The sequence below is a fragment of the Arvicanthis niloticus genome, chromosome 14 (genome assembly GCF_011762505.2).
Source record: "Arvicanthis niloticus isolate mArvNil1 chromosome 14, mArvNil1.pat.X, whole genome shotgun sequence".
Taxonomy (NCBI): Eukaryota; Metazoa; Chordata; class Mammalia; order Rodentia; family Muridae; genus Arvicanthis; species Arvicanthis niloticus.
In genome coordinates this window covers 23,297,501-23,567,645 of record NC_047671.1, presented here as the reverse complement: position 1 = coordinate 23,567,645, position 270,145 = coordinate 23,297,501, and the positions used below count along the sequence as shown (strand labels likewise).

The following is a 270,145-nucleotide window of genomic DNA, read 5'->3' as shown; positions in this document are numbered from 1 at the left end:
AATCTTAAAAAAAAAAAAAAAAAAAAAAAGATAAGTTACAGTTGAATTGTATTCACTCCAGAATTACTTTGTAAAAACAAAAATGCATATTTAACATGACCAGTTGTTAATGTATAAAATATTCAGTGTGTGTAGCAACCCAGAACAGCATAACAGTTTATCTACATTGGCTTTTGTTTGCTTAGCTGTGTTTTTTCTGATTGTATATGCTGAACAACTGTTATGTAACTTAAAATACAGATAAATGCAATTTTTATAAAGATGCCCAGTTTTGATAACTTTGTCTTGAGGATACATGTTTATTTCTCTATAAACACACTCTTATATATGAGCACTGGTAGAGCATGCATATTTTTATGTCATGAATTCTAAAGGTGTTTGTTTCTAACTCATGTTACAATATGAGTAAACCTGAGCTGGAGATGTACCTCAGTCAGGGTGTGGGTGCTTGCTAGCACACCCAAAGTCTTGGGTTTGATCACAGCATCACCGAAACAAAGTGAATACACTCTTGCCTGCGCCCCTTTTTTTCATAAAGTATAAGCATGTCGGATCAACAACATCATAAGTAATAAAACTAATAAAACTGGTACAGGAGTATTTTCCATTGGGTGGCCAGTCTTGAGAGCAGTGGACAGCACCACCTTCTGTATGCTGAGATGGACATCTTCGATCCAGTCTCATTTAACCTTCAGCAGGCGTGGTACTACAGATGAGGAGACTGATTGTGGAACTAACTCGAGATCTCCGTGTGCCTCGGATGACTCAGATCTAGACCACAGTGCCGCTGTTGCTGCTGGTACAGAATGATGGGGGAGGTATTGCAATGACTATAAATCAGTGCCGAAGCTGTGTCACATCGGGCGCTCACCCTTCATGGAGGAGAAAATAAAGATTTTTATGTCTAAGACACAAAAGAAAAAAACTTTGAAGTCTGCAAGAAATCATTATCTTTTGACAACAGAAGAAATGATGTCTTGAATTAGGAGAGCTCACATGCTAGATCTTGGTTTTCTCTTAACCACAACAGGAAAAGGCTTCAGATAACTTTTTTGTTTGGTTTGGGTTTTTTTTTTTTTTTTGGGGGGGGGGGTCCTCTATTCCTAGTTGTCCTGAAGCTCTTTCTGTAAACCAGGGTGGTCTCAAACTCAGAGATCCACTTGACTCTGCTTCCCAAGTGCTGGAATTAAATGCATGTCATCATGCCAAGCTTTCTGAAAACAGTGTCTTAATAACTCAGTCTTAACAAGAATATCCCCCATATGGGGGGGGGGGAATATATGTGCCCTCAGAGACCAGAATAGAGTGTTAGGTCTCCTGGAGCTAGAATTGCATACATATTTGAGGTACCCAACAACACTAGTCATGTGCAAGAACAGTATTGCTGTTAACTATTGAGCCATCTCTGCAGCCCCTACTTCTAGGCAGTGTCTCTCACAGAAACTAGGGCTCACTGATTCAGCAAGATTAATTGACCAGTGAGCCCTAGGGATCCTCCTGTCTGCCTACCCAGTGCTGGGATTCTACCACACCTGGATTCTTACATAGGTCTGGGGCATTCAAACTCCGGTCCTTCTGCTTATACAGCAAGCACTGTACAAAGTAAGCCATTATTCTAACCCAAAAAAAGTTTTATTAATGTTGGAATGTTCATAGAAGAAAATAATTTGCCATCTCTCAGGTGAAAACCACAGGTCACATTAAAAATAACTCTTAAAGCTGGTGTAATGGCACATGCCTTTAATACCAGTACTCAGGAGACAAAGGCAATCAGATCTCTGAGTTCAAGACCAGGCTGGTCTACAAAATGAGTTCTAGAACTGCCAGGACTACACAGAGAAACTCTGTTTAATACTTAGGAGATGGATGGATGGATAGATAGATGGATGATAGAATCTCTAAAGGACTTGGCCTAAACTGATAATATTGATACAGTCTGTTCTGATAAATATATTTTTAAAACATCTTAGTTTCTTTTCTGTTACTATGAAGAAACACCATGACCAAAGCAACTTATACAAGAGTTTGTTGGCAGCTCACAGTTTCAGAGGATGAGTTCATGGTCATCATATCACGAAGAATGGCAGGTCAGCACAGTGCTGGAGCAGTAACTGAGAACTTAAATCCTTACCTGCAAATTTGAGGCAAATCGAGAGCTAACTGGAATGGCTATGGGCTTTTGAAACCTTAAATCTCTAACCCAGTGACACACCACCAAAAAGACCAGACCCTCTAATTCTTCCCAACTGCTGACCAAGCATTCAAATATGTGAGCTTATTTGGGGCATTCTCATTCAGACCATCTCATCTTTAAAGTAGGTTTGTGAGCTTTGGTTTTATTCCAACTTTATGTAGAATGGTCCTTTCTGAATTATAAAGTGTGTCTCTAACTTTGATAATCTCCAACAATCTGCAACACACTATCCACTATCCTGACATTGCTATCTGACCTTCTCTTCTGTCCTCCATTCTCTTCTCACTTTCTCATTCAGACGCACACTTGACCTCCCAGTGGAGTCTGGTGGTTTTTCAAACTATTCTAGTAGCTCTCCTTTGAAGGAATAGGGGCTTCCCCTTCTGCTTTACAGAACAAGTCTGCTGTTACCTCTTTTACTTTCCAGGTAAGCTGTGGTTGGCATGAAGTCTCTGAGACAAGGAGTTTCTCAGACAAGTATCAGTAGTCCAGCTTTAGCTTGGCAAATCTCCTCTCACACACAGCCACAATAGCACCATACCATATTGCAGAATAGGAAAGGGGGAAAGATCCCAGTTAGCAGCAAGGAGTGGAGTCCCCATTCCTTCTAGAGAAGGAGGGCATCTGTGAGTCAGTTGTCTTGAGCTGCTGGTGATGGGCAGTTTTTGTCTCTAGTGTAAATAGCAAATTTGACCCTCAAATCAACTGTAAGGTGTGGCTTGCTGGCAGGTATTGGCAGCAAGACAAAGTACCATTTGCTACTCTCCTATATGAATCAGTTATTGCCAACTAAAAGATAAGTTTCATAAAGCGTGCTTTTCCTCTGTGGTATCACAGGACTTTCACCCTGAAGGGATGTTGGGCTTTGTCCAAAGATCTTTTCTGAATCTAATGAGATGATCATGTAGTTTTTGTCTTTCAGTCTGTTTATATGGTGGATCACACTTGTTGATTTTCATATGTTGAACCATCCCTCCATCTCTGGGATGAAAACTACTTGCTCATAGTGGATGATCTTTTTGGTGTTTTCTTAAGTTCGGTTTGCAATTGAGATTTTTTTTTTTTTTTTTTTTTTTTTTTTTTGCATCAGTGTTCATGAGGGAGATTGGTCCATAATTCTTTTTCTTTGTTGTGTCTTTATGTTGTTTAGGTATCAGGATAACTGTGGCCCGATAAAAAGAATTGGACAGTGTTCCTTCTCTTTCGATTTTATGGAATAATTTGAGGAATATCATGCCAAGGCCCAGCCTTGGCTTGGGGAAGGTTCTGAGGAAGGGGTGTCTGGGAGCAGGGAGAGGAGAGAACAACTGGAACAAATCATGGATACAAGCTGACGGCCTGTGTTCTGCCCGAGACAGCTTTCCAGATAACTCTGCTGAGACAGCGCTCTCTTGCTAGGAAAAAAAAAATCCTAAAAACTCTCTGAACAGTTCATCTCTTACAGATCAAAAACCCAGTCTTTTATTTACATATCAATTCAATCTTTACCCCAGGTTACCTTTTGATTATCTCTTGAATCAGCATCCCCTGACCCCAGTCCCCTGATTCATAGAAAAACACAAGAAAATACAGTTTTTTTTTTCTTTTTTCTTTTTTTAACATTGCAAATGAATTTAGAGATCCACCTGCCTTTGTAAGCACAAACAATACATTTAGCTGGGTGGGTTCTTGGCCTGAAATTACCATCCCTACCATGCCCTGGGCCTGGACCTAAACTTTTTATGTCCCAGGCTGACCTTGAAGTCAGGAATCTGCCTGCCTTTGTAAGCACAAACAATAAACTTAGCTGGAGGAACATGAAGTAAAATATTTTTTTTATACAAACAATCCTCATGCCCAGCAACCATCAACACTGTTGGAGGTTCATGCGCTGCTGGCTCTGTTCCAGGGCCAGGAACCATGTCACTGTCCTTTCCATGACCATGCAAAACTCAGCAGTGTCAATAGTATCTTTGAAAGTGGAATTCTGTGCTAAAACCATCTGGCCCTGGGCTTTTATTGTTTAGTAGATTTTAATAACTGTTTCCATTGCACTAGAGACGATAGGTCTGTTTAAATTTCTTATCTGATTTTAATTTGACTTTAGTAAGTGGTATATATTAAGAAAATTACTCATTTTGTTTATATTTTCCAATTTAGTAGAGTGTAGGTTTTTTTTAAAGTATATCTTTATGATTCTCTAGAATCCTCTGTGTCTGTTATGTCCCCCTTTTTTGCCTCTAATTTAGTTGATTTGTATATTCTGCTATTTAAATAATTTGCATAAGGGTTTGTCATATTATTGATATTCTCAAACAATCAATTCTTTGTTTCATTGATTCTTTGTGTTGTTTTATATTGTTTGTTTCTATATTATTTATTTCAGCCCTTAGTTTGATTTTTTTTTTTTTTTTGGCATCTGCTCTGTGTATGGTTTTTTAATTTTTATTATTTATTTATTTATTTATTTACTCTAGAGCTTTCAGATGTGCTCTTAAGTTACTAATACAAGATCTCTCTGGTTTTTTTTTTTTTTTTTTTAATGTAGTCACTTAGTGCTGTGAATTTAGAACCATTTTCATGTGTCTCATAAATTTGGTTAAGTTCTGGTTTTATTTTCATTCCATTCTAGAAAGTTTTTAATTTTTTCTTAATTTCTGTCTTGACAGATTTTTTTTTTTTAAAATTCGGTAATGAGTTGTTTAGTTTCCATGAGTCTGTAAGCTTTTTTTTCTTTTTGATTTTTGTTTGTTTGTTGGTTGTTTTGTTGGTTGGTTGGTTGGTTGGGTTTTTTGTTGTTGTTTGTTTGCTTGCTTGCTTGCTTGCTTGCTTGCTTGCTTGCTTGCTTGTTTTTGAGACAGAGTTTCTCTGTGTAGCCCTGGCTGTCCTGGAACTCAGTCTGTAGACCAGGCTGGCCTCAAACCCAGAGATCCGCCTGCCTCTGCCTCCTGAGTGCTGGGGTTAAAGGCGTGCGCCACCACCACCCAGCCTTTCTATTGTTTCTGGTGTTTTTGATATCCAGCTTTAATCTGTGGTGGTCAGACAGGATGCAGGGGGTTATTTTAAATTGCTTGTATCTGCTAAGACTTGCTTTGTGCCCAAGTACGTGGTCAGTTTTTTGAGAAAGTTCCTTGAGGTGCTGAGGAGAAGGTATATTCTTTAGTGTTTGGGTAAAATATTCTATAAATATCTGATAGGTCCATTTGGCTTATGGCATTAGTTTGTTCCAGCATGTCTCTGTTTAGTTTTGTCTGAATGACTTGTTTATTAACAAGAGTGGGTTTTCGAAGACTCTCAACTGTCACTGTGTGAGGGTCAATATGTGAACTTTAGCTGTAGTAGTTGTTTGTTTGTTTTATGAACATGAGTGCCCTTGTGTTTAGTTCACAAATCTTTAGAATTTCAATATCCTCTTGGTGGACTTTTCCTTTGATAAGTATATAGTTGTTAGTTGTTAGGGTCCAAATATCCAGAACAACCCAATCAGACACAAGAGTCCATATGAAGCAAGATTTTTACTTGAATTAGGCAGCAGAAACTGACTGGTCAGCAACAATAGTACAAACTCAGAAGCTGACTGTGTCCTGGAATGTTCATCTTAGTATTTAAACAGATAATGACAATAATTTATTGTAATCAAGGTGCTACTGATTAATCAGGGTCACAGAACAGACTCAGGTAATAGGTGAGCTAACACACACACACACACCAGCCAGAATGTTTCAGAGCTTTTAAGCTTGAAAACCACACATATCTGTGCACAATTTCCCATCAATCAGAATCATTTGTCCTTCTATGTTTAAGAATAATCATGTCGTCCGGGCGGTAGTGGCGCACGTCTTTGATCCCAGCACTTGGGAGGCAGAGGCAGGCGGATTTCTGAGTTCGGATTTCTGAGTTCGAGGCCAGCCTGGTCTACAGAGTGAGTTCCAGGATAGCCAGGACTACACAGAGAAACCCTGTCTCGAAAAAAAACAAAAAAAAAAAAAAAAAAAGAATGATCATGTCTTAGGGAACAGAAGAGGACTAAGGAGGAAACTAACTAGCCATCTGGAAAGTTAGAGCCTAGGAACTTGAACTTAATTTCACCTTATGATCAAAATGGAGTCTAAAAACAAAATGGCAGCACTTAAGATAAGTCTCTTTTGTTGGATCCCAACATAGTGACTGTCCTCATCTCTTCTGATTAGTTCTGGCTTGAAGTCTATTTTGTCAGATACTAAAATGGCTATGCAGTCTTACTTCTTTAGGTCTATTTAATTGGAATTTTTTTTCACCCTTTTACCCTGAGATAAGGTCTATCCTTGATGTTGTTGAAGTCTGCCCCCTGTCCCCAGCATGGCTGTAGCCATTTTGTTCCATGCCTGCCCAATGTTTTGATTTTTTTGTTTGTTTGTTTGTTTTGTTTTGTTTTGTTTTGTTTTTTGAGACAGGGTTTCTCTGTGTAGCCCTGGCTGTCTGTCCTGGAACTCACTCTGTAGATCAGGCTGGCCTCGAACTCAGAAATCCGCCTGCCTTTGCCTCCCAAGTGCTGCTGCCCAATGTTTCATACTGTTGTTGTAATATGCTTTCCTGTCATTGACACAGAAAAATAACTTGACTCAGAGCAAGGTCATGCCGACCATATACCCTGTTACGTTCTGTGTGTTCTGTGGTTTGTTAATCTTAAGAAATTCCACAAACATAAGCTTCACTTAGGACCAATCAGAATAAAGGTTAGTTAAAATTGTTCTGTCTAGCTGACCAAAATAATCTGAGTCAAAGCCAACCACTGGGCAGCACTTCCTGCACCTGCACATGAGTTCACTATGGCATTTTCTTTTATAAACTGGCCCTGAGAAATGTTCATGGTTGTGGCTCAGCCCCTGAATTCTGAGCTGTGGCCCTGATCGATCAGTCTTAGGGTTTGTATTCAATAAACCATCCCTATCTGACTGAGATCTGTGTTTATGTGGCTTGTGGGCGACTCTTAGATCCCAACAATGTTAAGGAGTGTTTCTTAGATGTAGCAGAAGGATGGATCCCATTTTTTAATACAATCTGTTCGTCTGTGTCTTTTTATTGGGAAATTGAGACCATTGATGTGGAGAGTTAAGAATGAACAATGCTTGTTGATTCTTGTTATTTTTTGTTGTGGTGGTGGTGGTGGTGTGGAGTTTCTCCTGTCTTTTGATTTGCTAGTCTAAGATTACTTATTCCTGGCATTTGCTTGGGATGATTAACCTCTTTAGGTTGAAATTTTCCTTCTAGCTCCTTCTACAGAGCTAGATTTGTAGTAGATCCTACTTTGAATTTCTTTATCTATTGCAATTGAAGTTTTGCTGGGTATAATAATCTGAGCTGGCATCTATGGTCCCTTGAAGTCTGTAGAATAGAATACCTGTCTAGGCCGTTCTGGCTTTTAGAATCTCCATTGAAAATGCAAGTGTTACTCTGATAGGTCTGCCTTTATATGTTACCTGGTCCTTTTTCCCTATAACTATATGTTTAGTATTTTGATTATTGTGTGTAATGGCGAGTTTCTTGTGTATTTAGTATTTAATATATTTCCTGTACCTTGACATCCTCTTCTTTAGGTTAGGGGAGTTTTCTTCTATGATTTATTTTTTGTGCCTTTCACCTGGGTTTTTTCTCCTTCCTCTGATCCTATCATTTGTACATTTGATCTTTTCATAGTGTCCCAGATTTCCTGGATGTTTTATGCCTGGATTTTTTAAGACTTCACATTTTCTTTGACTGAGATATCTGAGGTATCCATTTCTTCTATTTTGCACCTGGGTGGTGGTGGCGCACACCTTTAATCCCAGCACTTGAGAGGAAAAGGTAGGCAGTTGGCTGTGAGTTCAAGGTCATCCTGGTCTACAGAGCAAGTTTCAGGACAGCCTGAGCTACACAGAGAAACCTTGTCTCAAAAAACAAACAAATAAAATCTCATTTACAATAGCAAAACATGAAAATAACTAGTAATAAACATAACCAAGGAAGTGAAAGCCTCTACAATAAAAATTTATTTAAAACACAGAAACACAAACTTAAAGACTGTAGAAGACCTAGGATGACCTCCCATGCTAAAGAAGTGGCAGAATTAATATAGTGAAAATGACTATTACCAAAAACAATATTCAGATTCAATATAATCTCAATCAAAATACCAATGACATCCCTCACAAAATTAGAGAGAGGGAAGAATTGCAGGACTGTGACAAGATAAATTTTTATTTTGAGCCATGAAGCCAGTGGCAATTTTACCACAACCCTGAGAAGGAGACTGCTCTTTTACTTTTTTATTTTTATATTATATTAATATTACATTATATTTTTGAGGAGGGGTCTCACTATGTAATCCTCAATGTGTTCTGGAGCTTGATGTGTAGACCAGACTGACCTCAACTCACAGAAATCTTCCTCCCCTGCTTCCCAAGTGCTGGGTGCCACCACACCCAGCCAACTTTTAATTTTTTATTTTTTATCTTTTTTTTTCTTTTTTTTTTATTAGATATTTTATTTACACTTCAGATGCCATCCCCTTTCCCCATTCCCCCCCCCTTAGAAAACCCCTATCCCATGCCCCCTTTTCCTTTTTGCATTTATACATTTTTTTTAAATAATGTTAATCATAAGCGTTATAAGTTTGGAATTGTTCAATCAGAGGTGTAACCCACTGACCGACCTAGATATAACAACTATCTTTAACTGGTGGAGATACATGAATATCTGCCTCCCTGTCTCCCCCCTCTTTCTCTCTTTCATCACCTAGCTTCTCCTATCCTTCTTCTCCTCCTCTTCTTACTCCTTTTCTTCCTCTCAGTACTCTTCCTACCTTAGCTCTTCCTACACATCACCCTTCCTGTTAAAATGAAACTTTTCTCTCAAAATACAATTAGAGCATAATTATGCCAATTTGTACCAGTGAGGTACAAGATAGTCCTAATACCCAGTCCATCATTTTGTTGACTAACCAGCACCTCTGTCATCTATCCTAACTAAAACATTTAGTTCTGAACCTGGCTTTAGGATGAATGTCAGCTGACGACCATCCACTCAAATCTTTTCTCTTACAGTAAATAGCTATAAGTTTTCAACCCTGTCAGAAATCCAGAATGACTGAGTTAACTATAATTGTGGGAAGCACAAAGCATAGCTTCTAAAACTTAGCCAATTTATAGAGACCTCTGAACACCTGAAAAGCCCCTATACTACCGAACGTTGGAGCATCAAATCTTCAGCCTTCTGGCCCAGAATCATCTGACAGACCTTGGTGATGCAGGATTATTAAGGACTGATTACTCTGTCTAGGCAGATATAATCAGTCGACTATTCTGCATGTGTGTCCTTTTCTGGACAGTAATTTGTCTGTAGATGGAGAGAGGCAATTCTTGCCTAGTGGCTGTTACCACACAACTGGAGTAACTCCAAGGATGCTCAATTTCTTCTTAGAATCCACGACAGGAAGCTGTCAGGAGCAGACAGGTCTCTAATCAATATGAACATTAATATGTAAATATTTGTAGCATCAGTTCTATGGACTTCTGATGTTTTGAAAACCAACTATCCATGTAAGGTAACCTGGACTGTTTTCTGTTAACTCCTCTCAGCTATTTCTAAGTAAAATATGGAAAGCACTCTAACAATAAACTAAAAAATATGAATTTGCTATAGTCCCTTAACTCATAGGTTAACCATCCCAAATCAGTTTAAAAAGTTAAAAAAGGGCTGGGTCTAGGCATTGTATTCCTAAAGGTGTTATACAGGCACAATGCCCATGAGTGTATCAATATTCATCTCACTTTTATATTAATAAGGAGCTCGTACCAATGAAAACCTTAAATTTGAGATCAAAGTAAATTTTGTACCATTTAAGAATTTATAACTTCATCTTGATAATAATTATACAGATTTCTACCAGTAGGTTATGACTATGCAGTAAGTCCTAGCTAATCCCCCCTGTTCCAACAAAACCACTACTTGTCCCTAGAAAGACAGACCATTATTAACCACATTAGTCCCCAAGCTCAGGGAATAGGGGCGCTGACTCTTCTTTAACTTCTTCAAGCTGATTAAGGGTGTTGAGATTTTAGAAGAGGGGTGGGGGGGAGAGTAAGTTGATAAGCCTCTGATGCTGTGTCTTCACTGAATCCAGATGGAATTCCAGGACATCAGAGGTTTGGGCAGGTCTGCTCAGTATGCTTGATGAGTAGATACACCAAGGCTGTGTATTCTGCAATATACAAGTCTCAGAACAAGTTTTAGTATCAAGAAAAAAAAAAAAATTTCCCACCCCCAGGGGTCTGACATTTTTTTTTAAAGATGTTGGTTCTGAAGACTTTTTTTTCCCCGCTTCTTAAAATTGGTTGTAGTATTTACATTTCAGATTTTATCCCCTTAGCCTACTTCCTTCCACCACCCAGAAACCTATCCCATCCCCCTCCTCATGCTTCTATGAGGCAGTGACCACACCTACCCCCCTCACTATTCCCTCCCTGCCCTCACATCCCCCCCCCCACTGTGTGTTCATTCATTCATTTTTCATTCATTTTTTTTATGGGACCAAGAAACTCCTCTCCTACCTATGTCCGACGGGGCCATCCTCCCCTACATATACCTCTGGAGTCTTGGGTCCCTCCCTATGTGTTCCCAGGCTGGTGGTTTAGACCCTGGGGGTTGGGGGGGCCTCTGGTTGTTTGGTATTGTTGCTTTCCACCTGGGGTCAATAACCCTTTCTGCTCCTTCAGTCCTCTCACTAAGTTCTCCATTGGGAAACCCCTGATCATATCAGTGGTTAATTGTGAACATTGTCCTCTGAGTGTTTTAGTCTTTGGCTGACCTCTAAGGAGACAGCTATATCATGTTCCTCACATTATGCACTTCCAGCCATCCACAACAGTGTTTAGATTAGGTGGCTGTACATGGGGTGAATACCCAGGTGGAAAGGTCTCCTGATGGCCCCTCCTTCAGTTTCTGTTCCATGTTTTGTTTCCCTATTTGCTCCCTTGAGCATTTTTATTTCTCGTTCTAAGTAGAACTGAGGCATCCCCTCTTGGTCTTCCTTCTTCATGAGCTTCATGTGGTCTGTGGGTTGAGTCTTCGCTAATCCAAGCTTTTGGGCTAACATCCGTGGAGATATGTTTGTGTAACTATCTTCTTTTGGGGTTTTTGGAAGATTACTTTCTTGCTTTTTCTAGGTTGTAGTTTCCCTCCTTGTGTTGGAGTTTTCCACCAATTATTCTTTGAAGTGCTGGATTTGTGTTGAGAGACTGTGTAAATTTGGATTTGTCATGGAATATTTTGGTTTCTCCATCAATAATGATTGACAGTTTTGCTGGGTATAGTAGTCTGGGCTGGCATTTGTGTTCTCTTAGGGTCTGTATGATATCGGTCCAGGATCTTCTGGCTTTTATGGTCTCTGGTGAGAAGTCTGGTGTAATTCTTATAGGTCTGCCTTTATATGTTACTTTGCCTTTTTCCCTTACTGCTTTTAGTATTTGTTCTTTGTTTTGTACATTTGATGTTTTGACTATTATATGGCGGGAAGTATTTCTTTTCTGGTCTAAACTATTTGGAGTTCGTAAGCTTCTTGTATATTTATGGACATCTCTTTCTTTAGGTTAGGGAAGTTTTCCTCTATAATTTTGTTGAGGATATTTACTGGTCCTTTTAGTTGGGAGTCTTCCCCCTCATCTATACCTATTATCCTTAGGTTTGGCCTTCTCATTGTGTCTTGGATTTCTTGTATATTTTGGGTTAGTAGCTTTTTGTATTTTGCATTTTCTTTGACAGTTGTGTCAATGTTTTCCATGGTATCTTCTGCACATGAGATTCTCTCTTCCATCTCTTGTATTCTGTTGGTGATACTTGTGTCTATGACTCCTGATCTTTTTTTTAGGTTTTCTATCTCCAGGGTATTGTCCCATTGTGATTTCTTTATTGTTTCTACTTCCATTTTTAGATCCTGCATGGTTCTGTTTAATTCCTTTTCCCGTTTGGTTGCATTTTCTTGAAATTCCTTAAGGGATTTTTGTGTTTCCTCTTTAAGGGTTTCTATCTGTCTACCAGTGCTCTCCTTAAGTTCTTTGAGAGTGTTATTTATGTCTTTCTTAAAGCCCTCTATCATCATCATGAGAAGTGATTTTAAATCTGACTCCTGCTTTTCTGGTGTGATGGAGTGTTCAGGGCTTGCTCTGATGGGGGAGCTGGGTTCTGATGATGCCATGTAACTTTGGTTTCTGTTGCTTACATTCTTGCTCTTGCCTTTTGCCATCTGGTTAACTCTAGTGCCGCCTGTACTTGCTGTCTCTGACTGAAGCCTGTCTTTCTAGTTATCTAACTTGTGTCTGATCTCCTAGGGGTCCAGATGTCTCTGTGATCTTTTCCAGCTGCACTGATTACAGTGGTACCTCTAGGATGCCTCAGGATATGGTGCCTCCAAGGTAGTAGTCCAGCTAGGTGTCTGCTGTTCTGGGTGCAGTGTCTCCTCTAGAATATCTCAGGATATGTTGTCTGAAGCTCTGAGTTCATTTGTTCCTCTGTGGATCTGGATTGAGTGGACCTTCCAGTATGTCTCAGGTGGAATCCGGGGTCCACACAACAGCAGACCTGGCAGAGGTCTGATCCAGGCCTCAGATCTGAGAACTAGTTTCTAAGACACTGTCCAAGTTAGAGCGCCTGGAATCCCTGCTTCCTCTGGGTTCTTGGAGGTTGGGGACAGAGCTGCCACCCAAGATCTGCTTAGTGCTCTGGCCCAGATCGGAAGGAACCAGTGTTCCAGGCCGGGAGTGACTTCCTGGGTCCTTTTGGTTCCCAGTTACTCCCTGTTTAGGGCGGGCCCTGCTGTCTGCTTACCTAAGATACTGCCTGAGTTCGAGTGCCTGGGATCCCTGCTTCCTCTGGGTTCTTGGATGTTGGGGGCAGAGCTGCCACCCAAGATCTGCTCAGTGCTCTGGCCCAGACCGGAAGGCAACTTTTAATTTTTTTATTATTATTTTATTTATTTTGGTCAGGGCATACCACCTTATGCATGTGAAGATCAGAGGACAGCTGTAGGAGTCGGTTCTCTTGCCGTGTAGGATGAGCTTTGAGATGGAATTCGAGTCTCCAGGCTTTAACTTTTATGGTTGAGCAGAATCATCAGCCACCCTGAGCAGTCATGACTTTCTGTTGCGGTCTCTTGCGCCCCCTGCTGGCACAGTGGGATGGAAGAGAAGGAATCCCAAAACATTCACAGAAACATGGTTGAAAGAGATACTAATGGTGGTGTGTGTGTGTGTGTGTGTGTGTGTGTGTGTGTGTGTGTGTGTGTGTGTTTCCCTGTCTCAAAAAACAGATCCAAAGCTTTCTCTCTTGTCTTTTTTTTTTTTTTTTTTTTTGGTTTTTCGAGACAGGGTTTCTCTGTGTAGCCCTGGCTGTCCTGGAACTCACTTTGTAGACCAGGCTGACCTCGAACTCAGAAATCTGCCTGCCTCTGCCTCCCAAGTGCTGGGATTAAAGGCATGTGCCACCACCGCCCGGCCTCTCTTGTCTTGAGTCTCATTCTCCACCCTGTCCTCTCTCTATATGGCATCATTCTTGGGAAATACAACCTCATAGTGATGACCCACCAGACTTTCTCTCTTTCCTCACCAAGGGAGACCTCTTCTCATATACCCAGCCATCCCCAAAGAAATCCTGACTTCATCTTCATAGACCTCTCACACAATCAAAACTATGAACTTAAATCATCCTTTCTGATCATCTGAGGGAAAGCTACTAACCCACTGAGCCTTCTAATCTCTCTCTCCTGACTTACTCTCTAGTCTAACCTGGGCTCGTCTCTCTTACTTTGGCTTGTCTCATTACCACTCACAAATGCCAGAACGCCTCTCAATTCATCCATCTCTCATCTCCAACCCATCCAACAATGGTTTCCATTTTCTTTAAATGATGACACTCCAGTCCTGGTCATCTTTCCCACACACCTCTCTAAACCCCTCTGTCCCCCTCCCTTCTTCCTCTCATTTTCTGCTCCTCTCAGTGAGCCTCTCGTTGCTATTCCTTGAGAAACTGGAAGCCATCTAAGCCCCATCCCTGGCTGCCTTACATCGACTGTGTAATATTCTTTCTTCATGCTACATGTCCACCCACTCTGGTCCATTGTCTTTCTCTTACCCAAGTTTTTTTTCTCATTCATAGCCTTCCTCCTTTCTTCATAATCAGTAGCTTTCCCTTCGCTTCCCTTAGATATAGCCTCATAGGCACATGACATCTGCTGTCACACAGAGCCCTGATTTATTAAGTTTTAAACATTATAGAATGCTCTATTATTCTCCCTGAGCAATGGTGGCACACAACTCTAATCCTAGTGCTGGAGAGACAAAGGCAGGCAGATATCTGGGTTGGAAGCCAACCTGATCTATAGAGAGTTCTAGAACAGCCAGGGTTACACAGAGAAACCCTGTCCCAAAATGAAACACAATAAAAAAATGAATCGGTGAGATGGCTCAGCGGTTAAGAGCACTGACGGCTCTTCTGGAGATCATGAGTTCAAATCCCAGCAACCACATGGTGGCTCACACCATTCTTAATGAGATCTGATGCCCTCATATGTGTGTGTGAAGACAGCTACTGTGTACTTACACATAATAAATTTTAAAAAATGAATCTTCTACAGTTCTCTGCCTCCTGTCTACTCTTTTTATCTCACTCAGCTGACTCAGTTCACTCCCTCTTCTCCAGAAGGGTTCCTGTCCCAACACTTTTCTCTGAAAACCACCTTCCAAGTTTCCATTGTCCTTCCTCTTGTGGCATATCCACCAGAGAAGACTACTCTGACATAGGCTTTTTTAGAAAGTCTTTATTAGCCAGCCAGCAACTATACTGGGTGTTTGGGATCCCAACATAGAACTGAGCCTTTCTCAGGTGAGCTTTTAAGTACCAAAACCATGTTCTGGGTTTGACACACTGCAGTTAATAAGAACCATTAGCCAGAAGTGGAACTACAGAAGCCAAAAGACAAGGTTAGTACATTTAGAGACTTTCCCAGAAGTATGGACTTCGATGGATTGGGTCTTGGTTTTGGTTTTGGCAGGTGGTACTGTCTATGTGCTGAGTTTTAGGGCCTGAGTAGTACTTCCATCATGGAGACAGTTGTGCTAAGGTCTGGGAGTCCACTAAAATCTGGGGTCCGTTACATTTTCCATTTAAGGAAAATAAATGAGAGATTTAAGGGACACTGGCCTCTCCTTGTTCCTGAAGGCTCTCCTCTGCATATATTTTCATTTTTGTTCTGTGGTTTTTGAAAGGAGGTGGTATTTGTTTTTCTCATCAATACTGAGGATCAAACCCAGGGCCTTCAGCATACTATACAAACTATCTATCTCTGAGCAATATCCCCCCCCCCCAGTCCCTTCTGAAGGCCCCCGTCTTTATTCTTCACCCTAGTACCATGATAACTGCTTTTCCAGTACTATTCTCAATTATTAATTGTATGATTATTCATGTATTTTCTTCTTTTCCTTCTCCTGAACCCTATGGTCTTTGGGCAGGAACCAAGTACTTAATATATGCTTATATAGTACCTTGCATGTAGAAGCAGCCCACAGATGTTTACTGGGTGGATGAATGGATGGATGGGCAAGAGAATTAAAGGTCTTATAAGAATTTGAAATGTCAGTAACATATAAATTTAGTCACGAAAAAATAAAGCTGCATATATATGAATATGAACATATATATATATATATATATATATATATATATATATATATAATCTCCAAACTGGCTGACCTGTGAATGCATGAGAGACTATAGACCAGTGCACACGGAGAGCTGAAGGGATAGATGGCTTCTGCCAAAATCAATGCTGAAATGTAAGATTGTAAGACTGCTGATAGTTCTAAGCGATGACTAGGTTGGGGGTGGTTCTGGTATGTTTGATGAGGTCTACTAAAGGTGAGGGTCGGTGTTGGGGAGATGGTTAAGTGCACGGGAACGCTAGCTGCTCTTCCAGAGGACCCACATGGCGGCTTACGACTGACTGGAACTCTAGTTCCACTGGAACCAATTTCCTTTTCTGGAAAAGGAAATTCTCCTCAAAACAGGTGCATAAATATACATGTAGGCAAAACATCCATACACATACGATAAAAAAATATATTTAAAAAGAAGAAAATTGAAGGTCGCTGGAATTGAAGTCACAGAGCTGCTCTGAGCTTGCTGAGCGGGTTGTTCGTGATATTCAAGGAACCAGATAGACATGGAAGTTAGAATGCAAGGGAAAACAAGGGCCAACACTTTGAACGAGCAGTAAGATTAACAACACTTCTGTGTGTACTGCCTGCTTTGTGCCTGAACTGAGGAACCCCAAGAAACCTGCCTCTATTACTATTATCCACATCATAGATGAAGACGTTGAGGCTGTAGAGGTCGCTCGTCTAAGGTCTCAAAATTAACAAATAGAACTGCAGCAGAAACCCAGGCTGTTTGAAGGGAGAGCAATCGGCCTCTTGGGATGTTTGACTGGTCGAGAGGGTAATGATACCATTAAACATTGATGGGAAACAGACATCTGATAAAGGTTCTTGGCAGATCAGCCAGGCCGCAGAGACAGTTAGGCTATAACGGCCCAAGAAGCAGGCCGACTCTTCAGACACTCTGAAACCACAATCAGGAGTGACGCTGGGCAGCCTTATTTTGGAAAGCAACGGGGAGTGGCAAAGCAGGAGGCCAGCGGGAGTCAGGACGCCCCCAGGGATCAAGCTGGAGCCAGAGTCGCCACCGCAGGATGCGGCTAATGCTCGCCTAGCTGACAGTAGGGCAGCCATCCTGATGGCCTGCGTGTGACTGGCCGTGGGGCCAGCCCGTACCCACACGGGGAGAGCACCGCGGGGACAGGCTGGCAAAGAACTTTCGTGAGGGGTCTTCATGGATTCTGGGCGACACTTTTCAAAACTGCATCTCTCATTACGCCCCTCATTCCTGTACCTTTTGGGGAACCAGCTAAGTCTGATTGGAGAGAGATCGCAAAGACTTCCGGCAGGGGGCAGCGCAGGCTTGTATTTGTCTTTGGCTGGCGTCCCCTTGGTGTTAGGTGTCTTGCTTGAGCCCGCTGAGAGGACACTGCCCAGGCAGTGTCATTTTTATGACTAGGAGACTGCCACATACACTTGGGTCAATACAGTAGGAGGCGAACTGGGTGGAAAGAGCAGGGGAGGCGCGAAAAGGGTCCGAGGGAACCTTCGTAACTGCGATCACAGGGAAGCCGCCCTAGCAGATGGGGGCACTTGGACCAGCTTTGCAGGACGCTGCTCCACGCTCCTCTTCTTTCCTCGCCCACCCAGACTCCACTGGCTCCAAAAGAGCAAAGAAATGTCAGGAGGGGCCACCCCTAGTGCCTCTGAGGAGGCTTCTCCTTTTGAGATCCATCTTAGGAAGAGGGAAACATACACAAGAGAATCCAGAATCACAGCCGTATATTTAAACCTACCGGTCAGGTAGAAAGGAAAGGGGCTTAGAATGATTGTTGAGAACTCCCCCAGCCACAGCCCGGCTTGAGTCTGTTCCAACGGGGTGTCAAACCATGACAGGAGGCCCCTTAGTCCTTCACAGTTTGCTTCAGTGTATCTCCTTACTGCGTTTCTCTTTTATTTATTATTACCGTGTGTGTCCCAGTGACGGGTCACTGCATCTGTGGAGGTCAGAAGACAACTTTGTGCGATTAATTGTCTCCTTCCACATTTATATAGTTTACAGGAATGGAACTGGAGTCACCAGACTTGTAAGCAAGACCTTTTTAGCCTCTGAGCTATCTATTTGGCCCACTGTTTTCTTAACTGTAGTAAAATATACAAGGAACCATTTTTAAGTGTACAGTTCCACAGTGATGATGCTGTCGTACTAGAGTATTGTGGTTTCCACAAATGTGCGTGAGGCACAAGGCTGGGAAGATGGCTCTGCATGGGACACGTGCCTTCCATTCAAGTACGAGGACCTGAGTCAGATAACTGACAACACATACACACACACACACAGACACATACACAGACACACACACAGACACAAAGACACAGATACACACAGACACACAGACACATACACACACAGACACACACACACAAGCCTGGGCGTGGGAACAAGCAAGGTAGAGAGGACCAAGGCACCAACCATTGGGTGCTGGATTCTGGATTTAGTCTCAAATGATAAGGTGGTACATAATTGAGAGACACTCAGTGTCAACTTCTGGCCTACATGCACACAGAGAGATGAGGGACAGAAGTGTGTTAAGCCTCAAGGCACAGACCTGAAGGATAACCTTGCTGAAAAATAAAACTCAGAAGAAATTACAAGGTGGATGCAAGGTTCTGCAGGTTGCTATACACCTCTGATCTTCCCAGATCAACCCCGTATCTCAGTCACATCTTCCTGCCTTCTTCCCCACCACACAAAGACTAGGAGTCCTCAAAAGTGAACCCCTGGAAAATAACCTGTACAATCGGGCATAGAGGTGCATGCTTGTAATCTCAGCCCTCAGGAGGCAGAGACAGTAGATCCCTGTGAGTTTTTAGGCCAACCTGCTCTATTGAACTACAGGCCAACCAAGGATACACTGAGATCCTGTCTCAAAAACACAAAAGAAAGGAAAGAAGGGAGAAAAAGAAAGAAGAAAGTCACCCATGCAGAGAGTGAGTGGGAAGTTATAATTATTTGTGACCAGACTTTTTCTTTTTCTTTTTTCTCTTTTATTTCTTATTATTGTTCCTCCTCCTTTTTCTCCCCCTCCTCTTCCTCCTCCTAGTCTCCTTCCTCTTCTTCCCCTCCTCCTCTTCCTCCTCCTCCTCCTCCTCCTTCTTCTTCTTCTAAGTTAAGACAGTTCCACCATGTAGTTCGGGCTAGCCTGGAGCTCAAGAGTGGACTCATATCCACTGCTAGAGTGGTGAGAAAGGGCTCAGCATGCAGTAAATGAATTCACTCTAGACCACAACAGGGAAAATGATTTGTGGATACAGCAAGACTCCATGGGCTGGGGGGTAACGAGAGTGCTAACTGTAGTATTCAGTGGGTGTGTCGGGGAGGGTAGGATGTGCAGTTTCCAAGCATATAATTTATACCTGGTGAAGGACAGTCCTGATTGGCCAGTGTGCAGTCCTGGGAATTCACTGCAAGCTGTGGTGAAGGAAAACTCCTGAAAAGAAGTTCTGTCTGCAGAGACTGGTTGATTGGCTAGAATTGTGAAGCGATTGCAAGTCCACAGGCTAATTGTCTTATCTTGGGCTAGTTCTAGCCTTCTGGAGTAGCCATTCCTCGCTGACTTCTGTGCCTGAACTAATAGAAAGCTTTTAGAGCCGGGCTTGGTGGCACACACTTTAATCCCAGCACTTAGACGGCAAGGCAGGTGGATCTCTGAGTTTTAGGCCAGCCTGGTACAAAATGACAACAGGGACAACCAGAGCTGTCTCTAAATAGAGAAAACTTGTCTCTAAATAACCAAAGAAAGAAAGAAAGAAAAGAGAAAAAGAGGGAGAGAAAGAGAGAGAGGGAGGGGGAATAAAGAAATCGTTGGGAATCTATGAATTTAAGAGAGCAATCCCTTTCTCCAATCCAATAGCTCTTATGAAGCCAAGAGTACCATCAGCTAGCATCTGGGCCTATAGAAAAGACTCCCACCATACTGCTGTACCATCCAATGTGATTTTTTAAACATGCCCTGATAGCAGGGCAGTGGTTGTGCATGCCTCTAATCTCAGCACTTTGGGGGCAGAGATAGATGGATCTCTGTGAATTCCAGGACATAGTGACCAAGCTCCAGAGCAGCCAGGGCTGCATAGTGAGACCCTGTCTAAAAACAAAACAAAAACAAACAAACAAAACCCTTGCTTGGATTTATGACTTTCTTTGTTTTGTAAAACTATAAAGCTTCATGAAACTACTTCCACATGGAATTTGGGGGTAACCTAAATCTGTACCCCTGGACCCCGATCACTCATAATGGCTCTGGCATAAACTACCTCTTATTTCCTTTAAGATGGAAGTTGTGGATTTTGTGCCAACTCTGCTGTGCACATAATTCCCGGTTGTACAATGCCTGCCACAGAGAGCTGGGCCCTGTGGAACAGGGTTATGTAAATAAAGGTTATCTTGGTCAGAGGTCCTCAGGACCCTGGGCAGCAGCCCTTTGGTGTCAAGTTACAGTGTTCTGCAGCTAGCAGCAAGTAAAGACACCCTCAGGGTGCACTGGCCCCATTTTCTGGTCTCTAATTAAAGGCCTTCTCTTCATATCCCCCAATCTGGCCTCAATTGAATCTTCCCGCCCGAGCCTGACACCCCATCACACTTAATTCCTGAATTTTTACTTTCAAGTGCTTGTGGTGTGTGTGTGTGTGTGTGTGTGTGTGTGTGTGTGTGTGTGTGTGTGTAGTTACGTTCTCACATGTGTGGAGCCAGAGAACAGTTTTATGGAAGCAATTCTTTCTTTCCACCTTTTTGTGAGTTTCCAGGATGTAAGTCCCCTTTCCTCAGCAGCTGCCCCGTGCTGGATCCTGGTCCCCCTGAGGGAGCTCAAGCCACCTGAGGGTGGGGTGCTCACTCCATCTGGTGACTAGCATGCTGGGAGCTCAGCTCGCCTTCAGCTACATCCCACAGGACTACCAGGTGATGGTAACGGCAGATGCGATCAGTGCTCTCAGTCAAGCAGCTGCTGTCCATGTTGACCTGAACCTTTCTGGCCTGGCTTGTTTGCAGAGGCCCTGACCGACCAAAGTCAACACTGGAAGCGGCATCTGCAACGTGGAGGCTGGTGGGCCTGCCGCAGCAGCTGAAGCCATACCAACAAGCTGTCCCGGTCCCCTCCACCACCGCTACCCTAACTGAGAGGAAACAAAAAAGGAAGAATCCAAGAAATTTGATGGTGACATGGGCTTTGGTCTTTCGGATCAAATGGCTTTTGTCAACATATTCAATAAAAAACAAAACCTAGAGAGGAAAAAAAAAAAAAGAAAGAAAAAGAAAAAACAGAGGGAAGTCAAGTCATTAGACTTCCCAGCAAGTGCTTTTAACTAAGCCAGCACCCTGCCCCCTAAGCAACAAAATGGGTTAGGTGTGTGGTCATGATGAGCCAGAAAACTGAACAAGGCAGTTTTCTGGGCCCTGCTAATAACAGTGGCTAAGAAAGAAGTTGCTTCCTACATGCCTGGCCCCAGGCTAAGTGTTTTAGTCACTCAGGCCGGTGCTCAGCGAATGCCTATCCTAATCCCTGTCACAGAGCAGGAGACTGGACCTGAGGACATGCAGGTGTCCCTCATGTCACAAGGGAAAGAATGCATGGCTGAGCTGGACTTTGATGCACGTAACCAGCTCTGGGTGCCTCATTGATGACTATCTTCCCCAGTTTAGCCATGAGCTAGGCGCTCCGAAGCGGCTAAAAGGACAAATTAAATTACAGCCCAGAGCCTTAGTGAACCAGAACCGCTCTAAATTTGACCACTTGGGCTGGTTAAGTGTTCATGCCACTGCTCTGTTCATTAGGTCACTGGGGTAACCAGAGACACAAGCACACACAACTGTTATTGAAGGGCGTCTTGCAGTTCTTTGATGGCACGATGTCCGGGTTCTTTGTGTCTTGGACAAATGATTGAACGATACACAAACTACAGATTTGCCAGACGTGATAGTAAAAGTATACAGTAAAGTATACAGTATACTCCAGCGAACGGGACTGAGCCAGAGCAAGGGTGTGGTTCGAGCAATCCAAATTCTCTTTCAAGGTTCTATTTTATGAGACTAGCTGGAGGAAGGAGCCAGTCCCCAACAATGGGAACTAGGTAGACAGACTGTCAAATGAGCTATCACATAACTTTGAACGATCAGTGTGTGTGTGTGTATGTGTGTGTGTATACACACACACATATATACATATATACACATATACACATATACAAATACACACATACATACATACACATATACATATATACACATATACATATATACACATATACACATATATACATATACATATGTGTGCGTGTGCATATATATACACACACATATATATATGTATATATATGTGTGTATGTGTGTGTATGTATATATAATATATATATATAATATATATATATATAAAATATATGTATATATATATATACATATATTATATATATCCGTTAATTTTAAACATCTATATGGCCCATCATCAGTACTGCTTTAAGTGAGCCTTGTTTATCTCTCCTTCTCCCAGAGGGCCTGACCTCAGATTACTCACAGGAGGGTAGGTGCTGGGTGTTGCCCTACTGGGACAGGGGAGACACATTTTTCTAAGGAGAGGTAACCTGGCTCCCTGTTGTCCTTCCCCTCACCTACCCCACAGCTGGTCCCTGTTGGCACTTAGTTTAGGCTGTGCCTCACAATTACCTGGCAATAGCCAGGTGTGCCTGGCTCACTATGAAAGGGGCTGCTCGCCCCCCTCCTCTCTCTCTTGCTCTCTTGCCCTTGCTCCTTTACCCTCTTCCTGCTTTCTCCTCATTCCCCTCCCCCTCTCTCTCTGCGTGCTCATGGCCAGCCTCTACTCTACACTGTCCTGTGGCTGGTACCTCAGAGGGGGAAGGGATGCCTCAGCATGGACTCCAGGAGGCACCCCCTTCCCCCACACCTTACCATGCCTCTACCAAACATATCTCTGGCCTCTCCTATCTTTTTATAAAACACAACAGTTCCACTTCTGCTGTTGTCTCGCTTCTCTCCCTTGTGTACCTTCCATTTTAACCTTGGGGGGGGGGGGGGGAAGCATAGGTCAACAAAGTAACTGAGAAAATCAAGAGCAGCTCAGTATCCCAATACAGCTCAGGGTGCGGGCACCGCTGCCTCAGGGAACTTTCTGCCTGTCCCTCCCTCTCCATCCTAACTTTCCTCACCAGCTCTTTAAGGGACTTTGGCTTCGACTGAAACTCCAACTTGGAGGCAATTTTTGAAAACAGTGATATCTCTTGATCTCAAAGAACAGAGAGGAAAAGGTAGAACCAGAAACAAAGCATGAAATTCTATTCTTTTATTGCTCTTTGCTTCCTGTGTGTGTAGGTTTGGATTTTGGTTGGTAGGAGGTTGGTTGATTGGAGGTTGGTTGGTTGGTTGGTTGTTGGTTGGTTGGTTAGTGGCTGGTAGTTGGTTGGTTGGTGGTTGGTTGGTGGTTGGTTGGTGGCTGGTAGTTGGTTGGTTGGTTGGTGGTTGGTTGGTGGTTGGTTGGTGGTTGGTTGGTGGCTCGTGGTTGGTTGGTTGGTTGGTGGTTGGTGGTTGGTGGTTGGTTGGTGGTTTGTAGCCACCCTAGGCCACAAGTCAACTGGGTTCACCTGAAAAGGGGCTGGGAATGAAAGGGACGGAGGGCGAGAAGAGATGAAGCCAAGACAAAGTTCTCTGATCAAAGCTCAAAGCTTTAATGTTCAGCTCTCAATTTAAAGGGGAAGATCCAACCCACAACCCCTCCTGGCTTCAGATGGGTGGGATAATCCATAATCCGTTCTAGGTCACAGTCAGAGATGTCTCAAGGCAAGCCCAAGGCAGTTCTGCTTCTGTGTTCTGTGCAGCCAAGGTGGGTAACTCCACCTAGATCCTATCACTTGGTCTGTTGTGGTAAACAAGGTCTCTCAGGACTGCTCATGGCTGGGGGAAGGGTACAGTGGTTGGTGGTTGGTTGGTTGGTTGTTTGGTGGTTGGTTGGTTGGTAAGTGGTTGGTAGGTGGTTGGTTGGTGGTTGGTTGGTTGGTTGGTTGGTGGTTGGTTGGTTGGTTGGTTGGTAGGTGGTTGGTTGGTGGTTGGTTGGTTGGTTGGTTGGTTGGTGGTTGGTTGGTTGGTTGGTTGGTAGGTGGTTGGTTGGTGGTTGGTTGGTTGGTTGGTGGTTGGCTGGTTGGTAGGTGGTTGGTTGGTGGTTGGTTGGTTGGTTTCTGGTAATACTAGAGATTGGACCCAGCCCTCACAGATGATGCTAATTGCCCAATCACTGAACTTTATCACCAAGCTTTTTTGAACATGTATTTTTTTTAAAGACTTATTTATTTATATGAGTACATGGTAGCTGTCTTCAGACATACCAGAAGAAGGCATCTGATCCCATTACCAGATGACTGTGAGCCATCATGGGATTGCTGGGAATTGGACTCAGGACCTCTGGAAGAGCAACCAGTACTCTTAATCACTAAGCTGTCTCTCCAGCTCAGAACATATATATTTTTAAAGACTTATTTTTATTATTTTTAATTGCATGTATGTGTGGATGGTAGGTGCACACAGAGTGAGAATAGATGCACTGGATCCCCTGGAGTGTCAGGAACAGTCGTGAACCACCCCATATGGATGCTGAGCCAAACTCAGGTCCTCTGGAAGAGCAGTACACGCTCTTAACCATCCCTCCAGGCCTTTGGTCATTTTCAAATTTTTATTTTGAAACTGAGTCTACATTTTCCAAACTGGCCTCAAACTTATTTATGTATGAGTGCTCCATCTGCATGTACACCTACATGCCAATAGAGGGCATTGGATCCCAGTATAGATGGTTGTGAGCCACCATGTGGTTGCTGGGAATTGAACTCAGAACCTCTGGAAAGCAGCTGGTGCTTTTAACTACTGAGCCATTTCTTCAGCCCTTGTTTTATTTATTTTTTTTAATGTGTCCAAGCACACCATATTACAAGCTAGTTTTTTCGAGACAGGGTTTCTCTGTGTAGCCCTGGCTGTCCTGGAACTCCCTCTGTAGACCAGGCTGGCCTCGAACTCAGAAATCCACCTGCCTCTGCCTCCCAAGTGCTAGGATTAAAGGCATGCGCCACCACTGCCCTGCTACAAGCTGGATTTTTGTTTTTAAAGGTTGGGGGCTGGTGAGATGGCTCTTAACCACTGACTGCTCTTCCAGAGGTCCTGAGTTCAAATCCCAGCAACCACATGGTGGCTCACAACCATCTGTAATGAGATCTGATGCCATCTTATGGGGTATCTGAGGACAGCTACAGTGTACTTACATTAAATAAATAAATAAATAAATAACCAACCTATGGGCCAGAGTGAGCAGGGCCAGAGCGAGCAAGAGAAGGGAAGTTGGGGGGAATGTTGGAAGAGAAAAGGGGGTTAATATATGTCACCAGGCAGCTGTGCACAGCACAGCCTTAATTAACCTCCCCCCTCCTTTAGATCTGTTTCTGACCTTTCTCTGCAACCTCTGCTCACTGTATTGTGAGCAGGGAACCAGCAACAGCCATCTAATTAGTGACTCCAACATCTGCTTATGATGCTGGGCTGTTCTTACCATGAAACTCTCTGATGGGTTTGTAACACAGGCATTCACGAGATACATTTCCTTTGTTCCTTTGTTATCTCTTTAGGGGTTTTGTGATGGGCATCTGTTTTCATTTTGTCTGCACAAGTGGGCATTGTCAGAGTGAACAGAAGTGTTTCCACGGGTGCTGGGTACTTGTGGGTCCAGGGAACTGCCCCTGTTCTCGACTGTCTTTAAGGATTGTTCCAGTTTTCAGCACATTGTTGGTGTTCCCGTGACATAGAATAGGTGGCTTTAATAGCTTAAGTCCCTCATTCAGGAGTAACCCATGTGCCAGTCAGCCCTACCTACCTGTGTTTCCCTGACCTCCTTAAAAGAAAGGATCATGTGCTTCTCTAGCTTCTGGCCAGGAAGTTTCCCTGGTGGGGAATCATTCTGGGAATCATCTGGTAAGAAGTCTTTCTGGCCTGATCCATGAGAAACCATGAGACAATTCCGCCTCTGGGGAATGTTATTCCCTTGGAATTTTTCTCTTTGCATCTCATGGGATCAACTTAAATATTCATGTTCATGTCTTTAGAGCAGTGGTTCTCAACCTGCGGGTTGCAACCCCTTTGGAGAATCGTATTAGATATCCTGTGTATCAGATATTTGTAGCAACAAAATAATTTTATGGTTAGGGGTCACCACAACATGAGGAACTGTATTAAAGGGTCGCAGCCTTAGGAAGGTTGAGAACCACAGCTTTAGACTGAGGTTTTTCAATCTCCACACCCCTGGCCTTCAGGAGTCAGACCATCCTCTACTGTTGGCACCTCTGGTCAATTGTGAGCTATGTTAGTAGCATCACTAATCTCTGCCTAATAGAGACCAGTAGCACTAACGGCTACCACGAACACACACACACACACACACACAGGGGTGGGGGGAGAGAGAGAGAGAGAGAGAGAGAGAGAGAGAGAGAGAGAGAGAGAGAGAGAGTTGTGACAAACATATCTGATTTTCCCCCAGAGGCCTTACTGCCAAGAACAGGAGATAAGAACTGGCCTTGCATTTTTAGAAGCAGGAACCCCAGCATGAAGAGTTCTAACTTTTGTCTTGCCCAGAAGCTGGAAATGTCCTTGGATCTGTCCCAGCCAAAAGCCAGAAATACAAGAAAGGAGTTCTGGTTTCTGGCCTGGGTTTTCCTAATCTCTCTTTCCTTAAGTGAGTAACTCTTCCTGAAAGGTGTGGCCAGCATTCCAGGCTAGACACCAGTCCCTCTGGCTAACTGCTTTGGAATTGGATCTCTGGATTTTTGTGGTGAAGACAGATTCTATTCCCCAATTTCAGCCCATCTCGCAAATGTCTTGAGAATCTCAGCCCTTGAGGGGAGATTAGATAGCTAGCCTTGGAGGGGGTTAATAGGACCCCACCCTCACCTTTGAACCCCACCTCCCTTTTCCCAGGTAATAATAGAATAGAAAATATCACAACTGCTCCTCCTTAGGCCTTCCAGTCAAAAGAACTGAATACTTAACCCTGGGTGGAGACATAACATGCTGATCGGTTTGAAAGATTAGAACATTGTCTACTACCGTCTCCTCTCTTAAGAGCTAATCCAGCTGTGCCTGCTGATCACTGGCCTGGATCACCTCACAGGAAATCTGATTCTCTTAGCTGACTTGCTAAGGCAATTGGAGTGGTTGCCCCTTTAATTGGATAGTGAATTTATGCTTCCCAGAGACTCCTCACTCCAAGGAGCCCCCTTCAGGTTTCCCCTGCTGAGCCTTCATTTTAATTCGGAGAAGAATGACTCTTTCCCTTCTTTCTGTCTTTTCCCTTCAGATACTCCGAAAGCCTAAGCATGCAATCCCACTTTGGGTTTTCCCATGCCCCTCTCCTTCTGCCATCTAGCTGGTGACTGACCTCATTTCTAGACACGCCATCTTTCTCGGAACCGAATGCAAAAGGCACGGTTTTCTCTCTACCTCTTCCCTATCTCGGATCCCAGCTGCCAAGAGCTACAGCTTACCTGCCCTGCCGATTTTCTCTCAGAGTCTAATAACATAATCCTCTGTCTTCCTTTTGAATCTGTTGCTAAATTCTTTCATTTTCAATAAGACTGGGACTCCCAACTTCCATGGTAATGACACTATCAGGCTGGGCACTGCTGTGGAGCACAAAGCACCTTGTAACACACGGGATTGTAGTGGGGGCGCTGTCCACTGCCCCTGACTAAAGATTATCAGGACTTTTTGTTTGAGTGTCTAAGGATCTAGTTCAGTGTTTGAAAAGGCAGCTGAAGGATGACTTTCTTAGAAACGCTTTGTTCCCTCTGTGCTGCAGTGAAGGGGAGAAGAGAGAGCAGTCTTGGGTCAGGGTTGCCCCCTTCCTTTCCTTTATTCCCGAGTCTACAGGATAGGCATGTCCAGTGTACCAGGAGGATGCAGCTAGCAATGTCTAGTCTGTCCCAGGAAGAAGCAGTTCTAAGTAGTGGGATTTCTGCCCCTTACCCACAGCTCATTCCTGCACATCTCCCAGCCTCCTCTGTTAGTGATAGCCCCTGCTCCACTCTAGCCTCGAGTGATCTAGTGATGAGTCACAGAGCTGGAAACAGAGCCCATTGCAGGAAGGAGGCAGGAGGGAGGCCCCAACCCGTTGATATACTAAAGGAAGCCCGGGAGCCAAGATTTATCTGCCTTATTCTGGGACCCATACAATTTAGAAATTGACCTTCGATTCAGAAATTCTTATCATTTGCAAAAATCAGCTGACATTAGAATTCTAATCTCAAGAGGAAGGAACCAGGGCAGGAGTCCAAGCAGAAACAGATCACTGTCTGATGTTTGGGACCCACTCAATGATCTTCTGGGCTCCACAGGGTCTGGGAAGCTCGACTTCTCTCTGGCTCTGCCCTCCACAGCAAACATAGCTTGTCTCATATCTCAGGCCGCCTCCATTCCACTCCTGCTGCTGCCCTTGGTCGTCCTGGCATTTCCTGAAGCTGTTTCCCATCCCCACCACCACCAGAACCATGTCGAAGACTCTTACACATTAACAAGGTTGACATGAGACGCAGCCTTCCTGACTCTGTGTGCTGGAGGTAACTATCTCCCACAAGATTCACCTTAATCAGAGATGATTCATCAGCCCCAGCTGACCAGTAGATATCATTCAGTAAAGCAAAGGTTTCACTCCAGTGGTTCTTGTCTCTTTTTAATCCCAAATAATTCTGTAGCTCCATTTGGCCAGAAGTACAGATCACATGACAGAGTCTTTAAGAGACTCTCAATCTTCCCTCTGAGCCTCTCAGCCACAGCTGAAGACGTGAGGTATCGGTTTTCACCCTTCACAGGGTTGCCTCAGATCCTATCTGGTCCCCAGATGAGCAGGCCTTTTGGGAGACAATTCCTGGCATGCCTATGACCTGTCCCTGAGGCTACTGTCACCCAGGGTTCTTGAGCTCTTCAGACTTAGCCAGCAAAGCTTCAGACACATGCCAGGCCTTACAGTCAAGCCATTGCTACCTGCCAACTGCTCTGCTCACTTTTTTTTTGACATCACCTCCCTGATTCAACCTCACAACCAGGAGGCCAAGGTTTACAGCTCCAATAAATCGCACCTGTAGCATAAAAGTAGGCAAGGTGAGATAGAGCCTCATGAGGAGAGATCTGAAGCCATTCTTGGTGGTACAGGGGTTGGGGAGGCATCCAACTGAGAGCCAAAATGGTCACAGTCATGAAGATTGTCAGGATACAAGAGTCTATGGTTGCAACCGCTGGATATCTATCTGCAAGGACATCTCCAAGGACCCCTAGGGTAACAATATCCTCTGACCTCTGAAGGTTTCCCAGAGGAAACCCAGCCAGGAGCAGCCTGAGGGAGATGGTGTCTGAGGTAGAAAAGCAGAAAAACAAAACATTAAAACCCTTTAACCATGGGAGGCCAGAACCTAGGAGACTTCCCACAGGTGCTCAACAAGGCAGTTTGACTCCAGAGTCCCAGAGTTTAACTCCTCCTCTTTGACATAAACCAACAGCAGTGAATACTGTCCGATACACATAAGGCACCTCTTGGTTGTCTCTAGGGACTCCCCCAAAATGCTTCCTTGATTGACCACACTGGGCAGAAATTGTGAATGCTTGGGAAACCGGGGGGGGGGGGGGGGGGGGGAGGGAAGGGGCTGAAACAGCCTGTGGAGATCACCTGATGAGAAACCGACCATCTAACTTTCAACAGACTTTTCAACCAGGATCTGCGCACAGTGGTGGAGACAGTCCACCCTGCTGGTTATTCATTAAGGAGCTATACACTCTGAGTGAAGTTTCCCACTAAAGGCCATTTTTAAAGATTTTATTTATTTATTTATTTTATGTAGGTGAGTACACTTGAAGGCCCCCAAACTCGGGAGACCCTTCCTCAAGTCTCAAGAAATCACAACCACCCAAAAATCACAAGAAACCATACTTGGATGCAATCACCAGAGGTTTATTGGGGAGAGTTGGCTAGCCAAGGTCAAAACTGATCGTCCACGCAGGAACAGAATTCTGACAAAAGGCCAGGAAGCTGAGGGGCTTTTCTTATAGCACAGGGTGGGGAAAGGGAGGAATTTTCGCACAGTTACACATGATTGGTTGTTTTACAAATTTTGAACATCAGCAGGCTATAACACTGGGAAAACCTCAAGGGGGGGGGGGTTAACCAAGAACAGTGGAAAGTTAGCTAGTTCTTGGAACCACGTAGATGACTTGCATCTTTCTCTGTGGTCAGGAATGTGTCTTCTTGCTTTGGGACTTCCCCACCCTGAGGCTTGAGGAATGTTGCTCTTCCCTGAATGTATCCCAGGGCAGTGGCAGTAAAGGCCTGAAATCTTACATCCAGTTCCGTGTTCTGGAACCTGTGCTCTTTCTGCTCAGGCCTAAGAGCAAAGAAAAAGCCTGCATATATTTCACAAAATGGTCTTTATAATTTTTCACTCTACACACTGTCGTTGTCTTCAGACACACCAGAAAAGGGTATCAGATCCCATTACAGATGGCTGTGAGCTGGGATGTGGTTGCTGGGAATTGAACTCAGGACCTTTGGAAGAGCAGTCAGTGCTCTTAACCACTGAGCCATCTCTCCAGCCCCGCCATTTTTTTTTTTTAAGGCCCGTGGATGGTAGAGATCCTGCTGAGTAAGGACAGGAACCTTTAAAGACAACTGCCAATTTGTAAGACAAAAGAAGAGATATTTGGAAATCTTCCAGACCTTCTGTCTCTCTCCAGGGTATACCCTGGAGATTTCACAGACATGACCCTGAGTACCTGTCTCCTGTCCTTCCTGCCACCCTAGCTCCTCAGAGTTACACGAAGTGCCCTAGCTGGCACCATTTGTGGTGGGCATGGCACTCAGATTTTTATGAACATGATCCCACTTATTACAGGGTAAGTATTACTGCCTCTATTATATAATTATAAAAACCAAGGCTTACACAGGCTCAAATAACCTGAGATTCTATTGTTAATTAGAACCCAAGTCCAGCCCACATTCATCCTGGGACACAGGCTTCCTGAAACACGAGAAAAGCTGGGAATGTGGCCTCTGTGGGCAAAGCTGGCCGTCTGTTGTCTATGCCTTGCCTGCTTCCTGTGCTCTCTGCCCTTTCTGACTGAGAAGCAGTCTTTCCTCAACACGTGGAATACATGAGCTGAACACTCACTCAGACAAGGTACATGCCTGGGGGGTTGGGAGGAGTGGACTCTGTGGATTTCTGGAATTCAGGATGAGCTGGAGAGCAGATTCTCCTTGTAGGCTTTAAGTTCTTTCCACCCTCCACCCTTCCAACCTTCCCTTCTCTCCCTCCTCCCTTCCAGCCTTCCCTTCTCTCTCCCTCCTCCCTTCCCTCTTCCCTTCCAACCTTCCCTTCTCTCTCCCTCCTCCCTTCCAACCTTCCTTTCTTCTTCTCTCCTTCCCCCTTTCTTTCCTATCTATATCAGACTGTTGGTGGCCTGCCCATAGGTTACAGGACAGTTGGTGGCCTGCCCATAGGCTACAGATCTGTCACATCCTTCAGGGTGCTCTGAGCAGCTTCCAGACACTAGCAGCTACACATTTTTTTTTGTTTGTTTGTTTGGTTTGGTTTTTTTTTTTTTTTTTTTTTTTTTTTTTTTTTCTTTTGGCCTGGAACTTTTTCCAGATGGTTCTGTGCACTTGGCAGCTAGAAAGTGGTGATGAGTCCATAGCAGCCGGCTCCCTCTCAGTGAGTAGCCCATGGTAGTTAGTATACAAATCCCTCTGTTTCTATTCTAGAGGAATAACTGTGTCATTTGTTTGATTTTTGCAGTGCTAAGGATGGATGCTAGGGCAAGTGTTCTACCACCTGGCTGCATCTCCAGCCACTGGTTTTGGGGTGTGTGTGTGTGTGTGTGTGTGTGTGTGTGTGTGTGTTGTTTCTCTGTGTAGTCCTGGCTGTCCTGGAACTCACTCTGTAGACCAGTCTGGCCTCAAACTAAGAAATCCACCTGCCTCTACCTCCCAAGTGCTGGGATTAAAGGTGTGCGCCACCACTGCCCGGCGGTTTTTGGTTTTTTTTTTTTTTTTTTTTTTTTTTTTTTTTTTTTTTTTTTTTTTTACAGCGTTTCAGAATGTATGTAGCCTAGCTGGCCTCACGTTCATGATACTCCTCCCTGTGCTTCCTGAGTGCTGGAATTGAGGTTTATATTTTTTCTATCCTTTCCTGGCTTTCCCATGGGATTAAACTCTGCTCTGCCACTGTGATGATCATCTTGCTAACACACCACCTTTGTCTCAGTAACCCTGCTCCTGTATTCTGCTTCCAAACAGCACCTCTTGAATCAAAAAGGCCTGTGTCAAAGCTTCAGTGTCAGGCTCTGCTTTTCAAGAAACACAAGCCAAGCAACTTCTCTGCTCCAACAGTGATTTGCCCTATCCTGGTCCTGGAACTGGTTCCTTCTAAACTTCTGTGCTTGCAAAGGCGCCAACCAGGACTTGGAAGCATATGCTAGTTTGGGGCATACAAGAATTTTTCTAAATCCTTCCAGAAATCTACTTACAGTCAACATTACACTACAATATTGGAAATGTGAGCAGACTCAGAACACCCACAGGCCTTACCTCCCACTCTGAGACCTGCAGGGAAGGGGATGCTTCAGCAGGCTGGGATTAGAAGACTTCACTTTAGTCTAGTGATCAAAGAACATCACCAGTCACAAGCCCTGTCAGCATCGCATCCTCCTCATCCAGCCTGCTGACAGTTTACCCAACATCACTTCCATGGGATTTTTGTCAAATGTATCACCTTCATCTAACCATGTGAAACATCAAACCAGCTCAGGCTGGAGAATCGTCTCTGTAAAGGCGCTGTCAATAGGATGAAAAGCAAGGAAAGAATTCTCATGGAGGGGTGGAGCCTAAGGAGCCCAGACAGTAAGATGGAAAGCAGGATTTTTGACAGAAAGACACAAATGTGGCATTCCTGGGGAAAAAGAAACAAAATGGTAAAAGCTACATAGAACCGATCCTGTGGTGTGTGGTGTGGCACCCTTGTAAATTTTATTGTCCGGATCACTGTCTATGGTTATGTAGGATGTTAACATGAGGGAGAATCTTTGACAAAGGTATGTGGGAACTCTTATACTACTGTCTGTACTATTTCAGCATAAACTGTTGGAGTCAGGCCTGGTGCTGCATGGGTTCAATCCCAGCACTTGAGAGGTAGAGGGAGGAGGCTCAGGAATTTGACCTATTAGAGACCCTATCTGACAGAGACAGAAAAAGAGAATGAGAAAATGATTTTTTTTTTTCAGCTAGGCAAGGTATGGGCCATACCATAAACCTAGCACTCAGGAAGAAGTGAGGCAGGAGGATCAAATCCTCAAGTCCAGACCCTCATCTATAATGAGAGATGCCAAGGAAAGAGATTAGGGAAGGAAGGAGAGGACAAAGAGAAAGAAGGAAGGAAGGGAGGGAGGGAGGGAGGATAGGAGGTAGGAAGAAGGAAGGGAGGAAGAGAAGGAAGGGAAGAAAGAATGGAGGGAGGGTGGGGAGGAAGGAAGGGAGGAAGGAAGGAAAGAAGGAAGGGTGGGAGGAAGGAAGGGAGGAGACTCAGGAGACCACAGGTCCTTTAGGGTCATGGAGCCCTTTGCTCCTAACCTATACCTTCTTGATGGCCACTGTTATCCAGCATCCTTGTGTAGGAGGAAGACAAAGTAGAAGACCTTCAACTCCCCAGCTCTCCCTTCCAGACTCATCCTAAAGCATTTATCACAACTGCATTCCTCTCTTGCCTTAGGACAAACAAGGAGTCTCCCTTTAAGGAGGACACACAGCAGAGGAGGGAGCTTGTTTGCAACACAGGCTCTCATGCACTAGACTCCAGAGGTTTGAAAAGCTATTCCTATTTTGTCCTGCACATACACACATGTATGTATGTATGTATGTATGTATGTATGTATGTATGTATGTATGTATGAAGAGAGTAGCAAGATGGCTTAGCAGGTAAAGGTGCTTGCTGCCCAAGCCCTAGCATCACAAGTTCAATCCCCAGAACCCACATAAAGGTGGAAGGAGAAAACTGACTCCACAAACTTGTCCTCTGACCCCCACATGCATGTCATAAAATGCATACACACAAAAAATAATTTTTTTTTAGTTTTTTAAAGATTAATTTATTTAGGTATATGAGTACACTGTAGATGTCTTCGGACACACCAGAAGAGGGCATCAGACCCCATTACAGATGGTTGTGAGCCATCTCAACCATCTCAAGGCTTTCCCTGCTCTCTTGTCCAAGGAGCACAGTGTTCTGTGTGCTGAGACTCGAACACAGTTCCTTCAGCAAGAAGTTCTGAACCCTTCACCCAGTGCCTCCAGCAATGCTTTGAACTCTTTCTCAGAACAGTGGTTTGAATCTTTTTCCTGAAAAAAATCAAGAAGCAGAAAACAGGGCTGGAGAGATGGCTCAGCAGTTAAGAGCACTGACTGTTCTTTTTTAGGTCCTGAGTTCAATTCCCAGCAACCACATGGTGGCTCACAACCATCTGTAATGGGGTCTGATGCTCTCTTCTGGTGTGTCTGAAGACAGGGATCATGTACTCACATATATAAAATAAGTAAATTTTAGGGGAAAAGAACAAGAAAAAGGAGGAGGAAGAGGAGGAGAGGTGCAGGGTGGTGGTGGTGCACGCCTTTAATCCCAGCACTTGGGAGGCAGAGGCAGGCGGATTTCTGAGTTCGAGGCCAACCTGGTCTACAAAGTGAGTTCCAGGACAGCCAGGACTACACAGAGAAACCCTGTCTCGAAAAAAAAAAAAAGAGAGAGAGAGGAGGAGAGGAAGAAGAAGAGGAGGAGGAGGAGGAAGAAGAGGAAGAAGAGGAGGAGGAGGAAGAAGAAGAGGAGGAGGAGGAGGAGGAAGAAGAGGAAGAGAAAGAAGAAGAGGAGGAGGAGGAGGAAGAGAAGGAGGAGGAAGAAGAAGAAGAGGAAGAAGAGGAGGAGGAGGAAGAAGAGGAAGAAAAAGAAGAAGAGGAGGAGGAGGAAGAGGAGGAAGAAGAAGAGGAAGAGAAAGAAGAGGAGGAAGAGGAGGAGGAGGAAGAAGAAGAGAAAGGAGGAGGAGGAAGAGGAGGAGGAGGAAGAGGAGGAGACAGATTTTCTACTGTCATAAAGAGCCAGTGTGAGTAAGTACCAAATAGTATTTGTTACATTTCTTCAATTGCGGGGAGGGATGCTGTTGCATGCAAATCGCCAGCAGGTGGTGATGTCACTCTCTACAAACAGCAAAGGGTGTGCGACTGGTGTGCATGGCATGTCCTGTAAAGACTATTATGATGGTTTATGTGTGTGATGTGTGTGTTGATGCATGTGACATGTGTGGTGTGTATCTGTATATTGTATGTGCACATTCTGTGTTGTGTGTGCAGTGTGTGCATGTACGATGTATAGAGTGTAGCATATGGTATGTGTGTGAGGTGTGCGGTGCACATCTGACACATGTGTCATGTGGTGTTACTATAACATGTGCACGAATGCACTGGAGCTGACAATGTCCCTCTCTCCTGCTCCCCTCCCCACCTCTCAACTAGACAACCAGATGCTTCCTTATTTTGTAGCCCTCCCCCTCTGAGCTCTCCTGAAACTATTGTCTCTCTGCTCCCATTCCTAGCCAGAAATTAACAGGGAGAGGTAAGAAAGCCCTGCAAAGACAATGAAACCAATACCAAGCCTGGGATGTTTTCCAAGATTCCTGGAGAAAGAACGTGGTTCTCAATTTCTCCTTTCCCTAGCCTTTGCTTTCTCGCTTTCCAGGAAGACTGACATCATTCTAGCAATTTCCTTCTTGCCAGTGTATGTCTCTCTTTCTCTCTTTGTCTTCCTATGGTGTGTGTGTGTGTGCGCGCACGCACGTATGCACACTACTAGAATTGAACACAAGCCCTTATGTGTGCTAGATAAACACTAAACCACTGGGCTACATCGCCAGCTCAACATACACATTTGAAAAGAGGACTCTAGACAGGCGGAAGAACCAGAAGAGGGGTGTTAGACCCAGTTCCACATATATCTAGGACTCGTTCTGGAACGAATCATCCCCGGTTCTTAAGATAAATCAGGAAGGAGAAGCCACCTCCCCCGTGTTTGTGTGAAGTGGTTCCCCTCTGAATTCTTACAAATCTAGCCCAGCCTCTCCTGAGAAACCATAATGGAGCAGAACCTCAAGCCCTAGCAGAAGGCGCAACCATCCCTTGTCTCCTCTCCTCCTGGACCACCTGACTAACAGAGATTAAAAGTGGCGTCCGTGCAAGGCTCCTCCCACACACTGACAGGGTGGGCTTGGTTCCCCAGCACAGACCTTCAGGGACTCAGTATTGGCAACTCATCTACAATCCCCTGTCAAGACGCAGTGACGTAGTAAATGCTCTGGAGATAGCTTGCAATTTTTTCTGATGATCACTTAGAGTTCAAATCCAGATCTCACCATCAAACTTAGGTGATCCTGGGCACGTATAAACCTGCCTATACTGCCACCTCTGTCAACAATGAAGGCCAATCCTTGCCACCAGTTGATTTGCTCACCTGTGAATCTTCATAATCCAGTATTGTATTCTCTCTGTGCTTTTCTAATTATGCTGGTGATCAAAGTAATGCCTCATAAACATCAGGCAGCTGCCCCACCCACTGACCTACATCCCAAACTCTTACTGATTCTTAGCGATATAAGTGCCAAGTGCCCTGAATCCCACATCTGTGGAGACAGAAGCAGATGACCTCTGAGAGTTCAAAGCCAGCCTGGTCTACATAGTTAAGTTCCAGAATAGTCAGGATTACATAGTGAGACCCTGTCTCAAAAACAAACAAACAAATAATAACCCCCCACGGAACAATGTAGAAACAATGTTAAACCATCAAGGACAATATTAAGATTGCTCACTGTGTGCCAGGCCTAGTGCAAAGTACTTGAAACCTAAATAATATTATTTTCTTTGATGGTCCCGGGATCAAATGCAGAGTTCCACACATGCTGAACAAATGTTCCACCAGTGAGCCACACCCCAACCCAGCATACGCGATCCTCATCCTCACAATAGACTCCACTTTTCAAATGAAGAAAGTAAAGTTCAGAGGAGCTGAGTGCTGTGGATTGTCTGAACTGTCTGTCAGGGGAAATCTATGCTGGTCACTGCAGCAAGGGTGTTGGTCCAGAAGTCTCAAACCTTCACGTGAGAAAGAAATTGGTTATTCTTCTTTTGAGGTTGGGGGGAAAAGCAAAGGTTCAGAAGAAGTTTGATATGAATTCACGTGCCATTTCTTATTGACCCTGGGTATTGGTCCTCCAATGTTGATGGCACACCGCACACACAATTAAAGGCACATCATGAAGTGAGAGACTGAGTTGCCTCCGTGTGATATGAAATGAAGGACACCGTCCAATGGAACAATAGTTTCCCAAGGAAACGGCATCATGGGAATTATGGGAAACAGCAATATATCTCTCTAGGAAATAACTCCTTTATTCTCTGGTGGTTTTGTTTGGTTTGTTGATGTAATCTCCCTAAGTAGTGCAGGCTAGTCTTAAACTCAGGATTCTCTCACCTCAGCTTCCCAAGAGCTAGGGTTACTAGCATGCTCCACCATGCCAGCCTCAAGATGGCTCGGCAGGTAAATGTGCTTGCTGCCAAGCCTAAAAACCAGAGTTTGAGCCCCAGACACACATGTAGGAGAGAATCAGCTCTCAAAGGTTGTCTTTTGGCCTCCGTTTGTTGCATGTATCATACATCACACACACACACACACTCACACTACAAATAAACAAATGAATCTAATAATTTTAAAGCAAATCACCATCTTTTTGACGGAGTGGGATGAGAGTGGTGACTTTTTACAGAGACCGTATTCTGTAAAACACAGAAGCTCGGGGCTTCAGATAACCAGGCATTGTCAAAAGGCAGTGAATGCATTCCACCTGGTATATCTCTGAGTCAGCAGTTTGCTGACATTTCAGCCTAGAGGATTTTTACCAGCCACTTTAAAGGTATTAGAACTTTCCTTATCCTGAGTGAAACCAACACGGGCAAGCAATGAAGATTTGCTTGTTTTTGCAACAGGAGATGAAAAGAAATCGAAAGGTGGAGTGTAGGGGTGACAGGCAAATAGGAGGAGAGGTAGAAGAAACAAGGAGGAGAGAGAGCGAGAGCACGAGTGATCAGGCTAGGGTAGGATCGAAGATCACAAAGCAGACTAAAGGCCCGAGAGTCCCTGCTGAGACAGAAGCCCTAAACTCTGCATACAGAAATGCTAGGGCCGGGCTGTGGCCTAGACAGATCAGAAAATGGCAAATGCCAGCCAGCTCTCAGGGGCCCAGCTGGCCGGTGAGACTCTCTCTGGCCTCCTAGACTGAGATTCAAAGGGAAAGTCTGCCCTAATCTTCTTACCACACCTCCCCCAAGACGCAGGGTCCACACGTAAACAGATGAGCTCACTGCCCACAGGCCCCTCCTGGGCATTCTCTCCCTGAGATGGGTTGAGGTCCCCAGAGGCTTCTCCTCCCCTCCTAGAACCAAGGGCACCTGGGTGTTGACAGCTCCCACCACCTCTGAGAAGGGAAGACCCTGGAAAAGCCATCTCCTGCCTTCCTTCCCACTACTTTCCCTGCTGGGGCCTCAACACAACAGAGCCAGGCCAGACCCTGTTGCTGAGGGAACCAGCAGCCAACAGCCCAGCCCCCTTCTCCACAGAAATAGCCTGGGGATTAAATTGCTTTAATCTCCCAGCTTCAGAGGGAGCTGCGCTCCCCTTGACCCAGAGGAAGTAAATGCCAAAGGCCCGCGCCTTTTTCCCATGCTGCCTCTCCACTTCTCTCTCCTCAGAAAAAGAGATCGCAAACCTCCCAAAAGGAGAGCCACACTTCTGCCCCCTTATCACAGAAAGGGTTGCCAACGCCAGGCTGTGAGGCTGTTAGGGCTCTGGCCAGATCTAGAAGGAAGTGGTTTTCTTCCCTTTGGGAACCTGGATTTCCCCCGATCTTCTGACACCTTTTCTGTGAACTCTGCGCAACAAAGCATCTGGGGCTGCAAGTGCGTCCAGCTCAGGGGCTCTGTCTCTAACAACATGTCTCCCCTCTCTCATGGGTGATAAGTCTTGGGAGATTCAGGGCATGGATATTCACCCCTACGCTGTATACACCATGCCCCTGCTGGACGGTGGTGATACAGGCCTTCAATCCCAGCACTCCAAAGGCAAAGGCAGTAGGATCTCCAAGAGTTCACGGCAGATGTGATCTGCGTAGTAAATTCCAGAACATCCAGGGCTACACAGAGAAACCCTGTCTCAAAAAAAAAGGAAACAAACAAATCAAAAACAACAAAAACAAAACAACAACAAAAGGCCATCTGTACCATGTAACCTTGCAAACATACACGGAGTCGGTCCGCCAAGGGAGGAATGCAGGAAAAGGATTTTTGAACTGTTCTGCCGAGTACAGGGAGCGACAGTAGCAGCTTGTCCTGGCTTACACTATTGACCGACTCTTCTGCTTTTGTTTTGTTTGTTTGTACCAGATATAGTGACACAGGCCTTTTAATAACAGCACGTGTGAGGCAGAAGGAATTTCAGGACAGCCTCCACTTCATAGTGAGTTGGAGGCCAGCCTGGGATACATCAGACCCTGTCTCAAGGGGAAAGACAAAAAAAAACAAGCAAACAAAATATTGTAATACCCACAGTATTTAGAAAACACAAACTATAGAAATGTGTGCAGAAGAAAACTAGGTCACCCATATGACCCAACATCAGGGTCAGGGATGCTAATATTTTAGGTTATCTCTTAATTTTTCTTCATGGATTTAGTGTTCAAAACAGGTCATACAGCATACAGTTATGATGTCTCCCTCACTTTACTCTGTAATTTAGTGGCATAGGCTCTTTGCACGGCTCTGGAGAAAGCCGGAGCTAGTTTGGGGGGTGGGGAGGTTTTTGTTTTTATTTTCTGTTTTTTTTTTTTTTTTTTTAGTAGTGTCAAGGATAATTTACCTTCCAACTCACTAGTTCCATTTCTGTGAATCTATCTTTCAAGAGCAATTAGATACCTATAAAAACGTATACATATAAAAATGTTTTGGTGTCATTTTTAATAAAATAGCCTCATAAATATTTTACAAAAACTAAAAGAATACAAAGTAGGGAAGGAAAGGTGGGGCATAAGGGACGGGTCTGGAAGGAGTTTGGGTGAAATGATCAAAATACATTGTATAGAACTCTCAAAGAATAAAATATTTTTTAAATAGAGGGACAGTTTAATAAATTATGATTGCTCATGAAATGAAATGCTCTTTATTTTAAAAAATCACTTTTTAAAGGTCAGGTGTCCACACATACCTATAATCCCAGCATCTGTCAGATAGAAACAGGTAGTCACTCACAGGATCGGAACCAGCCTGGTCTATGTAGCTTTCAGGCTAGCCTGGGCTACATAGTAAGTTGTCATCTTAGACTCCTTTGTGGTCAGAGCCTTCGCTACATAGTAAGACTTGCTGAGGTTCTAGAAACCCATGTCTTGACCAGGCTGGTCTCAGACACTCAGAGACACCCACTTGCCTCTGTCCTCTGAGGGCTGGGAATAAAGGTTCTCACTGTCATAGTGGCAAAAGATCAATAAGTCACTTTTCAAGCTGGACACGGTGGTGGTGCGCACCAGCACTTGAGACAAAGTAGCGTCAGGAGTTGGATACCTACCACCAAAATAAATGAACAGTTTTCAAAGAATATGTAAAGCCCATGATATCATTCTTTCCTACCACCCACCAGGACATCTATCTCAGCTCTCAAAACCTACATGTGCGTCTCATAGGAGTGTATCCCTTCTAACTGCGCCTTGATTCTATCGTAACCCCTTTAGGTGTTGCAGGGCCCACTGCCCCCTCCCCCTACTGCTCATAGCATTTAATCTCAGTGACAACCTCTGTGGCAGTGCTTACTTTATTATTCATGTGCTATTTTGACTCTAGTGTAGATCAGAGATCTGTATGTGAATGTATAACCATGTGTATACGTAAGAGCGAGCGTTGCCTGCAGGCTGAGCCATTGCTTTCATCTCTCTTTCATCTTTCTTTCATCTCTCTGGTCTCGATATACCCACAACCCCTCATTTTGCTGAATTTCTTCTGGTTCCGTAAGAACCATCGGAGTGTTCAATACTCTTCAGACTGGCTCTCCCTGCTGCGTCCAGTTGAGTCACAGTGTCTTCCCCATCTCCTCTGGGACGCCCAGATTCATTTTTGAGTCGCTGGCTATGGGATGCTCCCACTGGGTTTTTCCATTCTCATAATTTGTCTCGTTCATTCCCCTTGCTGTTACTGTTACTTTGGGGCGGGGGCAGTACCCCCACCACTGCTTTCCTCCTGACCAACTCTGCCTCTGCTGGACCATCTGCTTGCAGCTTCTTGTCCCTTCAAACCATCCTCTGCTCAACTCTGCTGAGGTTCTCCTTATGCCATCTCCCGTTCTCCGAAGCCACCATTTGGCTTTTAAGGAGGCCATTGTTTAATGAAGCACTAGCTTCTTATCCTACCTTGTGGATCCCTTCATGATTTGATCCCAACCCATCCATCTTCCTGTTTTATGTCACAAGACTTCCTAATTAACATCTACTAACTCCTGCCAAATTGGGGTATATGCTAATCCCGGGAAGGGACACAGCCTGTGTCCTTGTGATTTCTCCACTTACCACCTGGGTGACCTTTGATAATTTATGTGACCTCTTTAAACCCATCCCCTCATCTGCAGAATGGAAGTAACGCTAACAATGCCTTCTTTATCTCGGTTGTTGTGAACACAAAGCAGAGGCATGAATGAAGCAACTGTCATTTATCTGTTTATAATTCTGCGACTGGGGCCAAACTCAGCAAGGACAGCTTAGCTCAGCCCTTCCCACCAGTGCAAACTGAAAGTATAATAATGGGGACTGGAAGACTCAGTTCGACAATTCTCAAGTAGCTTGCAAGTCGGTGCCACGGTGGTCATGGCAGTATTATCCTTGCCTCTGCCCACCCCCTACCCCACCCCACCCCACCCCCGCTCCCATCCCCCTCCCCACACACACACTGGGTCTTTCCAGGTGGCTTCTTGGACTTTGTAACAGCATGTTACCCATGGTCTAAATATGAAAAGCATGGTAACGATAGTGCATGTCTTTAATCCCAGGATTAGGAGGCAGAGACAGGTGGATCTCTGTGAATTCAAGGCTAGCCTGGTCTATGTCAGGAGTTCCTAGTACATGGGTCCCTAGTACACGGGTCAGTCAGGGGGCTACAAAATAAGACTGTCTCAAAATAAATAAGCAGGCAAAAGCCTTCCTCTCGAAGGCAAAGCTGAAGTCTAATACAGGATCACTCCCACCATCTTCTGTTTGGTTGGTTCTTGGCTAGCTCAGACTAGAGACAGTGGGGGAGACAGTGTACCTCTCCAAGAGGCCCCGACATGACCACAGAAAGAAGAAAAATTGATATGGACATAAGACAGTCGTCCCCCCCCCCCCCCCCCAGGGTTCCTGCCTTCCCCTATCTTGGCTAGAGGAAGGCCTGTAACATTGATCTGTCACAAGATGGCTTGGATAGCTGCCAGGAACCGAGACTTGACTTTTCCCCCCACCGATGTGATTAGTCATGACATTCCAAGCAAACATTAAGCTTTCTGAGGGTAAGACTCATAACTACAGTACACACCTTTTCACTCCCCCACACAGATTTACACAGCATAAAGGCCCCCCATAAATATGTGCCATGGGATTTACTTTCCTCCGGCAGCCCTGAGATTGGAAGAGAAGCATAAGAGTTGCTTTCATTGAATTTCTGTACAAGGGCAGGCTCAGCAGGCTCCTGGGAGATTCAGAGAAACAGCTCTTTGTTCTCCAGCCCTGCCCAGAGCTGGGCCAGAGCCTTCCAGAAGGGCAAGCTCAGTGAGCAGGCTGAAGCCTGCGTAGGGCACGTTGAGGAAATTCCATTCAAGACCCTCATTTCCGAAACTGTTCCGTGATTAGTCTGGCTTTGTGCAGGTCTCCGTTCAGCCTCCGAGAGGCCAGCTGAGGGTCATAAAAAACACCAGGGATATACAAAGGCGGGCCCCTTTACAGCCCTGAACAGGAGGTTAAAGGATTTGCTCTTTCTTTACCTCAGCCTGAAAACAATTATCCCAATTACTTAAAGAAAAAAAAAATTCCCCTAAAGATTGTATTTTTAAGTTCATTTCTTTTCCAAAGCTGGGTGCATATGGTTTTTTTGTTGTGGGGTTTTGGGTTGGTTGGTTTTTTTTTTTTTTTTTTTTTTTTTTAAATTTTCCCTGTGGTTTCAAGGACATACACTCAGTCTCGCTGGCAGGAAGGGTGGCCTGGGGTCACAGGTTAGAGGGCTGGGAAGGTCAGGGGCCACCCAATGGTTGCCAAATTGAACTTCTCATTATTGCTCCAGGCCTGGGCCCTACATGGAGGACTAAGCAAAGGGGCTGCTGGTGCCTTAGTTCAAAGGCCGCCAATCTGGTTTACTTGGCTTAGGGTTCAGCCTTGGCTTAAGGTGGCCCAGTACACTGCCACCAGCCTTGTGGGTATGGAGGGTGTGGGGTGGGACTCGGAAACCTGGCAGCTCAGAGCAACCAAGCTGTGCACATTCACACGGGTTTGGAGGTGGAAGATCTTCAGGATGGGTGTCAGGAACAGAAAAGGCCCTGTTGACTCTTGGAAGCAGTAAACGTCTGTCCAGGATGCCTGACTGCACAGTACCAAGGACAAGGTAAGAGCTTGCTCTTCAGGGCCCACTAAGTGGTATGCAGTTTAGCTAAGTTCATGTTGGGGTCCTGAAATGAATTCCACTGTCTCCCTGTCCCCCAAGGGGCAAGGACCTGTGACCCTAGGCCCCCCTTCCTGCCAGCAAGACAGAGTGTGTGTCCTAGAATCCAAAAGGAAAAGTTAAAAAAAAAAAAAAAAACCAAAAACAAACAAACAAACAAAAAAAATCCCAAAACAAAAAACATATGCCCCCAGCTTTGGAAAAGACATGAACTTAAAAAATACAATCTTTAGGGGAATTTTTTTTTTTTCTTTAAGTAATTGGGATAATTGTTTTCAAGCTGAGGTAAAGAAAGAACAAATCCTTTAACCTCCCGTTCAGGGCTGTAAAGGGGCCCGCCTTTGTATATCCCTAGATATACAAATGTCCTTCTACTTCCTAGAAAGTGGAGGGAAGGCCAGAGCGTGAATTGGAAAGTAAAAGATACCAACTTATCCCAAACATTATCTACACTGACATTTTAAAAGCTACCATAAGTCTGATATATCACTGGCACCCAGTCTGTCTTGCAATACGAGGGGCCACCATATTCCGGACTAGGCAAGGCCTGTGGACACGAGCTGCAGCGTATTTTTGCCTCCACTCTGTTCAGACCGCCGGCTCAGGTGGCCAGAGACACCGGCCCTGCCACCCACAAGACGCCAGTGTGGGAGATGGCTCTGCCATGTCCCGTTCAGGAGTTTAGTAACGATCTGCTATGTTTCTCCCTCGATAGCCTGAAGTATTCCTTTCTACAGTGTGAGGTCCCAGGACACTGATACCTGAAAACCACCTCAGTTGACTCACTTTGTAGGTAGTCCCTGCCACACTTTAAGAAGCAGAAGCACTTTGTGTGTGAGTGAAAGGTGCTTGACACCCAGCCTGACAACCTGAGGTAAATCTCCTCACCTGAGGAAATCAGTGACTGCCAATTGCTCTGTGAACTCCTTACTATGCAGAGATCACATACCCAGAGACATACACATGCTCACACAAACACATCAGTGTAAGAGTTGTAAAAGAAGTGTTTTGTGTAAGTGCTTTCTGAGCTACAAAGAAAGAACTGCAATTATTAAATAGCCCCCCAGTCCGCACCCCTCAGAGGCCTTCTCTCTCCTTTCTCCCTGCTCCCGTTTCATTCTTGGCATGCATCAAAACCAGAGCCTTGAGCAGGCTCAACTTGCACTCCGACTCTGAGCTCTACCCGAGGCTGAGGCCTTTTCTGAAGTTGTCCAACATTGGTGTTGCAGAAAATCACAGGCTGGCTGAGGTTCCGAGCTGGAGTTTGCTTTCCACATGTCTGTAACCCGTAAGCTAGCAGGTAACCAAGCCTTGTTCTCTTGCCTGCTAATATTCTACTGCCCAAGCAAGCATGGCCACACACAACATCTTTCTGAGGAGAGAGCTGATATTAGACACTGTCTCAGAGGCAAATGCTTTCCATAAACCAAGAGCCCACAGATTATGGCCTGCAGGCTTTAAATTGGATCTGCAGACTGAGTTTATGTAGCCTCTGAAACATATGAATGGCTTTTACATTTTTTACAGGCTGTAGAGTGAAGTAACAAAGTAAGCATTCAGCAGAGACTCTGTGTGGCTCACGGGGCCCCAAAAGTTTATAGCCTGACGCTTAAAGACAGAAGTGTGTGGATCCCTGCCATGTGCCATCAAAATGGCAAGGGATGGTTTTGGACACAGCATTACCACACAGACAGAGGTGGGTGGTTTTATATTTGTGTTTCTTTCCAAGTCGAGGGAAAATTAAAGATGATTCTCTGAGATGAGGGAGGGGGCGTAGCTCTGGTGGTAAATGCACTCCATGTTCTGGGCTCCATCTTTACTATCAAAAAGAAAGAGAAATGAAAACGGATTATTAACAATAGAGTAGGTGGCCAGGCAGTGGTGGCGCACGCCTTTAATCCCAGCACTTGGGAGGCAGAGGCAGGCGGATTTCTGAGTTCGTAGGCCACCCTGTCTACAGAGTGAATTCCAGGACAGCCAGGGCTACACAGAGAAACCCTGTCTCGAAAAACCAAAAAAAAAAAAAAAAAAAAAAAAAAAAAAACCACCCAGAAATTAAGAGGGCTGCCAGGTAAAGGTGACGTCCAAGTGACAGGTCTTTGAAAATAAAGAGTGGAGGATAAGACTTTTTTTTTTTTTCCTTCTGCTCATCTTAGATTCAAGGCTAAGGTCCTTGTGACAAAAGACAAACCAGCAAAAACATCATGCGAACTTAATTATGAGACTTGTAGGACATAAACACCTTCATGAGGAAATGACTCATACCCTTAAGTCAGCATATTTATGTTATGTTTGAAGTGGGCCGTTCTATGATAAAGCTAAATGTGCCGTCTGAAGGCCACACACTGGGAAAACCCGGCAAGGCCTGTTTGTTGCCATCCTTCTCTGTGTCCCTGGGTGGTCAATGGTGTCACGATGGTACCTCTCACATGAGAGTCTTAGGACCCGCTTCACACCAAGTGCAGGGAAGCCTTCCTAGGTTTTTGTTTTGCTTTCTGAGACAAGGTTTCTCTGTGTAGCCTTGACTGTCCTGGAACTAGCTCTGTAGACCAGGCTGGCCCTCTAACTCAGAGATCTATCTGCCTGCCTCTTCCTCACAAGTGCTGGGATTAAAGGTGCACCCCACAACTACCGCCAAGCACCTTCCTAGATTTTATAACACTTTTCACAGGACAGAGGAAGGTCAGAGAGGCCTCCCCTTACATTCTCTTTCTCCTTTCAGAATCTCTTCAACTTAATTAATACATTCTGCAGTTGTGTGTCCTGAGTCATAGTGACGAGTATACAATTAACAATCAGGTATGCCAGCCAAGTGTGGGTGGGTACACAGTGCACAAGTCCCTCAGGATGCATGAGAGAATCATAAAATACTAAAATGGGCTTAAGAGCTGCCTTAGCAATTAAGATTCCTTACTGGGGCTGGAGAGATGGCTCAGCAGTTAAGAGCACTGGCTGCTCTTCCAGAGGTCCTGAGTTCAATTCCCAGCAACCACATGGTGGCTCACAACCATCTGTAATTTGATCTGATGTCCTCTTCTGGTGTGTCTGAAGACAGCTATAGTGTATTCACAGACGTAAAATAAATAATTCTTTAAAAAAACAAAAACAGTGCTTACTGCTTATACAGAGTTCAGTTGCCATCACCCACACTGGGCAGCAGACAATTGCTTTTAACTCCAGTTCCAAGGAATATATGTGATATCCATACACACACACACACAAATAAAAATGATAATTTTAAAAAAGAAAGAGAAAAAGCCTGGTGATGGTGGCTCACTTCTTTAATCCCAGCACTCAGGAGACGGAAACAGGCAGATTTTTGTGAGTTAGAGACTAGCTTAGTCTAAGAGCTAGTTCCAGGACAGCCAGGACTACACAAAGAAATCCTGTCCTCAAAAACAAAACAACAACAACAACAAAAACCGAGAGGAGAGAGAGAGAAAGAGAGAGAGAATTTAGCAGAATGAAGCTAAGGCTGAAATAGGAGTCTGCCTATTAAAACGAAGGGCAGGCACCCAGAAGTTTCTTAACAGAGAAATGCTATCACGAAGAGAAAGTGAGCGCCGGGCCTCCAGGAGGCAGAACTGGTCCAGGGTGGAGAACTTGAAATACATGGCACGAAGAGTACCAAATATAAAGCCAGACATGGTCAGGGGCAAGCTGTGGCAGGCCATGGAGAGACAATGTCCTTCAAGCAGACACTGAGGGGGATCCTGAAGCAAGGCCGAGCTACAGTTTGCACAAAGGTACCCACAGGACACTTGTCAGGAGGACAAAAGACCGATGAGCACACAGCCAGGCCAGTCAGCACAACTTCATGTTCAGCCCCCTAAACAGATGGATCCCTTGATACTTCCAGGTTTACATACTCAGTTAAGTGGAAGCTAAGAGGTCCACATGTGAAGTTTTTAATATTTCTGGGTTGTTTTTTTTTTCCCCCTCTGAGGTCTGGGATCCTAGTGCTTTGCTCTGAACTGCCCAGGGGTGAGGAGAGAAAGGGGCAACTTAGATTCTACCAATCTGAAGAGGAGACACCCAGGAAAGCAAAATGTGACTACAGTAAGCCTATATGGCAGGGGCCGGTGCATGGGTAGGGTGTGGTGGAACAGCCTGGAATCGTAGCACTAGGGAGACAGAGGCTGGAAGATGACAAGACTGGGGCTACCCTGGGCTATGTTGGCAGACTGTCTGGGGCAGGGAGTGGACATTTTTATGTTTTGACGTCTGTCTTAGTCAGGGTTTGTATTCCTGCACAAAACATCATGACCAAGAAGCAAATTGAACAGGAAAGGGTTTATTCAGCTTACACTTCCACATTGCTGTTCATCACCAAAGGAAGTCAGGACAGAAACTCAGACAGGGCAAGAAGCAGGAGGCAGAAGCTGATGCAGAAGCCATGGAGGGGTGCTGCTTACTGGCTTGCTTACCCTGGCTTGCTCACCCTGGCTTGCTCAGCTTGCTTTCTTATAGAACCCAGGACTAAACCGGGCAGTGGTGGCACACACCTTTAATCCCAGCACTTGGGAGGCAGAGGCAGGTAGATTTCTGAGTTCGAGGCCAGCCTGGTCTACAGAGTGAGTTCCAGGACAGCCAGGGCTACACAGAGAAACCCTGTCTTGAAAAACAAAACGAAAAACAAAAATAAAATAAAATAAAATAAATAAAAAAGAACCCAGGACTACCAGCCCAGGCATGGCACCACCCACAATGGGCCCTCCCACCCTTGATCACTAATTGAGAAAATGCCTTACAGCTGGATCTCATGGAGGCATTTCCTCAAAGGAAGCTCCTTTCTCTGTGATAACTCTAGCTTGTGTCAAGTTGGCACACAAAACCAGCCAGTACAACATCCAAATATCAATGTTTTTTTGAAAAGTGAACTGATGGGATTCAAAGCCATCCCCTCCCCAACTTTCCAAGATCTCTTGGTCAAAGCTCAGTGAACATGATTCCTTTGTCTTTCCCATCAGCCAGCATCCCAACCTTCACTCATCCCAGCTTCCGGTCTCTCAGGCCCTGGAGGGGGGAGGAGCCTGTAGGTGTGCTTTCTAGCTGATGGTGTCCAGTCATTTGTGATAAGGAAGGTCTTGAGAAAAAGCCTGCCAAGATAAAAGAGAAGGAATTAATCTATCCGCTAGACAGAGCCAGCCTCAGCTGGCTGACAGCTTCATCTCCCCAGGGTTTCCAAACATTCCTTTTATTTGACTGCACTGACTTTTATACTGCACTGTTTGAAGAAGAAGAAAAAAAAAAACACAAAGAATTTTAGATAATTGGGCAGTAGCAGCCTCTTTTATAGTAACAGATATGGTCTATTATTGTAATAAAATAAACAGGGGAAAGCTTATTAATTTTTAGGAACAAGGGCCCGGCCCGGTTAGTTCTATTTCTATTCCTTAAATAAATTTTTAGTCCTTTATTTTTTCTCCCCCATTGATTCTGGTGTGTTTAAAAGAGAGGAGGAAATTGCTCTCATATGCACGCCCATCCCTCCACAGAGCATTGCTAAGATTTCAGGGGTCACCTAAATGTTGGAGATAATATTATCACTGCAGCCACAAAGTTTAGCCCAGACTCCACCCTCTTCGCTGCAACCCAAAGCCCCTCTCTCTTCTAAGAACATCTCAGGAGAGATTTTTTTTTTTTTTTTTAGTGATTGTCCCCCATGTTTCTCTCATTACTTTTCAAGAATAGGCTATTGTGAAGGTTCTGGAAGGTAGCAGCTATGTTTCTGTACGATCTACCTCAGAGGTGACTCTCAGGAAGCTGTGGGTTTGGTTTGGTTTTCTATGACTGCAAAACAAATGACCACCGCTGGCTGTTTAAACAACCCCTGATATGAGGCCACAGTTCCTCCTACAGGTCCGGAAATCCCGGCAGTCTCTACTGTAGTCTCTACTGGAGCCTGTGTTCTGGGTCTCACAGCATGACTCCAAAATGCTGCTGGCCAGCTGAGGGCCTGGAGAGAGACTTACTTCCGAGCTCACTCAGATTGTTAGCAATATGTAGTTTGGTGAAGCTACAAGACTAAAGTCCTGTTACCTAGCAGCTTCCAGAGTGGGGTCAGCCAGGGCTGCCCTGGAGACAGTAGGCATGCCCTCCATCTTTAGGCTAAGAAGAGCATGTCCAGCCTTCCTTCTCCCGTCAGTCCCTCTGACTCGCCTGTTTTCGAACTGTCAATAAAATTTTGCTTTTTAATGTACTGGAGATTGGATTAGACCCACCCAGATAACCTCCTTTTGATTAAATCTAATTTAGCTGATTAGTAACCTTTACCGACATCTGTGAGCTGGTTCTGTTACTTAATGGAATAGACCGGGCTTTGTCTATTTAGGAGAGAGTCTTGTGGGTAGAGGACATCTGAGAATTTTTTCCTGACATGAGGGTATGAGAATACACACAAAAGCATGAGGTCCAGGGTAGATGGATCTCGAACCCCACAGCATCTACTTAGGTAACCCCTGATCCCAACTGGGCACCTGGGATAATGGCAGACAGAGCTGGGGGCCTCCCCTCCCACACACTGCTCAGAGCTCAGTCTGGGGCATGTCTAACACATAAGCCCAGCAGTCACAGTGGGAAAGAAATAAAACAGAGGAGGTAGGACATCATTCTTTGGCTTTTAAAGAAGCCATTTCTGGGCCAGTGAGATGGCTCACTGGGTAAGAACACTTGCTGCCAAGACCCGAATTCAGTCTCTGGGAGCACGTTGTATAGGAGGAGGAAACTGGCTTCTGCGAGTTCTCCTCTGACCTCCATAGATGCACATATGCCCATACACTTGCATGAACACACATATGAATAAACCAATTAAATTAAAAGATCACATTTCTCCTTTCACAATCTCATCCTGTAGAACAGTGCTTCTCAACCTTTCTAACGATGCTACCCTCTCCTCATGTTGTGATGACTCCCTGTCTTAGTTAGGGCATTACTGCTGTGAACAGACACCATGGCCAAAGCAAGCCTTATAAAGGACAATATTTAATTAGGGCTGGCTTACAGGTTCAGAGATTCAGTCCATTATCATCAAGGCAGGAACATGGCAGCATCCAGGCAGGTATGGTACAGGTGGAGCTGAGAGTTCTGTATCTTCATCTGAAGGTTGCTAGCAGAATACTAACTGCCAGGCAGCTAGGATGAGGGTCTTAAAGCCCACCCCCACAGTGACACACCTACTCCAACAGGACCACACCTTCTAATAGTGCTACTCCCTGAGCAGAGCATATACAAACCATCATACCACCCCTCAACCATAAAATTATTTTTGTTGCTATTTCACAGCTGTGAAGTATCTGTTATGAACTGCAATGTGAATATCTAATATGCAGGATATCTGATATGTGACCCCAGTAAAAAAGGCCTTTAACACCCTTGAGGGTCGCGACCCACAGGCTGAGAACCACTGTTATAGCACCTAGTTTCTGCTCTTACCTAGGGTTCTTGTGTGGTGGTGAGTATATTCCACCCTCTTTTTTGTTTTGGTTTTGTTTTTACATTTTTTTTTATTTTGTGTGTGTGTGTGTGTGTGTGTGTGTGTGTGTGTGTACACGTGTGCTCACACCACAAGCGTAGAAGACAGACAACTTGTGGGGATTAGTTTTCTCCTTCCACCATATGGGTCCCAAGGATCAAACTCAGGTTCCCAGGTTTGACAAGCAGGCACCTTTACTCACTGAGCCTTCTCACGTGCCCTGTTTATTTGTGAAACAAGAACTCATGTAGCCCAGGCTAGCTTCCAACCAGCCATTCACTAGAAGACACCTTGAATTTTCATTCCTCGCTCCCTGTCTTCTGAGTGCTGGGACCATAGAGACACACCACTGTGCCTGCCTGGTTTATGTGTCGTGAAGGCTGGGACCTAGAGTTTTAGACTGTGAGGCAAAAATTCAACCACCTGCCCCTTGTTCGTTTTGTTTGGTTGGTTTGTTTTGAAAGAGCTTTTGCTCCACCATCTAGGCTAGCCCTGAATTGTATAGGTAGCCCAGGATGGACACTGCTTGGCTGTACCATATCATCTAACCTAAAGCCTTTTTTTCCCCTCACACCAATAACCACAACTCTCTCTAGCACCCGAGTCTTCCTCCCCTCCTGTCTTCCACAGCTCCGAACATCCATCTTTCTTCTCCCTGAACAGGCATAACTAGTCCACTTCCTACCCCAAATGCCTCTATTTCCGTTTCCCTCCGCAGGTTTTTCTCCTGACACGCAGTAGCCATCCACATAGAGTGTTCAGCTGAAGACAGCCTTGAATGAATGAAATTGATAATGAATGAATCATTGGTTTTTTTTAAATGTCTATTATCCTAAAATATCAGTACCACAGGCCCCTATCTAAATATAGGATCCATTCATGTATAACCTCATTTCTCCATCCTTCGGGATCTCAAAGATAAGACCAGGATAAACATTTTTCCCAGGCTGTTGAAGAACCTGTGCTGATTAAGGAAACTGGGACGTTTCCTTCCTTTGGGATAAGGTTTGCCAGCCCCAAAACGCCTTTTAAGAATCAACAACCAGAAGCGCAAGCTACTGTCCAATTTAGGACTCTGGGTCTGCCAATGCGAAAAGTGGCAGAATTCTTCTCCTTTGTGGAAAAACAGCTTTCTCATTGTTTCCCACTCAAAGAGACACTTAAGTTTGCTTCCCACCAGGTTTGAAGCTGGTGCCTAATGTGGCTGAAAATGCTTTGAGCCCAGAGAGGAAATCCAATGCCCCAAGGCTGTGGGTTGAATGGCTGCCTTGTTACCAAGGGCCTTCTCCTTTGTCTGCCTCCGATCTCAAATGACATGTTTGGACACAAAGCCTCTTAGGTAGAAATGACTACATTTGCCAGTTCCCCTAATTTAGACCGTGGTTTATTATTTCAGGGTTTTCTTTTTCTTTCTTTCTTTTTTTTTTTCCCCCATGATTAGACTTCAGTGAGATTTTACAGCTGAATCACAACCCTCATTTTAAAAATACATTTATTGTTGTGTTTATTAGTTTCTTTCTTTCTTTCTTTTTTTTTTTTTTTTTTTTTTTTTTTTTTTTTTTTTTTTTTTTTTTTGTAAGGTTTCCTCTGACAGAGAGCTGTCTGCCTCTCTCCGGTGAACATTTCCCCTTGCTCCTGTCAAGGCCATTTTCTTAACCTCCCTGAGATATTTATCAAGAGGTCTTTTAAACCTTTCTGTGTGACAGCAGCAGAGAGGAGACAGCCACCCGATGGCTGGCGGGTGGGGTGGGGAGGGAGGCCGACTCTTCGGGCAGCTGAGGGAAGAGAGGCCACTTACCTAATAACTCTTCTCAGGCCAATGGGAAGGCTTGGACCAAGAGATCCAGGAATTCTTGTGTTTAAGATGCAGTCTGTGTTCCCCACTCAACAACCATGTCAACCATTTTTGTTATGTATTAAATACTCTGCGCTCCTGATTCTCCTGCCTCTGAGGTCTCAGCTGACTGCAGTTTCAGCAGAAAGTAGTTAAAGATCATGTCACCCTTTAGGGCCCTTTAGGGCCCTTTGTCCTTCCTCTACCTTTACCGACAACAAAAAGGCTGAGACATTAGGTCCCAAACCACTTCCACCCCCGTAACTAAGATGTCCATTAACATATCAAAGCCGATGCTGACCACCAGATTCTCTCAGGATTTCTCGGTCCCTTACCTGTTACAAGGTCCTCTGGCTGTCATACCCCACCCCACTCCCTACCTTAAAGTCCTCCAGCCCCAGGGACTGGGCACTAGCTGCTCTGACCTATATAACCCAGCCATTTTGGCTATGTGTTCTTTTGCCTTTTGGGGCCCTTTTTGGTCTCTTGGCCTCCTGGTCTACTAGCTTCTGGCTCTCACCGTCCCTGCTTACATGGCTTGGCTCAGTTTGCTGAGCCCAGTCTGCACTCTCCCAGATGCCTCTGCCTCTGGCTATGTTCCCTGTCACGTGTACACTAATCCTTCTCCTCTAGCATACCCAGGGGATGTCATATCCTCTTTTTGTTTTTTTGTTTTTTTTTTTTTTTTTTTCATTCACCCACTTAGCAACGGTGTTAACTATGCTGTTGTTGTTTATTTGCCGGTCTGTGATACTGATGCTCTGCTAAGGTCTCACTGACAGCAGGAAGATGCCTTTACTTGAGATAGCCAGTTCTTGGAAGCTGCATCTAGCCCATATTTCACAGCTACACTAATCAATATAGATCCCATGCTAAAAGCCACCTCCTCTACCTGGCTCTTACACTCCAGGGGACCATGTTTCTTTGCTCATCTCAAGTCCTAGATGACGTGACAGTCCTTCATGACTGAGTGTTATCAAACCTTCCCTTCCTGAGCCTATCCACCCTGCTCAGCCTACCTTGTCTGCCCTTTCTGTGAAAACCACCCACCACCAGGTCTGCTGTGGGCCCCACCATATGGTACTGCTCGGCATGGCCTGCCTCCTGTTGCTAGGAAACTGTGAGGGGTGGAGGGAAGGATTCCTTCCTTGTTTCCCCAGAATCCCAGATATCCCAGGCTGGCTTTGAACGGATTCTGTAGCCAGATGATGACTGCCTTAGTTTGTTTTCTAGTGTTGTGATAGTGCATACAGAGAGTTTACAGTCTAATTCAGGACCTATGGCTAAAACAAGAGGAAGACTTCACAATAGAGAAAGACTTAGTCAGCTGACAAATTATGACTCAAAATATCCAGGTAGAAAGCTAAGACGATATCTCGGTGGGTAAAGGTAAATTTCCACGTGATGGAACGAGAGACCTGACTCCCACAGGTTGTCCTCTAGACTTGACACGTGCCCCTGCCAAACACAATTAAGTAAATGTAATTTTAAAAAATACTCAGAAAAGGGACTGGAGAGATGCCTCAGCAGTTAAGAGCACTGACTGCTCTTCCCAAGGTCCTGAGTTCAATTCCCAGCAACCACATGGTGGCTCACAACCATATACAGTGAGATCCAATTCCCTCTTCCAGTGTGTCTGAAGACAGCGACAGAGTGTACTCACATACATAAAATAAATATTTTTTAAAAATATCCAGATATAAAGACAGGAGGAGATCATCAAGGGCTTACCAGGATAGAGTCTGATGGGGATGGTGAAGGATGGGAAGGTATTTGGGCAAGGAGAAAGATAAGGGGCAGGTGAATGGCTCAGCAGATAAAATAACACAGGACACAAGCTTAACAACCTGAGTTCAACTCCCTGAACCCATGTGAAAGGCAGGATGTTGTGGTACAACCCTGACGCCAGCACTTGTACAGCAAGATGGAAGCACAGACAGGAGGACTAGCTGGAACCAGAGGGCTGTACTGTGGAATTTTTTTTTCCTAAGGACTTACTTTTTATATATATAATGTGTGTGTATATATATATATATGTATATTATATAATATATAAGGCTTTATATATAATATATGTTATGTATTATATAATATATAAGGACTTCTTATATATCTAATGTATATGTATTATGTATCTAATATGTATGTACATACATAATATATATATGTATTATATATCATATATGCTTGTGTGTATGTGTGTGTATATATATGTGTGTGTATATATATATACACACACACATATACATACTGTAGCTGTCTTCAGACACACCAGAAGAAGGCGCTGGATTCCATTATAGAAGGTTGTGAGCCACCATGTGGTTACTGGGATTGAACTCAGAACTTCTGGAAGAGCAGTCAGTGTTCTTAACTGCTGAGCCATCTCTCCAGCCCCAGTGGCAGTGTTTCATAGCCTGGTCTTTACTGATTTGCGTGTGTGGAGGGAATGAATACTCGCTAAGTTTGCAGACTTTGTCATTTTTAATCTTGGGAAGAATGCAGTTGGCTTTTATAATCGATGAACCTGCTAAGAAAGTATAAGTGTAGCCGGGTGGTGGTGGTGCACACCTTTAATCCCAGCACTTGGGAGGCAGAGGCAGGCGGATTTCTGAGTTCGAGGCCAGCCTGGTCTACAGAGGGAGTTCCAGGACAGCCAGGGCTATACAGAGGAACCCTGTCTCGGGAAAAAAAGAAAAAAGAAAGTACAAGTGTTTGGAGAAAAGCAGTTAACTGGAAATCATAGCTGGTGTCCTTTACAACAGAAATAGACAACTTGGAGTGAATAGCAAGAGCTCGTTTCAAGTGTGTGCACAAGGATTGGTAGGAAAACCAAAAAGGAAGGAAGACCTGTGGAAAAATCCAGAAACAGAGAGAGAAAGTTGGCTTACTGACCAGCCTGTGTGTGAGAGCGTGTGAGAGCGACAGAACACAGTGAGCGTCATCCAGATCGGGCTCTCTTCCCGTTTCCTATGTGACTTACATACACCACAGTCCCAAGAACAGCAGAAAGAGATGCCAGAAGTTTCCTTGGATGGAACAGAGATGAACATGGAACCCACTTCCAATGAGAAACCTCAGCTAGCTTCCCTGGAGGTGAGAAAATGCTCACTTCAGCCAAGTACAGGACGGGCTCATTCATTTTCTTGGCTAACATTGGCAAATGAGTTTTTTTTCATGAGTTTCTTTTCTTTTCTTTTCTTTTCTTTTAGTTTTTTGAGACAGACTGGCCTCAAACTCAGAAATCTGCCTGCCTGCTGGGAGCTGGGATTAAAGGCATGCGCCACCACTGCCTGGCTTCTTCATGAGTTTCTTTCATGAGAGTAAATTTTCAGCCTCATCTATTGGGGTGGCTATTTGCAAAACAATACAGAAAATCACAAGTGTTGGTAAGGCTAAGAGAAAAATCACTGATAGGGATGTTGGGAGATGCTGATAAGGACATAATTACTAGTGACTTCATTGGGAAGCCACTCCCACGTCAGGTATTTTACAGGGATTGAATACAGGGAGCGGGGTTGAAAGTAGGGAGTGATCATCTTGCCTTGTGTGTTATAAGAGTGAAGGAACCACTGAGCCACACATAGCTCATAGCAGGCAAAAAATCTGGAACATTCTCCATGTCTGGCAGCAGGAGAACTCCTGAGAAGGCTGTCAGGTATTCACAAAGAGGAGACAGACACAGCACTGGACACCGGCATGACAGGGATGATGGTGATACAGTGCTGAGCAGAGGAGGCTTGGCCTGGTGGGACTCCATCCACCTAAAGTTCTCAAGCTGCACAACTAAACATTAAGATGAAAGAGAAGCGTTCAGTGCGAAGCTGGTTGGGGGGAACAGTGGGCTGTGTATACTGTGCATGGGATAGGACTTGACGTGTAGGCGATCATCTGTTTCCTAACAGCTCTCACACAGGATGCTTCCTACTGCTGACTGACATTTAAGATTCCTTGGGATATACCACAAGATGATCTCCGATGTAATGTTGAGAAAAGGAGGCTTGACCTGGTATGATTCTACCTATATAGAGTCCCCAAAAGTGAGCAAGACAGATGGACTCAGGCATTAAGAGACCAGCTACTCTTCCAGGGGACCTGAGTTAAATTCTCAGCACCTATTCTAGGTGCTTACAACTGCTTATAAATAATTCCAGCTCCAGGAGATCCAATGTCATCTCCTGGCCTCCTTATGAACCTTTACACAGACACATATACAAATAAACATTTTTAAAAGTCTCAAGTAAAAAACTAAGCATTATTTAGAGTGCATCCCTAGGAGAAAAGTAACTATGAAACTTACGGTAGTGGTGTAGGAGATAGCTGGACAGTTCCTCTAATGTTATCATCATCATATGACCTAGCAGATCCACTACTCCATCTGTATCCAGGAGAAATCAAGGCAGGGACTCACATAGACACTTGCAGTATGACAGGTCTTTCTTGTGTCATTGCTGTATTTTAATTTATGAGTACATGACAGTCTCTTCATGCTCCCTGCTGCTGACTGATATTTAAGATTCCTTGGGATTTACCTGTTATAAAGAGTGGCTCAGTAGTTCCTAGGCTCTATCTAGTAACAGGTAGACAAGATGGCTGATTTCAACCTGAAATCCACCTGCAATACCTGAAGTGTTGCTTTCTGAATGGTTCCTACTGCCAGTTCCAATACGGTGTCTCCCTAAACAATTTTTAATTATTTTATTTATTTACATTCCAGCCATTGCTCCCCCCATCTCCCTAAATTTTTAATGACTGGATTCATGCATTAATTATGAAGGAGAACTAACTAAAAATACAAATTTCCGGATCTCAAAAACCAAACCCCACACATCAGACAATTCTGGGAACATGCAGGGGCCCCTTTTTAAGGACCCTAATTAACTCCTGTGCCTCAGGAAGTTTGGGAAACGCCACCTTTCTTACATCCAGGTTACACTCACCTTTATCTTTTCTGAAAGTTGATTTCACTCATTAACTCACTTCTAAGCACATGATAAGCAGTGGTCTCTACTAAGCTGGTCTCCAACTCATGTTTAGCTCAGAGTGAGCTCAAACTCAAAATCCCCCTGCCCTAACTTTCCAAGTGCTAAGACTAAAGGACCATGATTTTTGACTCTTTCCTGTCCCTTCTCTTTCTTCTTTCCTTTGGAAAGGTCCTCTTTATCCCAGACTGGCTTCAAACTCACTATACAGCTGAGGACAATCTTGAACTTGTGCTTTTGCTGACTCCCCTTCCCCAAGTTCTTCCATTACAAGTGTTTCCTATCAAGCCCTATTTATGTGGTGGTGGGCAAGAGCTCTCTCTACCAACTGAACTGCATCTCCAGCCTCTGACCTGTTTTCTGTACACCAATAAAGTTGTCTTGAAATATCTGTGTCTGTTCCCTCAATTGCCCTGACTTCTACTCAATAATCTACCTTACCTCCATTACTTCCATCAGATTTATTAAGCTTCTAGAAGATTCCCTATTTTGATCTCTCTTTGGTCTTCACCCTCCTTCACATTTTGGCAGCATATGGCTTCTGGAGTAGTTTCTATTTCAGATCCTTCTCTTTCTTGTGCACTCACTTACCTGAGTCCTACTTCACCGTGTGTGTCTCTGTGTGTGTGTGTCTGTGTGTGTAACGTATGTGTGTGTATATATATATATATGTGTGTGTGTGTGTGTGCATATATGTGTATATATGTGTGTATGTACATATATGTATGTGTGTATATACGTGTATATATGTGTATGTATAGTGTATATATATGTATATATGTGTGTAATGTATGTGTGTATATATGTGTGTGTACACATATGTGTATGTGTGTATATGTATGTATATATATGTATGTGTGTATATATGTGTATGTACATATATGTGTGTGTATATATGTGTATGTGTGTATATGTATGTATATATGTATGTGTGTACATATGTATATGTATAGTGTATATATATGTATGTATATGTGTGTATGTATATATGTATGTGTATGATATTGTATATCATGCTCATGTGTATAAGCATAATATATAAGTGTGGAAACAGGTGCCCCTCAATATGTTGTGTGTATGTGGTCAGGGAACAACTTTCAGGAGTCAGTTCTCCTGCCATGCTTTAATGCAGAATCTCTCTTGTTTCTAATGTGCCACACACTCCAAGCTCGATGTCCCACAATCCTCCAAGCTTCCAGGCCACACTAGGAATGCTGGGATTGCAGATGTATAACCCTCTTTTTTACATAGGCTCTGAGGCTCCAACTCGGGCTGTCTGACTGGCCCAGCAAGGGTTTTTTTTACCTGCAGAGCAACTCCACTCACCCACTTTGTCCTGTTTCTCTTTTTGCTGCATGTTCTGGCTGGTTTCATGTGTCAACTTGACACAAGTCCTCAGAGATGAAGGACCCTCCCTTGAGGAAATGCCTCCATGAGATTCAGCTGTAAGGCATTTTTTCAATTAGTCATCAATGGGGGAGGGCCCACCACTGTGGGTGGTGCCATCCCTGGGCTGGTTGTCCTGGGTTCTATAAGAAAGCAGACTGAGAGATCCAAGGCAATCCACAGCCGGGGTGAGGATGCCAGACCCGAACGCCCGTCGTCATGCCTCGGAAAATTGAGGAAATCAAGGACTTTTTGCTCACAGCCCGGCGGAAGGACGCCAAATCCGTCAAGATCAAGAAGAACAAGGATAACGTGAAGTTCAAGGTCCGCTGCAGCAGGTACCTTTACACCCTGGTCATCACAGACAAGGAGAAGGCAGAGAAACTGAAGCAGTCTCTACCCCCAGGTTTGGCAGTGAAGGAGCTGAAATGAACCAGACCCCTGCATATGACTATTAAAAGCCCTGAAAAGAAAAAAAAAAAAAAAAAAGAAAGAAAGAAAGCAGACTGAGCAAGCCATGAGGAGCAAGCCAGTAAGCAGCATCCTCCATGGCCTCTGCATGAGCTCCTGCCTCCAGGTTCCAGCCCAGCTGACTTCTTCCTGTCCTGACTTCTTCTAGTGATGGACTGTGATCTGGAAGTGTAAGCCAAATAAACCCCTTCTCCCCCAACTTGCTTTGTGGTCAGGGTGTTTCATCACAGCCATAAAACCCTGACTAAGACACCATCCTTCAACTCCAACTGTCCTTACGGTTCACTTCCTTGAGTTTTCCCTTTCCTGACCACTATATACTACTGGCTTAGAAGTGTACCCCTGAAAGAGGTAAGTCGCTATTTGTACTATCTGTCTGTCAGGCATTGTTTGTGCTGTCCTGTGGCTCTGAATCTCACTGTTCTAATGGACAATGGATCATCATTGTAAATAGAAACAGAAGGTCTGTACCAAGCACACTAAAGTTGAGAAGCAAGTTTTAAGTTTTGCTGACTCAAATTTGACTCCTGGGATAAAAGTCATGAATCCACCCATGTGATTATGTATCAGTGCTGAGGCACATGGTGACAAATGCATGGTTAGAGCTGGCTATGAAGGAGCACATCCATTTAATCCCAGAGGTGGAGGCAGGAGGATAACTGCCAATTTAAGCTAGCCTGATCTACACAGTAAGTTCCATGCCAGCCAGGGTTGCATAGTGAGACCCTCACTCAAGCAAGCAAGCAAACAAACAAACAAAGCATGGCTAGGTGATCTAGTGACTGTGCAGGTATCATAGAGCACTCATATACATCACAAAAGAGCTGTGACATCACTAGGCAGCATAGTTTTGTGGGACCAGGCTCATGTATTTAGTCTATTATTGACTAAAACTCTGGCATGCAACACGTTTCTGCAATAAATCATCTTTAATGTATGAATCAATGCTTTCAACACTCTTTCTCTATCTCTCTGTCTCTCTGTCTGGAATCCCATGTCTACACATTAGCTTTTTACTCCCTCTCTTTTTGGATATCTCATCCACACTTCAGATTCAACCCAATCAAAAACTGAATAATTGGGTTGGAGAGATGGCCCAGAGGTTAAGAGCACTGACTGTTCTTCCCAAGGAGGTCCTAAGTTCAATTCCCAGCAACCACATGGTGGCTCACAACTATCTGTAATGGGATCCAATGCCCTCTTCTGGTGTGTCTAAAGACAGCTACAGTGTACTCATATACATTAAATAAATAAATAAATCTTAAAACAAACCAACAACAATTAAAAAAAAAAAAACCTAAATAACTGCACTTCCTTTGGGCCTTCTCTTCTCTACTGCACTTTGTTCTGTTGTCTCTGTGATCCCTCCCTCTCCCTGTTCTACCATGTTCAAGTGAGACTCTCGTCACTCCTCCTTACAACTGTAGCTCTGGTCAGGCCATCTGTTTTAGTTAAGGTTTCACTGCTAGTGAAGAGACACCATGACCACGGCCACTCTTATAAAGAAAAACATTTAATTGGGGCTGGCTTACAGGTTCAGAGGTTCTGTCTTTTATCGTTATGGCAGGAAGCTTGGCAGCATGCAGGCAGACATGGTGCTGGAGAAGGAGCTGACAGTTCTACATCTGGATCCACAAGCAGCAGAAGGGGATTGTGTGTCACACTAGATGTAGCTTGAGCATAGGAGACCTCAAAGCCTGCCCTCATGGGGACACATGTCTTCCAATAAGACCACACCCACTCCAACAAGGCCACACCTCCTAAGAGTACCACTCCCTATGGGCCAAGCATTCAAACACATGAGTCTGTGGGAGCCATACCGATTCACACCAGCACACCACCTTACTGCTTTTCCACACCGCTGCAATAGCCGTGCTGTGTGGACTATGCACAAGGGTGGCAGGTATTTAAACTTTCACAACAAATGCTCTTAGCCACTGAACCGAGTTCTTTACCTAGTTCTCTAGACTTTCTTGTCTCTTTGCACCTCATAAGGGCAAACTATAATCCTTCTCTTGCCATTGACTTTTCCTTTCACAAACATAGATGCATTGCCATGAGTCCTCATGACAGCCGGATAGGCCTAAATTCATGTCACCATCTGACGGAGTCTCTTACCATCTTCCTTCCTCCATTCATCCGTGTTACTTAGAGTCATTCCGACTCTGTGTAATGGCAAACCTTTACATCCTCACACTTTTTTCCCCTTCTTGGTAGTATGCCTTTCTTTGCCAAAGGAAACTGTATACTTCTCAAATCCCATTCCCTGTGTCTCACTGGTTAATCTCATATCGCTCTCTACCCACAGTTAATGGCACTCTGATTAGAGTCAGCGTGTTTGTTTCTACCTCGGATGGCCTTTGCATAAGGAGCTGGCAGCTTGCTTTGAAGGAGGCTGTGGGCAACGTGAGCATGCAGAGCGTCCTGTCCAATGGCTCAGCTCTACCTCTCAGCACCTAGCTTGGTGCCTTGAATGGAGAGATACAATGTTTGCTGAATTGAAACAAATGTATTGCAAATTTAGCAGCTGGATTGTGAGAGCGGCAGGAATGATGTTGGGCTCAGTCAATTTAATGTGATCATATTTTTTATGAATATAGAGACCTTATCCGTGTGTGGAAAATTTACTGGAGGAGTTGGGGGTCTGTTTTGATGTAGAATAATATTCCGTGCTCTTTGCCTCTTTTGCCATGTCCTGCGCATCGTAGACCCACCTTTACGAGCCTATCCCACGGAGGGAAATGCACAGCATCAGAAACTTCCTTGGCACAGGGAATTCCAATCATTTAAGAAGGAAACACATTCTACATACGTTTCTAATGTAGCATTCATCATTGTGGGTTATTATTAAAATTTCTTTCTCTTGAGTTCAACAAACTCCTCAAAATCAGGGTGACTGTAACCACTACACAAGTGTTCAGCATGTTGTTCTGAAGTTTGCATGGATACATGGGTACATAGACAGAAGGGTGAGTGTCACTTGAGATGAACCATTGTGTTTCCTTCCAGCTATGTGTACAGTCAGAAGGACATGACTCAATTTCCAGGATAATCAGAGGGCCCACATACCATGAACCAGTTCGTTTCTAGTTTGGCTGCACATTAGAATTAGCTGCAGAAGCTGTCTAACGAATACAAACTACAACCATTGGGGAAGGGAGTCTCAGTTATGGTTTTTAAATTCCCTTGGTGATTGTAACACATATCCAGAGTCAAAAACCTCTGCAGAGGCCGGTCATGCTATACACCCCTAATCCGAGCATTTGAGATGCAGCGAAAGGAGACTGTGCAAGTTCAGGGGGAGCCAGGGCTACATAACAAGCAAGAACCTGTGCCAACCCCACCCTACAACTACCAGAATCCATTGTATTGTCATTGTTTCTCAGTTTGTTTCCTTTTGGTGTTTTTCAGCAACACAACTTCAATATATAAACACAGGCTCTTTGAACAGCTGCAAAGTATCCAACCGCACAGATACAACCTGAGGGTCCCTGGTATTCAGTAGTATTTAATAATCTTGTTTGTTCCCTCCCCAACCTCCACAGACAGGGTTTCTTTGTGTAGCTTTGGCTGTCCTGGACTGGAACTCACAGAGATCCACCTGCCTCTGCCCCCCAAATACTGGGATTGAAGTGGAGCACTACCCCCCTCCAGCAATAATCCTGTTCTTATCAATATTGCTGTAACACAAGTACTCACTAGATTGTTGTGCTAGTTGGTTTTTGTTGGCTTGACACAAGCCACAGTCATCTGAGAAGAAGAACTTTAACTGAGAAAAACCATCTATCAGACTGACCAGTGTGGGCAAGCCAGTTGGGCATTTTCTTGAACAATGATTAATGTGGGAGGGGCCAGCTCACTGTGGGTGGTGTCACCCCTGGGCATGAGGTCTTGGGTTGTGTAAGAAAGCAGGCTGAATTCTGAAAGGTTGCCTTTAATCCCAGCACTTGGGAGGCAGAGGCAGGTGGATCTCTGTGAGTTCAAGGCCATCCTGGTCTACAGAGCTAGTTCCAGTTCCAGGACACAAAGAAACCCTGTCTCAAAAAAAAAAAAAAAAAAAAAAAAAAAAATCCTGTAGTTTCAGTACATATATTTAATTTGCTATTTGTAGTTATGATAAGTATTTTATAGTTATTACTAAACTGCCTTGTGAGGATTTAGAATTAATCCAAGTTTGGGAAGTGAGTTGAGACGGCAAACATGGATCGTCCGCCAGTGCCAAGGTTCCGAATGTCTTTCTCCATAGCAACCTTTGGACAGAAGTTCCCAGTGCCTCTCCTGATAGCCATGATTCTTGTTCTCTCTAGTCATTGTTCTCAGAAAGGAAACAGTGTGTTCTCTCTGCTGTGGTTCAGAAGGAAGATGAAGCCACATTTTAAAAACACTTTGTAGACAACATCCAGACCAGAAGCGGTATTTTAGAGATGAACACTCCCAGAGCCAGGCCAAAGGCAAGCGGTTCACAAGGAGCCTGGAAAGTTTCTGCCTCTGGAGGAATTACTCATTTATTAAGACAAGAACCAAATAACGGAAACTTTAGGCCCAATTATGTTCACTCAGATGGGAAGAAGTTGCCAGCCCTAGAGAAGCTTTACTTTGAGGCTCCGCCAGGAGCTGAAGACAATACAACTGAGCCTTGGCTTAGGAATATGGCCTTCTACAAAGACGTGGGATTCTTGGAGCAAAAAACAGGCACCCTTTTGGGAGGTCTTTGTTTTTATATAATGGAAGATTTTACTCTACAACTTTCTGTTCTCTGCTTCTGTTTTAAATCCTAGCTCCCCCTCTGAGACTGACAGAAAAGAAACACAGATAGAAGCATAGAGCTACAGAAGGAAACAGAATTCTCTCTCTCTCTTTCTCCCTCCCCTTCCCCTCCCCCCTCCCAGTTTAAATCAATCCCTGGTTCCCTTGTTAGTGGGAGTTTTCACAATATGGATCCCATATTGGCCTCAAACTCACAGAGCAATCCTCCCGCTTTAGCCTCTCATAAACTGAGATTTTAGATGTGCACACTGCACCTGCCCAGGTTTTCTTCAACATACATTGTGTGTGTGTTACTTTGTTTCTTTGTTGTTTGTCTCATTTGTTTTGTTTTGTTGTTTGAGACAAGCTGTCACTACTGTGTATTTCTGGCTGGCCTAGACCTTGCTATATACACCAGGCTGACATCAAACTCACCAAGATCTGAATCTGCCTGACTCTGATTCCTGATCGCTTAAAAGAATGACAATGATGTGTTTTTATAATAGTTATCAGGACTTCTTGAGAGAAATGAATCAAAAAAAAAAAGAAAAGAAAAGAAAAAAGCCGGATGGTGGTGGCACTCACCTTTAAACCCAGCATGTGAGAGGCAGAGGCAGGCAGATTTCTGAGTTTGAGGCCAGCCTGGTCTACAGAGTAAGTTCCAGGACAGCCAGGGCTACACAGAGAAACCCTATCTCGAAAAACCAAACAAACAAACAAAACAGAGACAATGTTCATTAGGGTGAGCCCTCAGAGATTTCTTTTTTGTTTGTTTGTTTTTGTTTTTCAAGACAGGGTTTCTCTGTGTAGCCCTGGCTGTCCTGGAACTCACTCTGTAGACCAGGCTGGCCTCAGACTCAGAAATCTGCCTGCCTCTGCCTCTCAAGTGCTGGGATTAAAGGCGTGCGCCACCACTGCCAGGCTGAGATTTCTTTATTTCTTGAAGAAACTCAAGCAACTGTCTTTGAATAATGTATCAGTTGAAGGTCTCTAATCGAAAGCAAAGTAAACGACTCACAAGAGGGAGTCAAAAGTGGTCGTTTCAGCACCATGAGCAGCTTGTAGACTTGAGAGCAGGGAATTAGCCCAGGAGTGTGCCTTTCACATGTAAACCTGTAAATCCCACATCCACCTGCCTCTTTTCCAGCTCTCACACCAAGCCAATGTGTCATGTGACCTAAATCATCCAAGGGCCAGGTACCAGTTAGCTAGTCCATCTACAACCCAATTCCTGCTGAAATTATTCAAATACTCTGACCCAAAGCTGGTTGCCCTGCCCTGCCTTGTGTCAATTAGGGAAAAAAAAAAAAAAAAAAAAAAACAAAAACAAAAACAAAAAAAAAAAAAAAAGAAGGCCCTGTCTTCATGTTTCATCCTAAACATAACCTGGAATTCTTCCTGTGGCCAGGGGTGGCATTGTTACCTGGCAGCAGGAATTTGTGGCATTAAAAAAAAGCCACCCATTACAACCAAGACAGGCAAGGGAGGCTTCTTTACTGGGACTTAGGCCCGAGATGGAGGACTTGCTGGAGGACTTCCTGGAGGACCTCACCTCTAATTGCAAGGACAGCCAAGAGAGATAATGGTAGCTGCTCACTGGACCAAGAAATGGCAGATGCTCGCTAATTTTTCCAAGTACATCTAAGTTTGGTAATGGTCTGGTGGTCATGGGCACATGTTTTCCTTTTATTTGTTCTATTTGTTTGTTTGTTTATATGCTAATCTAGGGACAAAGTCTAATATGTAGCCCAGGCTGGTCTCTAGTTCATTTCAGTCTACTGCTGCAGCCTCATAAAAGCTGAAATTACAAATATCTGCCTACATGCCTGGTGTTTGTTTGTGTGCACACATTCCTGCCTTAAGGTTTACAGGCTAAAGGCCATGACTCGACTCAGGAACTGTTGAGCTTCACCTCCTGTTGATGTCATCATCTTTCACAACCATCCAGGCCTGTGCTTGTTTTGGGTCTTAATGAGAAGACTGAGGGACAGAATGAGGTTCACATATCAGGGCCAGTGGACAATGGTCAAGTTAATCCTGCAGCATGCTGGGCGTGGTGGTTCACGCCTGTTAATCCCAGCTCACAGGAAGCTAAGCAGGAGCATCACTGAGTTATTGATCAGCCTGGGCTACAGTGTGAGACCTTGTCTTAAAAACAAACACACAGCCGGGGCGGTGGTGGTGCACGCCTTTAATCCCAGCACTTGAGAGGCAGAGGCAGACAGATTTCTGAGTTCGAGGCCAGCCTGGTCTACAGAGTGAGTTCCAGGACAGCCAGGACTACACAGAGAAACCCTGTCTCGAAGAAAAAACAACAAAACAAAAAAAACCAAACCCACCAAAATGTATTATAGTCATGGAGAAAATGTGTGTGTGTGTGTGTGTGTGTGTGTGTGTGCTATATGTACTTGTTAGTGTAGGTGGCAAATTGCATGCATGTGTGTGAGCACAGGTGTGAAAACCCAAGGCTGAAATCTACTGTCTTTCCTCCATCTATGTTTTTGAGATTGGCTAAGCTCCCTGGCTTCAAAGACTTCACCATCTCCTCCTCCCATCCCCCCATTGCTGGAGTTACCGGCGCATGTCTCTACACACAGCTTTTTATGTGGGCTCTGGGGATCTGAATTCAGGTCCCAGGTTTATAGATAGGGCAGACACTTTATCAACAGTGACATCTTCCCCAGCCCTTGGGTGCAGCATTTGAAATGATCTCCGCGTCTACGTGTAAAGCTTGGAAGAATTTGACCGCAGGGTTAAGGAGCAAAGGGAACAGCCATGACACAAAGATGCGTGCCAAGCCTTTTATGTCACTTTAGTCATCCATCAGATGTTATCTGGAGGTTACAGTGAAAAGCCAGGGTTGTTCAAAGGTCTCCTTCAAGTTCTGAGACGTAACCTAGGCAACCGTTACCGTAACCCACATCAGACCTCTTCTCTCCTGCAGTCCCCTGGAAGGTCAATAATGCATGGCCCAGCTGTGGGACCTCCAAAATTAGGAATTTTCAGGTCAACAAAGAACAAAGGCTGTGATTTAGTTCTGACAGGTTGATATTGAAGTTGATTCTGAGACCTCACCAATGGCACCTCATGCGACAAGGATTTTTCTAGTTAACAGCTTTTCCTGATTTCGTTGGGAGAGTGTGTGACTGCCATGAGCCATGCTGTTTTTAGCTTGGTTTAGTCACGGGCCCCTTGTCTGTAAACATCCCAGCTTTGGGACCTAATCTACCATTTTATCACAGAGCCACTGAAGTATGCTCTCAGTGGGCTTCAAGGTAAAGGCTCAGAGTTTATTTTCTTTCTGTCCCCTTTAAGTGGCCCCTATCTCTTTCAGCACAGTGTACCCCATTCTAAACCCATGGGTATAAATTTCTAACTTGAAGGCTGAAGACGTGGCTCTGTTGGTCGAGTGCTTCTCTGGCATACTCAAAACTCTGGGTTTGATAATGTCTAGCTACATAGTGACTTCAAGACCAGCTAAATTATCTGAGACTCTGATTTTTGTTTTGTTTTGGTTTGGTTAGGTTTTTTTTTTTGTTTTTTTTTTTTTTAATGAAACATTTGTTTATTTTATGTATAGGAGTACACTGTAGCTGTCTTCAGACACACCAGAAGAGGGCATCTGATCCCATTACAGATGGTTGTGAGCCACCATGTGGTTGCTGGGAATTGAACTCAGGACCTCTGGAAGGGCAATCAGTGCTCTTAACTGCTGAGCCATCTCTCCAGCCCAGTTGTTTTGGTTTTAAGAAAAAATTAAGGCCCATCAGTGATGGCGCACACCTTTAATCCCAGCACTCAGGAGGCAGAGGCAGGCGGATCTCTATGAGTTCAAGGCCAGCCTGGTCTACAGAGTAAGTTCTAGAACAGCCAAGGCTATACAGAGAAACCCTGTTTCCAAACCCCCCCAAAATTAATTAATTAATTAAAATTAAATACTGTCTGGGCTTGATGATGTATGCCTTTAACCTCAACATTTGGACGGCAGATGCTGGAGGATTTCTTTGAATTTGACATCAGCCTGAACTATGTGATGAATTCCAGGCTAGTCAAGGCTATATACTGAGGCTTTGTTCATTCAGAAGGATTGCCTTAGGAGGATTCCTATAGTACGAAGCTGGTTCCTTTTTATTAGGTCATAGCAGTGCTTCCATGGCTTCAGACACAGTTCTACCTGTTTCCACTCATCTGGGAACCTGTGAACTCTGAAAGCACGGAACTAATCTTGTGTGGTCTGTGTCTCTGTCTGTGGTGTGTTTGTTTGCATGTGTGTACAGGTGTGCTTACTCATGCACGGACACCAGAAGTCAAGTGTCTTTTTCTAAGGTTCTATCACCACCACCACCACCACCACCACCACCACCACCACCACCACCATCATCACCACCATCATCATCACCACCACCACCATCATCATCATCACTACCACCACCACCATCACCACCACCACTGCCATCATCATCACATTTATTTGTAAGAGTGTATGTTGTGGGTGCATCTATGTATGTCATAGCATGTGTGGAAGTCAGAAGATAGCTCACAGAAAGCAATCCTGCCTGTCTACTGTTGAACTCAGACCATCAGGCTTGGCAGAAAGCATGGTTTTTACTCAGTAAGCCATTTTTTCTGGCTTTCTCCCTTGTTTTGTTTTTGTTTGTTTTTGTTTGATTTGTATTTAAGATTTATTTATTTCATGCTGGACAGTGAGCATGTCTTTAATCCTAGCACTTGGGAGGCACGGGTGAATCTCTGTGAATTTGAGGCCAGCCTGGTCTACAAATCAAGTTCCAGAACATCCAAAACTACACAGAGAAAACCTGTCTCAAAAAATAAAACAAGCCAGGTAGTGGTGGCGCACGCCTTTAATCCCAGCACTTGGGAGGCAGAGGCAGGTGGATTTCTGAGTTTGAGGCCAGCCTGGTCTACAGAGTGAGTTCCAGGACAGCCAGGGCTATACAGAGAAACCCTGTCTCGAAAAAACCAAATAAATAAATAAATACATAAATAAATACAAAAAAAAAGGTCTTTTATTTTTATTTTATGTGCATATGCATTTGCCTGAATGTGTGTTCTACATGTGTGTCTGTTCCTCATGGAGCCCCTAAGAGGGTGTCAATTACCTGGAACTGAATTCCGGACTGTTCTAATCCGTGTAAGATGCCGTGAGCCCAGCCAGGGTCCTCTGAAAGGATAGCAAGAGTGATTAACTGCTGAGACACCTCTTTAGCCCCATCCACCTTGGTTTTTGAGATAGAGTCTCTCACTGAACCTGCAGCTCCCATTTTGGCATGCCTGGCTGTCCACTGAGCCCATATGATCTGCCCTCTCTGTAATGCTGAAAGCACTGGAGTTACTTGTACCAGCATGCCTGGCTGCTTACCCACGAGTCAGAGACCCAAATTCATGTCTCTATGCTGGCTCAGCAGGCAGTTTGCCCGCTGAGCCATCTCTGCAGCCCTAAGCTGTTCTTTAAAGAGCTAAGGATGTGGCTCAGGGGTAGAATGCTAGCGTATTTATACAAGATTCCGAGTTTGAGCCCCGGCACTGAAAAAAAATGATTTTAAATATAAAGCTGTATCTATTAAAGCTTTTTTTTCCCCCAGTCAGCATCATGGCTGATTAATGAACCTGCAGAAGTCCAGACTCCCAGTTCCCAGCAATGTTTGCTTTTCTCGTCTTCCCTGGCAATAAAAATTAAATGGCACACATAGCCACCCAGAATGGACACGATTTCTGGCTGCCCTTGTCGGGTAAGCGTGGCCAATGGACTAAATTGGAACCAGCAGGACGGACAGATGTGAAATCTCTGTGGTTCACAGCCCTTTGCTTTGTTCTTTTTCTTTGTTTTGTTGTCTGTCCGTTTTCTTCCCTGCACTGTCCCTACCCTACAATCCTTACAGTTGGAATCTGACTGGAAGGACTGATGGATTCTCCAAAGCAGATTGCTACTGTTCAATTTGTTTGTCTTGTTAAGTATCTGTCATTTCGGGGTTTTCTTTCACTTGAGGCCAAGCCAAATCATTACTAATTCAGTAGCAAATGGTGTAAGTGAAGGGACCGAGGAGGTGACAAAATTAATAGCAGCAAGGCTCAACTAAGACGGCGGCATACAAGCCATGAGAACCATACTTCTGATAATGGGCTGCTTTTTAAAGTGCATGGTTTTAATAAGTTCAAATCATTTCCTCTTTGGATCCTCACAGTAACTACCTGAGTCAGAGAGACAAAGTACTACAGTGAGACCTCTAAATTGAAGCCCTCTCTCCCACCCCCACCCCCACCCCACCCCCACTCCTACCTCCACCCCCAACCCCCACCCCTGCCACCCTGTTGGCCTGAGGGCCTGCTTTTTACTGTCCTGCCTCACCACCTGGCTCAATGAGCCAATGATAGGTATAGCAGACAATGCAGACTTTGTTATTTCAATAGACTTTTGTGATTATAATTTTTATAATATATAAACTTACAGGTGTCAGATTCCCTGGAAGGAGCAGTTATGAGCCTCCATGTGAGTGCTGGGAATTGAACTTGAGCCCTCTAGAAGAGTCACGAGTGTCTTAACCAATGAGCCATCTCCCAGCCTTGATTATAATTTCTTTACAATGACGGTGAAGTCAAGGTTCAGATAATCTTAGTGATATCCCTCCACAATTCATGTTTTGAAACTCTACCCCCCCCTTTTTTTTTTTTTAATTTTTATTTTTGAGACAGGGTTTCTCTGTGTAGCCCTGGCTGTCCTGGAACTCACTCTGTAGGCCAGGTGGCCTCCAACTCAGAAATCCACCTGCCTCTGCCTCCCAAGTGCTGGGATTAAAGGCGTGTGCCACCACTGCCCAGCGAAACTCTACCCCTTAATAAGTGTAACGATAAGGCCTTCTGAAGTACTTGAGGTTAAATGAGAACATATAAGTGGTGCCCGAGTATGACTAGCATTCTTCCAGGGACAGAAAGACACCAGAGATTACATATAGAGGGAAGGGCCAGGAGAGGCCCTGCCTGTCCATGCTTGACCTAGGGCTTCAAGTTTCCAGAGCTGTAATAAAATAAAGTTTTGTTACTTAGGTATTTATTTTGTTAGAAATCGTTTGGGTAACTCTACCCAAGACATAATTCTGACCTCTTCCCTGCCAATACTAGGATCTCAGCCCCAGCAGCCATCGTGCTTCCTCATGGAGTCTGCTGTGATCCTACAAGACACAGCTTCCCAAATCTTGTATTATTACAAAGACAAGTCTCCCACCAGCCCAAGTCTGGACCCTGTAATTGAGGTGTTAGAGACTGAGGATAAAAAAAAAATTTTTTTTTTGATTGGTTGAGTGCTTGTCTACCATGCATGAAACCCCAACTCTCAGCACTACATAAAACTGGACATGGAAGCTGGGCATGATGGTACACGCCTTTCACCCCAGCACTTGGGAAGAAGAGGCAGGCGAATCCCTGAGTTAGAAGTCAACCTGGTCTACAGAGTGAGTTCTAGGACAGCCAGGGCTACACAGAGAAGCCCTGTCTCAAAAACCAAACCAAACCAAACAAACAAAAATTGAGGGGCTAGAATTTTAATTCCCTTCTAGTCCCAGCACTCAGAAGATGGAGGAAAGATAATCAAAATTTCATGTCATCCTCAGCTACATAGCAAGTTTGGAGCTGTCATGTTCTATATGAGACCCCATCTCAAAAGGGAGAGGGGTAGCCTAGCACGCCTGTAATCCCAGTACTTGGAAGGCAGAGGCAGGTGGATCTAGATGCGTTCAAGGCCAGCCTGGTTTGCATAGTTCCAGCCCAGTCAAGCTACATACTGAAACAAGTCTGGTCACTGGGGAGAGGCAGCAAGGAGGATGAAGAGATGGCTCAGTTGGTAAACCGAGGACCTGAGTTTGGGTCCCTAGCAGCATCCACAGCTGTAATCTCAGGGCTGGAGAAACAGGGGGAACCCTGGTGCTCACTGGCCAGCCAGCCTTGATGAATTGGTGAGCCCAAGGTTCTGTGAGAAACCTGTCTCAAAAAAATCAGGTGAAGAGTCATTGAGGAAGATGCCAGATGTTTCTCACTGGCCTTCACATGCACACGCATGCTCAAACACAAACATGCGCAAACACGCATGGGCACATGCCACGCGTGCACAGGCACCATTTAAATAGCAGATGATTTACACACAAGAGCCGGTCTGTCCCGTCCTGGGCTAACGGTATTCTGGAAATGTATTCACTTTGGACTTTGTATGTTTATATTATACAGGCTCCAGAAGGCACCACCAAACTCACACTTGGCTTCGCACAGTGCATTACACTTATTTTCTGTTCCTGGGATGGATACCTGACCAAACCTATTTATAGAAAGACGAACTGAGCTCACAGTTCCAGAGGGACAGTCCATAATGGCAACAGAGATATGGCGGCAGGCTGCCAAAGCCAGGAGTTGAGAGAGCACACCTCTTCCTATAAGCAGAAAGCAGAAAGAACCAACTGTAAGTGGGGGTAAGGCTGTAAACTCTCAAAGCCTGTCTCTAGTGGCTCCTTCCTCAAGCTAGGCACTTTTAACCTCCTCAAACAGCACCAACCACTGGAGACCAAGGATTCAAATACTAGAGCCCATGGTGGTTTCTCATTCAAACCGCCCCCTCCCCCACCTCGCAGTGTTTTTTATTTGTTTGATACAAAGTTTTACTTTACTGCCTACATTGAACAGAGCCCTGGACTTGGGCCGAAACCTCTTCAGTAGCTGGGACTGCAGGCAGGGACTACTATGCCAGGCTTGAAGTGTTTTTGAATTATAGAAAATGTCAAACATACAAAATCCTAAAGCACACGCTGCTGCAGCTTCGTGTACCCTTCGTGTACCCTTCACCCGGCTTCATCAGGGATGAACTCAAAGCAACACACCCTCTCCCTGCTTCCCTTTATCCCAGATATTATTTTAAAGCAAGAACTCAGACATCAGGGGCTGGAGAGCTGGCTCAGCAGTTAAGAGCACTGACTGCTCTTTCTGAGGTCCTGAGTTCAATTCCCAGCAACCACATGGTGGCTCACAACCATCTGTAATGGGAGCCGATGCCCTCTTCTGGTGTGTCTGAAGACAGCTACAGTATATTCATACATACACACACACACACATGTATGTATGTATGTATGTATGTATGTATGTATGTATAATCTTTAAAAAAAAAAAAAACCTCAGACATTCAATAGTTCGTCAGCAGATACTTGGGCATGAGTCTCTAAAAGGCAAGGGAAGCTATAAATTTTTGTTTACTTCCAAGTTGGTTTGGGTTTTTTTTTTCCCCATCAACGTGACACAAGTAAGAGTCGTCTGGAAAGAGGGAATGTCATTGAAGGGATTGTCTCCTTCAGGTTGGCCATCTTGATTAATGATTGATGCAGAAAAGCCTGGTCCACTGTGGGAGGCACCAGCCCTAGGCAGGTGGTCCAGGGTGCTATAAGAAAGCAGGCTGAGCAAGCTCATAAGCAACATCCCCCCCAGGACCTCTGCTTTAGTTCTTGCCTCTAGGTTCCTACCTTGAGCCCCTCCCCAACTTCCTTTCCTGATGGATGTGACCTGAGAGTTGTAAGCTGAAATAAATCCTTTCTAATCCTAATTGGTAACCAGGGCGGTTTGCTTCTTTGAGTTGCTATTGCCTGTGAGCTGGGTGAGCTGGCTTTAGCCCCTTCCTCTTGTCTTCAAGAGGGGCTAGGTTCAAGGAACCTGCTCCAGGTACAGAGCCCAGCGCTCAGGAGGGTCTTTGCTTGGTTTAATGCTCTGTACTTGCTGTCTTTAGAGTCATTGGAACAAGGGCTTTGCGTTCTCGGGTTGGCTTTTTTAAACTATATTTTTATTTTTGTTGTGTCGGTGTAGAGTGCGAGAGATGCATACCACAGCACGCAGGTAGAAGTCAGGGGACAACTTGTGAGCACCGACTCTCTCTTTCCGCCATGTGAGTCTCAGGGACTGAACTTTTACAGTCCAGCTAGGTGGCGAGCGCTTTTACCTGCTGAGGCTGAGCCATCTCTCCAGTTCTTTATTTCCATCCTGCCCTGGAACTCAAAAATCGTATACCTGGTTCCAGCTGCAGCTACCCATACAGTAAATAGGTAACAATTAAGGAGAATGTTGTGTCAAGTTCTCTGTGCAAAGAAATTAGCACACTCTGGGGTTTTAACCTAAATCGCCCATTCTTTCAGCCACCCCCAGCTCAGAGGTGACACCGTCATCCTTCCAAATGGGTAGATCTAAGCATAGGAATCTACTGAGGATGAGCTCAGCAGAAAGAGTTTGTGCCTTGCATGAGCGAAGCCCCGGGCGCTTCTATCCCCAGTGCCATGTAAACCAGCTGCAATTCTGCCCACCTGGAATCCCAGCTTTAGGGAGGTAGAGTCAGGGAAATCTGAAGTTCAAGGCCAACTTCTGCTACTCAGTAAATTCAAGGCCAGCCTGAGATACATAAGATCTGATCTCGAAATGAGTGAATTAAAATATAAAACCTCGTCTCCTTTTTGTCTCCTCCCTCTCCTTCAGCCTTTCCCACAACCCCACCATGCAAGTGACCACCACACCCCCGCCAACTTCTGTGTAAGAAGAACAAGGAAGGGGAGCTGGTTTCCAGCTGTCGCTGCAAGGCAGGCTCTCTGTTTGCTTGGGTTTCTGGTTGCTTGAGTGGCCAGGCCCCAGGGTGTGGCTTCATTTTAGATTCCCCCAGGTACTGGTGGTTTATTTGGGAGGTGACTCCAGGAAGCTCTGGAAGTGAATGAGGAAATGAGATGGGGAAGGTGACAGAGACACTAGCCTGTGCTCCTGATGGGTTTATCTCTTTACACAACCTCAGGGGAGGGGCCATCCTGCAGAGTACCTCCTGAGAGACTATAGAGGACTCACAGAGAATTGTCCCCTAGAAGGAGAGGAAGCTAGAGGATGTCTCCACCCATTCCTGTGTCCTGTTGTTTGGGTTATTGGGGGTTTTGCTGGGTGGTGTTGTGGATTCACAACTGTTAAGTGCATATCCTACCACTGGGCTACCCCACCAGTTCCCCGAAGCCTGTGTATTTGGGTTGCTCCAGGGAACTTACCTCTGCAGCTTTTCCATTTGTGTGCATGGTAGGGAAGCATAAGTCTGCAGCCAAGGAAGGGTTGCAAGCTAGCAGGTGAAAGCTGAGGCGAGAAGCCATAGCTAGGCTGGGGCTGTAGCTCAGTTGGTAGAGTTAATTGCCTAGCACCCATGAAGCCCTGGATTCCATAAACTGGATGTAGCAGTGTAGGCATGATGCCAGCATTTGTAAACTGAAGGCAAGAGGATCATCCTTGGCTACATAGCAAATTGGAGCATAGCCTGGGCTACATGAGACCCTCTCTCCAAAACCAAAATCAAACCAAAACAAAAGAAGGTGTTGTGCAGAGAGGAACTGTATCTCATAGTTCCTGAGGGCTGAAGAGCTCTGAGAGATCCAGCACCTTCTACAGAAGGATGGATGTCGACTATCAGACAGCCCATTCTCTCCCCCTTTCTAGACTCTTTGAAGTCATCATTATTTATAATGATTCACTGCCAGCGTCCCAGGCAGAGCCAGCAAGCCTCCGCCATTTGGCTTTTTCTTCTTTATTCACATTTGCCTCTTGCCAGCCTGAACAGTGGGCTGGAGGTGGGAAGACGCTTCTGCTCTCCGCTTTGACAATACTTTGACGACAGTAAGGTGGACGTTTAGACATCCTTGGGGAGATGGTCTTTTTGAACTAGTGAATCATTTTCCTATCTAGAAAGGGCCTGTTGTGTTTATCCCCAGGAAATGCCATCGCTTGTCAAAAACACCCATGAGATTTTTGTAGGACAATCCCAAGGAAACAGCAATACTTTTTACTCCTTTGTCTTGCTGAAGATTTCTGGGCCATTTCAGTATCCGCTTCCTTTCGTAAGAGTTGGTCTTAGGTTTTATTAAATGTACTCACATTCAAAGCACACTCATTGTTGACTGGAATACTCTCCATTTATCAGAAAGTAAAAACACGAGGAACCTCTTTGGGTTTTTTTTTTTTTTTTTTTTTTTTTTTAAATAGTAGTTTTGTTGTTGGGTTGGTTTGGAGACAATGTCTCATTCTGCACCTTTCTTCTATACTTATTTATTTGCTTGTCTGTTTATTTATTGAGACAGGGTCTGTCTATTATGTCTATTATGACCAGGCTGGCCTCAAGCTCCCAGAGATTCCCATGTCTCTCTGATCCTGGGCTCTGGGATTAAAAAGCATGTTCTGACTTTAAATTTTTAAAATTACATTTATATTTTTTTAAAAATTTATTTATTTATTGGATATTTTATTTATTTAACATTTAACATTTCAAATGTTATCCTCCTTACCGGTTTCTCCTCCCTCAGCTTCTGTGAGGGTGCTCCCCCACCGACCCACCCAAGTTATTTATTTTTATTTATTTGAGTACACTGTAGATCTCTTCAGATGCACTAGAAGAATGTGTTTGATCCTATTACAGATGGTTGTGAGCCACTACGAGGTTGCTGGGACTTGAACTTGGGAACGCTGGAAGAGCAGTCAGTGCTCTTAACCACTGAGCCATCTCTTCAGCCCTTACATTTATATCTTTATCTTTTAGCTTTATTTGTTTGTATTTGTGCCCCATAGTGGGCATGGGGATATCAGAGAACAACTTTGGAGAGTCATTGTCTCTTCCTACCTACCCTGTGGGTTCCAGGGATCAAACTCAGGTCAGTATAAAAGCCAAGCAAAGGCTTGTTATGCAGTGCCACGGACTGAATCTGAGGTCTCAAGGAAGCAGGAAGTGCTTTCACATAGACACATCACCGACCCTAAGACTATGCTTTCTTTCTCACTGTGTGTAGGTGCCTGTGGAGGCCAGAAGAGGGCAGTAGATCCCCTGGAGCTAGAGTTATAAGGGCTGCGAACCAAACTCTGGTCTTTTTACGAGAGCAGCAAACACTCTAACCACTCTCTCAGGCCCTGTGCTTCTTTTTTGTCAGACAGCGGCAGAGGAGCAGAGACACAAAGCTTCACTGAGTTCATAAAACACCCACAGGGACTAAGCTACCATTCCTGTACTCTAGGCTAGTGTGGCTCAGACCTGAGGTCATTCATGCCAGCTTTTACTGAGCTGAAATACTGCACTGGGTATACTGCCCAAAGGGCTGGCTGGTTTTCTTTCTTTCTTTCTTTCTTTCTTTCTTTCTTTCTTTCTTTCTTTCTTTCTTTCTTTCTTTCTTTCCTTCCTTCCTTCCTTCCTTCTTTCTTTCTTTCTTTCTTTCTTTCTTTCTTTCTTTCTTTCTTTCTTTCTTTCTTTCTTTCTCTCCCCACCCCCCAGGGTTTCTTTGTATAGCCCAGGCTGTCCTGGAACTCACTCTGTAGACCAGGCTGGCCTCAAACTCAGAAATCTGCCTGCCTCTGCCTTCCAAGTGCTGGGATTAAAGGTGTGTGCCACCACTGCCCGGCCATCTGATGACTTTCTAATGGGCAATATAAATGTCACCTCACAACAAGAAATTGGACGCATCTCATTTCTGGGATGTTACTGAATTTTCTTGCCTGGTTAAATTCAATTTTCAGCTATGTAGCTCAGGGCACCACTAAGAGAGCCAAATTCTATGACCTGTTGGGCAAGACAGGCATGTAAAATGCTACCATGCATTTATATTTTTTATTACATTTATTTTCTCTGGGGATGCCACAGTGTCTCGTGTATGTGTGTATGTGAAAGTATGTGTATGTGTGTGTGTATGTATGTATGTGTGTGTGCAGAGTGTGTGTGTGTACGTGCACAGGTCAGAAGACAACTTGAGGAAACCAGGTCTCTCCTCCTCCATGTGGATTCTGGGGATCAAGCTCAGCTTTCAGGCTTGGCAGCAGGTACCTGTCTACACTGGGCCATCTTACTAGCCTCGCCAAGCATGCTACAGTCATGTGTTTGGGAGACCCAATGAGTATGCAGAGAAACACCAGTTTCAGTTGCACACCAGACAACACAATGTGGACTAATTCCAGTGTCGGGAACAGCTGCGGTGGCAGACACCTATGTAACACCTACTCCATACTCCATGGCCACTCCTACCTCTGCTAATGAACCAAATCCAGGACCAAGTTGATGATGATCCTGCTAACCAAGTTTCCAATTTGATTTTCTCAGAGATGCAGTTGACTATCAGACAGCTCAGAACACTGAGAAAAGAACCGAAACTTTAGGAAGTTTCTAGGAAAGTTCTTCATTTCCTGATGAAAGGGAACAATCGTCACTCCAAACTTTCCTCTTTGTGCCTTGTTCAAGTGGTGATGTGATGTCTACAGCGGTGGCAGCTACTTTTTCAACCATGAGACGGCCCTGGGCAACAGTCTTGGGTGTGTGCTGGCCTCTTTAACTGGATGGTGTTGCCTGCTAGCGTGCATGACTCTGTTGCTGACTTGACATGAGAGGGCCTAGAATTACCTAACCCTGTAAATATTCCAGAGACTGTCATAGACTTTAATGTCACCGGCTTCAAAATAGCTCCAGACGTTGTTGCAAGCTGCTCACCAGAGCAGCCGGCAGATTCACCCACATGGGCAGAACTTCTGTGTTTGGGAGGGATTGTAAACCTCTGAACTGGTCTAGTGGGCCTCCTGAGCCCCTTTTGAATCAGACCTTGTCATCTAAGGACAGGAAGAACAGGCAAATGCATAGGGTTAAAATGAAAAAAAAAAAAAATGTTTTTTTTCCTCTAGGGTTTTTAAGCCAAATCCTGAGGTTAAGACTTGTTAGAGGGGCCCACCTGCTCTCCCTTTAAGTAGATAAAAGACTACACCCACCACTGCCCCTTCCACTCCCCCCATCCCAAACCCTATAATTAAAAAGGCTCTTTTCAGGCGGGGATACAATTCAAGCACCATCATTACGAAAACCCTGCCTGGTTTCTGTGGTTACTGACAACCCCCTTTGTGTAGATCTCATTAAATCAAACCAAGGATTCCTGATTTGGGGATGTGTGTGTGTGATAATTTTCAGCAAGAAAAAGCTCTGTTGATCCAAGAAATAATGTTGCAAATTCAGGTATGACATTACTTTGGATTAGAAAGTAATATTATTTCTCTTGCTGGGGCCGCTAGCAAATCAACCATGAGAAATTGATAATGGCTTTTGTCACCGTGCCCTTTCTCTGTCCCGGCCACATTCTCTGTCATCGTTGAAAGGGAGACACGAGGCTTTCTCTGAAAAGCTTTTTTTTTTTTTTTTTTTTTTGTCAGATCTTTATGGAGACAAATGAAACTCTATTTTCATCTTATACATCTTGGATTGTTAAGAGTAATCTACTTCCCACAGCTAGAGAAAAGGATTCTTAGTCAAGCCATAAGCAATAGCAGGTTTTCCTTAAACCTTGAAAAGTAAAATGTGGCTGGTAAATGTGGTCCAGCAGGTAAAGGCACTTAACCATCAAACTTGATATCAAACTTGATGAGCTGAATCCTAGTCCTGATACACACATAGTGGAGGGAGAAAACTCTCCTCAAGTTGTGCACTGTACACACACATGCACACACACACACACACGGGGGGGGGATGCATGAATGCACACATTTGCACAAAATAAAATGTAATGTTAACTTTTTTTTTTTTTTTTTTTTGCTTTTCAAGACAGGGTTTCTCTTTATAGCCCTGCTGTCCTATAACTCTGTAGACCAGGCTGGCCTGGAACTCAGAAATCTGCCTGCCTCTGCCTCCCAAGTGCTGGGATTAAAGGCATGCACCACCACTGCCCCGCAACTTTTAAATTTTTAAAATTGACATAACGGTGAGATGCTCCTGCGTTTTGGGTTAGCTGCTATGATATTTTCCCCCAGCTTAAGTTTTGCCATTTCTAAATTCCTTGTGTTATGTTTCTTGTCTCTGAGACAAAATACCTGACAGAAGAGCTTAGGGGAGGGACAGTTTATTTCCGTTTACGGTTCAGGAGAAACAGTCTGCTTTGACTGGGGAGGGGAGCGAGGTGCTGGGACTGTCCCCATCCTTGGCATCAGGCAGCAGTGCTCAGGGAGCAAATCCTTTATGGATTGGTGGTATAGACAGGATACAGAAAGCTCTAGCTGAAGCTGGAGTCAGATACAATGTAACAGAGTGATCTAGGCAGGCCCAGTGTTCCTCAGTCTCCATGACAACACTGCCACCAGCCTGGGGCCATGTCCAAACACCTTATGAAGGACTTGCCACATTCAACCCAAAAGCTGGATGTGACATGGTGGTGTATTCCTTTAAACACAGCACTCTGGGGTAGAGGCCAGAGGATCTCTGTGAGTTCAAGGCTATCTTGTTTTACCCAGTGAGCTTCCAGACAGCCTGGACTACATAGAGAGACTCTGTCTCAAAAAAAAAAAAAAAAAAAACAAACCAACCAGCAACCAAAAATAAACCCAAAACAACAACAACTAACCCCATAAAGTCCCTGTACAAAGTCTTTGCTTCTCCCCTTATTTATTTCATTAAAAGATATAACAGCAGTCGGGCAGTGGTGGCGCAGACCTTTAATCCCAGTGCTTGGGAGGCAAAGGCAGGCGGATTTCTGAGTTCGAGGCCAGCCTGGTCTACAGAGTGAGTTCCAGGACAGCCAGGGCTACACAGAGAAACCCTGTCTCGAAAAACAAATAATAATAATAATAATAATAATAATAATAATAATAATAATAATAGCTTAAGACCCTTCCTTTCCATAAAATTCCTAAATGACTTCTTTGGAAAACATTCTGCTTGCTTCTGACAAAGAATGCTGGTCTGAGCCAACCTTGCATTCCGGTCTCTCTGGGTCTTTGCTCATTTGAATCAGGGTTCTTTCTTGGTACTGAACCTAGTTTTAGTAGCCGATGGAGCCCCTAGAGGACTTCATTTAAACAGATTATTTCCACAGACCCATTGCTCTTTGTGTGGTCTCTGAGTTCCTGCATCTCCTGAGTTTAGTCTCTAACTGCATCCATGTTGCTGCATCCAGTCACAGGAGGCCATAGGAAGAAAGAAGGAAACAGGAAAATTCCTGTTTGAGGATGATGACTGGGGCTGGGAGCAGAGCTCAGAGCAGAGCATTTGCCTACTGTCAGTGAGACTCTGAGTTTGGTCCCCAGGCACAGAGGCTGAGGGGATGCCAGGTATGATGATGGTTTATATCCACAATCTTTTTAGCACTTGGGAAGCTGAGGCAGGGGGCTCACAAAGAGTTCAAGACCAGCTTGGGCTACACAGTGAGTTTCACTGGCTACAGGGTAAAACACTGTAACACACACACACACACACACACACACACACACACACACAGTGTGTTTGTACATGTTTCAATGCGCACATTATTACAGAACACTGTTTCCTAGCAGGATACAGTTTACGAATGAAGCTGTGTGAGAATTCTGAGCTTGTGAGAAAACTCCAAGTAAACAGGAAAAGTCTTGTCATCTCTTCTCCTACACAACATGGGTTTGTTCTCTGCTGTGCTTGCATGTCCCTCCCAGGTAAAATAGACAGGAGCAGGTATACTTCAGATTATCCATCTTCCCCATTATCATTCAGAACAGTTGTCCTCATGACTGTATAAGCCTAAACTCATATGACCTTGTCCTTGTGCCTGTGTACAACATGATATGACCTTGTCCTTGTGCCTGTGTACAACATGAACTTAAGTGAACTTTGCTCACATGACCTTGCCTAACCCTTAGAACACCCTCGGATCATAAAATTGTCTGGTGTCCTCCATAAAGATGACTATTGCATGAGACTTTAATATGACCCATTTTTAGGCTCCAGTGTCCCAAGTTCATGCTTCCAATAGAGCAGTGACAGATTCACTATCTATCTATCTATCTATCTATCTATCTATCTATCATCTATTGTACCTTTCCCCCACCATGAGCAGGACTGAGAGACCTTGGTTGCCACAGCAAGGTCAAGTGACCTAGGTGGAGTTACCCACCTTGGCTGCCCGGAACACAGCAGAACTGCCTCTGGGCTTGCCTTGAGACATCTCTGGCCGTGACCTGGAATGGACTATGGATTATCCCACCCATCTGAAACCAGGAGGAGTTGTGGGTTGGGTCTTCCCCTTTAAATTGAGAGCTGAACATTAAAGCTTTGGGCCTTGATCAGAGAACTTTGTCTTGGCCTCATCTCTTCTCGCCCTCCTTCCCCTTTCATTCCCAGCCCCCCTTTCAGGTGAATCCAGTTGACTTGTGGCCGCGGGCGGCTACAATCTATCTATCTATCTATCTATCTATCTATCTATCTATCTATCTATCTATCTATCTATCATCTATCTTTATTTAATTTTATGTATCCAAGTGTTTGCCTGCTGTGTATATTGGTAAACCTCATGGTATGCAGGACCTACTGCCACCAGAAGAGGGCATCAGATCCCCTTGGAACCAGCTTTACAAACCGTTGTGAGCTGCCATGTAGGTGCTGAGAACCAAACCTAGCTCACCTGCCAGAGCCGAAACTGCTCTTAAATGCTGAGCCATCTGCTCAGCAACACTCCCATGTATAAGACTGGCTGAAACTCACTGTGGAGTCCTGGCTAGATTAGAATTTGGGACTATCCCTGGAATTACAGATGCAGGCTACCATGTCCACGGCTTGCTGCTTCCCTTGTCTTTCCTGGGCAGTATGCTGGAACTTGTCCTGCTTCTGGGTGGCTCACAGCCCTAGGCACCATGCTTAACCAAAATACCCTATGGTAGACACATCCTCATGCTCTATCATAGGGAGTGTTTAGAAGTACAAATGCTGCCAGGCAGGGGCGGCACATGCCTTTAATCCCAGCACTTGGGAGGCAGAGGCAGATGGATTTCTGAGTTTGAGGCCAGCTGGTCTACAGAGTGAGTTCCAGGACAGCCAGGGCTACACAGAGAAACCCTGTATTGAACCGCTCCCCCAACCCCCCCTGCTACCCCCCACAAAAAGTACAAATGCTGAAGTATGGAAAGATGCATACTGGTGCTTCTAGGACTTGGGAGGCTAAGGCAGGAGGATTGGAAATTGGAGGTCAGCTTGAGCTACACAGTGAGACACTGACTTTAGAAAAGCAAAAATGAACCGGACAGTGTTGGCACAGGCCTTGGATAGAAGCCAGCCTGGTCTACAGAGTGAGTTCTAAGACAGGTAGGGCTACACAGAAAAACCTTGTCTTGAAAAACCAAAATAAATAAATAAATGAATAAATAAATAAATTTATCTCTTTTTAAAGTATTTCCCAACACTTATGAGGCCAAGGCAGGTGGATCTCTGTAATTTTGTGTGGCTAGCCTGCTCTATATAATGCACTTCCAGGCTGGACCTAGAACCTCATGCTAAGACTCTGTCTCAAAAAAGAAATAAAATAAAAGCGAAAGCGAGCGCGCGCGCGCGCACACACACACACACACACACACACTAGATGCCTGAGAATCTGCAGCTGTTGAAACCTGATCATTCCACTTTGCAGAAGGTTAGCCTCCTGGTAGAGTCATCTTTTGACAGATAAATAAAGCAAGCTTTTAACTCATGAACCAGAAATATCTTTTCCCTGAATAAGATGGTGAAGACCTCGGAAGACATTTGGAAGCGGAGGACTGGAGTCTGTAGGACAAAGGGAGGTGTGTGTGTGGGGGGGGGACAGAGGAGAGGAGAGCAGGGTTGCAGAAGCACATCCTCCTGTGAGACTCTTGGTGATTAGCCCAGTAACAATGAATATTTATGAGAGAGGCACTGATTATTTTTCAGGGCTTCATTTGAATAATCATGAATATGTTTCCATGCATTTGCACCTGATGAGATGGTTTTCAGTCTTTAAAGAGCCAGGGAGAGACAAGGAGCAGGGAGACAGAGAATGCAGTGGGGTCACGACCTCTAGACACCTTTATCTGGTGCGGCCTTCATCCCTGCCATGCGGTCCACAAAGAACTAGGCAGAAAGAAAAATGTTTAAAATCACGTGCGTGCTTGGTGTCTAATGATGCATAAGTGGGAACTGGCTGCGGTTTCTTCTGAACCTCTTCTGCCCTGGAAGACAAGGGCATCCGGATGCTGAGTCTTCCAATTTAGTCATTATGGTTTCCAAGCTGATGCATCTGAATTTCAAGGACGTTAAACGCCTTTTCCAAGTTTGTAAGGCTACTTGATGTGAGTCTCTTCCAAGGGCTTGGGTTGAGCATGTCCCCTTTGCTGGGGGCTGGGGTGTGTGTGTCAGTCCTAGCCTTTGTCCATGCTCCAGTCATAATTAGTAACGTACCACCTGCCCCGGCACACTCAATAGTAGAACTGTGGTTTGTCCAGTGGTTTGAGGAAAGCAACCATGTATTCCTTTCACTCTCCGTCCTCTATTAAGTTTACTTGTAGCTGTGTACAAAACAGTAGACAAAAGTCGCTTAATAAGAAGCCATGACAATAGCACCAGGAGGCAGTGCTGGGTGTTCGGCTTGCTTTCCTCCTCTTTATTCAGCCTGTGACGCTCCAGCCCCTGAGATGGGACCATTCACATTCAGGGCGCATCTTCCCTCTTCACGTTCTGGAAACAGATATATCAAGAGATGGGTTTCCATCGTCTTTCTGTATCCTATCAAGTTGTCAATCAGGATTCCAGGATATCAAGTACCAATAAGGGGTGATAGATGTTTTGTAAGGATCCATGCCAGGAGGGTCATGTAGTTAAGGAAGACAGGGAGATGGGAGCATGGCTGTGTTCCCACATGGGCTGTTCCGTGGGAGGGAGCAGCTGAGGGCAGAGGAGGAGAACTTCAGTCTGTACATACTGGAAAGGAAGGCAGTTGAGAAACCATCCCACAAAAGGCATAAGCCAGAAGGAAGCCAACTTAGTTATTTTCTACACAACATCCAGGCATTATATTTTGGGCGGGGCATGCCCCAAAAAAGAGATCGTCTAGCCAGTGTGAGTCCAAACTCTGTTCTAGCCATTCTTGGACCTGCTGATGTTGGGCAAGCCCCGTAGCCTTCCAGGCTCTCAACCCCACCCCAAGCTAGGCTGAAAGGCAAGGAGGGGTGTAGGCTAGGGCCCAGCACAGATGCTGTACAACACGTGGGAGCTATTATTAGGCAATCCCTACGGGCGGGCGGATGTGAATGGTAATGGACCTGCTGGCTCCACCGGAACTGGAGTGGGGGAGGCAAGCGAGTGAGTCAGCTATCATTGCATCCTTCCTGTGTCAGGCCACACCTGCCGTATCAGCCTGCCCCTCCTGCCTGGGAAAGTTCTACTTAGTTGCAAGAGCAAAATTCCAACCCTGAGTTTGTTTTCCCAGATCCCACACTATCCCCCTCTTCTGATTTGCAGGTTCTTTCTTTGGCTATGGTAATACCTTCAATTACATCACCATCTACTTTTACTCGGCCAACAGGCTTTATCTTTTAAGGGAACATGGGCTTTTAGGGGCTTGGTGCAGTAGGTGGTTTTTTTGTTTGTTTGTTTTTAGCAATTCACCTGTAAGGAGCCATATTTCCAACCTTGTCTCTGAGTGTGTTCCTTTGTGGGTATCCCAGTCTAGATGACCCCCAATCTGGGATCATCCAGAGGTTAGGGTTACTTGAAGGTTTACAGTGATCTTAAGTCAATTTATTTTCACCTGAAAAAGTTATTTTTAAATAACTCATTTATTTTTAAAACTATGATCGGTGTGTTTAGTGCATCAATATAAAAGAGTCCATGAAATGCTGAACGTGGTGGTGAGTGCCTTTCATCCCAGCACTTGACAGGCAAGGCAGATCTCTGTGGGTTCGAGGCCAGCCTGGTTTACATAGTGAGTTCCAGGACAGCCAGAGCTACAAGAGAAATTCTGTTTCAAAACAAAGAGAGTCCATGAAATACTTCTGGAAGAAGTAAGTGAAGCCCCCTTGACAGCACCACTGTGCATCCTGGAGTACCACAGTGAATACTGGATCATAGACCTTTTGATGGATGCTGTCATCAAGATGGGTGAGTCTCGGGTTCACATCACTAGTGTCTGTGGTTATTGTTACCAGATTCCAGACACTCTCTCTGCAAGTCAGAGGATGATGACTTTCGGGAGTTGGTGCTTGCCTCCCACCATGTTTTGAGGTAGGGTCTCTCTTGTTTCCACTTCACGCCAGGCAGGCTAGCTGGCCCGAAGGAGAGCTTCCAGCTAAGTCTTCTGTCTCCAGCTCCCATCTCAATTCAGAAGCGCTGGGATTATGGGTGTATGGATGTACTTCTGGATTTTTGTTTGGATTCTGAGAATCTGAATTCAATTTGTCAGGTACATTTACCTTCGGAGCCGTCTCTCTGGCCCCCATTACCTTTCTTGTTTTCCTTTTGTTTGTTTGTTTGTTGCTTGTTTTGAGACTGGATTCCTTGAATCACAGACTCGCCTCAAACAGGCTGTGTAGCTAAGAGTGACCTTGAAGCAAGCGCTGAGCATCCTGCCTGTATCTCACATGCTAGCTAGCATGCTCTGAGCCTGAGGCCTTTTCATTTTGTTTGGGTCTTGGGCTTTTTGTTTGTTGTGTGTGTGTCTGTGTGCGTGGGATATACACCTACGATGTGTAGAAATGAATACATGTGAAAACGTTCACACGGGTGAGTGTGCTAGCATGTGTGGATATCAGAAGATAATCTCCAGTGTCTGTATATGTCTTTCCCTGTGTTTGGATAAGTGTCTCTTTGTTGTTCTCCCTAGGGTGGTGTAAGGCTAGCTGGCAGACAAGTGTGTGTGCATTGTCCTTTCAGCATCTCCCATCTCAACAGAGAGGAGCCAGGATTAGTTAGTACTGCGCCCAGCATTTACATAGCTTCTGAGTGGGTCTTCATGTTTGCATGGCTTTACCCATTGAGCCATCTCCACAGACGTGGCTTTGCTTTTTTAAAAATGTTATTATATTTATTTGTATCACATATAAATTTACTTATCAGAGGGCACCCAGGGGATTTGAGAGAACATGTGTGGAGGTCAGTGGACGACTTGGGGGAATCGATTCTCTCTCTACTGTATAAGGTTCGGACTCCAGTGGTTCAGGTCGGCAGCAAGTGTGTGCCCTCACCCACTGAGCCACCGCTGACTGCTTCTGGTTTATTTAGAGTGCTTCTTCTAGCCCAGGAGCTCTTGCTTTTCCTCCTTTTCCCTTTCCGAGTGCTGGGATTTCAGACGCGTGTCACCTTTGGGAAAAGAACAGAACGCTCTCGACATCCCACGAAGAAACATACATTCAAAGGGAATGCAACTCAGCAAGGCCATTTCTTTTTGCAAAATGGGTGCACCGCAACACAAGCTGGGCGAGTGTGCACAGACATCCAAGATGACCTCTTTTTATTCCTGCAATTTATTCCTAAATTCGTTTCGTTTACCATTGGTGAGAGCATAGGTCTGTAATCAGATGGGAATGGCCAGTCAGCACAAAGGGGGAGGGAGTTCCAGAAATATAGGCTAGAAATAGAAAACAATGTATTTCATACTACCACACTTCTTTTGGGTTTTGAAGGGCGGACTATGCCCACATAGAGTTTAGAGTCTATGAAAGATAGAAATGAATTAGCCAATCATGATGGTTCCAAATAAACACTCTGAGCTGGGAAAGGAGGAGGAAGGGGTATTAATGGAGCTCCCAGCATCTGAGAGGAGCTAACCCAGTGATAAGGTCTCAGTGGCTCCTGAGAAGAAGCTCCACACTGCATCACTAAGCTATATCCTCGGGTCTTGTCTGATACCTTTTTAAGACAAGGTCTCACTAAGATGCCTCACATGGTCTTGATTGAAATCACTCTGTAGCTCAGGAAAGCCTTGAACTTGTGCCTCAGCCTCCCAAGTAATTACAGATCTGAGCAATCCGGCTTGGCTGACTGGAGGCTTTTAGAACTGGAGATTCAAATCCAGCGAGCGATAGGGAACCATGGCTCTTCCTGCCCAACTCTGTTGTTATCAGTCACTTGTAAGGACACTGGAGAGGCAGAGGAAGAGCTCTGTGAGTTTAAAGCTAACCTGGTCTACATATTAAGTTCCAAGAGAGCGGAAAAAAAAGAACCAGAGAAATAATGATGTATTAGACAGAAATGAATAGATTCACAACAGGGCCAGTGAAAAATAGCCCAGCCTGGCCATCTTTGTTTGTTTTGTTTCTTTGAGACAGAGTTTCTCTGTGTGTAAGCCCTAGCTGTCCTGAAACTCACTATGTAGACCAGGTTGGCCTTGAACTCACAGAGGTCTGCCTGCTTCTGCCTCCCAAGTGCTCAGACTAAAGGCGAGTGCTAGCATTGTCCTGGTTGGTCTATTTGACATTTTATGTGTGTCCTGGGGGAGTTCAATCAAAGTGTGACTAGAATTTTGAAATTTTCTTTTTCTTTCTTCCCCCCCCTCACCCTACACTCCCGGCCCCTTTTCCAGACAGGGTCTCATTATGTAGCTCTGGCTGTCTTGGAACTCATGTAGACTAGGCTAGCCTTGAACTTAAAGAGATCCTCCTGCCTCTGCCTCCTGAGTTCTGAGATTAAAGATGTGCACCTTTAATGTCAGGTTCCTTGGAAACGGAATCACAGACAGTTTTGAGCCACTGTGTGTGCTGGGAATTAAACCCAAGTCCTCTACAAGAAGCTCTTAACCAATGAGCCATTTCTTCAGTCCCTTAAGGGAGATTTTTTTAAGCGAGAAAAAAAAAAATCACTTATATATGGCATTTCTTTCTGTAAAGGCTGGTGTTGTGACTCCCTCTCCTCCCAACTCCAGATGGAAGAACAAAAAAAAAAAAAAAACAAAAAAAAAAAAAAAACCTTGGCTTCCTTCTAGATGGAAACTTGAAAATTCACACGATAGCAAGAAGCTAATGAATCAACAGGTGTGACTTGGGTGTGTGTGCGTGGGGGGGGGGAGGGGGTTGCTTTTACTTTTTCTTTGGCTCCCTGCCTTGGGGAAAATGGTCATGAGAAGAATTCTGTGAGTCACAGGTATTGAGATGAATAAATACCCATGAAGGATTGGGTGAAGATTCCAAAATCCTCCCTAAGATAGGAATCCCCAGCTAACAATACTCAGTTGTCAGAACATTGGATGAGGCTGTCTTGGCTATCACCCCAATGCACACAAATGTTTTATAAGCTAGCTGCAGAGGACAGTTTCAGATGGTCGTAACTCTTGTTTCATAGCTTAGAAGACAGGTGACGCTCCAGGCCGGAAATGCAGTAGTTTAGGTGAGAATATTCAGCAAGTTGAGATGGAAGAGGGAAAGGATATGAAAATCATGTTCATGGCAATTTTCTGGCTCTACTCTGGTGTGTTGGTAGGATTGTAAACTCCTTTGGCTCAGTAGTTTGGCATGTTCTGGTGGGAGACCAGAAAGCAATGGTTGTATGTCCTTGGGAATCCACAGGACGATTGGGAGATTTCTGAGGAGGCTGTGGAGGGTAGACAGTAATGTGGCATAGATGACCTGCTTGTGGCTGACTCCTCAGCCAGCCTGCCTTGCTTTCTGCATTCTTGGATTCTCTACACTTGTGAGTGCTTACCATGGGCCAGGGCTGACAAGGCCCAACACTAGAGGATGGGGAGTTACAGCAGTGGATCCTACAGACCATGTCTGTACCCTTCCACGGTTTGCCTTCAAGTGAAGGCAAGAAAAGGAACCACACACAAACTATTGCTAGGGTTTCCATGCCTAACAAAAACAAACAACAAAAACCCAAGATGACTATTTCAATCTCAATTTCAAATCAACAATAGATGATTTTTCCAGGATAATTAGGTTCAAAGTTTATTGAGACAAGGTCTCCTGTAGTCCTGCTGGCCTTAAAGGACTGTGCAGCCAAGGATAACCTTGAACTCCTGATCCTCCTGCCTTTACCTGCCTTCATAGGCATGGGCTACCACCCCCAGTTTATGTGACTGGTGCTGGAATTAAACCCGGAGCTTTGAGCATGCTAGCTAAACAGTGTACAAACTGAGCCACAGTGTGCTTCCAGCTCTTGAGTGCTGGGATAAACAAACATGTGCCATCATGCCCAGCCTCTTGTTCTGTTCAGCTTTGTTGTGCAATGCTTGGCCCCTGAGCCTCTTCTATGTTAAAGATGTACAGCTGAGCTGCAGTCTCAGCCCACAGTTAATATATAAATGTTGATTGCTTAGGGATTATGGGGATAAAGGACAGTTGGGTAAAAAGTGTATGATTGTTAAGGAGTCACTGTGAAAACTCAGGGAGATTGCTGGGCATAGCTGCCTTTAGTCCCAGCACTCGGGAGACAAGACAGATGCAGGCAGAGCTCTAGGAGTTCAAGGCTAGCCTGATCTACAGGCTCTGTCACAAACGAACAAACAAACAAACCTCAGATGGGGAATATGGCTTCTTTAAGACACATTGATTTGGAGGCTGGGTGTGGTGGCACACACCTTTAATCCCAGCACTTGGGAGGCAGTCAGGCAGGTGGGGTCTCTGAGTTCAAGGCTAGCCTGGTCTACAGCCTGAGTTCCAGGACTACACAGAGAAACTCTGTCATGAAAAACAAACCAACAAAACCGACATTGACTTGGCTGGGAACAGGGCAAAGGTGCTAAAAAAGACGGTACAGGAAAGAATGTGCTCTCTCCCCTTGAGTGTGGAGGGAATTGGAAGAGATGGGAAAACAGTGTGTGAACGACCTAGAATGATAGGTTGTGATGGAGCAAGAGGCCCTTCTGGACCTCCTGAGCTGTGTATTAGCAGGGAAGGGAGGGTGGGGCACGCATGTTACCTGGTACCTTACCAGTGTGAAACTAGACTAGAGATCAGATCTAAATATTCAGATTTGGGATTCATCTGATTAAATCAGAAGCGGAGAGCAAAGGCGTTCCTTTAAGAAGTACAGATTTAGATACGGAGAGTGCCAAAGATAGAACCTTAAGCAAGATTTGTAGTTCAGAGAGGAATGCATGGAAAGGAGCCAAGGCCGAGCAGGAATAACTTCATGAAGGGAGGGAAGATGCCACAGACACTAAGAAAGGAGAGATGTGAGGGGGGCTTCTGCAGGCATGCAACATCTACCAGATAACAGAGTTATGCCATTTCCTCAAGGAAGGTGGCTACCAACAGTCAGCAGGTTACCTCAGGTGCCAGGGGTCTGTGCTGTATTCTTTTTTATTAAAATAATAATAAAAAACCAAGGTTTGATTATGTGTATATGTATGTGTGCCTGTGTGGGTTTGTACACATGGGTTCGGTACCCATGGAGGCAGGAAGGAGGGTGTTGGATCTCCTGGAGCTGGAGTGGCTGCTGGTGATGGGTGCTTAAAAGGAAACAGTACATGCTTTTGACCTCCGAGCAGTCTCATCAGCCACTGTGTTCCTTTGAATTTAATACTTCATGTTTAGAACATAGGAGGAGGAAGGGCCAGCTTATAAGGGTAAACAGATGGGCAGTATCAGCCAGGGCTTATTGAGTGTTTCCTCTGCCAATATCCCAAGGATTCTACATGGTACAGGATAGGAGTATTTAAGGGAGCTGAACTGGTGAGTCTGTCCTATTCGGGTTTCTTTAATATGTTGTAGTTGAGTTGACCTAGTGGCTAGGACAAATACACTTAATGAAAGGTGAGAAGCTGGGGCATGAGGGCTCATGTCTGTAACCCCAACACTTGGGAGACTAAGGCAGGAGTGGTATGAATTGAGGACTCTGTTTCTCATAAAACAAAAATGTAGCTCACTCAATAGGTAGACTACTTGCTTAGCATGCATGATGCCCTGGATGTGATCCAAGCACTGTACAAAAGCAGGTGTGGTGAGCCTCCACATCTATAATCCAGTACTCTGGGGGAGCGGGGGCAGAGGTAGTAATTCTCTAGGACATAATGACTGCCAGGCCAGACTGGGCTACTTGAGACCCTTTCTTAAGAAGGAGAAGGAGAAAGAAGAGGAGGAGGTAGAAGAGGATAACCTGGAAGTCCTCCACACCCAGAGAAACCCAGGCTCTCTTGTGCTGTTCAGAGGTGGTTTGAATGGCTTGTTGGTTATTTTCTTAGTACTGGGGTGGACTGGTTGACAAAAAGCAACTAAGGGAAACTGCTGACCCTCAACTGGCTTTCCTTCCTCTCACTTTTGTCCTGCCTTGAGCCCACAAAATGACATGCCCATACTTAGTGAGTCCTCTCTAGAAACACCCTCACAGATCTAACATCCAAGACGTATGTCTCACAGGTTCCGCCCCCCCCGCCCCCGCACTGGCCCCTGTTTCTATCTTTTTTTGGGGGGCAAGGGCAGAGTCTTATGAAGTCCAGGCTGGCTTCAAACTCACTGTGTAGCTGAGGAGTTCATCTCCTGCTTCCTCCTCCCAAATGCAGGGATTACAGACTGCTGCCATTGGGGCGAGTATAAGTGATTCTAAGTCCAGTCAAATTGAAAATGAAGATTAACCATCAGATGAGGCTGCGTTTGTCGGGGCATGTGTCTCAGAGAAGTTGTAGGTTGGGCTTATTAGGGTAAGATGACCCATCTTAACTTCGAGTGGCAATCCCATGGGGTTTGGTCCTGGGGGCATAAAAAGGAGAAAGTGGGCTGAGCTGAGCTGAGTACCAACTACTCTCTATCTCCTGCCTGAGGCTCTGCTGCTGTGCTTTCTCCACAGACTGTCCCCTCACACTAAGCCAAGATAACCTGTCCCTCTCTCTTTGCTGTAGAAAAGAGATGTTAGAGCAGCCATGAAGTACCTTAGATATAACTGCAGTCTGATAAAACCTTGGGGGTAAGATTGCACACAGGGTTAAGACTTGTCTTTTGCCGTATGTAAATAGGGTTTCTTGTGAGATGCCTAGAAAGCTGCAGGTTTAATCTGGGAGAGGAGAAAATGGTTTTATACATGCTTTATTACTGTGTTCACAGAACACGCTCTCACTGGCTGGTCCATAACTCACTCTGTAGACCAGGCTGGCTTCAGACTCAGAGATCTGCTTGCCTCTTTCTCCTGAGTGCTGGGATTAAAAATGTATTCTATTACACCTGGCCTTTTGATATTTTTGAGATTAAGGTTTCTTGTTGTACCCAACCAAGTCTATCATTTGGCCAGACTGGCTGACCACAGAGCCACAGAGACCCCTCTTGTACTCCATCCCAGCAGCCTTGAGGGTACAGATGTATGCCACAGAACCCAGCTTTTATCCGTGTGCTGGAGAACCAAACCCAAGTCCCTCTTCTTTGTGTGGCAGATGAGTTACAGCCTGAGCTGTTTGCCCATCTAATTACTACTATTTCTAACATCACCCCAGCCCACAGTTAGACACCCCAGCGGGGTGGGGACCCCCCCCCAAAAAAAACAGAACAAAACAATCCAGAAATAGCCAATGTTTCTTTAGCGATATGTAGTCCTTGGTCTTCTGTTTAAGAGTCTTCTGTTTAAGAAGGACCTCAAAATAGACTTCAAATATTTATCTAAAGTTTAGCAGAAAATTATAAACTATTTGATCATCCTTCATCTTTAAAATGTTTTCAGAGAAGGAAAACAAAAATAAAAAACAAAACCTCTGTAGGTGCTAATCTAATGCTCCAGACAGACTACTTTAAAATGTCAAGCTAATTGTGATTGCACAGTTATGGGGAGTGCGGTGTGTATATGGAGGGACCCATTGTGACACTTAATGTCATCATCTCATCAGTTCTTGTCTCATGATGATAGAGGCATACAAAATGTACATACTATGTTAGAGGCAATCTAGTGGGTCTGGAGAGATGGCTCATCAGTTAAAAGCACTGGCTGCTCTTTCAGAGGACCCAGGATTGATATTCAACACTCACGTGTTTCTTATAACCATCTATAACTCCAGTTTCAGGGGATCTGACCCCCTCTTTGGGCCTCCAGAGGCACTAGTCACACACATGGTACACAGAAATAATGCAGACAAAACACATAAGAAATTAAATTAAACAAACAAACAAACAAACAAAAAAGCAACTTAGAAGTGAGTGCACGTTAGGGGTGTATGTCTCCTAACCTGAGACCTACATTTAGACCTACTAATACACAAGTATTAGTTAGACAAAAGTGTTTGGAGAAGGCCAGAGACTCTTCCAGAAAGAGGGAAGGACTTGTTTAGACTTGACAGCAACTAGATGTAGGCTACATTCAAAGGACAGAACGTTCACCAAGCCCGGCTCTTATAGCGTTCATAGGATGAGGCAGGGGAGGCCCCATAAATGGGTTGAATGATAGAAGCCCTTCTAAGCCATGTTTACAGAGTATAGAAAGCACTGAGGGGATAAGAGAAGGTCTGACAGGATGGGGTCTTTAGAAGGAGTCCGAGGGTATCAGGTGGAGGGTGCTGTGGAAGCTGACCAGATTGGAGATGAGGAGACTTGGTAGTGACCATCTCTAAACTGATCTGAGGGGCTAGAGGTTAAAGGTAGACCCTGGATCCGGAAGGTAGGCTTGTGATAAGCTGGGTTGTGGGCGGGGTTCTCGAAGCATTTGGTGATGGAGCTGGTAAGAACACTGGACACTTTCGGTGAGAGCTGCTTCTGAGGATGTCCGTTGGTGAGGGCCTTGAGCTATGTTACCTGGAAACAAAGTACCAGACAGCCTCTGGATCACATTTGTGGGGCCGTGTCCAAGGCAGCACTGGAAAGAAGTTCACCCCAGTGTCATCCATGGTGAAGGGCCTCAGTGACAGTGCTCTGGGAGTGGATAGCGCTTGGAAAGGGGTCACCTGGAGACAGCCAAGTCTTTTTTTTTTTTTTTTTTTTTTTTTTTTTGCACTCTGTTAGACAGACTTGGTTTCTGCTTGGAATGTGTTATACCCTTGGGCCAGGAAATTCCTAAGTAAGGACTGTCATTAAACAGAGACCAAGGCAATTTGCAGTGAGGGACTCAGCAGTGAGTGACCAGAAGTCAGAATTTCCAGAAGTGTGCTAGAGATAGCTCAGGGGCTAAACGTGCTAGCGGTGTGAGCCTGTTGATCCTAGTCAGAACCCTAGAGCCTGTGTTACAAAGCTGGATATTGTGGTGTATGTGTGTACTGCCACTACAGTGTGATGGGAGACACTGATAGAAGAATGGCCTAGAAGCTTGAGAGCCAGCTAGCCTGGGGTACACAGTACTGCAGCAGAAGTGAGAGACCCTGGCTCAGAAAGGTAGGTAGAAGGGGAGAACATAATCCTGAACTTTGTCCTTTGACCTCTGACCTCTACACATAAGCCATGGGCACTCATGCCTCCTCCTCCTCCTCACACTTTCTCAGTAGCTAAAGGGTAGAGGTGTACACTCTGAAGAGACCAACTAAAACCCCACAGCATCCGGCAGCCATTGGCAAAACTAGTTTTAGCTGGGGACGGACTTGCTTTTGGATGCCTGAGTACTCAGTGAGTTCGTGTCACCCATGAGTTGTGCGGAACACTGTGGTCTGTGAAGACAGTGTGGATGGAAGGAGTGGGCAGGATGGTTAAGATGAAGATACACACATAGTACCGAAGGATGGTCCTCACTGCAGGACACTCACCCATAAATCCCCTCCAGGCAGGAGGGAACTAAGACTCCAAGGCCTGAGCCCTGGGAACCCTGACAAAGGCTTTTTACTGTAGGGGCGTCGGTGGTGGTAGAGGATGGGTGTGTGTGTTTGTGTGTGAAGATCCCAGATCTTTCCTTAGATGCTTTTCCAGCTTTCTCTCTCTCCCCCCTCCTAGACTCAATAGCTGGAAACAATCTGAGTTCTTGTTATGGGAGTCAGATGCAAAGGGCCGGAGAAACGTTTACAGTTCTCAGCAGAGTTCTTTCTGTCACCTTTTCTGAACAAAATTTTTAGCTGTCTCCCAAACCCCATATGTCTGGCTCTCTGATTCTTCAAGGTCTAGCTCATAGACATCACCCAGTCTCTCTTGTCTCCGTCCCTTCTTCCTCCCTTGAATGAGGCCAGCTTCCTATTCTTTATTTACCAGACGGGCAGAGTTAAGAATTAATGCATGGAGTGCTCCTTCCTAGCGAAGCCATTCAAACTCTTAGGCGTTCCCTAAGTGCTGTCCACTGGGAAGGAGTCACCCCGACCCCTCCTTCAGGTCCTCTAGTAAAAAAAAAAAAAAAAAGGCCTTTGCAGGGTCTGAACTGAAGCTCCGGAAAGAGAAGGGGGTGTTCCCTCAGAAAGTCTGAAATCACTAACAAAGAGTAAGCCAGAGATCGGTTTCTCAGTCCAGTTCTGGCCGATAACAATGAAAAACTGGTAATGACTTCATTTCAGGGTATGTTTTTTTGAAAATATATATGAAAGAGAAGATCCCCATTCTATCAAGTTTGCTGTTCTTAAAAGGAAAGGAGTCCCATCCCTTTCGATGTGACCATCTCTGCAACACACATCTGCTACGAATCTTTAAATTACTATCCTAGGGTCAGATATTGTAAGGATACCTATAAAAGCAGGCTAACAAATGTTACATGTTAAACCCTCTACAAACTACACAAACCTAGGCCTATCTAGGTTTTGAGTTTTTTTTTTTTTTTAAAAAAAAAGTGCAGCTCAAAACCTTCAGTTGCAGTTGAGGAGTTTGTCTGCAAGGCCTTTGATGGTGAGATAAAGAAAGGGCTTCTCCCTCCACACCCTCCTCCCTGCTGGAACACACCTTTTGTGTGCTCTGCCTAACAAAGGAATTTCCCAATTTCTAAGTCAAAGGAGGGAAAGAAGAGTAGCTATACAGGCTTTTACAGATCTGGCTTCCAACCACAAAAGATTAAATAAAAACAAAACAAAACAAAGCAAGAAAAAAAAAAAAAAAAAAAAAAAAAAACCGAAGCCGGGACTCTCAGATACCCCGGAGGAAACACCAGGACGTTCAGTGTTGAGCAATGAAAACACCAATAACAAAATCCCAAAGGAATTCAGATTCCTTTAGTTTCTATTTGGCATGAGAACGGTAGATTTTCTTTGTCTTGCCCTTATCTACTGGACTCAGATAATAGGTTTACTTCATTCTTGCAATCACATGACTATTTTATTGTTGCTCAAAAGCAGAATGGTATACAGGTAGTCTTACATACATAGTGTATTAGAATCCACCGTTTTGTAGTGCTTGTTTTGGTAGAGGGGTCCCTCTACCAACCCACACCCCCTACTCGGAGCTATGGAAGTCCATGATTTTGCAAAATGGGTTCAAATGGGTGCTTTGTTTTGAACTATCGGTTTATCTGGCTGAGAGGTTTCTCTGAAGCCCTCATTGTAAAAAGAGAGAGAGAATTTGCTAGAAATCATTATCTTTTATTTTTCTTGGTTGCTTGTGGATTAAAAGCAGACGCAATGTTAGCTCCTGTCTTTTGTGCAAATGTTGAGTGTGGTCTGTGAAACCAAATTCCCCCAGCCCAGGCTGGACCACAACACCAGGCTATGACAGCTCCGACCCCCCCCCCCCCCCCCCCCAAGCCTCAGGCATTACAAATCCACGGGGTAGCTGCACAGCTGGATTTCTAAGCTAAGCGAGTTAGACTTTGGTTTAGGGGGCACCACTCTTGTAACCATTTAAATACGGCTTCCCGAAGCTTTCAGCGGCAGGGAGTGGGGGAGGGGCAAGAGCAGTGTAAGGTACTAAAGATTTCAAACCAACTCACGATCTTCCTATGGCATCTGCATGATCAAATTCCATATACTGTAACAGGGCGTTAGCCTATCAGGACCTCAGATTAGCAGGTTCTGCATGTATTCTCTTCAATGCACATAATTTTTTTTTAAACATGCATATTAACAATGGCCTACCTTCAGACGAAGGAAAAGGCTTCCTTTCAAATGAAATTAAGCCCAAGTAAGGTTGAAACTCAACACACAGTGTGTTGGGTGGCATTGTTCTCTGGCTCCAAGATGAGCGTCTCAATTTCATCATTTTGTAACACTGACAAACTATGATGCTGTGGTTGGCAGATTCAGCAGACTGAATAGGTCTTCCTAACCCTGTGCAGACAGGCTTTGGGACTTTTGTGCATTGTGGCACAATCGCAGGTTGAAACTAAAGAGCTCTCACGTGAGGCAGTTTAAGGCGTTTGCAAGAAAACCTCTTTAAAGAGCAAACGATCTTTTCCCAGTGCACATCCTACAGTGAGAGCGCCCTATCGCTGAGAACAATGGCTTCCTTCACGGAAGTTAATGCAAGAGGATACAGTGATTTAACAGAAAAACTCCTCTGTACACTCTGCAGACATTCACCAGTCTGATCTAAAATAAAACACACAGGAACACTTCTGCTGGGACTCTTCACTGCTAATCCAGTGGTTGCATTGTCTTCAGAGTGCAAGCAAAGAGGAGGGAGGGAGCCTTTTTTTGGAGGTAATGGTGGAAGGTTTTTTCCAGGTCCCTCCATTTTGTCCTACTTTCAGTCAGCACAATTAGCTCGACATGGAGGTTTCTCTTGTTCTTAAAACACAACAAAAATAACAACAAAACCCCAACCCCTTTCACTGGCTTGCTCGTCAGTGCACAATATGGGCACCAGGACACAGGGCTGGAAAACAGCATGCTTCATCTGGCGAGGAAACACAGTGTCTCCCTCTCGGATAGCTTCCGATTATCTCCCTTCTTGGCCTTTGGCTGGGTTTCTGTATGTATCTTTTTGCCTGTGTTTTGTAAGCCATGACCACCTGCTGTATGTACAACGTGTGCCTGTTACATTAGTGCACTATCTACCTTATAGAACGTAAAGACCCAGCTATTACAACGTGTTTACTCAATATCATTCCCCTAGTTTTAAAAAAAAAAAAAAAAAAAAAAAAAAAAACCACCCTACATGAACCGAACATGCCATGCTTCAATCTGGCCCCAGTGGCTTTTTCTCTGAAAGCAAAACGTGTGTCTTTTACACCAGGGCTTTCTCCCCACCCCAGGGGTGTCTTCCATTCTTCTGTGGCTCAGTTTAAGGCGAAAAGGGCTCCAAACCACTAACTAACAGAAGGGAGCCCTTTCTTCCTCCTCCTGGGAGAATCTCAGATTGAATTTATCTGAAGATAGCGTGCTCTCTTCTTACTTATTGCCACCATTACGAGGAGGACAGCACAACCACCACCTTGGCTTCAAGATCCTGGGTAGAGAGGCTCACGGGCATTTTTTTTCAACCATCTTTGGCGAGGCCTTGCTTCCTTCCACTCCAGTAAGTCGCGGCTTGGGGCCATGGAAAAGGACTGGGTGAGAGTCTCAAGTGTCGTTTGAAAAGACAGCAAAGCAGCCCCTGCTCGGCCCCGTCCCCAGCACCGCCACCAGCACCTCCGGGCCGGGCCGGGCCGTGTGCCCGCAGCCTTCCACCCCGGCCGGCGAGGCGCCGCGGGCCGGCGGGGCGTCGCGGCCGCGGGCTTCGCGCTCCACAGCCCGGCTCGGGCTCCCTTCCCCCACGGCGCCCCCTCCCCCTCGCCGCGCTCCCTTTTGTTCGCTCGCCGCCCGGGCGGCCCGAGCGCTAGGCCCCGGCGTGGCCCGGGCCGAGCCGCCGCCGCCGCGCGGCCTAGAGCCCGCGCCCCGGAGCGGGGCCGGCATCCGGGCGCACCGCGAGGCCGCGGCGGCGAGGAGCCCTGGGGCGGCGAGGCCCGGCTCCGCTCTTACACACAGACCCCGGCGGCGGGGAGGCGCGACACGCCCGTAGCATGGAAGCCGCCGCCGCCGCCGCTCGCACTGCAGCGGGCGCAGCAGCAGCAGCCGCCGGCGGCGCGCGGAGCAGAGGTCGCCCGAGCCGCGGCCCGGACACCCGGGCTTGAGCGCTGCGGAGGCCCGCCCGGCCAGGGGGTGGGTGTGCGCCTGGGACAGGGGGCCGCGAGGGTGCGGGCGGACGCGGGCGGGAGGGGGCATTCATTGGGCCCCTCGTGCCACCCCGCGGGTCACGGCGAGCGCGAGGCTCAGGCCCCTTGGCCTGAGTGCGGCGGCCTGTCCCACCCTGGCTTTGGGGACAGCCGGCCTTCGCGCCCAGCCAGCGTCTTGAGGGGGGGCCGAGGCAGGGCCGGTGTTGCTAGGCCCCACCAGCTCCAGAGGGGGCCACGTGAGCACGGGCTCGCCTCCCCCTCCAGAGCTGGTTGTGCACAGATGATTTTCCCAAGGCCTGGGTGCCCCCTCTTCCCTACTGCCCCTTGACTTGTCCCCTAGCGCCCCACACCTCACCAGTGTGCTACCCAGAGGTGAAGGGATTTGGACCTCCCCCCCACCCCCCAGGTGCTTGAAAGAAGAGAAGGTTGGAGGAGGAGGAGGAGACTGGGGGTGCTGCTGCTGGTGGTGGTGGTGACAGGGCTGGGAGAGAGAGAAGGACGGAAGGGAGGAGGGGGCTGGGTGGGGTGGGGGTGACAGGCAGAGAGGAGCCTGGTCAACAAGCCAGCACCACTCTGCTAGGAGGCCAGGCCGGCTCCTGCAGCCGACGCATCCTGTGTGAGGAGACACACATAGATTGCTTTCTTGGGGGCTCTTTGTCAGCCACCAACACAGGGAACACACACTGACACACACGTACACAAAGATCTGAGCCAGGTTGTGGGAGGTAAGTGGGGGAAAGAGAAGGAGGGGGAAACAGTGTCTGCGGTGGGCTTTGGGGTGGAGGGGGATGAGCCCTGAGGGGCTGTGGGGGGCTCGTGAGGTGAGCATTTCCAGGGTCCTGTGCTTGTGTGGAGGGGCACACACACACACACACACACACACACACACACACACAATGACCTTTCCCTCCTCAGGAAGCCCTAAAAGGGAGAGGCAACCCCCAGCAAGCTCCCACCCTGTGCTGATTCTCAGGGACTTGTTGGCAACTCAGCGAGGGTTGCCATAGCTTTTTTATGTAGGGTGACCAGAACCGGCTGAAACTGGTTTGAGGCAGATCAGCTCCTGAACACAATGCAGTCACTGAGCTTCCACAGTGGGATAGCAGCTTCCTCCCTTCATGGCAGCCAAAAGCAGAGGAGCTTGCAGGAAGCTACCATCCCAACACAGTATGTAAATGCACACTTAGACACCACACAGCATTGGTACGTGACTAATGGAGCCCTAAGAGTCTGTGTAGAGATGACTGGGGGAAAAGGTGCACGTTTGCAGGCTCTGAGATTTCTTAGGCTTTTCCTGCTTTTTTTTTTTTTTTTTTCTTTTGCTTAAGGGATGGACAAGGAGCTGAGATTTATGACCCTTATTAAAGAAAAAAAAAGTATGTGCCTTTTTAGGGTGGGGACACTTGGTTTGTGCAGTCTCTCTTTTTCTCTGTGTTTTTTTTTTTTTTTTTTTTATGGAAACAGAACCAGAATGAACTGATGGATTTGTAATGGTAGTTTGTTGCTGGAGAATGCTACTTTGCATGCCTTTTTTTTTTCTCTTTCAGGCTATGTTGTGTTTTGTGCTTTTCCTTTTAGAAGCTACTAAAGGGTGTTGGGGGATACTTGGGACTATTTTGAAGGCCAAAAGGTAACAATATTGTTCTAGGAGATGAGCATAAATGTGTTCCAGTGACGCTGTCAGCCATCCATGCTGTCTCTTTTTTTTCCTTGTAGGCCTGTTGACTGGGGCTGCTTTTAACCCTTTCCTATTTGCAGAGAATGCAACCGTGTGACAGTAACTGAACACTGGTCCAAAGTCTTTTCAAAAGGTCAAGGTTCACAAGGTGAGATATGCTATTTTTAGCATGAATTTAAATATTAATCTGCACATCCATTCTGACACAGGCTGACAGTGGATTGGTACCCTGGAGATGAGTGGGTTTCAGAGTGGAGACCAAATACCTTTCCTCTTATCCATGTTTAATGGGATTCCAGTGACTCTTTTTGATGGTGTTGCTATCAAGGCGAGATCTGAATGCCTTCATTAAATCGCATGTGCCTGGGCGATTTGGAGGAGTCAGGCCTGGAAAGGCATGTTTAGAGGGTGGGAGGTGGCGGGGCCTTGTGGGGAATGCACTGTTTTTGCATAGAAGCAGTCCACAGTTCGTGTTTTGACCACAGTTGTAAGAAAAGGCAGGGCTTCACCAAATCGAAGCAGGCCAGCCAGCTTTTTAGGCTGTGAGGAGCCTGGAGGTAGAGTCGTCTTTTGTTCATCCTTCACCTCTCCCTTTTCCTTGCTCCCCGCGTTGACCTGAAAGGTTGCTCAGGCAAGTGGTGGAATGTCTTTTATTGATTTTGGGGGCTGTCGACAGAGTGTTCACCATTGGATTATTTGTGGCATACATTTTAATGTAGGATACTAAGTAAGGACTGTGAGAAACCCAGGTCTCTGGTTTCATCTGTACAAGAATGACTGTCAGCTTGTAGCTTTACTGTAGTGGGTGGTGGAAAATATCTAATGCTTGACTGCAGTCAGAATTGGGTTGGTTAAAAAAAAATGTAAACTAGAGTTTGGAAAGGAGAGGAGAGGAGAAAGCAGAGGAGGGCAGCAAATTAGTGAAGAACAAAGGCTCTAAGGGGCTTCCAGGAGAACACTAAACGTTTTGCCTTGGGGTTCCTTGTGCAAAGAACTACAACTTCCCCAAACAGGAAACCAGTCGCACCAGAGTCTGGTCCAGTATGATCTCAGCAACAGAGCTGGTTCTGCCTTTCTGCTGGTTTGGTAAAAGCACAGTCAAGAGGAGCCCATGGGAGACCTGATTGCAAATACATTTTCTCCCTTTGAAGTGCGTATCGTGTTCCTCTCGGGGTTCAGCTGAATAGTCTATTCAGACATTCAGAGGATCTTAGCCTTGGCGAAATTGTGTGCTGGCAGTTTGGTGGGCAGTCTGTCTGCAGTAAAGGGTGTTAAGTATGCAGGGGTTTTATTGTTGGAATGTCCCCCCCCCCCCCCACTGGGTTGCAGAGAGTCGCCTGTGTGCTAGCATTGGCAAAAGGGTGGTGGTGGTGGGGACTAGAGTGCACGGTTAGCTTGGAATATTTTATAAAGTATTTAATAGAGATAAATGCGTTTCTCAGACAGATATATCAGCGCAGAGCTTTCAGGATGGTGCAAGGTTCTTTGCAAATCACTCTGCTAAAAATTGGTTTTCAGTTCTACCTCATTTTCGACTGCTAGAGGTTCTGCGGATGACTGTGGTAGAAATACTGCTTGGCGACCGTATACTGCATGGTGTACTGGCCCCTGAGTTTCTGGTGCCAAGTAAAACTCAGATGGCTAATGTGATAGACCTTAATTAGCTTAAGACAATAAGCTGGTCTATCATTCAGCCCTTCATTCCGGTCTTTCCAGGGGCAGGGGGTTTTATTTAGCTTCCACAGCTAGCCTCTTACAGTGACCATTTCTTGAGAATGTGTTTCAAAAGCCCTTTTTAGGTACTGCATGTCATGGAATGTTCTGGTCTGATGTACTCTCTTGTTGGTTTTAGCTTTGTTCTTCTCCTCCCTTCCCCTCCCCCCCACAAGAAGCCTCTCCTGAAAATAGCATTTGTTTTACGTTTAGGCCAGTCTTTCCAGCTGCAAATGCTGTTGGAGGCTGGGAAGCTGGTTCTCCCTGGCGGCAACGGTGAGCTCATCTTGGATTGGAGTTGGCCTCAGGTGTTGATCTCATGCTGGGCTGTAACAAGGTAGCAGGCCTGTGTCTCCAGGGAGAGAGACCCAGAGACACAGAGCGTTCTGGAGAATAAGCAAGGGCATGTTCCTTCCTGGGAGAGCCAGGAAGGAACACCATGGCTCCCATACTGGAGCTACAGCTGGCGCCTGTTTGCTGTTTCCTGAGGCGGTCTCTGAGGAGGACCTTCGGGCCTTCCCTGTCTGCAGCAGGAATGTGCGGGTTTGGCGAGAGCACACTGGAAAGAAAGTGTAACTGGGTGGTGAACACTTGCTTGTTTTCATCCTTTGCCTGAAACTGAGTCATATTTTCCATGTTAAGGAACACCCAATCCAAGGTTTTTTCTTTCTTTTTTTACAGCTCAGTCTAACCTGGTTCAGGGTTTCATTCTGTGTTCATAGTCTCTCCCACTTTCCTTCCCTCCCACCCTCTCCTCTTTTCTCTCAAACACCCTGACCCACCTTGGAATCAGGGTCTTGGATATGTATACTCCAGGCTGTCCTCAAATGTCATTCTTCTACCTGGCTCTGAGTGCCAAGGTTGCAGGTGTGTACCACCGTGCCCAGCCCAGCTCATCCTTAAGAACAGACTTGGAAGGAGGTAGATCACATTTAAGTGATTTTATTTATTTATTTATTTATTTGCTTAGACTTGCTAGGTTGAGTTACAGAGGTAAGATTTGGTCCCTGCTGCCCTTTTTTTGAAATCCCTTTGTCAGCCTTTGTTGTGTGGATTTTGGGTAACCTTGTCCACGTCCTTGTTTAGAACTGAGCTTTAAGTACAGCTGCTGCAGAAGTTATCCTGATGTGGCATCGCTAAAAGGTACAAGGTGCTGGACAGAGCTGAAGAACAGTTGGGGAATCTCTTTCCTCAGCTGCGGCCTTCCCCTCACCCCCCATTCTCTCCCTCACATCTCAGACGGTCAGAACTAAGACAGTGGCCCTGAAGTCCATATGCTGATGTTAAGTATGTTTTAGAGATGATCACTAGTCTCTAGGTATGGTTAAAGGGTTTAAAATATTTAATTTATATCCAGAGATATATAATGGGCAATTCCTTAGGTTTTGACATGTGTGTAGAGCCACATATGAGTTTACATAATCCATGCAGAAATCATGCTGAAACTTCTTCCTGCCCCCTTTGAGGCAAACTCTTCCCCAATCTAAGCCCCTGGCAGCCACAGTCCTAGACTATTCTTCTCTGGCTAAATTGTTTGGGTTTTCCCAAACAGGGGCTTCTTCCACTTGGCAAGATGTGCCTGAATCATCTTTATTGCTTGTTGTATCATTGATTCTTGGTCCTTTGTATTGGTGAGTACTATTCCACCATCTGGATATACCACAGTTTGTTCATCCTTACTCTGGTTGAAGAACAGTCCAGTTTCAGATGATTGTGAACAAAACCTACTTCAAATATCTGTGTACAGGTTTTTGTGTCAGTATTTTTAATTTTATTGTTTATAAATACTAGGCATTATTTGCTCATATGTATGAGTTTGAAGTTTAAATGAAATAAATTCAGCTCACTGTATCATACAGAAGAGATTCCACCTTGGCAGCTGCATAAGGCCTGCCCAGGAGGAGAACTGGGCCCCACGAGGACATGGAGAGATGATCGTGATAAAGGAACTCTAATGGGATGACATGCTTTATCACCCTGAACTAATCGGAATTAGCCAAAATGGAAACAAAAAGCTGCAAGTGGTAAAACAGCCTTTTATTTCTTCCGGCAATTATTTTTAATCTCAAGCCTAGTCTGGCAGAGCTGTTTGTTTTCAGTTCAGTGAAACACCACACAAGAATAGAATTGAAATTTTGGAAAATGATACATGGAAGATCTTGGTTGAAATCTCGGTGTCTAATACACATACACATGCACATACACATACCACTGGCATCTACCATTTGAAGTCATTGGATGCCTGGAAAGGAGGTGACCATGTTTAGGCACTGTCATGGCAGTAGAGTGGAGAGATTTGAAAACAAGGTGTGTCCCCCCCCCCCCCCAGCTTTGGGACAGAGTCCCCGTCCTGTAGCCCACACTGTCTGTCCTGGAGCTCATTCTGTAACTGAGGCTGGTTTTAACCCTGAGTGCTACATTTTCCCCCTGTCCATTTTGGTTAAAATGAGTTCATGAAGGAATGAAGGACAAAGGGGCAGCTAAGGATAAAGTCCCTCTGTAGGTCAGGAAGGATAGGGAGAGGTGTCCCAGGCACAGAGAGGGCTGAGCCCAGGAGTCTTTAAGTAATGCAAATGCAAGGATTCTACCCTCAGGTACCAGAGGCTTCATTGTTTTTAGAGCTGTAGGCATCTTTCAGGATTTTAGGAATGCAGAGGAAAGAGGAAACCTGACAGCAAAGAGTAGGAAGTTGTCCACAAAGCTTTCTTAGATAAGGAACTGGCCACCTACTGCAAGTGTCAGGGAGGAGCCTTGAAGTGGTTGACCCTGGAAAGTCCTTGAGTGTATGAGGCTGGTCAGGGTTCAGGAAGAACATGTGAGTATTGGAGCCGTGATAGGAAGGTACAGTGAGAGCCTGGTGGGCAGCTGTTATGGTAGTGTGGTGGCCATATTGATGACCGTGAGGCAGAGAAAGGCAAGACTGATGAGGTTCTTACTGGACAGCCCTGGTAACTCTGGGTACTAGTATTAGCAGAAAGATTTAGTCTTCATCCCAGAAGTCTTGTGGGAATGCCCTGGAGATGGAATGGAAGCTAATGAGGCTGGAGGCAGGGAGAGCAAGTGGGAACTACCTCCACCCCTACCCCCTGCAGCAATCTAGTGGAGAGACCCTAAGGCTTCACCGAGAGGCTGTTACATTCCCACTGTCTGTGGGAATCAGTGGAGGGTGGTTATGCCGGAGGCTAGGTCACTTGTGGGGAGTGATGGAGCAGGAAGGAGGGTCTTGGAAGTGACATAGGTTAATTGGCAGCTGGTTCTTTCTATTTTAAGATGACCAGGTCAGAAGGCAGAAGAGATGGGAAAAGAATGCTTTGGGAGAGCTTTAATCTGCTGAATTCAGGGTTGGGCACAGTCTGGGATGGGGCTCTCTGCCTCTTTAGCTCCTTTGGCCTGGCTGACTAGGCTAGAGGTCAGATTGGGCGGATGGCAGCACCAGTTCTCACTAGAGGAACCAGTTCTAAGATTACTTATATGGACCTCACACCAGGGAGTACTGAACATTCTGTTTGGGGATAGGTCTTTCCTGTTCATATAAACCTGTGAGAAAATGAGGCCATTCTCCTGGGCAAGGAATAGAGAGATGCTTTCATCTTTATGTGCTCTGCCGAGGAAGAGAAAAGTGCAGAGAGTAACAACAAATTTTTAACAGTTTCTAATAACAGGGCAGAATGTTTATCACGCCACAATCTAATAAAGATCATTTAAAACAGGAATTGTTTATTCTCTGGAATTTTCAGTTTAATATTTTCAGACTGTTGTTGACCTTTGTAGCTGTGACCTTGGAAAATGAAGTCACAGATAAGGAGACTTGTCATTAACACAGCAACAATTACAGGAAGGCAGGTGTGAAGAGTTTGGGGTCCCTAAGATAAAGGCAGTATAAGAGGGTCTGCACAGTTTAAAATTCGTGTTTTAGAAAGTTGGGATGAAGCTCAGTGGTAGTTAGCATGCAAGAGGTCCTGGGGTCCATCTCTAGCAGCACAAAGGAAGAGACAGTTGGAGGGTAGAAAGTTTTCTAAGAAGGTACAAAATGCCCGCAGGCACTAGAGTGTCTGGTGGGTTTTGTTTATTTGTTTTTTTTTTTTTTGTTTTTTTTTCAGGCAGGGTCTCATTCTGTTGCCCTGGCTGTCCTGAAATTCAGTTTGCTGACCAGGATAGCCTCTAGTTCACAGAGATCTTCCCAAGTCTGTCTCCGAAATGCTAGCACCACGGCCTGCTTTTATCTGGTGAATTTTAGACTCAGATGATTTAGATACTGCTGCAGCAGTGGGATGAGCCATCCCATTAGATAGTGGAGAAACTGAGGCAGGCACTCTGGCAGACGGTAGAGGTAGGATTTGAGACATGCTCCCTACCACATGGATGGCACTTTGGGTAAGGTGGCTCAAAGGACGCTCTAAGGCTGACTTTTGAGATACAAGAGCCTTCCTGACTCCTCAGCATAGAGGGGGGTATATTCTCTGTATCAGAGCTGCCTCTAGAAATAGCACATTGGATGGACAGAAGTTTTCCTGGGCACAAGTGGAAGCAAGAAGAAATAAAGAGATGCACTGGAAATGGGAGAGAAATGAAGGCAAGATGTGAGTAATCCAACCATAAATAAGCATAGCTTAAAGAATTCTTGGAATCATCTTTTCCAGGCAGGCCATTCAAGAGGGGAGAGCCAGTTCTGTTTGATTGACATCTGCAGACAGAAACACAGTTTTGGAGAAATGCCGAGTGGTTTCTTAGCTGTCAGGTGTCTTCCTACTAAGGCTGCTGTCTGTGTCTTTGGCCGCACACACCAGCATTGCATGGTTTCTGCTAAAGTTGATTACTACACCTTTGCATAGTTAGAGCTTCCTGGCATGCAGAACAGCACTGAAGACCTAATGAGATAATCAGGTGTTCAGTCAGCTTCAGCCTTTTTTGAGATGCAGATTCATTTTGGAGGATGATTCTTGAGGCTAGTAACGGGCATTGTTTTTTGTTTTTTTTTTTTTTTTTTGTGATTTTTTGTTTCAAGCAATAGGTTATAGAGATCTGAATCCTACGACACAAGTGTTGAAAAGGTTCATAGATTAGATCATTCAAAGTCCACTGCTTTAAAAGGATTCATGGCTGGATATAGTTCAGATATAATTTGTAATTTTTGCCACATTTTTCTTACAGGTAATGCAAATAGAGTATCAGGTAGTTCATAGCAGATGGGGATTCAGAACCCAGCATCTGGACCCTCATCTAAGAGTCCTTCCACCATGGCTTTCTGGATGGATTCTAGACTTTTATGGTTTGGTGGTATATAATTCTGCTCTCATTTGAAATTTGTATCAGATGAGCCTGAAAACATGAGCCAACCAAATTAAGTCTCCCATGGTGACTGTGATGAGCTGGGTGCTCACAGTCCTGACTGTTTTATACAGTAGGGCCAACTTAGGTGGGAATGGTGATGCTCACTGTGTGCTTAGCTCTGGAGGTGAGGCTGTGCGACTATTGAGATACCCTTGTCAAGTTCTGGAGTGTCCTATGTGTGACCCTCTGTGATACAGACCTATGATCTACTCTGACCAGCTGCAGGACTTGGAACTAATTACTAAATTCCAAACTGGACTTTTCCAGGACTTGTCCCAAGCATGGTCATGTCCATTACAACAGAGTGCATGAAGTAAGCCCTTCCCCAAGTTGTGCTTTTATTCAGTGTTCCTTGGTCTTCCATTTGAGGAAAATGACATTGTTTTGTACTGGGTTTTGAAGAGTCTTGTGTTTCTGTGCTCTTCCCTCATTTGCAAGTAGACAGTTAATTTTGACCATAAAAATACAAAGAATATGTATTGTCTACTTGTGTCTGGGTCTTTAGCTACAGCTGCCTTATATCTGGTTAAAAGTGGTTTAAACATAGGAAGAGGAACCTTCATTTTCTTTGGACTTAAACCTTGTGTCTTACCCCTCATCTCTCTTGGGACAGCTCAGCTACCTCATCCACTCTAGTCAGGCTGAGCTTAACCAACAAAGCTCGTCTACAGAGCTGTGCAGCCCTGCTGGGCCTGGTGTCTCAGGCCTTCAGTCCAAGCTCCTGGGAGGAAGAGGCAGGCTGGTCTCTGAGTTCTAGGCCAGCTAAGGTTGCATTCAGAGGCTCTGCCTAAAAAAATGGCAGCTTCACAATGCCTTTCACTGGCCATCCATCTCGTCACATGTTTGTATGATAGCACCTACATGTTCATGTCTGCACACGAACCATAAGTAGAAAATGCACCTGGAAATTGGGCCTCGCATGCCTGCCTCTGACTCTTAACACTCAGGTTTGAGCAAGAGCATCCTCAGGTACACATGGAGTTCAAGAGTAGCCTAGACTACTTAAAGGAGATGTGAAATAGTTTCTCACTAATTTTTTTATATCGGTTATATAGTGAGTGAGTGCTACTGTGGTTAAATGCCCTCAGGCAGTCAGTATACAGTTGCCACATCACATGACCTGGTGTTCAGGTCATTTTACCCTGACCTTTTCCTCTCATGAATACAGCTCATAGGAAATTTAAAACTTCATATGGTTTTCATATGTTTCTATTAGGCAAGATGCTTTGGTTGGGAGGACATCTATCAAAAATCGTTTTGGTGGCCTAACTTCTGGTGCCCTCCGTCTTTTTTGTGTTTATTTAGTGGCCCTTTGGTTGGAAATTAGTAAGTATAATGACTGTATCAGTGTCCTCCCCCCCTTTTTTTCTCCATGCGACTCACTGAGAGTCACATGGGGAGACTGGGGCAGGATTCGAACTCGGAAAGTCGGACACGTCTGCCCACTGGTGGTGGGCGCCAAAGCCGTGCACCACTGCACGCTTCAGTGTCCCCGTGTTAGAGAAACCTGCCCTTTTTTAGATGGAGCCAGCTTTTCTCTCCCAGGTGTTCTTAATTTGTCTCTTGGCCGCAGGGTTTGCACAGCTATGTCTCTGTGAGCTCTAGGAAAGAAAGCACTGCTTGTTGTAGCTTACTAGGTGTGTGCTTCATGCCTTAGACTAGTATCCTGGAAGGTGTACTTGCATGCTCAGTGACCATTCCTGCCGGCTGTGATGGCACATTCCCTTAATCCCCGGACTTTTTAGGCAGGTGGATTTCTGTGAATCTGAGACCAGCCTGGTCTACTCAGTAAATTCTAGGACAGCCAGAGTATACAATGAGACTGTCTTAGAAAAAAACCCAAACAAGAAAGATTTCATGTACCATTTCTAAGTGATGGATGGTAGATTTTAACCAGGGTCAAATTGTCATAAACAGAACATCCCTGCCTCCTCCCTGTGGTAGGGTGGCTGGGAACTCAGAGTTCCTCTAGGCTGTGGGAATGTAGAAAGTTCCTCTAGGTGGGAAGTTAGGCTGGGTGGCTGTGGTTGTAGCAGCTCATTAAAGGCCTTCTCCATGGTTCCTTACAGCGCAGGCCCAATGACAGGAAAAAGTCCATGAGTTTTACAGGCTTTGTTTTCATCACGGATGTAGATGGATCTGGATGTGCACTCCTGTGAAACTCAGGGCAACCTGAGTTAAATAGGGAGGGAGAGAGGGGAAAGGGGCTGGGGAAGAATGCTTAATTGGCTCCGCCCTCTGGCCATTAGGCATCTCATTAGTATGTAAATCTCTCTAGGGCTTGAGGCCTGTAGTCACACCCTCTACCTGTGCTCTTTGGGTGGGGCTGCATTGCCCTGAACATGACTGAACAGTGCAGGTCAATGGAGTTCCACGCCATGTCTTAGGAGCCTGGATTCTGGGAGCACAGTGGAATAGATGCCAGTTCCTTACAGGCAATGGACACCTGTTGGGTCTCTGGGCTTTCCAGCCAGCGCTTTGACCAAAACCAGCCATCCTATCATGGTCCTACACCTCCCCAGCATGCTTTGCTTCCTCCTGTGTTTATATGTAGCAGCTCCTTGCTTGTGCTGTTCTGCGCCTGTCACCGAGGGCTGAGTGCCTGTCTAGTCATCTACGGTCACTTCTCACTTTAATTGATACACACATCATGAGGATCTTGTTATGGTGTCGGAACTGGTTGACTGGACCCAGGCCTTGTGCTTTCCTGGCGATCCCTACAGGAACAGAGCTACACCTCAGCCTCTTCTGTTCTTGTGTCCTTGTGACTGTCTCATCCTCCTGCATGCTGAAGTTATAGCTGTGAGCCACCACTCTCAGCTCCCCCTTAACCCTTTAGCACCTGTAGTCTCTCATAAGGCAGCAGATGTCAGAAGGGCTGTCAGGTCAGCACATGGGCAGTGCCTCCCAGTTTAGTAGACTCTGATTTGGGATCTAGTGAGACTTGTAAGAGTGAGTTATCTTTAGAAGATGGCTGATAGTCCTCTTCTAGCACATGGTAAAAGACTACCAGCAGGGCATGATGTGGGCCAGCACTCCTGGGAAGGTCACAATGGAGTCCTAGGCAGCCAGGAAATTGGGCTGATGTACTGAGTGAGCTATGAGAGACTGGACTGGTGGATTTCTTGCAGTGCTACACTGATCTACTCCGAGATAGTAGTAGAGTTGTGTCAAATGAGGTAGTTTACCCCATCTCTACAAAAGCCTGCCTTAACACAAAAGTCATAGTTTATATCACGTTGGAGACTTGGCCACTGCTCTATAAAATATGAACCTGGGACATCAACAGTGAGTTACTAGTTTGTTGGCTGAACCTGTTGTCTTTCAGTTTAGCTCATAACCTTGCTCTTTGCACTGTGGGAGTCTCTCAGGCTGATGGGAAGTGGGGTTGCAGATGGCTGCAGTGGGGCTGGACTGTGGTGTGGTGGAATGGGAGCAGGCTGAGCAGCCCTGGAGAAAGGAGAGGAATTGTGCGTGTCAGGAGCTGCAGACGAGTTCAGAATGTAGCTGGAGCAAATTAAGCTTGGCTTGGCGTTTGCCAAGAATCAGGGTGAGCTCGGAACCAAAGACCAGAAGTCAGCCCACAGAGGGCATCAGAGGGCCCAGCAGAGAGAAGGTCGCTGTGCGGGGAAGCCGGCAAGAATGTGGGTATGCAGAAGATGGTTACAACAGAGTGCAAGACGGTAGGGACTGGGCCAAGCTAATAGGAGAGGCTCTGGTGCCAGGAACTGAACACGTGTGTGAGTGAGGCTCTTACGAAGGACCTGCAGCCTCCGAGTGCATAGTGACAGAGGACATCGGTGTGTGCGGCAGAAGTGGGCCATGTGGACAGGGAGCGGTAACTGTTTCTTGTAGGGGGTTTTAGGGAAAATACTGAAAGACATGATTAATTTGCTGTTTGTGTGCCCTAGAGGTCACATGACAACGACACAGCTCCAAGCCAGCCAAGGCTACATAGTAAGACTGTCTCAAAACAAACAAACAAACAAACAGAACCCCAAAAGCTTTTCTATGACAAAATTGCATTTTTTTAAAGTTTTCTGAAAATTAAATTTTGAATTGCTCTTCTGGGTTCTAAAATGAGGGACGCAAAAGGAAGAGAGGGCACTGAAGAAGATGAGTGTGGGTGGTGGAGACGGTAGGGGTGCAGCTTGACAGCAGGAAGGGTGATCCAGAAAGAAGTGATGGAGATGCAGTGTGCCTTCCAGCAGACAGTGCCTGCACCAGTCACTGCCCATGGCTGGCTGCCTGAGAGGAAGGGCTTGCTAAGCAGTGGTGAGACCTGCCTGAGGCGACGTCGGCATGCTGGGAAGATGCAGCTAAGAAAACCAGTTGGGGACACTTGGTTTCTGAGTTGTTAGGCAACAGCTCCCCACAGCTCCGAAGTGTGGGTGTCTTCCTGTTGCAAGCTTAGGGAAGTGAGGCTCAGCAGTCTCACGGGTGAGAGTGTGTTGGCACCAGACGGGCTGTTCTGATCCTAGCTCAACTTCTGACCTTAGTTCAGGAGCTGAGGTGCCTGAGCTCTTTCCCTTGGAACGAGAGTCTATATTAAGCTGGGTGTGATGGCTCAATGCCTGTAACCACAGCAGTCTAAAGGGTGAGGGAGAAGTCAGGAGTTCAAGGCCAGCTTGGACTATGGAGAGGAGAGCTCCAGGCCATCCATGCCGTGCAGGGCTAGAGTGTGAGGCTGTCCCAAACAAAACCAAAAACCACAACAATAGAAATCCCACCCAAAAGACTCCGTTACCTCTTCCTCAACTCAGAAGTCCAATAGGGCAGGTGAAATGGCCCAGAGGGTAAAGGCACTTGTCACCAGACTATTAAATTAAATTTTCCCTGGGACACAAATGGTGGACAGGACTGATGTCCACAGGCTGTTCTCCTGGCTTCATATGTGCCCTCCAATACACAGTAAGTTAATAACGATGATGATGATGATGATGATGATGATGATGATGATGATGATGATAACACTGGGTAAGAAGTGTTAACTTGTGACATTCGGTCCACAGATGCAAAATGCATGACTCATGCAAGTAGTGCCTTGCCTTGTGATGTGGGAGGTAGGGAATTTGTGTGACTCCCTGGAGAAAATCTTTTTTTTTTTTTTTTGGGGGGGGGGGGGTTGGAGACAGGGTTTCTCTGTGTAGCCCTGGCTGTCCTGTAGACCAGGCTGGCCTCGAACTCAGAAATCCACCTGCCTCTGCCTCCCAAGTGCTGGGATTAAAGGCGTGCGCCACCACCGCCCGGCCCTGGAGAAAATCTTTAAACCTATGTTTAGGGTCTTGCACAGACATAAGGGCCCCTTACCCTATTTTTGGTTTTTGGGACAGGGTTTCTTCTGGCTGTCCTGGAACGCACTTTGTAGACTAGCCTTGAACTCAGAGACTCATCTGCCTCTGCCTCTCATGTGCTGGGATCAACCCCACACCTGCAGACATTCTCATATAGTCACTTGTATGTGTATGCTTGGCGTCCCCTTAGGCACTGACAGTGTCTAGTAAGTCAGGTACTTGACATGATAGTGATTGGACTGTCCTGGTTTTATAGAGACAATTAAGCATGCACCTCTAATCCCGGGTTAGGATATCCTTGGCTCCAGCTGAGTTTCAAATTGAACTGTAATGTCTTCGGTTACTGTGCTCCAGTTTCAGGTCATTAAGGGTAGGAAAAATCTTCCTCTGTTTCACTTCTTAGAGGACTTTGCCAAAGTGTCTCTTTGTTTAGGGGGCTTAAGGACAATCTTTGTCACCCTGTGGATTGCTGGGAATTCTGGTGGTATCTGCCTTGTCTGTGGGGAATGCCACCAATGTGGCTTAGTTTGTTCGAGGACTCTCAGAATCCCAACACTGACCTTTTGTTTTTATTTCTTTGTTTTCCTGTGAGGACATTACTCCGTGGTTCTGGCTAGCCTTGAACTCCTGATACTCTGCCTAGTTTTGGGTCCCCGAGCCTGGCCACTGAACTTGCTTTGATATTGCAGTAACTCATATTTAGAAAGGACTGTGTTCTAGGTACTGTAGTGAGTGCTTACTTGGTTTCTTTTGTTGCTGTTGTTTAGATTTAGATTTTATGAGTCTGGCTGTTTGCCTGCAAGCAAGTGCATGGTGGGTCTGCAGACAGAGGCCTAAGAGAGACTCAGATTCTTTGGAGCTAGAGTTACATGTGGTGGTGAGTCACCATGTCAGTGCTGGGAACTGAGCCTGAGGCTTCGGCAAGAGCAGCCAGTGCTCTTATCTGCTGAGCTATCTCTCTGAAACCCACTCACTTTTTTAGTTAACCCTCACAATAACTCTTTTTTAAATGAAAATAAATTTTACTAATTTTTGAGAATTTCATACATTATACTTTGATGATATTCAATCCCGCTCCTCCTAGATTTAACTCCTGTACCTCCAAACATATATAATAACTCTTCAGAGTTGATATTCGTATCTCTGTTTTACATTGCAGATTTTGTTTTTCCTTGAGACAGGGTCTTGCGGTGTAGCTCAGGCCAGCCTTGAACTTACAGTGATTCTCCTGCCTCAGCATCTCACGTGCTTCGATCATGAGCATGCACCACTGTGTCTGACTTCAGAAGTGAAACTTAAAGGATGGTGTGACAAAACTAGGGTGTAGCTCAGTGGGAGAGTACCTGCAAACCCTGTGCCCGGCCCTGGGTTTGGCCTTCTGCACTGTGATCCAACACTCTGCTCCACTGTTAGCTTCTCTCACCCATCAGCCCTCCTTTACCACACACCCCTGAGGCTTACAGCACAGATGTCCTGCTCCTGGCGGTCCTTAAGAGAGCCAGTCAAGTGACAGGTTTATTTTGTTGATAGACTCTTACTATGTATCCCTGGCTATGTATGTTTTATTTTATTGATAGACTCTTACTATGTATCCTGGTATACAGAAACTCCGTGTAGACCTGACTGGTTTTGAACTGAAAAATATCTGTCTACTTCCACTTTGAGTGCTGGATTAAAGGAGAATATTATTGTCTCCAGTGTTGTCACATGGAGTTTTAAATAATCATTTCTATAGCATTGACCTGTAGGCTAATAAATCCTTTGAGAAAAAAAGGTTGAGTTACACTGCAAGACCCTTACTTTTTATTACTAAATTTATCTTTTCTTTTTTTTTTAAAGATTTACTTATTTTATGTATAGGAGTACCCTGTAGCTGTTTTCAGACACACTAGAAGAGGGCATCAGATCCCTTTACAGATGGTTGTGAGCCACCATGTGGGTACTGAGAATTGATCTCAGGACCTCTGGAAGAGCAGTCAGTGCTCTTAAGAACTGAGCTATCTCTCCAGCCCTAAATTTATCTTTTTAAGATTTGTTTTTATTGTTTTTAATTATGTGCATTTGTCTGTGCACCAGAATGCAGGTGCTCTTATAGGCCAGAGGCATTGGATCCCTGAAGCTGGAGTTTTAGGTGGTTGTGAGCTATCTGACATGGTACAGGAATTGAACTTGGGCTCTCTGTACTCTTAACCACTGAGCCATCTCTTCAGCTCCTATGCTCAGCCCCTTTATGCTTTAGTATTTGAAATTGTGGTCACTTGTTTGTTCCTGAGGTCCAGGTGTGCCTGGAGGGGAAAACATGAAGTTGTTAGAAAAATGGGCGGGTAGCACTTCCATCTCAGTCTAACTCTAGAATTTGCCCTTGCTCTCTATAAGCAACTCCCAGAGAGAATTGTTGTTTAGCCCTTACTTCTGGGATCCGCAACTTGCTTAAGCCCAGGAACCGGGAGGGCTTACTTCCTGCCCTGGGTGCTATGGTGGGACAATCATAGGATCAGAGGACTCACTCGCAGAGAGGTTTGGGGTGGGGAGGAGGGAGGCTGTGTGTTTAACCAAACATTCTCCTACATTAAAAAGTATTTGTTTTTATGTGCATTGGTGTGTTTAGTCTGCATGTACATCACATGCTTGCAGTGTCTATAGTGGCCAGAAATAGGCATCAGAACTGGAGTTGTCAGGTAGTTGCTGGGAATTGAACCTGAGTCCTCTAAGAGCAGCCAGTGCTCTTAACCACTGAGCCATCTCTAGCCCCTCTGCTAATTCCCCTGATGCTAGATCTTGTTCTTTCTCTGTTGAGTGGAGAGTTTGAGTAACCAGTGGCATATGGTAGCATGAACATTGATTGTTCTAAGCTGGTGTCCGTCTGTGATGGAGTTAAGGAAGAGATGACTTGCTTCTGATTAATACTGGAGGGTTTTATCTGTCTCCCCTTCCGTGTATCAGCAGCTGATGAGGTGCTGTAAATAATCCTTCTCTCTGCCTACCTCCATGTCTGTTTTTGGTTTATTTCAGGAAGTGGGCGGCACATGTTGGGATTGGGATGCTCTCAGTAGTACTTACAGATGAAAGCATTGTATTTTGTAATAAAAAATAATGGTTTTAGTGCTTTGGTGATATTGCCTCTTAGTTAAGCACTGGAGCTGGTTTGGATGATGAGAACCATTTTGTAACTTTCTGGGTGGTCATTTGTCCATTACTCCCTCTTGGAAAGAGAGAGGTACGGGACAGAATGGGGCTGGAGCAGTGGCTTGCCATTCATCTGTGCTAGCAGAGGTTGTGGTGTGGATGACTTCAGGAAGCAAGTTTATCAAGAGCTTAGGTTTTGGTGTTGATGGGAGGCAACCTGCGATACCTGGGAAGTATGGCTGTCTGTGGCAACCTGTGATACCTGGGAAGTGTGGCTGTCTGTGGCAACCTGTGATACCTGGGAGGGGTGGCTGTCTGTGTGTAGTGAGATTTCTTAGCCTCAGCATTGCTGACAGCACTATTGACAATCCCTGTTGTGAGGAGCTGCTCTGTGCATGTACATGGTTGGATGTTTAGCAGCATACGTGTCTGGCCAACTTCTGTTGGTCGATTTCTACCACTAGGAGCCAGGAGCATGCTTTTCTCTCCTATGTGAGGACATCCAGAATGTCGACGGACAGATGATCTCAGTAGAAAACCACCAACTTCAAATCCTGCAGTGAGAACAGTAGTTCAAATAATTGTTAAAAACTTATTTGTGCATGTGTGTGTGTGTGCATGTATGTTTGTGTACGCATATATGCATGTATGGTTTGTGCGTGGGTGCCTGTGTGCTTGTATGTATATACCGTGGTGTTTGTGTCAAGGTCTGAAGACAACTCTGGGAAGTCAGTTTGCTCCTGGCACCTTTATGTGGGTTGTGGGAATTGAACTCAGGTCTTTTAGGGTTGTATAGCAAGCATTCTATCCACTGAGCCATCTCAGAATCCCTGTTAAAAGCTTGAGTGGTAAAAATTCCATCAAGAAAACCTCTGTTGAGAGAAGCCAGCAGGTCTGATCTTTTGTGAACGATAACTCTCCAGAGAAATCTACAGTTCCTGTCCTCCCCTTTTCTCATTTTCCCATCCCCTCTCTCCCTTGTGCTCCCACCCCCTCTCCCCTGTTCTCCCATCCCCTCTCTCCCCATGCTCCCATCCCTTCTCTGCCCTGTGCTCCCATCCCCTCTCTGCCCTGTGCTCCCATCCCCCCTCTCCCCTGTGTTCCCATCCCCTCTCTGCCCTGTGCTCCCATCCCCTCCTGTTCTTTGCTCTCTCCTTTTCCTTCTCTTCCCCCTTTCTGGTCTCTTTTCTTTGAGACTATTGCCCCAGGGTGGCCTTGAGCTTGAGGCAGTCCTGCTGCTGATTGCAGATGGTTGTGAACCACCCTGTGGTTGCTGGGAAATGAACTCAGGACCTCTGGAAGATCAGTCAGTGCTCTTAACTGCTGAGCCATCTCTCCAGCCCTTAAATTACATTTTCATGTCTTTATTTTATGTACATGTGCTACTGTGTGAATGTGCAGACCAAAGGACAATTTGTGGACATTGGGCCTTCTTGTGTGGTTCCTGAACCCAGGTTGGTGATGCCTTTACCTGCTGATCTGTCTCACTGGCCTCACCATTCATATTTTTTAATGTTGGAAATCGCAAAAATGTTGAGGAGCAGAGGCTTCCAGGCAGGACTTGGGACTTAGATGCAGATCTGAGGAGCAGAGGCTTCCTGGCTGGACTTGGGACTTAGATGCAGATCTGAGGAGCAGAGGCTTCCAGGCAGGACTTGGGACTTAGATGCAGATCTGAGGAGCAGAGGCTTCCTGGCTGGACTTGGGACTTAGATGCAGAAATTTGGAAGGTCTTGTCTGCCCAGGTGATAAGGGAAAGGGTTACTTTGAAGCTGTCATTTCTGTACTCAAAATATCACTTCTAATTTAGGAAATCTATATTTTACCTCAAAGTAGAATTGTGGAGAAGCCACTAAAAAGCATGACATTTATAGACACTAGGGGAATTCACCTGGAGTCTGGGTGTGCCTTCTCCTGATCAGGGCTGTCCTTCCTCCTGACCAGGGGTGTGCTGCTGTTGGCTATTTTTTCCTTAGTTATGAAATGTTGGAATTCACCAAATAGGCTTTATTTGAAGCTAGGCATGGTGGCTCTTGGGAGGCAGAGACAGGCTGATCTCTTGAGTTCAAGGCCAGCCTGGTGTACAAATCGAGTGGAGGATTACCAAGATTATTACACAGGGAAACCCTGTCTCAAAAAACCATAAAAGAATTAAAAAAGGTTTTATTAATTCAAAGGTAGTTCATATCTAAGTATGAAGATACATAGGGAAGATTCTATTACTTTCAGTGTGGAGCCACTTGAATAACCCCCTTGAGGAGAGTCTGGACGGAACTGGTTACTAGTAAGTACTTGGGAGCTGAGGCAGAAAGATGGCTGAAGGTTCAAGGTTAAGAGATGGCTCAGCTGATGAGCATAAGAACCTGAGCTTGGATCCCCATCATCTACATTAAAAACTGAAAATCCCGGCACTGTGGTGCATGCCTGCAATAGTCCAGGTGTTGGGAGGCAGTCAGGGAGGATTCCTGGGGTGCACCCTCCCCCCCCCCCCCAGCCTCATTGAATTAATGAGCTCCAGGTTCAGTGAGAGGCTGGCCAGGTGGAGAGCAATTGATTGATTGAAGAAGACACAAGCCTCTCACACGAATGCCATCGCACACGAACTCCCACACGCACATACAGAGCACGTGTGTACCCATGTACACGCATCCTTAATGAAATTTACTATTTTGTTCATGGAAACAGGTCTAGCCTAGATCCTTTCAGTGTTCTCAAACTCCTGGAGAAACACAGAGAATGTGCTCGATCAGTGGAGACAGAACCCGTGCTAGTGCTTCAGCAGAAGGCTGTGACTATAGGAAATTGAAAGTCCCATCTGCTTCCTTTTATGTAGTGAGAGAATTTGGAATAAAATTACTTTTTATATGAATGAGCTTTCTGTTTTGTTTTGAATCTGGGTCTTGAACTCACAGCAGTTCTTCTGCCTGAGCATCCGAGAGCCACCACAGCTGGATGATTTTTTTTTTGTTTTATAAGGAATGTGAAGAAATTTAGTACTTAGACCTATATGCTTAAAATGGTTCAGCTGGGGCTGGGTGTGGAGCTGCATGCCTTTAATCCCAGCCGAGACAGGCCAGTCTTTTGAGTTTGAGGTCATCCTGGTTTACATAGAGAGAGTACCAGGCTAGCCAGAGCTACATAGTTAAATCATGTTTCAAAAAAACAAAACAAAAAGTGGTTAAGATGAAGCTCAGCCTTAGAGCATGTGACTGGTTCAATCCTCGACACCTTTGAAATAAAGTGGTTAAGATACTAAAGGTTGCTGGGTGTGGTGGCTTCCCCCTTAATGACAGCACTTGGGAGGCAGAGGCAGGCCCACCTGCCTGGTCTACATAGTGAATTCCAGGACATCCAGAGCTGCATAGTGAGAGCCTATCTTGAAAAGAACCAAAGCAAGGAAAGAGATAAGGAAAAAAAAAAAGTCAATGTTACTTGTATTTTACCATAGCTTCTTATGTTTTTATTTTTTCTTCTTGTTTTACTGATAAAAATTTGCATAATTTTAAGGTTTTTTTTCTATGTTACAAGTAACTCTGCCCTTCAAATATTTCTATATAGATGTTCTTTGGCTTGATTTTTTTTTTTTTTTTTTAAACACTGCCCTTGTACCACACGGCCAGTGGCTTGTCATCCTGATGTATTAGTTAGGGTTCTTGCTGCCCGGTTTTCTTTGGGTGTAACTAAGAAAAGAAGATTGTTTTTTCCCCCTTCATTCCCAGATTTTAAGAATTTATTGGTTCTAGAAGCTGCCAGGAGAGAAACTGACCTGTTGTAATCTCCTTACCTGAGGATTTTCTTTAATTAGCTAATGAACTCTGCGTCTGGGCAAGTCCTGCCCTGTGTACTTTTTACTAGTCTTATGCCTGGTAAGTGCAGATTTGGTCTTTCAGGTAAGGTAGGTAGTTCATGGAGGCAGGATGAAGGGTCTTGGGAGAGCACAGTTACTGGTACCTATAGCTGGGCTACATATCCTATTCCACAGTGTGCTAGTGAGGAACCCAGGAATTCTACTCTGCTTCTATGTTGTAGTTTAATATTAATATGTATTGTCCTGTAACTCCCAAGTAACCCCACCTGCTGGGGATTAAACCAAGGGCTGTGTGTTGTAGGATCATAAGAAAAAGGCTTTGCCACTTATCTGTATTTCCAGAGCATAGTCTCTCTCTCTCTTTCCTTCCCTCCTTCCCTCCCTCCCTCCCTCCCTCTCCCTTTTTAATTTTTGAGACAGGAGTTTCATCAAGTTGTATAGGTTGGCCTTGAACTCACTCAGCAGCCCAGGGTGGTCTCAAACTTGTGATTCTATACCTTCTGGTGGCTGGATTTCAGGCCCAGCTGTAAATGCCATTACCTCTCCCTTCTTCAGGAAGATCAGCAAAAGCATTCAACTGCTGAGCTGTCTCCAACACACACCCATCCTCCCAAGCTGTAAACCCTTCATTCTGCATTTGAATTTTCTTGCTATTCCCTGTGAAGTGTGAACCTGAGGGTAATCTTGCCCTTTAAATTCACTGTTTTCTACAGGAAAACACTGGCTAGGTATTTTTGGATACTGTTTCTTCAGTGAGTAGATGTTGCCTGTTCAAGAACCTTTGTCTCACAGCAAGTCAGCACAGTTCTATTTCGGAATGGAGCAGAAAAAGAAAAGATGCCAGCAAGGTGCTGACCCTGCCACTCATGTGCTTTGGGTGTGGTCCGAAGGGAAGGGAAACCGCAGTGTGTAGGACCTGCCATCTTTCACCTGGGCTGTGACTCAGGGCCAGCCATGCCAACCTCCTGCAGCTGTCAGCTTGGGCAGGCCTGGTCAGGATTGCAGCTCTGGTTACCAGGCCTCTTGGCTCCATGTTAGACTAGTCTGGGGGAGCGGCTGTGGTTGTGCCACTTCCTGAGGAAGTGACAGGCTCCATGCTCCATGAAGCTTTATTCTTGGGTTCCCCTGGGGCTGGTGGGAAGTAGAAATAATATGCAAATAGCTTTCTTTGAAGCTGGCTCAGAAGGCCTTCAAAGCCTCTGGTTGGGTCAGTGCTTGGCTTTTAATTGCCTCCGACTGCTCTGCCATTCTGCTTTCAGACAATAGGAAGAATGGGACTTTGTGTCTTTCTGTATAGGAGTTTTCAGGATTATGCTCTGATATAAGTGTTGAAAATGTAATATTTTAAAAGAAATCAACTCAACTGACTAATAGCACATAGCCTCCACAGAAATATTTTCTGTAAGCAGAGTCAGGGTGAAGTCACAGGATGGCTCATTAGGAAAAGCTTGTCTGTACCTTTGAGAGGCTACAAAAATCAAAGGCAAAATTAAATCAAGATACTCCACGTGGAAGAGTCTTCAGTGAACTCTAGGCTCACTGCTACATAGTTTCTGATTCTTAAAATTGTGTGAAAGTAACATTTGCACTGAGAGTTTTCTTCCCCTGCTTCAGTGCATGGACCCCAGCCTAGCCTGTCCATGTAGATACAGCCTCAGCGGTTATGTTGACATGCACCTTTTCCTTAAAGCAGATTGTTCTAGAAGTGAAGCAGGAGTGTAAGAAAGGCAGACTGCTACCTAAATCAGGTATCTGTGCCTACTTAACTCCAGCACCCATGCATTTGCCATTCTTCTGCTAAGGGCAGTTACTCTGTTTATGAACCCAGTTTGTTCCTGGCTCTTTAGAAGTTTGTTTTAAAGTTATACTATCTATTATTTGTATATGTGTGTAGGTCCACCCGTGCCAGACTGCATGTGTATGGAGGTCGCAGGACAATTTTTAGGAGTCAGTTTTCTTGCACCAAAGGGGTCTTAGGGATTGAACTGAAGTCATCATGCTCCATGGCAAGAGCTTTCGCCCACTGAGCCACCATGAAGCCCTGTTCCCCTCTTTTTGCAGAGAGGGTGGTTAACTCTTAACTCTTTAGTGTCCTCCAGTTGTTTGGTTTTGATTTTCATATGGAGCTGAGGTCTGTCAGCAGGTCTCTAAGTCTCCAGTTCTGATTTTGAAAAATTTAAGATACAAGGTAGGGGGGTGCTGGAGAGATGGCTCATCGATTAAGAGTGCTGACTGTTCTTTAGAGGTCCTGAGTTCAATTCCCAGAAACCACAGGTGGCTCACAACCATCTGTAATGGAATCAGCAACTGTAAGCCACATCTGTCTCTGCCTCCCGTAGCACCAGAGTTACAGGCATGACAGTGACCACAGGTAGCTTTTTCCAGGAGCCTTGAGGATTTGAACTTGGGTCCGAATGCTTGTATAGCAAGTGGTCTTACCCACTGAGCCATCTCTTAATACCTTCCGTCACTGCCCCGTGAGCCCCTGTCCCTCTCCAACTTGTCCTTTCTCTTCCTCCTTTTCCAGTTACAGGAGGCTCCACCCTTTTCCTTTAAAAGGGACCTAGAACTCCTGTGTTTATGACCTTTGAAAAATCACCAGATAAAATGAATCATGTTTTACAACCAAGGTTAAAAAGATGTTTCAAGCTGGGCATGGTGGTGCATAACTTTAATCTCAGCAATCAGGAGGCTGAGGCAGGCCTATCTCTGGGAATTTGAGGCTAGCTAGCCTGGGCTTCATGGTCTGTTTTTGCAATTGTCTTAAGGATTTTCCTTTAACTTAGGGCTACTGTGCTGGCATCCGTTTGGACACAGGTATCTTAGAAAGCTAGCTGCCATTCCCGCCCCTCCCTTTTTCTGCTGCTGACATGAATTTTCCCGTCAAGCTTTTCTTGACTTGGAAGGAGTTCATTATTTACTTTAGGACATTTCCCTCTGGCTAAGATTCGTGAGGAGAGAGAAAGTGCAGAAATGTCAGGCTCTCCTTCCCACAGGCCCTCTTCACTGAATTACAGATTGACCTGTCCCTTGGGATGGCTTTCCTCATGGTGTTTCTTGAGACATGGTAAGCACACATGATAGGATTTTTTGTTTGTTTGTTTGGTATGGTGTTGGACTGTAAACCCAGGGCTCATGCATGGTAGGCAAACATCCTGCCATTAGCTACTTACTGTCTTAGCCTTAAAGGTCTTGATTTAAGGGTGAGCAAATTCATTTTAATGTGTTCATTTTTCTAATCTTTCATTTTATCATGTGAGTTAAAAATATGAACCTGGATTTTAAAGCCAATGTGTGAAACTCAGCACTGTTTGCCTAAGGTTGGCTTTTTTTTTTTTTTTTTTTTGGCCACATTCTTATTTGTGAAAGAAGTCCCAGGAAAGGCTTCTTGGGTTCCTTGTATTAGCATTAATGTCCTTTTGAAAAGTCTCAGCATCACTTTGAAAAGCGCTTTTGGATAATTGAAAAGTGCTTTTTGGATAACTGCAGCTTTTGTGCGGGCATGAAAGAGCATGCATGGTGTGGTGGAAGCATGCTGACGTACAGACTGAGCCTGTGACATCTTGTTGAAATGGAAAAGAGAATGTGAAAGTAACTGGAATTCAGCACTGAGGAGGCTGAGTTAGGAGAACCATGGTTCTCTGTATGGGAACTGACATGAGAGTGGCCACAGAACAGCTGTGCCCATGGGTGAGGCGGTGGGATCTGTGCAGGACTTCCCAAGCCGCAGTGGAGTGAGGATGAGGGATTTGGGTCCTGCCACAAGCAGATGAGATGACTGACATGTGGCTTGTGGTTTCTGTAGTGCCGGTACGCATCGTTGGAAGCAGTGGGCTTGTCAGAAAACTGCAAGTCATCCCGGTTATCAACCCAGGACTTTCTGATTTGTACTTCAGAGGTGGAAAAGACTAATTAGAAGAATCTATGACCTGCTTTAGGCACCAGTAACTATTTCTCTATTATTAGGTTAATGATTAGTTTTAGAAATAAGGTAATTGGGGACCTGCATCCAGTTTTGGGCCCAAGTGCTCATTACTTAGTATATTGATATTGCTTGAAGACCAACTTGCTAGAACCATATTGCTGTGAGGTGGTTCCCTTGATAGTTTGTGTATCTCTGAAAGGTTTGTCTTGGGCTGTTGGTGGCGTAAGCCAGAGAACTAGGATTCCATGGGAGAGTGGCTCCTGCTTTACCTAACCACAGATTTCTTGGGTCATTCCTCAGTATTCTGGTCTTTTAGGAACACCAAGAAAATGTTGGTTGGATTGATTGTGTTTGGAGTCTTTGGGAGTGGGATAGAGGAACCTTTTTAGACCCCAAGCGTGGAGGAAGAGAGCGGTCTGCAGTGTCTGTCCCCAGCGTCTACCTTGTGCACTACTGTCCTGCCTTTTTGCCCCATGGTCTCATTGTTATTCTTTTTCTTTTCTTTTTAGAGACAGGTCAACTGTGTAGGCCTGGCTGGCCTTTGCCCTTGTGACTTCCTGAGTGCTAGGACTACAGGTGTTCACCACCATTCCTGCCAAGCCCTCGAGCACAGAAGTTGACATGTGTGATTTTCATCTTGCCATTGGGCATGGAGATAATTCCTCTGTCAGGAGTTTAAATAGTGAACTATGTGCACTGTTCTTACCACTCCAGCCCATTCCCTGGCTGGTTCTTGGTGTTAGGATATAGCTTGCTGGGTGTGTGCGTGCTGTCCTCTGTTCTCCCCAAGCAGATGGGCATTGTCTACTCCTGTTGCAGTGTTGCTCTCCCCTTACTTTCTCACTGGAAGCTAACGCCTCCTGTGTTTTCAGATATTTTTTGGAGTTTTTAATGATCAGAGCAGGCCTACTTGCTGTGGTTTTTTTTTTTTTTTTTGTTTGTTTGTTTGTTTGTTTGTTTTATTTTGTTTTTCCAATTCAACTGTGTTCCTTACTTAAGGCATTTTAGAAACAGACATATATACCAAGGTTTTGATAACCCCTTGAATCTGGGAGCTTGTGGTGTTTTAGGTATTATGAAACCCAGGATCAGAAAAGGACATGTGCAGGAAAGGTCAAGGATATTGCTTAAACCTTCCTTCTCTCTCTGTCGGGATGGCATGAGGCCATCTGCAGTAGCTTCTGTTGGGTATCTCACTGTAAATGGTTGTGTGGTTTGACTGATAAGGGCTTGCCTACCTTGGCTTATCTACAGCATGCCGGTCACAGAAGGTATTGGTGGCCCACCACATCCCAGCCCTTTACAGTCTTCAGTTTTAATTCCGTGCAACTTGTCCTCTCTCTCTTGTTTCCCGGGTCAGTGCTGGGCTTTGCTTTTGCTTTTTTTTGGCATAGGATTTCACCATGGAGTATAACTGGGGTTGAACTTTCAGTCTACCTGCCTCTCAGCCTTCTCTGTGCTAACTTGCAAGTTTGTCACCATAGTGGCAAAACAAGGCCTCTCTAGGCATATGTCCTTTTCTTTACTCATTTGTGCTGTGGTGGATGGAACCCATGTTAGGCAAATGAACTGTCATTGAGCTATGCCTGTAGCCCTGGGTGTTTACTGTTTATTTTTTTATCTTATTTTATTTTACTGTGTAGCTCTGGCTGCCTGGAACTTATTATGTAGACCAGGCTGGCCTCAGACTTAGAGAAGCCACCGGACTCTGCCTCCTGAGTACTAAAGGAGTGTGCCAATCTACATGGCACACCCCTTTTTTGTTTATTTTTAAATGTTTGGAGTGCTGAGGCTGGAACCCAGAACCACCAGGAAGTTGACAAGTGCTAGATTGCTGAGATAAAGCCCCAGCCGGACTGAAAAAATGTAGTCAAATATACTTAATATTCATCATATATAACCCTTTGTAAGAATATAGTTCAACATCATGATACAAGTTACAAACAGTAACCTTTTTTGTCACATTGACAAACACTAAAGTAAACAGACCACCATTCTCCCTTCTCCTTTCCCCAGCCTCTTTGGGTGTTCCTGGACCCAGTCCGCCAGACTACCAGCTGAATCTGGAATGAAAAAATAGGGAAGGAAATAGGGTGTGGTATTAAACCATATCCACCCATGCCATTTGATCCAGTATAGGAACATAGCTTTACACACTGCTTCCCTGCCTTCCTTTTGTTTCTCACTGATTTCACTATAAACCATCTAAAAGTTCTTTTAAAGGTATTTAATGAACAACAGCAACACATGCTTTAGAGCAGTATTCAAAACCCTAGTCAGTTGAGAGGACCTGGAACAAGTCACCGTCAGTCTGGCAGGAGGCGGGGTCTGTCGCAGGCTCTGGACAGGTGGGCAAGCTGACTCGTGAGTCAGATGATGGTGATGAAAAGCAGAAGTTGGGGGGAGAGACCCCAGTGCTCTGGCTGCTGGCCAGGTGCAGCCATGAAAGGATGCAGACTGGCCTTTGTTCTGGGATCAAGTCTTAGGTTGTAAGCCTTTCTCTTTCCTTTCTGTTTTCCCCCTAGGGCTTGAGCAGATACACAAAAATTTCTCTAGGGTGGATTTTCCCTTTGATTTGGGCTTGGTCTAAAAGGAGATCCTTATTAACATTTCATTATGCCAGCTTTAAATTTGCAGCGTTAACAGCAGAGCCATCCTGAGCCTGAATTAAATCATTTTTAAGCTAGCAGTTTTTTCTAGGTTGGAAACAATCTAAAAACACTTAGATCTTTGCAGCTTTCCCCCCATCCCACCTCCTCCCTTTTATTAACACAAAATAAACCCTCACTGTTACCCAGTTTAATGGGTTTAAATGCTTTGAGGTTGAGAGGGTAAATATGTCTAATAATCTTTTCCACCTATCGATGAAATTTGATTTTGCAACCTAAAATCTCTATTTCTGAGGTGTCAGGTACTTAACCTTGTCTGATAAACAGCAGAATTTGCATTACTTCACTGTGAGAGCTCTGAGCAGCGCTGGCTCAGGTGCTCAGAGGATTATGGGGTGAAGTATTCACAGGTTGGATTTACATTAGCTCCTGGAAAAAAACAAGAGCTCCACACCGGTTTTGGACTAAGAAGAGCAGTGGGTTTTACATATGAAATTAAGCTTGTTAGGTATTGTTTTCAACACATTTTTCTTTTCTTTCTTTCTCTCTTTTTGGTAGGAATAGTGCACTTGTGGATATTTAAAAAAAAATAAGATGTTCCATTCATTATGGTAGTTAATTTGAATTTTTTTTCGGCTGCTCTTTTGTTATTGGCTTGTATACTTCTGTTTGAACTTGATTTTGATGTCCATGTGATAAGTCTGGACTGAAGAGGAGAAGGACCCAGATCCTCACACATCTGCTGTCTCTTACTGGCCATGTGTGTCCTAATAAGAGACCTCTCCTGCCCCGGTGCATTAAGTAAGAGTCATAGGAATTGTGAGAGACAACAATAGTTTTCCTGCCAGCTTGCTCTTCTTACCACCTGGGGCAAGAGCACAAATGGGGACCAGATGGCTAAATATTTAAACGCTGTAATTAAATATTTAAAACATACATTTAAATATTTAAAAGGTATATACCGTATGCCTAAATATTTAAAAGGTTTAAATCAGGCTCTGTTTGGCTGGGCCTGGTGTCCACCCAGGGACTAGGGTCTCCGTCCATGCCAGTGTCTAATCACCGATGCCCTTGGGCTCAGAAGCATGCCTGGATTCCATGGCTGGACTGACAGGGATCAGCAGAGCAGTGGACTGGCAGGACCCCTGAGACCAGTGGGCTCTGAGCAGAACAAGCCTTCCAGGGAGCCTGTAGCCAGTCAAGGACAGCTTCTGTGTGTTTTCCACACCTTGCACTCCACTGCCAACTGCCTTCTTCATAGAAGCAGGCTCAGAAGCTCAGTTAGCTGGGGTTCTTGACCTACTGAGGAGGCCTACATGCCTGTCTTCCTTCCTTTCTTTTCTTTTCTTCTTTCTTTTTTCTCTCTTTAACAAAATTCCGCCGGGCGGTGGTGGCGCACGCCTTTAATCCCAGCACTTGGGAGGCAGAGACAGGCGGATTTCTGAGTTCGAGGCCAGCCTGGTCTACAGAGTGAGTTCCAGGACAGCCAGGGCTACACAGAGAAACCCTGTCTCGAAAAAAAACAAAAAACAAAAAACAAACAAACAAACAAACAAACAAAAAAACCCCAAAATTTCTTTCCATACTATCTTTTTTTTCCAGACAGATTTGACTCTGTAGTGCCCCTTGCCTGGCCTGGAACTTGCTGTGTAAACTGGGCCACCTTGGACATTAACTGCATTTCTGCCTCCCAGATGCTAAGACACCCAGATGACTGAGGGGACACACTATGAAGACTGTGTGAAGCCTTTTCTCTGGTGGCCCCATGGTGACTTTTCAGGTGGCTCCTTTGGTGGTGTACTTTGGGATTCTCTAAGTGAAGTTAGCTGAATTTAACTGTTAGGTTTTATGTCTGTTTTATGTCTGTTATTTACTTTGCTATTGCTGTGGTAAAACATCATGCCCAAGGCTGCTTATAGAAAGAAGGGTTTATTTTGGGCTTACAGCTTCAGAAGATAAGAGTCTATCACCATCACAGTGAGGATGCATTTTAGCAGGCAGGCTGGGGCTGGAAGCTGAGAGTGAAGGACTTGTCTCAAAGTACAAACAGGAAGCAGAGAGAAAGAACTCAAAATGATGAGTCCTTTAAACTCTCAAAGCTTGCTCCAAGTGATGTATTTCTTCCAACCAGGCCATAGTTCCTAAACCTTCTCAAACAGTGCCACTAGCTAGGGACTCAAGTACTCAAATGCCAGAGCTTATGGGGGACATTTTATTCAAACCACTAGTCTGTTTTACTTTGAGAGAGATCCTTGCTTCTCTGAAGACAACTCCCTCCTCCATTTTGTTTTGTATTCAGTTATGAGTAATTGTTTCTAAAGGTTCCTTCGAGGTTTCCTTTCCCCCCAGGGGTACTGTTGTGTGTGCAGAATTGATGGATATTGTGGACAATCTGCCCTCTTCTTTTTCCTGCCTTTTGTTTTTCATGTATTTCTTTCTAATTCTCACTAGATGCTCACTCTCTCCTGTTGAGAGCCTCGGGATTGGGCTCTGAAAACCTGCTGGGAGCTACACCTTCAGGTGGGGCCTGTTCTTGGGGGATGGGGGTAGGGGGCTTCTCTGTGGTTTCCCAGGAGCTGGGTCCTCTTACCCAAAGAACCTACTATCTTGTCACCAGAGATGTTTTCTAGGATCTGGGACACTTTTAAGCTTCCTGCCGTGGCTTTGGCTTTTGTGGAGAAATGGCCGGTGATTGTCTTGTAGACCTCCTTGGCATCAGTGAGCTGAGGAGGGCCTCCTGTCTTCTCTCTGCTCGGATGGAGGAATGGGCTGCTCAGGCGGCTCACTCCCAGCCAGCCTGGCTCTCAGCCCTGTCACTTATTCCATGGTTTCTTTTCCTCTGTTGACTCTGAGGCCTTGGGGTCTCTGTCTGGGAGTTCAAGGACTTACCATCCTTCTCCTCTGCAGCCTCCCTGAGCTCTGGCTGTCCGTCATGAAGCTTGTAATCAATCCTGTGGAAGCAGCTGCTGACCTCCTGCCAGACTTCATCCATGACTTACTTGCTCCTGTCTCCATTTTTATTGCCATGTTCTTCAGCACTTAGAATATATTTCAATAGCACCTGCTATGTGAAATTCACTCACATACTATTTAAATGTGAGTGTTGGGAATGAAATCCTAGGTCCCCTGAAAGAGCAGCCAGAATTCATAACCACAGCTATCTTTCCAGCCCCCCCCCATCCCCACTCCCCTAAAGACAGGGACTTTCTGTGTAGCTCTGGTTGTCCTGGAACTTGCTATATAGACCTGCATAGTCTCAAACTCACAGAGCTCACCCTGCCCCTTGTTTCTGGAATGCTGAGATTAAAGTCCTGTACCACCAAACCTGGCTTCCTTTAATTTTTTTGAGGCAAGGTCTCATGTTGTACCAGCTGACTTGAACTCACTGTGTATTTATTTAGTCAAGGCTGCTGTGAACTCTTTTTTTTGTTTTGTTTTGTTTTGTTTTTCGAGACAGGGTTTCTCTGTGTAGCCCTGGCTGTCCTGGAACTCACTCTGTAGACCAGGCTGGCGTCGAACTCAGAAATCCACCTGCCTCTGCCTCCCAAGTGCTGGGATTAAAGGCGTGCCCGGCGGGAAAGAATGTTATGATTAACATTATTTCAAGTTATTTCCTCTACCTAAAGCTCTGTGTCCTAAGTATTTATAGCGTCCATATTGCTTAAGAGTTAACCAAATCTAATGCTTTCTCTGGATTCCTTTGTTTTAACCTTATGTCCTTTGTGTTCCCGGAGCCATCCAATCTCAAGTTTCTGGGCTTTTGACTTTGCTGTTCATCACCAAAGAAAGTCAGGACAGAAACTCAAGCAGGTCAGGAAGCAGGAGCTGATGCAGAGGCCATGGAGGGATGTTACTTACTAGTTTGCTTCCCCTGGCTTGCTCAGCTTGCTTTCTTATAGAACACTAGACTACCAGCCTAGGGATGGCACCACCCATGATGGGTCCTCTCACTCTTGATCACTAATTGAGAAAATCCCTTACAGCTGGATCTCATGGCGGCATTTCCTCAAGGGAGGCTCCTTTCTCTGTGATAACTCCAGCTTGTGTCAAGTTGACACACAAAACCAACCAGTACAATGTGCTATTATCATATCCAAAAGACATACTGCAAATATGACTTGTCCTGTTTAATGTTGACCTTGGCCACCTTGCAATGTGATGTTGACAGACATTTTCACTGTAAATTCCGCCTCCAATCCCAGTTCTGTACTGGGCTCTTTGGAAGAAAGTTGTTTAAAAGTTTTTCATAAATGGGTTTCATTATTTATGTTTTTTTTTTTTTTTTTTTTTTTTTTTTTTGGTTAATTTTTTGTTTTGTCTTTGAGACAGAGTCTCACTGTGTAGACCTGGCTGTCCTGGAACTTGGTTTGTAGACCAGGCTGGCCTTGAACTCACAGCAATGATGCCTCTGCCTTCTGATTGCAGTATTAAAGTCATGCGGCGCTACGCCTGCTGTTTTGTTTTTACTTTTTAGTGTCCTATGTATGGAACCTAGGTTTGTTTTACAGGTTTTGTTACTCTGCACAGGAGATGAGTTAACTTTAAAGAAACGATTGTCGTCTGTGAGCATGATGTGCACTGGGGGTGGAGGGGGTGGAGGAGCACGCCTGGAGGTCTGAGGACCACAGAGAACAGCTTCGGAGTTAGCTCTCTCTTCCATCCCGGGATCAAGGAGTTGAATGAAAGTCAGCAGCCAGGCTTGCACATTGTGTCTTCGACCTTCCGACCTGTCTTGTTCCCATTTACATCTCTCCTTTTACTTCTTCAGTCATTTACATCCTGTGGACTCATGGCTCCTTATTGCCTATGTGGGCTGCAGTTCACCATTGCCTTGTCCTTCAGTGTGGTCCGAGCTGCTATTGTGTCTCCTGTCCCCTGTGGAGGTTTTTGTATTTGGGAGGTGGTGGTGGGGTTTTAAGTACCGTTTAAAATGTATTTTGCCTGCACATATGCCTTCGTACCACATGGGTGCCTGCTACTGCAGCTTGAGGGATGTTTGTGTGTTCTGAAGGCTATGGCTATGTAAATGCATGATTTAAGCATGGTTTAGGGGCCACAGAGATTGGAGCTCTACAGTGCCCACTGTCTTTATTCACTTCTCTGGTTTGCTTGGCAGCCTGGTCCTTTGTGTCTGTTCCAGCCTCGCTCTCTGGTCTGTGCCAAGCTCCCGTGGACTCCCCTGGCCCTCAGTTCCAATCTCCCCATATGAAGATGATGGCTCTGCAGCCTCCTTCCTTCTTTTGCTCAAAACCAGATAGCTATCTGATCAGGCATCCATCACAGTCTAGAATGTGGCCCTGGGTCTTTCTGTGGTTGTGGCATGGATGAAAAGAGGAACAGCCTCTTTGGAATACTTGACTCTTGGTCCTTATTGTTTGAGTTATGCTTGTCTTTTGCTGTATGTGTTTGACATCACAGATTCCATCAAGGACCGTCAGTCCATCTCCCCTTTAAATGTACACTACTGTCCCTGTTGCTTCATTTTACTTTATGTTTATGGCTGATTGTCTGCATGTGTATTTGTGCACCATGCCTGTGTCTGGTGCCTGTGGAACTCAGAAGCTGGATCCTCGGAAACTAGGGTTCCTGACGGTTTTTAGCTGCCATGTAAAAGCCCCTTACTCTTAACCTCTGAGCCATCTTTTTTAGCCCCTCTGCTGTTTGTTTATTTACTTGTTTAGGGACATAGTTTTGTTCTGAGGTCCAGGTTAGCTTTGAACTTTCACTCTGTCCTGAGTGTGGGCAGCAGCATCTTGTGCTGGGGAATCAGGTGCAATGAGAAGAGGAAGGCAAAGGGTGCATCAGTGCAGGCTCTCTCCTCTCTGGTTCCTAGACACCACCAGGTAAGCAGCCTCTTGGACCCATGACTAAGGACCCATAGTGAATGGAGTCCGTGATCGTGCGCTGAAACACCGTGTGCAGAGTAGATCTTTCCTGTCTTTGTCACAGTGATGTAAAGTCTGCTGAACACAGGTATGCACAGGTTGGAGGACCACCGAGTTACAGCTAGCACCTGGTTATAGTGTGTAGTGCAGCCAGATCACACAGCTTGGAGCTTCCTGCTTGAGACAGTGTCTTGCTTTATAGCCCAGGCTGGCCTTGGATTTGCAGTCCTGCTTCAGATCCTTGCAAGCTGGGATTTTTGGTTTTTTAATATTTAATGTTTAAATACTTTTTACTTACAGAAAAGTTGTAAAAACAGTAGAGTTTCCATTGTATCCTTTATTCAGTTTCCCTCAAGTGTCCCGTATTAATGACAGTACAGTTAGTGACAGCAGAAGAGTGCCGCTGTGTAGTCCTGCCAGCTGTACTCCAACCTCGTTGAGGTTTCACTAGGTTTTCCACCAACCAGAGGACAGCACCTATGCTGGGCTCTTTCAGCCTCATAGTGCATAGCCAGGATTTGGATTTTCAAGTGACTTAGGTCACTCTACTGTAGTCATGGTATTTGCTTTGATCTGGTTAGTTTTCCCTCCTGCTCACTCTTTCCTATGACTCTTCTCTTTCCTTTCTTTTTGTTTTGTTTGTTTGTTTTTCTGTATAGCTCTGGATGGAACTCTGCTGGCCTTGAACTCACAGCGATCCACTTGCCTTTGCCTCCCTAGTGCGGGGTTGAGGGGTGCCACCATGCCTGCTCCTACTCAGTCCTGATTTTCTTTTTTTAATTTGTGGGGTATACACTGTATACTATACAGTTGTTTAGGTTCCGACAGAAGCCTGTTTCCGTTATTGTGTTTGTGATACTAAAGAATTTTGTCATTTCCTCCTTTTCTAAATTCTCTGACACCGGGTTTTCTGGAGAGTGCACTGCCAAGGGCCGGGAAGTTGTGGATTTACCTGTGTTGAGGCTGAGCCATAAAGCCAGCATGACAGGGACACAGGAGACAAGGGGACAGGTCCTGAGTTGTCATGTAAGGCTGGGAGCCCTCTGCCAGCTGGTCTGGTGATAGAGAAGGAGCAAGGTTCACTGGAGGACTGACCAGCAAGGCCAAGCATGAAGGGACAGACATTTGACTAGAGGCAGGAAGTGTCTGGGGAGGGTTCTTGCTTGGCGACTCATTTGAGTTAACAGTTAAAAGACTGGGCTAGAGTCCAGAAAAGGGAATGATTAGAAACACCCTTTATTCCAAGGCAGGATGGGTTAATAAAGAGGATAGAAGGATGTGCCCTTCCTGTCCCTGGAGCGTCACCCAGCCGCTGAAAAAAGCACTGGAGGCTGCCTTTGCCTGCACTTCCCTGTGGGCTGCAGCACCAGTGGAGGAGGGGAGAGCCCCTTAGAAGGGGCAAGAGGCCAAGTGGGCCTGCATTGGTGACCTCTGGGGGCGTGGCTAAGGTTTGCTTGGTCCTTTGTTCCTGTGGAAGGTATTTTCTTTGCTGTTCCTAAAGGATGGGTAGGGCAGGGCTTGTTTGTGGAGCCATGAGGGAAAGTGTAGACTAACACAGGGAAGGGCCTGAAATGGGTGTATGCCTGTGTTTCCCTAGGTCGTGGTGAACTGATGGCTTCAGTGGCAGCCCCGGGGCGTGTGTTTCCAGAAGCAATGTGAGGATTATGTCTGTTAGGTTTAAATCAGGAATATTGTGACTAAGGAAGAGAGCACACTGCCTGGGCAGCTGGTACCATGTGCTTCCCCAGATGGTGGGGGAAGCAGATGTTGAACTGCACTGACTTGGTATTGGGGGTGGAAGATACTCTCCCCAGATTAACTATTGGGATTGAAGTCAAATAGAAGCAAGAGAACAAAAGATGTGTCTTTCTTCTTTTGGTTGAAGACATATGCCATGTGGTTATCTCTGAAAATCTTCCAGTGAAAAGAAGTTGGTAGTGGAGGGAGAACTGAAGTTTTCTCATGGCGGAGGGGGAGAAGGGAAGGACATACAGAATGCAGGTGCACCGCTCTGTTTGGGGAGGAATTAGGTAAATTTGAAACCTTGCAACTCACTATGTAGACCAGGCTGGCCTGAAGCTCACAGATAACCCACATGCCTCTGCCTCCTGAGTGCTGGGATTAAAGGTGGACCTCCATGTCCAGTCTGATCATTGGTCTTTTTTTTTTTTTTTTTTTTTTTTTGGTTTTTCGAGACAGGGTTTCTCTGTATAGCCCTGGCTGTCCTGGAACTCACTCTGTAGACGATCATTGGTCTTTTTAAGGAAGATACGTTTCATAAGGTAAAAGTGGAATGCAAAGCATTATAATTAGCGCATTGTTTGAGAACTCAAACCGCTGAGAGCCAGAAGCTAAAGTGATACAGCTCTATGGGAATTCAAACTTTTTATTTTAGATTTGGAAATTTTATGTCCAATTTTATGTTTTGCCTGTGTGTATGTATGTGTACTGTGTGCATGCCTGGCGTCTGTAGAGGACAGAAGAGGATGTAGGATCCCTTGAAACCGAGCAACTACGTGCGTACCCAGAACCAAAATTTCAGTGTTCTCTGCAAGAGCAGCAAGTGCTCCTAACCCAGGCCATTTCTTCAGCTCCTGTAATAAAAATATTAATTTTTTAATGTACATTTAGGAGTTTGGCCTGCATGTATGTCTGTGTGAGGATGTCAGATCCTTGGAACTAAAGTTATAGTTAGTTTTGAGCTACAATTTAAGTGCTGGGAATTGAACCTGAGTCCTCTAGAAGGGCAGCCAGTGCTTTTAACCTTGAGCTGTGTCCTCAGCCTCTTCTGTATTAACTTTTAAAAGAACAAGAGCTGTTGAGGGTAAGCAAAGGCCCCCGCCTAACCTGACAACATGAGTTTGATTCCCAGGATGCATGGTGGAAGGAGAGAACTGATTCCCTAAAGTTGTCTTCTGATGCCGTAAACACTATGTCTCACTCACTCACTCACTCACTCACTCACTCACATGCACGTGAGTGTATAGGCACACACATATACACACACACATAGACAAATGTAATAGTTAAAAAAGTTGAGATTTTAAAAAAATAATTTTAAGCAAAAGAATGTATTTCTAAGCTGGTAATGCTAAGGAATGGGGTGGAAAGTGAAGGAATCTGCGGTAGACTCCCTCTTTGTAGTCAGAGAAACAAGTAATTTCTCCTCTGAGCAGGCCTCTTGCTTTTGTCTTCCAGAGTGCAGGAAAGGTCATGGTAACAGGACAAGTGATTGTGGGGATGAAAAACATTTCTGTCAACCAGAAAAGAGGTGTGATGTTACAGAGTGGTATTTATTACATGAATTATACAACCCGGAGTGGTGAGTCCGCTAGCCACAGGGCTCTCGGGTTTCAGGGGTGATCCGCTGCCAATTGTACTGCTTTGCTTTGCGTTTTTAGGTTTTTAGCTTAGAGTCAGGCTTCCTGAAGGTGAACCGTTGCTAACTCACCTTTAAATCCGAGAAATGTCCCACACACTGGTTTTCCTTGGGTTCCCGTGCTGTTCCCAAGAAGAGAGGGTGAACTATACAGTAGCTAGAGTAGGGGCCAGGGAGCTGGGTGTGGCTCTGCTCCAGTGAGACTGGACTTCTCTGCACTTCAGGGAAGAGTGCTACAGGCTGACCACACAGGTCTTTCTAAGTTGTCCGAATTTAGCCTTGCTTGAGTCAAGCATGCAGGAGAGCATGGGGACAGGGGGGACGACACGCTGCCAATGACTAGACGGTCTAGACCTGTGGAGTGTGTGAGGCAGGGAGTGACATGGCTAAGAACACCTGCCAGCAGCGCTTCTGAGCCAGATGCACAGGTTTGGCATCTGTGGTGACCTTTTGTTTCTTGTGATTTTTCTATCCTTGGTCTGCCATCCAGTGAGTATTTGAATTATTTCCAGTTGTTTCTGAACTGATTGTATGTAATTGTGATTATGTCATCTTTTGATTATGTCATCATTAAGAGCAGGTGAGACACACATCTGGTGTTCCTATGAGGAAAGCCTGGAGTTCTTAGGGCCAACTGATACTGGAGCTTCCTGAACCTAGGTCTCAGCTTTTGGATCTTTCAAAGATCTGCCTTTCACCTGTGGTGCTGGGTGAAGGAGCTGGTTTATGTATGATTCTGGAATCAAGCATAGCATGCTACCATGGAACCGCACCCCATCCTGATTCCACATACTGAGCTTTCAAAAAAGAGGTACAGCATGGAGCTGCCTGGTTCTTAGCGCTAGCCACAGAGCCTTTCAGCAGTACGGCTTTATTGTGGGCGTTTGGTTTGCAGCTTGGGGATAGAGGTGATGCTTGGGGATAGAGGTGATGCTTGGGGATAGAGGTGATGCTTGGGGGTAGAGGTGGGGACATTCTGGTGCTGTTTTGAAGTGGATGGATTCTTTTATGTGACTGCAATAGGTGGTAGATTGTTTCTCAGTCCCTCCATTTTACAGTTTAGTGCTCAATACCAGTTATAAAAAGAAAGGCACAAACACAGACTTGGCCCCGTGGATGATTTCTTAGAGACCCTTTAATGTCAGCTCACTTTGGGATTGTGTCTTATTTCTTGGGTGCAGCCTTTCAGGTTGGAAGAGGTTTGACACTATGTCATCTCTTGTCTGGTCCAGCAGTAGAAATAGTGACCACAGTTTGCCACAAGGTAAGGAGACCACCAGGAAAAAAGCCACCACTGCTGTCCCAGCTGTGCATGTAACTCGGATGGTTTGTGTTTCTGCACCTGTTGAACTTATATTTGTCTCAACCTCAACAGAAGATTTCCCCAAAGTCTTAGCGGATTTACATCTGTCCCGAGTGGTAATATATTGAGTCTTTTCTGCTTGTGAGGCTTGTACGGCATCCTGGATGTCTGTTCTCATCAGGAATGCATGAGCTTTTACAGATTGTAAGAGAAATATTAAATAGTTGAACAAAATGTGGAAGTCAAAGATGATCAGCACAGGGAGTTCTGAAGAGAGGATAGTCCAGGGCTGTCTACCTACGAGTCCTCTGGGCAAGCGACTGACAGTGGCAAGGTTCCCAGTCAGCCTCCTCTCTTCCCGCCTTGGCCTTCTCCCTTCTGTTTTTCCTTTTCTTCTTGGCTGTTTGCCTTCACTGCTGAAGGATGCACCAAGTCCAAACTAAAATCTGCTATTTCCTTACTTCCTGGGGGTCAGAGCTGGTGAGTGGCAGAGCTGAGCCCAGACTCGCTCTGGTACAGATCTTCTCTGTGAGTGACCCTGCTGTGGGCCTTGTTCATTCTCTAGCATTTATGGTGTGAAGAGGATGACACATTGTCTGTCCTCGGGATGGGAGTGGGAGGATACACAGGGACCACACCAGAAAATGACAGCCAGGTGGAGCCATACAGGTGCCGAGGGTGCCTCCCTTGTCCCCACTGCCTTTACTCTCTGCCAGTGGGCTGCGGGGTTTTCTGAAGAAAGACTCCAGTACTGAGTGGTCTTGCCTAACTTTCATTTCTGGTAATGGCTTTGCTTACTTTATTTTCTTAAAACTCTGTCCTACCCCAGAGTGTCAGTCAGTCTTCCTTTCCTCTCTCCCTCCTTCTCTCCCTCTGTCCTTCCTTCCCTCTCTCCCTTCTTTACTCCTTTTCTTCTTTCCTTCCTTCCTTCCCTTCCTCTTTTGAGACAGGGTTTCTTTGTTTTTTCCCTGGCTGTCCTGGAACTCACTCTGCAGACCAGGCTAGCCCCAAACTCAGAGACCCTCCTGCCTCTGCCTCCTTAGTGCTGGGATTAAAGGCGTGCGCCCCACACTTGGCTGATTCTTTTTCAACTCTGCAGGGAGAGCCAGAATTAAAAATGGATGGGATTGCTTCCTTAGGGGTCAACAAGAAAAAAGTCTCAGATGACCTTAGTATAGCCAATCCATTCTTCTGTGGGTGGATTTTGAAATCTGTGGTTATTTTTACTGTAGTGATCTGTTAGGGTAGCACCCCAAATCCGATGGTAACTGAAATTATCAGCTTGTGCTACTGGAGTTAAATATTGTCAAGATGAAAATATTTGGAGAAGTAGCTTTGTCGATGCTTCTGTAGGGGCTGATGTTATTGTTAGTGTTAATCAGCTAGTGTGAATGATACAGGAGGGCTGGCATCATTATCAGTGCTAAGTGTTTAGTGTGAACACCACAGTAGGGCTGACTTCATTGTCAGTGCTAATTGCTGGAATTCTTTTTCCTTCCTCTAACAGAACTGATCAGATTCATGACCATGGGGGATATGAAGACCCCAGACTTTGATGACCTCTTGGCAGCATTTGACATACCAGATATGGTTGATCCTAAAGCAGCAATTGAGTCTGGACACGATGACCACGAAAGCCACATTAAGCAGAATGCTCACGTGGATGACGACTCTCACACGCCATCATCCTCAGATGTTGGCGTCAGTGTGATTGTGAAGAATGTTCGCAACATCGACTCCTCCGAGGGAGTGGAAAAAGATGGCCACAATCCCACAGGCAATGGTTTGCATAACGGGTTTCTCTCAGCATCCTCTCTTGACAGCTATGGTAAGGATGGAGCCAAGTCCTTAAAAGGAGACGCACCTGCCACAGAGGTGACTCTTAAGGACCCAGCATTCAGCCAGTTCAGCCCCATCTCCAGCGCTGAGGAGTTTGAGGATGATGAGAAAATAGAGGTGGACGACCCACCTGACAAGGAGGAGGCTCGGGCTGGTTTCAGATCGAATGTGCTGACGGGCTCAGCTCCCCAGCAGGACTTCGACAAACTGAAGGCACTTGGAGGAGAAAACACCAGCAAGACTGGAGTGTCTACATCAGGCCACGTGGATAAAAACAAAGTCAAGAGAGAAGCAGAAAGCAATTCCATAACCCTGAGTGTTTACGAGCCATTTAAGGTCAGAAAAGCAGAGGATAAGTTGAAGGAGAACTCTGAGAAGATGCTTGAGAACAGGGTCCTTGATGGGAAGCCGAGCTCCGAGAAGAACGACTCCGGCATGGCTACTGCCACATCTTCCAAAACAAAGTCGTCCTCCAAGCTCTCGTCGTGCATAGCCGCCATCGCGGCACTCAGTGCTAAAAAGGCTGCTTCTGACTCCTGCAAAGAACCTGTGGCCAACTCCAGGGAAGCGTCTCCATTACCAAAAGAAGTGAACGACAGTCCCAAAGCTGCTGACAAGTCTCCTGAATCTCAGAATCTTATTGATGGCACCAAGAAGGCCTCCCTGAAGCCATCAGATAGTCCCAGGAGCATATCCAGTGAGAATAGCAGCAAAGGATCCCCATCCTCTCCTGTGGGGTCTACCCCAGCAATCCCCAAAGTCCGCATCAAGACCATCAAGACATCTTCTGGGGAGATCAAGAGGACAGTGACCAGAGTACTGCCAGAAGTGGACCTGGACTCTGGGAAGAAGCCTTCGGAGCAGGCAGCGTCCGTGATGGCGTCTGTGACGTCACTTCTGTCATCTTCAGCATCAGCCGCGGTCCTTTCCTCACCCCCTAGGGCACCTCTGCAGACAGCTATGGTTACCAGTGCAGTTTCCTCTGCAGAGCTGACCCCCAAACAGGTCACCATCAAGCCCGTGGCTACAGCTTTTCTTCCCGTGTCTGCTGTCAAGACAGCAGGGTCTCAAGTCATCAATCTGAAGCTCGCTAACAACACAACGGTGAAAGCCACAGTCATCTCCGCTGCCTCTGTTCAGAGCGCCAGCAGCGCCATCATCAAAGCTGCCAATGCCATCCAGCAGCAAACCGTTGTGGTGCCAGCATCCAGCCTGGCCAATGCCAAACTCGTGCCAAAGACTGTGCACCTTGCCAACCTTAACCTTCTGCCTCAGGGTGCCCAGGCCACCTCTGAACTCCGCCAAGTGCTCACCAAACCTCAGCAACAAATAAAGCAGGCAATAATCAATGCAGCGGCCTCGCAACCACCTAAGAAGGTGTCTCGAGTCCAGGTGGTGTCCTCCTTGCAGAGTTCTGTGGTGGAAGCTTTCAACAAGGTGCTGAGCAGCGTCAACCCAGTCCCTGTTTACATCCCGAACCTCAGTCCTCCCGCCAATGCAGGGATCACGTTACCGATGCGTGGCTATAAGTGCTTGGAGTGTGGGGACGCCTTCGCCCTGGAAAAGAGCCTGAGCCAGCACTATGACAGGCGTAGTGTGCGCATCGAAGTGACGTGCAACCACTGTACAAAGAACCTTGTTTTTTACAACAAATGCAGCCTGCTTTCTCATGCTCGAGGGCATAAGGAGAAAGGCGTGGTAATGCAGTGCTCCCACTTAATCCTAAAGCCAGTCCCAGCCGACCAGATGACAGTCTCTCCGTCCAGCAATGCTGCGGCTTCCACTCTGCAGAGCTCTGTGGGAGCTGCCACACACACTGTCACAAAAGTCCAGCCTGGCATAGCTGGGGCAGTTATTTCAGCTCCTCCAAGTACACCCATCACCCCAGCCATGCCCCTAGAGGAAGACCCCTCCAAGCTCTGTAGACACAGTCTCAAGTGTTTGGAGTGTAATGAAGTCTTCCAGGATGAGACGGCCCTGGCTACACATTTCCAGCAGGCTGCAGACACGTGTGGACAAGTAGAGTATCATTTACATTTCGGTGTTTCGATGACGAGTCTGTAGCCACAAGCGCTCCATCAGATGCCGTGTGTGTGTGTGTGTGTGTGTGTGTGTGTGTGTGTGTGTGTGTGTGTGTGTGTAAGCACAGGAAAGGCAAAAGATGGTTTTCATAGTAGAGGTGCAGTGCTGAAGTACAAGGGTGGTTCCGTAGCCAGATAGAAAAGCATGTGCTTTGGTTGTATTATGTTAGGTAATTGCTCAGGCATTGGAAGTCTGAGACTTAGCAGTAAATTTAGTGTCCTCTCATTATACGAAGTGTTTAGCTTGGATTACACTGGCACAGTATCTGAGTCTTTTAGTTTTGGATTTTTGACAATTGCTGGTATTTATAGCAGTGAAATGACTTAAACATCTGCTGGGTACTACTTAAAGGCACTCTACTTAGAGACTGTGGTTCAAAAGTGTGTTCAGTAATGGTCATGGTGATTTTAACTACAAATTGCAAACCATCAGGCTCAGTAAACTTTTGTGTCTGTGACTTTTCGAGGTGAAGTACAGGTTGCTGTTGGTAAAAGACATCTTATAATTTACACCAATTCATTATCTCTCTCAAATGTCTTTCTCCATGAAGCAACATTTGGCTAATACACGGCACGCATAACAAGCATTCCTAACATGCTGAGTGAGATATTCCCAACTAGAGAGAACGTGGTGTGGTGTGTGCGTGTGTACACATATACACACAATATACATTGTGTTGGGTGAAAAAGCTTGTGTGGCTCAAAAGGGAGGGGGCCTAGGATGGACCCCTGACTGAGGGTCTCAGCCTTGATGGCACGAAACCCAGTAGTAGGCAAGCTTCCCTTTGTGTGTCTCCCCCCCACCCCCCCAGTATTTGTCATCTAGGAGCTTTGCATTGTGGTCAGAAGCCTGACACTGTAGTTTTTCGAGGTCAGCTACTGACTTAAACCATGTGTAGGACTTTGAGTTTGGGGAAGGAAAGATAATACCTGTTCTCTTGTTTTGCTTTTTTTGTTTTTGTTGTTTTCCTTGTGTTTTCTGACAGTTGAAGTAGAGTTTTGAGCACGTTTTTTGCAGGTTTGGGTGTTTGAAGTATCCAGGAAGAGGAGGAGTTACCATGCCAGCTCTGGCTGTCTGAGCATGTCTCAATGGCAGGCTTCCACCTCATCATGAAAAGCAAAGCCCCAAAGCCATTTCCTGAGTTGTTTGTACTGCCCTGTCAGTGGACAGTGTGGGTGGTGGGCTGGCTCCTGCAGAGCCCAGACTGCTCTGCCGGGGTTGTGGACTGTTGAGTTCGGCTGCCCTCTGCCGCGGTTGTGGACTGTGAGTTCAGCTGCCCTCAGCTGTGCCGCTTCTTTGGGACCTGGTAGGACTTGAGTAGAGTAGTGCCCTGTGTTTCCCAGCTTTTGTTCTCAGGTAACAATGCTCAGGATTGACACTTGCTAGGGCCAAGTGGTGAAGCTCTCCCCTGGGGGAGAGATGAGTGTCTCCTGTTACTTGGTCTTTGTTTATTTATTTTTTAATAGTATTTTGCTGGGACAAGTAAAACCTGATTATCTGGAATCCAAAGGAATGAATCATGGCAGATGTACATTAAGTAAAACATATACGCCCTTTCTCTACTTGGGCCCAAGTCACCCACCCAGATCCCTCAAGAGCTGTTTGCTGAGTAAGCTTGTGCTGGCTGTGGAGCCCACTCTTCAGGGCTGGTGTCCTAGCAGCGCCCTGGGTGACTTTCTCCTCTGGCACTCATTTCCTTGTCTCTCCTTGCAACCATGGTCCAGAAGGACCTCACATACAGTGTCGGTTGTGCACAGATAGCTGGCTCACCTGCTCCAGGAGAGATGCCCGATTCTGCTCCTCAGCTTGGACCTGTGCTAGCTCTTTGTGGAAAGACTCTTCCTTCTGGCTCTCTTTTGAGCCACTTTGAGACTTTTCTGCAGCAGGAAAAGCAATATAGCTTCAAAATGTAGCGGGAGCTTGGGTGGCCCTCCACCACTGACAGCTTCCAAAGCAGCAGGTGGGCAGGGCTGCAGTATTTGAGAAGGGAGCCTAGTTTTTATCCATTGTTGAGCCTGCCGACCACATGGATTCTAGCCAGTGTCAGTTCAGGAAATTCCTATCTGTCAAAACAGTATCCTTTCTGAGAGTGATACTTGATTTTTTTTCTTAGAAAATTTGGAGGTTGAATTAGGGTACCTGTAATACCAAAGGCTTTGCCAAGCCTGATTCTTGTTTTCTGCTGTGTCCAAGGATTTAAAACCTACTTTTATTTTCCCTTTTCCCATTAACCTCCACCTTCTTGGTTACTCATTGGTGAGTTGAGAAACAGGATTACTTCCCAGCTGTAGAAGCTCCCTTGTCTTCATGCCTGAGCATGCTCTCTGTAGCAGGTTCCAGTGCCATGAAAGCCTGTGCTTTCGGCTCTTGGCTTCCCCTACCTGGGTCCCAGTGTCAGGTCTCCTGTCTGCATGTTAGTTTTAGAGTAATCCTCTATAGGTTTCTGAAGTGATTCTGCTGTCTCTGTTAGATTCTGAAGGTTTAATCGTGTCCCTGGGGCCCCAGGAGCAGCTGGTGCCTTACTGTGGGTGGTACCTCTCAGTTTGTTATAGCTGGGCCTGGAGAAGCGGGCAGTATGGTAGCAGGATCCTATTTTTTATTTTGAGATAATTGTATGTTCATGTAAGAAATATGAGACGTTCTATGCAAAACCCTTCATTTAGTATCCCCAATGATGACAGTCCATAGAAACACGAAATAATATCACAGCCAAAACATTGAGATCAACATGGTCAGGTACACAGTGATTTCACCCTTGTGAGAATAGCTCCTGTTGCCACCCTGCTGTGTCTTAATGCCTGGTCACTGCTACCTGTTTGCATTTCTGTATATTTGCCAGTTTATGGATGTGAAGATAAAGCACCGTGCAGTGTGTAAGTGGATTGGCTTTTTTTTCACTCAGTACAGTTCCCTGGAAACGCATCTGATGCCTGGATCAGTACAGATGCTGACTTATGGTAGATGATGTTATGTTCTCAGTAAACCCATCATTAGTTGACAGTAAAAGAAAATGCCCAAGATTGGAGCTGGAGAGATGGCTCAGCTGTGAAGAGCACTGGCTGCTCTTCCAGAGGACCTGGGTTCAGTTCCCAGCAACCACATAGCAACTCACAACTGTTTGTAACTCTAGTTCTAGGGGATCTGACATCCTCACACCAACACATATAAAATAAAATTAACAAAATTATTAAAAAAAAAGAGAAACAAAATGTCCAAGCCAAGCACAAATATCCTAGCTTTGAAGCACAGCATACTGAAATGTTAGTTGTTCACCTTTGGGACTGCGTGGTTTTGTAGCTGACTGCCCAGCACTGAAGAGATTGCTGCCAGCACAGGGAGATTAGGAGTGAGAATTTACTTTCCTACATCAGAATATTCTGAGCCAATCACAACTAGTTTAGACCCCTCTGTAGTTTGTTCTGTTTTATTGCTGTATAGTACTGTAATCATATGGTTTGTACCATAGTTCAGGGTTTTGTTTTATTACAAAAATGTTGGCTGGAGAGTCACATTAGCACAGAGCACTTGCTGCCCATGCTAGGACCCTGGCTTGCTTCTCACCCACATGGGCTTCACAACTGTCTATAACTCTAGTTCCAGGGCGTCTGTTGCCCTCTTGTGATCTCTCTGGGTACTGCATGCATGTGTTGCTCATACATGCAGACAGAGCACATTCAAGTTAAGTATTTTTAAGAAACGTGTGTGCTCATGTGCATCTGTACATGTGTTCATGCACATGTGTGCTTGTGTGTGTCATCAAGGAGTTGATGTCTGCTGATTCCCTTTATTGCACTCCACCGTACTGTTTAAAATACTCTTAGACATTTATTTGTTTTCTGTGTAGGAGTGCTTTCTGTACCCTATACATGCCTGGTGCCCTGCGATGCTAGGGATTGAACCCAGGTCCTCTGCAAGAGCGACGAGTGCTCTTAACCTCTGGTCCATCTCTCCAGGCCCCTCTACCTTGTATTTTGTTTTTAGTTTTGAGTCAGGGTCTTCGTACATACTCCTGCCTGTCCTAGAATTTGCTATGTAGACCATCTTGAACTCACAGAGATGCACCTGCCTCTGCCTTTTGAATGTGAGGGTTAAAAACATGCGTCACATGCCAGGTCTTTAGTTTTGTGTCTTCACATTCGTGCCTGTGATCCGTTTTGAACTTTTGTAATGGGCAGACCTGGCCGCTCATTTTTTAGCCAGTGCACGACCACTTTCTCTAGCATCCCTTGCTGAAAAGGCTGTCTTTCCTTCTGGGAATGGTGTGCACCTTTGTCATGTTGTCACTAGCATGTTTGTGGGGTGTCTACTGGTCTGTGTGTCTGTCCCTCTCTCTAGACACTGAGGCTTGAAGCTCATGATACATAGTATCCTCAGCAGCATAGATGGTTCTTCCCCAGGGTTGCTTCCACTCATTCCTACTCACTCGCCTCCCACAAGGAGTAGGAATTCCTACAAGGAAACCGTGCCAGCCCCGTGATAGAAATTATGTTAAAGGTGTGAAGTACTTTGAAGGGAGAGTTGCCATCTGTATGTGCTGAGTCTTAGTCCTCAGACATAGCCTGGCTCCACATACTCAGCTCTCCAATTGGCTTCTGTTTTCCAACATGTATGTTCTGTTCATGTTTTGATAGATTTTGGTTGCTTGATTGAATATCAATTAGTGAGTTGTTCATGTATACTGGGGATGAAGCACAGAGCTCAAGATATGATAGCCTGAATCTCCACCTGAAATTTATTATTTTAAAACAATTATAATTTTGCTGTGCATAAGTCCATTGATAATCTAAAGAGAAACCAATGTTGTTTATTTATTGTGTATCCCACAATTCTCTTGAACTTAATTCGTTTCAGAGTTTGGGGGTTCAGCCACTGATTTCCCAGGTATGGGAATTGCCATAGTCTAGAGAGTTACACCCGGTCAGGCTGCGTGACCCTTTGACTGTACTGTGAGTACTGCTTTACTGAGACCCTCCTGCATCTGCATTCATGTAGGCTTGTCTCCTTGTCCTTATCTGGGGTAGAGCTTTGTAGAGTGAAGAGAGAAGTGTCTCTTCTTCCCCTGTGTTCCACATAAGAGTGAGTAGGATTGGAGTTAGTGTTTCTTTAAATGTTTTAGTAGGTTCTCCAGTGAAATCTTCTGGGCTTGGATATTTCTTCAGGCACTTGCCATTCTCACTGGAATGGGCTGGTGAAGGGCTCATTTTCAGTTCCCCTGCTTCCCTCCTTGACTCTATCTGGGCAGGGTCTTTGGGACTTATTACAGTTTCAGGAGGTGGAATTTGGCATGGCTGGTGGCCTCAGTATTTCTGGGATCCTGGTACTCAGCTAGGTCTCTGCCTTGATCCTGTTGCAGCTTTCCTGGGGTGGGGTGGGGATGTCTGTCTTCATTTCTGCATCTCTGGACTTCTCAGCTCCATCTGAGATAAAAGCGGATGTGGATGCTTGCAGCCTGCCCTTTGCCTTTGTCCCCGGTCTCTGGCCAGCCTGGCTTCTTGTCCTCTTTTCTGAGCTTGAATGTTTTCTGTCTTAACACCTTGGTGTCCAACTGTTCCCAGTGAGAGGACAGGAAAGGACACTTGGGCTCCCCTTTTCTGGAAGAGGAAATTATTCTCCACTTTCCATTGCTTTGTTTGTTGGCTTAAGACAAGCTGTTGCTGTGTAGTTCAGGCTGGCTTTGAACCTGGGACCCTTTGCTTCCCTGAGCTACAATTTCACACCTATGATTTGTCTTGTTTTTACTTTTTAAAAAAGATTTATTTTATTTATATGAATACACTGTAGCTGTCTTCAGACACACCAAAAGAGAGTATGGGATCCTATTACAGGTGGTTGTGAACCACCATTTGGTTGCTGGGAATTGAACTCAGGCTCAGGACCTCTGAGCCATCTCTCATGTCCCCCCCCCCCCCGCCCTTTTTTTTGAATCAGGGTCCCTCTATTGTATAGCTCTGGCTATCCTGGAACTTGCTATGTAGAAGAGGTTGGCATCAAACTCACAGGGATCCATCCACCCACTTAGTGCTGGTATTAAGCGTGTTCCAGGCACCTTGTCCTGTCTTTAAGGAGAGATGTGCTCTACCCAAGCTCCTGGAATTAGGTTCCTATTGGGGCTCTTTTTTAAATCAATTGTTTTTTGATCAACATGTAAAGAAATACATTCACTGTGGCTTTCCCTGGACATCTTTCTGTTGAGTTTTTATTTGCCCTGTCCTTCGTTCTTCCTGCCCCACTTCCTCATGGCAGATAGTTCCTTCTTCCATTTATTCAGGGATTTCTCTTTGACTGGCCATTCTCCACCCAGTGTCAGGTTCTTTCCCCTCATCCCCATCTTTCAGGTAGGCAGCTTCTTCATTTCCTTCTCATGTCTGGTGATCGGCCCTCAGCTTTTCTCCTCAGCTCTCAGCCATTTCATGTAACTCAGCCTGGCTCCCTCATTTTCATTCTCTGCAGTGTTGGGGATGGAACCAGAGCTTCCTTCCTGGCAGTCTCCCTCCCAGGTGCTGTACCCCTAGCCACAGGTGCCCTTTTTAACCTTTCTCCTTCCCTCTGTCAGTCCCTCCCTCCCTCCCTCCCTCCCTCCCTCCCTCCCTCCCTCTCCCCTTCTCCTCCTTCTCCCTCTTCCCCCTTTCCCCCTCTCCCCCTCCCCCTCCCCTTCTCCCGCTCCCCATCCCTCTCCCCTTCCCTCTCCTCACTCTCCCCCCTTCCTCCTGTGTCATATTTTTAGAAGGGATCTTTGTTTCCCTGTGCATCTCTGAGCCTAGCGAGGCTTCTCCTTGAGAATTTTGCTGTAACTGTGTCGGCCACTCACAGCATTCAGCCTTTGGAGACTGTGGCCGTGACATTTGCCAGGCTCTGTTGTCCTTCCCATGTTTTATGAATGACCTATAGGAAACATCCAATTACCTCAGAGCAGTAGAACACCTCTTTTTCAGGAGCCAGTACCATGCTCAGTCATGCTTGGTAGTCTCTGGAAAGATCTGGCTTGCCGTAGAGGACATATGTAGGCTTTCTTGCCTTACACTGCTCATGCCTGCGTCTGAGTCATGGGATTTATCATATGTGACAGATGATGTGGTCCGGGATTCTCAGCATATGCTTGGGTGGGTTCTGCAACCAAGGGAAAGGAGGAGAGGATCGTCTCCTCCCTGCAGCATGGGACGGAGCAGTGTAATGAAGACAGAGCTAGGGGCAGACGGGCACATAGTCACACATGCACTCAAACACACACTCAAGATACACATTTGTGCTCACACGCACTTTTGGGCACATTCTTGCACTCACATGTACTGACAACACAGGCTGCAATTTGGGGCTTCCTTTTCACTGCATGATGGATAATATCTGCTTTGGGCACCTTGAGCAAGGCAGTGAGTGCATGGAGAGGCCAGAGAAGCAGTCCTGCAGTTTCAGTGTTCAAGAGCTGATGTCTGCAGGTTTAAAAGTTGATGCTAAGATTCACTGGAATGTCATGCTTCACCTCTTAGTGAAACATGACGAAATTTAGCCAAGTGCAGGCTGCCTAATATGGCAGCCCAGTCCCAGTGCCGGGAAGGTGGAGTCCAGCAAGAGGACTCCGGGGCTGACTGACCAGTCTTGTCCTATCAGTGAGCCCCAAGTCCCAGTGAAAGACCCTGTCTTAGGAAGAAGCTGGGAAAGGGGTTGAGGAAGATGCCTCATGACAACCTCTGTTATAAATGCACATGTGTATGCATTTAGTTTTAAATAAGTTCTTAGTTGTAAAGCAGGTTTCCATAGGTTTCACATTACTATAAAATCAGACTCTAACAGGCTCTTTGGATACTTTTTTATTTTGCAACTGGAAAAACAAATGTCCAACTTGTGGCAGAGCTGGGCAGTGCCCTTCTTTGCCAGCTCATTGCCTCTCCTTCATTTTGTCACTTTCCTGGGACGTAAGACTTGACTTTACGGTTGGGGACCCAAGGATCCCAGAGTGCAGCCTTGGGCTTGTTTTGGCATTGGCCCCAGGAGTGCAGCAGATACAAAAGGCATATCTTCTTGGTCCTCTCTTTTAGAGGCTGGTAACTTGTTTCAGTCTCAAGAACCTTATGGGCAGTTAAGTTTCTTTTTAATATTTAAAATTATATTATTATGTGTATGGTGTCTGCAGCATGTGCATGCATGGTGCCCATGGAGGTGAGAGCATAGGATCCCTGGAACTGGAGTTATTAATGGCTGCAATGTAAGTCAGCTTGAGTGTTGGATCCTCTACAAGAGCAGCCAGTGCCTTTTTAGACTGTTGGGTCACCTCGCCAGTCCCGCTAAGCAACTAAAAAATATATTTTATTTTTTGGAGCTGGTGAGATGGCTCAGTAATAAGTGTACCTACCACACCAAGCTTGAGGACCTGAGTTCAATCCCTGGAACCTGCTTACGGAAGGAGAGAACCAAACCTGCAAATTGTTTTCAGATCTCCACATGGATGCTATGACACATGCGTGTCCATATTCTTATACCTATACATGTGCACACACACAGAGAAATATTATAAAAAGGGTAATTTTATTTTTAACTCTCTGCATGTGTGTGCCTGTGTGTGCCTCTGTGTGTGTGTTTGTGTGTGTTTGCATGTGTTTGCGTGTGTGCAGGCAGGTGTAGCAGGCCAGATCCCATGGAGCTGGAGGTATAGTCATTTGTGAGCTGCCCAATATGTGTGATGGGATCTGGTCCTCAGGATGAGCAGTGTGAACTTTGAACTACTCAGCTATCTCCAGTCTCCTTTCTGGCCCCTAAATCTGGCCATATGCTATATATTAAATTCTTCTGAGCTGTCTCTGCCCTGTTCTCATTTCTAGATAAACTGTTCAAAAGCACTTTCTTCTAGAAGTCCTAGAGCATCCTTCCCCCATCATTTTCAGAAGATTAAGTGTCCTTGCCTCTACTCTTCCTTTCTGCGCCCCCCCCCAGCCCCATGTTGCAGAGTCAGCCAAAGCCTTAGCCTCACTAAGCAGGTGCATCACTGTGAAGTTGTACCCACAATCTTTGGGCTTTATTATTTTAGACAGACTCTTGCTGTTATCCAGGCTGATCTTGAACTAATGATTCTCTTGCCCAAATGCAGGGATTACAGATGTGAGCCACTGGCTTTCAGATGAAGACTTTTTGGCACTGCTCTCCAAACTGCTAATTTTGTCTTGTATCAGTTTACATGATAGTGTTGCTAACTACTAAGGAACTTGTATTCTCTCGAAGTAGTCATCTAAGTATGTGTGTCTGCCATGTGTCCGTCTGTGAATTACCTCATTGAGGCAGCTCTTGCTAGGAATTTCGACTGTGGCAGTGATTTGGGAACAGCTGCTCACTAGTTCTGGGATCAAAGGAGATACATATATAATCAGTGTGTGTGATACAAGCTTTGTGTTGCTCCCATTTAAATGAGATCTGGAAATAAAGCGCTTTCTCTCTGAGTTAACTGTGAAACTGAACCCAGGAAAGAAACTGCTCTGCTTTACTACGACCATGCAGAACATGATTTTACTGTAGATGCCGAGTGTGGAACTGTATTAAAGGCAGCAGTGATGACTTTGCATCTGGTCCCCTGAGCTGCAGCCTTCTGGCTTCTGCATCCTGTGTGTTGTATGTAGGCCTGAGCTCTAAGTTTACCTGTGAGGGGATGCTCTGTGCGGTCATCTCTAGACTTTCTGACCCTTCCCCTGTTACTTTTCCCTGGCTGTATTTCTCCCTAAAAAAACAAATTGAAACAAAGAATTGTTTTCCTTGTTACTCAGGTAATTTCTCACTTATGCAAAGCGAGTGCTGAGCCCCACAGTGCACCCTCTTAAGGGACATCAGGCCTTGCCCCCTCCTCCAGTCTGCGCTCAGTATCTGGCTCCTGGCTGCTAGCCCACCAGGCTCAGGGGGACTGTGACGTTTTCAGCCACCTTTTCTAGTTTTCTAGTGCTGCTTTACTGTTGACAAGTAAGATTGGTTAAAAACAAACAAACAAACATTCCCTGAGCAAATGAGGCTCCCCCCAGAGGAGAAATTAGCTGCTTTGCGCCAGCATCACAGACTTTATGCATGTTCTGAGGACAGTAAGCCTGATTTTCAGAGACATAAATCCACACATGTATTTCTTCTGATTTCTTCTCTTACAGGCCACGCACTGCTGAGCTAAACTGCTGGTTCTCCTACTGAGTTGACAAGCAGCCTCAGTTTGTGCCAATTAAGGAAAAATTTCTTTGACTTTAAACAAAAAGGAAGGGAAAGTCAGATTCTGTTAAACCACAGAGAATCCACATGCTCTCCTGCTCAGTGTATCCCTTAAGCCCCGAGAATGTGCACTGTGTCGTGTATTCAGAGCATCCCAGAAGAGCTAGTGGAATCTCCCCTCTGGTGCTGAGGAAGCCCACTTCCCCTCTGCAACAAGGACAGTTGTGCAACCTGAGGCCGAATAGTTAAGTAAACAGTGTCTGAGAGTTCAGAAACGCGGGTAGTGTGCACACATCAAGGAGAGTGCTTCTGAATGGAATGCAAAATGGAATGGAGGCGAGGCCTGCAACAGTAACCAAGAGAGAGACGCAGGCGTGAGTGTGGGGTCTGCACACCGATGTGTGTGCACCTGTATAAGCTGTAGGTAAGATCCCCATGCCTCCACTGTGGTCAGTGTCCACACCCTCCCAGCCTAAGAGCTGCAGGACTCAATGTGCTTGACTTGAGGCGGGACTCTTTCCTTCTGGGTCTGATATGGGTGGGGAGCCTCAGCTGCTGCTGGCTGCGCATGGTTGGAAGAGAGGGAGTTGTGGTAATGGTGACCTCAGTGATGGCAATAGCAGAATAAGCTGTGTATTTTGTATGTATTGTAAAGAGCAACTGTTATTACATCATGATGGATGATAATGAAAGTGTTTAGCTTTAATGGAACACGTGGCCCCTGTTCTTTGAGATTTTCTTTTCTTCTGGCTTTGTACTATTATAAAAGTAGTATAATCACGTTGCTTTAGCTAGGGGAGATGCCAAGGGGAAAGAAGCTGATTTCTCATCTGAACATCAACGGGTCATCTTTGGCATTCAGTTTTATTTTTCAAGCTTTTCAACTCGATGTTTTATGGTTGTTCAGCTCCTGTGACAACCCCCACCCCCCAATCTGTTCTTTCTACCGCCACAGAGCCTAGTGGACGCCTGCTGCTTGCACTTAGGGTACAATGTCCTTAAGCCTTATCTCCTCTTCTGTAAAATGGTGGTATCAATGACTTCATAGAATATGAGAAATAAATGATACAATGTATTAATATTTAAATCTATATAAAGTTCCTAATGTATTTAAAGGACTTAATTCACTGCTTGGCTCTTGGTGAAACGAAGCCAATCCATGTTTCTATGTATACGTACATGAGTATGTGCATTCAGCTATTGGTATGTGCATATGTGTAGACATATATGTATAATGGTTTTTGACTTCTTTTAGAAATGAAAGCATGAGTTTTATTTCCAAGTAAGTGCGCCTCCTGGGATGCCCGTGGGATGCCCGTGGGAGTGCAGACACCATAATTCTCACCTGGGATAATGGCTTGAGATGAAGCTGGAAGACCATAGTCAAAGAAGCCAGTGACTGTGTGCGATGCCTGTACACCGGTAGCAGGCTCTTAACCAGTGACACTGTCGACTGGTTTTCCTTGTTGTGGCAAGTTTTAACCCTTGAAGAATGTGTTCCTAGGAGTGGCATCTGTTAATGACACTAACCTCATAAATGCTGCCTGTAACTGCTCTTACTTTGTGATTATAATAAACATTTTATGGGATAAAACTTGTATTTTAGTCCTTTCAGGAGAAAAGCCAAGAAATAACTTTTAAATGAGTTTTTTTTATTTCTTAATATAAATCACTTCAAAGCCTAAACTTAAATTTTTGGGCTTCATTCAAAATAACCATGAAGAATTAAAAAATATTTTTAAAATTGCTGTTAATTTGAAGGTATTTTTAATCTCAAAAAAATCTATAGTTTGAGGCTTTCTTTGACTTTAATGCAGATGGTTCATTTCAGAATGCAAGCAGCATTTGTTTTAGGACAAATGTCTGAGAAGTGTGTGCATTTCATTCTCTTGAACTTGTTTTCAGTATGGTAGTCAGTTTATATTGGCTGAATATTTTTTAATTTATGTTTTAAATATGTTTAAAATAGGCTAGCTTTTTGATAATCCATGAAATATTTTTCTTTGAAGGTGATTTCAACTTTTATTTTAATACAGTCAGATTTTAAGCTTTGTAAAAATTCTTATGCTCTGCAAATTTCAGTTTAATGTCCAAATTTATGTATTTGGGCTTGGGTGTTTTGATTTCAATTATAAATCATATTATGACCAGTTTACCCATTTGAAGGCCAACTTTAGGTGTAAGAAGAAAGCCAGTTCCCAAGGCATTCATTTTGCATTCCTGAATTTAAGATTTAAATAATTGAAGTGACTGGGCAAGAAGAAGAAGAAATTGGATTAACCGGGGTTAATTTCTGTTTCCTGAGGCAAGTTCTGGATTGTGGGAATCGCAGCTCCTGGTGAGCCTGTGAGCTTGGTAGTGCGCTGTGTAATTTATCTGCAAGCACGGTTTACAGATAACCCTTTGCTTGTGTAACCCTTTGCTCTGGGATGAAAATGCAAAAGAGACAGAACTGGAAACGTTAAAGCACTGTTTTCTTTGGCTCACACTTGGCACTGAGCCTGCCTCCGTAATGCTTACCGTTTTTGTTTTACAGGGTGAAAGTTTTCAGTTAAACACGTAACCTTCGTGTTTGCTTCCCCTCGGGCATTAGAGTCCTTTTTTATAGCGGTGTTTAAGATGAGACTCGTAACTAACTGTACAGCTTAACTAAGGTGGTTTGTATATTAGCCGTGCCTAGCAGGACCAATCGTGTCTCCCCCTTTGGTTTATTTAGAAGACTTGCACTGTCTGCCAGATGCTGCTTCCTAACCAGTGCAGCTATGCTTCACACCAGAGAATCCATCAGCACAAATCTCCCTACACCTGCCCCGAGTGCGGGGCCATCTGCAGGTCGGTGCACTTCCAGAGCCACGTCACCAAGAACTGTCTGCACTACACACGGAGAGTTGGTTTTCGGTTAGTATGTCGTTCACTGATAACCGCACTGTGATTTGACGGGCCTGTGCACATGTGTAATTCTCGGGGTTGTCTGGTGATACTGCAGCTCACAGATCCTCTGGGAACCTAGTTCATTGGTAGTTGAGTCAATCCATTTGAATCCTTCAATGCCACGTTGGCCTTGCCAATCCATACAGATGAGGATAAGGGGTGAGGTGAATGCATGCTTGGAGCTTGGCCGTGGCCAGCAGCCTTTGCATCCTTTCCCCTCACTGTAATGTACTTACTGTCACTCTCCTCATTTATCCTCTGCAGGAGTACTGAGATTTCTGTACCTCTTTTCCTTTCTAATAAATACCTTTCTAATTCCTTTCTAATAAATACAGACATGGACCGCTGTAACCACACAGAAGGGTCCGGTGAACAACCTTTACTGATACCTGTCTTGGAAGTTTCCCCTCCAAAACTGCCCTTGTTCCTCCTCCCCGACAGTTCCAGCCTCTTCATCTTCACACTGGCCCTGGAGATTCCCAGATGTGTATTTTTGACATCTGGCGACTTTCATGTTACTTTATCTAATGTCAGGTGATGATACACTTTGTTCTCAGACTCTGCTACCTTCTTAAATACGGTCCCATCCTACTTGCCTTGATCTTATGAAAAATCCCTCAAAGGGACTGACTGTCTTGAATGGCATAATGTCTTTGTTCTAGCAGAGGTGTCACGGTGGCATGTTTATCTTACTGTTTGGTTAGACTGTTAATGTGCAGTGGCTTTGCTCAGTCCTAATTCCGTCACACATTTTTTTTTTTTTTTAAGATTGGCATAGTTTGATGATTTTATTTGAGTTTGGTTTATGTTCCAGGATCACTAACTCCTCGGTGGCTCTGTCCAATTTTCTTTCTTTTCCATCCTCTTCCTCTTAAGATTTATATCTTTTTATGCGTGTAGGTGTTTTGCTGACATGCATGTCTGTTCACCACGTGTGTGTGTGTGTTTATTGCCTGATGAGGTCAGAAGAGGAGCTCAGATCCCTTAAAACTAGAGTTACAGATGGTTGTGAGCTGTCATGTGGGTGCTTGGACTTGAACTCAGGTTTTTTGGAAGAATAGCTAGTGCTCTTAACTGCTGAGCCATCTTTCCAGGCCCCCCCTTAGTTTCCCAACTGTCTTTAATCTTACACCTTCATGTTTGTAGTGCACAGATGCTTTATGGATTGAAAGGAAACCTTTAGTTTAGAAAACAAGAAACCAGGTTTTGGTTTTGTTTCCTCCTCCTCTTCCTCTTCCTCCTCTTCCTCCTTTGTTAATTTGCTAGATTTGCTTGTCACAAGTTGTGAGGAATTCTGTCCTCTGTGGTACCCAGTAGCTTGGGGGAATGACCTGCCTCCGACCCTCTGGGATGTGACAGTTAAACAGGATGGTCCATAGACCCACACAGAATGGTACTTTGGTTTGTACCACATGCTTGGAAACTGTGAGTGGATTCTGTACACGGCCAGGGGAGCAGCTGTGCGGCTTGTGCACCCGCTGCTGATCTCGGCTGAGTGCCGTTTGTTCCCAGATCTCCTCTCGCTCAGAGAAACAAAGGCTAAATCAGAATGAATAGAGGACAGCCTTCTGTGCTCTGAGTTATTCCTGGGATCTTTCCTGAAACAGAAATCTCACATGTAGACTTGAAGCCTGCACCTTACTGGGGAAAGTGTTCTGTCCTTCATTTGTCCCAGGCAGATTTACTTAAATTGGGCACTTTCAAGTTTACATTTGAAATTTTATCATTTTTTATTAACTATAGATTTTTCTCACTAGACTGGAGGGTATTCAAACTATGAAAACATGTTAGAGGGTTTGTATATTTGCCTTTGATGCTGTGTCCTAGTATGAACCCTGGCTGTTTTGGAACGTGCTGAGTAGACTAGGCTGGCCTCATGCCGGCGTCTGACTCTCTAGAGCTGGATTATCAATAATCATCCCTGGGTCCACCTGTCATATTTGTTTATTGGGAAATTTAGTTCATGTTGATTCCTTCCTCCTTCTACCCTTCTTCTCTCTGTCTCTGTCTCTGTCTCTCTCTGTCTCCCTCCCTCCCCCCTTCCTTCCTCCCTCCCCCTCCCTCCTCTTTGTTTTTGAGATGCTTTCTCTGAGTACTCCTGGCTGTCTTAGACCTCAATCTGTATACCTCTGGCCTTGAACTCAGAGATCCTCCTGCTTCTTCCTTCTGAGTGCTGAGTCTAAAGGCCTGTGCCACCACTGCCAGGCTTATGTTGACTTGTTTAGAAAATATTGAAAAACTTAAAACCATTTCCTTGCCCTCCTCCCCACCCCCCTTTTTGTTGAAGGGTCTTACTTACATTGTAGCCCAAGTTGCCTTGAAGCAGTTCAGCCTAGGACTAAAAACCAGTGCTCCCATGCCCAGTTCTCTTACTGTTTTAAGTAATGAGGTGGTTGATGCTTCTTGACTGGGCTTGGCAGCCTGTTGGTTCTGCCTTGTTTCCTGCCCTGCCCTCTTGTCTCTGTAGTTAATTATTTTTGTATATTCTTTTGAGATTTTCTTTAGGCTCCCAACCCTGCCTCTCTTCCTTCTGAGAGAGGTGCTTATCTTTTTGGTCCTAATTTGTCTGTTTCTTAAATACTGACCAGCCATGTCTAGATTGTGCTTAACTTGAAGTAAATGTCAATTACAAATAAAAGTCAACTATTCTTCTGATTTTTTCCCCCTGCCTTCTGATACCTATATTTAGGAAGAGATTATTATAGGATTGTATATTGTAAACATTTTTTAATCAAAAAAAATAATAGAGCTAGATATGGTGGCACTTGCCTGTCATCCCAGAACTTGTGAGGCCGATGCTTAGTAGCATGGTGATACATGGGAAGGGGTCTCTGAAATCCTCACTGCTGGTCTCTGTTGCCCTGGACTTATCCGGCCTTTCTCTTCCCTCTGTTTACCTTGGTTTCTGTGGTACCTTTTAGACCGACCGAATCCCTGTCACTTACTTCTGCTGCCAACTCAAAACCATTTTCACTTGCGCCCATGAAACTTTCTCTTGTGCCAAGTGGCTCTGGAGCGTCTGGAGCATCCACCACGTCTCTTTGCTTCCTTTTGTCTTGATCTTTTGCTTTAAATGCAACCTGGTCCTATGTTTGATGGGAAGATGCGTGTGCCTATGATAACAGCATTCAGATGGCACTGGAGCAGGTGGAGTCATCAGCCCCAGCCTCAGAGTCTAGCATATCTGTCTGTGGTCACACACTCCTGGATGTGCTTGGCTTCATCTGTGGGCCTCCTTCCCAAGGCCAGGAATCGAGATCTTGCAGTAAGTACCCTGACCCCTGTAGTCGCTAGCTTCTAGGGGAAGGTGGGACTAGAACTGATCTGTTCAGTCCTTATTTTACAGATAAGAAACTGCAGACAGGCACATGAACTTGTTCAGGACAATATGTAAGGCCACACAGAAGTGTTTCAGTGTGTTTGGTTGACTTCTGTGTTGAGAGCAGTGCTCCTGATAAGGTAATAGAGCTTTCTTGTTTTCCTCTTGTACAGTGTTCTAGTTTTTGTATTGCTGAACACTGTGCCCTAAGACAGTGAAACTGCAAGGCAGTAGTGGTTTAATCCCTGCATGTGGAAGGCAGAGGCAGGCATATCTCTGAGTTTGAGGGCAACCCTCTCTACAGAGCAAGTTCTAGGACAGCCAGGGGTTACACAGAGAAACCCTGTCTTAAAACAAACAAACTAACTAACAAACTAACTATTTAAACAAAAAAACCTCCAAAATCCAAAAACAAGGAAACTGAGAATACCCTGCGATTTTCTAAAAGTGCCTGCAAAGCCTTCTACACTCTGCTCTGTAGAACACACCCTCTGTGTCGTTACAGGAGATATCTCCATGGGTCTGTGTGCCTCTAAGCCAGAAGAGTAGAAGTGTCTGGCATGGTGTACCAGAGGAGGACAGGCCCTGCCAACAGATTTCTTTCTTAGGTGGCTTGCATATGCATGACTAGGAACATGTTTATTTAGTCACACAAGAGGCATGTTCTCTCAGATAGTTCCCAAGAGCTGTGGTGAACATTCTTAAGTTTCCATATGTGAAGCAAGAAGACTCCATGATCAAATGGAGGTGTTACCAGTATTGCTGAGAGTCCTTGTGTCGAGATGAGTGGGTTGGGTGGGTGGGGTGTTTTAGTTTTGAGGTTTGTTTCTGTGGGGCTAGATTTTAGCAGGGACAGAGCTGATTGTCATACTCGGAAATTCAGAAGCCCGCAGCCCGTTGTTTCAGAGACACTGACTCTATGGAAGATGGAATTTCAAGACCAAATATGAACACAGTCAGATTTGTTTTCTAGTAGACAAACACAAGTGGCTGACTTTGACCACCCTCTGGGTCACCATGCAGTGCAGGAGAAGATACATAGACCACACCAGGTGTACCAGGAGACTGGATCATGCCCTCTTCATGTACCCCTCTTCGTCCCTTTGTTGCAAGTGTGTAGGTCCAGATTTGAAGGCCTCTGCCATTGGAAGGGTCTTTTGTATGGCACTAGAACAGGTGGTAGCATCAGGCCCTAGAGTCAAACCAGCACATGAATGTCCTTCCCTAACGTAGGAGTCCCACAGTCCTGCTGTGTCCTCTGGTCCTGATCTGGCCCTCATGGACAGTTAGCCTCACTACACACACACACAGACACACACAGACACTCTTCAAAATGTTAAAGATGCTCCAAACACTGACCATTTGTACTTGGTGATCTATACTCTTAAACACAGAATTGTCTTTACTGTGTTGCAAACGGAAAAGGCAAAGTACTTTCTAAAAGCCAGGAGAAACCTCGGCGGGCTATGAGATATGTTCATGTCACCCTGTTGACACAGTGACGTCCCTCTTGGTGTTCAGTGGTCTGTGCTAATGACAGTGTTGTTTCTCTAACAGATGTGTACATTGCAATGTTGTGTACTCTGATGTGGCCGCACTGAAGTCTCACATTCAAGGCTCTCACTGTGAAGTCTTCTACAAGTGCCCTATCTGTCCAATGGCGTTTAAGTCTGCCCCAAGTACACATTCCCACGCCTACACGCAGCATCCTGGCGTCAAGATAGGAGAACCAAAGTAAGTCACCCCATGGCTGAGTTTTACTCTGCTGCTCCAGTGCTCATGTAGAGGAGGTTGTCATTGTAGCAAATACAATTTAAAATCTGGACATTTGTCGGCTATGTTAACTGTGATGTGTGAACTTCTGCTCATAGCTCAGCAAGTCATTCTACCTTTTCCAGGGAAAGTCTTTTGTCCCAAAATGTCACCAGTTATTCATGCTTTCAGCATCAGTTTCTGCTTATTCTTAAGATGATTTTTTAGCAAGTAAGTTTTAGGAAAATTATAAAGTACAGAAGCAAAAAACCCAAACTGTCCTATTCCATGTTTGTGTAGTCTGCCTATTGTCCCGTACGTCTTTCCTAGCAGTATTCAAAAGGCGAAGGCAGCTGGAGACACTAGTGACTGAAGTTAACTTTATAGCTAGGACGGGTCATTGATGAGTGGAAGTAAATTCGATTGTACTTAATGCTGTTTTTGCTTTAGGGCTGTTGAACAGACAGGTCTACCTGACTGTCTGCTGCAGGGGCCAGTCAGTGGAGGGGAGGGGAGGGGAGGGGAGGGGAGGAGTGTGGGCACAGGGGCAGGCCCGTGCCCCACCATCTGCCACTTGTGTGGCCTGGGACCGTTATCTGTGTCAACTTCTCCTGTAAGTGCCAGGTCAGCTGTGCCCCGTGGTCTGGGAGATTAGAATGAGGTGACATAGTTGAAGTTTGTAGCCCAAGGTGCCTGTGTGGGGTGTGGGGGAGCTCCATAAGCATTTGCTCACTTACTCATTGTATGTGCACACAGTGTGCTTGGTGGTGTTCGGCTTATTTCTGGGTTCATTATGGCCGTGTGCTGCTTTGAGAGGTTAGATTAGCTGGGCCAGTATTTTGGTGCATTTTTCTGTGTAACTCTATTATCGAAGATCCACAAGGGAAAGAGATGTAGATAATGCAATGTAATACCTGTACTTCTTTGTGTGTGTGTGTGTGTGTGTGTGTGTGTGTGTGTGTGTGTGTTGTCTAGGTTTTCTTCTTAATTTGGGAGAAATACTATTAGATATGTACAAATGACTGTTAGTAAAACAGTGTTAAGATCTATTTATTCATATTGGTCTTTTTCCTAATGTTCTCTGTATTGATCCTCAAAGGGAGGCAAGTTACACAAACATTCCACTGGATGTCTTCTCGCAGAGACAGGGATTGATCATATTAGTGAACGTGTCTCCAGTGTCCACACTGGGAAAACTTGTGCAAACTGCACAGCCTTTTCCTCATGATGAATAGAACTACTCATTTTTCATTGAAGTAAATCAAATATTCTGTCTGGACAGTAGTTATAAACTGGAAACAGAGGATAGTAGCTTATTAAGGTAAGTTAGAGCAATATTGCTCAAATGTGAGCACAGTAGGTCTAGAATTTTTATAGCTTTACTTAAAGGGAGATTTTACAGGACTCAGTATTCCCCTGCTCTTTATTCACAATTTACACTTCTATAATTTCTGTTAACCAAGATCAGCTATGGACTGAAATTATTAAGTGCAAAACTATATGTAGGTTCTAAATTATCCACTGGTTTAGATCACAGGATCTCTTGCTGCCCTGCTTCATTACAACATGAACACCCCCTTGTCCGTGTCTATGCTCTGTATGCTCTATTTGCTGCCTGCCTGTTAGCCTTTGTAGGCAGCTGGGTGAGGGTGGTGCCAGCACTGCCCAAGAGAAGCAGTAGATCACTTCCTTTAAGGAAAGAGGCTACCGTCCTAGGCCTGCGTAAAGAAACACCATGTACTGAAGTCTGTGATGAGAGCAAATGAGCAGTTGTTCTCCCCAGAAACAGTGGACGGGGAAAGTGAAGTCAGTGCTAATTATCTGTCACCTCCAGTGAGGAGAAGTGACAGGTAAGCCTGTTCGTGCTGTTGAGATGGAGAAGCCATCTGATTAGAGTGTCTCTGTGGTTCTGGACCACATTGAGGGATTAGGACAGATCCCCCTAGGAAGAAGGAAACTGTGTAGGAAAATCTTACTTTGATTTTCTTTTCCTTTCCCCCTTTTTGGGGACAGGATTGAACTGCATGGCCCATGTTGACCTCCAGCTCAACATCCTCCTACCTCAGCACCCAACCCCTCCCCCCCCAGCACCCCCCCCCCCCCCCCCCCGTGCTGGATTATAAGCGTGCGACACTGCTCTGAGCCAGTGCTGGATTATAAGCGTGCGACACTGCTCTGAACCAGTGCTGGATTATAAGCGTGCAACACTGCTCTGAGCCAGCTTTAGTTCTATATATTCTTTAAGTTTTTTATTTTGTTTTACTCTCATGTTTCTTTAATAAGCAAATTCCTAACAGAGGCATAAGCTACTGTGTTTTAAATTTTAAAATAAAAATGGCATACTGATGAAATGAAAGACAGAAGCCCTAGACCAGTGCAGCTGTGTGTCAGCAGCACTGGCCTGTGCTTGCCCCATCCTTGGTCCTCCGCTCTTGGCTGAGGCCAGCCCTGCCCTCAGCTGCCTCCAGTGGGTGTTACTTTAACTCTGTAGGTTCTTCAGGCCCGAGGTACTGTGCCTGAGGTACGCCCTCCTTGTTACCTCGCCCATTCAAGCTTATGTAAAACTACTTATGCTGTGACCATTTTGGGGTCATTTGGAATTAACTAAAAACAAGCCAGAGGTCTTGGAATCAGAGCACCTTCCGGTGCTGCCCCCTCACAGCAGTGCTTGGATGCCCGTGGTTATGCTGCTGACTCAGACTTACCCAAGTGACTTCTTCAGTTTCTCATCTGCTCGTATCCACCTCACTTCCATTCCTGTACTGAGCGTGTAAGATGTCTAAACATAGACCAAAAGTCCTGCAGTTTTAGCACCTCAGCTTGCAAAGTACTGTGTCCCAGATACCACAGTAAGCACAGTGATTCTTGTTTTCTAGGATGTGAGTGCACATGTTTTCCTTGCTGTCTAAAAGGGCACCTTGAATCCTATTTAATGATTGCTGGCTAATTTATGTTATTTTGAGCATGCATGCGGCAGGCTGAAATGATAGTTCCTAAGTTGAGAGCTATATAAGAGGCAGATTTGGAGCAAGCTCCTAAGAAATGAAGCCTACAGTGTTGCTCTGTTAACATAGTGGAGGCCCCCTAGGTCTCGGGGAAAAGGCCTTATCACTGGGATTAATTAATTAATACATCAAACAAATGTCCTCATAACTCTGAACCACATGGGACCTGAAGGTAGTGTTCGTCAGCTCACCAGGGTTATGAGAACCAGCTACATTGTAGAGAGCAGTGCTTCCTGCCTGCTGGGATTTAACCAGTAGCTCCCATTCGCAGTTCCAGGGCTCAGAGCCCTCAGTTTATTTGATTTTGTTTCCCACACATGGCCAGCAGTGTGTGAAGAGCAGGGCTGCCATACACTTTGGTACCTCACCCCACCTGCCTCCACCCCCAGTGGTCTGGTTATCTAGCTGCTCGTGTCATACTCGGGATTTAGAAGTGCTCTTGCAGCCGTCCCCAGCGCTGTATTACCCTTCCCTGCAGCAGACACAGCACAGTGGAGCCCAGGTCCCACCAGCTTGCCGATCTCTGCCTTTGCATGGAAGGGTTGTCCCTCCCACCCCCAGTTTGGAAAACCTCCCCCTCTCTCTTGCCACAGCCTGCTTTTTCCTGAGGCTTTCCCATTGTCATCAAGCGGTTTGCTCTGTGTTCATGACTTGTCCTTTCAAACCATACTTGTGAGCGTGTGATCCTTTTGTTATTTGCTGTTTCTAGCAGCAGCAGCAGCAGTCACTGCAGCTTTTAATGGTTCTTGCTCCACAGAAATGGTGGCAGTGCTGAGAACTGGGTACTGAGACAGTTCTAAGAACCCTTCCTCCAGAGTCCCTGGTTTTGTACCACCTGGTCCAGCCCAGCATGCTCCCATCTCAGTCTGCCTTTCATCCTTGGGTGAAATGGGACATCACGACCTGTTACTTCAATATGTTCTTCCCTTTATAAAATCAGCTCGTAAAAGTCGTCAGCACACAGCCCCTATTCAGGATGTCGTTGATTACCATGCCAGCTAGTTCAGAGCTTTGCAGCTGCCCAGACCAGGTTCTTTTCCTTCTTTCCAAGATCCGTGCCTTTTGGGTTTACTGTCTTGTCTCTGTCCTTCCTCCAGAACAGGAGGAACACTAATTGCCCCGCACCCCGAACCCCAAAGGAAGGCTTTTCATTCTTGGATGACCTTTCCTGTCTGGTCCTGCTTTCTCAGAGTCAGCCTGGCTCTCATCATCGGGGATCTCACAGATGAGGCCACACAACTTCTAGTGGGCCACAAGGATGCTCGGCCAGGGGCCACCTCTCTGGTAGTGACACTGTTACCTTTTGCTGAGCTTGATTGGCTTCTGTTGTATTTCTGTAAGAGGTTCAGGGCCAGCTCTTCTCCTTTTGCTTTTCTTGGTGCTATGTGTTTGTTTTTACTTTCTGAGTTGAGATCTCACTGTGTGGCCAAGATAGCCTAGAACTCAGCTCTTTCTGCCTTTGCTGGGATTGTAGAAGCACACCGATGTTCCTGGCTCATTAGTGCTTCATGGGGAGGTTCTTCTGATAATATACCAACAACTCATTCCTCCGTTTCTTCAAAAAGATGCTGAGCAACTGTCACATGATTTTATATCTTCAAGAAGAAAACAAGAGCCATGCCTATTGTTTTTTTTTTTTTTTTTTAAAGATTTATTTTTAATTCTCTGTATGTGTGTGTGTGTGTTCACACACATGTGTTCAGGAAGCCAGAGATTCCCCTGAGCTGGAGTTATAGGCAGCTGTGGGCAACCTGATATGGGACCATTCTGGGACTGAACTTGGATCCTCTGCAAGTTCATACTCATGCATACTCCTAACAGCTGAGCCATAGCTACATCCCAATTCTTTCTCTTCTCAAATGCTTGTATCTTGATTCTAGGGAATCCATAAAATAAAAATGAGCAGAGGAATAGAGCATGCACATACACTATCATCCCTAGAGGCAGTGATAATTCTATGCTTTCTAATTCTTTACCATGTAAGGAATGTGATCATGGGCCAGAGAGACGCCTCTACAGTTTAGAACACTGTCTGCTCTTCCAGAGGACCTGCATTCAGCACTCATGTCCGAGGCTCCTAATGACATGTAATTCTAACTCTCAGGGATCCAAACTGATCTCCAAGGACACCCACATATATGTGTCATATATGTACACATGTGGCCTGCACAGACACACTAAAATTATTAATAAGAAGGAACTGTATATATATCATAATACACTGCCTTGTTTTAATTTTCCTGAAATCTTTATAAGCAATTTATTTAAAAAAATATCCTCTATGTGATGGTTTGTTTCATTGGACATTGAGGCTCTCACATTATGCAAACAGTAAGAAAATGAACATCCCTGGATACCTGTTGCTATGGTGAACTATCACAGGGGACTAGCACTGGGCTGAGTTGGGAAAGCCTGGCAGGAATGAGCTGGATTTTTCTTTTCCATCTGTATAGTGAAAAGTGACTGCTTTGGCAAGACCTTAGAGAAACGTGTGGTCTTCTGGTTACATTTCAAAGTCCTCTGTGAGAAAAGAGAGTCAAAACTGTAGTTGTAAAAGACATTATTTATATCATCATTACCACCACTGCCACCATCATTATCATAGACATAGAGTCTTTATGTTTAGCCCTGCCCAGGGTGATATTTTCTATATACTGGGCTGGCCTTGAACTCATAACAACTCTCCTGCTTCATCTTTCAAATGTTGGGAATATAGGCATCCACCACCATGCTGGGCTTAATTGGCGGTTTGTGACAGCGTTGTCCAGTAGTGTGTGAAGCTGTGTGAGGGAGTGCTCCTGAGAACACACTGGAGAAATCCAGATGGGCCTCCTTTCTCTAGCTTTGCCGCACACTTGACCTCCTCTCCCACCCCCCACCTCCCCACACCCGCCGTTCTCTTCAGCCAGTTAGTTCCCTTTCTTTTCTCAGCTTCGTGCCTGTTCCACAGTCCTTCAAAGGAGCCGTGTTTCACAGACCCTCCTTAAGGGGTGCTGTGTCCCAGCTGCACACAGGGGAAGTGTTGCACACACACCCCAGTCCCACCAAACACCCATACCAGAGCTTTGAGCTACAGGAGAGATTGAATTGGGTAGAAGAGATTTGCTTAGAAGATTTCAGTCTACTAAATACTAATTTACGGAGGTAGATTGGGATGATGCATTAGGTATGGAAATCTTGTCTACTGTGTGGGTACTGTAAACCATTTTTAAGAAGCATTGGGTTTTCCTGTGGTGTGTGTTTTTTTGTGTTTTTATCTCTGTAATTGTACACTGGCATACAGATCTCTGCATTAAAATTGGTATAGAAAGGATGATATTCAAGTGGAAAATTGCTAATTTTAAATGTAAGTTTGGAACAGGCTATGCAAGTATTAGAGTTTGGGTGTCTGTAGTTCATTAATGAAATTATATTTCTAGTTAAGGTACCACCACTGAACTGTTGCTTTATTCGACCTTACCAAAGGAAAAAAAAAATCACTCCATATTCTTTCTTGGGTTAGGATGCACTGTGCACTGTTCAGTTGTATTGCCCTTTTCAATCTTTTTTTTTTTTTTTTTTTTTTTTTTAAGAAGGGAAGGAGGGAGGGATGGAGAGAGAGAGAGAGAGAGAGAGAGAGAGAGAGAGAGAGAGAGAGAGAGAGAGAGATTGGATATTTCTTGCTGTGTGTTACAGTACTGGAAGGTTCTGTACAAACATGCCCATTGCAGCATGATTAAGATTTCCAAACAAATGTTGCCGAGTATGTCTTAGAATCAAAGACTTACCTGTGATTGAGCGATGTGGGTTGTCTTGAAAAGCTTGCATCACAGCTAAAATGTTCACGTTTGTCTCCTTGGCTTCTACCTCCTGAGTTCCTTAGATGCTAAGTCGTAGCTTTGCCGTGAGACGAGGCTGGCTGACTGACTGTATTTCGCTGCGCTTCTTCTGTTCTAGAATAATCTATAAGTGTTCCATGTGCGACACTGTGTTCACCCTGCAAACCTTGCTGTATCGCCACTTTGACCAGCACATTGAAAACCAGAAGGTGTCTGTTTTCAAGTGTCCAGACTGTTCTCTTTTATATGCCCAGAAGCAACTTATGATGGATCATATCAAGGTGTGTGTGCGCGTCTCTCCTCCTGTCTAAGTGAACCGCAGATTCATGCATGGTCGCAGGCCCTGGCTGAGCTGCAGATTTCTGTAGAGCATGCTGCTATCTAGGGAAAGAGATGGATACTGAGCCATTGCCACATGCTGTCTTCATGTTCAATTGGCGCTTTGGGGTGCTGTTTACCCACAAGTCTTGTTCTCTCCCAAAGACTGCTGAAAGGAAGCAGGTGTGCATGCCCTGGTTTAAAAGAATAATAAAGTTATTAGGGCTCTCTGTATGTACATGAAACTGATGACTGAAGTTTGCTTTTAAAAACGAGGTTTATTTTTGTTTTAATTATGTGTACATGTCTATGTGTGGGTATGTTCATGTGGGTTCAAGTACCCTTGGAGGCAGAGGTCAGACTCTCCTGGAGTGGAACAGGCTGTGACGTGGGTGCTGGGAGTGAACTCGGTCTTCTGCAGGTGCAATATGTGCCCTTGACTGCTGGGCTCTCTCTTCATCTTTTGTAGTCTGTTTTGAGAACTCTGTCATACGGGATCAAGAAATAGGAGTTTTGATGAGTTATGCTAATATATATATAAATATTGGTACATTTAGAAAAATTGGATCCCCCCTTGAAATTATATAAGCATTTAACTTTTTATTGTATTTGATACCCTTTAGTCTTTAGTGGTTTTTTTTCTCCCTATAAAAATAGCATATAATTCAGGTATGATGGCACATACTTTAAATTGGAGGCAGAGGCAGGAGGATCTCTGTGAATTGAAGGCCAGCCTGGTTTACATGGCAAGTTCTAAGCTAGCCAGCGCTGCATATTTTTACCTTATCTCATTTTACTTTTATATTATATATATGAGTTTTTGCCTGTGTATGATGTATATGCGTTATATCCAAGCCTGGTGCCCTCTGAGGTTAGAAGAGGGCATCTGTTTCCCTGTAACTGGACTTACGGATGGTTGTGAGCCACCATGTAGGTGCTAAGAACCAAACTCTCTGCCAGAGAGTAGTAAGTGTTCTTGCCCGCTGAGTTGATTGATGGTAAACATTTAGAGTCCACTGGGTGTTGAACCTTGAACCTGCTGTGGTGTTTAGTGTAAAGGCTTCATTTGGATTCTCGTCTCTACCCCATCAAGAGGCACCAAGCTCCACTTTCAAGCCTCAAAGGCTGCTACATAGTTATAGCTTGCTTACTTGTTTTGAGACAGGATCTTACTAGGAAAGGCTAGGTTGCCTACTACGTAAACCATATTGGCCTTGATTTTTCTGGGAATCTTCCTGCTTCTGCCTCCTGAGTGATGAGATTGAAGGCTGGGGGCCACTGCCAGTCAGTTCTGGCTTCTTACTTTTCCCTGCCAAGGGGAGGCAGGCAGGGAGAGGAAATTGCCTCTCACAAGACTTCTGAGATTTAGTTTCTGGAAGTGAATCCTGGCATCAGGAAGTAGTTAGTCTCTGAGGGGCTGCGGGTGTGGGTCTCCCTGTGACAGTGAACATGGATGAACGAGATGGAGGAAGGAGAATCCAATCCTGTGGCTGCAGGAGGACTGCATTGGTTTTAGTTACTGGCCTGCCTGATAAGAAGACAATGAGACTGGTTTTATTTTCAGTACATCCTGTTGTCTTAAACTCCTGTTAGTATGCTTGGTAGGTAAGAATAAATACAATGTTTTAGAGGCGTGTTTAAAGTGATGCACCTCTTGTTCCATATTTAGCTTGTCTGATACCTGTAATGCCCAGTGATGTAGTCATGAAGTCATGAAGCAGAACTGAAATGGGGGCAGGGGGTTAGGGAGGTGGTCTCTCTCTCTCTCTCTCTCTCTCTCTCTCTCTTTCTCTCTCTCTCTCTCTTCCTCTGTCAGTGTCTCTCTCCCCTTCACTCTCTTCTGTTCTCACATTTATTTATTCTGTCTCTCCCCCCTCGCTCTCTTTTGTTCTCTCTCTCTCCCTCTCCCTCCCAACCCCCCATCTGTTTCAGGTGGCCCATTTTTACTTGATTCATGTTACATCTCTGTTCTTCCAGACTCCGTGTTTATTTACTTTGTAGGTTCTTATACACCATACTGACATTCACATTCAGGAGAACCTTTAATTTATACTCATTCAAGTTTAGCCATTACAAGAGCTAAGGAAAAATCAGTTCTGAAAGAATTAAGTTGTATCACTATTATGTATTAGATGATTCTGGGGATCAAATGTAGGGCCTTGTGTGTTCTAGGCACATTTGTATTCCTTCCATTGGAAAGACAGTTGATTTTAGCCTTGTGTTTCCTCACAGTGACTGATAAACACATAAATAACTTAGAACCGTCCAGTGCTCTGCTTGTCTTGGCAGAACCCCCCACTTCTTGTCCATGATTTTCATCCGCGGAGTTATTTTTTTGTCCCTGCCCCGTCTTCCATTTGCGTAGAAGCTTATGGAAACTTTAATGATTGAGACTTTGTCCCTTGTGTTTTAGATATTTAGAAATGTTCAAAACTCAGGAGCTGGAAAGAGAGTGCAGTAATTAAAATGGAAGGATGACACCTGGTCTCTCCATGGACACATGTCAACCCTTGCACGCACATATGCACACATGCATGATTACATGCACACACACACACACACACACACACACACACACACACACACACACACACACACACAGTGTAAGCAGGTTAGCTGTGTACTGAGGCACAAACCAGGCACCTTCTGTACACACAGAAGTCTGGCATGTACATGGAAAATGAACAGGTGTGACCTTAAGGAAATTGTCCACCCTGCTTCCCTCTGTGCAGGTGAACTTGATCAGATATTAGTCTCAACCCCATGGGTGAGCCAGTTGACTCTGTTTCTTCCTGGGAAGGACAGTGTGGAAGAAGGCCACTAATGCTGGTGCAGTTTAGAAAGCCTCCGGGGGCGGGGGTGAGGAGCAGAATGAAGCATCCTTGACAACTCAGGGGGAACCAAGCCTTTCACAGAGCTAGTCTGTGTGACTGTGGGGACCCAGGTGGCAGAGATCCTGAACGGATAAGCCGTATCTCAAGGCACAGACTTTCTGCCTTTAGTATACAGCCAACAAAAATCAAAGCGAGCCAGTCTTTAGAATCAACTATATTGATTGTCTGGTGGTACTGGCCCAAACTTCAGCTGCTGGGGTCATAAGTTCAAAGCTTGCCTGAGCTGTAGAGGCCAGCCTCAGTAACCTGTTAAGACTGTCTCAAAATAAAAGGTGGGAAGCCGCATATGTCATATGGAGTGCTTGCCTGGAATGCACACAGCCCTACATTCAAGGCTTAGGACAGAAAGAGCCAAAACAGATCTAATTATACTGATTTTATTACACCTACATTCAGAATCCTGTAGATTTAAGATGGCTGTTTGTTGGCTATCGTATTAATGATAATATACAACTACTGGATTTTAAAGGGCCTTTTGAGCACCTACTAGGTACACTCAGGCTGTGCACTCCTAGTAAAGGTGGGTTAGGAGGTAAGAACTACCCCAAGCCCTGACGGTACTTGTACCCAAAGGTTCCAAGAATATGGAAAGCACTGTGTCTCGCTGGGTTGTGGGCCTTGAATACTTCTGCACATTAGCCTATTTAAACAGTTCTGCAAACGGGAAGGCGATGCTCTCTCCAGAAATAGTCTGCCACGCAGGGAGGGGAGAGCCAGGATGTTTCAGGACAAATGGTACTGATGGATAAGCCTTAGAAAAGTATTTGGAACTATGGTCAGTGTGATGGCTCAGTGGGTTAAGGCACCTGATGGACCTGAGTGTGATCTCCAGGACCATCCTGAATGGTGGAATGAGGTACTCAGCTCCTGCTAGACACCTGGCCTCCACATGCACATGCACCGTGGTGTGCGTGTATTCACACACACATGAACAGAACACATGCACACAAAATAAGTTAATGTTAAAAAATGGAACTAAAACACATAGCTTAGAGCAGTCATTAAAGTTATATATTATGCTTCTTTATGGGGCTAGTGAGGCCACTTGCTGGGTAAAAGTACCTGCCATCCTAATGGCCTGGGTCTCGTCCCTAGGACCTGCATGGCAGAAGGAGGGAACTGTCTCCTGCAAGTTACCCTCTGAACTCCACACGTGTGCCATGATATTTGAACCCTCCACAAGTTAAAAAAGTTATTGTTCCTTTATACAGCCCTCCCGCGCCCCCCCCCCCCCTTTTTTTTCTTTTTAATGAGACAGAGTCTCAGTTTATCACCCTAGCTACATCGACCAGACTGGTCTCGAATTCATAGCCATCTGCCTCCCGCTACCTCCTGCCTCTACCATGCTTGGCTCCACTGTTTTTAATTCATTTTGATTTATTTAAATTTTTTTTTTGTGTGTGTGACAAGAGGATCACTGTGTAGCCCGTGCTGGCCTGGAACTTGCTGTGTTGAGATGTTTCTGCCTCTGTCTCCTGAGTGCTTGGGTTACAGGTGTGCAACACCATGTCTGATTTCTTCATGTTTTTAAAAATGTATATTTTTAGTTAGGAAATACTTCTCTGAATGATTGTCAGATTCTGTTGAAACGGTGTGATTTGTGATAGGCGTTTCTTTTCTTTTTACTATGCAGTCTATGCATGGAACATTGAAAAGTATTGAAGGGCCTCCAAACTTGGGTATAAACTTGCCTTTGAGCATTAAGCCTGCAACTCAGAATTCAACAAACCACAGCAGAGAGGATGCCAAGTCCATGAATGGGAAAGAGAAATTGGAAAAGAAGTCTCCATCTCCTGCAAAGAAGTCCACAGATTCTAAGAAGATGTCCAGTCTCGGGTGGACGTGTTGGGAGTGTGACCGTCTGTTCACACAGAGGGACGTATATCTGTCCCACATGAGGAAGGAGCATGGGAAGGTCAGTGAGAGTGACATCCATGCTCCAGCACCAGGAGGGGACACTGGTGGGTGCTGGTGACCCTCTGCCATTCAGTCTCTGTCAGTAGTTAGGATTAGTGTGACCTCGATGGCATGTGCCTCACTTGCTTTATCTGTGGAATGGACATTCCCAAACCCAGTCCTACCTGCCTACCCTCGTATACTCAATAGTAGCAGTACCTTGTCAATCATCTGCGTGCTCTGTGACCAGCAAGGAAGAGAGGAGGTGCAGAGGCCGTAGTGATGCTGAATGCTGCCAGCCTGGTTCTGCTTCTGCCCTCTGGGTACCCAGGTGCCGTTGCACACCAGGCTGGGCAGGTGGGTTCCACAGAACTTTGGTCTGGCAGTGAGTGCCGGGGAGAAACAGCCTTCTCTGAGATGGTTTCCAGTGAAACAGCTCTCTTTTAGTGGGGTTAACAAGGGCTGTATAAACCTTGGGGAGTGGGGAAGGGAGTGTATATTATTGGCTGTTGCCAAGGTGCTGGGAAGGCCTCATTTGCATGAAGAGGAATTTCAGGTGCTTGCTGGGTGTGTCCTTACAGGGAGAGAGGAAGTTAATTAAACCTGTGTAATTTGGCCACAAGGCTTCGAGGCTACCTCAAGGGTGGCAAAGATGGGGTTCATACAGACTGCATGCCCTGAGACCTGCAGGCTCACAGCAGGGAAGGAGCAGTCCTGACTCCTGCTGGTCTTAAGATGAGATTTTCGGGCACAGATATGTCTTGACCTCTCTCTTGCTCCTGGCTGGCTCCCCCAGTTGCATGGCTTTCCTGTCCCCAAGAGTGCTCCTGGTGGCTTTGTGAGTCACCTAGAGTTTGTAGTACAGGATGGGCCTCATGCCTTACAGAGCTCTGCACTCCGATGCCTGAAGTCAGTCAACACACGATTGTTCTGCCTCTGTCTCTCTCTCTCTATTTATTTTTTACTTTAAGTGTATGAGTGTGTATGAGCATGCGCTCCATGTGCATGCAGTGTTCACAGAGGACTTAAGAGCTACAGCCGGTTGTGAGCCCTGGGTGCTGGGAATTGAACCTAGGTCCTGTGAGAGCATCCAGTGCTGTAACTGTTGAGCCATCTCCTTAGCCCTTGCTTTCTCTTTATAAAATAATAAATATACATTTCTAACTGGTAAGAATTTTTTTTTTTAAACCACACAAAAGGTCCAGTGAGATGGTTCACCAGGTAAAAGCACTTGTTGCCATGTCTGGTAACCTGAGTTCAGTCCCCAGGACCCACACAGTAGACAGAAAGAGCAGACAGGTTGTTCTTGATTGTGATTTTCATGGGCATGTCATATAGACACGTGCATGTGCACACACACATACAACTACTTAATAAGCAGAATTACTTTTTATATTACCTATTAACTGTATTTGGATACTATATTAGGCTATGTTCACATTTTCTGATTGTTTGGGATCCAGAAAGAATCCATGGCAGGAGTCTCAGAATTTTTATTTTGAATGTGTTATTGAATTATTGTGAAAATGACAATGTTTGACTGATAGGTTCTCTAACATTACTGGGTTTGGAATCTGTGTGTGTGTGTGTGTGTGTGTGTGTGTGTGTGTGTGTTTTGTATATGTCTGTAGGTATGTAGGTGCCATGGCTCTGGTGTAGAGGTCAGAGGACAACCTTGTGTGTAGGTACTCTCCTTCTACCTTGTTGGAGACAGTCTGTTGTTCACTACTGCATCCACTGAGCTAACTGACCCATGAGTTTCCAGGAGAGCCTCTGCCTCTGCCTCTGTCCCAGCTCACTGTGGGAGTGCTGGGATATGCACTCCTAGGAGGAGCTTTGCATGGGTTCTAGGAGAGCTTTTCGTGGGTTCTGGGGTCCCAGACTCAGGTCCTGGTGATTTCCTGGCAAGTACTTTATCCACTGAGCCATCTCCTGAGCCTCAGGTTGAAGTCTTTAGATAAAAACATGTCCTAGGTACTTTTATTTTAAAAAATAATTTATTTATGTACATTGGTGTTTCGACTACATGTATATCTGTATGAGAATGTTGGGTCCTCTGGAACAGGAATTACAGGGAGTTGTGAGCCACCATGTGGTTGGTAGGAATTGAACCCAGGAACCTCTGGAAGAGCAGTCAGTGCTCTTATCCACTGAGCCATCTCACCAGCCCCTGTACTTTTATTTTTATATCACATCATGAGGAATATAGTTTGTCTCACTTTTGATGATACTAAAATTGATTTGTGGGTTCAAAGGGATAATATTTTTAAAGAAAAAAAAAACCCATCATCTTATAGCTTTAACCTTTATCTTGCTGGGAAACTGTAAAGATGTGCAGGAGTGATTAGCAACTGGTTTATACTGGACCTTGAAGAAGTTATTATATGGAGTAGTAGTTACATTTATTAATCCACTTCATTTATTTATACTGTTTATTTGAACCACTTATAAAGCTAATGTGTTTCCCTTTGACCACCGAAATGCTATAAATTCTTTACCCATTACAGGGGTCCCAAGGTAAGGCAGCACTTTTATTGCATTTGCTTTAGTACATTATTGCTTTAGATAAAATAAGAGTTCCTTGTGGGCTGTATCTGGCTTCATCTAGGCAGCTCTGAGTTCTTGTATATTATTGTCCTTGGCAACAGAGAATGTTTTCTTTGTTTTTTCTCTTGAGAACATTTTCTAAAGGACAGATGTGACCATGTCTCATCCTTTCCTAAGTTACTGTTTATCTCTCTTGAGAGCTGTGTCTTTGTGCTTCCTGGGTCTTTTCCTAGCGCAGCCCTGTAGCCACGTCTTGTGCCTTCCTGGGTTTGTTCCTTGAACAGCCCTGCAACCGCATCTTTGTAATTTGCACCTGGGCAAGGGATGGCCTTTCAGTGTTCCAAACACTGCCCATTTGCTTCTGGGGCTCTTTCAGTCTGGTAGTTAGTGTGAGAGACCACACTTCTCTGGTGGCTTCTTATCCTTTAGCTTGGACAGCACCTCATCTCGAAATTCTTTCTCGGTCCCCTAATACAAAATGATTATTTTTCTTGAATGTTTTAGTAGCAACCGTTGCTTGTTTCTCGCACTAAATGTCCTCTCTCCGTTGCTTCTGTGGATGCTCTGGTTTGTACTTCATGGTGGGTTGAGAATAATTCTTGCGTTAGTAGAGTGAGTTTGAGTTCTACTTTGAAAGGCATCTTGCCCTCTTAGACCTAACTTTCCCTCTGAGTTACCCATGCTATTGTGACCTCCAAGTATCCTGTATTGTAGGGACCTACAAGGAGTTGTGTGTAAGGAAACTAGCACCCATCAGTCCTTAGGCTAAGCTGACCAAGGCTCTGAAATACTGTTCTCAAATGGGAATGGACAGTTTGAAAAGGTGTCAGGAGAGCACAGCTGTCATTCCTGTCCTGCTTGAAGCATCCACGTTTGCTAGATTACCGGATGAAATACCACTGTGTATAGAAAGGACCTGTCAGTGTGAAGGTCTACTTGACTCCAGACTACAGTTAGGACTGGAAAGTGAATATATGCTTGTGTGGAATAAGTTTTCAGTAACCTGACAGCTGTGCCAGCCACAGTACAGTCACTGCTTGGGTTGCTGGTAGAATGGTTATTTTAACACAGTTTTGAGAAAGGATCTAAGTTGGGGGTATCCTCAACTGGTATAAATTAAGATTTTTATGTCATAATAATCTACTGCTGTGTGTGTGTGTGTGTGTGTGTGTGTGTGTGTGTGTGTGTGTGTAGGGGTATGTCTAGGCACACAGATTCTGTGGCTTGTGTGAATATCAGCGGACAACCTTGTAGAATGAATCTTCTACCTTTATATAGTGTTTTGCTTTTCTATTGCTGTGATAGAATACTCTAACAAAAGCAACTTAAGAGAATAAAGGCATATGCTGTTCCATCGTGGATTAGAGTTGTATTCTAGCACAGTCATGGCAAGCAAGTCGGGAGGAGCTTGAAGTAGCTGGTCACATGATACTATACTTAAGAAGCAGAGGGTGATGAATGCTCACTTCTGTTCAGCTTCCATTCTTCATTTACAGTCCAGGGTCCTAAGGAGGGAATGGTGCCACCCACAGTGGACAGTCTTTCCACCTTAAGCAGTATAATGAAGACAATCCCCCTTAGGCATGCCCAGAGGTTTATCTCCCTAATCTAGAGTCTTTTAAGTTGACAACTAACTCTGTCTGACTATTACACTTGGGGTCTGAGGATTGAACTCAGGCAGTCGGGCTTGCATAGTAAATATTACTCACCGAGCCACTTTGCTGGCCCACATAGTATATACTAAAATTTTAATTAAAAACTTGTAAATGTACTGAAAAAAACTATTTTATTTATTTAAAAAATCCTTAAAATATTTTACTTTAAAAAGTATTTTAAAAGGATAGTTAAAAAAAAAGAATGTCACAGGAATATATGCCTAGGTAGACAACCAGTAGAAAGGTGGATTGTTTGCTGTCATTGGTGTAGCTATCCAGTGTGGCTGGATTTAACATAACTCTTGGTGATGAAGTCTGGAGGGTGTTATCTGTGCCACAGCAAGTCTGGGGGGTCTTGGAGGAGGACTTTATAGAGTAACTGCCTTCCTTTTATCTTCATCTGAGTCTGGGGGTCCAGCTTGGATCTTCAGGCTTACAAGGCAGGCACCATTACCCACTGAGCCATCTCCCTGATCCCTGATCATAAACGCTTGAGGGTGAGTCCTGTTTGGCTTTGATATTTATTACTAAGCTCTTTGTCTTACAGTGCAGTGCATTTCAGAGTGTCTCTGAGCTTACTGATTGAAGTGTAGCTCTCTTTTGATCAGCCCTTCACGCAGGGGTGGGAGCTTTTGTGTTAGCCACAAGCACAGAGCTGGGATACAGGTTTGCAAATTAAATAGTTTTCCAACCAAAAAAGGCCCGTTATCTTTGGGGTCTCTGCTCTTTGCCATAAAATTAGCTGGTCAGTGTCATTTCCCTGAAGAGCTCCAAGCTTATCAGTCCTTCTTCAGTTTCAGGTATGTTGTATCTCCTGATATTCTCTTTTAATGCTCTGTGGGAGCCTTCTAGGGACCTCAAGTTAATATCTACTAAATGAGATTATGTCTGAGGTCATTCTTATAGATCAACCATTCTGCAGTTTTAAGAGCTAATGCTATATAACACAGAAAGTAAGTTATCTATATTTGTTCAAATCTTTATGATTAAAGGACAATCTATGATTATCGTCATTTTCTCATTGATTATCTGATAATAACCCTAGACAAAGGAACCATTGCTAACTTGTTGATATGAAGGTTCTGAAGCATAGGGTAATGTATGGATTGTGAAACTCATGTCATGTGGTTATGATTCTGTTCTTTTTAACTTGGGAGAAGCCTAGAAGATTTGGGCTTGGATGCTGCAGTGGCATTTACAGCGGTGTGGCTTGTAAAACAGCAGCCACCGGGCTCAGTTTACATGGCCTGGAGAATGGACGCAGTACTGGTCACCACACAGGCTCTTTTGAAAGACATGACAGCATGTTTTTATTGAATGGAACAATATTATAGCTATTAGTTCTCTGAAGCCTAGACTACATTTTTTAAAATTGCATTTTATTTGTTTGGTGTGCATGCTGTAGCATCCATAGGGAGGCCAGAAGACATCTTGGAGGAGTCTGTTGTCTCCTTCTATCATGTGGATTCCAGGGATTGAATCATGGTCGTTAGCATTAATGGCATCTCTTACCCACTGAGCCGTCCTGCTAACTCTAGAATCTCTGCCCCTCCCTGAACCAGGCTCTTGCTGGGTATCCCAGCTCTATGTCCTGTGATGATAGGTGTGGGCCATCACACCAGCTTTAGATTTTTAAAGTTTACACAAAAGAATTTTTCTATGATAAATGGTTTTTTTTTCCCCACTCTTTGTATTTCTGGTTAGCCAGTAGTGCCCTCGGTGGGTAGCCGAGGAGGATCCTGAGCCCCTGATCATCCTGCCGTAACTTCCAGGCATGCATGACCGTGATTAGTTTCTGCAGTACTGAGGACTGAATTCCGGCTTAGTACTGAGCTAAGTCATATCTCCAGTCCCCTGGAACTAGTGTTACAGATGGTTGAGAGCCACCCTGTGGGTGCTGGGAACCAAACCTGGGTCCTTGCAAGAACAACCAGTGCTCCCAACCGCTGAGCATCTCTCCAGCCCCTGTAACAAGTTGTTAAGAGACTCCTATGTGTGTTTGATTCCTACTGAGCATTGGGAACTGTAACGGGGAAACTGACAGTTGTGGGTGGAGCTGCTGGTAGGAGCTCTGCTATTTGATGGTGATGTCTCGAGCAGTTTGTTGTAGGTTCTCAGAATTAGAATGAGAAACGTTGGACAATATGTCTAACTATTGGAAGGTAGATGTAGAGGTATGTGTGTGTGTCAGAGACAGACAGACAGATACACACACACAGAGGGATGGAAGGAAGGAGGGAGACAGAGAAGAGAGAGAGATTGGTTATATAGTATGATGTCCTACAACTTGGACTTGTCTAGTGATTATACAACACATATTCTTTTTTAATCTGTGTGCATGTGTGTATGCATGTGCACCTATATGTCGTAAATTCATGTACATGTGTAAAGGTTGGGGACAGCCTCTAGTGTTGCTGTTGGTCTCCATGTTCAACCATATTTTAGTCAGGACCTTGTATTTGCTGCTTCATTTGCTAGGCTGCTGGCTTGTGAGCTTTCTGAGATTATCCTGTTTCCATTCCCATCTTGCCCAGGGAGCCCTGGGATTGCAGATGGGTGCCACCATGCCTGGTGTTGTGTGAGTTCTGGGAATCTGAACTCAGATCCTCACTCTTGCAAACATTTCATCTAGCCCCGGAAGGAGTTTTTTATATAGATATTTAGCCGAATAAGGAACACAACATGCATACAATTTTAAGGAAAAGTAGGGATTGCTCACAGCTATTTCTCAGCACTACTTTTTTTTTTTTTTTTTGGTTTTTCGAGACAGGGTTTCTCTGTGTAGTCCTGGCTGTCCTGGAGTGGACCAGGCTGGCCTCGAACTCAGAAATCCGCCTGCCGCTGCCTCCCAAGTGCTGGGATTAAAGGCGTGCGCCACCACCACCCGGCCCTCAGCACTACATTATTACTGGAAGGAAAAGAGTCATTGTTATTAGTGGGATTTAAAGTGGGGCTGGAGGCTCTCCCTGTCCTTAGCACTTAGGAGGCAGAGGCAGAAGAAGTAGAAGTTGGAGGCCAGCCTGGTCTGAATAGTGAGTTTTAAGTCAACCAAGCTTCCATAGTGAGACAAAACAAAACAGCTGGGTCTTTGAGTCCTGTTGTCTCAATGTGTGAGTGTAGATGTTAGAGGCATTGCCGTCTCTCATCCTGATATGGTGCACTCAACAACCAGGGTCTCAATAAAAAACAACTTCTAGGATGAAGCCAGTGTGTCGGCAGGAGAGCTGAGGAAAAGCAGTGAATCTGGCACAGGGCTTCCTCTTAGAGCCCCAACACACGTGCTTCCCAGTCAACAAGCCAGTCTCCGCGGGAGTGGAGCTCACAGAGGTGAGTTTAAAGCTTCCAGATGATTCCAGTGGACATCCAGGCTTTCAACCATCTGAGGTCCTCCATGCAGCATCCCTCAGCCCTGATGCACCAGCTCACATGCTCATCATAGCACTTTGCTAGATTATACTCAGGGAGAGTTGATCCCAAGAACATTGGTTGACTTTCCTCCTGATAGTAAATTGGGATACCCAAACACATGGACGTGGACATTTCAAAGGAGTAGTCTGTGGCAGTCTACTGCCTGATTATAGGTCATCCTAGAATGTCGTCATGTTGTTCCCTAAGGCTGTAAACCCCAGTTTAGGGTAAAGCTAAAGATATTATCATCAAATGTTAGTTTTGTGTGTATGTGTATGTATGTCTATCTAGACATGCGTGGGCTAGTGTGCATGTGTGGAAGACTGAGGACATCTTGTGGGAATCTGTTTTCTCTTTCTTCCATGTGTGGCCCAGGGGCTGACCTCGGAGCGTCAGGGTTAGTGGCAAGTGCCTTTACTCACTAAGCCATCTGTCAAAAGCCAAATATGTTGCCCCTTGCTTTTTCTACAAGGTGTGGGTGCTTTGCAGTACCTACCATGTTTCTGTCTTTTGTGGAATAGACTTTCAGATGTATCTGAAGGAAAGAAGGGGCGGTGGGAGAATGGCGGGCAGGGCGCTGGGCCCTGAGCAGAGCTGAGGCAGCTTGTGCTGTCTTGTGCCTTTGAAAATGATGGTTGTATGTTCTCCAGCTCACAGCACCCATGCCAGACTTTTGATCCTTTAAAATTTCGTGTGTGTGTTTGGTACATGTGTGTGCTTATAATTTTTATATATACACACTTTTTAAAAGCCGTCTATCCAACATGGGTCTCATTCATGTTTTGTAAAAGGACAGAGCACGATTTCTTCCCCCCAGCTTTATTAATCTGTGGATCAAGTCTCATGTCTTCCTTTGTTTGTTGCTTTTAATGTGTGAGGCTGTCTTTAATGATGACCATTGGCTATGAACAAAAAATATCATCTGGCTTGCACATTTCCCCCCAGATTGTTTCATTTTCTTTCTTTAACGGGTGTAGTTTATACTGCTGGCATGAGACCTGAGTGACTTTAATGCATAAATGCGTGACAAAAATAGTTTTGTCTTTTCTTTCTCTCAATTTATCTTTCAATTGTGAGGATGTTGACTTTCTGCCAAAATTATATCACCTTGACAACAGGTTAAAAATTCAGTTTTTCCTGTTCCTTGATGAAGAATTTGTGATCGTTGGGTTAGGGGAAGTAAACTAAGTGCACAGGCTAGGTTCAGAATGTGGCATGGTGGCAGAGTATGCCTGGCACACCCCAGGTCCACGTCCACCCCGCCAGCAGGAAGGTCACCGCGGCTCAGCTCTGCCCTGCTTCTGTGGAACAGTGACTTCCTGCTGGGCTTTATGTTTCCATCAGATTTAAATAGATGGTTAAAAAACATATAAATTGGTTTGTACGTTAATGCTTTGCGCTAGAAATATGTATCCTATATAATGTTGGTTTCATGAAAATTCATTCATTTTGGCTACAGACCTTGATATTTTGTCAGTATATTTTATTATAATTTTATGTAGACTATTTCACAGTTCATGCAGTTTTGTGGTTAATATGTTTATAAGAGTTGTTATAATTTACATTAGTGTATTTTATTGGAGATCATTTTGTAGAAGTCCTCACTTGTTATTTTAAGGATATAAATGGCTTGGAAAGATAGTATTGACAATTCTTAGTTTAAAGAAGACAAAATACATCCCTAGCCATTGCTTCTGATAACTTGTGACTAAGTGAGAGTAGTTGCAGCGACAAAGCCAACACTTGTCAAGAACTAAGACAACATTTACTTTAACTTGGGACCTGTCACTCTGCTGCCATTGCAGAGGGAGAGCAAAGTGTGGGGAAAGCTCTGAGATGAGGTGAGTGCACCCCTGCAGCAGAGGTGAGTCTGCTCCCCTGCAGCAGAGGTGAGTCTGCTCCCCTGCAGCAGAGGTGAGTCTGCTCCCCTGCAGCAGAGGTGAGTCTGCTCCCCTGCAGCAGAGGTGAGTCTGCACCCCTGCAGCAGAGGTGAGTCTGCTCCCCTGCAGCAGAGGTGAGTCTGCTCCCCTGCAGCAGAGGTGAGTCTGTATTCCTGCAGCAGAGGTGAATCTGCACCCCTGCAGCAGAGGTGAGTCTGCACCCCTGTAGCAGAGGTGAGTCTGCTCCCCTGCAGCAGAGGTGAGTCTCGCTCTCTGGGGTGGGTTTCTAGCTGCTGCTCCAGAGGCACTGTGCTGTCCAACAGGCCAGATACATCTTAGTGGTGGCCTTTATTCTCAGTGATGTTGAATAGCCGTGGCTTGATCAGCAAAGACACCTGTTCTGTCTGGTTTGTAAAGCCCTTCCTTCTTTTGAAGCTTTTAAAGTTAGGATAGAAAGGAACGTGTCTCCGTCTGCCATTTCATGTGGTGTTAGTCCTTTCCCCTCTGCCCTGCTTGCCCTCCTGCCTTTTCAGAGTCTGGACCACAGTCATGGACCCTCGTTCAGTCACAGCTCTGCCATTGGCCACTTGTTTTACTGTCCTCTCTCTTCCTCCCATCCTCTCCTTTCCCTTCCACTCTTTTACCTCTGGGGCTCCTCCTCTGCTCCCACAGCTACCTGCTAAGAGTGTCGTGACCTGCACACCCTCACATGGACTGAAATCTGGGATCCCCCCTGAGGACACTTGTGATCTTTCTTTCCAGGTCTAGCTCATTTTTCTTAACAATGTCCTATTCCATTAGTTTGGCTGCAAACTAATTTTATTTTTTCTTTATGGGTGGATAAAATCCCATGTGTGTATGTGTGCACCACATGTTTTTATCTACTCACCTGTTGGTGGACACCTAGGCTGTTTCCATTCATTCCTTAGTGGTTGTGAACGATCCCTGGAGTAAACATGCATGTGTCAGGATCCTAGGGTCAGACTTTATATCCTTTGGGTATATGCCCACATGCCCACGGGTGGTCTAGCTTGGTTGTACAGTGTTACTAGCGCTGTGTTTAGTTGTCTGTGGAGCCTGTGAGTGGACTTACTTAGTCTCTGTACCTGTTTATATTCCCACATTTGCCAGCATTGGCGTCTGTTCCTGAGTGTCCCTGGGTGTTTATTCAGCCTTTCCTAGTCATTTCCTTGAGGTGCTGGCAGGTTATGTTATTACCAGTAAGCACATGTCACTCTTGGGAGTGACATCCCTTTGTTCTCAGCTGGGGCCCAAGGCTTTTCTGGGGTTGTTTGCAGTTGTGGGGAATAGCATAGTAGGGTGTCAGTTAACTGGGAAATCTCATAGGCTCACACCCTGTTTTAGAACTGTCTGTCTTTCTTAGCAATTGTCCATAAGGATTTGGATGTTGTGTGGATTGTGGCCATCCTGGGAATTGTTTTGAGGAATTTCTGAAGAAAGCAGCTCTTTTTACAGAAAGTTTAGGAACCATAGAGAGGTGTGCCAGGTAGCCCTAGTCTGGAGGCAGGCATTCCATGCCAGCAGGGGCCCTCTGGCATTGCCACCCCATGATTGTTCTTTCTGATGGTGGGGTTGTAGGTGTTGGGGTTAGTGCTGGGACACTAGGCAGGACCTGGGTGTGAGCTTCTCATTGGTCCCTGTGATACCTCATGCTCGCATCTCCCCTGGTGCTTCCCCGCTCCTCCTTCTCAGGAACTCTGTCAGTTGTGGTGGAGAGGGAAGCTCTTCAGGGTAAGCAGCTCTTCATCCCCAGAGCCTGGAAAGCGGACCCAGCAGGAAGGCAGGCTGGGAACGGGACTTCAGTTTTAGGATCCAATTGTAAGTAGTAGTATTTTCTCTAGTGCTGCAGATGGAACCCAGGGCCTTGAGTTATTTTGAAATTATCAGCCAGAATCTAGAAAGTCCCAAGCTCCCCTTATATTATTGTACTGATTCTAAACAAAGTGAAGGATTCAGAAAGGGGCGCTGAGTGCCGAGCATGTAGCTCACTGGCGGACCACTTGCCTGGCTTGCACAGGGCTCTGGTTCGATTGCTAGAGCATCCTTATCCACAGCCCATCCCCAAGAGCGTGCAGCTCTTAGTTGCCGTCATCCAAGAGGAGAAGCTGGGAGATTAAGAACAGGAAATTGAAGTGACAAGCCCAGTTTCTGTTTCTAAAACGCACTGATTATTCTCAGGCATAAATAAAATTAAATAAATTGCTTCAAAAGAAGGATGAAGTTATTTGAAAGCATGACATGGAGACTCCTGTAGCTCCTACTCAGCTTCTTACTTGTAACCAGAAGAGCTGTGTGTCAGACAGAGGACTTACTGTTGGGATGGACTCCGTCTGCTTAGATGTCTACTGGAGCCATGAGAGAGGCATTTCCTGTAAACTCATGTGAGTTTCTTAACAAACAAGGTTGAGCAGAGGTAGATCTATATTTACTGGCATTCATTTGTGTGTCCTAAAGAGGACACAGCTTTCTTAGCAGATTATGTCTGTTTTCCCATGACTTGTGTGAGTGTTTTTAGCAGTGTTCATTGCATGGGTTATTGAGTAGGAAAGCCCCAGGTCCGAAGATGTACAGTAAAGCTACAACACAAAGCAGTAAGACAAACATGGGGAGCCCTATTTGTCAAGTCAGTGCCTTGTGTTTTAAAAGTCTTAGCGGCTGGGATGCCCATAGCTGGAGTAGTTGGTGGGGTCCCAGTAGGGTCACCAGTAGAATTGGTCCCCTGTGTTTGGAACCAAATATAGCAACCCCGCTACATCCCTGGGAATGGATTCTGGGATAGACTCTGTTTCTTCTCCTTTACAAAATCCATTGATGCTCTAGGCCCCTAGGAAATGTGATACAGGAGCTGTGTGCTTGACATGCCTCACTTGTAAGTTTCAAATGGTCTCAGGATGGCTGAAAAGTGCCTACGCAGTGAAATAGCATGCACATTGTTGCTATGCTAGTAGGTGCCATGCTACCGATTAGGAATGACATCAAGGAAAATGTGTCTGCACTTGTTCAGTAAGGGCAGTTATTGTTTCTTTGTTGTTGCTGTTTTGTTTTTTACGTTCCAAATTTTCAGTTCTGTGCTTGATTGGAGCAGAGTGGTAGAACCTCCTGTTGGGGAGCCATGGCTAAAGAGCCCATCATAAAATGCCCTTGGCAGGTCCCAGAATGCTCTCTGGCCACCCAATAGCTGCCAGAGCAATTCTGTAGATCCTGGCGCTTCTGCGCATGTGAAGCATTGCTTAGGCCTGGGTGCGTGGACCCTGCCTTCTGTTGCATCAGTGACATAGGACTGCTGCCACATGCCGTTGTCTCTGTCACTGTTGTTGCTGTAGTTCCTTCACCCAGGGATGTGCTCTGAGCTCATCATTGCCACCAGCAAGCTCCCCATTTTACTGTGTGTACCTGCTCTAGCCTTGGGGGCCTGCGACCACCTCCCAGGTTATGCCTGTGCATTCTCTGTAGATCTCAGTCACCCGCAGATTAGCATGGGCCTTTGGTAGATGCGGAAGGGAGCAGTCCAGATGTACAGCTAGCTCTAGTCTCTCTGATGTGCTAAGCTGGTGAAGTTGATTTAAACTCTCAATTTGGCCAAAGTCTGTTACCGTGACCATCTGTCATCCGATTTGGTAACCAGAGATTTGCACGTTTAATTTTATCTTCCTGCTGGGCAGATTGAGGCTTTGACCAGAAGAGCTAGTTGAAAGGGCCTGGATGTTTCTGTGTGGGCTTGTTCGGCAGAACCAGATGATCCTTAAGAGAACCCAGCTTTAGGTACCAAGTAGCATCTTTGCACAGAAGCACACATGGCACTCCGAAAAGCCTGTATCCTTTGAGGCATGAGAGCAATAACTGGGATGTTTCAACACAGTGAGTAAGATGTTTACAGACATCCAGACTTGCCTGCTGCGGCGCCCACAGGGCTGATGGAGGAACAGGCTTTCCTGTTTATTTCTAGTATGCTCTGGAGGTGGAGGATGTCTGGATTCTGGTGCCCAGACAGGCGTCCTGCCATGGGTCAACGTACCAGGCAGTACTTTCTGGTATAAGGACAATTCTTATTAAAAACACCACCCACAGGCAGGCATGAGTTCATCTCCCTGGCACAGACAGCCATTTGTTTTTGGTCCTGTCTCCAGCTTCCTGGTGGCTTCCTTGAGCTTGGGTTTTGTTGTCTGGATGCTGTGTCCTATGCTGGGCTTATTATATAGCAAGACTTTGACTCTGCTAGACACATATACCACTATTTCCCTACCACCCAAACCTTACATCCCTGCCTGTGCCCCAGGCGCCCTCCCTGTCCCTGAGATCCTGAATGACATCAGGCCCAGCAGAGTGTGGATGAAGGGGAGCCTGTCTCTTGTGCCTAGAAGAGCCAGTGTTAAGGTTGCTGATGTGCTGGAGATGGCCGGCTGCCCTGTTGTGTTCCAGGACTGGGGCTCTGCCACTGTTCAATAGGCTCACATGCGTTTGTCTAAGAAGGCAGCCATCACTCATCATTTCTTAGGAAAATGTTCTGAAATCCTCCTGGCAGGCCAGTTTGTAAGTGTGCAGCACTTAACACACATTTCCACTTGTAGGTTCACTGAGTTGGGCATCTGTGCTCTAGTGGGGATGGCAGAGGAAATGACAGACCACTCTACGGGGTTGATTTAATATGGAAAAATTCTTTTAATTGGTACTTAGTCTCTGGGAGGTCATAGATTCCCACTCAGCTCTATTTTATAAATAGGACAGTTGGAGACACAGGAGTGTGCAGCCCTTGTGTGAAAGTCAACGAGGGGTAGAGTAGTCACCCTGTTAGAGGAGGAGGAAGGCTTACTTGGAAATAGAGGCTCAAGCATTGAACAAGTCTGCATGACCATGGGAATGCTGGGCATGTATCCCAGGGTGGTTCAGGGGAGCAAAAAGGTACCCCGGTGGAGCCTCACCCCCTTTCACAGACAGTTCTCACACAGTGCTTGTGACACTGGCCAGGACTACATCCAGTGGTCCTGGTTCTTTACACCCAGCATGACGGCTGATTGTACCTATCAACAGTGCTTCATAACAGTTTATCTAGACAGTTGGACAAGCACTGTATGATGGAGGGCTAGGAACACCTCCTGGGGGAGTAGCCTTCGAAGACCATTTAATGTTCACTTCAGGGACAGTTACGTTTATTTGCTTATTTACTTCTTAACATTATTAACAGATTTCTTACAAATTGTCTGATTTTAAAGCGGTGATTATTTTGAAAAGGAATGTTCATTTTTTTTTCTTGACTTGAAAATGAATAATTACAAGTACTCATAGGTCTTTAGACATTAAAGATAATTAGATAATTATCTTATTAATTAGATAATTAAAGACATTAGATAATTTGTAATTTAAAATGATAAAATAATATTGTATGAAAGATTGTATTAGAAGGCAGTGGAGCGTGTATAACCTGTCATGCCCAAGGCCCTGGGTCCAGTCTAACACCACACAAACCAGCCTTGGTGGCACATGCCTGTAATCCCGTTTGAGTTGGAGGAGGTTGGGTCCGGGGTTCAGGGTTAGGTAGGTACATTGTGTGTTTAAGGCTTGGTTGTTCTACAAGAGACCTTGAATTGAGAGAAAGACGAGAAGGCAGACAAGACAGACAGGCAGTTTCTCTAAGTTCTCCCAGCGGCTCCTCTCTGAAAGGTGGAGTCTCTGAGAACAGACAGAATTCGTAGTCTGTAGGCGGACATTTTAGAAACACAAGAGAGTTCAGAGTTAGGACCCACCCCTCTGTAGAGGGGAAATGAGGCTGAGAGTAGACAGATGATTGGCAATGGAGAGCCTTCACATGGCATTAGCAAATAGCGAGAGCTCAGAAGGCACAGAGCCCATGCCTGGGGCCTCATCCCTTCCTTCAGTGGTTACCTGAAGGAACCTTGTGAGAACTTGTTTGTCCCGAATACCGTGGGAGGGCCTCCTGAGGGGCTTGTGAGAAAGGAGGACCCCTGACATGGCAGAGAAGGGACCTGAAGCCCTTCAGTATCAGCCACTGTTCAACAAGGGAAGATAGCAGGGAACCTAGGAGTGTCTTGGTAGTTCTAATACCCTGGTGCCCAGGACTTCCCTGGAATCAAGTGCTCCTCTTGACACAACTATCTGGCATTACCCCGAGCTTGGATGCTGTGGGCCTGCCTGCTTCGATGCTTTCTGCTTTGCACTTGGCCTTTCGTTAGTGCCTGTCTATCACCATAACGCATTGCAATTTTATAGTTGTACAGTGACACCAACAGACTGGGGTTTTATGATTATTTATTGTGTATGTGTGTGGGGGTAGTATAGTATAGTGTAGTTCTGGGTTTTTTGTGGCCCATTTCAAAGCTTCCACTTCCATAATCTATGTCACTTTCAAAGATACACTTAGCCTGGGAACTAGTCTCGAGTGCATTACATGAAACAGTAAAAAGCATTCCCCTTGTGTTGCAAGTCACAACCTGGGTTACTTAAAATCTCCTTCCTGCTGGCCCCTTACAGTACCTAGATCGATTAGCCACCTTTTAGGTTTGCCTCTGCAGGATACTTTCTGTTAATGCGAGACAATGGTCTAAGGCAGGAAAGTTTGTTTTACATCTTAATAATCTGCGGAAGCCTACTCAGCATTCATATCTCAGAGCTGTGCTCAGACCCAGAGCAGAGCTGAGCGGTCACAGCCAGAACGTTACAACCTTAAAAGCCTCGTGTGCCCAACTCAGCTTGGCTAACCTGCAGTCTGAATTTGCGCTGTCTCAGAGGTTTCTCCAGAACTGCTCAGCTTCAGTTTACGAAGACCTGGGTAATGTGATTAATTTTGACACTCTAATTATATTTCTCAAAGCTCCCACGTGTGGGCAGATCACGCTGTGTGCACGAAACACACTATCTTGGTCTATTCTTGGAAATGAAGGAATTGGAACAGAAATCACATTAGTTCCCAAGGTGTTAATGTCTCCATATAAGGGTTTAAGGGTTTATAGTCACGTTCTCAATATTAGGGAAAAGATGCTCGTTGTCTGTGGAGAGGGTCATCGGCCCAGTGAGCAACGGTGGCTGGGGTCAGTGGGTTCGTTTTCTGTCTTTTGCTAACTGAACTGAATTAAGGTTATGTAGCAGGACCCTGTAGAGAGCTGCTGTTTCAGTGGCTACACGTTTGCATTTCCAAGATTGGCCCTGGCCGCATGTTTCGCCAGATGTAAACATTTAGCTGCGCAGTTGCTAGGCAGATAGGCGTGCCTTAGCCACTGCCAATCCCGAGGCATATTGGGTGGTGAGCGAACAGCCAATCAAAAGTGAATACGTCACTCTAGACTGCACTTAAGCGGGACCCCTTCCTCAGCTCAGCCTCTCTCTCTCTCTCTCTCTCTCTCTCCCTTCCGCCCTTCCGGTGGGTGATAAAGATTAAAAGCCTCGTTTACAGTAACTACCTGTTCTCTGCGTCTCGTGATTTCTCCGCCGACGCAAAAGCGCCAGGGGGGCGCGCTAGAGGACCCAACAAGTAGTCTTCACCTATCCAGATGTCACCCTCAATACTAAGTGATACTTGTGGTGCTTGCTTGCTTAGGTATGCTCACAATTAATTTGAAGTGAATTTAAAAATTAACCACTAAGGTATTGTTTATGTAAATCTCAGTGCCTATCTTATTAAAAAAACTTCCTGTTTTATAAAAAACATTTTTAGCAATATACTAGATTTTAGACTTAAAAAGTACCAGTTGGGTTTATCAGTATATACTATATATAGCTTGAGTATCCATTATCCAAAACGTTGAGGACCAGAGCATGTTTCAGACTTAGGATTTTTATTTTGTTCTGTATTTTATTTTGGAGTATTTACACTGACTTTGTTGGTTGATTTTCATATGGGGGATGCTCACTCCTTTTCTTTCCCTTTATAGAATGTATGCATTCCAGAACTGTGTAAGCAGGGCACTTGGGTGTCATGGGAATCTGTAACTTGCGAGCATTTTTCTTCTGTATGTACCACTTCTGTTTAGTAAACACTTACCACACTGCAGAGTTCCCTCTGTGAATGGTGTAAGTCATGAAAACTGAAACCAGTCTGTAGAAGGGAGACATCCTGGAGGAATCATAGACAGAATGAAAGGAAATGTTCACTGAGGGCTACTTTGAATTCAGATTCCAGCCAGGAGTTTGCGTGTAGAGGCCCTGTGAGCACAGTGAACATTACACTATCAGCCTCATGTAAATAGAGACAGGCCTAACAAAACCCCTAATGATTCTTAAAGAAGGATTGAACTTGTGTCTAAGTGCAAGGAAGCAGATGTAAGGGCTGCACCCAGGTCGGGGGTTAGGAAACTCCAGGGCAAGTGTCTCAGAAGAAAGCCTTCCCAGAGCATTTTTGAAGAATGTGTGGGAGGAACTTGAATGTAAATCATGCAGCTTCGAGAGCGCGTGGATGTGGCATAGACTGACAAGAGGACTAGTGGCAGTCAGCAAGCAGTGCCTGACAGTGTGTCTGGGGAGAGTGGGACCGTGAGGGGCAGGTCCCAAGGCCTTGCTCTTTAAAGCTGCTGAGCATAGCTCATAGGATTGAGAGAGGAGAGCCCAGCTGTGCATACACAGTGGTTTGCCTCTTAGCTGTGCAGTCCCTAGAGGAGAGGAGAGAAGAGACCTGGAAGACCCTACAGCTAAGAGATGATTGCTATTAATCTAGGTTTAGAAGGTTTAGAGTGGGCCTCTGGGAACATGTGCAAAGGAAGGGAGTGTCAATGTCTCCAGTAACCGATGTGAAGCTTGGACTTTGTCTCTTGTAAGAAGAGATGACCACTGAAGTGCTCCTACACTGAGTTTCTATGTTTGGTCCCTCTGTTCCAAGGGTGATGGTGTCCATGTCTCCAGCCTCACTGCAGACCGTTCAAGGACCTTACAACCTTACCCACTCTCTTTGCATCTTCCACTTTCCCTAGGCATTTGCAAAATCATAAATCAGGCGATGGTATCTCTTACTGTAATGGGCAGAACAAAAAATCCTAACTTCTCGGCTTCTTTAGCCCAACATCTCTGTCTTGAACAGAGTTTGGACAGGGTTCTGGGCCCTGGCTGTTCCTTTGTAGACTTTGTAGACTGGCCTTGAACTCAGAGATCCACCTGCCTCTGCCTCTCGAGTATGCCACCCATGCCCAGCTTCACAGTGAATAAATTCAAGGAACCCAGGTTATGCCATTGCTGTCCTTATGCAGAGCGTCCTCATGAACAGCTGGTGGAGTTAGCACTCAGCAAGTCCCATCTCCCAGTACATAGCAAGCCACCATGTCCTCATCCACTATGCGGGGGAAGGACAGTGCTGATGCTGGCTCCAGCAGATGTTCCTGGATTGCAGTGGAGGCTAGCTGGTCACTGCCTCGGTTGTGGTTATTCAGCAGGGTGTCAGAAACAGGCTGAGATCCTGGTGTGATACCCATTACTGGAAGAGTCTCTTGTGGCTAGAATGCCAGGTGTTGAGGTATGTTGAAGAGCAGGGACCAACCACTGTCTGCTGAGCTGCCTGGGGCCTGGGTTGTTATGACCCTTCTGAGGCTTGTCTTGTCCTTGTTCCAGATTGGTGCAGGCTGACTACTCCCAGGGCCTTGTTGGTTACCCCCTGGTACTGGATTCTGTTCTTTGGATGTTGGGCAGAAATGCCTCCATCTTGTAAGCCACTCTTTTCCTCCCTTATTTTTGTTCATTCAACACAGTATCCCTTTATAGCCACGCTTCTCAAAGTCAGTCTCTTCTTCAGTTCTGTCCTTCGACCTCTGCCTGACCCTTCTATTCCCTCAGTGCTGACCTGTGGAGGTCTCCAGCAGCTTTCTTGTCTGTGCTTTCTTGTGACTGTATCTTGTCCAAGGCAGTGGTCTGCCTCGTAGGATGCTGTTTTCTCTTGGTTCCCTTCTTTATCCACACCACCTGCTCAGTCCTTCCCATCCAGCTCTGAATGGTGATGTGCTCTTTCCAAAAGACACACTTATTTTGTGTTGGGGCACACATGTGTGGGCACAGGCGTGCAGTCTGCTCTCTTTTTTCCACCATGTAGGTTCTGGAAATGGAACTCAGATTATTAGGCCTGGCTGCAAGCACCGCTACTTACTAAAGAATCACACAGGCCCTCAGGAGGTTTTTACACAGTGATCCTAGGTCTGACCTCTGATATGGCTTGTTCTCTTATCCCAGACTTGACCTGCTTCACGTCTGTGTAGACCTCCAAGGGCCTTTTCATAGTGTACCTAAAATATAACTTTTTAAAAACCCAACCCCTTCAAGACATCAGGCAAAATCTTCCACCACTGAGCTGCACCCAATCCCCAAGTGTAGCTTGAGTCCCTCCTGTCCCCAACTCTACTTTTCTCTGGACCTTCCCTAGTAAGTAACTTCGGATTCTCTTCTGCTGGTTGCTCATGCCAACGAATATGGAAGGGCGCTTAACTCATTCCCTCCTCGTTGTCTTCTGTATTCAGCCTATCCACCAAGGCTCCCAGCAGCTCTTTACCCTTGAGAACTCTGCCAGATCCAGCCATCTTCACACCCTCCTTCACTCCCCAAGCCCAGAGCTTGTGTCTCTTCCTTGGAGTCATGGAGAATGGCTCTCCACGTGACTCTCCACTTCAAAAGGTGCCTTATCACATGCCCGGTAATCTCCAGCCCTCACCATGGAGCCCGGACCTTCTTCTGTGATCTCCCTTCTCCCTTCCCTCACCCCCTGGAAAACTGCATGAAGGACCTGACTGGGCAGTTCACAGAAGGTTGGACAGTCAGACTTCCTGAGACTTACCACACTGACCACTGGCTGGTGGCACTGGAGAGCAGGAGTCATCCCGGAGATGGGTGCACAAGCCCTTGGGTTTTGATGGATCTGAGGATGTTTTGTCAAGGAGTACAAAGAACCTTGATATTTTCACAGCTTTTAAGCTTTGCAAACAGTGTTTAGGAATAAGTGGTTAACCACAGAGATATTTATCTATACTTATCAGGAAGCTGAAATAATATGGTGGTGAATAGAACATAACATCTGGCCTGCTTATGCAGTGAATCCTCTAAAGTTTCCCTCAACACATATTGTATATATTACAAGAAAAAGTACTCAATTTTGTAAATATAAGTAAAAATGAATATCTATATTCAGAAAAGAAGTGTTATGAAATATAGCTTTAGACTTGACCACTGTTCGATGGACGAGGTTAGAAGCAATTATTATTCTGTTTTGAAGTCAGCATTTGTTTCTAATTTTTACATTTAGTAGTGTGTGTGTGTGTGTGTGTGTGTGTGTGTGTGTGTGTGCGCGCGCGCGCGCGCGCGCGCGTGCGCGCTCATGTGTGCCATGGTGTAGAGTGGACATCTTGTGGAAGTTGGTTCTCTCCTTTTCAAACTCAGGCAGGAACCCATTGGCCTTTTTGCTTTTTTTTTTTTTTTTTCATTTGAATTAATAGTTTATTTTTTGAGACAGTCTCAGAATCTTGGGAATGGGTATTTCACTTGGGAATTGAAGAATGGACGGTGTGAGCTTTAGCTGGCGGGGCGGGGGGTGGGGGGTTGTCTGGTCCTAAGCCTTCCAGCCTCCCTGTGTATCAGCCCACCCAGTGTCTTGAAGTCTCTGTATTGGAGTCTGCCATGCTCATGTCTCTTCTGAACACTAAGCACTGTTTGCTCTGCCCAGCACCTCATCTCAGCTGTCGCCCTGTGATCACTGGGTAGGACTTACTGGTACGTTTCTATTGCGGACACACACAGAGTATTCGAATAGTTAATGTGGACTGAGCATTTCTGAAAAACAAGGCACCCATGATGTGTAACTGGCACCGTCTGTTCCCCAGGGGCTTTTGGAGGATAAAAACACCTCGGCACTCCTTTAAGAAAACAGAACATTAAGGGTTAAGATCTACCTGCCAGTAAATACTGTATTTATTAATCGAACATTTTTGCATTCGACCTAATGTTTTCAGTAGCTGTATTCATCATCTTGAGCAAACTGGCAATCTTGATGTCCATCAGCTGATAAGTGGGCCAGTGCACTAGGGTACACTTAAATAAATGGGGCATTTATACAACTAGGGTATTGCTCTATGCGTTGGACATTTCTCTGAAGTGGAAAGGGAAATAAAGGAGAATTAGCCATGCATGTGCTGGGTGCCTGTTACGCTGTGGGGTAGCCCACTTACGTGACAGGTACACAAGCAAAATGAGGGGTCTAGAGAAGAGGCGTGGCTGCTGACAGGGCTGAGCACGGAGGGCCCGTGGGAATATGGAGAGTAACATACCAGTTCCTTATCTCGATTGACATAGCCTAACTCAACTGCATCCATGTTTTCTAGATACTCATTTTAACTTATGTATGTGTATGTATGTGCCCACTGAGGCCGGAAGAGGATATCAGATCCCCTGGAACTGAATTTGCAGGCAGTTCTGAGCTGCCTGACTTGGATACTGGGAGCTGGACTCCAGTCCACAGCAAGTGCAGGTGCAGCAAGCGCTTCTAACCCTGAGCCTCTGCTCCAGCCCACACCCGCGTCCTATTGAGGCAGCCTTGCATGATGCCTCTTCTGTGTCCCATGGGCTGGGATTAGAAGTGTAAAGCACCACACAGAATAGAAAATGCGCCCACGTAAAACTGTACCTCAGTAAACAGGTTTTGAGGAATAGGTCACAAAAGGTTTGCTTTGCACGTGCACTGTATTCACACAGCTCACAAAATCTAAACATGAAGGAGCACAGTGGGTCTTATTCCTACCCTCGCACCCCTAGGTCTTTTGTGTATCTTAAGATTCTTTATAAAAGTCCATAGCCGTCCAATCTCCGTGGGACACTTTCACTTTCTCTGTCTTGCTGCCTGTGGTCAGCTGCAGTATGAAATCACTAGGTGGAAAATTCCAGCTGTGAACAGCTCACAAGTAGCGCAATGAACGTTTGTCCTGTCCCTTCCGGGAGCTGAATGGTCCCTCTGTCTAGTGTGCCCTCTGTACCTGCTGCCCACCATGAGGCGCTCCATGCCACCAGCTGCCTTGGTGACCACCGCAGTGCCGATGTTTAACCGACCCTCACTTTAGCAATGCTGGTCTCGGCAGGCGGGTAGGGTGCTGCCCGGTTCAGATGAGCCAGAGAAAGGCTGTAACGCACTCTAAATGCAAAGGTAGAGGATCACGAGTTCTTTGAGATCTGGACACATTCACAGAACTTTCAGGAGCACACGTGACTGTTGTTTATTTAGTTCATTTCTTACTGTGCTTAACTTGTAAATTTAACACAGGAGGACAGGTACAGCTTGCCCCTAGCTTACTGTGGTTTGCTGTAAGCTTTCAACTTGTAATGGGTTTGTGGAGTTAATCAAGTTCACGTTCCACTTCTGGAGGGTTCCATAAGTCAAAGCTCTACTTCCTGTATAGAGAAGAGCAGTATCCACACTGGCTTCAGTACTGTCTGAGCATTCAGCATCCTTTGGGAGACTTCGAACATTCTCAGTAATAAAGTGTAGGAGTCGGCGATGTGCATGGAAGACCTAGCACGTACCTGGACCAGATCCTAAATAGACAGGTTCAGAGTTTCGAAGTTACCTCATGAGGGGCTGCTGCTGAGGCTTGCTTCCTTTCTTGGAAGGCGTTCTGATGGAGTTGAAGGTATGGGTCAGTGTGGCTTGGAACAGCTGGGCACCCTTTAATCAGTTGGCATGCTGCTATTTTCTGATGGCTGTCAAGGGGGCTTCTTGAACATTGGTGGAGCTTGGGCTTTGCCTCGTCCTCATTAAATTGTAAACCCTCGTTTTCATTTAATCTTGGAAGGCGTTTTGATCATCACCAGTGTTAATGACAATGTGTGTTACAAGAGTAGCCTTCAGGAAGTAGTGGAGTGGCTGCCTCCAGAGATCGGAGGAGGATCCTGTTCCACCACACCCAGTTTAAGGTGGTGCTAAGAAGAGTTGGCGCACAGGAACCGACTGAGCTACATCCCCAGCCCTGTCTGTCATTTTGAAATACAGTTCAGTTTTATGTTTTTCTAACCTGGCAGGTTGCTAGCTCTGTGAAAATGGACTCAGAGCAAGGCTACTTCTCACCTACTGGCCCCTGAGGGCATCCCCACTGGTACTTCCTTATTAAGAGCTGTCTTTGAAGTTAATATAAAACATTAAACCCATCACTATAGAAAGTCCAGTTTCAGGCCGTCCAGTTTCCCAGTCTCCGTGCCCTCTTGCAGTGCTGTGTTACAGGCTCTCAGTCTGCTGTTTGACAGAGCTGTCTTTCTTTTACAAAGCAGGCTTGTGTCTTCAAGTTGATCTGATATATACAAGATTAATAGGGGAATTGGGTCTTTTGGCCTTTTAAATATTGTTACTGAAACAACTATTTGTTGGTGATTCTGTGCTTAAAGCTTTATTCTGAAGTAGGTATTTGTTCCCTCTTGTTTGGCTACATAAGTGGAGTAGGGAATACTAATGGTTTGTTCTGTGTAATCAGAAATTGCCTATAATCCTAGAACTTGGGAGAGTGAGGCAGGAGAATCATGCACCTGAGACCAGCCTAGACAACATAGCTTGTCTTAAAAGAAAATAAAAATTATGGGGAAAAACCTTAGGGAGATGTCAGTTACTTTTCTGTTGCTGTGACAACCAGGACCAAGTCAACTTATAAAAATGTAACTGAGCTCATGGTTTCAGAGGGTTAGGATCCATGATGGCAGGAAACAAGAACAGCTGAGAGGTCACATTTTGATTTATAAATAAGGGCAAAGAAAGGCATACTGGGAATGGAACCTGAAACCTCAAAGCCCACCCCCAGTAATGGTCATGACTTCTAGTCCTTACCAAACAGTTCCACCAATTAGGGACCAATTATTCCCAAAAATGGCTTGTGGGGACCATTCTCATTCAGACCACCACATTTCTCTATCCCCATCAAATATTGATACTTTTAGTGTTAACATGGAGATGAGAATTCTTTCCTTCACCTTTGTCTGGGTTCAGAGCTCCTCTCAGCACCCACCAAACCTTTTTGCTTTATTTAGAAAACTGAGTGTGGCAGTGAACATTTTTAACCCCAACACTTGGGAGGCTGAAACAGAAGGATCACTTTGAATTTAGTTAGCCTGAGCTAACTAGCTTACTTCATAAACAAACCAAACCTGTTTCCCACTGTGCTGATATAACCAAAGATATATAGGGTGAATTTCCCAGTGTTTCCCCAGCTCTCCGCAAGGAAGGCACTCTTGTGACCTAGTGGCTTTGTTATTAGCCAAGTATCTGCATGGGACTACACAGCTGTGAATCATAGACACAGGGTGCCAGCCCTACGTTGGCTCTCTAGAGCCAGACTCTAACCATTTAAATGGATTCGATGCTTACATATATCAGATGATTACATTTAAGAAAGTACCACTCCATCGTTTGTCCTGTCAATAGAAATGTCTCTCATATAAGAACTGACTCTACACAGCCTGACTTGATGAAGGCTGAGCCAGGGAGACTGGCAGCCTTCCTGTAATATGGCAGCGTTTGATTTTTGACTGCTTGATACATGTCATGCCCAAGACTGTCTTTTAAAGGTAAACCTCCAGTTTGCCTCCAGGGTCCTGTTCAGAGGGACATCTGACTGGCACAACTGTGCCTCTCACCAAAGTGGGAAACTTTTGTGTGTAGTACTGTAGGAAGCCGCGGTTAGCGGTGATACATTCCGCCATTGCAAGATGGCGCTGACATCCCGTGTCTCCACAAATAAACAACTGACTGCGCAGGTGCAAAAGGCAAAAAGCGCGCCAAAGTCACTGCCCAACCCGGGGCGTATTATGGGTAATGAGTGAACAGCCAATCAGAAGTGAACACGTCACTCTAGGGTGTATTTAAGCAGTGCCTTTTCCAGGCTTTCCGTCTTTCCGCTTCTGCTTACACAAGAAGTAAAGCCTCATTGTAGTAACCACCCGAACATTGCCTCACGTGTCTTTTTCGCGGGCGAAGGGGACATGGAAGGGCTCAGAACATAGTACTTGGGATTTAACTGGGGCCTCGTGTGCTAGACAAACACTCTACCACTGAGCTATAGTCCCAGCCTGGAAACTTAAGTATGAAAAGAGTTATTTTTTTTTTTTTTTTTACCAGTGGTTTTAAAGTCTTTTTTATCCAGTATGATACTCATAGGTAAACACTCTCTTAAAAGGCAGCCTACTGAAAGTGCCCTTCAAAGTTCTATGTTCCCACGATAACCATGTGCATCTTGCAAAAACAGGGTCTTCTAGAAAACTTCCCTCACAGAATGAGTAGTAGTCAATGAGGAGCAAAGGTTTGACAGGTTGAAAATCAGCCAGTGATTTGATACGGCACATTGAAAAAGGCAGAATTCCCATTCCCAACAGATCAAGAGATGGTTTCACTTGGTATCTATTGAAGTAGTTGGTGCCTACTTTTAAAACAGTAATTTTCTTGAAAATAACATTTATATTCTATAGCAGATACCTGGGTTATTTGGGTTAGATAAAATAATGTAAGTATTTAGGGCGTGAACAATTCCCCTCCTAAAATGAGCTGCTCCTGAGATGATGCACTCCTACACTGTATTGCAGTTTGAGACTTTATTTAGTGTGTATGTGTGTATGAGTATTTTGCCTGAATGCATGTCTGTGTATCATGTGCATGTAGTATCATAGAGGCTGGAAGAGGGTGGCCAATTACCTGGCACTGGAGTTATAGGCAGTTGTGACCTGCCCTGTGGGTGCGGGGATTTGAACCCTGGTCCGTTTAACTACTCAATGGATCTTAATCACTGAGCCATCTCTCCAGCCCTATAACTGTATAGTTTTGTTAGTTTTACAATGTTGTAGGACTGCCGTAGCTCAGAGGTAGAACAGTTACTTAGTATCCCCACGTTTGAGCATTGATAACCAGTGCTGCAAAGTGCCAGTTTAAATACATCAGGGGATCCAGGCACAGTGGTGCCCACCTTTAGTCCTAGTGCCTGGGAATCAGAGACAGGTGGATCTCTGTGAGTTTGAGCCTGGTCTACAGAGTGAGTTCTGAGACAGCCAGAGCTACACAGTGAGACCCTGTGTGAAAAACCCATCAGTCGATCAGGTGACTTTTGCCTCCACGGTCTTAAAGGGCCCTCTCTTCTCTCCTGTACAGCAAATGAAGAAGCACCCCTGCCGCCAGTGTGACAAGTCTTTCAGCTCCTCCCACAGCCTGTGCCGCCACAATCGCATCAAGCACAAAGGCATCAGGAAAGTTTACGCCTGCTCGTAAGTCTCACAGTCTGCTATGGACACAGAGAAGGGATTGTGGCCCGAACAGCTTCTCGGGTTTTGCCATTTATTTACTTTTTATTGCTGGTCTGCTCTGGTGTCTCACCTGTATCCCTCTTCTGTGTGTTGGCTCCTCTCACCACACATAAAGCATTTGAGCGGGGTTTTACACACACACACACACACACACACACACACACACACACACACACACGTTTGTCTTAGGGTGTGGCAGGCCTTCCAGGTGCACAGTGGATGAGATGCCCCTCACTTAGTGACTGGACCATGTGACCATGTAGATTTGGGGTTGAAGCACTCGGTGGAAGGCTCTCGCCCAGACCATAGCCATTTGGCTGCAGCCTATCCCCTGAGTTAGAAGCTTTCACTGTTGGCTGGGATCAGATGTGAGGGAGGGGGCTAATGTAAAGTCGCCCACCAGCAGTCAGTCATAAATTGTCTCTTGTATGAGATTGACTAGGCTGTGTTTTATTGTTAGTGGGAAATCTGTGTCACTCACTCAATCCACACGTGGAAAGTAACTTGATAGAACAAAGTACTGCTCACGGGAAGACCAGGGACTGGAGAGATGGTTCAGCTCTTAGGAACACTTATTCCTGCAGAAGACTTGATTCCTAGCACCTAGGAATGTGGGAATGCTACATGGTAATTTACAACCATTGTAACTTCAGTTCCAGGGAGTCCAGTACTTTGGCCTGATCTCCACAGAGACCAAGTATACATTTGGTACACTTCCATACATGCCCGCAGAACAATGACACATAACAGATAAATTGAACAAACTAATTGGGGAGTAGGGGAGGGAGGGAGGAAGGGATCGGGAGAGGCTGAGAGCGTGCAAGCACAGAGCCAGTGTGAAACGCAGTGATTGTGGTCAGAGGCAGGCCCCATGGGCCTTGTGGTGAGGACATACATGAGGTATGCGGGTTTGCTGTGCCTTTGGCAGTTAGAGGACGTTTTCTAGGTAGGAAATGAAAGTGGAGCAACGTGTGAGGTGACAACATTCCATAAAGTCTATGTCTACACAGTAAAAGCATCAGGCACATGCTGTCCACACTGAGAAAATGGAAAAACCTGACATGGGCCTTCCATGACAGCTGCTGCCTTTTCTGATATTTTTCTGTTTTTTTTTTTTTTCCTTCTACTTCTTCCGTTTTACTAATAGCCAAACCCCACGGCAGAACCAGTATGATGCCCCTCGGTGAGTCAGGGTGTTCATAGCTTCACAAGCCTGACAGTGTAAGTTTAATCCCCAGAGCCCACTTAAGGGTGAAAGAGAAGAGCTGATTCCACAGGGTTGTCTCTGGCCCTACACATGTACCATGTATGCACAAGCATGAGCTCTCGAGGCCACACACTCTCACACACACACACACACACACACACTCTCAGAGAAAAAGAGAACAAATCTTTTATGCTTGAGAACTTTTGCTGCCTGGTTAGTCTCAAACTATAATCCTTCTGTCCTGTCTTCCTGCTTTTAGAACAGGTGTGTACCAGCCTGTGTTCTCAGTGCCGTCCCTTACGTCTGACATAGAGTATCCATAGTCAATGTGGCCATTTACCTGTTTAAAGCTTAGTTTTGGACTGTCTTGGCAAAATAGTAAATTAAAACCTAGAAAAAGGAAATCATCTTTGTAGTGTACAAATCGTAAGTAACTTACCTCTCATGGATGGCTGCATTTTAAATTGCATGAATGAATAAACATTTCCAGGTATAAACACAAGTTGCGTTTGTGCTTTGAGGAGTCTAGGCTAGCATTTCATTTTGACATGCAGAGGGGACAGGGGTTCAGAGGGGGCCATCTGCAGCCCGAAGCATCTCTCATGTAAATTCCAAGGGCTGCTTGGTACCACTGTAAAGACAACCCAGTATTCTCCAGTTTTGTTTTATTTATTTATTTATTTTTTAAGATGGAGGCCATCTAGAATTGCAAATTAAATAATGGTTTAGCCAAACCTAGACAAGCAAACCAGGGTAGGCTGTTCCTGTGAAGGCACAAAAGTCAACGGAGGGCTGGGGAGATGACGCAGCCGCTAGAGCTCTGCAACTCTTCACGGCCACCTGAGACTGCAGCTCCAGGCTGTATACCTGTGCACATGCAGCGAGTGCACACACACACACACACACACACACACACACACACAGAGAGAGAGAGAGACACACAGAAATTTGCTCTTTTAACCAATACCTTTTACAAAAGCCTAGGGGGTAGGAGCTTTTTCCAGAAGGGAGTGGGAGTCATGGCGCTGCTTATTTTATCCGGAGGCCCCAGGGTCAGCTCTGCCTTCCCGAGCCTCTGCAGCACTGGACAGCCATGATTCTCCTCCGTCTTATGCCCACAGGCACTGCCCAGACTCCCGGCGGACCTTCACCAAGCGGCTGCTGCTGGAGAAGCACATACAGCTGATGCACGGGATCAAGGACCCCGACGTGAAAGAGCTGAGTGACGACGTTACCAACGAGGAGGAGGACGAGGAGGAAGTGGAGATAAAGGAGGACACCAAGGTCAGACATCTCGGCTCTGTTCTTTTGCTGTCACCCGCGCGACGAGTGTTCCCTGTTCACTCTCAGTGGCATTTTGTGTAGTCATAGCTTCAGTCAGATCTTGTCAAGTACTGCAGTCATCCCCTGCAGCCCTTCCCAGCGCCCTCCTGAAAAATAACCTCTTGAAGGATCTCTTATCTAACTCATAAAACTATACATTTGACTTAGGGAAATTGTCCGTTAAAGAAATGTCTTAAGCAGATGCTGTTCACTGGCTTCGTCAGCAGCGGCCGGCGTTCAGAGTGACTCTCTGGAAGGGTGGAAGATCAGATCCCACCCCGTGCCATCCTATTCTTCTCTTTATGGGTAGTGAGTCTCGGTCAGCTGTCTATGCCGGAGCCCACATGCACGCCATTGAGGGTTCTGCTTGCTGTTAGAGTTACAGAAAGCCCCACACAGCAGTTTTTCCTGGCTTTGGTGCCAGGATCAGTCTAGAAGAGGCTAACACTTTCTCAAGAGGCAGGTTAGCAGCAGACATTGAGTGTGTACTTCATCGGGACAGAGTCAGGTGGGTGTGGCCTTAGGACAAGTCTTCCCCACAGGAAGTTAGCGGTGTACAGAAGTAGCTGCAAGTGCAGGCCTTAAGAGTGGTGCCGTAGTACAGAGGATGCAGAAGTGGGGGCGTTTGGGATTTAGAAAGCTAGGGAAAAGGAAAAAGGCAGCTTCAGAGAGGACATGTGACACGGAGGACTGGGGCAGTTGCCTCCAACCCTACTCCGTCTGCTATCTGCTTTCTTGTCAGGCGTAGAGCCCACCATCTTCAGTTGTATCTTTTTGTTTGTTTGTTTGTTTTGGTTCCCCCTAACAAAGGTTCCCAGTCCCAAGCGGAAGTTGGAGGAGCCGGTTTTAGAGTTCAGGCCTCCCAGAGGAGCCATCACTCAGCCACTGAAGAAACTGAAAATCAATGTCTTTAAGGTCCACAAGTGTGCCGTGTGTGGCTTCACCACCGAGAACCTGCTGCAGTTCCATGAACACATCCCTCAGCACAAGTCGGACGGCTCCTCCTACCAGTGCCGGGAGTGCGGCCTGTGCTACACGTCCCACGTTTCCCTGTCCAGGCACCTCTTCATCGTGCACAAGCTGAAGGAGCCTCAGCCTGTGTCCAAGCAGAACGGGGCTGGGGAAGACAGCCAGCAAGAGAATAAGCCCAGCCCCGAGGACGAGGCCGCCGAGGGTGGGTCATCAGATAGGAAGTGCAAAGTGTGCGCCAAGACTTTTGAAACGGAAGCTGCCTTAAACACACACATGAGGACACATGGCATGGCCTTCATCAAATCCAAAAGAATGAGTTCAGCTGAAAAATAGCCACAGAATTTCCATAAGGAAAACCCCTGTCCACATAGGAATTAAAAACAAGACGTTTTTGTTACCAAAAGTTTGCAGTATAACAGAGTTGCCAGTACTGTCTAGGCTGTCACAATAGACTCTGCCCTGCCCTCTCACCTCTGCAGATGTATCCCTTCCCATAAGTGTTATGGCAGTATTTGAGGTTTAAAGGGTTTGTATATATTTAAATAACGTTTTATACTCTTTGTTACATGTTTGTATCAGTATTTGGTGGAAAATGTTTTGAGGGTTTTTTTGTGTGTGTGTGTTGGGATTCTCTTTTTTTTTTTGTACTGTTTCTTTAAAACAGAGTTCTTAGTAACAGGGGCAGTTCCCGAATTCAAACCAACCATTTTATATGTTACGAATTTGAATGAGGTCAGTAATTACAGGCTCTCATGCCTTTTTTAGTGTTTTTAATTTTTAGATCTCGCCACATAAATTGTAGGTGATTGTGGGCCTCACAACACTAGCAACTTAAGTGTCTTAGCACCACACGCGGTGTGCCTGCTCCTAGCAACATCACCCAGGTGAGGGCTTGGCCTGAGCCATCCCAGACAGCGGCAGCCTCACAGGCCCCGCCTCTCTCCACAGTAGGTAAAAGAGGCCAGGAGTCCAGTAGGGAGTGTGGGCGTCCTTCAGTCCATCTGGGAGAATTAGGAAGAAGGGATCCATAAGAGAGAGACAGTGGAGCTGGCGATTTTTCTGGGTGAATTCGCAAGGCTGACGTACAGGGCACGAGGAGACAGGCTAGGAAAAGAGTTGAAAGTCGTAGTTAGACCTGCAGCTCTCTATGTCAGGTTTTGTCATGGAACTCACCAACTGTTCTGGAGACACATGCTACAAGAGTATCAAGTATCTCTCTGGCTCTCGACAGGAGCAAAAAAGGCAGGGTTGACTTAACCCTTTGCTGTCTGCACAGTTGGTGTGTCCTGTTCTGGGTGCTACTGCCAAATGTTCTGGTACTTAGTGTCGGGATGCACAGCCTCACCACCGACTTAGCAATGCAGCAGCCCGTACTCTGCAACTGGCCATAGATGAGCCGCCAGGCTTCTAGAGTCATTTCGGCACCCTCCCAAGGCTGCCTGACTAGAGCACTGCCAGGGTGCTCTTGGTCACATCCCTGTATAGTTCTCTGGGAAAGCTCTATATTTTGGTTATCGTTTTGTGTTTTCCGTTGCATTTTATATCTTGTATTTATCGCCCGATACGTTTTGTACTTTTTTTGGTTTTGTTTTCCTAAACGAAGAAATCCATGTGTGTATATAGGTACTTGCATGCTAGACTGTAGTCAACGTTCAGTTCCTTGAAAGGTCTTGCTGCTGTCGGGTGTGCACCCTACGCCACCGTGGTGACTGTATTCAACCCATTTCACTTGTAAATAAACGAGGAACATCTGGCCCTTGAGCTTCTTCAAGAGAGTTATTGGTGGGTCTCTGACATCCTAAAATGTGGGGAGTGACTCAGTTGGGGACAGGCTGCAGAAATACTGCAGACTTCTTTCCACTCTGAAGAATGGCTTCTCGTTCTCATCGGCGACCAGCTTGCTGCTCTGCCACTTTTCTGTTGACTACATCGGTACAATCCGAGGGTGTGAGATGCTCCTGAGCTTGAAGTGTAATTGCTGTTATGTGTTACATCTGCCCTGCTCCTGCTCCCTCTTGTGTTGGTGGCACTTTCACATGTTCCTGCATTTGAACCTTGCAATAAGCCTGCGTGGTGGCCACGCGGGTCTGCACAGCTTTGAGGAAGCTGCGCTCAGATTCAGCTCTTCGCCCAATCCCTCATAGCTGGTAAGTGGCTTTGCATATTAGAACCCAAATATTTTGCTCTCAATCTAGTACTCGCTCTTTGTGGTTAATGTACATATTGACAAATATTCATTTATTCAACAAATAAAAGTTATGTGCAAACATACGATAGTCAAACTTTTGTTTGGGGAGCTATGGCTTTTTAGAAATTTTGTTCTGACTCACATGCTTGTGTCTGTGTGTCTGAGGGTAGCACACACTTGAGCATGGGTGCTGCAGAGAGGCCAGAGGCCAGGGATATCAGGTCTGGAAGCTGGGGGTTACAGCTTTGGTTTGGAAGGTGGCTGCAAACCAGTTACCCAGCATGTCGTTGGCCACCAAACGCAGCTTCTCTGCAGGGACAGTACAAGCTCTGAAGCACTGAAAGTCATCCATCTCTCCAGGCCTACACTACGGCTTTTATTAGATAACCTGGAAGTATTTTTACTTTTAAAATTAGCATGATCTCTTGATAATGTAGATGTAAGTCTTGTCAAATGGTTAGTTTTGAAGGGTTGCAAGAACGTCTCTTTAAAACGCCCAGAGGTTCAAAGGAGAACCCAGGTCACAAAACTGGCATTCAAGTGCTGTACCTTGCAGGAAAGCCTGGGTACAGTGCCTCCCAGAAAAACTGGTAAACTAAAGGACAGGTCTTGAGGAAATTTCCCAGAATACAGCAGCAATTAGGAGCTGAAGTTTGTGGCAGCCGGTGAAGAAGTCAAGAAGGATAAAATGAGAAGCCCAAGGTTGGTTTTGTAGACATTCCAGATAGAGGACCAGGGTCCTGGGAAAGCCAGAAGGGAGTATGCTTGACCATGAGTCAAGTGATGTGCATTTGAGTTAATACAGCATTGACTGAGAATCCATGTGCTGGCTCCCAGACCACTGTGCTGACCGAGAATCCACATGCCTGTACGCAATCCCCATCCAGTGCTCAGTAGTTACTGATGTTGAGTGTGGTCACTTGAGAGACATGATAGAGCGAATAAATGTCTGGGGGTTTTGTTTGTTTTGTTTTTCTTTATTTCCAGTGTTCACTGTAAGTTTACTGAGGGAGGTATGGTTCCCTCACACCTCACACCATTTTCCCACTGGCCCAGGAACTGAAAGGGGATTGTTGGCCCAGAAGTAACAGTAGAGAAAAGCGGAGTGTTCCTTAACTCAGTGCCCAAATCCAGTCATGTAGTCCCTGGAGAGTCCAGCAATGATTTCTGTCACAGCTGTCATGGGAGCTGTGTGTTAGCACAGGATAAGGCTTGGATTCAGTGGTGGCAGCAGCCAGGCAGAGGCTTCTATTGTGACCCAGTTTTCTAAGTTAGGGAGGAGAGAGTTTCATATAATGAAACACAGGAAAAGATGTTGCCTTAGAATGTTCAAACTTAGATTTCAAGTTGGAGATTAAGATTAAATATTAAGAGAAGAGCTTGAGTTTTAGATTCACATTTAAGACAGGGCTGTGTCTCTAGTTGGACAACTTTGTGTTACCAGTAATAGTCACAGCAATGCCCATGGGACAATAGCAGCCCGTGATACTGACAAGAAAAGGGAAAGCATAGGCTCAGTCTGCAAGGCCACATTCTCAGCAGATCCCTCCCTCCACAGCGTGAAGTCTGAAGACGACTGCACACCTCCTGCCATGGCTTTGGCAGCTGCGTTCCACCTGGGATCTCTGAGCTTGTGTGATCTCATCTCCAGGTCTGACCAACAGTGAGATTTCCACTTGACAACTTAGGCAGTTAGTATGAACATACAATGTATTAATAGACTGTGAGCGCTTAAAAAAAAATGCCCACACAGGAGGGGAAATAAGGAAAATGTGCTGAAGAATTCACTCTGACTTGTAGGTCTCTTAACCCAGGAAGATGGTCTGACAATACAGTGTGCCAGGTCCATGGGGTTTCTCGTGCTGTGATGCATATAGACATGGCTACAGACGGTAGCCCTGAACCTCAGATCTTCTGGGAAAAACTTGGCTCCTCTTCAAGCACAGTTCTGCCCTCCTTAAATGGTTCCTTTGACCTTCTCCTTGCTGCTTCCCCTCCCCCCCTTCCCCTCCCTCACTATGAGCCTCACATCAGTACCAGGTCAATTATAAACATAACGGGTGAGGTTACATAACCCGTAGACGCACAAAGCTTGAATAGGGGATTCAAAGCCACCACAAGAGAAAACCACTAGACCACAAAGGAAGACAACAAGCGGAAGATACTGAAGTAGAACCCTCAAGTCAGAAAACAAGCGAACAAGCAAACCCTGGTAACCTCAAGTTCTTTTTTTTTTTTTTTTTTTTTTTTTTTTTTTGGTTTTTCGAGACAGGGTTTCTCTGTAGCCCTGGCTGTCCTGGAACTCACTCTGTAGACCAGGCTGGCCTCCAACTTAGAAATCCACCTGCCTCTGCCTCTGCCTCCCAAGTGCTGGGATTAAAGGCGTGCGCCACCACTGCCTGGCTGTAACCTCAAGTTCTTAACTACCGCTGCTGCTGCTCTGTATACAAACTGTTCCTCAGTGACCCAGCGGAGGAGCTGAGTGGCCTTTTAATCAAAGCTCAACTGGATGCCACCTGCAGGAAACTGTTACAGATACACAAGGGCTGGAAATGGTAGCTATGCATGCAGGAGAGATGCAAGACGGTTGGGGTTGGGGATACTTAGTCAAAATGGACCAAGTGAAAAACTTAAGAGACAAAAGACATTCTATAAGGAAAAAGTCAATTCATCAACAGGTGGTACCAGTTGTAGATGTAAATGCAACCAACACTAACTCCCTGTGTATACTAATAAGATGTTAATAGACTTGGAGGGAAAGATACTGTACTACAAAAATAGCAGGGGGCTTCTGTAATGTCCACAGTCAACAAGGGCCATCCCCAGGCCAAGCAATTGGGGAAACATTGCACTTTGGACCAAATGGACCCTTTAAAAAAAAAAAAAAAGACATCAATAATACATTCTATCCAGCATCAACAGATTATACATCCTTTTCAAATATGCAGGAGACATTCTCCAGGGCTGTTACTATATTAGCTGCAGAACAGGTCTGAACAAGTTCGGAAGGACTGAGAACAGCAAGTGTCTTTCCTGGCTACAACTCATGAAGGTAGAAGCCTTGAAATAGCCAGTTAGAAATAAAGAAACCAGGAAGCTGGATCCGTGAAAAGGAAAACAACCGAAACCTGTGGGCTGCAGTACGAGCAGTTCTAAGAGGGAAGTGTAGAGCAGAACACAATTCTCTCCTCTTCCAAGGAACTTGTGGACTCGCCAGTTCTATAGTTAGTGCTATCCCCAAAACACGCATTCTAAACCCATGGGCCTTGGTCCATGTGACTTGGACATGAGGCTAAATTTGAAACACGGTTGCTGTCAGTTTTCCCTACGTGTTCTCTTTTCATGTCTATTTTAACCCTCTCCGAGGTCCTAATGGGTTCTGGTGATTACGTTAGTATGCACTTGTCATACTAAACCTCATCCCGGAATGTGGAAGGCTTAGGCAAGAAGATAGTCACGGTTTTTACAGCTGATCTGGGCTATAATGATTTCAAAGTCAGCCTGTGCTCCACAGAGTAAGACCCTGTCTCAAACAAAAACTTACACCCCTTGATATAGTCTGTGAGGAAATGTGTATAACCAGCTCACATTTTCTTCTGAGCTTCTCCTCACTGATGTTCTCAGATCCGGGGTGTCTGACTTTGATCTTGTAAATTTTCAAGTGAATTTCCCAACAGGACACAGCATTACAGAAAAGGATTACTTTAGTGATATAGTTTCAAATCGTAATTTAACTTGACAATCAATTACATCTACATATATGGGTTTGCAGTATGAATGCACTCAGTGCCTGTGGAGACCAGAAGAAGACGTGGTATCCCCAGGAGCTGGAGTCTTGTGCGGCCATGAGCCACCTGACATGGGTGCTGAGTATCCAACTCAGGTCCCCCGCAGGAGCAGTATGTGCTCTTAACCACTGAGCCAGCACCCCAGTCCCAGAATGGTTTAACTTTAAGAGAATTCAGAAAGAGATTCTACAAAGCTGTGTGCTGGAACAAGACTATTGAGGAACTCAGGGCTAGCCAAGAGCAGATCTACCCTCAGGCATGGGAAGACTAAGCAGTTCTGGGCAGGCAGCCATGGAACAGGGCTCCTCAGTAACAAGCATGGTACGAGCAGGCTGTATCTCTCCATTGCCAGAACGAAGGTGCTGAAGAGGACAAAGGCTGGAGGCTACCTGTTTGTTTGCCATCATGTATAGTAAGTATCCTTCCAGGTAGGCAGAGGATGGAACACGGTATCTCTTGAGTCACGACACGGCCCCGTTTATAGTGCTCGCTTGAGATGTTTAAAGGAACCTTAGAGGAACCGTTACTTAGCTTGCTGTTTCTGCAGCATGCTGCTTATCCCGGAGCGTTTCTCACAGTTGCACGGTGCCCTGCCATGTCATGTCTGTCTCTAAACACAAGAATAGCTGCCATGATTGTAAGACTGTGTTGAAAAATACTGTATTTAGAGTCTCCCATGACAGACCTTCCTCTCCGTTCCAGAAATCCTAGGCTTAGTTCAAGCTATTCTCCCATCTTTGTGTCATGTCAGGCTTAATGAAACCAGTTATATCTGAGAGTATCGTGTATGGCTGAGAACAGGGCAGGCTCAGGCCTGCTGCTTGGATGGGATGGTGTGAGGTTGACAAGGACCAGTGAAGCAGAGCTGTGCTATGGGCCTGCTGTAGTATGTGTCTGTCTTGGCAGGAGGCAGATGTGGATCACTCACCTGGCCCTCATTCTCCTGCTTTAAAAGCAAGGGCATTTAAAATGTATTCATAATGCTGACCATGGTTGTGGTGGCTACCCTTGTTTGGTCAGAGAGAAAGAGGATGGCTGCCTTTAAGAGATCCATAAGCTGAGGTTGGAGAGATGGCTTTGTGGTTAAGAGTTGGGGACTTGTGTTTGGCTCCCAGCACTATATGTTGGGTGGCTTCTACAACCAGCTGGGGGGGGGGGGTACCTGACACCCCCTCTCCTGCTCCCTATGGGCACCTGCACTCCCATGTACATAGTCACACACACATACACACACAGACACACACACAGACACACACAGACACACACAGACACACACGCACGCACGCACACACACATTTTTAAAGTAAAAATAACTTCTTAAAGGGATCTTCAGAGTCAACTTGGATGCCCACATTATGGGACATTGAAGTTTAAACTCTGCTGCCCTCTGAATAAGACGCCCACCCACCAACATACGGATGCTGACTATTTTAGAAGAGACTCATCACAGTAATTGGAAGTGAGTTGATCCTCATCTCCTTCCCCCACATCCTGTCACTGGAAGAGCCTCATCCCCCCACTGCTTCCTTCACTGCGTCCAACCCTCACGTTCCCATCTCAGGCTCGCCCTTGCTGATCCTTGCTCTGCAATGCTCCCCCCTCGTTATTTTTAGGGAAGCTTTCCATATCTTTCTACATAGCTCTGCTACAGGAGCCTTTGCTATTTCCCTTGCTAAACTGCTGCCAGAGGGTGGCTGTATTGCAGGCTTGAAACCCCAGCGCTTGAGACAGGAACATCATGGACTAGTCTGGGCCATTTAGCAAGAACTTGTTTTGAAGAATAAATTCACGCCTGCTACACCAACCTCCCCCCTTTGTGCTGGGTTATATCACCCCCCACCCCCTCACCACCACCACCACCATCACCCCTGCCTGATGCTAGTTGTCTATTTGCTAACTGTCTGTCACACTCTACATGAGCTTCCTCAGCTTTTCCACGGCTCTGCTTTCTCCCAAATACAAAGACCCATGTTTTCTCATGTCTCCATTCCATCAGCAGTAAAACCAGCTACACTTTCTCTATCACTACAACATGTACTTTAGTCAGCAAAGGCAGATCCTTGTTTTCCCCAACCCACTGCCAAGGAAAGGATGAGGTCCTTTTGTTTGCATAGCCATCTCTAGAAGGAAGTGACCTTGGCATTCAGAGCTTTAGTCAGCTGATGCTTGCCACGACAGGAAATGATGAAGGCCTGTTGGCAGGAAAGGAAGGCAATATTTGCTTTCCTGTCCTATTTCTGTGCCCAGCCCCATGTCTTGTATAAATCAGGGGCCTAAAATATCCTTGTGAAATGACTGAGTTCCCCTAAACTTTGACTACTCATATTTTTTTTTTTAAGGAGTTGGGACAAACATCCGAAAGATCTTAAACTTTTAGTTATGCAAAAGTAAGGTTTTTGTTGTTTGTTGAGACGGTTTCATGTAGCTAGGCTGGCCTTGAACATCTGATCCACCTAGCTCTGTCTCTCCAGGGCTGGGATTCCAGGCGTGTGCCCCTCTGCCTGGTCCATATGGTGCTAAGGATTCAGCAACTTGGGAGAAGAAGGAAGGTGAGCAGCCATCCGAGAGCTGTGTAGGCTCACAGTGAGTTCAAGGGCAGTCAGAGCAACTGGGGAAGACCCCGCTTCGATATAAAGAGTCAAAAGAGAGCCCACCAGGAGAGCGCTTGCTCAACGGACATGATACCCTAGGTGCAACCGCCAGACCCATGCCAAAAACAAATTTTACATATTGTGCCAGCGTCTGACAGAGCTGCAGAGTAAACCTTGTCATGTGGACCAGTGGGCATGCAAAGCCCTTGGGTGGTACAGAAAATGGCCGTTCTCCTGCTCTAGTCTTTCCTGGGGGGAGGAGCCAACAGTGACTTAAAGATTAAGTAGGAACTGACTGAGAGGTTCAGAGGGCGACATGTGTAACGTAGAAGCCTGACAGCCTGATTCTGATCCCTGGATCCCACATAAAGGTGAAAGAAGAGAATAGACTCCATCAAAATTGCCTGTTGACCTCTATGCATGCACACTGTGAGTATACACCACACACACACACACACACACACACAGACAGACACACAGACACACACACAACTTTTTGATTTTATTTTTCAGACAGAGTGTCATTATATACCATATATACCAGAATGGCCTTGAACTCAAATCTATGCATCTGCCTCCCAAGTCCTGGCATTTAAAACATGCATCATCATGCCATGCATAAGCACTATACTTAAATTTAAAAGAAAAGAAAAGAGAAGAGGAAAGAAAAGAAAAGAAAAAGAGGTATATAGCTTCTGGGGAGGCTGCTGAGAATTTTCCAGATAGGGTATCCTGAGAGAACAAAGGACTCAAAGGGACACTGGAGAGAGTCTGTGCCTGTATATATGTGTACACATGTGTGCATTCTTTTGAGGCAAGACTTGCAGTCTAGAGTACCAGAAGATGCTCTAAGCATTAGCAGAATGTGCAACTGAGTCACGGCTACTACCCACAGGATGTATTTCTGCAGCGTAAATGAGGTGTGCGGACATGTGGCCCTTCAAGGGAAGACGACGCAGTTACTATTTAAAGAGTCTTTTTCTGGAGTGAGACTGTTTACCTTGTGACCCACACACTGTTTTCTTAGAGCATAGTGAAGAGTCAGCATCACTTCCTCTCCCGGATGTGTGTTCTGAACCTTCGTGTGTGGGTGTGTGTGCATCTGCCTGGAGCAAGAACTCCTTCCCATGGGCACTTGCATCACTCCCAAGCTGACACTGCTTTCGGGGTTCAGTAAATCCATGAAGAGTTGTGTAACCTTTGCTGATGGCCCTGCTTTCTTTACCATTCTGCCAGTCATTTCACAGGCTGGATTTATCATCATTCTTAGGCAAAACCCAAATATTGTTGCTTCATGTCATCAACGTGTTTTTGTTTTTAAACCCAGAGGGACATAGGAGACCATCTATCCAGAGAGAACCCGGGTCTGATTCTTGTGAGCTGGACGTGTTAATCTGCATAACTAAAGGGAGCCAGGTGGCCAATGGCCCCACATCCACAGCCTGACCCACTCCACAATAACAAATTGTATTTAAACTGGTTTCCATGGTTTATCTGTCCGCTTTGCAGGTGGCTGAGGAGATGCGGTTTGTTTCTTTGCTTGTTAAGGGGTGAGAGGCGTCTCATTTACCCCAACACATTACAGACAACAGCTTCATAAATATTAGGCTCTTTGTCTAAGAAGGGAAGGCCGACCCTGACAGCTTGAGAAATGAGGGCCTTCACTTTGCTAGCTTGCCTGCATGCTCTGTTCCCTTTTGTTTCTCCTGCAAGAAACATTTCTCTCAAGTGCATGCAAGATACTGATGAATTCCTTTCTGATCTGAATGCACTGAAGCCCAAAGAATACGCTCTGAGAAGTAAGTGGGTTTCCCTGTCCTGCTGGATAGCTGAGCACAGAGCAGTCTTCCGTATTGGCTGGAAGCATGCTAGACTAACCCATGAGAATTTGCAAGGACACCAAGCAAGAAACAGATGACAAAGCCGTGCTGGGGGAGGGTCATCACAGCAGAAGGCTGTAAAGCCAGTCTAGAAGTGCCATTGTAATGAAAGAATTGTTCCTGTATAGTGTGCCCTTTACTAATGAAATCAATAGCATTTTACTTTGCAAGACATGTCTGGGGTTATTCCTCTTTTGAGACATTTGATCTGCTTTTGGTAGTAAGTTGCTTTCTTATTTAGAGTACCCAGCACATCCATTCTTATGCTGATAGGAGATTCTAAGGTGTGCATTGGAAAAATTCCCCGGGCTCAGGCAAGCAGTGAGACCTCTTTGTGTGTGTGCTTTGTCTGGACTTGAGATAGTTGCAATTTGACTTTTGTGTGTTTCTCAAATCTATATGCATCCCTTTCTGCCAGAGCAGGGACTGAAACCAAATTAGTTTTCAACAGGGTACCTCTTTTGGAATGGGATTCATTGTTGTTGCTGATGGAAATCACGAACAAGAAAAATGTGAAGACTCTTTTAAAAGCCAGTTAGGTTAACATAGCCATTTCCATTTAGAAATGCATGGCCACTTCTGTATTTAAAACCATCTGTATTATAATAGAGAATAAAAATAGAACACTCGGATAATTCAAAATACTATAACCATTTGAAGCAAATCCTGTTCTACACTGGGTCAGAAATCCCAGGATTTGATGAAATGGTGGCAAAATATAAATGCAGGTAATTCAATAGATTAGTTGAGTCCTGTTTTGGAATTGATTGTGTTTCATAACAATACTTAGTAATAACGATAGGGAATGTTGCAACCAAGCCAGGCAAGGAGCCAAGAGACTCCAGAAGGCCTGACAGCAAGCCCAGCTTTCTGGTATAGAGACAACAGCACATAGCCATCAACAGTCACAGACACATGAACATTGTCGGCCCCGTTTCTCTACCCATGTGCTACCCATGTTCTGTCTGGAGGTACCTGAAAATTTAAAATTTTTCTTTTTCTTTTCATGAAAGTAGAAATTTCTCGGGCTAAGGAGACAACTCAGTTATAAGGGGCTTTACCTTGTAGGCAGGTAGACCTAAGTTCAATCCCCAGCACCCTCACAAGAAAGCTGGGTGTGGTTGTCCACCTTGGTAATCCCCATGTTAGATAAACAGAGACAGGTAGATTCTTGAGGTTTGCTGGACTGCCGGTTTACCCTGATCAGTGAGTCCCAGGCCAGTGAGAGCTGGATGACTCTTAGGGGACAACACAAAGACCTTTGATCTTCATACTTACACTCACACAGACACCTGGCATACACAAGAACGTCCCCACCCCCACACACATACACAAAATCCTCTCAAATAAGTGGTTCAAAAAGGAACTGAAAACCTCTGTGAATGGATGGGTGACTGTTAGTTTACTGCAGTGGATAAATGTCTCTCTGTCGTTGCTGTGACTTGGCACAGTTGCTTTGACATTCCTCTGAGACTTTTGAGCACAGAATGGGTTATTGACCTTGGTGTCCATTAAGATTTTCCTGATGAACCTAGGGAAGGGACAATAAGAAGAGTGAAGAGTAAGTACTTGGGTGTAAAAAGTGGGCACCTTTAGAACCTTGAATAGGCATTGTCCTTTTCGGGCTCTTCAAATCCCCTCTGTGGGAGGGAAGAGGCACTGCCCTCTACTTTGTGAAGGAGGAAATAGAGTCATAGAGATGTAAAAGGTTTTATGAAATAAGTTGGAGGAATAAGGTTTGAGCCTATGTCACCTGATCTCAAAACCCCTTCCCTCTCTCCGTCCACATATATATTCCTAAATACACAAATACAACCTTCTCGGTCTGCATGATGTTACTTGTGTGTATGTTCTGAGGGCTGACCATCTGGCATTGGATAGCCATTGGTGTGCTTTTCCCTGGGGAAGAGCATTTCTTCCACCTGCGGTACTTCCTAGCTGCTTGTAGTTCTTTGTGTAGGGTTAAGACTGCTTTAGCCTGTCGATGGTACGCATCATTCTTGTTCATCTCACGTTTAGGCGGTCTTGTTGGTGGGAATTCATGAGCATAGCTTCTGACATTACCAGGAAATGCAATCTTGTAGCAAACTCCCTGATCCCCTAGCTTTCTACACCACTTCCACAGGGATCCCTGAGCCTTAGGTTTGGGAATCATATTGTAGATGAATCTGTTGCTTTCAGGCTCCACAATTCTGGATTTTGATTGTCTTTTTTTTTTTTTTTTTTTTTTTTTTTTAAATACAAGTCTCCTATTACAAAAAGAAGTCCCTTGATGAAGGATAAAAATGACACTTATCTGCAGCTATAAACACAAACATTTAGTATGTATTATGTCGGTTTAGTAAAGAGGTGGTTGTTGGTTTTCCTCCAAGATCACGACGTCACTAGTATTAAGTGGTTGGCTAGGTTTCCAGTACTAGGTATGATTTCCCTCCTTTTGAACAGGTCTTAAATCCAATTAGAGAGCTGTTGATTACTGCCAAGGTATACATGTTAGTTTTAAGAAATCCGACCGCAGCTCAGAACAGACCACTCCAGACCACGCGGTTCCAAGGGGGAGGAGGTTTATTCAGGGGATAGGGCAAAGGTGGGGAGAGGAAGGTGGAAGAGATAAGAGAGAAGAGAAGTAGAGGCCGGCCATGACCACGTGGATAGAGAGGAAGGTGGGGGAGGGGGTAGCGAGGGTAAGGGGGGGGGTAAGAGAGAAAGAGAGTAAGAGAGTAAGAGTAAGAGAGTGAGGAGGGGGCAAGCAGCCCCTTTTATAGTGGATAGGCCTACCTGGCAGTTCAGGTAACTATGGGGAGGAGCATACCTGGCTGTTGCCAGGTAACTGTGGAGGTGGAGTTTAGACAGAATATTAACAATACATCTCATTAGTACCCCTGAAGGTTATCCTCCCATGATGGTTGATGTTGTGGTTCTTGGGGTAGGAGCGATGGTTACCTTTCGCCCTTGGAAGCTTGTATGGCATCTTCTGGTACCATGAAGGCTAGTACTCTGGGAGAAGGCTCTCGAACCACCAAATCTATACCTTTGATCATTGCCTAAAATAAGCAACCACAAAAGAAACAAGAAAGAGGCCTCAGTGATTCAGATGACTCAGGTCACTGTCAGCTCTGCCAGAGATCCTGAGTTCAATTCCCAGGAACCCCATCGTGGCTCACAACCATCTGTAATGGGATCCGATGCTCTCTCTTCTGGCACGTAGGTGTACATGCAGCTAGAGCACTCATACAAATAAAATAAATAGATCTTTAAAAAAAAAAAAAAAAGGAAAGAAATAAGAAAAGACCACGACAAAATGCTGCCACAGGAAAGGCTGAGAGGTACATCTCTCAATACAGATCCAGCCAGAGAAATAGCATCAAGAGGGGATAGACCACCAGAGTTCTACATTTAGACCAATTAAGCAAATTAAAGTTGTCTGCTGCTAAAAGCATGCAGTCCATGTGTTAAGACAGGCATGCAGGGCTGGAGAAAAGCTGCAACACCAGTAATCTAGGAAAGGTATGCAAATGAAAGTGTCCACACCTAGTCCTCCGGGGCCACTAGGCAGTGGTGGCGAGGGTGGGATACGAACTGGTTGTGGTTATTTGTTTCAAGCAGCATGATGGGGACACAGGTGTTTCGGTTATTCTTTGTGCCTTTTATTGCATAATTACATCTTAAAACACCTTCTCCAATCCAATGCCCAGAGATGGGAATGGGCATAGGCTGTGTGCCACTGGATGACATGCCAGGGCCTGAGGGGATACTGTGTTAGTATGGTGGCAATCGCTGCTGTGCTACTATATCTGCCTTCCTCCTCCACAGTCTGTCAGTCGGTCTGTCGGTCGGTCAGGGAAGTCACACTGGGAGGCAGAGTCAGCATGTTAGAAAGGGATTCAGCACTTGTTTATTGTTTCATTGACTGGACTGAAGGAATTGATGGAGCCATTGTTAAGAATACAAATTAAACCTAATGTGCTGTCTATAGCAAACACATTTTCAACACCAAAACAAACAAACAAGAATGAGAATTACTCTAGTGATCAGTCTGTTACTGGATGCAGCACTTAAGTTGCTCAAGTCACAATCAGATGCATGGCATCTTGTTTCTACTTTGTATTCAAGTTACTTATTAAGGCAAATGAAGCCGCCACTAAGATTCGTATTGGGATTATAGCTGTATGAAGTCACCATATGATGTGTCTATAACAGATTCACACACAGATATTCAGATGGGTATTATACCTGTTGTTGTGATGTACCTGACTGCGGAAGCAGAGACAGGTGTGGTAGCACAGCAGCGATTGCCACAGTCTAAGCAAACAGCTTCCCAAGCATAGGTAAGAGTAGGCTGGGTGTATGGCCCGATGGTAGAGCACTTGCCTAGCCTTGTCAGACTGAAAAAAAAGAACATGCCCTTTAAGTCATCCTTTCCATTTGAAGTCCCTTTAAAGGAGCAGAGACCATACGGTGTGGCTACAAGAGATACAAGAAATTTGATGAAGGTTCTCTGTGAGAACCAATTGACTATGTTCTGAATTTGACCTAAGGACTAGTATAGATTTCATTTCTGTTTGTAATCTGTGGGTGTTATAGAATGAATTGTGTTTCTCCAAATTCCCATATTGAAATCCTACCCCAAGCATTTGACAGTGTGTGTGTGTGTGTGTGGGGGGGTCTCTACAGAGACAATTAAGCTGAAACAAAATAAGAGAGTCCTAGTGCAATGGCAGATTAGGACACAGGCATGCTGGGAGGTAAGACTATGAAGCTCTGTGGTGTGTATCTGGGCCCATCTGAACCAAGAACAGCCTCAGAAGAACCTGGCTCCGCCCACACTGCCATTCTTGGTGTAACAATATGCAGAGGTATGGGGAAAAGTATACCTGGTGGTGAAGGTGCTGTGTGGCACTTGTTGGTGAGGGTACCATGTGGCATCTTTATATGGCAGCCCTTGCAAACTAATTATGCACCAAGTGTCCTTTGTATCAGCATACACTATATCTCTGCTTGGAAGGTATAGGCTGAATTGTGTCTTCACAAAAATATGTTTATAGTCCAGGGAGATAGCCAAGTAAAGCACTTTTCTTGCAAGCACCTTGTTTAATAGACCGTGCTTATAACTCCAGGGCCGGGAAGACCAGAAGGGACATCCCTGGCTGCGGCTCACTATCCAGCAAGTCCAGTCTATTTGTTGAGTTCCAGATTAATGAGAGAGACCTCGTCTTAAACAAGGTGGACATTGCCTGAGGAATGATACCCAAGGTTGCATGTCCCCCCCTCCCATGCAGATTCATTCACACACATGTGCACCTGAACACACATGAATGTGCATGCATACACACACACAAAAAAATACCCTTGCTTACACCTTGGCCTTTAGTTCTTATGCGTGAGACAATATGCATAACTTAGCATCTATGTTGTTATCAACAGTCAAATAACGTGACAGTTAAACAGTAATACTAGGTTAGAGTGAATCCCAATACAAGGATCGTTGTCCTTAAAAGAGGAAATCTGGATGCAGACACACACAGGGAAGAACACTACGTAACAAAAAAAGGATGCTGGCAAGGAGCCAGCGGAGGCCTGGAAGGCAGACTCCCCAGAGCCTCTGGTAAGAACTGACCCTGCTCCTGCTTCAGACTTCCAGTCTCCAGGATCAGAGAATGGATTTCTAAGCTTCAAGCTCCTCTGGGTGTGAAGATTGTCAAGACAGCTATAGAACATGAAGACAGAAGCTAATGCAGACTGCTTTGACCTCCTGGACATTCTGCAGAATTAAATCCTGCTGGTTTATCACCCGGAGTGGAAAACAGAAGCCTGTCTATCTCTGACGAGACACCAGGCCTAAGCTATAGCTGTATGCTTTCAGTCATTCCTCAAAGCCCACACAGGCCCCTTTCTGATGCTGTCCACAGCTGAGGCCACACCCAAGACTCCATTTCACTTCTCTAGACGGAGTGGGGGCTGGGCAGTTGATAGCCAGGAGCTCCCAAGTGGTCTGCAGTGCTTCTTATGTCTGGCATCTGCTTGCTCAGAGAATCCACACATCCCAAACAGCACTTTTATTCTAAAAAAAATTTCTTAACCCTGCACATCCCTGGTCCCTGCCACAAGTCTCTTAGCTCACACTCTGACAGGACATCCAGTTTCCCATTTTGATTGCACAGTCTCTTTGGCTCTCTCCTTTATGTCCTGTAGTCATTGTTTTATCTTGTCTATGTGCCTCAACTCTTTCCAAGACACCAAGGCCCATAGGAAACCCTGTTAAGAGGAAGCAGTTGAGAGTGGATTCTCCACAGGGCAGCACCAACCTGAGCTAGGATATGGGTATCTTTTGGGAGGAAGCCTGTTGTAGTCTACCATCAGTATGGGTGTTTTTGTGGCATTGATTGAGTGTGTGTGTGTGTGTGTGTGTGTGTGTGTGTGTGTGTGTGCATGCACATGCTCGTGCATGCTTGGGATTGAAGCTAGGGCCTTTTGTGTGCTAGATGCTAGGCAAGGGCTTTACCAACCAAGATATGCTACCACCCAAAATATCTGATTGTTCAGTGTCTGGATAGCACCCATTTCCCCAGGTGTTTTGCCCAGCAATTTGTCTGGAAGGTTTTTTTGTTTGTTTGGTTTTTTGTTTTTTTGGTTTTTTTGTTTTTTTGTTTTTTGTTTTGTTTTGCTCAGGACCAACACCTCCACAGAAACCAAGAAAAATCTCCTATTAGAGAGAGGGCAATAAAGTGGATCCCGTAGAAAGTTCCAGGTTCTGTGACTATCAAACCTTGATTCAGGACTGAGGCAGGAGGATCTTGAGTTTCTTAGGCAAATCAGCGAAATCTTGTTAAAAATAGCTGAACCGCCAGCAGAGTGCTTCTCTAACTTGTGCCAGGCGCTGGGCTTGATCCCAGAGCCGTGAGAAAACAAGCTCAGAAACTGCATTTTAATACACACATGTCATCGCTGTCACAGGAGAAGGAAAGCATCTGCCAGTCAGCACAGCATACAGAAACATGTTAATTAATCACTGGGACATGACAACTCAGAACAAGCATGGAGACTCGCAGTACTAGGTGCTTAGTCCCATCCCATCTCTCCCTCCCTAGGATGCAGCATTGCTATCTGAACTATGCCTATGACCTAGTTAGTGTCCTTGGGTTCTTGATGGAGACTCCTTAGGGCAGCGTCAAGAAAAAGGCAGTTTGATCCAGTTGAGCCCAGGATCAGAAGGGAAATCAATGCAATGTGATGGCCGAAGCAGCTTAGCTGGAAAAGCACCACAGTGATCAGGAGAGGAAAGAAGAAAGTAAGGTGCACTGGAGAATTGGGGGCTCCTGGATACGGCCTTGAAGGCCTTACCCCAAGGGCACAGAGCTCAACAGTGTTGCCCATCCTGGTGCTTTCCCTAACACCCTTACACTTTAGGGTACAGATCTTGGGAGATCCTGTTACGGGAAACATAATTTGAAAAATCACTCTAGCCGGGCAGTGGTGGCGCATGCCTTTAATCCCAGTACTTGGGAGGCAGTGGCAGGCAGATTTCTGAGTTCAAGGCCAGCCTGGTCTACAGAGTGAGGGCTAAACCCTGTCTCGAAAAACAAAACAAACAAACAAAAAAAATCAATCTAGTCTATTAGTAGCTAACAAATACAAACACATGGAGTATTTTGTGATGCAGGGAAAAACCTCAAAGTAATTTTTTGGAGCTAGCTGTGGGCATTTAGACTAACCCTATCAAAGTTGAATTCAATTCAGCCAACATCTACAACGTTCCCTTTCTGGGATGTACACTGACTAAGGCAGGGGCACAGCCTCACTTTCATGGGAGACAGACAGGACATAGTGACACACCATTCAGTGTGACAGTCTGAGAAGGAGCCTGCATTGTTTCCTGGGAGAGATGGTCCTCCAGCCCAGACTTGCAGCATGACTCAGCTCTTGCCAGTAGATTGGGAGGAGGGACAGCCCAGCTTGGGAAGCCAACAAGTTTTAGCCTGGTGCATCTTTAGAATGAAGCAGAGGGAATGCGCTGGCTACGTGAGACCAGAAGGCAAGTCAGGGCATGCAGACCCAATGAAGCCCTGCTCAGGAGTCCAGCAGAGATTGGAGTGGCCAGAGAAATCAAGTATTGTGAATTAGTATTGAAAGTGTTGTAAATTAGTATTGCCTGGCAAATAGTCTTGCCTAAGCCTCACCCTGGACCACAGTTGACCTCTTCATGCCTCACCCCTTCCCACAAATAAATGAATAAAGTGTAACTAAAATCACCATCATCATCCTCATCATCACATCTGGAGCTAGTAAAAGGAAAAGGTGTGTGTGTGGGGGTGGGGGGCACTGGGCCTGTATCTCAGAGGGAAGAATGCTTGCCTAAACTGCAAGAAGGCCTGGGCTGCAGCACTGAATGAGTTGTGTGTGTGTGTGTGTGTGTGTGTGTGTGTGTATACCTGTGATCCCAGGTACACACTTGGGATCATCACACACTTGAGAAGTAGAGGCAGGAGAATTAGAATTTAAGTCATTCTCAGCTACATAGCTAGTTGCAAGTAAGTCTGGGAATCTATTGAAACCTTGTTTTGTTTAAAAGGGAAAAAGTGAGGAAGGAAAGAAGGAAGGAAGAAAGGAAGTGAGGGAGAGAGGGAAAGAAGAAAAGGAGGAGGGAGGGAGGGAGGAAAGAAGTCAAGTTGTAGCTAAGAAACTGCTGTCAGCATGGTGAAAAGCCCCTGTATAGTGTAGGCTGTGCTTGGAGTCCTGTGTGTATGTGCATGTGTGTGTATGTGTGTACATGTGTGTGTGTGTGCATGTGTGTATGTATGTGTATATGTGTATATATGTATATATGTGTATATGTACATATGTGTATATGCAGTGTGTGCATGTGTGCGTGTATGTGTGTATATGTGTGTATATGTATATATGTGTATATGCAGTGTGTGTATGTGTGTGTATGTAGTATGTGTATGAGTATGTGTATGCATGTGTGTATCTGTGTATATCTGTGTGTATATCTGTGTGTATGTAGTGTGTGTATGTATGTGTGTATGCATGTGTGTATGTATGTGCATATGCAGTATGTGCATGTGTGTAGTGTATGTGCTCATACATGTGCATACATTCACTTGTCCACCCAGGAGGACAATCATCCTTCATCATCAGAATGAAGTCAAAAGCTACTTGCAAAATGGAGTCTCTCAGGGAAAGGCACTGCCTGAAAAAAACATTGTTTTACTTTCAATATGGAGTGTGGGACTTTGATAGGATAGCTTGGGTTTTGGTGGAAGCGCTGGCTGGTAATAGCCCGGAAACCCAACAGGTGTTCATGCCTGTGAGGGACGGGCATCTATTCCACTGCACTCCCAGAATCCAGGCTCCTGACACATGGTGTAGACCTCCATTTGATCTGCACCATTCAGTAACATAGGGCAATACAGCCCCTCCCTAAGAAAGGTTTGCGTCACCCTCCACAGGTAGAGGGAGTGACTACAGGCCTCAGCCCTAGAGAGATTTCCGTATTAATGAGTTACCTCAAGGCCAGAGGGCGTAGCCAATTACCTATTCTTTTCCCAGTCCCTCCTCCCTCCCTATTTAAGTCAGGTCCACCCTTACCTAAGTGGGGGTACCGCCAGACCATCTACATCCCGCCATGAAAATAAAGCTTTGAAAACCCACGGACTTCCTCGTGTCATTGGGGCCTGCCGTTCTGCCACAGAGGCCTGCATCTTCAAGCAAGCTAGCCGAGCCATTCTGAGCCAAGCGAGTAACCAAAGAATCCTTTCCTGGGGCGCCCCCAGAACTCTCTCAACCTCATTTCTCTCAGCTACAGGCCAGCCTATACTCTCCTTGTCTCCGTTCTGCTGCAGCCTACCAGCTGCATCTGGGAGCCCCAGAATTGAGGCCAATCAGTCCCCAGCCGCCTCCAGGCCCGGGTATCCCCACTTGAGAGCCCTGCCATCGTCCCCCCCCCCCCCGCCCCCGCCCCCAACCTCAGACTGAGTGAGAACTCCCACTGCCAGGTGGGCCCGTAGTGCCCTCTCGGTGTCACGCATGGAATACACTTGGTCAGATTGCTGCTCTCTCTGGATCAGTGGGAATCACAACCACTCAACAAGATCCAGAACCCAAGCTCACATGCCCACGCACGACCCATTGTTTCCCCGCAATGGAGTAACTCAGAACGGAACATAGACTGATCTCAAGAGGCAGATACCTCACAGTGCAGAGCTAAGAAAGGAGCCGTCCATATCCAGTGTGGCCACATTGGGAAGAGGAACAAAGAGGTCCGGTGACCTGCTCTCCCCTCCCCCCACAAGTCCATTTTCAGCGTCCTGATATGAAGTTTAGGTTTAAGTAGAAGGTAAAACGGTGCACACGGCTGAGGGTTTTGCTCAAAATGGTCCTGCTCATCAGCATTGTCTCTGCTGTAGTCTCTCCTGCAAGGTGGGCTAACAAATTGTCATCGATGTTTAATCTCTTTCCAGGAGCAAGCACCTCTTCTGGCCCCAGCCTTTTCCATCTTCCTGAATGAGATTCCTGGGAAAGGTCTAATTTCTTGAGGTTCATTGTCTCAATAGTCTGATAGCTGAAGGGGGGGGACAAGTCACAAGTGTCTCTTTTAATATTTTAGAGATAGTATCACATGTGAGAAGGCTATGTATACATATACATATACATATACATATACATATATATGTTTATGGGTGTTTTGCCTGCATGTCTGTGTACTACATACATGCATTGCAAGAAGAGGCCAGAAGAGGACTCCAACTGGAGTTTCAAGCTGCCATGTGGGTGCAGGGAATCGAACCTGGGTCCTCTGGAAGAGCAGCCAGTGCTCTTTACCAAGGAGCCATCTCTCCAGCTCCACAAATGTCTCTCTGCTGTACTCCCATTCCTTCAAGGACAGTTAGAATCTTTTGTCTTCACAGTCCTTAAAATCCTAAGGGAACAGGTCCGCTCCGGGCCTGGGCTTCACACATCTCTACTGTACTCAACAGACAAAGGGAAGAAGCATGCGCAGACCACAGCACAGAGAGTGAGAAGCTCAGTGAATTCCTGTGCTACATGAACTGGATCACAGGAGCCAGTGGGCTGCCAAGGAATTCAAAATAAGCAAATAAGCATGATCACAGCGAGGAGAGAATATTGTAATACAGAGCATGCATTCACATGTATGTGAAAAGTCAAGAACTGTTAAAATAGTAAAGAGAGGGCTAGAGAGATGGCTCAGCGGTTAAGAGCACTGACTGCTCTTCCATTAGTCCTGAGTTCAATTCCCAGCAACCACATGGGAATCCATGTGAATCCATAACGGGATCTGATGCCCTCCGATGCCCTCTTCTGGTGTGTCTGAATAGTGTACAGCAATAGTGTACTCTTGTATAGAACATAAATAAATCTATATTTAAAAAAAGATAGTAGAGACAGACAAAAATACTGCAGTTGATATCAAAACACAACACAGAGAGTAAATATTAAGATGGATAGAGATGAAAATTTGGAGGACTAGCTCAATTCATAGCCCTCTCAAATAGAGCAGGAAAGGATGAATGGCTGGAAAGTGAAGAAAGGAAAGGAAGAACACAGAGACGTGGGATTAAAATGGTACCCTGGGATGATAACCGGACCCAGAAACAGAACTATATATAGCAAAGGAAAGAAAAGAATGTTTGAGCAAATAGTAGTCATGCTTTCTCCGGGAGGGAAGAGGCTCAGGAAACAGCGAACCTGATAGGTAAAAGAAATCTACACCAGTGTGCCTGGACAGAGCTGAAATTAAGAACATCAAGAACAATAAGAAGAGCCTAGAGATGGCTCAGGGGTTAAGAACGCTTGCAGCCCTTCAAAGAACCAGAATTCCGGCCGGGCGGTGGTGGCGCACGCCTTTAATCCCAGCACTTGGGAGGCAGAGGCAGGCGGATTTCTGAGTTTGAGGCCAGCCTGGTCTACAGAGTGAGTTCCAGGACAGCCAGGGCTACACAGAGAAACCCAGTCTCGAAAAAAAAAAAAGAAAGAAAAAAGAAAAGAAAAAAAGAACCAGAATTCCATTCCCGGCACCTATGCCAGGCAGCTTACAACTGCCCGTAACTCCAGCTTCAGGGGAATCCAAAGCCTTCCTCTGGCTTCTATAGAAACCCACCCACATAGTTACAGGTACAAGCTCCCGTGCTAAGCATTTTAAGTGCACTTTGGGGATTCAAACGCACGTCCTCGTAATTCATTTGTAAGTAGCGTAGCCTAGGGAAACTAATTCTTCACACTTCTGCTTTGGCATTCAGTGTACGACTCGGTGGGAAAGCTTGGAAGCAACATTCTTAACGGCAACGTGGACAGGCTGGGATCCTACAGCGAGTGCCTTTCCACCCAGAGCCCCAAGGGGAGTTTCCGGGGGCGGTACTGCAAGCTTCACATCTGGCAGGTGAGTGGAGGGACGTTCGTGTGTTTGCGCTCAAAAGGACGAGATTGTAAGAGACACACCATAGTACTCCATCAACTGCATTCCCTAACTGAAACCACAAAGAGAAACTGTTAAGAGGTCTGTCTCACAGGAAGCAACAACTAGATTTTAGTGGATTCTTCTGCTTCTGAGATAAGGGCTCACTATATAGGAAATGAGGACTTGGAGCTTGCCGTGAAGCCCTTACTTTGAACTGTGTGCTCTTGATCCTCTAGGCCAGTGGTCCTCAACCTTCCTAGCGCTGTGACCCTTCAATCCAGTTCCTCATGCTGTGGTGACCCCAAAGCATAAAATTATTTTCGTTGCTACTTCATAACTCTAACTTTGCCACTGTTACGAATCATAATGTCAATATCTGACATGCAAGATATCTGATATCTGACCCCCAGTGAAAGGGTTGTTCAATCCTCTCAAAGGGGTCGTGACCCCATGGGTCAGGAAGAGAGTGCTCTAGACTCTCCCTTCCAATTGTTGGGGTTTTAGGTGCACACTGCCATGCCCAGCTAAAACTTGATTTTAAATAGTTGGTGGGAGCTTGCTCAGCCTCTCTAGAGTGAATGACATCCTAAGAGGCACTTGTCACAGACCATGAAGGCTGTTCAGATAATCCTCCCTCCACACTGTATGGAAAGACCTCCTGGTAGACCTTCAAGTGTGTGATCCAAGGTCAACAGTGGGCAGCAATTTGAACAACAATCTTCCATACATATTCTTGGGGATCATTGCCCATCTCAGTCCACTCTGTTGGGGTTTAGGGGGGATGCTGCTTTATTTGGGCATTCAGATCTCTGACTATCTCCTGCCAATAAGTTCCAACTTCAATTCCTTTCTACTTAGTCATTACTTGGAGAAGCATGGATCAAACCAGGGCAGTCTGACTGCATCAATTTCTGGAGCAGTACCTGGAATCTGGGATCTAGTTATCCATTGCTCTGGCCCCAGAAACAGAGCTCTATATATGAATTTGAGGCTATCCAAGCAGATGAGCTACAGTTCATGGATACTTAGTAATAAAGCTGACTATCATTTTAGGGCTCATTCAGTCTTATTAGGAGAATATAATATTTTTATTGTTTTTTGAGAATTTCATACACTCATATACTCATATACTATATTTTGATCTTCATCACCCCCATCACCTCCCTAACTATTCTCAGATCCACCTCCCATCCCCACTCTCACCCAACATGGTGTCCTTAATTAAAAATATGTTTTTAATAGCCCACTGATTGTAGTTGACTTGTTTTAATCCTTTACGGTTCAGATAGAAGCCTAGATAGATATCACTCAACCTCTCATTAAATACAAACTAGGTTTTACATGTGTCACGCACGGCTGAAATAAAATTACATTGCTGTCTAGTTAGAAGCCATGGTCTGAAGTGACAGGAAACAGGATCTCTCTGTTCCCAGTGCTCAAAGACCCTTACAGTGATGAGCCACGCAGGCAGGGATGTTGTTTCCGAGCCTCTGGTCAGGATGACTGTGTAAGGGTCATTTTCAGATGAATGGTTTTGATATCAGAGCTAAAGTTCAGTCCTACGCAATCATGTCCATTGTGTAATAGGAAGAACTGGCTCAGAAATGTGTATTTATGATCTGGCTTATCTTTATTAAGAAGGGCATTCTAGTTATTGACTTGATTTTTACAAAATAAAATAAAATCTCTTACTTTACATATGTGTATCGTGACTCAGAAATTACATGTCGATAACTCTTTAATGATTTTAGAGGAGGAGGTTTTTATGACCTTTCACCTGGAGGAGGAAGGAACACGCTGTGGTGAATTATCCAGAGCTTCTTACTTCCTTAGGTGAATCTGATACTCTGCATTTGCCTGGAAGGTCCTGGAAGGCAAGACTGTGCTGTGAGAAGTCAGAAACCTTTTTGTCTCTCAGCACATTTCCTTATGTCACTCTTCCCAACTGCCTGCTACGCGCTAGGATAGTGATAGTCTTCCTTAGAAATAACCATGCTTGTGGTAGCTCATGACTCTAATCCTGGCACTGGGGAGACGGAGGCAGGAGGATTAGGAAACCGAGACTTTCTTGAATTACACGAGACCCTGCCTCAGAAAGCAAAAAGGAGGAGCTGGGGAGATGACTCACTGGGTGCAGTGACTGCTTTAGAAGTGTGACGACCCTGGGTAGATTCCCCAGCACCCATGTAAAGACTGGGTGGGGTCTATAACTCCAGCTTCTGGGTGGTATGTATGCATGTGTGTGGTTGCTGTGTCAGAGACAAACAGGTCCCGTGATGTCACTGGCCAGCTGCTCTAGCTGAAATCAGTGAGCTTTAGTGTCCAGGAGCTAAATAAATAAATAAATAAATAAGGTGAAGAATGTTGGGGGAAAGATCTGTGTGGATATCTGATCTACACACACACACACACACACACACACACACGAATAAACAGACACACACATGAGTAAACACACACGTGAATAAATACACACACAAGAATAAATACATGCAAAGACACAAATAAATACACACAAACATCACACATATATACATAAATACACACATGAATTAATACACACATACAAGAATAAATAAACACACACACAAACATGAATAAACACACATGAATAAATACACATATGAATACATATACACACATGAATACATACACAAAGAATAAATACACATACAGACACACACATCATGCACACATACACATAAATAAATACATGCCTATGGATAAATGCATGAGTAAGCATGCATACATACTGCAAACACTAACCTAAAAGGGTGCTGTGGCGTTGTCTTTCCCAGGATGGAACAGACTATAGTGTGGGTGTGTGTATCCCTGATTCTTGTGCTGAAGAGGACGTGACCATGATGTCTCAGCTGGGTAAGTAAAAAACAAAAACAAAAACAAAAACAATCAAACTGTATCAGCATCAAGTTTGAAAATCCCAACTGCTTAGAGTCAACAAAGTGGCGCCTTCAGGACCATGAGGACCTCCAGGACTTCCAGGACCTTTGGGACCACACCAACTCTTCATCTTGGTTTATCAGCTTAACTGAGAATAACAGAGGGGAGGAAAGTTGGGAACAGAGCTGGTGGGACCACAGTGAAGAAGACAGGAAGGGAAAAGAAAGACAATAACCAGGAGGTAGTTGCTGAATCTCGATGTAATGAAGACGTAAAGTTGAATAGTCTCCCCACAGCTGCCTCATTAGGCCTGGAGACAGGAGTGGGCGGTGTCCATTTTCCATAAGGTGAGTTTGCTGCTCTGCCTATGTGCCTGCTAACTGTTGGTCCGGGAAGGCCGTTTGGAACTTGAATGGTGTGAGGCCGATCGGTTGTGGTGGATTAGCACCGAGCGCCCTGCATTTGGTGCTGGCTGTCACTTCCCAGTTGTGTGATCCCGAGCAAATCATTTAATCTCCCCTGAGTTTCAGTCTCCTGTCTCTGCAGCAACAGACTGACGAGCTTTGAAGTTCAGGGCCCCCCACTTTCTACTGCCTTAGAGTCACGCTTGACCTTCGGCATGCAGAGGAATACATTTTAGCCCATGGAAACTGGTTTGATCTTCTATAAGTATTTTTAAAATTTCTAAGCAAGAGCTTTAAAGCCTAAGACTTGTTTTTTTTTTTTTTTATCACTAGTGATTAATATTAATTCTAGTCATCTAAAAAAGAACTGACAGCTCGTGACTGAGCGTTCTCCTTCAAAGCTATTCCTGATAACTTTAAATTGTCCTCTAAGTTTATAATGACACTCAGAGCTTTGGGGACATTATCTGTCCAACCTAGCATTACATGTGCTGTTGAAAGACAAACAAACGTAAATCACCCCCCCCCAAAAAAAAAAACACAAACAAACAAGCACAAGGTATGTTGTCACATGCCTGCAACCCGAGCACTCCAGAAGATAGGGCAGGAGCATCACAAGCCTGAGATCAGCCTGGGCTATAGAGCAAGTTGGGGGATAACCTAAGCTACATAGTAAAACATTTTTGGATCAAAAAAGGCTGGTGACCTACATCATCGGCCTAGCACTTTCTCAGCATCTGTGAAACCCTGGTTGAAGTCAAATTTTTTTTTTTTTATAGGTAAGTGATGGATATTATAAAAACAAAAACAGGAGTACATCTACTTTCAATTAGCATTTCAAGTCAGTAACTAAGTTTAACAAGTTGTCTTGCTTAAGAGATTGATCAGGCCGGACAGTGGTGGTGAGATTAAAGTGGTGCCTTTAATCCCAGCACTTGGGAGGCAGAGGCAGGCAGGATTTCTGAGTTCGAGGCCAGCCTGGTCTACAGAGTGAGTTCCAGGACAGCCAGGGCTACAAAGAACCAAAAAACGAGAGAGAGAGAGAGAGAGAGAGAGAGAGAGAGAGAGAGAGAGAGAGAGAGACTGATCAGTTACTATGATTTTTCTAGTTTAACACTAAGCTGACTAGCCAGAGCTGACCATGGAGTGAAATGTTGGCCATCATTGCTGGTGATAAAAAGATACTTGAAGATATATTTTTAGAGACACAGGAAGGCGCTTTCTGGGAAAGCAGAAGAACAGGCCCAGGCTAGGTTGAGTGGAGCTGATTTGGGGCACTGCTGGGGAAGACAGTACTGAACTGCACAGCTTTCTCCAGCTTTAACACAGAGGCAGGGCTTGAGATTGGAGCATCTTTGCCCAGGGGAACATTTCTCCATCTGGAAAGGATTTGCCAGCTATTTCTTGAAGCTTTTTGATGGAGTTGCTAATATCTTTTCTCCAGATGTGGGGCAAGCAGCTCAGTAATGCCAGGTGGCTGCTGTTGGCACAGGTGCTGCTCATTGGACAAGCCACTGCAGAATGATCAAAGCAGTGATCAGAGAGAGAGAGAGAGAGAGAGAGAGAGAGAGAGAGAGAGAGAGAGAATTTTTTATTGAAACATTTTCTCTTGCTGCTTCTTAATTACCCATGCCGATGTCATCTGTGATGTCCTAAGGGTAGAAGCCATCCACATTCTAGCCTCCAGGATCTTCTTCATAATTCCTGAAAGTTCTTTGACTAAAGACTGGTGTGGCATCTTCAGGACACTGTTGATAATCTCATCAAGAGTGTTATTTCCAATGTTATTATTATTTTCTGGTCCTTTCTGTCCCCATGGATTCTTGTGGACTTTGATGATCAGGGTAGAGGCAGAAGGTACAATCTTGTCTGGGGCTGTTTGTTCTGGGTGGTCAGTTTCATCACCATCCGCAGATTTTTCTGGTCACTGGTTGCTATGGCAATGTCAGCATCTTTTTTTCTTTTTTTCCTTCCTTCCTCCCTCCTTCCCTCCCTTCCTTCCTTTCTCTTTCTTCTTTCCTCCTCCTCCTCCTCCTCCTCCTCCTCCTCCTCCTCCTCCTCCTCCTCCTCCTCCTCCTCCTCCTCTTCCTCCTCCTCCTCCTTCTTCTTCCTGATGCTGCTGCTGGGAATTGAACCTGGGTCCCCTGGAAAACCATCCAGTATTCTCTACATCAGCCATCTCTCTTGCCCTGCTTAAGCTGTATTCTTAACCACTATGTTCAATTTGTTGAACTCATCTGAGTCAACTTCTCCTGTGTGTAAGATGAGGTGAACAGTTTTTAGAAGTTGACAAAAGTTACAAATAGTGACAGAACCATGCCTCATGTCTAGCAGGCACTTAATGAATAGCATTTGTGGCTGTTAATAATTGGTATCGCCGTTATATGAAACCATGTGTCCTCAATGTTTGCCAAGGCCTGGGAAGTGCCCAGGTCCTGGTTCTGAGTGTGGTATTGGGAAATTGCAGAGCGTAGATCCCACATCACTTCTAGATCTCCAGCTCTGAAGCCTCCAGGGAGGGGACCAGATAGTTCTCTCTTCACAGGCCTCTGGGTCACCCTGAGGCTCGCTACCATTTGAGACAGCACACGAGTCTCCCTGGTAAGATCTTTACACATGGATTCACCAGGAGCCCTAAGCTGCTGTGTCTGAGCTTCGGTTTTGGATGGTGCCTATCCCAGAGTGGCTGGCTTCCATCATTTTGCCCCATTTTCTGTTGCATATTTTTATCCCTCTTATAGGGACTGGCTCACAAATAGACTTGAGTCAGTACCAGCACCTTTTTAGATTTAGCATCTCCAAGGCTGTGTGCCAGAAGGGATGCGAGAGATTAACAAATTAAGGGTGCAGAAGACTCTGGTCCATTTTTACCTGGGCCATGCACCTAGTTCTGTGGCTTTCAGCATCTTTTTGTCTTAAGCATTTATCATCATCATCATCATCATTATTGTAATGTACACACACACACACACACACACACACACACACACAAGTGCAGGTGCCTGTGGAGGCCAAATAAGGGTGTCAGATTCCCTGGAGCTGGACTTAGAGAAGGTTGTCCACTGTCTGATGCAAACCCTGGGAACTGAACTCTGGTCCTCTGGAAGAGCAGTATTCACGTTTAATCCTGGACACATGTCTCTACCCTCTTTGGCATCTTTGTTTCCTATTTTTCCTTCAATTACTCATGAAGCAGATAAATTTGGTGTCTGGTATTCATGCTAGCTCTGTTCCAAGACCCCTCCCCCAGGAGACTGAAATCCACAGAAGCTCAGGTCTTTATATAAAATTTCATAGTATTTGCATAGTGTTACAGACTCCTTCTGGGAGCTGTCAATCATCTCTAGCTTATGTATAATACCCTTAGGCTGTGTGCATAGTCATTCTATAGTCATATCATTTAAAACATAATGATGAAAAGTCTATACATGTTCAGTACAGATACAGTTATAAAATATTGCCAGACTGAGAGAGCCCAGGAGTGTTAAAACACCAGCTTTGTGTGGAGGATGACAAGAATACACTTGGAAAAGTCTGAAGCAATAACATGGTCTCTCTCTCTCTCTCTCTCTCTCTCTCTCTCTCTCTGTAGATGTTCTAAGGTTCAGAAACACTTCATTCTTGGAACCTTCCCTGTCCCTCTTTACAAAAGACTCTTCCTCATCTTGTGAAATCGTGGCCAGATGTGCTGCTGAGGCCTTGAGGCCGGACATGTTTGCTTTCCTGTGTCTGTAAGTATGGGTGTCTGGGCATCCAGCTGGGCGATATGTCAGAGTCATCACCCTCTCTCCCCACTACGTTTAGTGTTGAATTTAACTCATTGGATGATGAATGGCCAGTGCTGTCTGGCCTCAAAGTTCAGTGATCTGAATGTTTGTGTCTCCCCAATATTCCTACATTGGAACCTAAACCTGAAGGTGATGGGATGGCCTTGGGTAGGTAATCTGGCCATGATGCACTACCTTTACAAATGAGATTAGTGTCCTCCTAAAGATACCTAGTGGGGTTCCTCAGCCCTTCCTTCTACCATGCCAGGTCAACCAGGAGGTGCCAACGACCAGGAAACTGGTCCTTTCTAAACCCAAATACTGCTGGTGACCTGATTTTAGGGGACTCTTCAGAATGATAAGAAATCAAGTTCTATTGTTCATAAGCAACCAGCCATGGACTTTGGAGGGAGGTCACCATTAAATAAGGAAATGTGAAAGCACCCAGGGAAGACACACCATGGCCAAACCTGAGTGGGATCCAGGGCCACCGGCACGTGCATCCATCTCAGCCATCCCTGAACTGAAAATTCTTTTCTCCCGTTGGAAGCAGGGCCTCTCTCCTGCCTACTGCACTGATGCTGCTCCCTTTGCCTTTTGGAATTTTCATCACTTCTTAGCACATGTGAAATAGATGTGTAGTTCTAGGTCTTGATATCTGAGGCCTTTCGCTTACAGTACTCTAGCGGGGACGTCCATACGGGCTTGGTTGTCTCCTCACCACTATCAAGAGCCATCATTATGGATACCACCCAAATGCCATAGGTGAATACATTTGTTTAAATTACATCTTAAAAAAACAAAAAACAAAAAAAAAATGGTGAGGAGCGTTTTTTTCCTCCTGAATTTGCCTGTTGCTTTTATTTTTCTTTTGTATAATTTCTACTTCCGTGTGTGTGTGTGTGTGTGTGTGTGTGTGTGTGTGTGTGCTTGCGTGCACATGTCGTCTCGAGAGCATATGTGCATGTGCTCGTGTGCATGTACATGTGTGTGTACACGCATATGTTGAGGTTTTCTTGTTTTTTTTTTTTTTTTAAAGCTCATCATTTTTGTATGGGCTATTCGTCTTAGACTTACTGCTACAAATGTTTTCTCCTCGGCGTTTTGGCTTTTTTGTTTGTTTGTTTGTTTATAGTAATTTTCAATCCCTCTTAGCCAAATGCTAAGAAGTGATGATTATGATAATTTTCTAAGCTGACAGTGAGTGAAATTCATTAATCTCTTCCTTTGTGATTTCCCTGTTACTTTTTTTCTTGGAATTTTTTAAGATGTATTTTTAAATTTGTGTGTGCACGCCCGCATGAGATTATGTGTGCAGCGTGTGTGCAGGTGCCCGTGGAAGTCAGGAGAGGGTGTTAGTTAGATTAGATCACCTGGAACTGGAGTTACAGGAGGTTCAGAGCCACTCGTGGTGCATGCTGGGAAAAACCGAACCTGGCTCCTCCTGCTCTAAGTCCACGAATGATCTCCTCAGCCCCTATTGGGTATTTCCCATGTCCGTTTTAGGTGTTTTTCTTGTTATGTTTTTCTTATTTATTTATTTATTTATTTATTTATTTATTTATTTAATGTATATGAGTACACTGCAGCTATCTTCAGACACACCAGAGGAGAGCATCAGATCCCATTACAGATGGTTATGAGCCACCATATGGTGGCTGGTAATTGAACTCAGGGCCTCTGGAACAGCAGTCAGTGTTCTTAACCACTGAGCCATCTCTCCAGCCCCAGGTCTTTTTTTTTTTGAGACAGGGTGTTTCTATGGATGTCAGCTATCATTGAACCCAGGAACCTCCTGATTTGGCCTCCAGCATGCTGTGGTTACAGGGAACACGTTCATGTCCCAATTGATAGTTTTGTTTGTCATGGGGTCATTTTCTCTGTATCCTTTGTGTTATGTGAAGACCTGGCCAGGTGTCTTCTTTCTGCAGGTTCATCACCTTGCTAGGCCTTGTCCTCCCAGTGGCTGGAACTGTTTATATGGTGGCCAGGGACTGGGGCTTGGGCCTCAAGACATCATCTGTACATGGGACTCCTCCTACCAGTTGTGAGAGTCTACCTTTGCAAAACATGGAGAGCAACAGGCAAAGAAGCAGGACCAGTTGCCAAGTTCAGCTCCCTCCTCCAGGACCCCCGAGCAGAGGGAAAAGTAAGCTTTTGAAACTGAGACTTCTCCAGAGAAGTGACTTGGAGAGGTGCGGGGTTGGAAAATAATTCCTCCAGCTTGGATTCTAGCGAGTGCCCAGCAGCTTCTAAATGTCAGCAGAGGCTAGATTGTCACTGTTCACAGTTCAGTCTTTGTTCACCATCTGGGTGCCGAGGCAAGGTGAAGGCACTGACAATGATGCTTTATGTTGGATACAGTTACCTAGTGTGTTTTTGTGCTGACCAAACCCCGGACCAGTAGAGAGTTAAGGGGTTCACTGTCATTACCATCCTAGGAATAAATTCTATGATCATGGCTATTTTTAGTACTATAGATATGTATACAACTCTGAAGCCAGTGGTGGGGGCGGATGTACAAGCAGAGCTAATCAGGGTATCTGAGTTGAAAATAGATAAGGCAACCCAACGTAGCAAAACGATGATCCCGGCGGAGCCTTCTGTGTTATGCTTTGGTGAAAAATGAAAAATATTAGTTTCAAGGATCAGGGTGGCACACGCTTTGATCCTAAAATTTAAGAGGCAGAGGCAGAAGAATCTTCTGTGGTTTTGAAGGCCAGCTAGGGCTATGGAGTGTGATTCTATCGAAAAGAAGAGAAGAGAAAAAAAGAAAAAAGAAAAGGAAAAATATTAGCTTCATTTCCACCTGTCTATATAGAAGGGAAAAACATGATTGATATTGACATCTATTTATCGGTATCTATTATCTACATGTCTATCTACGGTCTACTTACCTACCTACCTATCATCTGCACACCATTCAAAAATTGCCTGTTTATGCAAAGGTCTTTCATCCACAAGGAGTAATAAATTCCCCTCAGGTCTTTAAATTTGTCTTTTCTTACTCAAAAGGGGGATTTAAAAAGAATTAAATATCTCAGGGAGTTGGCAGGGTAAATATGAATATGTAATCAAGTAGCTTCAAGGATTATGTCCCACGTGGAAAGCATAGCAGTGATTATTCTCTGCTCTTATTTGAATTTTACACAGAATCAGCATTGACAGTAACTTGAAACCTCAACATCAAAAACTCAAAGACAGAGATACTCTGAGGAGCGCTCGGCAGGCTTAGAGTTCTGGGGACCAGTTTCTCCGTAGAATGGGATGCAGATCACCTGCTGGTGGCCGGGGTCAGCCCCTGCTGCCCTTCAGTATCTACGTGGCTCTCTCTGTTGGGTGTATTATATCCCCCATCACATTCTGAATACAGAAATGCTGGGCTTGCCCAGGTTCCAGAAGCTTCCAGTGACCTCTTGTGATGGATTTGTAGATCTGTCTCTGCAACTGGCTGCCCTGTAGACAGGTTCAAGTTCATCATGGTAGAGATGGGAGTCAAGTGAACCTCAACTTCCACATATGTAAAATAAGAGACAATACGGGATAAGCTGATGGGATTGGATGCAGTAGTATGTGCTTGTTTCTGTGTTCAAATGGGAGGTGAGAAGTAGAGCAGTGCCACGCTCTTTTGCTGGGAGGCTCTGATCAAGCAAGCAGCAGGCAGAGCTATGTTCCAGAGGCTTAAGTGACAGGCATCACATCTCCATTGCTTTCCACAATGCCAGGCTGCACCACAGAGGCCCATGCCTGGGACCCATCTCACACTTAAAGCCGATATGTGTATAAGGTGTCAGGCATCAGTGTGGACCTTTACACTCCTCCTCCAAGCCGAGATTGCTTCCGATCTGTATGCATTTTATTGGCTGTGAATACTATTTACTGTAGTCTCAAAATGGCTGGTCTGTGTTTGGTTGCTATAGCAATTTTTTCTTTTGTATTTAATAGCATCAGAGACAAAGTATGTCCCTGGATGTTAGGAAGTACAAATCAAGGTGTATTCATTGATTTTTTTTTTTTTTTTGCCCCCTTCCCACTTTGACGTTTGGCTGGAAATCAAAGCCATGTAAGACCGATGTATCTTTTAGAAGGCTGGAGTCCAACTGGGCATTTGGATTCTTGATTCTTTAGACTCTCAATAACTCTTGTATGTTTTAGTGTAGCTTCCTGTTGAGTAAACTTGCTATTTTAAGAGGCAATACAAGGGAGTAAAGGTGGGAGAAAGCATGCTGGAGATATCAGAAGAAAGTGCGAGTCCTGGAGACAGCACTGGGATGCTGTTTTCACGTTCTAGATCCACTGGTGTCACAGATATTTTGCTTTTTCTTGACCTCTGTGAAGCAGACCTGGGGTCAGGGATTGGCCTCCCTGGTGCCTGAACTCGGGCCATACAAGCCATTGTGGCACGCCAATGTCAGGTCAACACTGGTAGGGAAAGTCAAGGTTCAAAGGCCAAGGATGAGAGCCCAGGAATAGACCTTGAGGGAACTGTGGAAACCTAAGAAGAGCAGTCTAGGTTTTGAGCCAGAGTCCGAGGTCTCTGCATGAGTTTTGGTTCACTTTAAGGTAGTGTGTGGATGGGGCTGGCTTTCATGAGGACTGGTAATGGCTCCACTCTCCTTCAGGGTTTCTAGGAGCCGTGGATGGAGTTCTGCAGTGCTTTTCTTGGCAGAAGAACATGCTGGCCATCTTTCCCCAAGAGCTGCCGAGAGGCACGTGCCGGACACTGAACGGGATCCGAGTCCTGAGTCTCCTCTGGATTATCTCAGGACACACCAGTCAGATGACCGCTTGGCTATCTTTGGGTATGGGTAGCTGATGGACATCCTCTCCAGCATCCATGGGAAAGAGATCTCCTTCTAAGTGGGCTAGTGGTGGACCATGGGATAGAAGCCTGACAGCTGTCTCCTTCCTTCTGTTCTAGAGACATGCTGAGATTTGCCATGGCATGTGACCTCGGATGCCAAGGTTCCCAGGGACGCAATCAGGAGCTCTTTTCACTACTAGTCCCCTAGGTAGAAATCAGGTACCCAGTAATGTTTGCCCATTGTGTGCTCCCTCCATCAATTAAGGAAGACAGAAAGTAACCTCCCCTCCCTGTAGAGTAGGCAAGTATAACCAAATGCTGGGCATCCACAGTAAATAACCATTTCTGGACCACTGCTCATTGTTACTCCCTGAATTCTCTCATCCATGAATCAATGTCCGCCACTCAGTAACCAGCTCATCTCTCAGTGGAGGACAAAGCAGGTGAATCAGAATTAGACGCCAGGCACTGAGGGTAGTAACAGGGAGCCTCTGAGGTGATGGGCACCTGGCCCAACTCTGTGAGAGTCCCAGAGGGCTGTGGGCATTGTAAGAGTACAAAGAAGCACACTGCCTGAGAGAGGGGTCTCGGGCGCCATCCTTATTCCCACTATAAGTCAACCTCTGATGTTGGTCTTACAGCTGTCCCAGTGCAAACAGACATTGAAAGTATGCCTCTAGCTTTTTCTCACAGTGAAGTCCACTGGTTTTCTTCAGCTAAACTAAAAGACATTGCCCTTTCACACATCTGTTATAGATAATGTGCTTGAATGGAAGGCCAGAGTGCCCGAGAACCCGCTGTACCTCTACTCTCGGAGCGGTCCGTTCTATCTCGGGGTGGATACATTTTTCCTGATCAGGTGATGAGGGTGAAATGCAGTCTCTGCTGGTATCGTGTTAAAAGATGTGTGGGTGTAGGGGAGGGTTGTCAGTCTCACCTTCCTGAGAAAAGGCCATTGGCTTCTATTATTTCTAGATCTTAACCCGGTAGGTCACAGCCCCTTTGGGGCGGGGGTTGCATAACAGATGTCCTGCATATCAGATATTTATTTACATTACGATTCATAACAGTAGCAAAACCACAGTTGTGAGGGAGCAACAAAATGATTTTATAGTTGGGGGTCACCACGACGTGAGGAGCTGTATTAAAGGGTCGCAGCCTTTGGAAGGGTGAGGACCAGTGATCTGGAGAGTGCTGTTGTTAGGGGTGCTCTGTGCAGTAGCTTCAGTCTTGTGGATGAGTTAGGAAGAGGTTGAGAAATGGGCCTTTTAAAAAAGTTGATTTTGAAAAGCATTTCATTACACTTTAGTATGTATGTATATATGTATGTATGTGTGTGTGTGTATTTATGTATGTATGTTGGTGTGTGTATTATGTTGGGGTATGTGTGTCCTGACATGTGTGCCAGTCAGAGGGCAGCTTGCAGGAGTTAGTTTTCTTTTTGCTGTGTGGGTTCCAGGGTTGAACTCAGACCCTCAGACTTGGCAGCAAGTGTATCACTCTCTGCTGAGCCATCTTTTTTTTTTTTTTTTGGGGGGGGGGGTTTCGAGACAGGGTTTCTCTGTGTAGCCCTGGCTGTCCTGGAACTCACTCTGTAGATCAGGCTGGCCTCGAACTCAAAAATCCGCCTGCCTCTGCCTCCCAAGTGCTGGGATTAAAGGCGTGCACCACCACCACCCGGCTTCTGCTAAGCCATCTCGACAGCCCACATAAGTTGCTTTTATTTATTAAAAATCATCCATCTCAGTGATTCTCAGGCTCTGGATGTAGATTCATGCTAAAATTTCCAATTCTGACTCCAGCAAAATGTAAGAAAACAAAACAAAACAAGTGTGAGGTTCACGGGGTTATATTCCCTTAAACGATCGACCTAACATTTCCTAATCTCATTTTTAACTTCATACATTCTTAAAACTGTTAAGAATTTGATAAATGGCATGAGGAGCCACCCGGTAATGTAGGATCCACTGGGTGGCACAGGCCAGGGCTGTAAATACCGCAAGCAGAGCGAGACACCATCTTTGTGTCCGTGCTGGTTGAGACTGAGCCACTTGTTACTGGAAGGTTGCTGGTGATGTGGGCTTGCAGCCTCCTCCACAGAGTCAGCCTTTCTTGGGTAAGACCAGCAGTCTGGGTTGTCACAAGAGCTCCAGGTGCTCCTGTGACCACTCTGGTCTAAAAGGTACAGGATAAGCTCAGACAGCAGGAGCTCAGGAAGGCAAAGACAGTGCACACACCCTGACACTGGACCAGAGATGGAGGAAGACATTTCTATCTGTTTTGTCTCAGCCTGTGGCTGCCTTTTCACCCTCCAGTTTTTATTTTATTACTTTAGATGGTTCCCATATTCTTTCACTTAAAATTTACATTGTATATGACACTTGTCTGGTGTGTGTGTGTGTGTCTCACTGGGAGAAAAATCACGTAACAGTGCTTGTTCTACAACTGTAATGGTCTGAGTTAGAATTTTCTCTACTCATATTAGAAGCCAGACAGGGGCTGAATATACTGGCCTGTGAGTACCTGCAAAACACACACACACACCACACATACCACACACATACCACATACACATATACATGCATACATGCATACATACACCACACACATATATACCAAACACCATACATACACACACTGCATATAAACACATACCACACACACATCATATTTACAACACACACACATAACATACAGCACATACACAGCATACACTATATACAACACACACATATACCACACACATTTTATTTATTTACTTAATTTTTATGTGTCTGGGTATATTTTTTGCTTGCATGTATGTCTGTGTACCACACATGTGGACAGGCCAGAAGAGGATATCAAGTTCCCTAGAACTGAAGCTACAGACAGTTATGAGCTGGCCTGTGGGTGCTGGGAATTGAATTCAGGTTTTCTGGGCAAGCAGCCAGTGCTCTTAACCACTGAGCCATCTCTCTAGCCCTACACTAAAAATTATTTAAAAATTTTTATATGTATTGGTGTTTTGCCTGCATGTATAGTTATGGACCATGTGTGTACTTTGTGCCTGAAAAGGCCAGAAGAGAGTATCAGATCCCCTAGAACTGGAGTTACAGACAGTATGCTGCCTTGTGGGAGCTGGAAATCAGACCTGGGTCACCTGGAAGAACAGTTAGTTCTTTTAACTGCTGAGCCATCTCTCCACCCCCACCCCACCCCCCATCTCCTACATTTACTATTGAATAATAGAGTATCTGCCTCATTTTTGCAGATAATAAATTCAAGGTCCAGAGACAAAATAATAATTTATCCACCTACCTACTATTAAGGTCAGAATCAGAACTTCTGAACACGAGTTGAGTATCCCTGGAAATCTGAAACCCAGAGCTACTTCAAAATCTACAGCTTTTTAAGTGCTAACAAAAGACTGCAGGTGGGAAGTTTTATAGGTAAGAGGTCCCAGACAAAACACAGGTGTGCCAAAAAAAATACTTTCTACAATTATCTCCAGGCTATGTACACAGCAGTGTGTGAACTCTTAGTCTTGAGTCTCACTCCAAACACCTCACTGAATGTATGCAAGCATTCCCAAATGCTAAAGCACACTGGAGCCCACCTATTTTGGATGAGGAGTATTCAGCCTGCAGTGTGTTTCACGGGACTCATGTCTTAACCATCTGATTGCTGATACTTACACAGAAAAAGCAGGGTCCCAGTTATCTTTTCCCACCTCCTGGGCTGGCTTCACACTAAACACAATGGCATAGTTTTCCCTTCCGCAGTCCATTCAGGACTCTGGGTCACACAGCCTGTTTCCTCTCTTCTCAACGCCCCTTCCTTGTGGGATCAGGAATACATTCCCACACACAGAGCAAGGGCCCAGGCTCTGCTTAGCAAAGGCCGGCACTAGTGCCAGCCACTCAGAGAAGAAAGGATGGCCCAGATTCATCCTTTCCTGCAATGAAGAGGAGGCCAGAATCAGAGCTGGCTGCCCCACTTCCTGCTCCCAGTGCACTCATTTAGACGGCTTTATGCATTTGCTCCCTATTATAAGGAATCCAACTCTTTTCAAAGGAAATCTAAAGCATTTCCCAACCCACCAGGATGCCTTCCAAATAGGGCCCAACACAGACATCCTTGCTGTACAACAGGAAACACGTTTACCATTCACAGGAGCTCCCACGAGGACCAGGGGCCAAATGCCAGAGGGTCAAGGGACTCACAGACCTGATCACCGCCGAGCCATGAGAATGTGACAGATAAGAATTCTGGGATTTTCCTGTAATCCCAGCACTTGAGAAGCAGAGGTGGGAGGATCAAGAGTTCAAGGTCGGGGCTGGTGAGATGGCTCAGCAGTTAAGAGCACTGACTGTTCTTCTGGAGGTCCTGAGTTCAAATCCCAGCAACCACATGGTGGCTCACAACCATTTGTAATGGGATCTGACTGAAGACAGCTACATTGTACTTACATATAATAAATAAATAAATAAATAAATAAATAAGAGAGTTCAAGGTCATCTTCAGCTATATCAGGGGTTTGAGGAAGCTATGTGAGACCACGTCTCAAAATCAAAGAAACAAAACTGGAATTTTATGCTTTTTTTCCTCCCCAAGACAGGGTCTGTTTGTGTAGCCTTAGCTGTCTTAGAAATAGCTCTGGTGCCAGGTGGTGGTGGCGCACGCCTTTATTCCGAGCACTTGGGAGGCAGAGACAGGCAGATTTCTGAGTTCGAGACCAGCCTGGTCTACAGAGTGAGTTCCAGGACAGCCAGGGCTACACAGAGGAAACCCTATCTCAAAAAACAAAAAACAAAACAAAACAAAAAAAGAAAAAGAAAAGAAATAGCTCTGGAAACCAGCCTCTAGCCCACAGAGATCCACTGGCCTCTGCCTCCCAAGTGCTGGGAAGTTGTGTTGTGCCTCCACTGCCTAGTTTGGAATTCTGTGCTCTTGGGCAGCACCATTAGTAATCTGAATCTTATTATCCCTGTTTGGAAAATCAGGGATATTAATGTCTCCTTTTTTTCCCTGGTAGGATTCAAACATCCATCTGTTTTCTCATTTTCTCAACAAATTTTTATTGAGAAGTAGTTGGGGATGGTTGGAGAATTGAAAGCAATCTCTTTAGGGAAAGCATTTTGAAAATGGTCTGGTACTATAGCAATGGGAGTCCTTTACAACATTACTTTATACACCAATAGGGCTGTGGGGATGGCTCTGTGGGGAAAAGTGTTTGGTGTGCAAGCGTGAGGAGTTGAGTTCAGATCCCTAGCATACAAGCAAAGATCGGGGCACGGCTGCATGTGCCTAGAATTCCAACTTTGTGGGGACAGAGATGGGAGCTCATGAGCCAGCCAGTCTACCCAAAATAGTGAGCTTCTAGTCTAGTGAGGGACTCTTCTCAAGGCAATAAGGAGGGTAGTGACAGAGGAAGACACCAGTGTCCTTCTCCTGACTTCTGCATGAGCGGTAATGGGCAGATATACTTGTATACTAACATGCATGAACCACATAACCAGGATGAGGGGAGGGAGAGGGGGAAAGGGGGAATGGGGGAGGGGAAGAGGGAGAGGGAGAGGGAGAGGGAGAAGGAGAAGGGAGAGGGAAGGGGAGAGGGAGAGGGAGAGGGAGAGGGAGAGGGAGAGGGAGAGGGAGAGGGAGAGGGAGAGGGAGAGGGAGAGGGAGAGGGAGAGGGACCCCCACACACAGAGAGAAAGGGCGAGCACAGCATAGTAACTATGGGTATTGTTAGCCAAATATTCCTGACCCTCCATCTTCCAAGTCAGTGGCTCTCAACCTCCCTAACACTGTGATCCTTAATCCACACAGTTCCTCATGTTGTGGTAACCCCCAATTATAAAATTATTTTGTTACTACTTCATAGTGAGGAAGACACTGAGTCTGGGCCGACAGGCTATGAAAAACAGAACCAACGTGAAATAAAAAACTAAGAGAGCAAAGTCCAAAGTCCGCTGCTTTAAGACTTAGTGGTACCTTGTCTGAAGCATCACTTAACCGGTCCTGACGGACACAGCTGCAGCAACTCACCGACGAGCTGTATTATTGTTAACTCCTGTGGCTTCTCTTCTCTCTTTCTCAGTGGTTGGTTAAGTGCAAGGTCATTTCTAAAGATGCCTGGGAACACCAGCGCAGGAATAACCCCTAAAGTCATTCTCAGATACTTTCTGAAACGTTTTACAAGGTAGGTTTATTTATGTAATTTTTCAGATTGTTATTGGTATGAAATGGGTATTTCTCAATGTTTAACCTTGTCTGGAAGGGGTTCCCCCCACTCCTCCCCAGGAAATAAACGGAAGGAAACAGTTTTCTTTCCTTAAGTATGCTTGGATTTGGCTGGCTTAGAACAGTTTAACTTCTGTGATAGCAAAGGTCATGAAAACTGGCATCTTTCACCAGCAAACTCATTCTCAGCTGGCTGGAAGTAGTGTTTCGTAGATGTCCCATCCGTTTCTATGGGATCAATATTCTGCAGGGGAATTGACATAGCTGCAAGTGATCCTGGAAGTCAGAGTACCAGTGTGATGATGAAAATAGCAGGCAGCAAGGAACCGTGCTGGGTGAGGCACAGGTCTGGGCCACGTTTCTTTATTAAGCAATATGAAGTTGGTTGAAGCCGAAGACTTCTGATACTGGCTTAGATTACAGAGTAGTGATGACAGTGATGTAATGTGATAGCTGGAATGGCAGTGATGTAATGAGATAGCTGGAATGGCAGTGATGTAATGAGATAGCTGGAATGGCAGTGATGTAATGAGATAGCTGGAATGGCAGTGATGTAATGCGATAGCTGGAATGGCAGTGATGTAATGATATAGTTGGAATGGCAGTGATGTAATGAGACAGGTGGAATGGCAGTGATGTAATGAGATAGCTGGAATGACAGTGATGTAATGAGACAGGTGGAATTAAAGGGAAAGGACACTTCAGCTTCTGCTCTTCAGTTCTTCCATTTTCACACTTTCTCAGGCATGGCTGTACTGAGCCAGAACCCAGTTCCCAGTATTATTCCTATTCTAAGTCCATCTTGCTATACCATTCTGTATAGTCAGGGTTCCCTAGAGAAACAGAACCAATAGTGTGTGTGTATATGTATACATACATACACTTATACATATACATATGCATATACACATATACATATGTACATGTATCTATACATACATCCATATATATGTATATATATCCATGTATATATGAACGAACTATATCATATATCACATATCAAAATAATTTACTAAATTAGCTTTCATTCAAATAGTACCAACAGTTGTCCTATTCCTGAGAGGCCAAGAGGAGGAGAACCAGGTAGTTGTCAGTCCACAGGGCTGTGTGTCAGAAGTCCCAAATGGTGTAGAGACCCCGAGAGCTGCTGGCCCTTAGTCTGTGACAGAAACCTAAAAATGTTGGTTCTGCTCTCAGCGAAGGAAGCAGCAGCAGCAGCAGCAGCAGCAGCAGCAGCAGCAGCAGCAGCAACAGGGTGAATCAACCCAGCAGCAAAAGGGAAGGCCAAGCAGGCAAAAGACAAATGATGGCGGGTCCTTTGTGTCTGGACTGCTACACAAAGAAGCCACCTACATTTGGAGCAACTTTTTCCATACCACCTAAGGCTGTCAGGACAACTCCCGAGTGAAGGCTTCCTTACTTAAGTGACTCTAATTGGTGGCAAGTTGGTATTAAAACTAAACATCACATTGTCATGAAATGGTTAAAATTATTCTCAGGACTGGGGAAATGGAGTGGGCAGGAATCAATACCATAATTCTATTGCTGGCCTTGTGTCCCAGTTTAACCATGCACCAGCTAGGTTAAACTTTCTGTATTTAGGTTTTCTTATCTATGCAATGAAATGAGGGGCTGGGGATGTAACTTGGTTGGTAGAGAACTTGCCCCACATGCTTGAGGGCCTGGGTTCTGTCTCCAACACCACGGAAATCTAGTGTGATAGTTTATGCCTATAGTCCTGGCACTCAGGGAAAGGAGACATGGGGACTGGGAAGTCCAAGGTCATCTTCAGCTACATAGAGAGCTTGAGGACAGCCTGGGATACTTGAGACCCTGTCTCAAAAACAAAACAAAACAAAACAAAACAAAACAAAATGGGTGCGCGCATGTGCATGTAACTAGCGTCACACTGTAGGAATTTTGTAGGAATCATGGGAAGATGCCCATGAAGAGCTCGGAAAGGTGCATAATGGCAGTACTCTCAGCAAGTACAAGCAGCAGCATCTTCACTGTTCTTGCTGTTACTTGAGCCTTTTCTGCTTTTCCTGTAAGTTAGGAACGAGGAGGAGGAGCAAGGAGTGAGCCTACACTGCTTCATTTCAATGTGGTTTTGTGGTTTCTTCTGAATTTTATCAGTGCAGCCCTCCTCCAGACGCAGGGGGAAATGCAGGGGGAAACCTCATCTTTGGGGTATGAGGCTTTGGTGAAGCAACCTATCTTGCCTGAGGTTTGTTGGAACGCAGGGCTCCTCCCACAGGCCAGAGGTTCAAAGCAACTTAGTTGTGGGCTAAGGGAAGTGGAAGTGTGGTAGGTTAACCTGAAAAGCCTGTTTTGGAATAGGAAAATACAGGAAATGGGAGAAATGTTTTTCAGGCAAAGGGAGCCAAGGTGTGTGTGTGTTGGGGTGGGGAGTTAACAAGGGCACTGGGTGGGGGTGGGTGATGGTGTGTGCAGGAAAGATAAAGTGTGGAACCCAGGCTGGCCACTGGCAGCGGGGACAGAGTCAGGGAACTCAAAGGCAGCTGGATTTCCCAACCTGAGCAACAGGCCCGATACAGTGGCATTGTTGAGACGGAGAACTTTGGAAGAGTGGGGATGTGAGTCAAAGTGAGGAAGAGAACCAGGCCAACTTGAACCAAAACTCATTTGGAAACCAGAGGTGGGTGGTGCCAACCACATTCTGGCCTTGTCCTTCAGGGACAGAACTGTCATGTCCATGACCATTGGGATGTTCACATTCAAGAATTCATTGTTCCTGTTCAGTTAGGATTTATCCCTCAAGAGGAAAAATGATAGCTGGGCTTAGTAGGGCACACTTGTAACCTCAGCACTCGGGAGGTGGAAGCTGGGGGGGATCAGGAGTTCAAGGCTAGCCTTGACTACCTCATGAATTTGAGGCCAGCCTGGACTACATAAATTAAAGCAAAGCAAAGCAAAGCAAAAAAGACAGGGGCTAAGATGGCTTCGCTATTAACTCAGCACAGGCCACTCTGTATCAGGCATGGTTCTAAGCTCTGAAGAATCAGCATTGTATTAACCCAATAAAATCCTTCCAGTGGGAGGTTACATCCTAATGAATACAGATACATAATAAATAAATAGCTCTAAAGTGCAATATGCAGGTAAACACAGAACAGATCAATGATCTGAGAGCCATAACACGAGAATTTGGAGACAGAAGTAGGGTGGGTCAGCATCCTGAAGGGGAACCAGGGAATGTGACCTTTGTCTAGGGTCTTGAAAGAAGTGAAGGGATGTTAAACCACACACACACACACACACACACACACACACACACACACACACACTAAACAAAGAACAATCTATTCAGGAATTATGGAAGTACAAATGCCCCTAGATGAAGTGTGGTTGGGGTGGCTGTGGAAGCTGAAGGGGCCCAAAGCTCTTTGCTGGCAGGTGGGATGTGGAGGGTTGGGGGAGGAGCAGGGAGAGCAGTGGGGATGAGGTCTGAGAGGATGAAGGTGGAGGACTAGACTCCAGGGGCAGCCAAGCAGTCTGAGGTTATTCTAGGATAGAGAGAGAGTCCCAGCAGGGGAGGCATGGTGTCAGATGTGCAATCTGCAAGTATTACTCTTCCAGGCAGCAAACGCACTGGAATAGAGCAGGGGTGGGCAGTGAGAAAGTGGGCTGGAAGCTGCTGCTTTATAAGAAAATACTAGCCTGGAGTAGGGGTACACACCCTTGATCCCAGTGCTCAGGAGGTAGAGGCAGTCTTTCTGAGTTTGAGGTCAGTCTGGTCTACAGAGTGAGTTCCAAGACAGCCAAGGCTATATAGTGGGACCTTGTCTGGAAAGGAGGAGGAGGAAGAAGAGGAGAAGGAGGAGGAGGAAGAGGAAGAGGAGGAAGAGGAAGAGGAGGAGGAGGAGAAGGAAGGGAAGGAAAAGAAGGGAAAGAAAGAGGAAGAGAAGGAGGAAGGAAAGAAAGAGGAAAAGAAGGAAGAGGGGGAGAAAGAGAAGGAGGGAGGGGAGGAAGAGGAGAAAGAGGAAGAAAATCTACTTATCCACTTTCTAGGTATAAACTAGATTAGATATTGCTGGATGGGAAATCAGGGGTGCTCTAGGGTCCTCGCACTGCATGGTCTCTCCAACCAGGAGCCACACTTAAAAGTTCATAGCTGGGAAGCATGGGCGGTGGCCTAGTTGACTTAGACACCATCCTATTCTGCATGTGGCTTTTTGACTTAATGCCATGGCACCAGCATATTCTCTATTGGCAGGACCCATACCACTGGTGTTAAAGTTGGCCTGGAGGCACTGTCTATGTGGACCATTGTGTATTTAAATTGGTCCCACTAACAGATCGGAGGATGTTTCCAAGATCTTGCTTTCTTAGATTAGAAGGTAATATGTCTATATTTTTGTGAACTTGGATGAGCAGATTCTAATGGGCAGGCCTGACTGGGAAGGTTTGGATGGGCAGGTTTATGGGGGCCTCCGGGAAACTGGCAAGCAGGTGAGCAGATCTGGGACCTGCTTTTCCTCGGTGACACAGTAATTCCACTCCTATTCCTTAAACGCTTACTCTGTATGAAGGATGCAGGGCAGGTAGGACAACTGACCTTTCCCCCCCAGGTGTGGACCAGAGGCTTAGTGTTAACCCTCCCCTGTGCTGGGCTGGAGACGGGCATCTTTAACTGGAGCTGTTCTAAGTCCTTCCAGCTTCCATTGGTCATGCTCTACCTAGTCCTGGGCTCTTAGCCACATGTCTGGAGGTGCTGTCAGACCATGGGTTCTGCCCTCCTTGAATAAAAACCACCCTAACTTTTTCTAAATGTATTTTATTTATTTATTTGTTTGTTCTTATGGTGGGGATCTTCCCCAGTGTTTTCTTCATTCTAAGCACTCCTTCTACCACTGAGACACACTGTAGCTCAAAACATCTTTTTAAAAAGGGCTCCTGGGACTGGCAATGTGGTCAGCGTTACCTAAGTGACCGAATCCCCAGGTACCCCAAGTGAAATGCCTGGTGGGTATGGCAGCCTATCTGTAATTCTAGCCCCAGAAGACGGAGATAGGGGATTCTCAGCGCAAGTTGGCCACCTAGACCAACCACACCAGCAAGCTCTGGGTTTCTTAATGACTAGTGTCGAAGATGATTCCCCTACAACTTGTGCCTCCAGGTGCTCAGTCACCCAAGTGCACATGTACCTGCAGTCCATGTTGCAGGCACCGTACTCAGTGGTCAACTGAGAGATGCTCCATGCGTGGAGTGCGTGCTGATCTCTGAAGAGGTAGTCAGAGAGGAAGATAGCCTGCTAATAAATCTCATGTTGGTTCATATGATCACATTCTGAGTACATCGGGCTAAAGAAGTAATATTAAATTCAGTTTGTTGTAGTTAATTTTTCTTTACTTTTCAAAGTGCAGCAACTGGGAAATGCCTGATGAGTGGCAGACATGGCTTGTCATATATTCTGTTGCATCCTACTGATCTGGATCGTGCTTTTTTTTTTTTTTTTTTTTTTTTTTTTTAAAAACATTTATTTTTGTTTGTTTACAACAGAGTCTTATGTGGTCCAGACTGGCCTCTCTCTCACAGTGTAGTGGAGGATGGTCTTGAACTTCGGATTCTCCTGATACTGTCTTCTGAGTTGTGGGATTATAGGCATGTACCAACATGTCTACTTCATGTAGTGCTACGGATAAAACCCCAGGGCTTTGTGCATGCTACCAACTGAGCCGTGTGCCCAGTCCTGGACTCTGTGCATTAATCATTGATTTATAGCTGTGTCAAATCCTGCTTAGAAGGATGAAGAGTGTACGGAAAAGAAGGAAGAATGGAAGAGAAGGAAAGGAAGGAGAAAAGAAGTTTCTGTCTCATGAGGCACCTGGGAAGAATATGACCTGGTACCCATCTTACAGATGAGTAACTAACCGAGTCACCCCAACTTCTCTGAGCTATGATTGGGATAGGGCAAGACTACCTGACCGGATTGTCTCAAGTCTTAGGAATTCCTAAAAAGCTTTTGTTTCAGTGGTAACATAAACAGCTTTTTCAGCCAACATCAGTACCTTTGCCTCTGTCACAGCACAAACTGGGTAGCTCAGCAGGACTGTGGGCCCTTGATGCTGCCCAGCAACCTCACAGGTTTCTTAAAGCATCCCTCCCACCTCTGCGTGTTCACTGAGGCGAGTACATGGCCTCCATGTTGTTATCTTCTCTCTTGTGTCTCTCTGCCAGGTTGCAGCTCCTTCACTTGTACTCTGTGTGCTTGCTGGTTGGTTTCTTCTCTTTTGTTCCCTGGGGACCTGTCTGGGAAGTGGCCCAGTTCCACTGGGAAAACTGTCAGGAGGTTTGGTGGACGAATCTGCTGCTGCTGAATAATTTCCTGTCTGTTCAGAATGCCGTGAGTTTTCAAGGGCTTTTTCCACAAGGGCATATGGGTAGATACAATGTGTCTCAGTCACATGATCTGGCTGGTTTCCCAAAGGTCAATCTAAGTCCCATCTCCAGGAGTTTTGGAGGCATGATATCAGCTAATGTAGGGGTCCTTGTTATAAAGCAAGAAAGGGTTGTCATGGTGCTAATAAGAGGTGGACTGTCTGGGTATCAGAGCAGTTTCCCTGCTCCACCATTGTACCTGAACTGGTACAGAATGGATAAAACACAAGGAAGAACAATTTCTTTACTTTCACACAGGAAGTCTATGTTGGGGTGAAACATCACAGCATCTCCCCTCACTGTGGTGAACTCTAAGTCAGTTTCAAGCCAGGCGTCATAGAGCTGGTTCAGAGCTACAAGATCTATGTCTACCCAATCCCTCAAACCTTCATAGTCATTCCAGTTTGCTTTCTATTAATGTGATAAAACACCACAACCACAGACAACCTGAGAAGGAAAAAGTTTATTTGGCTTAGACTTCCTGGGTCACACGTCACCACTGAGAGAAGTTAGGGCGGGATCTCAAGGCAAGAACTAAAGTAGAGACTACGGAGGCTTCATTGCTACCATAGCTTGCTTGCTCGGCCACCTGCCTAGGGGTGGCACCACCCACAGCGGGGCTGAGCCCTCCCACCTCAGTCATTAATCAAGAAAATATCCCCACAGACTTGTCTACAGGCCAATATGATGGGGGCATTTTCTCAGCTTAAGTTCCCCTTCCAAGAAAATCAAGATGACACAACAATAATTAAAAATAAATAAGATAAAATAAAAATCTAACCAGGATAATAATGAACTTAGAGTGAAAGGGAGGGAGGTGGCCATACTTCAATCATGTCCTTAATTCCTCCCATGGGCTGAAATTTGTGCCAAGTCCCTAACACTTGCCAGTAACCACTCATTTATGAGATGACCAAAGCCCAGCAGCTTTCAGGGGCACCACTTACAGATGAGAGCATGTCTGCGTCAGGGTCCCAGGACAGGTAGGGTCAACTCCCTGGATGCAGACTCACTTGGGGCAGTATAGAAATCAGGGACAAGGATGGGAGCCAGTTGCCCCTTTGAGTGGGAGCCCAGCTTAGATGTTTGGAAGCCCTGGTGCCATGGCCCTCAAGCCTGACCATTCATACCTTCACCACGGCAAAAGTGTCTGTCTAACTGTGGAAAAAACTTCCCTTTCTTTTGAGAAAGTTTGGGCTCCCTTGGGCCCTGGGGCCCCGAGTGTCAGGAAATTTGCCCCTAGGTATTGCCTTATATGGGATAAAACACGTCCGTTTCCCACAAAAATGAGAAGAGAGTGGGTGAGCCTCCTGTGGCTTTGGTCAGGCATCCATGTTGGTTCTGGTGGGAACCCTGACTGCGAGCCAAGCACTTACTTTCAAAAGAACACATCCTCCCCCAGCCCCCACCTCAAGTGGGGAGTGGGAACCAGGCAAGGGAAAGAACCCTTTTGGAATTCCCCTCTTGGAATTCCAGACAAACCTAAGGACAGCCACCTCCTACATTCCTGAATTGTGACCCCAGTCAGTTCCCATGGCTGTCCTAGGAGACAAGCTAAATTGGTATTTTTTTTTTTTTAACAAACAAGAGAGAAGTAGGTCTGAATTTCCCCTGAGACCTGTCAGGCTTCGTTCAAAGACTGATTTGAGGAATGAAGAATATCTTGTTTCAGTTTCTTCTTGCTAGGGAAGCTGCCTCACCCCACTGCTCAACTTGCCCTCACAGGCCACACCACAGACACTCAATAGCCCTGTACCTGAAGGGGAGGAGTCATAGTAACTTCTGTTTTTCCCCAGTGCAATGGCTGGACTTGGTACCTTGCCTGCGACTTCCAGTTCCACCTCATGACACCGCTGATCTTCTTCATCCATGGAAAGTGGGTCTGAGACTTTTCTTTTCCCCTATGGGTCCTTTGGCCTGGAACTCCCAGTTACATCCCAGCTCTGTAGGAAGCAGCTTTTTAGAAGTTAGGAAATTAACTTTCCAGAAATGGATTTGCCACTCCCCATTCTCCTGTGCTCCTTCCCAGCAGTGCCTAAATCAGTGAATTTCCCCCAGATTTATCACCAGGGTGTGTAATACCGGTGTTCAGCATTTTCCCAGGCCAGCTGTTCACATAAACTCGTTCACATATTGACACAATGCACACACCTGTCAGTTTCAGGATTTATATTCCATTTTTATGGTTGAGTATCTAGATAGGTGCCCGATTTTTCACGATTATAAATGGCACTGTGGTGACTGCCTTTGAACACTCTACCTTTCCTTGTAGCTATTTCTATGGGGACATATTTCTACTTGGAATTACCAGGTCAAAGGAGGGTGATGATTCCTTAGAGCTTGTTACATACTGGGAGATTGCTCCCTGGAAAGCAGGGTGTAATTTACAGTACCCTTAGCATATGTATCAAAGTACCTGCTGCCTCATGGCTTGTATTTATTGCCTTAATTTTGTTAGCTTTAGAAACACTTTACAGTCTCAATAATTCACAGGGAGATTTATAGTGTGCCATTATATATAAAAAAGGAATTTATTATTCTTTCTTGTTAAAATATGTGTTCGATTTAGGAAACATTAGAATTAAAAGAAAGGAAAATATTCACTCCAGTCCATCACTCATGGCAAACTAGGTCCCCTGTTAAAGACTCTGGAGCTGTCTTTCTGATCCCCGCCTCCCCCCCCCCCCCCCATCCAGTGTTTTAAAGATGAAAGCATACTTGCCTCTTTACATCTTTTAAAAATAGTTTTTGAACATACATTTTACTATATTATTTTAATAACTGTAAACAAAATTATAATGTCCACCCACCATTCAATTTCCTGAATGAAGTTTAATGGACTGGTACCATCTCCCATTGCAATATACTTAGATTATTTCCAGTCTTATGCTTTCATAAATAACTTTTCATGAATACTTTCATGACAGCCAGTTGTCTCCAACTCTAGGGTTTCTTTAGAATGCATATCCTGAGGGAAATTAGTGGGTCAAAGGGCATAAATGTCTTATAACCTTTGAATGCAATGGGAAACTACTTTAAAAACAAACAAACAACCCCAAACACAAGAGTGTTCCACATTTCTGAACCACAGCAGATCCTCATAGCCCCGATCCTGCTTGGTTCTGGTCTGAGTAACCAGATCAGAGTGCCTGACTTAAAGGCTGTGTCCTCAGACCTTTTGCTTCCCACAGAATCTCACAGTCTGAAGTTGGGATTTCTTTACATGCCACCTCAGAGTGTACAGGAATTAGTGTGCATTACCACCGATGAAAAAAGAAGATACTGGGAAAATACTTTTTTCCCCTATGCTCCTCAGAGAGTCCTGAGGCATATTACATGAAGCTATAGAACGTTCTGGAAGGATTAAGTGTTGGCCACCTCAACAGCTGATCTTGTATTGGCTCTCCCTTCCTGCCCTTCTCTGGCACTATCACATGAACCTCCCATAGTTAGACGTTTGTCTCAGGCTTGGCTTATGTTAGCAAGGAGAGCTGGGTTCTCCTCCCTGTTCTATTGTCCCTCCCCATCCCTAGAGTAGGTGGCTGTGTCAAATCTGTGTCCCATCCTTCCTTGAGCAAATCACTTCTCTCCTTAGTCAGCTACTATCAATGTCCTTCTAGTATTCTGTAGAGGACAGGCGATGTTCCCAAGAATGGTCTTCCTTTGAGATGCAGTGTAAGCTTCTGAGGGAGTGCAGACAAGGGCACCATTACCCCTGTTTAGAAGAGGAACCCAACTTCAAGGTCCTGTCCACTGTCTCACTGCTGGTCAGTGGTCAAGATCAGGCAGTCCAGGAATTCCAAGCCCACCCAGTTTTTCCTGCTGGGTTGAAGTTCCCATTTCTTCTCTTGAAATCAAGGCCCCAGGGCTCCAGGGATTGTGGCACCTCATCCATGCTGTGCTGAAGGCAACTGAAAGGTGTTCCTCCTCTGCCCTTTCTTCTGCAGAAGTAAACGCGTCCTTGTCCTCCTTGGGAGCCTGATGTTTCTGGCATCTTCAATGGCCACTGCTCTGCTCACATTGGCTTATAAACTTCCGGTGGCATCTCCATCAGCAGCCAGGTAACAGGGTTCCATCTTGGTCCTCTCTGTCACTTGCCTGCCCTCGCCAGGGCCAGGATATCTCAGGGAGGTCTGCAGAATGACGTTAGGCTGCTTGTCCGGTGCCTATCAACTTATGGAAAAACTGCGTTAGACACTTTTGATCTGGATGAAAGTTCCAAATTTCCTAACCTTTCAATTTGCAGGGGGATTCAATTGGGGAGGAGGGCTAAATGCATCTGCTCAAGAAAATGTTTCTCAGAGGACAGGAGCGCCCCCTTGTGGCTGAAGTAGGGTTCTCACTTGGTATAGATCCCAGATACATTGCTGGAAGGAGAAACTGAACCCTCAAGGAAGTTGGGGTTACTTCTTCAAGGTCACCCAGCACCTAAGGGGTAACATAGGTGTCATTCGAACCTAGGACCTAAGTCTCTAAGCTCTTTTGCCTCCACAATAAGCTACTTATGATTCTGCCACAGAACTCAGTGTGCTAAACAGGAGCTAGACTCTTCTCAGTTCAGGAGTCAGAACTGCAGAAGTGGAACTCAGGTAAGCCAGTTGATCACTCAGACTCATCCAACAGCCACCAGTCTTTTGGACTGCCAGTCCAAAAGCCAGTCTGAGGGGCTCTGGCAAGATAGCTCAGCCAGCGCTTGCAAAAGTAAGCACAAAGACCTGGGGCATGGTGGTGTATGCTTATAATCCCAATACTGAGGCTTTCTGGCCAGCCAGCCTAACCCACTTGGTGATTTCTAGGCAAACAAAAGACCATCTTCAATAAACAAATAACAGCAGCAGCAGCAACAACAACAAAAACAGAAACATGACTCAACATGGCTCAGAGAGTAAAGGTGCTTGCTATAAACCTGCTGAGACCTGCCCTGAGACCTGCCCACATGCTGGGAAGAGAGAACAGATTCCTGCAAGCTGTTGACTAATCCTCCAAATTTGCATTGTGGTGAATACACATGAGCACACACAGAAAACAAATTCAAGTTAAAAAGATGGACCCCATGACCAATATCCAAGGCTGATGTCATCTGGCATCTACATGGAAAGACGCGCATGTGCATCTACACACACACATGCATGCACACATGCATACACATGCATGCACACACACACACACATGCATCTACACACACACATATACACACACACATGCACACACATGTGCATCCACACGCACGCACACACACATATACACATGTACACACACGCACACATGCATGCACACACATACACACACATGCATCTGCACATATACACACGCGCACACACATGCACACACATGTGCATCTACACACATACACACACACACATGCATACACACTCACACACATGTGCATCTACACATGTGCATCTACACACATGCACACACACGCACATACATGCATCTACACACATGCACACACATGTGCACACACATGCATCTACACACACGCACACACATGTGCATCTACACACATACACATACACACATGCATATGCACGCACATGCACACGCACATGTGTGCACACACATGCATCTACACACATGCATGCACACAGACGCACACCCATGTGCATCCACATACATATATACACACACGTACACACACGAACACGCATCACACATACACACACGTGCATCTATGCACACGCACGCATGCATGCACACACACACATGCATCTATACACACATACATGTATGCCTGCACACACACGTGCACACACAGGCATGCATCTACACACACATGCACACATGCACACACACATGCATCTACACACACATATACACACGTACACATGCACACACATGCATGCATGCACACATACACGCACACACATGTGCATCTACACACATGCACACATGTGCATCTACACACACATACACACATGCACACACATGCACACACATGTGCATCTACACACACATACACACACGAACACACACACATGCATCTACATACACACACGCATGCACGCATGCACGCCCACCATGGCCCAGAATGATAACTAAATGCTTGGTTTGTATTTGTGTGTGAATTCACTGCAAGCCTCCAGGCTCGGAGAGCGTCAAGCCGTTTTCCATGTCACGTCATCTACTTTTATGGGTGTCCTGGTGACAGAGGAGGCAGCTTTCTTATGCTTTAGCCTCATGGTTCTTAATCCCAGAGACTCATTAATGCTCATTAAAGTCCCTCAGGGAGAATTTATTTATTGAGACTTTTTTTTGATGTGTGTGTGTGTGTGTATGTATGTATGTATGTATATGAGGCAGTGTTCATTCTGTAGCTCAGGTTGGTCTCAAATCTACTGAGCAATGCTGGTTGGCCTTGAACTCACAATCCTTTGGTTCAGTCTCCCAACTGCTAGCATTAAAGGCATGTGCCTCTTCTGCAGCTTTCTGGTCCAACAGAGGCTTCCTGTCCTAACTTGCACCAATTGAATTAGATTTTCTTGTGCTGAGGCCCAAGGAAATGACTTTTACAAGAACTCCTAGCCAGAGCTGAAGAAACCACTCACTAATCTCTGAGCATCTTTGCCCTCTGGTGATCTCTGTGTGGGCATCATGCAGCCTCAGCTGAATCTATCTTCCCTTCTCGGTGGGAAGCAGTGAAAACTTCCCAGCAGATATTCTCGAGCTATTCTCTTTTTGGAGCACCAGGGAGCTTTGACAATTCTCAGCCCTGGGTCCCATGTCCAGATTCCGATCTGATGGGCCTTTGTGTCACCTGAACATTTGTGATGGACTCTCTCTGTAGGCGGTGCTTCTCAAACTTGAGGGACACAGATCACTTGGAGGGTGTTATCCTCCAAGTGGATCCACCGTTCAGTGGATGTGTGTCCGCTGCCAACCTTCTCCTCTTCAGAGTTCCTGGGGGAAGGCATGAGTTTGACTCCCTAGTAAGTCCTCAGGTCTGTTGCTATTGATGTCGGAGGACATAGGTGGGAATTACAGCATTTAATAGTGTTGTCTTCCTTCTCCTATTCCTCTTTTCCTCCCCTCCTCCTCCTCCTCCTCCTCCTCCTCCTCCTCCTCCTCCTCCTCCTCCTCTTCTTCTTCTTCTTCCTCCTTCTCTCTCTCTCTCTCTCTCTCTCTCTCTCTCTCTCTCTCTCTCTCTCTCTCTCTCTCTTCAGGGTTTCTCTATGCAGCCTGTCCTGGAACTAGAGTTATGCAGACCAGGCTGACTGGATCAGAATTCACAAAGACCCACCTACCTGTGCTTCTTAAGTGCTGGGATTAAAAGCGTGTACCACCATGCCCCGGCTTTCTAATGTTTCTGGCTTGTTTTCTCACAGACTCTTCTACATTCCTAGAGGTAGTGGGTCAGCCACCATGAATGAGGATTTAAAACAAATGAAGTCATTCTATGTCCTTGAGACCTGGGTATGGAGCCCAAGGGAATTTAGAATTTAAACAAACCAGCTGTGACCCAAGGGCCTAGAGTCTAGGGTCTAGACTGTCACTATGTGTGGATCATTATTGGGAAATCTAATCCATTTGTTGATTTCCCCAGAGGGCATTCCCTTTTTCTCATTCAGTCAAAGCTGAGCCTTTGCCTTGCTTTCTTCTTGTTGCTTTTCAGTGAGAATGGGACTATGCTATATTTCTCAGAGTATTACACCAAGCCCTACTGCCGCTGTGGCCCGTTCCTCGTGGGCCTCTTCCTCAGCATGTTCATGCATTCAGACCACCCTACAGACATTCTCAAAACGAAGGTACGTGGTTCCCTTGTCCCCCTGTGAGGGCACATGGCTGGCTGGGATTGCTGTGGCCTCTCTGGCTTGGCTCTTCCAAGCCAAAGGCAGGGTTTGTTACTGTGCTGCCGTATGCTGTGTGTCCACCCTAAAGCTTGAGGAAGACACTTCTAGCCAGAGTCCTGTCCTCCTTTCTGAGCCAAAGGATAAAGAATCCAATTGCACTTTTGGGGTTCAATGGCCTTGGCTTTGTCATAGACAGTTCAGAGTAGAAGCCCTCCTCCTTGGGAAATCTTGTATCACTCTTGGTAACATCAAGGAGTAAGATTTTCTGTGTGTGGTGGTACATGTCTGTAATCCCAGCACTCAGGAGGACCAGGAAGATTGCTGGCTCCAGCCTGGGGAGACATAATGAGGATCTTTTTTTTTTTTTTAAACATTACCCTTACAAACAAGCAAGCAAACAAAAAGATTCATCAGGACAAGTGGCTGTGCGGAAGGGTGTATCTATTCCATGTTGGTATTTCAGCATTCTGGAAATGTATTATCTGGCTGTAGATTACAACACAGCACCATCAAAGAGATTCTTGAACACAGTGCAGGTCACAAGAGGCTCCAGGGAGACGGTAAGATGAAGAAGAAGCATCAGGGACATCTCAAGGACCAGCGTCAGGGTTGAGGACATGGAGCTAGGGACGCAGACAGACTGAGCTGGAGAAGCAACTCAGTTGGGAAAAATAAAGATTCTGGTTCCTACTGGAGGAAGCCGAGCATACAGTGGCTGATAGAGATGAGACAGGAAGGGCCCTGTGAGTAGACAGGCAGGCCAGGAGGAGGGGCTCAGGTGTGTTTCTGGAGACTGTGGGCCTGCTGACACCAAAGAATCAGGAGAGGACTAGGGACTTGGACTGACTTAGTGGCAAGTTCCCGCCAATGTACTTTCCTTCCATACAGCTCTAACTAGGGCAGGCCATTGAGCTTTAAATAGCTCTCAGAGGCGAGATGGTAGACGGCTTCTTACCTCAGCATAGCTGTCACGACAGCTTGACAACCGGAGCACAGAGAAACAAGAAAGCCTTGGAGGATAGGTCTGGGTTGAATAGATCAAGGGATTCGGTGTAAGATCAATACCTAACCTAAGCCAAGATTTAACTCACATCTGTTCTTTGAGCTGGAAGTTGCTCTCTCTTCCCATTCCTCAAGGTGCCTCTTCCCTGCCACTGAAGCATCCTCTTTGGTGCAAGGTCAGAGTGGGACATCAGGAGTGGAAGGAATGTTGGGAAAGAAAGCTTCCTTCTAACTGATTATATATTTGTGAGAAATTGGGGGAAAAAGTGTGAGATGTCCTTTCGCCAGGCTTTACCTCAGGTATCGTGCCAAGGGAACCATGACATATTATCATCCCTAGGAACTGATGTCACTCAACCATGGACCTTAGGCTGCCAGTTTCCCCTGCCTGTCTTTGTATGTATGTGCGTCATCCTGGGAGTTGTTCTTCTGTGTAGAGATGTGTCCATGTCGCCACAATCAAGGGGCAGGGCTCTTCCATCACCACAAGCCCTTAAATCCCCGGCCCTCAGTCCTCCCTGCTCATCTCTGAATAGACGGAGGCTTATTATCAATGAGATGTGGAAGAGTAGCAGAGCGACTGTTGGGGGTGGGAAGATGTCCTGAGGGAGGGGAGATGGGGTATGTGTGCACTAGTAGAGAGTGAATATGCTCTGAGCGCGTTATGTTCGCACATCCAAGTGTCAAAATGATCTAACGACAGTTGATACAGTCAATAGGTCACTCAATAGGTCATTATTTTGCACTGGGACACTTTGTTTTGAGGCAGGGTCTCTCTATGTAGCCCAGCTGGCCTTGAACTCATAGTTCTGCCTCTGTCTCTGGAGCAACAGGATAATACACACATTCGACCACACCCAACTCATCTCATCCCGTTATAGTCACACCCCTTTCAACTCCATTGTTGCTAAGTCCCGCTGACCACTAAGCTGATCCTCTAGTCAAATCTGTAGTGACTGAGGTTTACGCATAGAGATCTGAAGTGACAGAAATGGCACCAGTGAGCACGTGACAAAGGACGCAATGATTCGTGAGGTGTGAACTGCCTCTTGTTCCCCTCAGGTGCAGGCCATGCTGGGCTGGACTTTCTCTCTGTTGACCCTCTTTGCAGTTGTTGCCCTGGCATACATAGTAGATGATACCTCTCCAACCTCTTCTGTGGCTGCTGCCGTCTACCAGGCCCTCCATCGGACCCTGTGGGCAGCAGCTGTGGGCTGGGTCATCTTTGCCTGTCAGGAAGGCTATGGAGGTAGGAGGGGGCCCGCTGGCTTTGCTCTTGGGCTCACACCCTGTTCCAGAGAGTGACAAAGTTAAAATACAAGATGGGCACCCAGAGGTGGGGATGAATAATTGACACCAACCCAGAAAGATACAGTTTGTCTCTATCCTTGGGGTAAATAACTCTTACATATTAGTTTTAACTTTCATGTTGGTTTATGTACTAAGGTAGTAGACCTGAAAGACAAGGTTTGCGCCTCTCCAGGAAAGGTGGTTTAGAGGCTTGACAAGAACTCTGAAAAATAGTGAGGAAATGATTTAGTGTGATAGCTGAGGACAAGGCTCTGGTTACAACCACCTCAGGCCACGGTGTCCATCAGAGGGGAGGAGCCTAGTCACCAAGACCCCTCCTATAACCAGGGAGAATACGTTTTGTGCTGCTGGCTTTTGATGTGCAGAGGGGCATGCAGATGAAGGACATATAGAGAGAGGGAAAGGAATTGTCTCCTGATTACAGATCTGTTCGAGACGCCGGACATTTTCCTCTCTTTCTCTGTTTGGCCTGAATGAAGTAGAGAGGAATCACCAAATACCACTCAGGCACCATCCAGAAAAATCTCTCTGTTTCCAAACTTCCTTGGATCCTTAAAGCCGTGGAACAGAGCCAAGGAGGAAGTAAGACAGCTGTGTACTCTAGGGGCCGAGTTGGATGAGTTTAAAGTTTGGCTGGGGATGAAAACGCTCAGCCTTAGCCAAGGAGGTGGGAACTCAGCAGGCAGTCCCGGCCACCCCTGCTGACAGAGCATCTGTATTCCAGGGCTCCTGGAAGCAGTCGCCAGAAGGCCCCCAGGTACTAGCAGTGGCGGAGGTCTGGGCTGAGTGTCTCCAGGTTTATTCACAAAATTGCATAAGTGTGTTTGTGTATTTGTTTTGTGTCAGACAATGTTCAATATATTTAGCATCCAGAATAGATAAGAAAGAATTCTTGCAAGGCCTTGTAGTAGGGTGGTGGCCGGGAAGAGGCTAGGCGATAGATGCCAGAGACAGAATAGGGGCTGGAGAGATGACTCAACACTTAAGGGTCTGTCACCAATGTGCCTAAGTTTGGTTCTAGTACCCATGTTGGGCAGCTCACAAACATCTCCAGCTCTGGCTTCAGGAGGTCCAGCACTTTCTTCTGGCCTCCAAGGGACACATGCACATATGTACACACACACACACACACACACACACACACACACACACACACACACACACACACACATTTAAAAAAAGAGAATCCCTGCAATGTGTCAGGTAGCATCAGGGACCCGAGGCAGGCCTGTGACTGTGCGACTCTGTACTTCTTCCCCGTCAGGTCCCGTGAAGTGCATGCTTTCTTGCGGCATCTGGAGTCTCCCGGCTAGCATAAGCTATGCTTGCTACCTCGTACACCCCATCGTGATCATTGTCTATAACGGACTGCAGGAGACCCTTATTCACTACACGGACACCAACATGGTAAGCAAGTGCCTGGTCCTTGGTCCTATCCTGGCTCTGCCACTCGCTCTTCTAGCGCACAGCTGGCTTTGTGTTGTGTTGTTCTTTTTTTAAGTTGTTCTCTCTGGTTTAGCTGAAGGAGGGGGTGGGGCTTTATTCTATGGGCGGGGCTTCAATGTTTGGGACCCTTTTTTTCCTGCTCTGCTTCGTGGCGTTGGGGGAGCATACTCACAGATCCAAACTCAGGGGGACCATGGAATAAGCTGTCCACTGGTGCCGCTTCCTTCACAGTTCTATCTTTTCTCTGGACACTGTGTGCTGACCTTCCTCTGTGGGCTGGCCCTGACCCTGTTCATCGAGCGACCTTGGCAGGAACTGAAGTGGGGCCTGTGGGGACCACTTCCTGCCGGGCCCTGAGCATTCCAACGGAAACCCAAGAGAACCACAGGCCCTCTGCTGGTGACAACAGAGACAGTGAACATCGTAGTCCTCCGAATGCGAATCTGATCTTGTGAACATTTGCTGTGTACAATGTGGACAGATAACCTGTGTTCTCTATAAAAAGCAATTCTATGATGATTTTTTTTGATACTTGTACAATAATCTTTTTCTTGGCTTGGGTTTGATTTTCTCTATCAGTGACTGACCATAGTGTTAAAGTATTAAAATAGAAGGCAGGACCAAAGTATAAAACGGCACACAGTCATGGCCTTTCTCCTCCACGACCTTAGCTTTGTGTGATTTGAAAACAAAATGTAATACAAATTACTTTAAATACATTTGCATATTAAAGAAAAACAAAACTTAAACTCAACCAATCAGAGGTAGCCAAAACTTTACATAACTAGGGACTCTCCAATGGGAGGAGACCAAGTAAATAGCTGTGGAATTGTAACCAATTACGTTAGCTTAGCTTTCATGCCTCTCCGATGAGTTAGTTTCTATGTGAAGCGCCTGGACCACACATGGGTCGGAGGTGTCCAGTAACAACTGGTGTTTGCTCAAATACACTGTAATGCTTTATTGCACCGCAATTGACGTTTTAACATTAAGCAATGTTGTACACGTATTCTAATTTGGGTCTTGTAGTTCATGCGGTTTATAATACTGTTGTTCTCATGAAAGTCATTCACATGGCTTTCCATAACATGTTATAGTAGTCCCCATACCTCAGTGTTACCTTCTGAGAGAGAACGATTTCCAGGGTCGTTGAGGTCACTGAGGTAGGAGGCCCCAGCTTAATGACCAGTGTCCTTATAAAAAGAGACACACACAGACAGGTGATGAAATGCAGACACTGAATGAAGATGACCAACTATCTCCCATCTCAGGAAGAACCAAACACTTTGAGAAACCTGTTTTAGAGCTCTAGAGAAGTGTGGTCACACACACACACACACACACACACACACACACACACACACACGGTGGACATCTGGCTGCCAGCAGTGTGAGACAGATAGACATTTCTATTGTTTAAGCCACTTAGTTGTAGTATTTTGTTATAGCAGAACTAGGAAGGAATAGTGCTTCTCTTAATCCACAGGGAATACATTTTTGGATCCGCCCCACCCCCACGAGGATGGCTAAAGCTGCAGACTATCAATCTCTGTGTGTCCCGTGTTTCTGTATTCATATGTGCCTATGATAAAATATAACTTGTAAATTAGGCAAAGGAAGAAACAACTAATAGTAAATAACTCATGTTGGGATGATTATTATATAGTGTGTAACTTTGTAAGTAATATATTGCAGTAAATGTTTTGGGACTGTGGCCCTTCCTCTTTTTAAGAGAGCCCTCCGTGCTGTCTTTCTGGCTGTCTGAATCACCAGCATTGATATTCTTGAGCTTTGGAGTGTAGTTATTAGCTACACTTAGGGTTTACCTAGACATAAACTCTGTGGCACTGAGGTGTCATGTCTATCTGTGACAGTTGAACCAACGGGTGATCTGCCTTCAGAGAGGAGATGGGTGGAGACTTCATCATAAACTCATCTCGGGGAGGGAGTGAAAACAGGAATTGTTTCTGAAAGTTTCTTCTTAACATTGTATAATAGTGTATAACTGTGTAACTGTGGGGAAGACAAAAAGCCCTAGGGGAAGGCGGACTGTTGGCACACAAACAATGAAGCAAAATAAAAACCCAAGAGTGATGGAGTTACAAGGTGCTCACATCTGCATCTATTCTCTTTGTAGTTTAGTAAACATGGAAGGAAAACCATTGCCAGGCAGGCTGGCTAAAAACACCAATCCTCCAATAAGGCATATGAGAGTTCATCCTGGCCTTTTCCAAGCAGCTTGGGAACAAAGCACAGCTTTGGAGTCCTGGTCCCTCCTGTGGGCAGAATCGGGCCTGCTCTAGGGAAAAGTCAAATTTCACCTGAGCATTTCAGGCTCTGGGTGATAACAGCCGCCAAACTGGCTTTTAGGCAACTCTGACCTTTAGCAAGTTCCTCGAGCGCCCCCTGGTGGGTTCGCAGGCATCTGAACCCTCAAGCACTTTCTTTCGAAATATATCGTTATTTTAGATTTTGTGGGGTGTTGGGGTGAGAGTTTTTCCTCTCATCAACCCCTCTCATGTTCCTTTCACTCCATATCAACTTCATGACCTTGTCTTTGTTTTTATTATAAACATACATATAGAAACACACACACCTACCTGCTAAGACTATTTAGTGTTGCATGTATGAGTGTGTTTTTAGGGCTGGCCACTTGGGATAATCTATCAGGGGACTACTCTCCCGAGAACACGGATTTTTTCCTTTCTCGGCAGCCCTCAATTGCCTGTAGTTCTTCATATAGGAGTGGGGCTTTGTGAGATTTTCCCATTTATGATGGTGGTGTCACTGTGGAGGTCTTAGTTCAGTGTCCATATTGTCGAGATTTAATGGGTGATGCTTCCCTGTCATATAAAGATGTCTTGCAGCAGAAGTTCAGTGGACCTTGAGACTTCGCAGGAACGCCTGAGGGCTGGGGGCTTCATCGATGGGGTAACTGCCAATGTGGCTGGACTTCCTTGGGAAATGACTGATCTGCCAACATGGTCTGCAGCCCAATAGACAAATGTTTCCAGTTGTGTAAGGTGTAGACATAGGACCCATGAGAATGGGGTTCTAGTACCTCCCACAGCTTTTCAAGACCTTTATGATAAAAAAAAAAAAAACTTCTCTCTTAATGTAGTTCCATAAACATCACTTTTGGATTTTGTTTCTCTGTGGAAAAACAAAATTTATAGAATGTTTGAAATCATTTGAACCCTAACGCAACTGTTTTAAAGCAAATGACGCTTATGAGACAGTCAAAATTTTAAAAATCAGTGAGTATTTGATGATAATTGAGGGCTTAACATTTTCTGCAACAATAATATTGTGGTTAAATTTATCTTATTTTTAAATATAGATTGAGATGTTTATGGATAAAATTATATACTAAAATATGATTTCTGCCTCCAAATACTACTGGAAAGAAGTGTCCCAGAGTACTGTCCATCAGCAAGATGGGCCACATCTCTGGTTTTTTAAACTGGTCAGTGGGTTTATGGGTCTTCATTATGCATTTTCTTCAGTTTTATATGTGTTTGGAATCCATATAGTAATGAAAAAAAAAAAACACAAATATATAGAATAGTACTTTCAAAGTAGAGGATCGGTTTGTGGATGCGTCCACCAACTCTTCCAAGGTCTGAAATCTGTGTTTTCTCACCATTTACCCAACATCTATGGAGGAACACTGGTGAGATGTGGACATTGCTTCTGTCCTAGTTAGGGTTTCCATCAATATGAAGAGACATCACAACAGAGCAACTCCTATAAAGAACAACATTTAATTGAATCTGGCTTGCAGTTCAGAGGTTTAGTCCATTATCACCGTGGTGGGAAGCATGGCAGCATGCAGGCAGACATGGTGCTGGAGAAGGAGCTGACAGTTCTACATCTGGATGGACAGGCAGCAGGAAAGAAGCTGGCTTGAGATTCTGAGACCTCAAAGCCCACCCCCACAATGACTCACTTCCTCCAGCTAAGCCACACCCACTCCAACAAGGCCACACCTTCAAATCACCACAGCTTCCCAAATCTGATGGTATCCCCACAGCATCTCAACCACTCTCTGTGAGCTGGGCTAGCTTGCTGCAGAGACTACAGAATCCATTTAGAGTCCAATCTCAGGTGCCGCATACTGAAAGGATTCTCTGCCTCATTGCCTCATTCACACTACCCATACTGCCTCAGGCGTTGATGCAGCGTCATTAGTGCGCCAAGTGTATGATCTAGTTTGCTTTCCGTTGCTGTAACAAATACCACTACCAAAAACCATTTGGGGAGCAAATGGTTTATTTCTATTTATACTTCCAGGTAACTGTCCATCACTGACAGAAATCAGGGCAGAAGCTCTAAGCTTGAGGTGAGATAGGAACTATGGAAGAAAAGTTACCCTTGTGGCCAACTACTCAATTGGATGTAACCCATTTTCAGCACTGCAAGTTTCATTTGGTGACAAGAGATTGGTGTTCAGCTGGGGCTCTGTGTTACCCACTATTTGGCTATTTCACTTAGATTGCCTTCATATATGTATATATTTTAGGAAGTTTCTGTTATATTAGGTTCCCATACCTGCCATCAGATGGTCCTTAATTTTAGATGTCTCTCCCGTATTCCCTCCCTGGTGCCCTCTTCTCTCGCCATCCCCACTGGATCCTCCCATTCCAGTCTTCCAGCCATGACTATCTATTCTATTGACCTTTCCCAGGGAGATCAATCTTTCCCTTCCAGCCCCTTTTTCTATCATTGACTTAAGAGCTAAATATCCACACATAAGCAAACACATACCATATCTGTATTTCTGGGTAAGGAGTTCCTTGTTCAGGACGATTTTTTTTTTCTAGTTCCATCCATCTACCTGCAAATTTTACGACTTCATCTTTTTAAACAGCTGAATAATATTCTACTGTGTAAATGGACCACGTGTCTCCACTTATCTGTTAATGGACATCTAAGATATTTCTAGTTTCTGAATACTATAAATAAAGAAGCAATGAACATGATTGAGCAAGCTTCTCTGATAGGATGTAGAGTTGTTTGTAGCATGCCCAAAGGTGGGATAGCTGGATCTTGAGGTATATTGTTTCCCATCTTCCTAAGGAATGGCCATACTGATCTCCATAGCGACTGCATAAGTTTGCACTCCCATCAGCAACGGATGAGTGCTCTCCTTACTCCATGTCCTTACTCACCGTCCTCACCGGGATGAGCTGTCCCTTGTGTTTTTGATCTTCGCCATTCTGACAAGTGTAAGATTTGCATTTCCCTTATAACTAAGGATGGTGAACATTTTTTTCGGTGTCTCCCAGCCATTTGCGTTTCCTCTCTTCAAAATTCTCTGTTTAGAGCTGTACCCTATTTTAAAACTGAACTATTTGTTTTCTTGATGTTTAGGTTTTTTTTGAGTTCTTTATATGGTTTAGACATTAGCCCTCTATGGGATGTGTAGTGTTTTCCATTCTTTTTTCATTCTGTAGGCTGCCACCTAGTCCAAATGACACTGTCATTTGCTGTACAGAAGCTTTTCAGTTTCATGAAGTCTCATTTACAGGTTGCTAGTCTTAGTGCCTGTGCTATTGGTGTTCTGTTCATAAAGTCTTTACCTGTGCTTGTGAGCTCAAAGCTATCAGGTTCAGTGTATGTGGTTTTATGTGGAGGTCTTTGATCCATTTGGATCACAGTAATAAGTGCAGAGTAATAAGTATGGTCTATTTGGGTTCTTCTATATGCAGCCATCAGGTTGTATCAGCACCATTTATTTAAGATGCTGTCTTTTTTCCTGTGCGTTTTAAAAAGTTATTTATTAAGAAAATCCAATGTCATAGGTATGTTGATTGACATTTGGGTCTTCAGTTTGATTCTATTGATCAGCGTCACTGTTCTTGTGACAATTTCACGCTGTTTTTATGACTATAGCTCTGTAGTATAACTTCAAATCGGGGATGGTGAGACCTCCATCAGTTCTTTTTCTTATTCGGGTTTGTTTTGCCTATACTGGGCAATTTTGTTCTTATATATAAAGCTAAAATTTGTCCTTTCAAGATCTTGAGGAATCGTGTCAGAATTTTAATGGGGATGACATTGAATCTGTGGATTGCTTTTCACGTGATGGCCATTTTCATTATAGTAATCCTACCAATCCATGGTCCTGGGTGATATTTCCATCTTCTGTTATCTCCTTTAACGTCTTAAAGTTTGTATCATACAAGCTTTTCATGTGCTTGGTGAGAGTTATCCCAAGATATCTTTTACTATTTGAGGCTATTGGGAAAGATATCATTTCCCTGTTTGTCATTTATATGTAGGAAGGTTTTTCTACACTAATTTCATAACCTGCTACTTTGCTCAAAATGTATAGCATCAGTTTTGAGTGTCCTTTATGTATATTATCATATCACCTGTAAATAAAGATACTTAGACTTCTTCCATTTCTATTTGTATCCCTTTGGTCTCCTTCATTTGTCTTATTACTCTAGCTCTGACTTCAAGTACTTTGTGAAAGAGGTCCGGAGAGAGTGGATAGCCTTGTCTTGTTCCTAATGCTTGGAAATGCTTTTGAGTTTCTCTCCATTTAAGTTGATGTTGGCTATGGGCTTGATGTAGCTTGTTCTTATTATGTTGACTTATGTCCCTTGTGTCCATAATCTCGCTAGGATTTTTGTCATGAAGGGGTGTTGGACTTTTGTCAAAGGCCTTTTCTGTATCTACTGAAGTGTTCGAATGGTTTTTGTCTTTCTGTCTGGTAGATTACATTTATTTATTTATGTATAATGAACCATCCCTGCATCTCTCTAGGATGAAGCCTAATTGTGATGGGTGATCTTTTTGATGTGTTCTTGGATTCAGCTTGCAATTTTTTTTATTGTGTATCTTTCCATCTATTTTTTCTTAAGGGAAATTGGTCTGTAATTTTCTTTCTTTTTGGGTCTTTATGTGGTTTGAGTGTTAGGGCAACTATGACCTAATAAAATGAATTGGGTAATGTTACTTCTGTTTTTATTAGGTGGAATAATTTGAGAAGTTATTGGCATGAACTCTTTTTTGAAAGTCTGGTAGAATTTTGGGCCAATATGATCTGTCCCTGAGTGTTTTTTGGTTGGTAGGCTTTTAATTACTGCTTCTATCTCATTAAAGGTTGTAGGTCTTTTAAAATTGCTTATCTGATCTTGGTGTAACTTTGGTAGGTTATATGCATTAAGAAAATTATCCATTACTTTTAGATTTTCCAATTTGGTGTTATATATGTTTTTAAAGTGTGGCCTTTTGATTGTTTTGGTGTCTTGTTGTTATGTCCTATTTTTTCACTTCTAATTTTGTTAATTTGGATATTCTTTCTCCACCTTTTGGTTAGTTTAGATAAGGGTTTGTCAATCTTAATGATTTCCCCAAAGAACCAGCTCTCTTTGTTTCATTAATTCTTTGTATCTTTTGTTTGTTTGCTTGTTTCTATTTTATTGATTTAAGTCTGGAGTTTGATTATTTCTTGCCATCTACTCCTTTCTGGGGAAAATTTCTTATTTTTGTTCTAGAGCTTTCAGGTGTGCTTTTAAGTTGCTAACGTGAGATCTCTCTATTATTTGTTTGTTTGTTTGAACCTAGGCACTTAGTGCTACGAACTGGCCTCTAAACCACCTTCATTGCATCCTGTAGGTTTGCATATATTGCCTTTTCCTTTTCATTCGATTCTAGAAAGTCTTTGCTTTCTTATTCTCTATCTTGACTTTTTCATTCAGTAGGGAGGTATTTAGTTTCCATGAGCTCGTAGGCTTTCTGTTGTTTTTGTTGTTGATAGCCAGTTTTAATCTGTGATGGTCAGAGGGGATGCAGGGTGTTATTTCAATTTTCTTTTATCTGTTGAGACTTGCTTTGTGTCCCAGTATGTGGTCAATTTTGGAGAAAGTTCCATGAGGTGCTGAGAAGAAAATATATTCTTTTGTGTTTGGATGAAATATTCTGTAGATATCTGATAGGTCCATTTGGTTTATGGCATCATTTAGTGCCAGCATGTCTCTGTTTAGTTTTTGTCTGGATGGTCTGTCTATTAGTGAGAGTGGAGTATAAGGGTCAATATGTCATTTTAGCTGTAGTAGTGTTTCTTTTATGAATGTGGGTGCCCTTGTGTTTGGCCCAAGAATTGCAATGCTCTCTTGGTGGGTTTTCCTTTGATGAGTAAGTATGTCATGTCCTTCCCTATCTCTTCTGGTTAGTTTTGGTTTGAAGTCTATTTTGTCCTATATTATTAGAATGCTACACTAGCTTGCTTCTTGGGTTCATTTGCCTAGAATATATTTTTCTATTTTTTTTTTTTTTTTTTTATCCTGAGGTGGTGTCTCTCCTTGATGTTAAGGTGTGCTTCTTTGGAGCAGCAGAAGGATGGATCCTATTTTCTCATCTATGCTTTTAGTCTGCACCTTTTTATTGAGGGATGGAGACCATTGATGTTGAAAGTTATCAGTGAGCAGTGATTGTTAACTCCTATGTTGTTGTTGTGTGTCTGTGTGTATATGTGTGTGTATGTTTCCCCTTTTTTTGATTTGCAGGTCTGAGATTATTTCTTGTGTGCAGTTAACCTCTTTAGGCCAAAGTTTTCCTTTTAGTGCCTTGTGTATGGCTGGGTTTGTAGATAGATACTGCTTACATTTGGTTTCATCATGGAGTGTCTTTCTTCATCTACCGTGGTTGAAAGTTTGGC

General features: G+C 45.2%; 3 protein-coding genes and 1 long non-coding RNA gene across 17 annotated transcripts; 3 read left to right on the top strand and 1 right to left on the bottom strand.

The window, feature by feature from the left end:
• Positions 1-59,542: 59,542 nt before the first annotated feature.
• On the top strand, positions 59,543-59,822 carry LOC117719922 (large ribosomal subunit protein eL38). The gene has a single exon (XM_034518375.2). It carries the CDS (start codon positions 59,602-59,604, stop codon positions 59,812-59,814), a length of 213 nt encoding a protein of 70 aa, XP_034374266.1. The 5' UTR covers positions 59,543-59,601; the 3' UTR covers positions 59,815-59,822.
• Positions 59,823-99,318: 39,496 nt separating this feature from the next.
• Znf532 (zinc finger protein 532) lies at positions 99,319-204,324 on the top strand. 14 transcript variants are annotated; one of them, XM_076912540.1, is made up of 12 exons: positions 100,022-100,229; positions 101,960-102,069; positions 135,812-135,894; positions 136,811-136,883; positions 139,802-142,152; positions 155,102-155,283; positions 160,193-160,369; positions 167,329-167,491; positions 172,056-172,337; positions 198,910-199,022; positions 201,390-201,552; positions 202,402-204,324. In XM_076912540.1, the coding sequence occupies exons 4-12, from the start codon at positions 136,826-136,828 to the stop codon at positions 202,894-202,896; spliced, it is 3,984 nt and encodes a 1,327-aa protein (XP_076768655.1). In that variant the 5' UTR covers positions 100,022-100,229; positions 101,960-102,069; positions 135,812-135,894; positions 136,811-136,825; the 3' UTR covers positions 202,897-204,324. The 14 variants fall into 14 exon arrangements, with proteins under 14 accessions (XP_034374560.1, XP_076768663.1, XP_076768655.1 ...); XM_076912545.1 differs by lacking the exon at positions 136,811-136,883; XM_076912546.1 differs by lacking the exons at positions 135,812-135,894; positions 136,811-136,883 and adding an exon at positions 130,179-130,247.
• On the bottom strand, positions 162,610-172,812 carry LOC143434284 (uncharacterized). The gene is made up of 4 exons (XR_013103639.1): positions 172,538-172,812; positions 167,870-168,012; positions 167,160-167,722; positions 162,610-165,912 (listed from the first exon to the last, which is right to left on the bottom strand). It is a non-coding gene; the product is annotated as an uncharacterized LOC143434284 (long non-coding RNA).
• Positions 204,325-212,781: 8,457 nt separating the features above from the next.
• Positions 212,782-263,567, top strand: LOC117720193 (O-acyltransferase like protein). Its single transcript, XM_034518672.2, has 15 exons — positions 212,782-212,929; positions 225,268-225,407; positions 228,224-228,302; positions 232,323-232,461; positions 234,429-234,646; positions 237,120-237,299; positions 238,058-238,160; positions 243,381-243,482; positions 249,725-249,890; positions 251,722-251,801; positions 253,873-253,986; positions 257,538-257,670; positions 259,780-259,966; positions 261,293-261,435; positions 261,706-263,567. The coding sequence occupies exons 1-15, from the start codon at positions 212,782-212,784 to the stop codon at positions 261,829-261,831; spliced, it is 2,058 nt and encodes a 685-aa protein (XP_034374563.1). The 3' UTR covers positions 261,832-263,567.
• The last annotated feature ends 6,578 nt before the right edge of the window (positions 263,568-270,145 follow it).

Excerpts from the sequence above, each read along its gene's own strand:
- Znf532 (XM_076912540.1), top strand. The coding sequence starts at position 136,826 with ATGGTAACAGGACAAGTGATTGTGGGGATGAAAAACATTTCTGTCAAC. Across the intron at positions 160,370-167,328 it reads GTCAAGATAGGAGAACCAAA|AATAATCTATAAGTGTTCCA; the intron begins GTAAGTCACCCC and ends CTTCTGTTCTAG. Across the intron at positions 199,023-201,389 it reads AGGAAAGTTTACGCCTGCTC|GCACTGCCCAGACTCCCGGC; the intron begins GTAAGTCTCACA and ends TTATGCCCACAG.
- LOC117720193 (XM_034518672.2), top strand. The coding sequence starts at position 212,782 with ATGAGGGCCTTCACTTTGCTAGCTTGCCTGCATGCTCTGTTCCCTTTT. Across the intron at positions 228,303-232,322 it reads GACCATGATGTCTCAGCTGG|ATGTTCTAAGGTTCAGAAAC; the intron begins GTAAGTAAAAAA and ends CTCTCTCTGTAG. Across the intron at positions 261,436-261,705 it reads ACTACACGGACACCAACATG|TTCTATCTTTTCTCTGGACA; the intron begins GTAAGCAAGTGC and ends CTTCCTTCACAG.
- LOC117719922 (XM_034518375.2), top strand. The coding sequence starts at position 59,602 with ATGCCTCGGAAAATTGAGGAAATCAAGGACTTTTTGCTCACAGCCCGG.